The 288,358-nt window shown below is 47.0% G+C and overlaps 3 protein-coding genes and 1 pseudogene across 5 annotated transcripts; 1 reads left to right on the top strand and 3 right to left on the bottom strand.

The window, feature by feature from the left end:
• Window positions 1-70,664: 70,664 nt before the first annotated feature.
• LOC307066717 (calpain-8-like) lies at window positions 70,665-119,993 on the bottom strand (annotated as a pseudogene). Its single transcript has 13 exons — window positions 119,958-119,993; window positions 104,970-105,263; window positions 100,125-100,185; window positions 89,534-89,661; window positions 88,104-88,156; window positions 87,303-87,413; window positions 84,230-84,304; window positions 83,121-83,281; window positions 79,963-80,154; window positions 76,395-76,537; window positions 72,538-72,654; window positions 71,660-71,718; window positions 70,665-70,688 (listed from the first exon to the last, which is right to left on the bottom strand). The product of its transcript is annotated as a calpain-8-like (transcript).
• Window positions 119,994-131,413: 11,420 nt separating this feature from the next.
• CAPN2 (calpain 2) lies at window positions 131,414-185,736 on the top strand (the record flags this gene model as incomplete). The annotated part of the gene is made up of 21 exons (XM_079697192.1): window positions 131,414-131,650; window positions 136,213-136,282; window positions 160,047-160,165; window positions 160,708-160,841; window positions 161,951-162,119; window positions 163,311-163,394; window positions 165,391-165,476; window positions 166,375-166,449; window positions 167,152-167,312; window positions 169,581-169,750; window positions 171,419-171,430; window positions 172,943-173,154; window positions 174,399-174,435; window positions 175,369-175,434; window positions 176,777-176,834; window positions 178,872-178,936; window positions 180,212-180,280; window positions 180,838-180,916; window positions 182,348-182,464; window positions 182,720-182,778; window positions 184,769-185,736. 21 exons carry the CDS (start codon window positions 131,414-131,416, stop codon window positions 184,790-184,792), a joined length of 2,103 nt encoding a protein of 700 aa, XP_079553318.1. The 3' UTR covers window positions 184,793-185,736.
• LOC307070287 (poly(A) polymerase alpha-like) lies at window positions 139,971-140,828 on the bottom strand (the record flags this gene model as incomplete). Its single annotated transcript, XM_079728584.1, is given in 3 exon segments — window positions 139,971-140,450; window positions 140,454-140,519; window positions 140,523-140,828. Coding segments are annotated over 3 exon segments (852 nt in total).
• Window positions 185,737-190,052: 4,316 nt separating the features above from the next.
• Window positions 190,053-213,945, bottom strand: TP53BP2 (tumor protein p53 binding protein 2). Of its 2 annotated transcripts, none has more exons than XM_079696999.1 (14): window positions 213,844-213,945; window positions 211,602-211,776; window positions 210,216-210,397; window positions 209,694-209,858; window positions 209,083-209,311; window positions 207,333-207,464; window positions 206,885-207,033; window positions 205,651-206,116; window positions 203,522-204,297; window positions 200,542-200,679; window positions 199,704-199,837; window positions 196,759-196,925; window positions 193,457-193,656; window positions 190,053-190,857 (listed from the first exon to the last, which is right to left on the bottom strand). In XM_079696999.1, exons 1-14 carry the CDS (start codon window positions 213,928-213,930, stop codon window positions 190,816-190,818), a joined length of 3,042 nt encoding a protein of 1,013 aa, XP_079553125.1. In that variant the 5' UTR covers window positions 213,931-213,945; the 3' UTR covers window positions 190,053-190,815. The 2 variants fall into 2 exon arrangements, with proteins under 2 accessions (XP_079553125.1, XP_079553126.1); XM_079697000.1 differs by having other exon boundaries at window positions 207,351-207,464.
• Between the last annotated feature and the right edge of the window lie 74,413 nt (window positions 213,946-288,358).

The raw sequence follows: 288,358 nt of genomic DNA, 5'->3' as shown, positions 1-288,358 counted from the left end.
AAAGTCACCATAGTGGGTATTCACATTGCCTACTGCATATTTCAAATCCTATCTTATTCCTGGCATACCTCTGGGTTTGTTACCAAAAGAGAGAGTCTGCCAACCTTTAATCATCACAATTAGAGTGCGAGAAATCTAAAACATCATCTCTGACTTCCTTGTCTCTCTCAGAGAGTTCTAGGAGCTCTTGTTTTCCCCAAGCAAGACCTTTCTATGTCCTGAGGAATACTGGCTACACTTGATTCCTTTTTTTTTTTTAGATTAGTTTTTATTGCAGTAGAGTTGATTTACAACGTTGTGTTAGTCTCTGCTGTACAGCAAAGTGAATCCATTATACATATATCACTCTTTTTTAGATAAATGGTACAAATGAACTTCTTTACAGAACAGAAATAGAGTCACAGATGTGGAAAACAAACTTATGGTTACCAAGGGGGGAGGTGGGGGAGGGAGATTGGGATTGACATACACACACTACTATACGTAAAACAGATAACTAATAAGGACCTATTACTAAGTACCCTAGATAAGATACAAGTATCTTATGCCAACCCTTATCCACTGGGAGTGGCAGCCTCAAATGATGTGTTGAGGTTATTTCTGGGCTTAGCAGGAAAGAATGATGCAATCGATTAGTGATGTCTATCATGCGAGCAGGAGTAGGGAGGGATGATCTATATGCTCTTTGCTCTCCACTCGACAGAGCTTCTGCCTCCGTTTCCCTAAGCAGGTCTGATTCTCTGCTGATTCTAAAGTCTAGCCTGATCTCTAGCTCACCTCACTGGCGCCCCAGATCCCTTCCATCTCTACTGGAGAAGTGACTCAATTTCCTATCTCCTCTACCCGTGGCTTGGGTCCTGCCCTCAGCAGACTGGTCACTTGGGAATATGCCACAGTCACTGCCCGCCCACTTTCAAGTATTTTGGTTTGCTCAGTTCTTCCTGCCACCATCTCCCACCTGCAAAACTGGGCACTGGTTCAAAAACATAGTGAGATAGCACCTCATACCCACTAAGAGGGCTAGAATCAAAAATTCAGGTAATAACAAGTGTGGCTGAGGATATGAAGAAATTGGAGCTCTCATACACTGCTGCTGGGAAAGCAAGATGGTGCAGCCACTTTGAAAAACAGTCTGTAAATTTCTCAAACAAACATAGGTTACCATTTGACTAAGCAATTTCACTCCTAGGTATACACTCAAGTGAAATTAAACATATGTCCACATAAAAACCTGTATACGAATGTTTATAGCAGCATTATTCATAATAGGCAAAAAGTAGAATCAACCCAAATGTCCATCAAGTGATGAATGGATTAAAAAATGTGGTATATCCATATAATGGAATTTTTTTTTTTTGGTACGCGGGCCTCTCACTGTTGTGGCCTCTCCCCTTGCGGAGCACAGGCTCCAGATGCGCAGGCTCAGTGGCCATGGCTCACGGACCTAGCTGCTCCGCGGCATGTGGGATCTTCCCGGACTGGGGCACGAACCCGTGTCCCCTGCATCAGCAGGCGGAATCTCAACCACTGCGCCACCGGGGAAGCCCTATAATGGAATATTATTCAGCCATAAAAAGGAGTGAAGTACTGATACCTGTTATAACTTGGATAAACCTTGAAAACATTGTGCTGAGAGAAAGAAGCCAGATACAAAATACCACATATTATACGATTCCATTTGCCTGAAAGTCCAGAATAGAGAAATCTATAGAGATAGAAAGCAAATTACAGGACTTCCTTGGTGGTCCAGTGGCTAAGACTTTGCCTTCCAATGCAGGGGGTATGGGTTCGATCCCTGGTCAGGGAGCTAAGATTCCACACGCCTCATGGCCAAAAAAACCCAAAGACATAAAACAGAAGCAATATTGTAACAAATTCAATAAAGTCTTTAAAAATGGTCCACATCAAAAAAAATCTTAAAAAAAAAAAAAAAGAAAGCAGATTAGTGGTTGCCTGGGGCTGGGAAGGGGATGAGGGGATAAGAGGTGATAGCTAAATGGTACAGAGTTTCTTTTTTAGGTGATGAAAATGTTCTAAAATTTTCTTTAAATGTTCTAAAACCATGGTGATGATTGCACAACTCTGTGAATATACTAAAAACCATCAAACTGCATACTTTAAATAGGTGAAACGTGTGGTATGTTAATGATATCTCAATACAGCTGTTTAAAAAATACAGAACAGGTCCTGGTGCCAACACCTACCTGAATGAGGTCTGGGGTCCTCATGGGCCCATCTGGCCTAGGCTGGGCTGGGTTTCATCTCTACTTTGTGCCCCAGGGGCTTCCAAGCTAGCACTGTCTAGCTCCAGCCAGGACTCAAAGTGACCTTGCAACATGATCACGTGACACAAGCAGGCAAAGCTGAGTCGGGAGTGACCGTGAGAACAGGAGGGCATCAGAGGCCATGTCCCTCTTTTCCTGGAACTGCTCTGACAACTGCTGCTCATGAACAGCTCGGCCAAATTCATGGCTTCCCTCCTCCTATGCCAACGGTCTTGTGAGCATCCTGCCCTGGTCCCGGCCCTAGTCTGATGCTGGTCACCCTGAGGGGTCTCCATGCTCTCGGGATCCCTCAGCTAGCCTGTTCCCCCCAGCCCTCCAGAGGGACTGCACCAAGGATGGCTGGTTCAGTTAAGGCTACTGTGACTCAGAGTCCCAACAGCTGGGGCTTCCCTGGTGGCGCAGTGGTTGAGAGTCTGCCTGCCGATGCAGGGGACATGGGTTCGTGCCCCGGTCCGGGAAGATCCCACATGCTGCAGAGCGGCTGGGCCCGTGAGCCATGGCCGCTGAGCCTGCACGTCCGGAGCCTGTGCTCCACAACGGGAGAGGCCACAACAGTGAGAGGCCCGCGTACCGCAAGAAAAAAAAAAAAAAATCCCAACAGCCGGCTTGAGTTACAAAGAGGTGGCAGGGGGTACTCATTCCAAAGTTTTTTAGAACCCTGGTTCTCGACCTTTTTTTTTTTTTTTAAATCATCCCCTCTCAGGAACTGTTTCAGAGATCTCTTTGTGGAAATCAGTTCCCCTAACCCCATAAAATTTTAGTACTGCAGATATATTCTGTATCTGTTTATGTACTATGGCCTTTGGAGGGCCACAAACCATTGTAATATCAAAGGCTTTTTTGCCCACTAAGAACTAATTTTGCCCCCTTAAGGGCAATATCACCCCTGTTAAGAATGCAGGATACTCTAGTTTTCTCTAGATATATAATTCGAAAAGATACATGAACCCCTATGTTGACTGCAACACTATTTACAATAGCCAAGACATGGAAGCAACCTAAATATCCATCAGTAGATGAATGGATAAAGATGTGGTACATGTATATAGTAGTATTCCATTGTATATAATGGAATACTACTCAGCCATAAAAAAGAGTGAATTAATGCCATTTGCAGCAACATGGATGGACCTAGAGATTATCATACTAAGTGGAGTAAGCCAGACAGAGAAACACAAATATCATATGATATCATTTATGTGTGGACTCTAAAAATATATATACAAATGAACTTATGTACAAAACAGAAATAGACCCAAACATAGAAAACAAACTTATGGTTACCAAAAGGGAAAGGAGTCGGGGAGGGATAAATTAGGAGTTTGGGATTAACATATACAAACTACTGTATATAAAATAGATAACCAACAAGGATCTACTATATAGCACAGGAAACTGTACTCGATATTTTGCAATAACCTATAAGGGAAAAGAACCTGAAAAAGAATATATATATGTATACATATATGTGATTCACTTTGCTATACACCTGAAACTAACACGGCATTGTAAATTAACTATACTTCAATTTTAAAAAAGAAAAAAGAAGTTTAAGTCCAAAAAAAGATTTTTAAAATGAAAAAAAAATGTATTCTGTCTAGTTGAGCTACCATGAGCTGAGCCCCCATTATTTTAAATATTTCTGTTGATCTTTGTACCTTCTGTAATTTTTGGTTTATAAATGTTATTTGGTGCAAGAAAAAAATGAATGCAGGATATTCTAGAGGGATCTCAGGGGAACCAAGGCCACAGGTGTCCCGAGCCTCAGAAATAGTTCAGAACAAGAAAGGAAAGTGGTTCTGCTTCTCTCCTCCTGCTCTACCCTCATCTGTGTACTTGCTCCTTTTTCTCTTCCTCTCTCTGCAAAGTAACTTTCTTCGCTGTGCAGCCACCTGTAGAAAACACTGCCCATACTCCCTAGTGTTGACATAAACTGTTCAAGGAAGCAACCCAGATGAAGGCTGGAATCCCTTAGTTTCCAACCCTAATGATCATGGAAGGACTTCTTCCAGCCCAGGTTGGAGTTGCCCACTTCTGAGACAATCAGTGGGGCCAGTGAGCAGGGTCATTAGGTACAAAAATGGCTGCTGGGGGTCCATCACTGTTACCAAGTGGACAGAGAAGACAATTTCCAAAGGAGGGATGCCTGAACATCAGCATCCTGTCACTGGCTTAGAACCCCAGCTCTCCCATTCCTTCCTCTCTTCCGTACCTCCCTGAGCTTCATCTTCTGTAGATTACTCCTAAACCTCACCCAGACCCTGGCTCTACCCCCAACTCAGGCGTGGACCTCTCACCAATGTCCTGAAGTGAATTAATACTCAGTGAGGGGCCTGGAGAGCCCGCTGGCCCTGACACAGCAGGGAACCCGGTGACTGACCTTGGCCAACTGCCTATCTTTCTTTCTGCGAATGGTCAGTTGCATCATGTGAATTTCACCTTGTCTCTCCATCCCCAGCTCTGAATCCTTGCTCTAAGCTGTGTTTCCTCAAAATGACCCTCTTGGCAGCTTCCTGGAAACTAGCCCTCACCTGTCCCAGTGTACTCTGTGCAAGACTCCTAGGGCCCACTGCCGTCCATACCTGGATCTTCTCCATGTCTATTACCTGCATGTGAACTTCATCTCGTCCACCAAGCTGCAGTTGTCCCTGCCTTCAAATACAACCTTAGGCTTTTAAGCAAACACTCACACCTGGGAGTTTCCCTAGACTCACTGACTCTACCTTCCAAGCCAGCTACACATTCCCTGATGTGTACTTGTCATTCATCACGCCCTCTTCCCTCCTCTGTGTGACTGTCCCTCCCAAGGTGTGGCCCACGTCCAACCTTCATTCTGTGCCCCAGACACAGAGGACCCACTGCCCTGAGGTGCTCCCTGTTAGATTCCTCCTGGGCACCATTCTTTCTAAGGTGTCACAGTGGCAAGTGGCTGGCAAAGAATTTGAGTGACATGCCCTGTAAGCCAGAAACTGGCAAGATAATAAGAAATGCTGAGAAGTACATGGAACAGCTTTGTCCTTTCATCCCCGAGGCAGCAGCTGTGTACTTAGTATTTGGAGCTCTCAGGACCTTGCTCCCCGGAGGAACATCGGTCTGGCTCATAAGACTTGGAATGCAAAGTCGACAGCTCCCAGCAGAAGTGCCAAGCCTCACTCATCTCGATAGGGGCACAGAGAGTTCTTCCTGTTCAGTTTCCAGGAGGCTGATGAAGCTGAGGGGCAGTAGCAGGCAGGCACGGATACAGTCATCTTTAGAATCAAGTTTCAGCATAACAGCCCTTGCCTGCACAGTCAGGCAAATGGTTGTGATCAGATAAAAGCAAATCCTTTCTGCCCAGGACTCTCAAATGCCTCCAGACTCACAGGCAGCTAAGTCTTCTCAAGAGGGAAGTGATCAAACAGGTGCAGAATGGTTTTATCAAGAGTTGTTCTGTAATAACCTATATAGGAAATAAATCTGAAAAAGAATAGATATATGAATATGTTTAACTAAATCACTTTGCTGTACACCTGAAACTAACGCAATATTGTAAATCAACTATACTCCAATATAAAATAAAAAATTAAAAACAAAAAGAGTTGAGTCACTGAGATGGTGGCCACAGGGAGTGGAGCTTAAAGATGTGGGTTGGAGCAATGCCCCAGAACTTCATATGTGAGGGACACCTTCTTCCTCATCTTCGCCATCCCCACCTCCACCTCCTCTCCTGCATTTGCTTCTCTCCCTACACCGGGGTCATTCCTCTCTCTGTCGGCAGACAGTCTTCCTGCTCTCCATCTGCATCACGGCTGCCTCCATACATACCTCTCAAGGGATTATCTGGCCCACAAAGTGCCCCCTTCTCTAGGAAGACCCTTAAAACTCAGAGGTGAGCCTCCCATAACTTCTTCTGCCCCTGTGATCTTGCCTCTGCCCCACTGATTGTCCCCTTAGTAGACCCCTGACCCAAGCTGAGCTGGCCAGTTTCTCCTGCAAATTTGAACTTAAGAAAAGAGAGACACAGTGACCGGAGCCACTGGCGCAGAATCACATTGGTGGCCGCCCAGGTTTCCTGCTGCTCTAGGTCTGAATCGGTCCCAATTCCTCTCATTGCTGCGTCAACTGGAATGATTATTATTGCTAAATCTCTCTTAAGTGAGCCAGGGCTAGATTCTGTTGGCTTACACCAAAAGAACTCTGAAGCTAACTGAACCATTTTTTCCATGTTTCTATTTCAGATTCCCTGGAGAGAGAAGCTGACTCAACCTCGCCTCTGGAATGGCTTTTTCTGGGTCAGCGTCTACCCCAAGGCCAATCAGCTGTGGCTGGGAAAAGCAGGGCTGCTTAGAAACATGGCTATAGTGGCCCACCCTTGGATGTATTGTTCAGGGTTGAAGACACCGCTTCAGGTGGCTGGGAAGGCCCCCAGGAAGGGTCTCCTACAATGAGATCAGGCAGGGAAGGGGGAGCCAGGCATAGATGAGGGTAGTAAGCAATCTGGTCTGACTGAGGAAAAGGGCTTGTGATGGAGCGCAGTGTGGGGTTAGCTTGACTTGAGCCTTATTATGTCTTTCTGAAGCAGGAAGAAAGGTTTCTAGAATTATGTCTCCAGGGGACTCTGCAAATCTTCTGACTTTGGAGGCTTGGCGTCTGGTGGGCTGCAGAGACGTGCGACTTCAGGTAAAGGATCGCAGTGCTAACTAGTATGCTTCCATAAGAAATAACTTATCGGTTACTCAGAGCTCTGTCCAAAGCTGTGAGTCTAATTAGCTTTAATATCCTCTTTGCTGAAAAACCTAATGTGAAAACACAGACACATGCAAGGAAAACACATCTGGTTAATTAGCCTTGTGAAAACAACGTTCCTCACTTCTGCGCCAGCTCCCAGGTCTCTTCACTAAGCAGCCAGAGCCACAGCTTCCTGGAGGGATCCAAGGCCCTGATCATGTGAGCTGGCTGCTCCTCTTCATCATCTCCTAAGTCACCTGGACCGACACCTAGGTCAGAAGTGGAGCGAGTTGTGGAGTTAGAGCTGGAAGGGCCATTGGGAAGCACCTAGAAGAGCTCCCTTGTTTTATTTTATCATTTTATTATTTATTTATGGGTGAAATATACACAAACATGAAATCTCCCATTTTAACCATTTTAAATACACAATTTAGTGGAATTAGGTATTCACATTGTTGTACAACCATCACCTCCATCTATCTCCAAAACTTTTCCATCATCTAAACAGAAACCTTTATACCCATAAGACAATAACTCCTCATTCTCTTCTCCCCCAGCCTCTGGCAACCACCATTCTGCTTTCTGTGTCTACGTTTTGATGACGCTAGGTACCTCATATCAGTGGAATCATACAGTATTTGTCCTTTTGTGTCTGGCTTATTTCATTTAGCATAATGTTTTCAAGGATGATCCATGTTGCAGCATGTGTCAGAATTTCACTCCTTTTTCAGGCTGAATAGTATTCCATTGTATGGATATACCACTTTTTCTTTTCCATTCATCTGTGGTTAGACATTTGAGTTGTTTCCATCTTTTGCTATTGTGAATAATGCTGCTATGAACATTGGTTTACAAGTTTATCAATTTTTAATTTTAATGTCATATTACATAGTAACCATGCTCATTGTAGAAAAACTTAGAAAATGCAGATAAATGAAAAAAGCAAATCAAAACAATACTTAACCTCAACACTGAGAACTAACCTTATGAAGATTTACTATTTATCCTTCCAAACATACTCTCACTCCTTCAGTTTCTTTCTCCTTCTATATATCCATGTAGACATACTTATATTTGTAAACAAGATGGAAATATACTATACACATTTGTTTTGTTTTTTTAATTTTTAAATTTTATTTTATTTATTTTTTTATACAGCAAGTTCTTATTTGTTATCCATTTTACACATATTAATGTATATATGTCAATCCCAATCTCTCAATTCATCACACCACCTCCACCCCCCCAACTGCCGCTTTCCCCCCTTGGTGTCCATACGTTTGTTCTCTACATCTGTGTCTCAATTTCTGCCCTGCAAACTGGTTCATCTGTACCATTTTTCTAGGTTCTACATATATGCATTAATAAACGATATTTGTTTTTCTCTTTCTGACTTAACTTCACTCTGTATGACACCCTCTAGATTCATCCACGTCTCTACAAATGATGCAATTTCGTTCCTTTTTATGGCTGAGTAGTATTTCATTGTATATATGTACCACAGCTTCTTTAGCCATTCCTCTGTCGATAGGCATTTGGGTTGCTTCCATGACCTGGCTATTGTAAATAGTGCTGCAATGAACATTGGGGTTCATGTGTCTTTTTGAATTATGGTTTTCTCTGGGTATATGCCCAGTAGTGGGATTGCTGGGTCATAGGGTAATTCTATTTTTAGTTTTTTAAGGAACCTCCATACTGTTCTCCATAGTGGCTGTATCAATTTACATTACCACCAACAGTGCAAGAGGGTTCCCTTTTCTCCACACCCTCTCCAGCATTCATTGTTTGTAGATGTTCTGATGAGGCCCATTCTAACTGGTGTGAGGTGATACCTCATTGTAGTTTTGATTTGCATTTCTCCAATAATCAGTGATGGTGAGTAGCTTTTCATGTGCCTGTTGGCCATCTGTATGTCTTCTTTGGAGAAATGTCTATTTAGGTCTTCTGCCCATCTTTGGATTGGGTTATTTGTTTTTTTAATATTGAGCTGCATGAGCTGTTTATATATTTTGGAGATTAATCCTATGTTCATTGATTTGTTTGCAAATATTTTCTCCCATTCTGAGGGTTGTCTTTACATCTTGTTTGCAGTTTCCTTTGCTTTGCAAAAGCTTTTCAGTTTGATTAGGTTCCATTTGTTTATTTTTGTTTTTATTTCCATTACTCTAGGAGGTAGATCAAAAAAGATCTTGCTGTGATTTATGTCAAAGAGTGTTCTTCCTAAGTTTTCTTCTGAGAGTTTTACAGTGTCCCGTCTTACATTTAGGTCTCTAATCCATTTTGAGCTTATTTTTGTGTATGGTGTTAGGGAGTGTTCTAATTTCATTCTTTTACATGTAGCTGTCCAGTTTTCCCAGCACCACTTACTGAAGAGACAGTCTTTTCTCCATTGTATATCCTTGCCTCCTTTGTCATAGATTAGGTGACCATAGGTGCATGGGTTTATCTCTGGGCTTTCTATCCTGTTCCATTGATCTATATTTGTGTTTTTGTGCCCGTACCATAATGTCTTGATTACTTTAGATTTGTAGTATAGTCTGAAGTCAGGGAGTCTGATTCCTCCAGCTCTGTTTTTTTCCCTCAAGACTGCTTTTGCTATTCGGGGTCTTTTGTGTCTTCACACAAATTTTAAGATTTTTTTGTTCTAGTTCTGTAAAAAAATACCAATGGTAATTTGATAGGGATTGCATTGAATCTGTAGATTGCTTTTGGTAGTAGAGTCATTTTCACGATGTTGATTCTTCCAGTCCAAGAACATGGTATATCTCTCCATCTGTTGGTATCATCTTTAATTTCTTTCATCAATGTCTTATACTTTTCTGCATACAGGTCTTTTGTCTCCCTAAGTAGGTTTATTCCTAGGTATTTTATTCTTTTTGTTGCAATGGTAAATGGGAGTGTTTCCTTAATTTCACTTTCAGATTTTTCATCATTAGTGTATAGGAATGCAAGAGATTTCTGTGCATTAATTTTGTATCCTGCAACTTTACCAAATTCATTGATTAGCTCTAGTAGTTTTCTGATGGCATCTTTAGGATTTTCTATGTATAGTATCATTTCATCTGCAAACAGTGACAGTTTTACTTCTTCTTTTCCAATTTGTATTCCTTTGATTTCTTTTTCTTCTCTGATTGCCATGGCTAGGACTTCCAAAACTATGTTGAATAATAGTGGTGAGAGTGGACATCCTTGTCTTGTTACTGATCTTAGAGGAAATGCTTTCAGCTTTTCACCATTGAGAATGATGTTTGCTGTGGGTTTGTCGTATATGGCCTTTATTATATTGATGTAGGTTCCCTCTATGCCCACTTTCTGGAGAGTTTTTATCATAAATGGGTGTTGAATTTTGTCAAATGCTTTTTCTGCATTTATTGAGATGATCATACGGTGTTTACTCTTCAATTTGTTAATATGGTGTGTCACATTGATTGATTTGCATATATTGAAGAATCCTTGCAACCCTGGGATAAATCCCACTTGATCATGGTGTATGATCATTTTAATGTGTTTTTGGATTCTGTTTGCTAGTATTTTGTTGAGGATTTTTGCATCTATATTCATCAGTGATATTGGTCTATAATTTTCTTTCTTTGTAGTATCTTTGTCTGGTTTTGGTATCAGGGTGATGGTGGCCTCATAGAATGAGTTTGGGAGTGTTCCTTGCCTTGCAATTTTTTGGAAGAGTTTGAGAAGGGTGGTTGGTAGCAGTTCTCTAAATGTTTGAGAGAATTCACCTGTGAAGCCATCTGGTCCTGGACTTTTGTTTGCTGGAAGATTTTTAATCACAGTTTTCTATTTCATTACTTGTGCTTGGTCTCTTCATATTTTCTATTTCTTCCTGGTTCAGTCTTGGCAGGTTGTGCATTTCTAAGAATTTGTCCATTTCTTCCAGGTTGTCCATTTTATTGGCATACAGTTGCTTGTAGTAGTCTCTTAGAATGCTTTGTATTTCTGCAGTGTCTGTTGTTACTTCTCCTTTTTCATTTCTAATTTTATTGAGTCCTCTCCCTCTTTTTCTTGATGAGTCTGGCTAATGGTTTATCAATTTTGTTTATCTTCTCAAAGAACCAGCTTTTAGTTTTATTGATCTTTGCTATTGTTTTCTTTGTTTCTATTTCATTTATTTCTGTTCTGTTATTTATGATTTCTTTCCTTCTGCTAACTTTGGGTTTTGTTTGGTCTTCTTTCTCTAGTTCCTTTAGGTGTAAGGTTAGATTGTTTATTTGAGATTTTTCTTGTTTCTTGAGGTAGCCTTATATTGCTATAAACTTCCCTCTTAGAACTGCTTTTGCTGCATCCCATAGGTTTTGGATCGTCGTGTTTTCATTGTCATTTGTCTCTAGGTATTTTTTGCTTTCCTCTTTGATTTCTTCAGTGATCTCTTGGTTATTTAGTAATGTATTGTTTAGCCTCCACGTGTTTGTGTTTCTTACGTTTTTTTCCCCCTGTAATTGATTTCTAATCTCATAGCATTGTGGTCAGAAAAGGTGCTTGATATGATTTCAATTTTCTTAAATTTACTGAGGCTTGATTTGTGACCCAAGATGTGATTTATCCTGGAGAATATTCCATGCGCACTTGAGAAGAAAGTATAATCTGCTGTTTTGGGATGGAATGTCTTATAAATATCAATTAAATCTATCTGGTCTATTGTGTCATTTAAAGCTTGTGTTTCCTTATTGATTTTCTGTTTTGATGATCTGTGCATTGGTGTAAGTGAGGTGTTAAAATCCCCCACTGTTATTGTGTTACTGTCACTTTCCTATTTTAGAGCTATTAGCAGTTGCTTTATGTATTGAGGTGCTCCTATGTTCAGTGCATATATATTTATAATTGTTATATCTTTTTCTTGGATTGATCCCTTGATCATTATGTAGTGTCCTTCCTTGTCTCTTGTAACATTCTTTATTTTAAAGTCTATTTTATCTGATATGAGTATTGCTACTCCAGCTTTCTTTTGATTTCCATTTGCATGGGATATCGTTTTCCATCCCCTCACCTTCAGTCTGTATGTGTCCCTAAGTCTGAAGTGGGTCTCTTGTAGACAGCATATATATGGGTCTTGTTTTTGTATCCATTCAACGAGCCTGTGTCTTTTGGTTGGAGCATTTAATCCATTCATGTTTAAGGTAATTATCTATACATATGCTCCTCTTACCATTTTCTTAATTGTTTTGGGTTTGTTTTTGTAGGTCCTTTTCTTCTCTTGTGTTTCCCACTTAGAGAAGTTCCTTTAGCATTTGTTGTAGAGCTGGTTTGCTGGTGCTGAATTCTCTTAGCTTTTGCTTGTCTGTAAAGCTTTTGATTTCTCCATTGAATCTGAATGAGATCATTGCCAGGTAGAGTAATCTTGGTTGTAGGTTCTTCCCTTTCATCACTTTAAATATGTCATGCTACTCCCTTCTGGCTTGTAGAGTTTCTGCTGAGATATCAGCCATTAACTTTATGGGAGTTCCCTTGTATGTTATTTGTCATTTTTCCCTTGCTACTTTCAATAATTTTTCTTTGTCTGTAATTTTTGACAATTTGATTACTATGTGTCTCAGCATGTTTCTCCTTGTGTTTATCTTGTTTGGGACTCTCTGCACTTCCTGGACTTGGGTGGCTATTTCCTTTCCCATGTTAGGGAAGTTTTTGACTATAATCTCTTCAAATATTTTCTTGGCTCCTTTCTCTCTCTCTTCTCCTTCTGGGACCCCTATAATGTGAATATTGTTGCATTTAATGTTGTCTCATAGGTCTCTTAGGCTGTCTTCATTTCTTTTCGTTCTTTTTTCTTTATTCTCTTCCACAGCAGTGAATGCCACCAGTCTGTCTTCCAGGTCACTTATCTGTTCTGCCTAAGTTATTCTGCTATTGATTCCTTCTAGTGTATTTTTCATTTCAGTTATTGTATTGCTCATCTCTGTTTGTTTGTTCTTTAATTTTTTTTTTTTTTTTTTTTTTTTTTTTTGCTGTACGTGGGCCTCTCACTGTTGTGGCCTCTCCCGTTGCGGAGCGCAGGCTCAGTGGCCATGGCTCACGGTACCAGCCGCTCCACGGCATGTGGGATCCTCCCGGACCAGGGCACAAACCCGTGTCCCCTGCATCGGCAGGCGGACTCTCAACCACTGTGCCACCAGGGAAGCCCTGTTCTTTAATTTTTCTAGGTGTTTTTTCTTTAATTCTTCTAGGTCTGTGTTTAACATTTCTTGCATCTCCTCGATCTTTGCCTCCATTCATTTCCGAGGTCCTGGATCATCTTCACTATCGTTATTCTGAATTCTTTTTCTGGAAGGTTGCCTATCTCCACTTCAGTTAGTTGTTTTTCTGGGGTTTTATCTTGTTCCTTCATCTGGTCCATAGCTCTCTGCCTTTTCATCTTATCTATCTTTCTGTGCATGTGGTTTTTGTTCCACAGGCTGCAGGACTGTAGTTCTTCTTGCTTCTGCTGTCTGCCCTCTGGTGGACGAGGCTATCTAAGAGGCCTGTGGAAGCTTCCTGATGGGAGAGACTGGTGGTGGGTAGAGCTGGCTGTTGCTCTGGTGGGCAGAGCTCAGTAAAACTTTAATCTGCTTGTCTGCTGATGGGTGGGACTGGGTTCCCTCCCTGTTGGTTGTTTGGCCTGAGGCGACCCAACACTGGAGCCTAGCTCTTTGGTGTGGCTAATGGAGGGTGGGGGTGGGATGAATTGGGAGATTGGGATTGACATGTATACACTGATGTGTATAAAATGGATGACTAATAAGAACCTGCTGTATAAATAAATTAATTAAATTAAATTAAAAAAAAAACAATATTCAATGGGGAATTCCTTGGCAGTCCAGTAGTTAGGACTCTGTGCTTTCATTGCTGAGAGCCTGGGGTTCAATCCCTTGTCAGGGAACTAATATCCCACAAGCCTCGTGGCTTGGCAAAAAAAACCCACAAAAAAAGTATTCAGTGGAATATTATTTACCTTAAAATGGAATGAAATTCTGATACCTGACACAACCTGAATGAACACTGAAGACCTTGTGCTCAGTGAAATAAGCTAGCCACAAAGGTACAAATACTGTATGACTCCAGTCAGTTGAGGTACCTAGACAGTGAAATTCATAGACACAGACAGTGGAATGGTGGTCACTAGAGGCTAGAGGAGAGGAAAATTGGGAGTTATCATTTAGTATGTTCAGAGTTTCTTTTTGGGATGATGAGAAAGTTCTTGAGATGAATGGTGGTGAAGGTTGTACAACAATGTGAACATACTTAATGCCCCTGAACTGTGCACTTAAAAAATGGGTACAGTGGTAGGTGTTATGTTATGTATAGTTTATCATGGTAAGTAAATAAATGAAAGGGGATTCACATTCACTTGCAGGTTTTTCTCCACAGGCCTCACCAGGTGTCATCAAAAACCCAGTTCTCCAGACTGGTGGTTGCCAAGGGGGAGGGGGTTGGAGGAGGGATGGAGTGGGAGGCTGGGGTAAGTAGATGTGAGCTTTTATACACAGAATGGATAAACAACAAGGTCTTACTGTATAGCACAGAGAACTATATTCAATAAACCATAATGGAAAAGAATATTTTAAAAAGAATGTATATATATGTATAACTGAATCACTTTGCTGTACAGCAGAAATTAACACAACATTGTAAATCAACTATACTTCAATAAAAAAATATTGATTAAAAAAAAAAGAAAGTTCCCCAGATGATTCCCATGTGCAACCAAGGCTGGGAACCACTGGTCTTTGGGGTAATTATCTTAATCCCTTATGGGGGAAAAACATTGCTCTTATACTACCAAAGATGGTCCCTTTGTGGGTTCTAGAAGGACCTGATGAGTGTGAACTAGCTGACCTACAGGCCAGACAGCCTGGGCTAAGTCCTGAGCTCTCCCCTTGCTCAGATGACTGCAGGCTGTTTCTTCACTTCTCCAAGACGACAGTAGGACTAACCAGAGTACCTGCCTATGAGGCTATGTTGTTTTTTGGTTTGAGGAGTTTGGGGGCTTTTTTTTTTTTTGGTTTTTTTCAATTTACATGTTTTATTTTATCTTGGAGTAGAGTTGATTTACAATGTTGTGTTAGTTTCAGGTGTCCAGCAAATTGATTCAGTTATACATAGACATCCATGAGGCTGCATTGTGAGGGGACATGAGACAGCCATGCAAAATGCTTGCCACGTGGAAAGAGGTCAATAACCGTGGATTGATATTATCAGCTTTCAAATCAGCCAAGAGTGAATAATTCCTACTATGTCCCTTGGCTATGGCAGGGGAATACAAAGATGTGTCAGGTCAGTTCCTGCCTCTAGGTGTTTACAGTAATATGACTTTACAGCTACATGTGCCTTAAGAGAGAAAAACCAAATGCTGTGGCAGTTCAAAGACAGAGGTGTGATGACAGCAAGGCTGGAGAAGAAAAAGCCTGAAGGTCAACAGTATCTGAGCTGGTCCTGCCTGGACACGAAGCAGAAAGCTGACCCTGTCTGGCAACATCCTTCTCCTTTTCCAATGAGATATCCCAGCCTTAGAGGAGTTAGAGACCCACTCAGATGTCAGAGTTGTTCATAAAATGCCCCGATCCCCACCCCTACCCCCCATGGGGTAACCCCAAGACCCTGATCACTGAAAAGCCCCCAGGAGGCCGACTGACAGGCCTCACTGTCCAAATGTGATTCATCCCAGGGCGGCTCCAGGCTGCACGCAGGCTCAGTGTGCTCTGGCCACAGGCAGCTGTCCAAGCCCATGCAGCTGCCCTCCTCCCCACCCAGGTGGGGGGACCCTCCAGGCCACCTGGGGTAACGCTCCCTCTTGGGGACCCTAAGCATCCAACAGAACTGGAGGGGACTGTGCTGGGCAACCAGCTGGCCGGAGGGAGGGCATGGTTGGTGCTCTTTCATGGTCTTCCTTGGCCCTTTGTTCTCCCAGCTCAAAGCTTTCGTGATGGAGAAGCCGTCCCCATCTTTAGGGGGAGATCTGGTCATTAGAGCCTGGGAGGAGGAATCCCTTTGCTTCCTGCGGAACTTGCAGCTTTGATGTCACTTAGGTTTCTGTTGAACCTGGACTTGGAGAGAGTCTGGAGGAGGGCACACAGGTAACGAGTGGTGGAACGGGGCTGAGGGCATTTCAAGCAGAAGAAACAGCACTAGCAGAGAGGCTCAGAAAAGACAGCCCAGGGCATATTTGGAAATTCGAGAAGAATCTGTCAGTTCTGATGGGGAGGGCAGCCCATGAAGGCGAGATGGAGATTTAAGACTAGAAGGGTAAGGGTAGGTCTGAGTCAGATTGTGGAGGGTTTGCCCTTCCTTCAGTAGACAATGAGGAGCCATGGAAGGTTCTAGAACAAGGAGTGAGATGTAGTTTGTTGAGCAAATGAATGAATGAGTGTCTGAGGAAGATGTGATAGTGGTGGGCAGGATGCCATGTGTGACAGAGATTGGCAGGAGGAGAGACTTGGCTGTAACGTGTCCCCATGGCCTTCTGTACACTTGGGTAACTGCTCTGCAAATTCAGCATGCAAGTAGGCTCGTATCTATTCTATTTCTTACAAATAAATAAAACCAGCTCAAACCCACACACCAGGTTAAGGAGAAGTCCAGAATCTCCCTCCTGGTGTTCCCCCATGTTCCTTCCTTGGTTTTGCTCTCGGCTGCCCCAGGTTACAGCCCCCCTTGGTTTCTGAGGGAGGACCATCCCCCGCCTGGTGTCCTTGGGGCTCCCTGTGGTTCCCTGGGCCCTGGTGCCAGCTCCTCCAGCCTCACACCCAGCCATCCCCACCAGCAGTCCCAGGAGCCCAGCACAACTGGCTCAGGCCTCCACCCTGGGCAGCTCCCACTCCTGCCCAGCCTGGACACCCACCCACAGGAGGTAGGGCAACCCTCCCCTTTCCAAGCCTTGGGACACAGAGGACATCCCCTTTCCTGGCAATGTGGCCTCCCTAAATATTACCAGGAGCCCAGCAGCCTCCAAATGCAAAAGGTCTAAAACAGCTTCTTCTCCAAAGACAAAGTCACTCAGCCTCCTTGGCACAGATGCCCGGACCCCCTCCGGGGGACCCAACAGGCCCACCCTTTTCACGTGTCAGGGAGGCACAATTAGTGCCTCAAAGCTGACTCACCCAACTAAGAAACACCACTAACTCCAGGATCAGAGAAAGAAAAAAGAAAAGGAGAAAGGGAGGAACAGAAGTACAGGGCATGAGATCTACTACTACATTTGTATTGTAATATTTTTCATACTATATTATTATTACTTTTGTTGTTTTACTTGGGGTTTTCCTTAACATTGTATATCCTATATATATTACAGTCTGAGCACATGGCATTTGCTTATGAGATCTCTATGGAGGAGGGAGGAGAAAGTGAACGGGGAAGCTGGAAAATAGAACTGAGATTCACCAAGTACCTTCAGCTGGCAGGCTCTCCGCTGAACACTGCGCACACGTCATGTCACTGACCTCTCCCCACAGCCTTATAAGGAAAGTATTATTGTTATTCTGAGTTTACTGATTTAAAAAAATGAAGAAATAAAGCAGATGAATGCATGCATGAATGACAATGCCATTTTTCTCTGCCTTTCCATCATGCAAAGATGACTTGCGTTCCTGAATTATAAAACATTTTTCAAAAAGTCAGAGAACAAAAAAAATATATTAAAAAGAGATTAAAGCAGTATGATTTCCAAACCATTCAGTAAAGGATGAAAATAGCTTTGTTATCCAGTGCCTGTCTCCATAAATTCATCATTATCATGAGTTAGAACCTGCATTAACTCTGAAATTAAAATAATAGCCCCATGTGCAGCGAATTCTGAAGACACACTCTATGGTTTTCCGAGTGCCTGTTAATATTCTCCTGAACTTTAGTTGGATCTGAGAGGTCTACCAAAAAAGGATCCAGTTTAAGTGTTTTACTTCACAAAGAAAAAGCAATAGAATGGGGTGACTCTGAAAAGCTTCTTTTTTATATTAAGCAGGCCTGAAGTACAAGCTCTAAAATGATCAGTATAATGCCTGCATTTAGGAACAGGAGGAAGGGCCTCATGCACACACCTCAGGAGGTGTCTCAGTGGACAGTTCTGGAACCGCTGACCGGACTCAGAACAGTCTCCGTGGAGAATGTTGCTCACAGGCTTGGTTCCAATGATCCCAACAGCAGCAGCTGTGACAATACATTTTTAATCAAATCTAAAGGCAAACTTATAAAGAAATAAATGCTATTCAAATAAACACAATGCATTTTCCTGAAATATATTATTATGCTTTCTGGAAATTAGCCCAAAAATATAAAATAAAGAGAATTCTACGGGGATTCACTATTGAGTCACAGATCTTGAAGGCATTATCTCTGCACTAACTTCCAAGACAAATGACACTCATAGTTGGCACTTTCTGCATGTTTCTGACCCTCTGTTCTGGGGCAGCTCACTCTGGTGGGTCCTTCAGGGGTGGAGCTTGCCATGTGGTCACAGTCTTCGGCGTTGGGCTGAGAACTCTTAGACAGTAGAGCCCATGGGGTCTGATCAGCTCTGCCCAGCCTCATGAGGAGAAGGGCCTGGCCTGCGCCTCCTGATGTTCCAAAGATGGCTCTCCTGAGGACAAAGCAGTACGGGCTGGCTGGCAGAGGCCACCGGTAGAAAGAGCTGTGGCCAGAAGGGGTTTTGCATGGTAATGCAGTACTTGGTCCATTTTCATTCTCCTGCCATTCAGAGGCCTGGCCCCTGGGTCTGCTTTCACTGTGCTGTTAGTGTCACAGAAACAATACTCTGAGTAAGGAAGAGAGAGCTACAAAGGCACAAAGATGTTTCATATTTGCTTTACACGTGCCCTCCCCTGAGCTACCTGCAGACAGGTTTAATATGGGGATCTCTCACAGCAGGTGCAATAGCGGACAAGGATAGATGGGGAAAGAGAGGGAGGGAGGGAGGACGGGAGGGAGGGAAGGAGAGGAATGAAAAGTCCAACTTCTGAGAAAAGCGTTCTTTACAGCCAGATCAAACACAGAACTAGAGGAGCAGCAAACAGGACGATTTCTATTCTCATTCAACTCTCACCGGAGATAGGAACGCACACGCTAAAACAGCATTTGCCGGTGTAAGAGCTCACAGTTTTCCACAAAGTCTTTACCCAACAGGATTGTGCAGTTGAGTTGATCTACAAGTCGTTCATAAAAAGCTCCCCCCTCGGGCTTCCCTGGTGGCGCAGTGGTTGAGAGTCCGCCTGCCGATGCAGGGGACACGGGTTCGTGCCCCAGTTCGGGAAGATCCCACATGCCGCGGAGTGGCTGGGCCCTTGAGCCATGGCCGCTGAGCTTGAGCGTCCGGAGCCTGTGCTCCGCAACGGGAGAGGCCACAACAGTGAGAGGCCCGCGTACCGCAAAAAAAAAAAAAAAAAAAAAAAAAAAGCTCCCCCCTCGGGCTTCCCTGGTGGCACAGTGGTTGAGAGTCTGCCTGCCGATGCGGGGGATGCGGGTTCGTGCCCCTGTCCGGGAAGATCCCACATGCCGCGGAGCGGCTGGGCCCGTGAGCAATGGCCGCTGAGCCTGCGCGTCCGGAGCCTGTGCTCTGCAGCGGGAGAGGCCACAACAGTGAGAGACCCGCGTACCGCAAAAAAAAAAAAAAAAGACAAAAAAAAAAAAAGCTCCCCCTCACCCCGTCAGACACACCGAAAAGCCAATTTCATTAGGCCATGACCCTGATCACTGAAAAGTCCCCTGGAGGCTGACTGGCAGGCCTGCTGCCTGAAGGTGGTTCATCCCAGGGCGGCTCCAGGCTGCACGCAGGCTCAGTGTGCTCTGGCCACAGGCAGCTGTCCAAGCCCATGCAGTTGCCCTCCTCCCCGCCCAGGTGGGGGGACCCTCCCGGCCACCTGGGGTAGCGCTCCCTCTTGGGGACCCTAAGCATCCAACAGAACTGGAGGGGACTGTGCTGGGCAACCAGCTGGCCGGAGGGAGGGCATGGTTGGTGCTCTTTCATGGTCTTCCTTGGCCCTTTGTTCTCCCAGCTCGAAGCTTTCGTGATGGAGAAGCCGTCCCCATCTTTAGGGGGAGATCTGGTCATTAGAGCCTGGGAGGAGGAAGCCCTTCTCTTCCCGTGGACCTTGCAGCTTTGATGTCACTTAGGTTTCTGTTGAACACCTGGATTTGGAAGCAGTTGGAGGAGTGCACTTAGGGATTGGAAGTCGTCCAGGAATTTCAAACAATCAGATGTACCCGGAATGTTAGTAGTTTAAATCAAGGTTTGACAAATTACAGCTCATGGGCTAATCCAGCCCTCATCCTGTTTTTATACAGCCAGCAAGCTAAGAGTGGTTTTTATATTTTTAAAAAGTTGTAAAACAAACAAAAAAGAATATGCAACAGAGACATATGTGACCTGCAGCCCCTAAAATACTTACTAGGTGTCCTTATGTGATTTACAGAATCAGCTTGCCAGCCCCTGGTACATGAAGGTGCTAGAGATGATAAAATGTCTAAAGTTCACGAGGAAAGGTAAAGACAGTGAATCCCTGGTGGCAAACATTCCTCTTCAATTGAGAATGACACTAGCTGAGCAGGTGCATGGCTCCGCCTCACCTGATGGTGCCCTGCCTGCTTACTATAGGGTGATGAGGGAGAAGTTTCCTAGATGGAAGTTGTACAACATGGAGGGATGTGATGGATAGTTTTAGGTCGACTTGGCTGGGTCATGGTACCCAAATATTTGCTCATACAGAGTTGGATGTTGCTGTGATGGTATATTTCAGACAAGATTAACATTTAAACCAGGAGACTTTGAGAAAAGCAGATTGCCTGCCATAATCTGGGTGCATCTCATCCAATTAGTTGAAGGCCTTCAGAGAAAAAAGATTGACCAGCCCACCGCACCCCCCGGGGGAAAAGGGAATTCTGCAGCACACGGCGTTTGGATGGTCTTTCGGCGTCTCCAGCCCACCAAACCCACCCTGCTGATTGTAGGCTGCCTAGCCTCTGCCATCACATGAGTCAATTCCTTAAAATAACTCTCTCTCTCTCTCCATCTCACACACACACACACACACAAGCACACACCCACTCATGTGTGTGTGTGTGTATTCTATTTCTCTGGAGAACCCTGACTACGACCCAGGAGGCTGACCTACATACACATCTTGATAAAAAATGCTCTCTGGTTACAAGCGAGGCCTCGGTGAGACTTGTTCCCATGGTACAAGTCCGTCGTGGTCAATAAACAGCCCCAAATGTCTGCAAGTCAAACTAGACTCTGCTTTTTCTGTGTTTCCTAAGGCTCCGCACGGGGCTGAAGACACACAGAAGTCAGGCTCCTGGCGACCGCAACACTCTCTGTCCAGGGCTCCCCCCGCCCCGTTCTTTGGACACATCGCCAAGGCTCTGGAAGAGTACTCAGGGCAGGGCTCATATATGAGGGTCCCAAGGTTGGCGGCGGCCCTCTGGCGCTGATCGCCAACTTTCCTCCCACTTAGGAGGTAGTGCAGTGATGGAGACACAACAGGGCTGGGCTGTCCTAGGTCAGGAGCCCGAAAGGAGACTCTGAGGCCGAGCTTAGCAAGCAGGAGTTTTCCTGGGCAGTGCTCTTGGGGCCAACGCCTTTGCTGGGCGAGTGCGGGAAGCAGGGCTGGGCACAGGAAGCAGGTGAGCCTCGAGGCCACCCTGCAGGGGCATCCGGCAATCCTGCGGGGAGCTCTGCCGCTGGGAAGGCCTTCGGAGCTGTTCCCGTTAGAGAGAGGGGGTCAGGCCTTCCTACCCCCTCAGTGACCACTTATCTCTCTCCCCAGCGAGGCTGCCCAGGAAGGGGATGTGGTCTTGGCTGCAGGCAATTCCCAGAGAGGACTGAGCTGTGAGCCAGAAGGTGTTGGGAGAACGGGAGACTGTCCTGGAGGGGTGTCTGAAGGATGCAGCTGGCATTCACTGCAGTGAGCTCAACAAATAGCTTCCCAGTGGAGCCACCTTCCTTATCTGCAGCTCCACTTTCTCTGGGCTTCACCAGCCTGTGCAGACAGATGGGGTCCTAGCAGCAGAAATAGCCTGAATTTGCAGCACCTCCCTCAAATGAACATAACTCAAATGCCTCCAGGTCTTACCCACTGGCGTCTGTCAATGTCACATCTGTAGCACTGACCAAACCCACCATTCGTTTGATGAGCAGAGATTCCAGTGTTTGGGGTGGCAGATGAACTCTCCAGTCATTCCCTCTAGAAGCCCCTGGCAGAGTAGGCAGGGGAGAAGATTTCACATACGATGGAACCACCGCCTCTATCTCTGGTCCAACCCTCTTTCTGTGCAGTCTCTTACTGAGCTGCCCATGGGCTTCTAGCCATGCCTACTCATGCCCAATGCCTGGGCCACTTCTGACCATCTCACCCCCTTCCACCCCACCTCTGGCCAGCAGGAAATTTCCATCCTTGCCCTTCTCCTGACCAGCTCCTGCAGAAGGGTTGCTGGGTTTCAAGTGAGATCTCTCTCACTGATGCCCCAGCCGGTCACCTTCCCGGATCACAGGCTCTTGGTGGTGGTGGTGGGGGTGGTCAGGCCAGCCTCAGGCTATATCTGGAATGTGTACACACATCTCGGGCCCTGCTGCCAAGGCTGATTCACGCAGCTGGACCTTTGCTACGGTCACTGTGACCTCCTCACCGAAGGCTCACTCCATCTTCCAAGTCATCATAACTTTGGGGAACCCATTCCATCAGATTGCTCTCTAGGTCTGAACCCTGATTGTGAGCTGGCTTTAAGTTTTTCCCACTAGACTCTTAGGATGTGTCTGAACATTTATTTTTCTGTCCAGAACTTTCCAAGAGAGTCGAGAAGCTTCCTCTCATTTCTTGACCATTGAAAAGTACCCACTCATGGCAAGCAGGGGAACTCTGAGGGATTTTGCTATGTAATTCCAGAACCATACTAAGAGAATCATGATAACGCAGCCCCAAATGACAGCACACAAAGCAACTGGTGTCCTTTCAAGGTCTGTTTGACAAAGGGATAGAAGAAATGCTTTTGAGATGCACATTTCAAAGTGTCCCACCTAGGGACTTCCCTGGCGGTCCAATGGTTATGACTCCACGCTTCCACTGCAGGGGGCACAGTTTCTGTCCCTGGTCAGGGAACTGAGATCCCACATCACATATGCCACATGGTGTGGCCAAAAAAAAAAAGTGTCCCACCTACACTTGGATGATGGCCCAGCTCCACTGGTCACCCTCAGCATGATCTAGACTGGGATGACCACAGCTATGTGGGTCAGAAGAGCTGGATTCTTACTCTGGCTTATCCTTTCTTTGCTGTGTGCACCTGTCCTACCTGGGCCTCAACTTTCTCATTTGTAAAATGGAGATACGGCAGCCTTGACTATCAAAGTGTGACCTTGGATGTCAAGTGAGGTGATGTCTGTGAAGGAATTTGTCAGGTATGAATTACACAACGTGGAGACCAAGATGGCTGTGAAACTCACTGCCTTCATCAAGAATGCCTGGACCAAGGAGCTGGAACTGTCCCATCCTTCACCATTTGGGCCTCACTATAATTCTGCCCACACTCAGCCCCTCCACCATGTACAATGTCTTGGTCAACCAGGCCACACCCTACAGCCACCCAGTGTTCCTCCGAGATGGTGGGAACGTGCCCAGTTACCCCCAGGACACCAAGGCCCAGCTTGGAGTGGAAGGAGGAAGTGTGAGCACCCCATCCACAGTGGCCCCCAATAAAAATGTGAAAACGGAATAAATAAATAAATTACACATATAAAACAAACTAGTGAATGTAACAAAAAAGAAACAGACTCACAGATACAGAGAAGAAACTAGTGGTTACTGGTGGGGAGAGGGAAGGGGGAGGGACAAGATAGGGGTAGGGGATCATGAGGTACAAACTACTATGTATAAAGGAAGTAAGCTACGAGGATACACTGAGCAACACAGGGAATATAGCCAATATTTTATAATAACTATAAATGGACTATAACCTTTAAAAATTGTGAACCACTTTGTTATATACCTGAAACTTACATAATATTGTACATCATACCTCAATTTAAAAAAAAGAGAATGTAAGTTCAATGAAGATAAGGACATTTTATGCTTTACACATCTTTGTATTCTTTGAGCCTGGTGACAACCCTGTACATAGTAGAAACTCAAATACATTCATTGAGTGAAAGAAAGAAAGAAATTACACAAAGGTGGGGTCCACTTTCTAGCTCCGTGGTCTAACAGCCACACTGGGAGGTCACTACCGCATGCTGCTTATTCTCTATTCCTGAGTCCACACGTGTGGTCCTCAGCCAGAGGCAGGATGTGTATGAGCTTTATCAACACAGCCCCTGCCCGATAGATGCCCAGATGCCCTGGTGGGGGCTGGGAGAAGACGTAGGTTTTGAAAAATCGCCTCAATAAGTTCCACCATGACCCCCCACCTCCCAAGTTAAGCCCCCCAGGCTCAACTCCTTCAAAGTACCCACTGAGAATCAAAGGCCCTGGAATTCCCAACACCTTTAGCTCATTCAGAGCAAGAAGTTCACCAGACCTTCTTGAACTGTAAGCGGTGTCAGACACAGCATCCTCCTCTGTGTTTTCCTAATGTGGGTCCTCACTCCCCAGCTCATTCGCTGGCTGCCTGGCCCATCTGGAGAGGCCTGGGGTGCAGCAAATGGTTTCCAAAGGTCTGAATTTAATGAGATGCATCTTTTCTAAAGCCACTCTAGAAAGAGATAGTGGCTTCCAGTAGGAGGTAAAGAGACCCACTGGAAGCCATTAATCTTCCCACGTCTTAGGGTGTGCTAGGCAGGCAGTTTGGAAGGAGGCCAGACCCAACTGCGGACCCAGGGAGGATCACTTTGGGGTGAGCCTGGCAAGTCGACTCTCTAAGAATGGGTACCTCAGCTGTCACCAAGGCCACTGCCGGATCCCAGCTTGGGAGGGGAAAGGAGACAGGGATGAGAGTGGTGACACTCTCTCAGCATGTTCTGCACCCCAGGCCCAGCCCTGTCCAAGCTCCACCTCATCCAGTCCTCACAACAACCCGACGAGGTAGGTTCTTTTTTTTTTTTTAATTGATTTATTTATTATTTATTTTTGGCTGTGTTGGGTCTTTGTTGCTGCATGCGAGCTTTCTTTAGATGCGGCGAGCAGGGGCTACTCTTCGCTGCGGTGTGCGGGCTTCTCATTGCAGTGTCTTCTCTTGTTGCAGAGCATGGGCTCTAGGCAAGTGGGCTCACTAGTTGTGGCTCGCAGGCTCAGTAGGTGTGACGCACGGGATTAGCTGCTCTGCGGCATATGAGATCTTCCTGGACCAGGGCTCGAACCTGTGTCCCCTGCATTGGCAGGCGGATCCTTAACCTCTGCACCACCAGGGAAGTCCCCCAATGAGGTAGGTTCTTTTTTTTTTTTTGCGGTACGCGGGCCTCTCACTGTTGTGTCCTCTCCCGTTGCGGAGCACAGGCTCCGGACGCGCAGGCTCAGCGGCCGTGGCTCACGGGCCCAGCCACTCCACGGCATGTGGGATCTTCCTGGACCAGAGCATGAACCCACGTCCCCTGCATCGGCAGGCAGACTCTCAACCACTGCGCCACCAGGGAAGCCCTGAGGTAGGCTCTTTATTAGCCCATTTTACAGATTGGGAAGCCAAGGCTCAGGGAAGGTAACTGAAGCCAATAGCCAACAAGTGTCAGGACTAGGGTTTGACCCTTGCTGTCCAACCACTATGTCATGCTCCCAGAGAGAGGTTGAGGCATTGCTTCTCAGAGAAAAACTGAATGAGCCCCCAGATGGGAACTCAGAAAAGGGCCTTCCTTTAGGCTTAGCAGGAGTGGGGTGAGTGGCATGGGAGTGGGTTGGGGATGTGGGGAGGAATGGGAGCCCCCAGACCTGGGACAGCCCTTGGCACCTGCCTGGGCTTTGCATTTGGTGGTGAAGTCTCTGCTGCCATCCCCAGGGCTGCCCAGCCTCCCTTTCCTTGGCCTCTTCCTGTCCATCTTTTTCTCAGGGTTGGGGGTTGCCGCACAGTTCAGAGCACAGCCGAGCTGGTCCTCTGGCCTCTGCACCCCATCTGTTCTGCTCTCGTCTTTTCTCCAGGAGGAGGAAATGCCCGTTTTACCTGAACACACTTGGGCATTGAGCCTCTTCGGAGCCGTCTGCGGGAACTGCAGCCTGAAATGTGAAGCATGGGAAAGGCTGGTCCCCCACCCTGCCTCACACAGCTGCAAGTCACTAGGAGGCCTGCTTGAGGCAAGCAGCACTTTGTCATTTATTTTTCCTTTCCTCTTTTTTTTAAACACTTACATTCCATAATAGCTGGTATTCCTCAGTGTTTACTCTCATCATTATAAAGCCCTTATTCCTTAAGTGTTTGCTTAACATTTTTTGCAGAGCAAAGGAGAAAGCTCCATGGGCCTCTGCAAACAGCTGCTTCCCAAAGGCAAGGGAGGAAAATACCCAAGGCAATGCTGAGGTGAGAGGGTCCGTGAGCCCTGGGAGGTTCTCCTGGCAGTCCAAGGGCTGCAGCTCATTGCCAAGGCCATAATATGGCTGCCTTTAGAGCCCAGTCACTGACCAGTCTCTGGGGCCCATGCAGTTCATGGAGGTTATGAGACAAAAGTCATCTCGGGACTTCCCCGAAGGTCCGGTAGTTAAGACTCCATGCTTCTGGACTTCCCTATAGCCACTGCCTCCATTCAGGTCTTTATTTCTCACTTGGATGAATGCAATGCCCTCCTCCCCATTCTCCACCTGGCATGCAGAACACACACACCTGGTTATGATTCTCCTCCAAGTCACCTTTCAGTGATCCCCCATGGCCTTCAGGGTCAAGCCCAAGCCCCTGGCACCTTCAGGGCCCTCATGGGTCACCTGATTCCTTCTGAGCAGGCATGTTGCTCCCAGGGCTGGGCATGGCACCCAGCTCCAGCCCACCACCCCTCAAAACCCTGCTGGTTGACTCCTAGTCACCCCTCAAGATTAAACTCAGCCTCACCTCTTCTGGGAAGCCTTCCCAGAGTCCCCCAGTCTCAATCAGGGGCTCCCAAAGCCCCAGGTGCCTCCTCTCATCATGAAGCTGCTCCTCCTGGGATATTCCTGTGTGCCGATCCTCTGTCCCTCCCACTGGACTCTGAGTTCCATGGGACACAGGACTGAGGTCTAACCTCCATATTACCTGGCTCTGGCTTAGGATACAGTTTTTGAGGGAGTGAATAGGTCCAAGGACTTCCGTTGGATTCCTGAGATGCAGACTCTGTTTAGGATCGGATTTTAGAATTCCTTCTCCAAGTCTGTTATCTTCACTCTTTCTGGCTCTAAACACGGCTTCTTTTTTTTTTTTTTTTTTTTTGCGGTGTGTGGGCCTCTCACTGTTGTGGCCTCTCCCGTTGCGGAGCACAGGCTCCGGATGCGCAGGCTCAGCGGCCATGGCTCACGGGCCCAGCCGCTCCGCGGCATGTGGGATCTTCCCGGACCGGGGCACGAACCCGTGTCCCCTGCATCGGCAGGCGGACTCTCAACCACTGCGCCACCAGGGAAGTCCTAAACTCGGCTTCTTTGAAAAAGTGCCCATGCTGATTCCAGCCAGGCTCCCTAGCTCCCAGCTGCCTCAATCTCATGCCTGCCTCCACCCACACCCACCCACCTCCAGGGGTGAAACAGTACACAAAGGCAGGACCAGGTGCCACCTGAGAAGCAGTCCTGAAGATACGTCCCAGGCATCTGCTAGTTAAAGGACATCCAGCCTCCTGGAGGAGGGGACAAAGACAAGGGATAGAATACAACTGTTTTGCCTGTTTGGGGATTGCGGGCAGGGGTGGGTGGGTAGTGTATACTTACTTCTGCGGTGACTGTACGTGGGTAAATGGACAAGGTCTGTCGTCTGTTTAGGGACCTGTTTTGTATTCTTCCAAACCTACACCCATTTTTCTTTTCTTTTCTGAATGTACTTTTTTTTTTTTTTTAAACCAAGGTTGTAGAATTCCAAATTGTTTTTCAACCTTGGAACCTGAAGTCGAATGCCCTCAAGTGGACGGATTTTAGTCCTTGGAGAGTCAGTGTGTGTGTTGCTGCTTATTTAAATACAGTTCAGTTGGAGCCCCAAGAGTGCCAAGGTCCTCCTTATGCTTTCTAGATGCGCTTCTTCCTCCTAAAACCAGGAGAGGTGAGCATCTGAGCAGGGAATCTCAGGTGACTTAATTTAGTTCACCGGTGCCTACGCTGAAGAGCTGGGTGTCCGTCCTTGAAGAAGCAAACTCACTGGAAGGGCATGTTTTCTTATTATATACTAATAACTTCTTTTACTAATTTGTACCAGAAGTTCTTTGATTGTGACTTATGCCAAGTAATTATGAAGTTTTTTTTTTCTGAGTATTGCATGCAAATCCTGGATGTGAAAGCTTTAATGTATCTACCTCATTCATGTGTTATTTTTGTAGCTATAGTCTCTGTTTTCTTATTTGATGACCGCTGAAGTGTTCCTAGGCCCTGTCGTAAACCTAAGAGTTGATGTATTTGTGGAGCAGCTGGAAGTACAAGATGTTGTTGTGATTCTTTTTTCTTAATCCCCCTTTTGTATATGTGATATTAAGCAGACAATGAAGCTTTACTCTTGAGGATTTAACAAGGTAGGAGAAAGAAAGACCCATATTTCTGGGTGAAGTCTTTGCCCCTCAATGTGGAAAAGTGGATTGTGACTGTTCTCAAGTCTGTCTCTCAGTAATTGCACCTGACTTTAGGACCTCCCCCCCAATTTTTTTTTTTTTTTTTTTTTTTTTTTGCCAAGTTGTGCCTTTCCTTCTGGAATTGTAAGTGAACACAATAATAGTACCTGTTTACACTGTGAAGTGGATATTGTTACAGAAAATACACCAGAGGCTTTCTCACTTGTTAAGCTAATAACGCCTTGTGAATGTATGATCTACGGAGAAACCTTGTAGTTTTTACCTGCTGATGCTCTCTGTCTGTTGGAGAATAAATTTTGGATGGTTCTTTTTTTCACACAAGAGAAAAAAAAAAACAAGGCTCAGGCCCCTTGGTCCTAGGGGCCTGAGCTGACCCCTAGGACCAAGGAAGTGGCACAGGTGGCCATGTCAGAGGCTGTGACCCCTATTGGTGGGTCATAAATACTACTCCACTCTGAGGAGTCGAGACTGGGAAGCATCTGTGTAGGCGGGGTCTACCATTCCCAGTCTCCCGAACATCTTGGAGGGGCCTGTGGCTGGGTTCTGACCTACAGAATGTGGTCGAAGTGGGGTTCATGGCTTCCAGGCCTGGCCCCTACCAGCCTCCTGCAGGATCCTCCACTTCCCTGGGGCTTCCTGGGAGCTGTCCTTGCAGGATGGCAGTGTTACCCTCAGCCCAGGCCCTGAATGGGACTCTCCTCCCCCTGCCGCCACTGCCAGCTGCACTTCATGTGAGCAAAACAGAAACTTCTTTTGTGCTAAGTCCCTGAGATCTGGGGCTTACCTACCATTCATGCAGTGGGAAAGCCAGAGCCAGGCAGACAGAAGTGCTCGTGGGATCAGCCACAGCTCCTGGAAGGAATCGGAGTCTGAATAAGAGCCAGTGGGTGGGTGACTGTGGGGTGGGAATACCTGGTCCAGGTCCTGCCTCTACCGTTTACTGAAAGGATGTGCTTGGGCCAGTCGCTTGCCCTCTCTGGGCCTCAGTTTTCCTCTGTAGCATGGGGATGAGTCTTAGTACACACGTCAGAAGGTGGTTCTAGAGGATGCAGTTGGAGACTCACCCTGTCCCTCCTTCCGAAGCTGGGCTGCGAACAGCTCCCAGCTGTACCCTTCTCTGTCCCCGTTCAGCCATCTCCTCACCCAGAGATTCCTTCGAGGTGACACCCCTACTCCCAACCCAGGCTTGGGGAGAGTCCATCTGAACAACAGATTGAGGAGAACAAAGCCCTTGCCTCAAAGCGGCACCTCTGCGGTGATGTCAGAGCTTCTGCGGTATCAGGCTGCGGCTACACTCCATCAAGACCGCCCCCTGGCTTCCCCTCTTCTCCTGCCCCATCCTTGCTTCCCTCACGTCTACGAGAGCGCCCACGCATTAAATCACCTGCCGAAGAATCCTCATCTCAAATCTGCTTCTGGCCAGCCCTCTCTAAAACAGTTGCGAGGCTTAAATGAGATTATGCGGGTCAAACAGTGCCTGGCATATGGCAGGATCTTACGAGAAGGGAGCGAGCGTGATTACTATTCCTGCCAGACCCAGTGCTGGTAGGGCCGGCCCACAGCCACGGAGCCTCGGCCTCAGGCTATGACGGCACTAAAAGGCACCGCCTGCCCTGCGCTGAGCTCACTCCACCAGGCCCAGAGGAGGTAATTCAAGCAGAGAAGCTGACTTTGTACACAGTCCACAGCCCCCAGTGCGAGGGGTCGGTGAAATACTACCCATGACAGCTCTCTTGTGAATATAGAGCTCTGATTGTTCCAAGGAACCAGGAACATTCCTTTGTAATAAATAAGCTGTCAGCAAGAAGGAACAGAAAATTTGGAAACCTGGATGACCGGGGACAAAGCTGACCTTATGAACAGGCAACCAAGTATGATCTGAGAGACGCCAAACATCTCAACTTTCTAAACTCACAGCTTGTCCCAAAGCCCCTGCCCTCCCCAGCCAAGTTTCCTGAAATGCCCCCATTCAAAATGCATTCCTTAGAGTTTTGAGCACAGGTTTAGAGTCAAATGGACTTTGGGGTCTGTGACCCACAAGAGAAGAAGTGTCAAATTCAAGCCTACGTCTTAAGCAGAGCACGACTGGGTCTCAGAAGTCTCCAGGTGGTGCCAGGCGGTCGGTGCCTGTTCCAGGCGCGTACCACACTTAAGTGGTTTTGTTCCATGAAAACGATCAACTGCCAAGTTCACAGACACAGAAGATAGAATTGTAGCTGCGTGGCGCTGGGTGAGAGGAGGGTGAGGAGTCGTTTAACGGGTACAGGGTTTCAGTTTTGGACATGAACGAGTTCTGCGGATGGATGGTGGTGATAGTTGTACAACAATGTGAATGCATTTAATGCCAATGAACTGTACCCTTAAAAATGGTTAAGATGGGGCTTCCCTGGTGGCGCAGTGGTTGAGAGTCCACCTGCCGATGCAGGGGACACGGGTTTGTGCCCCGGTCTGGGAAGATCCCACATGCCGCGGAGCGGCTGGGCCCGTGAGCCATGGCCGCCGAGCCTGAGCGTCCAGAGCCTGTGCTCCGCAAAGGGAGAGGCCACAACAGTGAGAGGCCCGCATAACACACACACACACACACACAAAAAGTTAAAATAATAAATTTTAGGTTATGTACATTTTTCCACAATTAAAAAAAAAACAAAACCCACTACAATCAGCCAAAGACAAAGGTAGCTTTGATGCTCACTGTGCTGAAAAGGTTGAAGGGTCCTGGCCCCAAGCTCCCAAAGGCCTTGAGGGGCAGCACCTGAACCAGGTGCTGGGCCAGGCCTGCCTTCCCAGGGTGTGTGCAGTGCGGGGTGGGGGCCCAGGACAGAGCAACAAGTGGGGAGGGGAACACAGGCCCTGCGCTCCTGGAGAGCGTCGGGAAACCCTTCCACACCTCCCACGTTTCAGATGAAACAAGGCAGATGTGCTGCGGGGTGAAAAGGAGAGGCTCTGGGGGCTCGGCTTCCTGATTCTCTGCAAGGACCACTGAGCGTGGCGCCCGTGGGTAGGTCCGGGACAGTTGGGCTCTGATAGTCAATCAACGAACAAGCATTTCCGGGGCTGCACCAGGGCACTGGGGATGCAAGGATGAGTGAGAGCCTCCGTCCTGCCCTGGATCCCAGCGGGAAGCCTGACAGGTGAATGGGCAGGTACAGCCCTGTGTGGTGGGGATTCGGGTGAGGGACCCATTGAGGGTAGGGGTGTGCTGAAGGAGCTGGGGAGAGTATTTGAAGGGAATTGGGGGCCAGGGAGTAGGCTTACAGGTCAGGGGGAAAATCCACACAGACCTCTCACGTTCTCTCCACCCCGCTCCTCATTTGTCTGGGGTCCTGCTGACAGACTGCAAGCTAAGAGAAAGACAGACTGAGACCTTGGTGGTCCACACGGTTGCCCCCTTAAGAATTCGCCACATTATTACGAAGACCGACTTGGCAAGAAAACGAAAGCTCTCTTGGGGCCAGGTGGGCGTGGGAGACAAGTTCCCCATACAACGAAGAAGAACGTGTCCTCGGTGCCCTCCACCCTCACCCCCCCTCCGCCATGAGAGAGGGACAGAGGGTGGCAGTGAATGATGCCCAGCGGTGTGCCTTTGTTTCTGCGGCATGTGGTTTCCAGGGAGACCAGGGTCACTGCCTACAGGTAAACACCCACCCACACAGCTTGAGAACAGGATGCATCCTCCGAGCCCTCCTGCGATGGAGGCCTCAACGACTTATAGCCATAATTGTGTCCCCATGGGGATTTCAAGTGATGCTCTGACCTAGACATCCAAAGGATAGCAATGGACGCTTCTGGAGACGAGAAGCCTCCTGCCCTGCGTCACGTCCTAGGCCCTGCTCTTTCTCTCTGTCTGTCTGTCTTGTCTCTCTCGACCGTCTCTCGGCTGGTTCTGAAGTTAGACAGGGAAGAGAGAAGGGTTACACCCTGACGCACTGGAACCTTCCTCACGGCTCCTGTTGTGCATCTTCCTTTCCCGGGGGTCCTGGTGACTTTCAGGACCACGGGGGAAGGATGTGATCTCTCCTTCTGAAACTGCTGACTTTAGCCTGACTCCTCTGGCTACGAGTCCAACCCTAGGGACAGTGGGGGGAAGAGGAGCGGGAGTGGAGAAATGAGGGGCGAGGCGGTGGTCGTGCATTTATTGCACATCTGTGAGCGTGCGCACACTCCCTCGTCCTCACACCACCCTGGAGGCTGGGGCTGTGCACCCCTGTTGCTGACTGCGAGGAAACCCACACGCAGGGCATCCCTTGACCACAGCCTACAGCTAGGAAGTCAGTCGGGGGCAGGGCCCTGCTCAGGTCTGGCTGAATTCAAAGCTCTTAACTCACTAAAATATACTGTCCCCTGAGACAGAGATGGACCTTCTGTGAACACCTAGCAGAAACCAAATTCAAATGGTTTTGGGGGTGTTTTGTTTTTCAGTAAACATAACACCCCGCTGCCTTGTGGAGACCAGGAAGACGTCCCTCCCGGTCTCCCAGTCCAGTAGACAAGCTAGTCTGTGTGTCCTCTCTCTGTCTCTTTCTCTCCCTGTCTCTCTCTCTGTGCCTCCTTCTCCCTGTATCTCTCTGTCTCTGTCTTTCTCTCTCTCGATTTCTATCCCTCCCTCCCTTCCCTATTCACCCTCATCAAGTTTGATTTCCCCAGTAGAGAGCTTTCCAGCTGTGATAATATAGTCCATCTTCTGGAGCTTAAGGCACTCTTACGTATTATCTCCTTTGTCTTCGCAGCATCTCTGTAAGGTGAAGGCTTGACGGAAATAATGAAACAAGAAACAAGAGCTATAAAAGAACGTACACAGTGTTCTGTACCAAAGCAGGGAGGTGCTGGGGGCCCATGAGAATACCCACTGGGCCTGGCATATGAGGATTCGTAGCCACCTGCATCTAACTGCTCCACCAAGCCAGGAAGTGGGTCATTTTAAGAACAGAAGATGTGCTATGGAATCAACGTGAAGGAAGGTATTAGCCCTGCCTGGAGCATACTCTCTGAAATGACCTTGTGACATTTGTGCTCAGCCTTCAAGGATGGGTAGGATTTTTCTAGATCAACTACAGGAAGAACAAGAATGATCTGGAACAGAGAGGTGCCAGTGTCCCGGCTCCTTTGGGCTTGTGGGACTGGATAACCAGGGGCCTGATGTGGGCAGTGGAATAAAGATGAGATTCCAGAGACCACGGTGATGTTTCCTTGGGCCAATGCTGTGAGTGTACCAAGGGGTTTAGGGCACAGTCTTGCCCATGTGGAGCTTATAACCTAATTGGGGAAATAAGATCAGTGGGCATCGAACCATTGGAGCCATTGCCTTAGAGGATGTAGCTCTAAGTCCAACTGAAATAACATTCCAAAGAAAGGAAAGATCAAGTATGGGCAAGGTAAGTCTAAGAAGTCATCACAGGAGAGGGAGGAGGTGAACTGGGGGGAAAGGGAAGTATTTTTAGGGAGGCAAAGAGGAGAGGGACCTGTGGGGAAGCCAGAGGGAAGGTCGGGGTGGGAGCCCATTAGGCTTCTGTCTTCTCAGCATCACATTTGTCCCCAGACCGGCCCACCTTTCCCATCACCCTGCCCCGCATGATCCTGACTTGGTCCACGGGTTGATACTTCGGGGGGAATATAATGGGTCATTATAGCACTCTCTTTTTTATGCGAAAAGTCTACCAGGGGCGTGGGTTATCCCGTTCCCTGAGGGGGAGGATGGAAATGTTGTCGGCCCCTGAACTGGATTTTCTGCCTGCCTAGTCCTTTCCATTGGCAAATTCAGGTTCCAGCTTAGTTTCTCATGCCTGGAACCTCTGGAAAGACCCTGGCTGGCCCAAGGGACTCTAGAGAGATTGAAGCATATTGGTCCTCAACAATCAGTTTTTGAACGCATGAATGAATGAGAACCCGAACTCCCTTTCCCTTCCCTTCCATCACCCATTACAGGCAGCTCACCAGGGTCCTGTGCCTGACATTTGTCATTCCTTGGTATCTGCGGGGGACTGGTTCCAGGAACCCCACAGATACCAAAATCCACGGAGGCTCAAGTCCCTTATATAAAATGGTGTGGTATTTGCATAAAACCTACACATCCTCCCGCATACTTTAAATCATCTCTAGATTACTTATAATACTTAATACAACATAAATGCTACATAAATAGATGATCCAATCAGCAAATTCAAGTTTTGCTTCTTGGAACTTTCTGGAATCTTTTTCTCTCCAGTATTTTCGATCTGCCATTGGTTAAATCTGCCAGTGGAGAACCTGTAGATACAGAGGGTCGGCAGTACTCAATTTTGGCTGAATGCTGTTCTAAGTACCTTATTTGTATTCTCTCTCACTCCCTCGACATCCCTGAGTATGTTCATGCACATCTGACAGCTGAGAAAGTGGAGGGAAGTTGTTAATAATACCAATGATAATAATGATATCAATGATTGCTGACTCTCACTGAGCTCTGAGTATGTGTCAGGCATTGTCTAAATGGTATAAACACATTATCCCATGTAACCCCATACCAACACTATGAGGTAGCCATTTTGAAGATAAGGAAACCAAGAAAGAGCTAAGTGATGCCGCAAGTTCACACAGCCACTGAATGAATGAAGGAGAAGATGCATGGGCACTAAGAAAGCAGGTGGGATCTTAGTTTCCCAACCAGGACTCGAACCCACGGCCCTTGCATAGGAAGCTTGGCGTCTTAACCACTGGACCACCAGGGAAGTCCCATCACTTTTCTTTAAATAAAGAAAGAAAGAAAGAAAGAAAAGAAAAGAAAAGAAAAAGAAAAAAAAAGCCTTACCTAATATAATAGGATAACATATATAAATTGCCCAATTGTCCAAAACCATCTTACTCAAAAAATACTAGCTTCCTTCCCTATCTATAAAATAGCACTAGTCTTGCCTGCCTCTCCCTACCTTACAGGGGTTGGGTGCCAGTAAGACGAGGTATCAAATATGAAGACACTTTGTGACCTATATCTCTATAGGACACAGCTTCCCCCCATCATTCTCCCGGGGAAAGTGCGACGTTGATGTCCCAGCACTCGCTGGCCTCCCGTGGCATGTGTCAGTGACTTAGGACCCAGCGTGATGATTTTGCCAGTCGGCTCCAAAGCAGACAGGTCAGTGAGGCCTCTGACATCTTACACTCCCATCTGCCTGATGGAAAGTGAGCTACCTCTAGCTCCAAGTAAAGCTCAGGAGAGGGGACGGGCCACCTCCGTGACCTCCGGGGAAGGACTAGGCCCCAGGAAGGCAGCCCAGAAGACCAGAGGTCAGAGTGCAGAGGCCATGAACCAGACGGGAGCAGAAGGGAAAGCCTCTCTAAAGACCAGCGCCCCTACCAGAGATGGCTGGAGGCTGAGCTTCCCAGCAGCCCGCGGTGGAAGGGAGGCTCTGAGCAGAGCATGTGTCTCACTTGGTGCTGCGGCCCCTGGGGAAGCTGGGGTCCAGGGACAGGTCCTGGGAGGTGGATGAACACCTAAGATCGCCCAGGTGTGAAGACAGGGCCACGCTTGGGGGCTGTTGAACAGGATGGTGGACGGGGTGGGTGGCTGGATGGGAAGGAGATTGGGCCCAAAGCCCAGAGCAGGAACCAGAAAGCCAGAGGGCGTGAGGCCAGAGGCGGAGCAAGCTCAGAGAACTGCACCCACCTCCTGACCTTCCTGATTTTCTGACAGCCAGCACCACAACTAGACAAAGGCACTCACCCTCCCCTCTTAGCCCCATTTCCACATTAGAAAGCCCGAAAAAGCATCAATTATCTGCTTCCGTTTTAGAAAGTCTTTAAATAATTAACGATTACGGGATGGCTTTGAACTCCTAAGATAGGAGCTGCTGTGGAAATATCATTATTGTTTTGAAAAATAATATGTCTCCAATCACTAGCTCTGTTATCTTATCCTTGGGGGTAGCTGTTTGCAAGCTGATTAATTAGAGCTCCATTTTTCAGACTTTTTAATTTAGATGTTAATAAATTCAATACTTTTATCCATTTGCTGTCCCAAATAAGATCCTCTGGGAATAACTTCTCATTTACGATAGTGACCTGGGCAAGAAGGCTCATAAAACTGTATTAGGAATGCCTTCGATATGAAATGATGAAAATTGCATTATGAATATACAGTCCTCTTGCAGGCCTCCAAATTACTAGACCCACGACACAGCCCAAACTCCACCATTAAGCTGAATTAATATTCCTGTAAGAACCGTAATGCTTACACAGTCTGATTTTCTGTTTAATTTCTCAACCCAAGCATACTGACTTTTCCATTTAATTGACTTTGCCTCCATCTTTACCCAAAGGAAAAAAAAGATACAGAAGCAGAGGGAAAATGACTTCAATTGCGTCTCTCTGCCCTTCCACTCTGAGGCTGCCCCCTCCACGCTCCGGGCTGAGACGCAGCCCACCTGGAAGGAGAGACACAGCCCTCGTCCATCAGGGAACCTGGGGACCTGCACAGGTGGCAGGGAAGAGCCCCTGTGACATTGGGCACTCTTTCTCAAGATGAAGGTGCCTGGAGATGGCACCCAGGACAAGGGGTGGTCCGAGATTTGGGGGAAGAGAGGGCTTCTGCCCACCCAGGAGGGCCAGCTCCCAGCCCTGATGGAAACGACAACAAGCAGCCTCTCTGGGTCTAGGGGCTCTGTCTTGGGGCTGCCCAGCAACACAGAACTGCTCTAGACATTTACCGCAGGGTGTAATCTTTCTCCTAAAGCCCCGTTGAAGAGAACCCCACCAGTCCTCTGGGCACCACGGTCCAGCCCCCAAACTCTGCAGGGGGCCACAGCCTGGTCCTCGCGCTCCCCGTCTCTCCCACCCTCCCCTCTTCTCTGCCCGGCTCCTCCTTTCTGTCACCTGGCCTCTGCTTCCCTTTCCTCCCTCACCTGTTCTCACTCACCCTGCGGGCTCTCCTCAAAGTTTTGTTTCACACTCCCAGTAGACCGTAGTCACCGAAACAATAGTAAAGATTCACCCATCCCTCCTCCGTTACTTCAGGGTGACAGAGGCAGTGGAACTACCCCCAAACCACATCTGGAATGTGGGAGGATGGTTTCATAGGCTATAGTCCCAGTCACGCCTCTGTTAGCTGCTCTTCAACTGAACCTCGTTCCGTGAGCACGGCCCCTGGCGTGAGGTGGGTGCTCTGTGGGAATGAACAGGGTTGCAGTGACACACGCCAGTCCCCCCATGAAGTGCCACAGTTGCGGGCAGGTCTGGAGACGGCTCTGCCCGGCTAAGCCTTTCCTCACGTCTAGCTTTACTGGGGAGGCAAAAATGGCACCAACAGACCCAGGATGGGTGGATGGAAACATTTCCCTTCAAAAGGGAGCAGCCTAATCGGATCATAGGCTGAGAAGAGAGGTGAGAAAAGAAATCCCCCGGGATCCAAACACAGAACAAGCAGTCGGTGTGCGTGGAACAGACAGCTCTGAATCCCAGTCACGGGGTAGCTTCCCTCCCGCTGTGTGTGCAAGGCCTGCTTCCTTGTGTCTGGTGAAGCGGTAACACCTATGTCCCCCGGCCACCCCCTTACAGCCCCCGTCATGTCACACCGGGGTCCCAGCCTCTGTGCTCACCTACCTCCCATCTCCCTTCTGTTACCGACCCAGGTCCTTGGACTCTTCAATCACTAGAAATCGGTAAGGGTCCAGATGAGAAATCCAGGTAAGGCGGTACTGGGAGCAAAAACAAGTAACAGGTGCCCCTGCCCGCTCCCTGAGGAGGGTGCCAGCTGGCTCCTTAAACGGAGTTACGACAGATGCAGGTCCCTGGGTTGGGCAGGGGGCAGAGCTTAGGTGGTCTGCCCACCCCCTTGGTGGTGCTGTGTGCAGGGATCATGCACGGTCCCCTGCTTTTGCTCCTGGCACTCAGCAGTGACAGTTGGTTTGTGGCCTGTTTGTATCTTATTGCTTACAGTTGCCCCAGCTGCGCATACCTGCAGTTAGTTTTAGTTTCTTTGTATTTTGTTGCTGGAGGAGACGTCTGTCCAGGTGCAAGCACTCTGGTAAAGGGTCCCAGGTCTCAGGGCCCAGGGCCTGTCTCCCTTCCGCTCCCACAACGTTCTCAACTGTATCCACAGAATCTGACCCAGGGTAGGAAGAGTTCATTTATGTTTTTCCCCTCGTCACCAAAGCAGAGAGGAGCCTGGCTGCACCAAGGTGAGAGGAGGTATAGCAAGGGGATAAGCCTGAAACCTGGCCCTGCCACCTTCCAGCCATGTGACCATGGGTGAGGTACTCACCTCCCCTATACCTCAGTGTTCCCCTCTATAAAATGGGGCTAAAAACAATGGATTGCTTTCGTACAGATTAAATGACTTAATATGTATACATTGTTTAGAACATTGTCTGCACACAGCAAGTTCCATGTAGGTGTTTGCAATTATTGTTAATAAGATGTTTAACCCCTTGAGGGTAGGGACTTACTCTGCATCCCCAGATCTCCATCCAGTTTGTGGAACATAACAGCGAAATCATCTGGTGGAAAGGCATGGGAGAAAAACGAAGTTAGACTCAAGTCCCAGCTGTATGATCTTGGATGAGTTATACATTACAATGACATTCATTTTCATGAAAAGCTTGAAAGTCTGATATGAGGATTGGAATGATGTTCATAAAACCCTTATTAGCATAGTGCCTGGTGCTTCGGGACACTGGATAAACTGGTAGCCGTAATCTTTGTCATTATTGCTGAATAAATGAGCACAGAGTGAGCTGCAGTCCCTCCAAGGATGGAATTACATCAGTAAATCTTCAAGAAACCTGCATCCCCATGGGCAGGTCCAGCTATATAAATTGTGGGGTCCAGTGCAAAATGAAAAGGTAGGGCCCCTTGTCCAAAAATGATTCAGTATTTCAAGATGGCAACAGCAGAGCATTGCACCATATATGGACCCTCCTTAGGGCACAGGAGTCATGCCCATGGGACCTGACCGGGACCAGTTTCAGCCGAAGGGACCAAGGCCCTCTTATTTTGTAATCAAGAGTCTCGGCCCAGAGAATTCGGGGGCCTCATGTCACTTCTCTTTTGGATCACTCAGCAGGGCAAGGCCGAGAGCTCAGAGCTCCCAAGGCCAGACCAACTGTCCTCAATGACTATCAGTTCCCAGCAGGGGCCCAAGCACTCCCTCCTGCAGCTGAGACCTCAGATCGCAAAAAGTGAATGACTCAAGGCCATCCCTTATCTTTGATTAAGTGTGGACAAAAAAAATGTACATGGTACCTGCAGCCGATTGAATTACTGGCCCTAATCTCTCACCGCCCTTACCTGAGGCCCCCTGCCACCACCCGCCCCACCCCCCCGCCAGCGTATTGACCTCCGCAGTAAGCTGGGTGCACCTCACTGCCCCTTGACTTGCGGCACGTCCGTGTTACTTGCTTTGGTCAATGGGAACAGCTGGGCTTGCCCTCTGGCACACCCGCCTGTCACCATGGGAAGAACACAGCCTGCGTGGCCCCTGTCTCAAGGAAGAGGAGAGACACATAAAGCAGACCTGGACCCACCTCGCAGTCTGCAGTCAAGCCCAGCTAAACGCACCCGAGATCAGCTGAATGCATCCAACCTGTAGACCCATAAGCGAGAAATAAATACTCCTTGTTTTGGGCCAGTAAGCTTGGGGTATTTTGTTAAGCAGAGTCACTGTGGCAATAGCTGGTTGATATAGTACCTTGCAACCCAAAGAAACTGTGACTCATCCCCCAGACACTTATTGAATGGCTATAATGTACCAGGCACAACTTCTGGGGGTTTGAAAATGAAACACACACACACACACACACACACACACCCTCCACCCACAGTCAAGTAACCATTTAGAGGAGGGAGCAAATCTGTGTAACCATCACATGGAGTGAGCAACTCTATTTTTATCTCCCGGTTTTATGCAAACGTATTCCTGGAAGCCCATCTTCCCATGGCAGGCCCCATGGCTCTCCTGGTCACTCCTACATAGTACAAGAGTTCTCCAGTCCTCACAATCCCAAGTCTTGGTTTAATAATTAAAATTCCAGCCCAGAGGAATAGTCAAGACTCCGCTCTTGATCCAAGCTGGAGACCCCTCCCTCCACTCCCAGATCTCACGCCTTGGAGGCAGCGAGGCTGGCTGGGTAGATGTGGTCACGGTCTTCTCTAGCCCCCCAACCATGGGCTTCTACTCCTCCTGTCCAGCTTTAGACCCACTGGAACTGGACTGAGGTGGGGGAAGGAGAAACAAGGAGTGGAGAGCAGAAAGTTCTCCCTTGACTGGCACTGCTGGGTGATCTAGCACCAACGTCCTCTTAAGTGAGGGAAGATTCTTGTCTCATGTGCATTTATGGGGGCACATCTGGAGACACCCTCAAAACAGGGGCTCTCTTCCATCAGTTCCCTTGACCTGTGTCAAAGTATCTCTATTCATGTTGGTTCCTGACTCCTTCCTCAGTCCCTAAGCTATCAGGGATCGCTCCTTTCAGCTGTGTCTGTCTGGCACTCCAGGTGACCCTCTAGGACAGGTCCTAAGATGGCCCACACTAGCCCTCTCTCACACATGGTCCAAAGTGGTCCATGGGCATCACCCTGCACCCTTTGACCTGACAGATGTCAGGAGGGCAGGCCAATCCCGGTGTGGCAGAAACCTCTGCCTTGCTCCTCCCCTCACAAACCTGCTGGGGAGCCTGTCTCTCGCCTTCTAGATTTTTCAGGGGGACTCAGACCATGGACTGCTCTGTTCCCCAAACTAAAGGAGATCCATATTGACCTTTCTGGGTGATGTATTTAAAACTCTTCCATCTTGACTTGAGGTGAAGGAGGATATACTTTCCATGCCCTCTATTGGTCATGGTCTTCAGATAAGAAAATAGAAACCACTTGTTATTTTAGTGAAAAAAGGGTGAAAGAGTGAAACTTCCCTTGTCGGCAATACTCTGTGTGTGTTGTCACACGTGCCGGGAGAGTAAGGCATCCTGACTCCACGGGGAGAAGAAAATGAAGAGTCCACACTTGGAAATTTCCTGGGCTCTGCAGCATGTATCTCTTCCCTTGGATGATTTTCATCTATACCCTTTTCCTGGAATAAACCACATTTGTGAATAAAACAATGTAAGTGAGTTTCTGTGAGTACTTCTAGTGAATTATCAAAATTGAGGGTGGTTTTGGAACCTTCTGAACTTATAATTGGTGTCAGAAGTGGGAGCAGTCTGATGGACTGTCCTCTCTAACTTCCCAGTTGGCTAACTTTTGCAGAAATCAGGTGCTGGTCAAATTCTTGGAAGGGCCAGAGGAGAGAGAGATTCAGGAGCGCCTCTCTAGCCCACCATAGAATTTCAGATTTATCACCATGGCAGTAATCCCAAAGATCAGGAAGTTGTTGTGTCTGAAAGTTATGGAAACCACTGCTGTTGTTCACATCTTCCCAATAGCCCTGAGGCAGGAGATGGGCTGGCAAACAGAGAATCCACTGGGAAAACTCATGTTGGCCAGAGCACACGCACCTGCCGCCATGCTGGAGGAGAAAGAACGGCTCTGACTGCTACTCTGGCTTCCAAATCTAGCTACAGGGCATCTCATTGGCAGAATTAAACCACTCAGCAAACAGGCAAGTTTGGGAACCGGCCTCTGGACTCCTAAAGAGAAGAGAGCTAGAGCCGGGTGAACGACTCCCCGCCTTGGGCTCAGCAGGAGTTCTCACTTGGAATCCACTTCCTAATTTTTCATCACCAATCTTTGATGCCCTCACTAAGAATGAGGGGTTTGAGACTCATGTGACTGAATTTTGGAGAGCTCCATGGCAAACCCTGCAAACAGTCTCACCACTCCTTTGAATGATGCATGTATGGTCCACGAGCTTCAGCCCCAAGCACCCTTTTAACATCTCATTACACATGTAACAATTAGGATACAATAAACACTTGGAATAATGAAGGTATGAACATCATTCCATGTTTTCTGTTTGGGAATAATAGATGTGATCATACAGCCTGATATTCAGGTGAGACCCTTCTCTTTAAGACCCTTATTTCCAAAACCTGCAATTAAAGGAGATAAATTAAAGAATTAATACTCATTTGGTAAAGGATAACTTGTTTATAAAACACTTCACCTAAATAATAGGGATTTCCACGTATTTACCACTTGTCAAAACAGAGGAAAGAAACTCTACAGTATTAAGAACTATTGTGAGTTAAATACCAATTATTAATTAGGTGAAGTATCTCAGAAGCAGTTATGAAATCACTGGAGAATTACAATTTGTGTAACACATTGTTTTGATGAATGCATCTTTTTTATTAAAAAAAAAGACCCAACTATGCATTATGGGTATGGCATGGGCTGGTAAGTGCTTTCCAGAGGCCTCATGGGTGCATTTCCCATCTCCCTTGGATGCTAATCTCCTAAAAGGAAAGATTCTGTTGTCTGTGTTTATCGGTTAGAATGCTTTCGGCTGCAAGAAACAGAATATCCCAGTCAAAATAACTGAAACAATAAGGACATTGATTATTTCACACATCAAGAAGTCTGGGAATATTCCCAGGTCTAGGGTTGGTTAATTCAGTGTAATGAAGTCATCAAGGACTTATTGCCTTCCACCTTTCCACTCTGCCATCCTCAGTGTCTACCCGGTCCCCTCAAGGTGGCAAGATGGCTGCCAGCCATCCATCCTAATGCTATCACATCAGGAAGAAGGAGGACAACCTCTTTCCATTTCTCTTTTTGTCAGAGAGACAATCTTTCCCTAGAAGACTTTTCTTACTGGCTGCGTAATCAAGGTTGTGTCTCATGTGTGGTATGCTTGACCAGAAAGGAAGGAGGAGGTTGGGAAATGTTATTGGTTCAGCAACCAATAGCCAACTCTGCTCTTTCCCGAAGCCATAGCTCAATGCTCTGCACATAGTAGGTGCTCAGTAGACACAACCTAAGAAATAAAATATCCAAGAGCCAGCTGGGACCAGCGCTCACTCAATGTCCAGGCTCAGTAGCCTCCCTCACAGGCACGAAGAACCAGCCCCATTTTCCTTCCTCCTGTCCTGGAAGCAGCTGGTAAGGAAATAAGTAAAGGAATCTATTCTGTGTTTTGTCACTATCGTGCTCTCCCATCTCCTGCAAGAGACTATGCGCCCAAGCAGTGGAAGCCCAGAGACCCCGCAGGAGAAGAGCTGCTGACAGGAGCACAATTGTCCCCGTGAAGATGAGAGAGAGCCAGTCCCGGGCTTGACCTCAGGAGACCTGCCTTCACATCAGGAAATAGAAGGGCCTCGTTCACATTCCCAGGGAAATTGAGGACAGCGCTCCTGAGTTAAAATAAATGCGTCACGCAGGGCCCCTTAGAGGAGCTAAAACCAGATGGCTTTCAAGAGAAGAGAACCGTAGTTCAGAGGCAAAAGGTGTCAGACTGCAGAGGTCCCCATCCCTAGCGGGCACCTGTGGGCTGGACACTCTCTCTTTCCTCAAGATGCAGATGGGGACTAACTAAAATGTCACAGCCTCTTCCACTTGCCATGGTGACAAAATTGCATTGATCTCAGTAGCTCTGTGGCCTCTTACCGGCATTCTCTCTGTGTCCACTCAGCTTCCTCCGGGAAACCAGAGGAAAGTGAGACTTCACCAAAGATCATGGCAAGCGAGGAGCTTGGACATGGATTTAGCCCCAGCTGACCCTGTGGCGAAAGATGGAGCAGCCCAGAGGGCGCAGACCATCGAGGCAGAAGGAGGGAAAGGCATGCATCTTATACCTAAGGAAACAGAAGCCCCGGAGAGAGACACATAGGTACTTGGGCTCCTCGGAGAGGCTAATGAGCCCACTCTTCGCTCTTAATTAGTTGTACAATCTTGGACAAGCTGCATAACCACTTTGAATATTGGTTTCTTCATCTGTAAAATGGAGTTAATTAGGTCGACTGCACAGAGCTGCCGTGAGCATCAAATGAGATGAGCCGGGTGGGGGGCGGATCTTCTTGGACCAGGACATCTCCGTGACCGTCCCCTTTCCTACCCCTCTCCCTACTCCGCCTCGGGGCTCCTGGGGTCAGCAGGAGGCTATACATCATCACAGCACGGATGTTCTTCTCTCCCCAACACAGCTCTGAGCCTGCCAGTTGAGGGGGGATGAGGCAGGCAGGGGACCCCACCCATGAGTCGCCCCGCTCGGAGCATCAGACAAAGTCTGGACGGTTCCTTGGAGGAATCACAGACACAGCCCTGCTCACCCCACTGGCTGGGAGCCATCTCTTCTTTATCCCCACAGAGAGGCACAGCTGCTGCTGTGAGATCCCCCCTCCTTCCTCCTGCCCCATCCTTCCAAACCACCCTCCCCGGGCCTGCCCTCATGGGGGCTGCTGTCCCCACCCCCAGCTTCAACCACCTGGCGGGAGCAGCTTTGGCCTTCAGACACTAAGGACACCAGCCCCGCCTCCCTCCCACCTTGCCCTGGGAGTACCTGGACAGGACCTGCCCATGTCCCAGTTATGCTGCAGAGTCAGTGCTGATCTAAGTGAGAACGAGAGCCCACGTGGACCGATCTGGAAGAGTGTCCTCAGGGAATTCACTGTCTAAAGAGATGAGCTCTTCTGCGCCAAAGCTCCTGGGCTCCTGGATGAGTGTCCTGGGCTCTCTTGAGCACCATGCCCTGGCCAAACACCAGTTACCCTGCTTTCACAGTCCTTGTGATCTCCACAAGTCTCCCATTTGAATTGGAACTATCTCCTTCAGAGGAAACTTCCAGCACAAATAGAGACACCCAGAATCCCCGGGCAACCCTGGGGTGGCAGCCAGGGTTCCTGCTTGTGACTTCTTATAGGACTTGAGCAAGAAGCATTAAGCCTCCGGATCCTCTAAAGCTTGATGTATAGACATGATCTCCATCACAAGGGAGTTGTAAGGAATCACTGAATAGCATTTGTATTTTTTAAGCACTTTGCAAGGTGTCACGTAAATAATTCGTCCTGTAAGTGATTGTCATATATATAAAATGCTAGAGATGGTGGGGTAAAAATTATCAGCAGAGGCAGAGACACACACCTTCATGTCAGGAAAGCAGGTCTCTGGGAGTAAGGCACCTGCAGTATCCTGAGAATTAAATGTCAGCAGGGACCCTGTCCCTCGTCTTCATTTCCTGCTTGCCGCAAGCAGTCAGCAGGAGACGCGTGTATGTGTTTTAAAAATCAGCAGCACTAAAATCCACTTAAAATATTAAAACATCCCTGATGTGGGAAACTTACAGTGGCATTGATTCTACCTATGATTGCTTTTAATTCTCTGCAAAGAGTGAGATGATCAAACATAACCATTATTTTGACATCCTATCTGTGGTCGCTAATTCTTTATTCTCTGAGCGCCATGGAGCCTGTGAAGAGGAGTTTTCTTTCCCCCAGTAGCATGGTGTTTAGCATTAGTTAGATGTCACGTACAAGTACAGCTCAAGGCCAAACTTCCCCAGCCTCACATATTCCCTCCATGATTAATTGGACAGTGTTGAGTCAGCTTCATTCTCAGTGTGAAAAAATTCTCAGAAATAGAATACAATTGCTTAAAAGTCAGCACACAATCCTTTAGTGGGACAACTTTGGTGTCCTAGCTCTGAGCTCGAAACAAACAAAAAGAGTCCCATCCTGGGGCTTCCCTGGTGGCACAGTGGTTGAGAGTCCGCCTGCCGATGCAGGGGACATGGGTTCTTGCCCCGGTCCGGGAAGATCCCACATGCCGCAGAGCGGCTGGGCCCGTGAGCCATGGCCACTGAGACTGCGCGTCCAGAGCCTGTGTTCCGCAACGAGAGAGGCCACAGCAGTTAGAGGCCCGCGTACGGCAAAAAAAAAAAAAAAAAAAAAGAGTCCCATCTAGGTGATAAGCCAAGCCTGATCTAAAATGGGACAAAGGAGAGAGAGAATATAAATAACATACAACAGGAATGAAACAGGTTATAACTACAAATACCTTAAACATTGTAAGAAAATGCATGAACAGTTTTGTGCCAATAAAGTTTAAAACTTGGATGAAATGAACGATTTCCTCAACTTACTGACTTCAAAGGAAATAGAAGGCACGCTTCTGGGTAAAGATAGTGGATTGAACACATGCCTCTAACATTTTTCCCTCCCTTAAACCCCACTAAAACCACAGGAAAGGATTTTTTTAAATTTGCCACTGGTCGGGTTTAATCCCTTTTCTGCCCTGTTGTGTGGTCTGCCGTTCATTTCCACTGAGCTCTTCCGTTGTGTTGTTTTTTTTAAAGACAATTTCTGAGAGCAGTTTTCGGTTCACCACAGAATTGAGGGAAAGATACAAAGATTTCCCATACAGCCGCTGCTCCCCAAAGGATTTTTTTAGGAAAAAGACTTAAAATCCAGAAGCTGCAAATCAGAGGGACAAGTAGTAGGTAACTCAGCTGTCTTGAGAAGGTGGCGTGTCACACAGCACCACTGCCCCACGCCTCGTCCTTTTTGATGACCACTGCCTAAAAGACACCTGTGAGCAGCTCCTCCCTGGGCCCTGGGCTCAGTTGTGCCTGGTGCCTCTGTAGAGAAAGCTGGGGTGTCCACCTCGTGCTCTCCCGGGGTGCTCCCAAAGCCAAGAACACTCAGGGGCAGAAATAACACCATGGTTCTCTTCCATTCTCTCTGAGCCGTCCCCTGGTAGGGGAAGGCTCTCCACTTCTTGGCAACCCACTCGCTGTCCCCAAAAAGGCAGCACTTCTGCTCCGGACATGGGGTGGGGGAGGAGACCAGAGTGTGAGGCCTACACCATCTTTTCTTCCCAACACCAACATCACACCTGACACCCCTTTCCTCCGTGTGTGCTCTTCCCCCATGCGAAATAACTAATGCTGGAAAAAGGCTGTTGTGAAGCATCATCCCACTCCCCCACCAAACCACAGCACACGCCCAGACCCACTCCATCCCTCCACTGGGCACTACAGCCCAGACATGAGACCCTGCTATTCATACAGGGTGGATTTTCTAAACCTCCTATAGGTGTGAGGAAATAGAAAAACAGATTGTGTCTAACTTGTTTGCATTTAAAATAATTATAGGGCTTCCCTGGTGGTGCAGTGGTTGGGAATCCACCTGCCAGTGCAGGGGACATGGGTTTGATCCCTGGCTGGGGAAGATCCCACATGCCACGGAGCAACTAAGCCCATGCGCCACAACTACTGAACCTGCGCTCTAGAGCCCGCGAGCCACAACTACTGAGCCCACGTGCCATCACTACTGAAGCCCCTGCACCTAGAGCCCGTGCTCCGCAACAAGAGAAGCCACCACAATGAGAAGCCCATGCACCGCAACGAAGAGTAGCCCCTGCTCGCTGCAACTAGAGAAAGCCCGCGCGCAGCAACGAAGACCCAACGCAGTCAGAAACAATAAATAAATAAAATAAATTTATTTAAAAAAATAATAATTATATTTGGTAAATTAGATGTAAATGAGTCCCCAGTCACACAAGATTTTTAAATGTAATAGAATTTACTTCAAAATGTTTTAAATTTTCATTTCAAATGGAGCTCTCAGAAACTGAATTCTTCAGCAATCTGGCCTCTCTTAGCTTTCGGCAGGTTGTGAGAAATGAGCGAAAGGAGAGTGGAAGTCGTGAACATTACCATACAAAGGAAGGTACTGTATTTTCTACACTAAGTGCCTTCCGATGTCAAGAAGGTAGAGGAAGAAAATGTATTTTTAAACTATAAAAACATTTCCAAATTTTCTTAATGGGATTTTTGCTTTTAATAATGAAAAGTGGTAACATTGATGGAGTGTCTGATCGGGGCCCACTCCTGAACCCAGAGCTGAACATACATTAACCCGTCTAACCCTCACAGCAACCCAGGCCAGTCGGAGCCACTATGGCCCCATTTTACAGATGAAGAAACTGAGGCTTAGTGAGGTGAAGTAATGAGGACTAAAATAATGCCTGCCATATCAAGTAAACAAAGGATGTTGCAGCCATCAAGCCATTACATTACAGTTACCCAGACGGTGAGCCCTGAGGGAACTCAGGATGAGAAAACACAGGATCCTGGCCCCAGATAGCTGAGGTGCATATCAAAGGAATAAATTCAGTGAGCCCAGACTGTTGCATCTTCCCATACACAGAAAAGCACTAAATTCCTTAAATTGTGATATCTGGTTTTCTTTAATTAACAATACTCTTTTCACATTCCCACTACCTGCCCTTTATTGCAAAAACTCCTATACACCCCGGCTCCCCACCTCAACTCCTCGGAGCAGTCTCAGAGTTATTTGAGATGCTGTCTCCTGGGCTTGAAGTCCTAAAAATGTCCATCAAATAAAACATACTCTCAACTTTTAGGTTACGCAATTTTTTTTTTTTTTTTTTTTGCGGAGCACAGGCTCCGGACACGCAGGCTCAGCGGCCATGGCTCACGGGACCAGTCGCTCCGCAGCATGTGGGATCCTCCCGGACCGGGGCACGAACCCGTGTCCCCTGCATTGGCAGGTGGACTCTCAACCACTGCGCCACCAGGGAAGCCCCCAGGTTATATACTTTTTTTTTTTTCAGTCGACAGTAACTCATCCAGGGTCACACGGCTAGGAAATGGGGATTCTGAGTTTATCTGACTCGGAGCCTGAGTTTTGAATCAACATATATCCTGACTTTTTCTGCAATCTTGTCTAAACCTTCTCTATTTCTACTGCTTCTAATACTTAATTTTTGTCAGGCTTTAAGAAAACTAAACTTCTGCCCAGAGAAAGAATGTTCTATCCATTTAGATGCTCACTTATTTCTTGGTCCAGAGGGCAAATTCCAGAAGACAGTTTCTCTACCAAGGTGAGTCAGAGCCCAGCGAGCTGATGTTGCTGGACCGTTTGAGATTGAAGGCCTGGTGGCACCCAGCCCTCCAGGCATGCTCCCCTGAGATGCCTACTCCAACAGTTTTGTTTGGTCATTGGGGCTGTTGAGAAGAGCTCACTGCACCTCGACTAGGCTGGTCCCCTAGACTTTGCCCACTGGTCTACAGCACTTGCACTGTCCCTCTGGGGTCAATCAGTCCCCCCTCCCCCGCCCCCAGAATACCCCTCTCTCATCCCTCCTGGACACACAGAACCCTCCCAGATTACCTGTGCCCCATAGTTACCAAATGGGCTCCCAACTGGCTCTCCTACTCTGACTCCTTTAAAGTACCCTGCCCACCCCATAAACACCTGCCGCCATTGTAACTACCTCAGCTCAAGAACCCACACCACCCACTTGGACCCGCCTCATCAGCAGCAACCCCTAAACTCACTGGCACCTCACTTCATTCCCTGGCTCGGCCTTTTGTATCTGACTCTGTGGTGACCTAGTTCTGGACCATCCATTGAGCTCAGACCTTGGCCCCCTCAGACTCTGCTTCCAGTGTTGGCTTCTCGGCTGTCCCTGCCCACACCCCACCCCCACTCAGGGTCCATGTCCCCCCACCCCTACCCTGCCCCAGTGAGAAGCAGACAACAGAATCCCATTAGGGAGAGAGGGAGGGAAAGACGTAAAGTGCTAGACACTTTGCAATTGTCACTTAATCCTCATTCCTTTGCCCGCTACTTGTAATTTATCCCCCACTTTACTCCAGAAATGGGGTAAGAAGCCTTATGAGACTACGTAAAAGGCCAACTAGCATGAATTAACAGCAGAAGCAAAAGAAGAAAGAGTAGTAACAGGGCACATAAACCAAGATTAAAGAGCCAAGTGTGTCCATAAAGTCTGTGCTCGGTGTGGGCCATAGCTTCGCCTCGAATATCCCCTGCAGCCAATAAGAGGAGGACATGAGCAGTAGCTGAAGCAGGTATTGCCATTTCCCATTGACAGGTGAGGAAACTGACCAAAAGGTTAAGTGACTCAGCCAAGGTCACATGGCCAGCTGGTCGAAAGGTGGCAATGAGATTTAAATCTAGGCCTGCCCGAACAGAAGACGCTTCCTAAGTCTATAAGACCCCCGGACTTCCTCCTGAACAAGAAGCATCCATCAGCCTCTCTCAGCCACAGTGGTATCTCCTGGACGATTAGAGAAAAGGCCACCTGGCTGCAGTGGGCTTGTCCCCAGGGGCCATGGCACGGAGGGAAGTGGCCTCCTACCACTGCTCTGTAGGAGAAGCAGAAGCAATCAAGCTGCAGCCCTGCAGGACGGCCTCTACTTCTGTGTGACAGTCCTGCTTCCCTGCTTCACCCCGAAGCAGCATACAACTAATAGCCTCGTCATCTGGGGAGATAACATTAGCCTCGTCGTTACCATTTCACTAAATAAGTCATTTTAAAGTAATTACATTGTACCCTAGAAAGAATTAGCTCTGGTTGACTTTTCCATTCCTGCTGATTATGGCATTGGCAGAATTCATTAGTCCTGTAGATAAACCAGAGTGTTTGTGGGTGCACTGGGTAGAGACAAGCTCACATGGGCTGGTGCCAGGAGCCTGGGTGCATTAGGAAATCTCAAGTCTGTGGCTGGCAACATGGCTTTGGGTCTGCCCGTGACCACTCCCGGGCCACAGCCATTAGCCCTGAGAGCTGCATCAGGTTGGGAAAGACCTCCTCACTGGTTGCTTTGCCCTTTGCCTCTCCATTTGGTTCCAGGAGAAAATCTGTGAATTGACTTGTTAACTACTTTCCTCTCAATTTGAGAGTCTCAAAGAGCAGCTGGAGACAGTGCCCTGAGGGAAGGGGAGACTGGACCCTGTGCTGAGGAGCAAGCTAGGGAGGACCAGTCCAGGAGCACCGGATGCTGTGCAGTGGACGCATGTGGACAGTCACGGGCTGGAGTTCCTCCTAGGCCACTGCAATAGATGGATGTTCATGTCCCCCCGACATTCACGTGAAACCTCATCCTCAGTGTGATGGTGTTTGGTGGTGGGGCCTCTGGAGATAATTAGGTCATGAGGGTGCAGCCCTCATGAATGGGATTAGTGCCTTTACAGAAGGGACCGCCAGAGAGCTCCCTCACTCTTTTTCCATCACGTGAAGACACAACAAGAAGATGGCAGTCTGCAACCTGCAAGAGGGACCTCCCCAGCACCACCTGTGCTGACACTCTGATCTCAGACTCCCAGCCTCCAAAACTGTAAGATGTAAATGTTTGCTGTTTCACCCAGTCTATGGTACTTTGTTACAGCAGCTCAAATGGACCAAGGCTGCCACCTACCCTTAGCCTCTCTAAGCCTCAATTTCCTCAGCAGTCAGTGGGAATAACAGTACCCTCTGGTAGGAGTGTTGGGAAGGCTGTCATTTGTAGTGTTAATAGCTAGATTTTAATGCAGTATTTACCACATGCTGGATACTGTTCTGAACACATAGACAAATTCATTTAACCATGATCACAACCTTATGAGGTAGGTACCATAATTATTCCCACTGTCAGATGAGAAAATTAGGATCAGAAAGGTAAATAATAACCAGGTGGCCCAAGGCCACACAGCCAGCGACTGGCAGAGCTGGGCTCTGGAGCTAGATGGTCACCTCCACGCCCCTTGCTCTTAGCCACTAGGCCTTGTCAATTAAATGAGATAAAGCATAAAACACTTCATAGAAATTCTGGTGTATAGAAAAACTCAACTATTGTTAGCTGTTATTGCTGTTAATTTTGCACATTAGTGGGATGGAGAGGAAAGGCCAAATGGGAAATTCCAATGAAAGGGACACTACGACCCTGGGTTCCTAGCTTCCCACTGTAGCCCACCTCCCAGCAGACAGGAGTCCATTTCAGAAGCTCTTCCCTCCGTAGCCACTGTAGCAATTTTTCCGAACACAGAATGTTGGGTTTGGGGAGCTGGGAAGGAACTGAGTGACCCTTTAGCCCAGCTCCCCCACATTACAGATGAGGAAACTGAGGCTTGGAAAAGTCACAGAGTGGAGGCGGCAGGGGCCTGGCTCCCCTGACAGTTCCTCTACCGGCAGGCTTGATGTCCTATGCTCTTATTTGCATATTGTTTTCCATAAATTTGCATATTGGGTTCCAGAGATTCAGCATGTGAAACAAAATAAAAGAATTTATGGATACTGAATTCAAACGTAATAATCAACTCGACATACTTGAAATGCAGAACAGAGCCCAGGCTGCCAGGAAGGTGCTGAGGGCGTGGTGAGGGAGGACAAGCATGCAGGACGCGCAGCCTCACTCAGAGCACTGTCAAGAGCGCCACCTAGTGCCCAGGACAACCCAGGAGCTGCTCCAAGGAGCCGTGAGACATCTCCATGACAGCCCACCACAACTGGGACACTGATTCAGGACAAAAGTCTCTCCATACAGCCTTCACGAGGCCCCAAGAGGCAAAGCAACTTCCCTAAGATCACTGGACAGCTTATGACAGAGCCAAGACATGGACTCCAAGCCCCATAATGACGTCCACCTTCTGGGTGAAGCTGCCAGGAGGCCTTTCTGAAGTGCAATCTCTTCCTTCTCTGGCTGAGGAGAGGGAGCCTCTAATCCCCTGTTGGCTCAGAGCTGTCCCCCTAAGGAATTGTCCCCTTGGAAAAATCCAGAGGCCATGAGCAGATTAGCCCAAGGACAAGTAAGTGCTGGGCTGTATGGACACACCCTGCGTCATCCCCGGGGCCACATCCCTGGAGCAGGCAGGCCCCAGTGCTGGTCTGCTTGGTCTGAGGGTGTGGTCGGGAGGTAGGCCAAGGGAGGGAGAGAAATAAAAACACCCACCAGAGCCCACGTGGGAAAAAAGAGAAGCCAAGGAAGCAGTCACCACCCTGCTGGAAAAGAACAAGCAGGACTGACCCAGGGATGCCCAGCTCTCTCCTCTAGAGCCCAGGGGTGAGAGATTAGCATGAGGCTGGGTGGAGGGCAGCTCCAGAGGCTGGACGGGTCTCAGGAAGGAGGTCCTGAGAGATCCAGTTCAAGAGAGACTGGTCTGAGGACCCTGGGGCGCCAGGAACTCAGTGAGAGTAAAAGGCCAGAGACAGCCCGGAAGACATCTCTTCAGTCTGCAGTGGTTTTCCTTGCAGACACTTGGCTAAATACAGGGAATTTGCTGATTAATTCATGCAAGGGCCTGCCCATCACAGACTGCAGGGAAGCACCTTCTTCTCCAGAGACGGTGAGAGACAGCGTGGAAAACCCTCTTCTGGACTGAACTGAAATTGTGCCTGGGGTGGGCAGATGGGCCTTCGGGGGCTCAAGTTCAGGGTCCTGCAGACCCTTCCTCTCTGGTCCATGGCCCTGGACTTCTCTCTCTGCCTGGCTGGGAGGCTCGAACTGAATGGGCTATAATTTGAGTTTGGGCATGTTGGAAAAAAGTAAAGAAACTGTCCTCTTCTTCACCTTCATAGGGGGTGGAAGGAAGTGGGCAGGGTGGGTGGGGCATTTGTAGGCTGGGGAGGGACGAAAGGAAAGCACAGCTGGAAGGAAGAGCCCCAGCAAAGGTAGCATGCTCGGTGACTGTAGTTAATATCAAGCCATCCTGCATGATTAAAACACAGTGATGAAACTGGGGTGGAGTCTGGAAAGATGGCTTGGGACCCATCCAAGGAGGCTCTTGGACACCGTGCTAAGAGTTTGGCTATCATTCTGCTGGCAACAGGACACCACTGAGAGCTTTGAGAAGGAGACAGAGTGATGCACTGATGCTTTAGGAAGCAATTCCTGATGCAGGGGACAGAGAGGTAAGAGCTTGAAAGGAGAAGAATTAATTAGGAGGCCTCTGCACCGGGACAGGCCAGGCGAGACAAGGGAATAGCCTGAATTCAAGCAGTGGGAAGGAAAGGGGGAAACAAGGAGGGAGTGAAAAGAGAACTGACAGGAATCAGTGATGGATCAGCTATGAGGATGAGTGAGAGGAAGGCGTCAAAGATGACTGAGCTTGGAGCCAGAATGGATAGGCCATGACATTAAGTGACATCAAGGATTTGGGAGAAGCGAGTGCGAATTAGGTATAAAGGGAGAAGAATGAGTTCTTTTGGCAACATGGAGAACCTCAGGTGTCTTCAGGACAACCTTGTGGAGATCCCCAGAAGGCAGTTGGAAACTCAAGACCAAGTCAGAGGTAGTTGGGCTGGAGAAAGGATGGGGATCTGGAGGTTGACCTCATTAAAGGAGCCAGAGAAGGAGACTGAGACGGAAAACAGGAGAAATTGAGAAGGAAACCCTGAAGAATTCTGAGCAGGTAAAGGTGAGAACAGACACATTCTCAGTAGCTAGCAATGGGGAGGGGTGGGGGGGACCTATGGGTAGGTAGCAGGAGTCAAAAAGGCAAAAACAAAAAAAACTCTAGAAGATTTTTTGTGAGAAAGTAAAGCCCCAGAGTGTACAAGGCCACTTCCACTCCCAGGGCCTGTCTGGGAAAATAATAATTTCATAAGAGTAGTGAACAGGAAACATGCAAATATCCTGGATTATTCAAAATGGTTTATACGTCTCAGGTTATTAAGACTGGATTCTTCAGATTAATTTACTCAGTGAATTCAAATGGAATCTTTTCATAACTTTATAATCATCGACGGCGTAAATAAATATTTTTTTAAAACCTGCAGTTACCGTCAGCTCCATCCTTCAGAGGCTCCAGCCCAAAATATTGTAATCATTCTCGACTCTTCCCTCCCAGTCATACTCCTTACCTAACCCGACAGCAGATCCTATAAGCTCTCCTCACCACCTCCACGGCTGCAAGGCTGGTCCAAGCCACAAAATGCCTGATATTTTGCAGGTACTCAAAAATCTAGGGTGAATGAATGAATCTCCAGCTTACGGGACCACCCACCCCACCTTCTGAATCTCTGTCCGCTGGCTATATTCAGCTCTGCCAACAGGGGGCGCCCCCAGCAGGTGAACCCGCTCCGCAACTACTGCTACAATTGTAAAACCTGCCCCCTTGTGGTACAGCCTTCCCTTCCAGAGACACCAGCTTCTCAGAGGTCTGAGTTTCAGCTTGATGGGGTCTCTCTAAACTTCTGTGTTTTAATAATTCCAACCTCTTCCCTTTGTTCACTCAGCCCGACGTAGTTGCTTCCCACAGCTGCTACCTCCACGGTACCTTTAAGTACTCTTTCTATCCATTCAATTACTAGTTATAACTTTTTACCTAGATAACAATTTGTTGCATTTAATTCTTTCTGTTCAAATAACTGTTATGGTTTCTGTCCCCCGATGGACTGTGGCAGATACAACTCACCCCTCAGGAGAACCACCCATAGCCTACAGCCTTCATACCTGGCCTTCGACATGTAAATCAGGTGCTGAGAGCTGGGGAGGGCTCCAGCCCTCATGATCTAGGTCAGAGCGGAGGAAAGTCCTTGTTCACACACTCTTCTGTTCCACAGACTTGCCTGAACTCCAAGATGCAGCTAGTGCCCTCATGGCTCCCTGTGCCTGTCTCCACCACATGCTGAAGCCACTTGTTTTTACACATGTCTCTCTCCTCAGACTATAGAGACATACCCACAGGGGGGATCCTACCTTATTCATGTAGCCCACTGGCCAGCATACCTCCCTGCACACAGTAGGAGCTCAATAAGTTTGATGAGCCTAATAAACATTTGATAATCTGATATTCCAACATGATATGAAAGCCACTTACTTGTTTTAATGTGCTATCCAATCTACTATAAATACACAAACAAAAAAAAATTCTATGTGGCAGTAAAAACAAAATAGAAAAGAGAGAGAGAAAAAAATTAGTCTGCTTTAATCGCCACAATGCAAAATGAGACTTACAGACAGGAAAACATGGCCAGTCCCCAGTGAGTCTCTCTCCTCATAATGTTCGGCTATAATTATGTTTGCATCATGTCTGCGTGTTATTATTTACGTTTCCGTGTTGGGTGGTGTTTGTACAGTTGGCGGGGTTCCCGAGGAAGCTTTCCTTCTGAGGCCAGAGACGGCTGCATGTCTCCTGGAAGGGTTGCTGAGGTCCCCAAACAGCTGAGCTCCTCCAGACGACACCAGCCTCTGAGACCAGGAGGACCTGCCCGCCAGGCTTTCCTTCTGTCTCAATCAATCCAAAATCTCCCTCTCTCTCTCCTTCCTCCTCCCCCCGCCCCTCCGTCCCTCTCATTTCTGGGAGAGCATCTAGGAGAATCACTTGTGAAATACGTAAGGACCCCTTTATAGCTGCTAGTGCTTCTCCTGTGTAATTAGGAAGTGCATTGTTGTGTAATTCAGAAATTAATTAGTAGTAAATGTTTCAAGAATGCAGGTGGAAGGGGGAGGCCAGCTGCACTTCCTCCACCAATCATCTGGACTGCTTGCAGCTCCAGGGGAATGTTTCTGGCCTCTCCCAGGGGCTTTCTGAGAGTTGGTCTTTTCTTCTTCACCCTGGGTGGTGAGGACACAGCTGCAGAAGCTACAGCTGGCTGCACACCAAGGTGCTTTGACCCAGTGCTGGGCAACAGCCACAGAAGGTGGCTCTCAGCTGCCCAAAGAGCTCTGGGGGTGCTTCCAACCCAGGGAGTGGAGGAAGTGGACGTTACCCAGCAACCTGAACCTCAGGAGGCCAAGGATACTGCCCTCTCTGGGGAATAGCCTGAAATTCTTTCCCTGTGATATAGAAAGGCAAAGCACCCCAGGCAGGATCATGGCACCGCAGGCAGGAAGAAGCAAGGAAGGAAGGTGTCTGCTTCTTGGTCCAGCAGGTCCTGGGGGGATGCAGCGACGGCCTCAAAGTCACAGCCCAGGCTTTTCCAAACAGGCTGTGTCTTTTCCTATGCTCTTCCCTCCTCTCATGCTGTTCCCTCCAGCTGGAACACCTTTCCCTCTCATTTACTGGTGCCCGCACAATACCTAGAATATAGCTGATGCCTAACTAATATTTACCAAATGACTGAATGAAGTCCCAGCTGCCCAATTCCTACCCATCTTGCAGGAAACCGGCTCCCTTTCCTGAGACAGCACTAACCTCTCTCTCTTCTTGTGGCCTGTCTTTTCTGTACCTCTCTTCCAGCACTGATGTTACACTGTTTCAAATTGTGTTACTTGTGTAGGAGTCTGTCTCCCCCATTCGCCTGGAAGGTTCTGGGAGGCAGAGACCTCTGTTATTCATCCCTGCGTCACCCACCATCCCACCATCCCACCTCACCCCCCCCTACAACTCCCAGGGCGAGCACTGAGCCTGGCTTGTAGTTGGTGCTTAAGAGGTTTACTGATCGAATTACTGAGTAGAATTGAAGAGCGTGGCTCCACGCCCTGAGAACCCACCCCACTGCCCTCAGGAGGCTGAGGGGATTCCACTCCGGGTCTCCAGGAGTAGCCTAGGGGCCAGACAGAAGCCCCTCATGCCCACTGGGTAAGCCCACTGTGCAAATCCACACATGAGTGTCTGTGAAGTTCTGGGCTCCCTGCCAATCCCTCCCAGAGCATAAGTAGAATAACTGTGACTACAGGAACATGTGGGCTTGAATTTCATCACCAGATAATGTCTCTCATCTCCTAATCTTCTCTTCCTTGCTGAATTCAATCCAATGCAACAAGCCGAAATTGAAGGCTTACACGATGCACAGAACCACAATACCTTCTAAATCCCAGCGAATTCCCATGTGCTTTCCTGTGTTTTTACTAACTGAGCCGTTCCCCTCAGTGAATACTCAGAGGCAGATCGCTGGTCTGCAGGCCTCCCCGGGGGCCTGGCATCCTCAGGGTTAGGATGAGTACTGTCCCCGCCCCACTGGCTGAAAGGAGCCATGAACCTCAGGGTCAGAGAACAAGGTGACCTGAACAAAAACCAGGTGTGGCCCAGAAGGGGAGGCTCCAGCTCAGATGGTTCTGGAGCCAACGGACCACCAGCAGGCGATGCCACCAGCAAGGACGGGCGGGCTTGGATGGAAACCACAGTGGAGGGAAAACTAGACGCCCTTTTCCCAGATTCCAGTCCCTACAGACCATCCTGCCTGGTCCTGGGGAGAGGGAGGAAACCGGAGGGGATGGGCACTCTGCATGAGATTTAATTAGACTGAGAAGCAGATAGAGCAGATTCGTATCACCAGTATTCTTTCTTAAAGCTGCAATTATGCATCAATCATTCAATACCCCCCAAAAATGGAAGATTGCTGTAGATTAAAACCAGAAAAATGAGGACTCTGGTTGAATCCTCAGTCAAATAAATCAACTGTAAAATTATATTTTTAAGTCAATCAAGGAGATTTGAATATAGACTGGTTATTAGATGTGATTAAAGAATTATTGCTAATTTTGTTAAGTTGGATAATAGTTTTGTGGCTGTGTAATAAAATGTCCTTTGCTGGAGATGCACAATATAGGGTAAAATGTCATGATATCTGCAATTTACTTTCACAAAAACTTCTTCAGCAAAATTCTTCAGCAAAAATGATAAAACAGATATGGTAAAATATTAAAAATCATTCACTGTAATGGATAATAGTGGGACTTCAGTATACAGTCCTTTTATTTATATGTTGTTGATATTTATTGATATATATATTGATTTTATATATTATTATTATATATCTTGATATTTATATATCGATAATGTATAAATATGTAAATGTGTACATAAACATACAAATGTATAACAATAAATAAATAATACATAAAATCATTTCAATAGAAATAAATTTATAAAATATAAGAAGGTAAATATAACAAATATTACAAGAAAAAGCAGGTTTCAGCAGATGGCAGTAACCGCTGTGTCTCCACACACCTGCACCCCTGGCCGTGCTCCAGAGCACAGCAGGGAGCTGGGAGAAGCACCACCAGCCTTCACAAGACCTTCATAACTCAGTGGCTGGGACAATATCCCCTGCCTCATTTCCATCCCCCATAAAGCCCTATGTTTAATCAACGGATGAAGCAAACACAGGCCTCCCAAAATTGTAAGGAGTCAACGTGTGTATTTACAACTTGCAAACTCCAAATCATCACCCTTTCCCCCACTAGCTGCCACTAGTAAGTGACCACTGCTATCCTTCCCAAAGACTGCAGCTCAGGTATGACAGGTACGCATCAGATAGGACCGAAGGCAGGTGGGATTCAGGATGCTTCTCTCCATCCTTGTCTGTATCACGCAGATGGGCTCCACAGTCACCCTATCTATACCATGGAGCTGCGGAGCAAAGAAAGCAAAGGTGGCAGGTAGGCGTCCCCGCACTAGGTCCTTCCTGACACTGTTCTGAAGTGCGAGAAGCTGGGGGTGGGGAGGTGTCTTGGTTGTCCACTGTCCAATTACGTGAACTCTCAAGGTCAACCCAGCCCATCAATCAAAGGGAAGGGTTCCAAAAAAAAGGGAAGGGTTCATGTATGAAGGGAGATGTCGACCGGGGGGATGGGATCCCCCATGGAAGAAGAGCAGAGAAGCGTGGGCTGGGGAGATGGGGTTTGGCCGTGTCCTGGAGCCACAGCGGAAGCAATGACAGGATCAGGGCTTGCGGGAAACCGGAACATCTAAAGATGCTGGGCATCTGAGAGGCTGCGCAGCGTGAGGCTTGGAGTGAGAGGCAAGAAGTCAGCCTCGGTGGCAGAGCGAGAACAGCTGATGCAGGACTTTGCCGTGTGCCCCGCTGCCCCAGCCCGGAGGAGCGGCTGGCTTTAGGGAGGCGGTGAGGAACGGCGGGGAGCCCCGAGCAGGGCGGGGGCCTCCGCCAGCTGCGCGCCGGGCAGGACGGACGCACAGGATGCCGTCGGGATCTTGGCGGGAAGAGCCCCCTGCTGCGTGGGGCAGGGCCACCGGCTTCTCCCAGCCCTGCTCAGCGCGGCTTCTGAGACTGGGCATAATTACCGAAAGCCCTGCTTGGGCCGGCAACGTGAGCAGAAAGCTAGTACGGCGTGACTCGAAGCTCTCACGGGAAAGGGGACTGGCTAGAGGTGGCCTTGCTGGTGTGGGATTATCCGGCATAGTCGATACACCCTGACCGCCTCCCGCCGCAGTGTCAGGTTCCATGCTCCCGGACGCCTCAGTTGCGTCTGGGGGCGGCATGGTGGCGTGTGTGCCCTCACGTTTACTAATGAGGAAACAAGCCCGGCCTTTAAGAGAAGTGACGGGACTCTGCAGGTGAGGGAAGATGGAGAGGAAGAGAAGGAGGCTCACCCTGACCCCCATAGCTGCCTCAAGCCTCCTGTCAAGCTGCTTCACTCTCCTTCCAGAAAGTGGGGAAGCCGAGAGCCTCCGCGGATTCTCTGCACAAATCAAAGACCCGCCGACACGGGAGGCAATAGCTGCCTCGGCTCCTGGCATGGGGTGGGAAGGAGCCTGGGGAGGGGGCAGCTCAGCAGGGGACCCTGCAGGGGACACATCTTCTTCTTCTCGCCATCCCCCCCTCCAGCCCTTCACCCGCCCACGGAGGCTGGCTGTAACGCATCCAAACATCAGCAGTTCCCCTCTGGGGCTGTAGGAAATTGCTGTGAGGGACCAGTGCAAACCCATCCTCCCTACTGGGAAAACGAAGTGAGGCCCAAGTGCCGCAGAACTTCCTCACGTGCAAAGGAAAGGACACGAGTTTCATTCACTGAGGGCCTCCTCTGTGCCAGGTACTGTTCTAGGCTCTGGAGGAATTAGGAACACTCTGCATTCACAGACTGTCCACAGGAACAGAGAAGACGTGAAACACGTTAACGTAATAATGTGGGAAGGCTCGGCCGGGGAAGCGCAGGAGCCTCCCTGGGGAATCCAGGCTGAGGAGCCACCATCCAGCAGGGGCTGAGCTTTCCTGAGATGCAGCCACATAGAGGGACGACGAAGAGGCCACACCAAAAAGCAGCACCTCTGCTGCCTTAATTCAGGGGGCAGAAAGGAGCACACAGCAAACTCTCAGGTGTTTAAGAGGAAAGCTGTGCAGTGTTAAGATCCTTAGCTGGCCTCACAGGCTATACTGGTAAGAAGTCCCCAAGACAACACTTCCCTGGGACTGGGACCCCCAAAGCAAATCTATTTTGTAACTAAACTGTTTTTTGGGTTTTTTTGTTTGGTTTGGTTTTTTTGCTTACCAGACGATTCCCTGAAGTAGCCTGTAGGCCTGAAAAATAAAACTACCTGTTGCCAGCTGATTATAACACAGTCCTTTCAATTTAGGCAGCCATGCTATATTCGAAATGTAAAGGAGAACTGCTTTGTAGTACTTTATTTTTACACAATGGGGTGGGTCAGGGACTTGTACCTGGCTAGTGAGCATCAGACTAACACCACCTGGGCCGACAGGGGCAGGCTGGGTGGTATCCCCAGGCAGCCTGAGGGCAGCTGGACAAACACCTGCTGGGCCCTGCTGATGACCCAGGTGACGAAAGCTCCCTCATACTTCTGACTACACGTGGGAGGACCTCTTTTCTTCTGGGACCCACAGGCTGCCAAACAAATACAGCTCCTTCTCCACCCTCCGATGTGTGTGAGCTTTCCATGCAGGGGTGCCATCCCAGAGCCTCTCCCTGAGGGGTGAGATCCCAGAGCTCCCACAGCCCCCTTCAGTTAAGGCCCTACCCCTTCTCCCCGCTGGGCCTTGGGAGAGTTGAAGACAGCATTAAAGAGGACTGGTGTTCAGTCAGAATGGCCATCAACAAAAAGTCTACAAATAACAAACGCTAGAGAGAGTGTGGAGAAAAGGGAATCTTCTTACACTGGGAACGTAAATTGGTGCAGCCACTATGGAAAGATCCTTAAAAAACTAAAAATAGAGCTACCATATGATCCAGCAATTCCACTACTGGATATATATCCAGGAAAAAAAAGAAAACACTAATTCAAAAAGATACATGCACCCCAATGTTCATAGCAGCACTATTTACAATAGCCAAGACATGGAAACAAAGTGTCCATCAACAGATGAATGGGGACTTCCCGGTTAAGATGGCGGAAGAGTAAGACGCGGAGATCACCTTCCTCCCCACGGATACACCAGAAATACAGCTACACGTGGAACAACTCCTACAGAACACCTACTGAACGCTGGCAGAAGACCCCAGACCTCCCAAAAGGCAAGAAACTCCCCACATACCTGGGTAGGGCAAAGCAGAGAGATTCCCGCACAGAGGATCGGTGCCGAGCGGCACTCACCAGCCTGAGAGACTTGTCTACTCGCCCGCCGGGGCGGGCGGCGCTGGAAGCTGAGGCTCGGGCTTCGGTCAGAGCGCAGGGAGAGGACTGGGGCTGGCGGCGAGAACTCAGCCTGAAGGGGGCTAATGCGCCACAGCTAGCCGGGAGGGAGTCCGGGAAAACTCTGGAGCTGCCGAAGAGGCAAGAGACTTTTTCTTCCCTCTTGGTTTCCTGGTGCGCGAGGAGAGGGGATTAAGAGCGCTGCTTAAAGGGGCTCCACAGACGGGCGCGAGGCGCGGCTGAAAGCGCGGAGCCCAGTGACGGGCGTGGGACGCTGGGGCTGCTGCTGCCGCCGCCAAGAAGCCTGTGTGCGAGCGCAGGTCACTGTCCACACCGCCCCTCCGGGAGCCTGTGCAGCCCGCCACTGCCGGGGTCCCGGGATCCAGGGGCGGCTTCCCTGGGAGAACGCACGGCGCGCCTCGGGCTGGTGCAACGTCATGCCGACCTCTGCCGCTGCAGGCTCGCCCCGCACTCCGTGCCCCTCCCTCCCGCGCGGCCTGAGTGAGCCAGAGTCCCCGAAGAGGCTGCTCCTTTAACCCTGTCCTGTCTGAGCGAAGAACAGACGCCCTCCGGCGACCTACACGCAGAGGCGGGGCCAAATCCAAAGCTGAGACCCAGGAGCTGTGAGAACAAAGAAGAGGAAGGGAAACCTCTCCCAGCAGCCTCAGAAGCAGCGGATTAAAGCTCCATAATCAACTTGATGTACCCTGCATCTGTGGAATACATGAATAGACAACAAATCATCTCAAATTGAGGAGCCAGGAGTCAGTGCTGTGCCTCTGAGGTGGGAGAGCCAACCTCAGGACACTGGTCCACAAGAGACCTCCCAGCTCCACATAATATCAAACGGCGAAAATCTTCCAGAGATCTCCATCTCAACACCAGCACCCAGCTTCACTCAACGACCAGCAAGCTACAGTGCTGGACACCCTATGCCAAACAACTAGCAAGACAGGAACACAACGCCACCCATTAGCAGAGAGGTGGCCTAAAATCATAAAAAGTCCGCAGACACCCCAAAACACACCACCAGACGTGGACCTGCCCACCAGAAAGACAAGATCCAGCCTCATCCACCAGAACACAGGCACTAGTCCCCTCCACCAGGAAGCCTACACAACCCACTAAACCAACCTTAGCCACTGGGGACAGACACCAAAAACAACGGGAACTACGAACCTGCAGCCTGCAAAAGGAGACCCCAAACACAGTAACATAAGCAAAATGAGAAGACAGAAAAACACACAGCAGGAGAAGGAGCAAGATAAAAACCCACCAGACCTAACAAATGAAGAGGTAATAGGCAGTCTACCTGAAAAAGAATTCAGAATAATGATAGTAAAGATGATCCAAGATTCTATTTCCCAGATCCAAAATCTTGGAAATAGAATAGACAAAATGCAAGAAACAGTTAACAAGGACCTAGAAGAACTAAAGATGAATCAAGCATCGATTAAAAACACAATAAATGAAATAAAAAATACTCTAGTTGGGATCAATAGCAGAATAACTGAGGCAGAAGAATGGATAAGTGAGGTGGAAGATAAAATAGTGGAAATAACTGCTGCAGAGCAAAATAAAGAAAAAAGAATGAAAAGAACAGAGGACAGTCTCAGAGACCTCTGGGACAACATTAAACGCACCAATATTCGAATTATAGGGGTTCCAGAAGAAGAAGAGAAAAAGAAAGGGACTGAGAAAATATTTGAAGAAATTATAGTTGAAAACTGCCCTAATATGGGAAAGGAAATAGTTAATCAAGTCCAGGAGGCACAGAGAGTCCCATACAGAATAAATCCAAGGAGAAATACGCCAAGACACATATTAATCAAACTGTCAAAAATTAAACACAAAGAAATCATAATAAAAGCAGCAAGGCAAAAACAACAAGTAACACACAAGGGAATCCCCATCCGGATAACAGCTGATCTCTCAGCAGAAACTCTACAAGCCAGAAGGGAGTGGCAGGACATAATTAAAGTGATGAAGGAGAAAAACCTGCAACCAAGACTACTCTACCCAGCAAGGATCTCATTCAGATTTGATGGAGAAATTAAAACGTTTACAGACAAGCAAAAGCTGAGAGAGTTCAGCACCACCAAACCAGCTTTACAACAAATGCTAAAGGAACTTCTCTAGGCAAGAAACACAACAGAAGGAAAAGACCTACAATAACGAATCCAAAACAATTAAGAAAATGGGAATAGGAACATACATATCGATAATTACCTTAAATGTAAATGGACTAAATGCTCCCACCAAAAGACACAGATTGGCTGAATGGATACAAAAACAAGACCCATATATATGCTGTCTACAAGAGACCCACTTCAGACCTAGAGACACATACAGACTGAAAGTAAGGGGATGGAAAAAGATATTCTATGCAAATGGAAACCAAAAGAAAGCTGGAGTAGCAATTCTCATATCAGACAAAATAGACTTTAAAATAAAGACTACTAGAAGAGACAAAGAAGGACACTACATAATGATCAAGGGGTCGATCCAAGAAGAAAATATAACAATTGTAAACATTTATGCACCAAACATAGGAGCACCTCAATACATAAGGCAAATGCTAACAGCCATAAAAGGGGAAATCAACAGTAACACAATAACAGTAGAGGACTTTAACACACCCTTTAACCTATGGACAAATCATCCAAAATGAAAATAAATAAGGAAACACAAGCTTTAAATGATACATTAAACAAGATGGACTTAATTGATATTTATAGGACATTCCATCCAAAAACAACAGAATACACATTTTTCTCAAGTCCTCATGGAACATTCTCCAGGATAGATCATATCTTGGGTCACAAATCAAGCCTTGGTAAATTTAAGAAAATTGAAATTGTATCAAGTATCTTTTCTGACCACAATGCTATGAGACTAGATATCAATTACAGGAAAAGAGCTGTAAAAAATACAAACACATGGAGGCTAAACAATACACTACTTAATAACGAAGTGATCACTGAAGAAATCAAAGAGGAAATTAAAAAATACCTAGAAACAAATGACAATGGAGACACGACGACCCAAAACCTATGGGATGCAGCAAAAGCAGTTCTAAGAGGGAAGTTTATAGCAATACAATCCCACCTTAAGAAACAGGAAACATCTCGAATAAATAACCTAACCTTGCACCTAAAGCAATTAGAGAAAGAAGAACAAAAACATCCCAAAGTTAGCAGAAGGAAAGAAATCATAAAAATCAGATCAGAAATAAATGAAAAAGAAATGAAGGAAACGATAACAAAGATCAATAAAACTAAAAGCTGGTTCTTTGAGAAGATAAACAAAGTTGATAAACCTTTAACCAGACTCATCAAGAAAAAAAGGGAGAAGACTCAAATCAATAGAATTAGAAATGAAAAAGGAGAAGTAACAACTGACACTGCAGAAATACAAAAGATCATGAGAGATTACTACAAGCAACTCTATGCCAATAAAATGGACAACCTGGAAGAAATGGACAAATTCTTAGAAATGCACAACCTGCCGAGGCTGAATCAGGAAGAAATAGAAAATATGAACAGACCAATCACAAGCACTGAAATTGAAACTGTGATAAAGAATCTTCCAACAAACAAAAGCCCAGGACCAGATGGCTTCACAGGCGAATTCTATCAAGCATTTAGAGAAGAGCTAACACCTATCCTTCTCAAACTCTTCCAAAATATAGCAGAGGGAGGAACACTCCCAAACTCATTCTACGAGGCCACCATCACCTTGATACCAAAACCAGACAAGGATGTCACAAAGAAAGAAAACTACAGGCCAATATCACTGATGAACATAGATGCAAAAATCCTCAACAAAATACTAGCAAACAGAATCCAACAGCACATTAAAAGGATCATACACCATGATCAAGTGGGGTTTATTCCAGGAATGCAAGGATTCTTCAATATACGCAAATCAATCAACGTGATACACCATATTAACAAACTGAAGGAGAAAAACCATATGATCATCTCAATAGATGCAGAGAAAGCTTTCGACAAAATTCAACACCCATTTATGATAAAAACCCTTCAGAAAGTAGGCATAGAGGGAACTTTCCTCAACATAATAAAGGCCATATATGACAAACCCACAGCCAGCATCGTCCTCAATGGTGAAAAACTGAAACCATTTCCACTAAGATCAGGAACAAGACAAGGTTGCCCACTCTCACCACTCTTATTCAACATAGTTTTGGAAGTTTTAGCCACAGCAATCAGAGAAGAAAAGGAAATAAAAGGAATCCAAATTGGAAAAGAAGAAGTAAAGCTGTCACTGTTTGCAGATGACATGATGCTATACATAGAGAATCCTAAAGATGCTACCAGAAAACTACTAGAGCTAATCAATGAATTTGGTAAAGTTGCAGGATACAAAATTAATGCACAGAAATCTCTGGCATTCCTATATACTAATGATGAAAAATCTGAAAGTGAAATCAAAGAAACACTCCCATTTACCATTGCAACAAAAAGAATAAAATACCTAGGAATAAACCTACCTAAGGAGACAAAAGACCTGTATGCAGAAAATTATAAGACACTGATGAAAGAAATTAAAGATGATACAAATAGATGGAGAGATGTACCGTGTTCTTGGATTGGAAGAATCAACATTGTGAAAATGACTCTACTACCCAAAGCAATCTACAGATTCAATGCAATCCCTATCAAACTACCACTGGCATTTTTCACAGAACTAGAGCAAAAAATTTCACAATTTGTATGGAAACACAAAAGACCCCGAATAGCCAAAGCAATCTTGAGAAGGAAAAATGGAGCTGGAGGAATCAGGCTCCCTGACTTCAGACTATACTACAAAGCTACAGTAATCAAGACAGTATGGTACTGGCACAAAAACAGAAAGATAGATCAATGGAACAGGATAGAAAGCCCAGAGATAAACCCATGGACATATGGTCACCTTATCTTTGATAAAGGAGGCAGGAATGTACAGTGGAGAAAGGACAGTCTCTTCAATAAGTGGTGCTGGGAAAACTGGATAGGGACATGTAAAAGTATGAGATTAGATCACTCCCTAACACCATACACAAAAATAAGCTCAAAATGGATTAAAGACCTAAATGTAAGGCCAGACACTATCAAACTCTTAGAGGAAAACATAGGCAGAACACTCTATGACATAAATCACAGCAAGATCCTTTTTGACCCACCTCCTAGAGAAATGGAAATAAAGACAAAAATAAACACATGGGACCTAATGAAACTTAAAAGCTTTTGCACAGCAAAGGAAACCATAAACAAGACCAAAAGACAACCCTCAGAATGGGAGAAAATATTTGCAAATGAAGCAACTGACAAAGGATTAATCTCCAAAATTTATAAGCAGCTCATGCAGCTCAATAACAAAAAAACAAACAGCCCAATCCAAAAATGGGCAGAAGACCTAAATAGACATTTCTCCACAGAAGATATACAGACTGCCAACAAACACATGAAAGGATGCTCAACATCTTTACTCATTAGAGAAATGCAAATCAAAACTACAATGAGATATCATCTCACACCAGTCAGAATGGCCATCATCAAAAAATCTAGAAACAATAAATGCTGGAGAGGGTGTGGAAAAAAGGGAACACTCTTGCACTGCTGGTGGGAATGTGAACTGGTACAGCCACTATGGAGAACGGTATGGAGGTTCCTTAAAAAACTACAAATAGAACTACCATATGACCCAGCAATCCCACTACTGGGCATATACCCTGAGAAAACCATAATTCAAAAAGAGACATGTACCAAAATGTTCATAGCAGCCCTATTTACAATAGCCCAGAGATGGAAACAACCTAAGTGTCCATCATCGGATGAATGGGTAAAGAAGACGTGGCACATATATACAATGGAATATTACTCAGCCATAAAAAGAAATGAAATTGAGCTATTTGTAATGAGGTGGATGGACCTAGAGTCTGTCATACAGAGTGAAGTAAGTCAGAAAGAGAAAGACAAATACCGTATGCTGACACATATATATGGAATTTAAGAAAAAAAAATGTCATGAAGAACCTAGGGGTAAAACGGGAATAAAGACACAGACCTACTAGAGAATGGACTTGAGGATATGGGGAGGGGGAAGGGTAAGCTGTGACAAAGCGAAAGAGCGGCATGGACATATATACACTACCAAACGTAAGGTAGATAGCTAGTGGGAAGCAGCCGCAGAGCACAGGGAGATCAGCTCGGTGCTTTGTGACTGCCTGGAGGCGTGGGATGGGGAGGGTGGGAGGGAGGGAGATGCATGAGGGAAGGGATGTGGGAACAGATGTATATGTATGACTGATTCACTTTGTTATAAAGCAGAAACTAATAAAAAAAAACAGATGAATGGATAAAGAAGATGTGGTTTACACACACACACACACACAATGGAATACTACTCAGCCATAAAAAGAACAAAATAATGCCATTTGCAGCCACATGGATGCAATCAGAGATTATCATACTGAGTGAAGTAAGTCAGAAAGAGAAAGACAAATACCATATGATATCACTTACATTTGGAATCTAAAATATGACCCAAATGAACCTATTTACAAAACAGATACAGACTCCCAGACATAGAGAAGAGACTTGAGGTTGCCAAGGGGGAGGAGGGGGAGGGATGGATTGGGAGATTGAAGTTAGCAGATGCAAACTATTATATATAGAATGGATAAACAACAAGGTCCTACTGTTTAGCACAGGGAACTATATTCAATATCCTGTGATAAACTATAATGGAAATATAATAATCTGAAAAATATATATATATATAACTAAATCACTTTGCTCTACACGTGAAACTAACACAATATTGTAAATCAACTATACTTCAAAAAAAAAAAAAAAACAAGCTGACGGGTGTTATACCATACTTATAAATCATGTTCCTATAAGGAACGTTCATCCAGCTCTACTTCTGGAGGTCAAAAATTAACCCTTAATCAGACTAATACAGAGGCCAAGGCATAAATGTGTGTTTTCTCTCCAGTAGGTCACAGCTATGGGCTGAATGGTTGTATCCCCTTCAAATTCATACGTTGAAACCACAGCCCCCAATGTGGTGGTATCAGGAGGTGGGACCTGGGGGGCTAATTAGGGTTAGATAAGGTCATGAGGGTGGGGCCCTCATGAATGGGATTAGTGTTCTTCCAAGAATCATGAGAGAGCTTGCTTCCCCTCTGCTCTCCACCCTGTGAGGACACAATGAGAAGTCTATAGTCTGAGAGAGATCTCCAGAACCCAACTGTGCTGCTCTGATCTCAGACTTCTAGCCTCCAGAACTGTGAGAAAATGTGTCTGTTTTTTATAAGCCACCTGGTCTCTGGTATTTGCTCAGATGGCCCAAACTGACTAAGACACTCATCTTCCTGTACACTTCATTTCCAACATCTGTGTATGAGAGTGAGCTCTGTCCCCAGCTACCCAGCCTGGGACACTAGGCTATGGCACCTATTTTCTTACCAACAACAAAGATTGTTGTGTACCGCCATGAGCAAAACTAAATTGAACTGCATTTCCCCTCAAGCTATTTGTCAGGTAAGAATTCCCCTCAGCAAGAATTTTCCTATCCTTTTCCTTTAGCCCATGCTGACCTGCAGTATAGCAATTTCTCCCATCTGCAAGTGAGGAAGAAAGGCGTCTCCCCCCAGCAGCCCCTCCCTGCACCCTCCTTGGAAGGGCGGGAGCAGCTCCTTTCCTGAAGGCAGTCCCCAGAGGCAGTTTAATCTATAGCAGGCCTTTCCCCCAAGAAATTCACCCACATTTCCCATCTTTCAGCTGCTTTGGGCTGCGTCATTGCTCAAGAGCATCTTTTCTAAAGCAGGAACACCCCAGGGCACCCCCCAGATTACATATCATTAGAGGAAGGCAGAAACCATTTTGACCCACAACTTTAATTAATTTCTGTATCTCCATTGTGCTCTGGGATCAGCTTAAATGCTGCTGAAAGAGATCTCGGGCTCCCCGGACTGCTCCAGTGGGACAGGCCAGGATCTCAGGGAACAACAAACGGCAAGGAAGAGATGAATAACCAGTGAATGCCCCCTTGAGGATAAATGTTCACAAAACGGTAAAGAAAGGGAGAAAAGAGGCAGGCAGGCTGGCAGGGAGCATCGCCGATATCCAGAACCCTGGGTCAGACCAACACACAGCACAGCCACTGCAAAAGAAGATCGGGGTGAGCTCAGGGGTCCTCAGGAGCTGGTGTGACTGCGCCAGAGGCGCTCTCCTGCCTCACGTGGTATGACTTGTTCTAGCTGTGTCCTCCAGTAAGTGCCTTGCTCAACAGGAGGAAGCAAGGAAGCCCTTAACTGGGTCACTACCCCCTGAGCCAGAGCCCCATGGAAAAGTGACTCAGGAAAAGCTTAGCCCCAAAGGGACTTCCAAAAGTTTCAGGTTCAACACTATTGAGCGGGTGTTTGTAGACATCCACAGACATGCTTCCAGGAGGGCTTTCCCTAGATCACTGAAAGGGGTCAATGACATTCCTATTCTACAGAAGAAAAGAAGTGGTTGTACCCAGACAACTAGGCAGGGCCAGGAATGACCTGGTGCTCTAGTTCCTCTGCCTGAGAAGCAGATCGAGGGCAATGCCTCCTGGCCTGGCCCCTCAGCACATGCCCACACCTGCATTCCCTCAAGCCAATAAAGGCCCTGCTGCATAGGCTGCAGCCCTCCACAGAGGAAAGGCACGACGTTGTCAGCGTAAGATATTACGGGCTTTGTACACAGTAATTTACACCCATTTATTTTGCATCTGCACTCTACCTTGTTGCAATTTAATTCTTTGTTTCTGATATCCTTCTATACGTCAATCAAAGATGCCTGGTCCTAAAAGTTAGGCACTTACCACCCACCATTCCATCCAAATTAATAAGAGCTTGCATCCTTGAAATGATTTGATATGTAACTGTAGCTTTATCTTTAAAACAACAACAATAATAATAATAATAAATAAAAATATTTGAAAGATTGATGACAATCACACTCCTCCCGGCAATGCCTGCCATAGAACATGTGTTGTATCCGCATGGAAATAAGGCAAGTCAGTGTGAATTAACAGCGCTCGGCAGCAATACCATCCAAGAATGTTCAAGTACCATCAGCAAGCAGTTTATCAAAACCACTTACCTCTGCCAGAGAGAGCCGGACAATGTCATTCTGGTCCTTGTCCAGAAGGCTGAACAGTTCTAGAATGCCAGAGAAGGAATGAAATCAGATGGGGATGTTCCTGGACTTTGGAGCAGCCAGAGAGCTGTCTCTGTCCACCCCACCTGGTACCTTCCCCCGGCCCCTGCACCCTTCCCAGCTCCCACTCAGCTTCAGGCACCCCGAAAAGCTAGATCTGGATCCAGTGCCCAGGGTGAGGGTTTTAGACAGCAGATGTCCTCTTGCCCAATTAGACAAACTTGCAGATGTGAGCAGAGAAGGTCCTTTGGCCATCTCCACCCTCAGAAGCTCTAGAAACTTGCAATTCTTTCAACAGGGGTTGGGGATAGGGTCGTGGAACAGAGGTGGTTGCCCCATTTGTAGGTAATCCAGTCACTGACCTTTCCCCATTAGAATTTACCACTTCCCAGCCCTCACTGGAAGGAAAACTCCCTCCCTTAATATGATACCTTAGCATGAGCCCAAGGGGGCACTAGACCATCTAAAGGCTTCCAGAAGGAGACCCCTATTGCCCCTCTGGGAGGTGACACACGCTCTCAATATGATCCCTATGGAGGCATAGATGCTAAAAGCCATTTAAGGACCGTTGCTGGGACTCATTCATTTGGCCCAGTGACTGCATGTAGTAGGTGCACAACAGTCTTTTTAAATCTCCCAGAGAAGGCAGCACCTTGGGCGTGGCCAGCTTGGGCTTCCTCAGCCCCTTTAGTTTCTGCTTCCCCTCCTCCAAGGATGCCACAGTTTCTGAAGCCTGTCTGGTTCTGCTTGCTGGCCCTGCCCCCTGCCCCTCTCCACACCTCAGGAGGAATGAGATAGGGTTAAAGGAGAGAGTGATTCACTGAAGAGGGTCTCCAGGCGGATCATACAAGCAAGGAAGCTGTCGAAGTCGATGCCAAGTTTGCTGCATGCATACCGCATGGCGATGGTCTGCTGTACCTGCTTGCTGAGGGTGAAACCTACGGGCAGAGGGGGGCCAGGTTATAGGTAGAGTAGGGGGCTCGGCCCTGTCTACAGCAGAAGTCAGGGCTGACTCAGGCCTGACGCTGCCCCCTTCAGAAGATACCAGAAGGGTCTGGTCATCCAATCAGTCTCCTTTTAGATAATCCTCAACAGGATAAGCCTCCTCCCTGATCCAAGAATAAGGCCTGTAGCTCCAACACTCACTCAGCTGTGCATCACACTGGCCACAGCAAGAAAAAACAGGGAAGGTGAGGGGACAGTCTCTCCTGCCCATCCCCTTCACAGCCCCGTCCCCTGTGATTGCTGTCACCTTCCCAGTAACAGGCAAAGTCCTTGGAAAAAGTCTAAAGAATCCAGCAACATTCCCTCCTCCCCAGATAAGGAAGGTGCTCAACAAATATTTGTTGTCACATTGACATCCAACATAAGGTAACTACCACTGATGGTCATTAGCCACCATCATATTAAGAGTTTAAAATGAGCACATCTTGGGACTTCCCTGGCAGTCCAGTGATTAAGGCTTCACCTTCCAATGCAGGGGGTGGAGGTTTGATCCCTGGTCAGGAAGCTAAGATCCCACATGCCTCGTGGCCAAAAAACCGAAACGTAAAACAGAAGCCGTATTGTAACAAATTCAATAAAGACTTTAACATTGGTCCACATCAAAAAAAATCTCTAAAAAAGGAAGAAATAGACTAGAGCTATACATTTCAATAAGGATAAATCTCAGGGCTGTGGATTGATCTGGCTGCTCAGACCCACCTTCTCCAGCTCTAACCACTGGCCTTAATATTCCTGCCTTCCAGTTCTAGTGTCCTTCCTCAGGGACTGGGAAGGTCCTGGCTATAGAAGTCAAGTGCAGGAATAGGGAGGGTTCTATTAAAGCAACTTTATGGCCTTCTTACCTAGGAATCATGCAGATATTCAAATACTGTATTTATAAAAATTACACAAGTTATACATGAAAACATACAATATCAAAGCATATTAAAAGTTCAAGCCCCCCCTTGGAAGGGGAGGTGGCGGGATGAATTGGGAGATTGCTATTGACATTTGTACACTACTATGTATAAAATAGATAATGAATGAGAACCTACTGCATAGCACAGGGAACTTTACTCAGTGCTCTGTGGTGACCTAAATGGGAAGGAAATCCAAAAAAGAGGGGTTATATGTATAGGTATTGTTGATTCTCTTTGCTGTACAGCAGAAACTAACACAACATTGTAAAGCAACTATACTCCAATAAAAATTTATTTTTAAAAAGTGAAAGAAAAAATGGACACAGGCACCAACGGGTACATAGCAGGTACTTCACCACTAGGGGATGTCATTGCACACGGGAGTTTTTGGATACCAGGGAGAAAGATGCTTTTAGATGATGGCATACATGGTCTGGCAAACGGGACTTCAGTTGGTTCACTCCTTCAAAAAAATATTTACTGGACACCTGGCACATGTTGGGAATGGTTCTGTATCTGTGTCTGAGATGTAGTGGTGAACAAGACATGGTCCTTGCTCTCAAGGACCTTAACGTAGTGGAATTATCTGTTGCTCTGAGAAAATATACATGAAAACGCTTTGGAAATGGTAAGGCAACCTGGCAAAACAGGTATTATTTTACTGTTGTCATATTACATGTTGACAGCATCTTTGCAACCCTTCTCTAGTATGTTTGTTCAACTGCTTTCTTTTTTTCCCTCCCCCATTCCAAGCAGGCCCTTTAAATGTCCAGCTATCCAAGTTTTGGAGATTTCTGGAGGGAGAAAAACAGAAGTTCTTGAAGGCAAGGGCAATGGCTCTTCCTGTCTCCTGTAAAGTCTTAAGTCCCCTGAAGATATTATCCCTGTGGCGTGTGTGTGTGTGTGTGTGTGTGTGTGTGTCAGGGGGAGGGGTACCTTAAAGAGAAAAGGCCAAGTTTCCCTGAGACCAAGAAGATGTTGGCAGTTCCCAGGGCCCTGAAATATGGGAACCCTTGTATGGCTCCATACATGATGCTCTGGGGACCTCAGAAGGGAAGGTTGTCCCCTAGGCCTGGCGACGCCTAGTTTACCAAAGATTCTAAGCCACAGACCTAGTACAGAAGCCCAAGAGCTGCCAGACATGAAGGAACCTATGAGCTGAGACAGTGGGTCTCTCAAGGGAGAACAGTGAGGACCCGTGACTGGTACAGACTTCCTGTTACTTTGGTGTTTCAGAAAACCCCAAGACCATGGGAGGTGGAGATGGTGCACCCCGACAATGACTGAGATTGAACTCCTGAAGTGGGGGCTTAGTAAGCTTTTTTAATTAAAGTATAGTTGATTTACAATATTGTGTGAGTTTCTGGTGTACAGAAAAGTGATTCAAATATATATATTCAGAGTATGAGAAAGAATATATGTACACATTTTCTTTCTCATATTCTTTTCCATTATGGTTTATTACAAGATATTGAGTATAGTTATACTAGGTCTTTGTTGTTTACCTATTTTATATATTGTAGTGTATATCTGTTAATCCCAAACTCCTAATTTATCCTTCCCCCTCCTTTCTCCTTTGGTAACCATATATTTGTTTTCTATGTCTGTGAGTCTGTTTCTATTTTGTAAATAAAGCAATTGAAGCACCCCTGGGGGGCTTGTTGAAAGTGCAAGTCCTCGGGCCCCAAGCCAGACCTGCGGAATCAGAGACTCTGGGGCTGGGGCCCAGCAGCCTGTGCTTTTCACAAGCCCCCACGCCTTGGAACCACTGACCAAAGAGCCACCGGCACTTGCAGAGTACAGGCTGCACAGCGACGCGCAGAGAGCACCAGGAGATGCTCCTGGAGGCTCCGCTGTGTGTGCGGAGGACCTCGCTCTCATCAACGGGCCGCTTCTGACGGGAGCCACCATCCATCAGACTTAATGCACGTTTGAATTTAATTACTTTTGAGTAGTGAAGAGGGACATGCTCTAAATCATCCATTCCCTCTTGTCTGTTGCCTCCATAACCAATAATATGCATTTGGGAGCCATCAGGCAGGGTAGACCAGTGATCGGCAGCCTTGGAAGAAGGCATAGGCTGGAACCTGTGAACTTGGGCCTCATTGGCACATGCTACCAGGTGGCCAAGGTTGAGAACCCGGGGGGAGCAGGGATTAGCACAGCAAGGCAAACGTACCCCTACATAATTCGAGTAATAGACTCCGGCTGGGGTAGGCCCAGACAGAAAAAATGGTTCCTAACCTTGGCTGCACATTGGAATCACCCCAGAGATTCTGCCATAATTGGTCTGGGCATGGAGATGTCTAAGAGCTCCCAGGTGTCCCTAGCGTGCAGCCGAGGGGAGGCTCGCTGGGCTGGGACGAGCTGGGGCCTGACTGTGTGCCAGCTGCATGGATGAGGCAGTCTCACAGCACACCCCGCCAGCCCCTGCCCACGAGGCCGCCGGGATAGCAGGGTGAGGCCTGGGACCGCAGCAGGAAACCCCAGATGTAAGTACGACCCTGATGACATGCCTCTCTAACCCAGCTGTAAATCACTGAGGAGACGCAGGAAAAGCTGGGAGCCAAAAAGATAAAGTTGGTGCTTCCTTCTCTTATCAGATATCAGGGCCTTTATTTCTGTCGGCTAGATAAACAGGAGCCTAAGTGAGCTACAGTCATCTTGTTTGGATCAGACCACCAGGCACACAAGGGGCAAAGGTCACCACTGTCCCCTTCCTGGCAGGTGGGACCCAAGTGTCTTTACCAGCTCTCTCAGGGTTAGCAGCTTACCGGATCCTGTGGGAGTCAGTTTGTGGGAGAACCGGCTTCCATCAGAGGAAGCACATGCCACTGGATGCCCATCACGAAGGCAGCCCAGCTGTTCCTTACCAAGGAGGACATCTCCGTCAGTGTTCACATACCTCCCTGGGGACCTACAGGGCAGGAGACAAGAGCATGTCACCTGAGGGGTGCCGTGGGCCTCCCTTTGTGCCTTTGTGTCCCTCCCCACATCTGGCCCACAGACTGTGCAGTCCTGGGCCACTGGGAGGAATTCTGTGCTAAAGTGAGAGTCATCAGCATTTCTGAAACTGGAAAGTCATTGGTGAATTTTCAAGGCCATCTGTGGACTACTGAGCCCTAGAAATCCGAAAGGAAAAAAAAGGTTCTACTTTATTTTCATATTGTATAATCTACCAGGATCCCAAATGTTTGAGGAGTACTAACCTTGGGGCTTAAATGAGAACTAACATCTTACAGACCTACAGACCTGGCCTCCAGATCAAGGGCTTGGCCAGAAAGGGGTCTCACTCAACTCGAGACATAATTTAATCACCACTGGCTACAGGGATTGGTCCAGGAATAGGCACGTGACCCAAGCTGAGTCTATCACAGGCTTCTCTAGGATTTTCAAATTGGAACTAAGGGAAGGGGCCCCCTTGTTTTATGTGAGTGATATTAGAGAGACTGTGCAGAAAGCCAGACCAGGAAGATGGCACTGACACCAGAGGGGAGATGTGAAGAGAAAGGGCCCTGAGAGCAGGCACGTCCCCTGTCCTAAGCATCCCTGTCCTTCCCTGGGTTTGGTGACATGAGCTGGTAAATTCCTTTTTCACTGGTCTAGGTAGAGTTAGGTCCTATTATTTGCAAATGGAAATGGTGATGCCCACAGGTGATCTCAGATGCAGAGTGGGAGTCCTCCCATGCCAGAGAAGACTCCGAAGAGGGTTCAATCCCCCCCCGTCCTTTTCCCACCTTTGCCCCTCCCAAGCAGGTTCTTTTGACCAGAAGAGCAGGAAGTGCATTGTTTGTGGCTTAGGTCTGTGGGCAACTGCCAACTCTGAGGGAAAAAAATTAGGGAAAATTTGCATCAGCTGGCATCCTCCCTCTAGAGCCCCCATTTATAATTGGCAGCAGAGGTAGAAAAATCTGCAGTCACTGTCACTCCTCTAAGTTTGCATCCAAAGCTAAAATCCCACCTGCAGAGACCCTGGCTGTCTGGGAGAGCAGAGGTCCTCGGGGGATCTGCCTCCCAACCGCCTTCACCCCCTGGGCAGGGACTCTCAACCACCTCGGCTGTCTTTGTATTCACCCGGCCCACCGCCGCAGGCAATATGCTCTGAATCCACTGCCAAGAGGCCCCAGGCAGGAACTGAGCCAGCCAGCCAGGACTCAGGTGGCACAAGTCCCCAGCCGCAGCATCCAGGCAGGAGCACAGGCCAGCCTTGCCCACTGATGGATGGAAAGGGACAGTCACCTTTGAAATGCAAGATCCTGAATGCAAATGACAGGCCTGTGTGGCAGGAGCCTGTTGTCACAGCAGGAAGATTACAGGGGAGAGAGAGGGGGCCAGACAAGCAGGGGTTTTTAGCCTTTGGGGGTTTCTGGCTGTTCCTCAGTCAGTGTCAGTTTTCCCACCTCAAACCAGACTCCAGTTTGCAGACAGTTAAAGCCAGAAGAGGCAGTTCCAAGGGTCAGAGAATGGCACCCCCTGCAATCCCTACATGCCCTCTCTCCAACACCGGGTACTTTCTACAAGCCCAGGCACAGACACTCCCCACAGGGCTGTACACCTTCCTCACCCTAACGTTAAAGCGGCTGTGTTCACAGATGTCATGTTCTAATTTATATGCCTCTGGCTGTAAGAAGAAAGTCCACGGATCACATACATGGGGTTATTTTATAAGCAGCTGTAAACTAATGTCTGAAAAATTGACGTGCCATATAGATTATTTACAAGAGCAAACGCCATGCCCACAAAGCTATTTGCGTGTGTTAGCTCACGTCCCTTTGAAGGAACGCTTTGTTGATCCGGTTATAGAAGGTGGAGCTGGTGGATGAAGAGCTGGTGGCCACAGTCCCCATTCGGCCCACCCTTTGGCCATACCCGCCTCCCGCCTGCTCTCCCAAACTGTCACTTCCTCTCCAGCTGTCAAGAAGCACACGATGTCCCCTATGGCTGGAATGTTCTCCCTCATCCACCTTGGAAATCCAGCTCATTTTTTGACGCCCTGATCAAATTCTTCTCCTCCACGAAGCTATCCCTCTCGGAGGACACCTCAGCTCACCGTGCTGGTCCCCATCATAGCAGATCTGACCTGCCCTGTAGTCAGTGGAGTGTGTGTGTAGTTTTCCCCTCTACTTTGTGAGCACCCTGAGGTCGATAACCTTCTGCTCTTCCTCTGGATCTCAGCTTTCAGCACGGCACCTGGCACGTGGCAGATACGCACTAAAGAAGTGTTGAATTGATATGCATAGGGTAAGTGCTTTCTTGGTTTTTTATCCCTATAAGTAAAAAATCTGTTTTGGTCCTACTTACATTCTAGGTGGTGATGGAAGGGATAAGCTGGAGTAGAATTGGAGCTTATTTATTTGAAATACTTTTCTCCAGCCATCAAGCAGCAATTATTTTCCAACTCCCATTCCTCCAACACAAAATACACACACATACACACACACACTAAACTCTAAAGCTCTAAGTTCCAAAATAAGAGAAAGAAAGGGGCTGGAGTTCACATGAGCTTGACAATCGCATTTTTCCTTACTGGTTTCTTATTACAGTACTTCTTTTTCATGCACTTATGTATACTGAGATGTTGGGCTTCCAGCCAGCTCTTGGTGTTTCTGATTAGAATTGTATTTTTCCCAAGAAATTCATTTTTAACAAAATTCTATAAAAACAACCACCATGAATCCCTCCGGAATTCGTTATAAAAAGTCTTTGCCTTGTAAAATAAGTGGATTCCAATTTGATCCTGGCTAGGCTTGTCAAGATCCAGGGGTCTTGCTTTAACCTACTTGTTAGGCTGCAAAATCTATAGAGGGGTGGTTACAGGGCAAACTGGGGTATTGAGCCACGCACTGCAGCCTGAGCCCAGAGCCAGCTGTGACCTTCAATCCAGAGACACCAGAACTGAAAATGACCTGGGGCTCCTTTCACCCCAGCCCACGCCTTGTGTGTCCTAACAAGTGTTTCAAGGTTGCCCAGGGAGAAAGAGGATTTGTCTTTCGCTCCCTTCCCCCACTCTGTGATGTCCTCATACTCCTTGTGTCACCTTCTTGGCTCCTGTCCCCTGAGAAGCCTATAACTAGAGAGAGTCTAATAAGTGTAGTTACACTGAACCCTCAATGACAGACAAAGCTTAATGAATTACACGTCTCAGCGTTAACAGTAGAGATTTAAGCCAGAGGAATGAATCTCTAATTGTGGAATTCAGGCCTCAGTAAGGCCACTGCGGGAGGCATTTTGGGGAGCAAGGAAAATGCTTGATTAGGGACATCCAAACAATGAGAAAGATTCGCTTCAATTGCTGGGCAAAATATTCTGACCAAAGACACCAGGCGTGCCGTGACGGCTGACCCCAGCTCCAGAGTACCTTGTAGACAGCATAGCCGATGCTGAGCGTACCCTGTCCCATCCTCTTCTGTTGCCTGCGATTCTTCTGCATCAGTCCCAGCAGCACCGTGCAGCCGGGTTCACCAATGCTCTCCTCCTGGTGGTCACCCACCTCGTCCAAACAGATTTTGAACTGGAGATTGGTCCAGTAAGTGGTTAGAAGTCACCCAGGAGATCGTGGTTCACCCCAGAGTGGGTGGGTGAGGAGATCGGGAAGAATAGAATGAAAGGGAGGAATTTTGATCATCCCAAGGAAAGCATAACTCTGGCCAAACTGTGCCGGGTAAGCAGGCCTTGGCAAGTTTGCTTTACAAGGTGGTCAGCATTTCCTCCTGTCTCCCTACCTCACCCACATACCAGCACACACCCCCCACAGCATGTGGAAACTTTACACTTGTTCATTTGATCAACCAGGGCCCAGATATACTTGACGGGATATTCAAGGTCCCGTGGTCCCAGGGCTACACTGGGTCCCCCTGGGAAGGAAACTCCAAGTCTTCTGGGGAAATGATTAACATCTCCTTGTTCTCAGCCTGTGAAGAAGTGGCCTGTGAAGATGAACCCATCTCCTCAAGGAAGGAGGTCTCTGGGGGAAAAAGCAGGTCCCTGAAACATACAAGGACAAAGTCCAGCAAAGACTAGCTACCAAGGAGGCCTCTCCTGACAGACTATAAAGAGGTGACCACTCGGGCTTCCCTGGGAAGCCTGTCGGACGGGCCCCTGCTTCAGATCACAGCCCCAAACAGCCATGATTGCTGATCCTCTGTCCATTGATCCAGGGGCCCCACTAGATGGCTCAGCATTGCAGCCAGTGATGAGAGACACTCCCTCAAGAGTACGTCATTTAATAATGCCCAAGGAATAATAATTGGCAATTAAGAAGCATGCCTGCCATACCACCTATGGATATTTTAAAACACTGCTTCATTTCAAATGTGACCTTAAAAAAAAAAAAAAATCTCTCCAAACAGTGACTGTACAAACCAAGGCACAGAGATGGCAAATGGGTCATCCAGGGGCACACAGCAATTCTATGACTGACTCAAGTGGCAGAGTATGATTGAGGAAGATAGGCTTGGCAGCCATCTCCGTGCCAGGGCCTCAGTAATTTCAATAACGATGTGCCCTGGGGGAAGAAAGGGGTGGGGGATGGAGGGAGTGCTTAGATCCTCTAGATAAGGGTCCAACCTGGTACAATAACAAGGCATTCACAGGTGACCAAGAGCCACTGGTTATTATATTTTCTTAACAATAAAATTACTTATTCAGGGCTTCCCTGGTGGCGCAGTGGTTGAGAGTCCGCCTGCCGATGCAGGGGACACGGGTTCGTGCCTCAGTCTGGGAAGATCCCACATGCCGCGGAGCAACTAGGCCCGTGAGCCATGGCCGCTGAGCCTGCGCGTCCGGAACCTGTGCTCTGCAACAGGAGAGGCCACAACAGTGAGAGGCCCGAGTACCGCAAAAAACAACAACAACAGCAACAAAAATTACTTATTCAATTCCACCTTCCCAGAACTTCCACTTCCAGATGTTTTTTTTTATCTAAGGCACAAGTGTGTAGATTTTAAAACAAATATCTGTCCGTTCCAGAGGAGCCAAAGACAATTCTGTAATCTTCTATACTTACATCATTACCAAAGGGCAGGAACTGTCCATCTCTTCCCGACAGCTAGCTGGTGGCACAGATGGGGTATCGATTTCGTGCAGACAGATACCTTAGGCACCCCCTACAGTTCCGAGCTCCCAAAATGATCCATGCAAATTTCCTACACATTTTCTAAGAGCTTGCTAATGGTGAGCATATTTTAATTTCTCCCAAATGCAACATTACTGCAATCCCTACATTTTTTGTTTACTCCTTAACAGAGCTAGAAGAAGAAAATGGGTCATAAAAATAACACATCCCATTTGTATAACACTACACCATTTACAAAGCGCTTCCAAAGGTGGGTATTATCCCTCCACTTTGACGACTGGGAAATTGAAGCTCAGACCAGGGAAACGACCCTCCCAGGGTCCCAGAGCTGTTGCACCGGGCATCTGAGCGACAGTGGCAGGAAAGGACCACCCTCCTTCCATCTCTGCCGTCAGAAATGGGAGCTCAGGTTGGATGGGGATAATGAACAAGAGACCGGGTCAGGACCCAGGACTGCACCCACATGGGATTTTATTCTAACACTACTTCCACGCCCTGAGCACAGGCCTGCAATGAGCTCTGTCGTGAGAACAAGACCCAATGCTTACAAGTCGAGGTCGGTTAAAAATGTCAACATCAGACCAGGAGGGGCATGGGGCCTGGGGAGGTGGGAAGTGGAGAGGGTGGGTTTTGCTTTCTTTCATTTCTCCTTAGAGATGTGGGGTTGTTTTTCGGAGTTTCTTCCTCCGGTGCTGCCTCAGCTGATTCAACCTAGGAGGAGCCTATATGTGTAGATATGAGTGGTCTCCCGCAAACAGGGAAGGCTTCCCACCTTTAATAAGATGAGGGCCCGGGTTAGTGCAGAGGCAGCGGTTTGCGCCAGACTATCCCCACCAGGGAGGGAGTTCTAATGACGACCAGGGAAGTGGACAGTGGCCATTCGCACACCCTGTGTGTGACCACCCCTGACCCAGGCTGTCTGACTCAGGTGCAAACAAAGCAGAACGGCCACTCGGATGGATGCGGTCTACTGATACAGTGATGCTGGACCCATGTCCCTCTAGCGCACCATTAGCTACTGTCCCAGGGCACAGTGGGCCGGTTGCCAGCCAGCCGGGCCACATGGGGATGGAGGAAGCCCCAGAGAAAAACAAGAGGCCTTGGTGCAGGGTGACAAGTGCATGGTTAGTATGAAGAGGAAACAGCCTTGGTGGGCAGGGGGCAGGTGGGTGAAGCAGAGATAGTCTGAACACACAGACACTGAAGCATGATGATACCTGAGATCAGGTCCCGGGTGAGTGGCTGCAGAGCCACCATCCACCACTGCTGCCCTGGCCTCCAAGCCCCAGAAAGAAGCTGGGCCACCAAGGGGTGCCAGGAGCCAGAGAACAGAGTGCAAAGGCACTGTCCCAAGATTAACATATAAGGATGCCCAGCCCTGGGAGGACAAGCCAGAAGAAGGTGAGCACGGCAGCTCCCGCCTCACCTGGGTAGTTCCGTCAGCCGCCGGCAGTGGAGCCCCGTATCCAGCACCCACTGAACGGAATCAGGTTCCACCTGTGCCCCTCCTCACTGCTCAGGGAGTCCAGGGACAGGTTGCAGATCTCTAGCCGAGAGAACTGCCGCAAGAAATCCGAAAAAGACATCCTGGGGGCAGAGGGACAGGTGGGCTCTCAGTCGAGAGAGCTGGGCTGGGAAAGTGATGGAAGGCGTGCCCCCTGGGCACAGGACGGACCAAAGGCCGTGGCTAGCTCGGATCTTTTCCGCAGCCCACTGTACAAATATGCAGGGGTCATTGACCACTTTCCTCACTTTGTTATATTGTTAGCATCTCCATTTTTCTTAGAGAACCCCCTCTCATATCTCACCCAACAGGCAAAGAGATGAAACCATCAACTGGAGAGACCCTGGCAGGTAAATGGAACCAAACCACCATCTCCAAGTTCCCTCCTGTTTACATCTAACTGGTGTTAAAGTTGGAGCCTAGAGATGGCCCCTAAACCACATCATATTCTCAGTGGTGTCCCTATTATCTTCCTTAGCCCATGAGTAAAGGAAGTTATCTTTTTTTTTTTTTTTTTTGCGGTACACGGACCTCTCACTGTTGTGGCCTCTCCCGTTGTGGAGCACAGTCTCCGGATGTGCAGGCTCAGCAGCCATGGCTCACGGGCCCAGCCGCTCCGTGGCATGTGGGATCTTCCCAGACCGGGGCACGAACCTGTGTCCCCTGCATCAGCAGGCGGACTCTCAACCACTGCACCACCAGGGAAGCCCAAGTTATCTTATTTTGATGCTATGCTAAATCTTGGACTTAAAGAGATAGGAACAGTGCTCCTATTTCACTGGAAAGATATGGAAACTGAAGAAGACAAGCTGATAGCTAATCCATGTTGAGGCCCAGATATCTTGGTTTCAATGTTTTAGACATACTGGTACGGAGGTAGAACTACTCTGGGGTAAAAGGGGGAGGAGAAAGAAGCCCTCCTGACTGGGAACCATGTTGAATTCCTGGAACACCTAGAGAGAGCTGCCCACCTGTGAACCAGGAATGGACCCACAACTAAGGGGAAAGCACTCCCGCAGATGAGAACTCACCAGAACTCTCCATCCTCAGCTTTCTTGTCCAGCTTTTCTTTCTGCCTAGGATCTATGTAATTCCATTCTGGTGCACTGGAAAAGAAAGAATAACATTTAAAGTTTTTTTTAAAGGAAGCAGAGGTGATCATTCCTGAAGGGTTTGCTGCAGTGCAAGCTGTTTACTGCAGCTCAACATCCCCCTGAGAAATGGGGAATACCGAAATGACAGCTGGAGGTGGGAAGGGAGTGTAGCCTGGGGAAGGGACGGGGCTTCACGGGCACTAGCAGGGTGACCCCAGACATGCAGCAGGAACACTGCACCATGGCTTTGCTCTAAGTTCACTCTCCAGGCAAGTTTTACATTCATGTCTGATTCAGCCCCCCAGGCCCTGATCACAGGGCTGGGCAAGTCCAAGGCAGGAGCTGTGAGAACGGCAGGAGCTGTGAGAACGGCAGGAGCTGTGAGAATGGCAGGAGCTGTGAGAATGGCCGTCACAGGCCACTCCACCCCTTCTCAACTGGTGAGACGTCCTACTGGCTTATCTATCAGTCTGAAGTGAAGATACTGTGAGAGGGTCTGAGCATCTCTGGGCACATGAACATGGTCCCCTTCCTGAGCCTGCAAAATGACAATCAGGCCCAGTTTTGTGACAATTTCCATGAAGTAATGTCACCCTGTGCGGCCTCCTGCTGGCGGCCTTTCCATAGCAATACCCACATAATTTGTTGAAATGCCATTTCCAGCTACCTGACCTTTAAGAAGTTAGGTTTTCCTGAAATATGTATGCAACGCTAAATAACTGAGCAGTATCCAGATCCAGATCCATCTTTTAAAAATCCCTTCCCTGATTGCTTTCAGCAAAACGTGAAGACCTCCCCATCGCTGCATAAAAGCTGGGGCATACCCAAGCCCAGCCTGTTCCTCCAGGGGGCTCTCAGGACCCCTAGGGATCAAGGAGGGGAGCACCCAGGGCCTATTTAGTTCATGGAAACAGTCATTGGATCAGACCAAACCTCAGGGGCTTCCCTGGGCTTCCCTGGGCTTCCCTGGTAGCGCAGCGGTTGAGAATCTACCTGCCAATACAGGGGACATGGGTTCGATCCCTGGTCCGGGAAGATCCCACATGCTGCGGAGCAACTAAGCCCATGCGCCACAACTACTGAGCCTGCGCTCTAGAGCCCATGAGCCACAACTACTGAGCACACGTGCCACAACTACTGAAGCCCGCGCACCTAGAGCCCATGCTCCACAACGAGAGAAGCCACTGCAATGAGAAGTCCATGCACTGCAATGAAGAGTAGCCCCCGCTCGCCACAACTAGAGAAAGCCCGTGTGCAGCAACGAAGACCCAACACAGCCAAAAATAAATAAATAAAATAAATAAATTTATTTTTTTAAAAAAGAGCCAAACCTCAGAATGTGCTTGTTATAAACAAAGATTAGGGGACTAGCTGGAGAATATGAGATCTGACCTAAATCTGCCAGTTAGTTTTTTGAAACTTTAAAAAAAAATAGTTCTAATTTAAAGACATTGGGCTGAGACTAGGGATGTTACCTCAGAGATGCAGCACCCTCCTCCCCCAGCAGCCATGTATAAATACCCACGGCTGCGTCTCCAGATGGAGCCTGGGGGGCTTGCCTGTCATCACCTCACACCCTTGGACCTGTCCCAGCCTGTTAGGGACTGAGCAGCATTGGGGAAAGGAGATAAAGTCATATAAGCCCCGTAAGCAGCTTGGGGAGCAGCTGCTGCTTAAAATGGCCAAAACTAGGGTTTCAATTTCATTCAGCCATGACAACCTTTTGGGGCAGTTGGCAGAGCTAAGGTTTTGGGTTTTGCTCCATCATAGGCAGGAGAATGAAAAGTCTTTAATATAAGAGGTGATCCGTGGCCCTGGGGATGTGTTTCTTCATGACACAAACCTCAAGGGAAGTACCAGTTATGAGCACTAATGATGTGTGATTAGTTCATAAATGGAATAAAGTTCCTTCCAAAGCCCTGGTGGCATCATGCAGTGTGGACAGCACATATGAGGTACATATGAGGCTTAAGGATGTGCTGGGGGAGGGGCGAGTTGTTATTATGACCATTCCCACTTCTGGTGGCTCTTCATCTGTGACACTGGCCAATTCTCCATCCTTGCCCAGCGCCAAGCTGCCTCCCCCGTGCCAGCAGTGCTAACTAGGATGGAAACTGGGCCATGCTCTCTCCATCCTCCTGTACCACGGTGGCATCGATTCCAGGGCACAGCTGTCCCAGGACACCACAGGAGGCCTCTGTGTCCAGGCACCATCTCTGACTGGCTGTCACTCTCCACTGTGAGAGGTCTGGGCCCCTCCGTTCATGAATGACTTTGTCGGGAGAGATCAATACCCGCCCTAATGAGCTCTGGTGGAGCGGGCGCCACTCCCATTCATTCTCACTGCTTCTGGCGGCCAGTGGCTCCTAGGATCCAGTTCCTATTTCTAGGCACGTTTCTTCTTGATGCTGAGGGGTTTGTCCTTTGTCAGAGTGACCAGGCTTTGTGGAGTGGAAAGAATCCGATGGAGGTGACGGGTCTCACCTTTGGAGGACCGCGGTGGTAGGTAGAAAACAAGCCAACCCTCCGGCGCTCAGCAAAATTCCACTGAGCTGCCAAACTTGCAAATGCCAAAGCAGAGCAAGGAATCGAAGACTACAGCTGAGTGGGTTTTTTTTTCTTTTTTGCGGTACGCGGGCCTCTCACCGCTGTGGCCTCTCCCATTGCGGAGCACAGGCTCCGGACGCGCAGGCTCAGCGGCCATGGCTCACGGGCCCAGCTGCTCCGCGGCATGTGGGATCTTCCCGGACCGGGGCACGAACCCGCATCCCCTGCATCGGCAGGCGGACTCTCAACCACTGCGCCACCAGGGAAGCCCAGCTGAGTGGTTTTTGTTTGGCTTTTCCCCACCTGAAACCATTTAACACTCTTTTCTGAACAGGTTGTGTGGTTTGTGGACGGAAGGTGCTGCCGAGCGTACTCCACCGTGGGTCTCACGATCACTGCGTGTTTTGCATGATGCCTTCCCGCACAGGGAGGTGAGCACGGGCGGAGGGAAGAAAGAGCCTACCCATCGCTCCAGGCCCCCATCCATTCCACTTCGCCCCACGGGTTCCGGAGTCTCATCAGCTTCTCTGGATGGCCCCGGAAATCCACCCGCAAGGGCCACAGACAAAGGCAACTGAATCACCGCGCATACCCCTGCTGCCCTGCGTTCATGTCCTCGCCTGAGTGGACCTGCAATCAATTCCTCAAATGCCCCTAAACAACCACTTATATTTGCTTTTAACACATGTTTTCAAGCCTTAGCTAACTACTCTATTTTCCACAATCTGGTTGAATAAATAGTAAGTCCAGCATAAAAACAAGTGTCTATCTGCCTTAACTTGGATTAAAATTTGATAGTTGGCTGACTCAGTTCTTAATATACGAGACCTATTGACAATCAATGCCCTCCAACAACAAATACTAAGAACAGAGAAATCAGCATTTTTTGAGCAGGTAGTATGAGCCAGGCATGGAGCTGGGCAGTTCAGATGCATTATCACCTCATTATCGCCTCATCTACAATCCTATAAACTGGGTGCTGTTATTATCTTCATTTTCATCTCTCTCAAAACTCTGAGACCCAGAGAGAGTAGATATAGGTATATGTATAACTGATTCAGTTTGCTGGACACCTGAAACTAACACAACATTGTAAATCAGCTATACTCCAATAAAAATTTAAAAAAACAAACAAGCAAACAAAAGCACCTCTGAGACCCAGCCAGAGGGGTTGAGCTATCCAAGATTACCTAGTTAGTAAGTAGTAGATGGAGGACAGGCACCCAGGCAGCCTGTCTCAAAGCCCATAGTGGGAAATCCGTACCTCCACCTTCCCCTGTTGTCTACGGGACACTCAACAGGAGCCCCGATGTGTGCCTTTGCATACACGTGCAAACACGACGGACCGTGCTGTCTTCAGCGTCTGACCTTCCTTTGTATCCTCCGTCATGCCCTCACCCAGTGTTTACGTGCTCAGTTCATATTTGGGAATTGACTTCATTAAACAGCGTATTTGTGAAACACAAACACATGTAATGAACATTCATGCCTTTTTAATAAATAACCAAAACTGAGACAACCACTGCGTTTCCTTTTTTGCCTTGGCCATCAGGAAACCCAAAACAAAATTAATTTCTCAGCTGGAGCGCTGTCTTTAGCCTAGATTGTCTGGTGTATTTTACCTTTGTTGTATGGTTTTATTGTGTCTGTGCTTTTCATTGTAAACCACTGCACATCCTTTTTGGAGGTAGGCAGACTGTGGTAAACAGAAATAATGAAAAGTTCAGCCCGTGCTTTCTCCTTGGGTTGGAACGTAAGGAATACTTGCTTTCCTTCCCACTATCACACCCCACCTTGAAAGTTGGGGCAGGTTTTACTGCCTTTTTCTCTTTGGAGATCCTATGGGTTTCCACTGCTTTACCTGTACAAACATACTTTTTTTTTTTTTTTTTTTTGCCATATGACATACAGTAAGATATACTTTTTTAATGCTTTTCTTTTTTTTCAATTTATTTATTTTATTTATTTATTTTTTGCTGCATTGGGTCTTCAAAGCTGTGCGCAGGCTTTCTCTAGTTGCGGAGAGCAGGGGCTACTCTTTGTTGCAGTGCGTGGGCTTCTCATTGCGGTGGCTTCTCTTTTTGCGGAGCACGGGCTCTAGAGCTCAGGCTCAGTAGTTGTGGCACATGGGCTCAGTAGTTGTGGCTCATGGGCTCTAGAGCGCAGGCTCAGTAGTTGTAGTGCATGGGCTTAGTTGCTCCGCGGCATGTGGGATCTTCCTGGACGAGGGCTCGAACCTGTGTCCCCTGCACTGTCAGGCAGATTCCTAACCACTGTGCCACCAGGAACTCCTTAAGAGCAGGATCTGTGTCTTACTTATCCGTGCCCATAGGAGATGCCAGCAAAAGCAGGAAACATCGAGTCCAGTGGCTGAGTTTGTGGATAAGAAAACGTGCATCACGCAGTGGCAACAGTGATGCCAAATGATGCCACTCGGGCTCACATCTCCTGACCCTCACTCCAAGGTGCCTTCCTCAAGGCCACATGGCCTGGGGGAGACAGGAGGGGATGGATGTGTGGATGCTTGGATGGACATGTTAAAGCAAAGTTTCTCAAACTCAAGCACGCATCAGAATCCCCTGGAGGGATTATTAAAACCTAGGCTACTGGGCCCCAAACCCAGATTTCTGATTCTCGGCATGGGCCCCAAGACTATGGAAAGTAGTGTCAAGGGCTGTGAGCAAGGCAGGATACCTGAAAATGAAAGATTCCCCCGTAGTTCTCCTGGAAGTTCTGGTCCCTGGGGACCACATGGTAAAGCAGCTCTTCATTCAAGGTGAGGGAGGCAATGGCCGCCAGAAGCCAGCAGTCACCTGCACCATGTCATGGGGGACACACACTCATCAGGCCAGGCCTGCAGGGTCTCTGCTTTCTCTGAACCTCACTGGCCCATTCAATCCAGAGTCACACGACTCCCTTCTGGGTCCGATAGTCTGGGACTCTTTTCCTCCAGTGTCTGAAGGTCCTGCTGCCTCCTTGGAAGTTCTGAGCTTCTCCCTTCCCCCCACCTGCCACATGCTGACCATTCCACATGGCCTAAGCTCTCAAGCAGTGGAGTAGAAAGTGCAAGGAAAGAAAGGAAGAAGCAAAAATCATCCCCTTTGATTCCTTAATAACAACTTTAAGAAAACATTTGGTTGGAGGAAACACTGAAGCTATTTGGCCAGCTCAGGAGGCGTGTGTGTGTGTGTGTGTGTGTGTGTGTGTGTGTGTGTGTGTTCCTTGCTCCACTTGACCTTGGATAACGGAGATTTGTTTCTTCGTGTCTGTTGGAGGACTGCCCTTTTATGTTTCAGAGCTCACCATGACAGCTCATAACACTCCTGAGATATTGATGAGCATGAAAAGATCATACTTTTAGTCAGAAGAAATAAAAATCAAGAGAGGTTAAAAATGTTAGGGCTCAGTGTTGGTCACTTTGGAGATCCAAGTAAATGCAGAAGAAAACAGAAAACTGCTTTCTGTGCAAGTCGGGACCCCTCAGACCTGTGCCTCTGAGCAGTACCTCCACGGAAGGCACCATTATCCCCTGTGGTGTCGACTTCAAAAGATTAAGCACAGCCCCAGACACCCTTTACTGACCTTAGCATCCTGTGGTGGATCTATCATCCTGGAAGTGATGTACATTTGTCTCACATCTCATTTATAGGCTTCTTCTACAACAATCTCTGAGATCTCAGTGTCCTTACGTGTGCTGCTCATTGTGTGAAGGAATATTTCATCTTACTGGCCCAACAGCTGCCTCTTCCCAGTTTCACTCCAGAGCCCTACCTCTAGGAGTTTAGGGTTTGGAGACAAGTTTCTCCCATTCCTATCCCAATCAAATGGCTCCAAAATCTAGCCTGTGTGTCTCAGCCTTCACCTTGTCCACAAAAAAAAAAAAAAAAATCTGAATCTCTTCACTCTATCTTCAGATAAAAGCCCCTTCAACCATTCGGAGACCCTCTGAGGACCTCGTCTAACTCTCTGTGTTCTTCCCACGCTGTGGCCCAAGCTGCACACATAGTCCAGGATGAACACACCACGATCCTCTCAGACGTGGGCTGCCTGAGCAAGTAGTCAGTCAACTGTGACACAGGAACCCACCTCTGAGGATCCATCATCTGCTCAGTACGGCTCCATCACCAGGTTATCCTAGAAAGCCCTTTGCTCTACCTGCCCTCATCTCTCTCAACAGAGAGGTTCATGATTTGGTCCCAAATGAATTCCTTTCCCTCTTCCTTTCCCCGACCAGCCTCATATATTCTCTCTCTCTCCGTCTCTCACACGCAGTTACATTTTGAAGAGCTTTTCTGACCCAGAAGCCAGCCCTTCTCCTGTCTTCTTCCCTCACTGACAAACGGCCTCCCCCTGATGGCAGTGGGCCCCCAGGTGGGACCAGAGCTGGTAGCCGGAGGAGATAAGAATTGGTACAGCAGGCACGGGACTGTGGCTTCTCACTAAAGAAGACCCAAGGGGGGCAGTACCTCATTCAAAGACAACTTCCAAAGAGTGGATAAAATAACAGGTTTTCTCCTCTCACTCCAGCCTTCTTCCTGTCAACACCTGTGATCACCTCTTTCCTCTGCTCAGAAATCTTCAACTTCCTCCATTGCTTAAGAACAAGATAAAAACTAACAGGGGGCTTCCCTAGTGGCGCAGTGGTTGAGAGTCCGCCTGCTGATGCAGGGGACACGGGTTCGTGCCCCGGTCCGGGAAGATCCCACATGCCGCGGAGCGGCTGGGCCCATGAGCCATGGCCGCTGAGCCTGCATGTCCGGAGCCTGTGCTCCACAACAGGAGAGGCCACAGCAGTGAGAGGCCCGCGTACTGCAAAAAAAAAACCAAACAAACAAATAATAATCCTGAGTCAGGTTTTCTTAAAAAAAAAAAAAAAAAAACTCTAAATTCAAAAATTCCATTTACATGTTATCAAAGCTTGATGATCTAAACACCTAGTGTTATGACAAACCCTAGGTAGCAAGAACCTGGGCTATGACTTAAGAGAATTTTCCAAACATCAGGGGGCGAAGTGGAGATGCGTCTGGACTACAAGCAGGAGAGAGGACGGGAAAAAAGAGAAAATGTCAGACATTGGAACTGCTTCCATCACCCCTCTTCCACCTTGAGGTTGAACAATGGCCGGAGCAGGAACAATAGCAAAACCACAGAGGGATTAAAGAGGAAGCCAAAACAGAGAGGATTTATGCCCTGCTTCCCACGGGGCACATGGGAGCAGAATAAAAATGGCAACACGGAGTGCTCAGGTGGAGAGGAGGTGAGAGAAGGTGGTAAAGAGCGCCCCCAAGTCTCCCTCTGCCATCAGATAGTGACTGAGCTGAGGGCAGGAAGAAGGCAGGTCAATCCCACCACAGAGGCCATGGTGACCACGTGGCTCAGGGCCAGGCCCGAGGCATGACAGCGCACTGAGTCGGGCCTCGGTCAGCCAGGGAAGGTCCACTGGACCCCAACAGCACCAGCAGAACAGACCACACCACACGCTAGTCCCAGGAGACCAGTGGGACCCAGAGGACAGCAGCACTTCTCCCATAGGCTGGGGGACATTCAGCCTTTCCTTCCATGCAGGCACTGTCCTGGGGAGGCCGGAGAGGGGCCAGCCTTGAAGAAGCAAGAAAGCCCCCAAACAGAGTGGCTGAAGGAGGAATATTTATCCAAAAGAGACAAGAACCCGAAACAGGCAGAGGCAGAAAATACCTTTTGTTGGCTAGTTGACGTTTCCCCCCAACTCATGGTCAGTGCAAACTGGGGCTCCCCAGCAATCCGAGAGCAGTCGAGGAAGGTAAAGAATGCCATGATGATTGCACATCTGAATGTAGCACAAAGATTCTGACCTGCTAATGTGTGATTGTTTTCCAAAAATCCATCTTTAATGTTCTGCCACAGCTGAGGCCTCCTTTGTCCCCTCTTCGCGGTAAGGCAGCTGCAGTGTTTCATACTCAGGCTGCTATTTTCGCTCTGCACATTAGTGCCAAGCAATCACCAAAGCCTCCCTCCTCCCCTCCCTCCCATGGGTGAACCTGCCTTTTCCAGTCCTCGGCATTCAGTTCCTGCCTTTTTGACAACATTAAAACACATACACACACACTTGCGGCCGTGTTGGCTTTGTTGACAATTCCCATCTCTCAGGCTAGATCGAGAGCTGACTGGAGGCCCCAGCACAAAATGCTTCCTTGAACCAAGTCATGTAGGTAGCAAAGTGTCAGATGGGATCTGACAATTCATATCCTAATTACCAGCAAGAAAGTCTCATGGCTTAGCCCATTTTGCAGTTGATATCTCGAACAGGGAGAGATAAAACAGCATACATTAATACTGTATAAGATTAGAACCAGGGGCTTCCCTGGTGGCACAATGGTTAAGAATCCACCTGCCAATGCAGGGGACATGGGTTCGAGCCCTGGTCCACGAAGATCCCACATGCCGCGGAGCAACTAAGCCTGTGTGCCACAACTACTGAGCCTGCGTGCTACAGGTACTGAAGACTGTGCGCCTAGAGCCCATGCTCCACAGCAAGAGAAGCCACCACAATGAGAAGCCCGCGCACCACAGCGAAGAGTAGCCCCAGCTCGAGAAAGCCCTCGCACAGCAACGAAAACCCAAAGCAGCCAAAAATAAATAAATAAATAAATAAATAAATTTTTAAAAAAAGAAATGTGACATTAAAAATTTTAAAAAGACTAGAACCAGATTGAGAATTTAGAGCTACTCTCTTAGTTAATAAAGTTCCTGTAAGTTTGGGATTAGCAGATACACGCTACTATTTATAAAATAGTTAGACAACAAGGACCTACCATATAGCACAGGGAACTCTATTCAATACCTTGTAATAACCCATAACGGAAAAGAATCTGAAAAAGAGTATATATATATATATATATATATATATATATATATATATATATATCACTTTGCTGTACAGCCGAAAACACCACAAAAATTGTAAATCAACTATACTTCAATTAAAAAAGGAAAAACTATTAAAACTAAAAAAAAACTTAAATTAAAAAGCTCCTATAACATAGTGTATCCATCTGGAGCAGGTTTCTCTAACTGAGCACTGCTGACACTTTGGTCTGGATGATTCTGTGCTGTGGGCTCTCCTGTGCACTACAGATGTTCAAAAGCATCCCTGGCCTCTACCCACTAGTTGCCAGTAGCACCTGCCTCCCAGTGTGACAGCCTAAAATGATTCCAGACACTGCCAAACACCCCCTGGGATGGGAGGATGGAGGATCATCCCCCTGCATTGAGACCTCGTGAGCCAGAACATCCACAGTAAAATCAGGGGTTGAGGAAAGTCTGCACTGGAGGAAGGAAGGTTGGACAAAAGGGCTTTGCATAAGTCTCGGGTTTTCAACAACTGCGCAGTATGAAAATGTCAGTGACGAGGAAGATAATGATGTTTCTTTAGTCTGTTCCTCCTAGAATCTTCTGGGAACCACTTTCTGCTTCTCGCTTCCTTCTCTCTCTCCTGTCTGCTCTGGTTAAAGAAAAGTATAACAGCCAAAGGAAGGCTCTGACTCGCTCATCAAGGTCGGCACCCAAGCCAGAGCAGGGTGTCATCTTGCCCAGCTTCCAACATTTGCTCGTCTCAAGACCTCGGGTGTAGCATGATTAGACTCAGGCCCACCCACCTGGATTTGGAAGAGTGACCATTTGACCCCCTGTGCACCCCTCTGAGCTATATCATTCTGCCATTCCTCTTTCCCTGCAAATCATAGAAACGCCCGCCTTCACCTCCGCAAGCAGAGGCAAAGCTAGACATTTCTGAAACTGGACGACATCATTTCCACTGGATCCCCCCAGCCCCCTTCCTGCAGCCAGCCTCCATCCCAGACACCCCTCTGCCCTCTCCCCAGGCTTAGCCCTGGAGCACAGATAGACATCTGGCTCCAGCTCTGCAGTGGCCTTTTGGCATCCTCAGGGCTCTTGTTGACTCTGAGATTATTGTTACCTGCTCCCCCAAGCCACATCACTCCCTGGAGCAGTGCCTACCCAGGCTGGCCGGGCTGTGCACAGGGCAAAGGGAGTGAGTGAATCAGCCATGTTCACACCCCCTACATCCTAGCAGAACACTCCATTTACATTCCTGTACTCTTCGAATCCTTTGTAAATCTCCCCTATCTCGTACCAGCCTCCAACCCTCCTTGGAAAACATATGTTTGGGAGGTTCCCTTCCTTCAGTTTGGGGAGTAGTTCTTATATGTCATCATCACTCACCAGCATTTAGCAATCATTGCTCATGTAGGACACTGGGACAAGAGAGATGTGAACGACATGGTCCCTGCCCTCGGGGAGCCAACAAGCTTAGAAAAGTCAAAATAACATGGCCTTTGCCCTCAGAAGATGGCAGGACCAATGAGGCCAAAGAGCAGAGGTGACCTGGGGTGGGGAGAGCACAGTCTGGCCAGACCTGGTCCCCGCCACCCCACTAGCATATTGAGGTACACTTTCTCCATTCTGTCGGCCCACTGCACACTGCCCCCTTCTTTTGGAGAACCCCCCTGTGGTTTGGGGGGAGGCTGGCAGTCAGAAGAGCAAACCCATGACCCAAGCTGAGCCAATCAAATAGTACCTCACCTCTCTGGCTGAAATAACTGAACCGAAGGAGTGCGCAAAGATCTCAACCACCAGATCAGAGACTTTTTCTGAGATTTGTAAAATCAAAGGCAGTTTGCGATACTACCAAGTTGAAGTCAGGAACCCTAGTGGTCATCTCTCCTTCTGCGTGAAGCCTGCCTGGCATGGAAGAGGGTAGAGTGGAGACAGGACAGGCAGAGAGAGCTCCAGGAACACCCAGATCCCTAGATCCAGGCTGCTCGAGGCCAGCACTGCCCTTCCCTTTCCATGGTCTAGTGGGATGAGCCAATAACTTCTCCTTTTTCTTTAAGCTGGTTGGGTTGAACTTCTGAAGCCAATGACTAAAGGAGTTCTGGCCAGTGCACAGTCATGACTTACCACGTCGGGTGAAAGAAGCCAGAAACGTGTACTTTGTGGTGGGACAGAATCTATTTCTGTGGACACAGAGGTCTCAGAGAGACACACATGGGCCAACAAGCAAAGGAGAGACAGACGGTGCTGGGACAGGCAGCAGAGGGACAAGCGAGGTGCCTGCAGTTCCCTGTGTGATGCGCCAACCATGAGCCTTCGCTGGAAATGGGCACGGCAGACGTGCCCGACAGGGAATCATCCCACACTTAACAACGTACTCCCTCTCACTATGGTGTGGCCCTGAGATCTCCTCACACTGGAAGGATGCTGTGTGTGTGGCCCTTGCTAGATCTGGTAAGCGTGGGCTCTGCCAGGAAGAACAAGCGTGGTAAGGCTGTGGCTGCAGGGGACCCCTCCTCAGTGTGTCAGGGTGAAGAGCTCCAGGCCTGGGGATCCAGGGAGGGATTTTGTCTGGGGGCTGTTTCATCAACAGACACCCATTTGGTTACTTGTGTGGAGGCAAACCACACTGCCCTCAGGCAGAGACTGAGTCACCCAACAGAAAGTCATATTACACAGTAAGAATTATCTGGAGCAATTGAATCTTTAGCATTGCAGACTTCCCAGTCTTTCTTCCCATAATAATGTCTCCAAAGAAAGTTAGCTCCTGGACTCTACATGAGCACAGACTCTGGTGGGAGGCAAGGGGCTCACATGGCGAGGATGAAGGCTGGCTTGGCGAGAAATACATTGTATATATATAATATAATTACATTGAAATAGTTACCAAAATATGTTTTTAAAATTAGAATATGGTAAGGTTCGTGCTTCTTTATTAACATTCTATCTAAAAGTTTTGGAGTGGTGACTAATAAGCACCATAATTATGAGGTAATGATGAATATGTGGTATTCTGAATTATTTGCAACAATTGTAATGTAATATGAATACAATCCATGATTTCTATTACTGTGCTTCATTGTCTGCATTCATACCAAAAGGAAATAAGTTAGTGAGAGTTGGTGTAACTAAAGATGTAACGGTACAATTCTTTCATGCTCTGGAGATAATGTTCATGTACAAATCCTCTGGTAGCCCACTGACTCAAATTCACACTAAAGTGTAAATGATTGTCCTGGGCCCTTTCCTCAGAGTAGGTAAGACAGTGGTGATAGTGGGACCGAATATGAGGCCACTAAGCACTGGGAATCAAATAGAAGTGAAAGATATTCCATGGTGACTGAAGCAGCCACACTTCAAACCTGCTGACAAAAACCCTCACACACACACTACCGCGGAGAAGGACATTCACTGCCCCATTTTATATAATAGCTGAAGAGAGAAAATAACTCGTGTCCATCAGTAGGAGACAGGCTAAATCAACTGGCACTTCGCACAATGGACTGCAGTATTCTGAGTGGTTACAAAGGAATGAAGCCCTTCATACGCTGACATGGAAAGAGCTCCAAGACATTTTATTTAGTAAAATAATAACAAATAATGGAAAGGTGGTAAACAATGTTTACAGTGTGCTGCCTTCAAGGCAAGAAGGGCATACAAATTAGAATACGTATTTAGACTTGCTTGAATTTGCATAAAGAAACACTGAAAGGATAAGAAAAAAAAAAAAGGTTCCAGGACAGCAAGCAGTGGAATAGATGGAGACAGACAGGAAGCTGAATCTTCACGGTGCACCTTTCAGTTGTTTTCATTTTTGAACAGTGTGTATTCAAAATAATAATAAAATCACAGTAACACAAAACTGTGTAAATGACATCATTTTCATTATATAGACCAACTGTTAAAAAATAATAACAGGACTTCCCTGGTGGCGCAGTGGTTAAGAATCCGTCTACCAATGCAGGGGACACGGGTTCAAGCCCTGGTCCAGGAAGATCCCACATGCCGCGGAGCAACTAAGCCCGTGCGCCACAACTACTGAGCCTGAGCTCTGGAGCCCATGAGCCACAACTACTGAAGCCCACGCACCTAGAGCCGGTGTTCCACAACAAGAGAAGCCACCGCAATAAGAAGCCCGCGCACCGCAATGAAGAGTAGCCCCCACTCACCGCAACTAGAGAAAGCACACGCACAGCAATGAAGACCCAACACAGCCAAAAATAAATAATTAATTAATTAATTAATTAAAAAATAATAATAACAAAGATGTTTTAGACCTGGAATAGACCCCACTGCACTGTGCTGGACTGTGTCAAGCCTGAAAGGCACTGAACAAATATGAATCCCTGTCACACCCTGATTCAACAGGTGCAGCATGATACCCCCTGGTTCTCTGATCAGGAAGTTTTCTTCTTGATCTCGCCACGATCCACCCATCGTTAACGCCACCGAGCTCAAGTCTCACAGGCCACGTAGGTTGTTGTCACTCAGCTCCTGGCAACCACCCTGGTGCTGAGTTGCAGGCCTGGCGTGCAGGCACCCACTGCGATACATGTTGAGGCTCCTTCTAGTCCACAGGCCCTCCGGCCCTGTACCAAGCATCCTTCAGGAAATTGGACTCAACAACCCCTTTCCACTCTGCTCATTAAAAACCACCACTGCAGCAGGGCTAACCCGGAGCGGCCTCCGCGGCGTGGCCCCCTCACTTTGATGTGAGTTGGATTCGCAGAATCGGGTTCATTTACGGCTCCTCTAGCTGCAGGCTCCATCAGCAGCGCACACTCACCATGGTAACGCTCAGGCCTCTTTTGGGAACCCTTCTTTTCTCTGAGCTTAAAACCATTCAAAGGAAGATCTATCCAAGTTGATCAATTAAAAGACACTTATTAAATACCTTTTCCAAAGTCAAAACATCTACAACAAGAAGTTGTTAAAAGCATAGATTAGAAGTTGTGTTTCCCTGAGACATGTGCTAAATTAGGTTAAATATTTAGCTGGAAGTAAAAAGGCACAGCACACTCATCCAGAGCAAGAAAAGGTCAGAATGCTACCCCTGTGTGAGCCCTCACACAAAGGCTTAGGACACAGGGACTGTGGCTTTCAGGGAACAGGGCACACGTCTGTGTGGTACCCGAATCGTTCTCACTGCTTTGTGCTCACACACCATGAGCTCTAGCTAAGGGGATATCGACTATACTCATTAAAGGAGAGAACATTGGAAGCATTTAAAATAAATGCCAGTGATTCAAAATCATAAAAGTTTCCAACAGGCTCAAGAGAACAGGAGGAACAAGGAGAAAAAAGATGGAGGGGAAATCTCCTGAAGGATAAATGGTGATCGGGGCCGCATGGATGCTGAGATTTTGTTTGTTTGGCTAATTTTCAGCAAATAGGATTTGTCTCCTCCTGCCTTTGTTTCCAGGTCTATCTCCTGCAGCTGTCACTGGCTGGCCGTTTGAAAGCCCAGCGAATTCAGTTCAGAGCTGTGTTGTCCCTGAAACATCAGTGTTGTCCCACTCAGTGAAGAAACTGTGATGCCCTGAGATCAGGAGGGCTTATGAGATCGACAGTGCTAATCTGCTCTCAAGGAGAACCTCGGTTTCCAACACTTCAGGCTAGAACGTACAAAATAAATTATTTCCTCAACTTAACTGAGCTTGATTTTCAGGGAATATGAAAGGTTGGGAAGTGAAGGTCCTTAATCCCAGGATTCCGGGCTGGAAGGAAGCTTGGCTGGAAAGCTGGGATTCTTCTTTTCTTACTCATGCTAAGAGCATCTATTATGACAGCCCATAATTATATAGACATGGCCATTCCACAGGGCAAATTACGCCAACTTAAAGGTTACTGCTATCAAAACACAGCACAGCGGGCTTCCCTGGTGGCGCAGTGGTTGAGAGTCTGCCTGCCAATGCGGGGACATGGGTTCGAGCCCTGGTCCGGGAGGATCCCACATGCCACGGAGCAACTAGACCCGTGAGCCACAACTACTGAGCCTGCGCATCCAGAGCCTGTGCTCCGCAGCAAGGGAGGCCGCGATAGTGAGAGGCCTACGCACCATGATGAAGAGTGGTCCCTGCTTGCCACAACTGGAGAGAGCCCTCGCGCAGAAACGAAGACCCAACACAGCCATAAATTAATTAATTAATTTTTTTTTAATTAAAAAAAAAACACAGCACAGCGTGGTTATCTACTGCATGCCTATAATTCAGGCTTGTGACTCTAGCACTAAAAGGGGTTAAATGAGCCTATGGAAAATCTCTCGTTAGGAGGAACCAAATGTAGTTCCAGCACTCCAGACCCAGAATGGAGAGTACGGTCTCAAAACACAAACCCATACGGATAAGTCACAGACGTAATGTAGTCGGTCAACTCTAACAGCGTCATCTGATGTTACTCATTGTATGTACACACCTGCCCTCTCCCCAGTCAAATAGGACTCTCCCTAGCATACCCTGACAAACGTCTGTACGCGTGGCTCCACCAACGATAAACTGAGGGCTGGGACACAATTCCTGAAAGCACTTGGGGACAAAACACAAGTCACAAGACGCCCAGTGATGGTGGCAGCAAGCGTGAAAGAACTTGAGAGTCCCAAAATTCATGGAAGAGACCTAGGAGAACATCTCCTGCACATACCGCATTGTATTGCCGAGGATGCTGAAGCCCAGAGAAGGCAGGAGAGCTGCCCACAGTCACCGAGGGGTGGCGGAGCAGGAGCTGGAGCCCACGGCCAGCTCTTCACCGCTATACATACTGTGTGTGTGTGGGGGGGGCAGTGAAAGCGGGTATGGGGGAGGGTAGGAGAAAGGCAAAGGCTGAGATAATGACATGAGGAGCTATGATCTCACCCATTCAGACAACACCCCTATTTACAGGGAGAGCATGAGGCTAATGTTTAAAACTCTAACAAAATGCCCTGCACCCTGTAGACACTCATTAAATACTTGACTCAATGATGACCCCATGTGCTGCTGGAAACACTGAGGCGTCAGGAAGTGTCCTATACAGAGAGGAGAACTCAGCTCCATTCCCACATCTGACCTATGCTTCCCCTGCTCACCTACCTCAAAGTGGCAGCCCTACAGCCTTGTATAAAGCTGCTAGCTCCTACCTAAATGGGCCAAGACAGTGCCTTTGGACTGGCTTTTTTTTTTCTTCCAAATATTAAAAAAATTCATTAACTTGTTTTCTATTTAAAAAATATATGTGCATATGGGTAAAAAAAAATCTAACAGTAAATAATGCTGTAAAACAAAAAAATTCCTTCTACTTCACATTCTTTGCTGTTAGCATTTCTTATGTATCCTTCCAGAAACCGTCTTTTGATTTAAAAGCACACTTACATATATATCCATTTTTTATCTTGTACATCTTTCCTTAGCACATATAGAGCTTTATCATTTCATTATAAGTACCATGAGTTATTTAGTCAGCCCTCCAATGATGGGACTTAGTTCTGTTTGTTTGTATGTTTGTTGCAATCTCTTGCCATCTCTAGTGGCAATTTAAAGAGAGAAGTGGCATGAGTCAGACTAGGGGTTCTAAAAGTAGACAGCTGCAAATTCTAATCCCAGGTGCCCGAGAGCTCCCAGTCTCCAGACATCCTCTCTTGGCAGACAAAAGGTGGAGAGATTTAAAAATTGAATAAATAAAAATAGAGAGACAAAAACGTTGAATGTAGTTTGTTTTTAAAAAAAAGAAGGAAAAAATTGCTTCATGGAGAAGGAAAGGCAGGGAGCACGTTGAACAGAGGTGTAGCAGAATCTCTCTCGTTAAAACCTTCTTAAAAGAGTCTCCTGTTGGAATTCCCTAGCGGTCTAGTGACTGGAAAAAAAAAAAGTATCCTGTTCCTCATCTCCCACGCATCCATCAGTCTACTGAAATCTGACTCCGATCTCCAACGGCTTCATGAAACTCTTCTCACCTGAGTCACCAGCATCACGGAAGGAGCTTTGTTCCCCTGAATCTCCCTGCTCTTGACACTTGATACTGTGGCCTATTCCCTCCTTCTGAAACCCTCCTCTCTTGGCTTCTTGACTTTCTCACCTCTCTACTCCTTGTCAGTCTCCTTTCAGGGTTCCTCTGCTGTCCTCATCCCCAGGATCAGGGAAGCCCTGGGCTGGGTCCTCAGTCCTCGGCATGACCCCATTTCACAGAGCAATAACATACCCGAAAACTTCTCCCTGGGTGACATCATCCAGACCCGTGGTTTCAACTACTAACTATAGAATACGCTCATAGTGCTGTGGTCGGAAAAGATACTTGATACGATTTCAATTTTCTTAAACTTATTAAGGCTTGATTTGTGACCCAAGATACGATCCATCCTGGAGAATGTTCCATGAGCACATGAGAAAAATGTGTATTCTGTTGTTTTTGGATGGAATGTCCTATAAATATCAAGTCCATCTTGTTTAATGTATCATTTAAAGTTGGTGTTTCCTTATTTATTTTCATTTTGGATGATCTGTCCATTGGTGAAAGTGGAGTGCTAAAGTCCCCAACTATGATTGTGTTACTGTCGATTTCCCCTTTTATGGCTGTTAGTATTTGCCTTATGTATTGAGGTGCTCCTATGTTGGGTGCATAAATATTTACAATTGTTATATCTTCTTCTTGGATCGATCCCTTGATCGTTATGTAGTGTCCTTCTTTGTCTCTGGTAATAGGCTTTATTTTAAAGTCTATTTTGTCTGATATGAGAATTGCTACTCCAGCTTTCTTCTGATTTCCATTTGCATGGAATATCTTTTTCCATCACAGCAAAGGAAACCATAAACAAGACCAAAAGACAACCCTCAGAATGGGAGAAAATATTTGCAAATGAAGCAACTGACAAAGGATTAATCTCCAAAATTTACACGCAGCTCATGCAGCTCAATAACAAAAAAACAAACAACCCAATCCAAAAATGGGCAGAAGACCTAAATAGACATTTCTCCAAAGAAGATATACAGACTGCCAACAAACACATGAAAGAATGCTCAACTTCATTAATCATTAGAGAAATGCAAATCAAAACTACAATGAGATATCATCTCACACTGGTCAGAATGGCCATCATGAAAAAATCTAGAAACAATAAATGCTGGAGAGGGTGTGGAGAAAAGGGAACATTCTTGCACTGTTGGTGGGAATGTAAATTGATACAGCCACTATGGAGAACAGTATGGAGGTTCCTTAAAATCTACAAATAGAACGACCATACGACCCAGCAATCCCACTACTGGGCATATACCCTGAGAAAACCATAATTCAAAAAGAGTCATGTACCAAAATGTTCATTGCAGCTCTATTTACAATAGCCAGGACATGGAAGCAACCTAAGTGTCCATCAACAGATGAATGGGTAAAGAAGATGTGGCACATATATACAAAGGAGTATTACTCAGCCATAAAAAGAAACGAAATTGAGTTATTTGTAGTGAGGTGGATGGACCTAGAGTCTGTCATACAGAGTGAAGTAAGTCAGAAAGAGAAAAACAAATACCATATGCTAACACATATATATAGGAATCTAAGAAAAAAAAAAAGGTCATGAAGAACCTAGGGGTAAGACAGGAATAAAGACACAGACCTACTAGAGAATGGACTTGAGGATATGGGGAGGGGGAAGGGTAAGCTGTGACAAAGTGAGAGAGTGGCATGGACATATATACACTACCAAACGTAAAATAGATAGCTAGTGGGAAGTAGTCGCATAGCACAGGGAGATCAGCTCGGTGGTTTGTGACCGCCTGGATGGGTGGGATAGGGAGGGTGTGAGGGAGGGAGACGCAAGAGGGAGGAGATATGGGAACATATGTATATGTATAACTGATTCACTTTGTTATAAAGCAGAAACTGACACACCATTGTAAAGCAATTATACTCCAATAAAGATGTTAAAAAAAATTTTTTTAAATGTAACATAGCAGCCAAAGATGTTTAAAGAGGCAAGCCTCAGTAAAGAGGCAGGCTCCCACCTTCTCCACTCTTGGGACATTATTTTTTTCTTCCTTAAAAACAAACTTGGACTTTCCTGGTGGCACAGTGGTTAGGAATCCGCCTGAGGAATTTTTCCCCGACCACCTTTCCAAACAGGGCATAGCCAGTGCCTGGCCCAAAACAGAGGCCTAAAAAAACTGTCTGTTGAAATGAAATGTGGCTGCCAACTCTTGACATTAGAACATAAAACCATGGTTCCCAACCTTGATTTGGCCACCATCCCAGAGCACCCACATAGGTTCCAGAGGGGCATGGAAGGTGGCCATGGGGGGCTGGAGGGAAGTAGGGCAAAGGAGTTCTGCTCAGAGGTGGTAACGTTTGTGTAAAATTGATAGGATGAAAACAGAAGGGGTGGAGATAGCTGGAGTTAAAGGGTGATTTTGACCACATCCAAGGAATTATTCTCTCCTTATCCTCCCTCTTCAACCATTGCCAAGAAAATAAGGACCATGGCTTGATTTTCCCATCACGGTCTAGAAGACAAACGGCCCCCTGGCCAAGGGTCACAGAGCGTGTCCTCTTATGAGACTTGTGGGCCAGGCACTGAGCGGAGCACTTCAAAGGATTGTCTCAATTCTCACAACCACTCTGGGGGGGCGGGGGGCTCCTATCCTTGAGGTTAAATCACTGACAAGGGTCACAGAGCAGGAGGTCATGGGCCCAGGTTTTGGGGGCATGGTTCTACACCCCTTGCCCTTGAGATTTGGGGTGGGGGGGTTATCAGTGAGAGCATCCCAGAGCCCCTGACTCCCATCTGTATTCACAGACCCCCAGCCCCACCTCTCCACTCCCTAGCCCCAATAGAACAACGACAATTCACAACCCTGCACACTTCAGCAACGACGTCACAATGTACCCCAGGACTGATTACTTCTAGCATTGGTTTTTTCCATCTTGCACTGGCCCAGGGGTCCTATGCGATAGCTACCATGCCTTCTGTGCCTGTTATGTGCCAAGCACTGTGCTCTGACCTTTATCTCCACTCCTTGTACCAACACTGAAAAATAAGATGCCAGTAGCACCATTTTACAGATGGAAAAACTGAGGATCACAGCGATTATCTGTCCAAGACCACACAGGCAGAGGCAGGATTCAAATCTAACTTGTCTGGTTCCAAAGCCAGTGCATGATCTTCCCTCTATACTTTATCACCTCTGAAAATATGTTTTTTAAAGTGGAGGGGTGGGGGTAGGCTGAAATACGGGATACAGGAACACAGGGCCAAGAACCATAACTTCTCCCTCAGCTACTTCTGACCAGAAGCGAGGGCCCTCCACCCTGACACTCAACAGCAAACCCATCTCCTTACCGCGGGCCACTTCCAAACAATGCCTTGAGTTTGTGGGGAGCATGGTCCAAGATCCTTGGAGCTCAAGGCTGGTGGGCACGCTGGGAACTCTGGATCCTTCACTAGGACCCCTGAGGCCAAGCACTTCTGCCTCAGGGTCTCAAAGTGCTGGCCCAAGTACTTCACGGCTTTCTGGTTGGAGCCAAGACCTTCAGCTGCCGCCTGCTGCTTGGATACTCTAGCCGCCAGCGCTGCCGTGGTTGAGGGCTCCGTGGGGTAGACAGGAGGGCAGAGCTGCTCTGTGCTGTCAGAGATCTGCCCCACGGGGAGGGAGCTGTAAGGCAGTGTGAAGGGGAGGTGGAGCAGGTAAACATTTCACCTGAGGCCCTGGTCCAGAGGGAAGTGAGTCAGAGCCAGGAGCAGATATGTACCCAAGGTGCAAATGAATCTGCCCCACCCTCCCCTTCTGCTTTCAGCAGACAATTTGGAGGCTGGGAAACTTCCAGGGCCCCTCCCAGGCCATTAGCCTAAGAAATCCATTAGGATCACAGCCATCCATCCCCATCTCTTTTCAAGACCTGCTTACTTCCCATTGGTCCCATCAGCTGAGATGAGAAGGTCTATTGAGCAACTTGAGGCCAGTATTTTCCAAGGAATTGGTTCTCAGCAGGAGGGCAAGGGGTTAGAGGGGTCTCCTTTCCTTCCAGAAAAGTTTAGTTCCATATTCGCTAGAAGGACAAAAATATCAGAGAAGGGTGATTCATGGAGTGGATCAGAGTAACCCCAAGCAAAGATGTCCCTCCCTCAAGGGAAGGGTTTGGCCTTTGCCTGGGTATCTATCCCAACAGCACCAGTAATGAGCTCTATCACCTTGGGCAAGTTAGTTAACCTCTCATCCCCTTAATTTTCTCACCTGTAAAATGGAAGGTAATAGTAGGCCCTACCTTATAGGGTTGTTTGGAAGGGTGATGAGATAGTACATGGAATTTGCTTAGAATAGTACATAAGAAGCACTCAGGAGATGCCAGTCCTCGTTATTCCTAGGAACCAGGACCAGAAAGAGAAGGCCTGGGGAATAAGAGTTGTGGATTCTAATCTCAGAAGGGAAATGGGCTCTGGGACCTTGCATTAATTGCTTTTCTCAGGGTTCCAATTTCCAAGGCCTGGTTTACCCTACGGATGTGGAACATCAGTGATTTTTGAAACTGGGAGGGAGAGTGGCTGAAAAATGGTCCTCCAAAGATACTGAGTCCCAAACTCTGGAACCTGTGAACAGTACATACCTTATTTGGAAAAATGATCTTTGCAGTGGTGATTAAGGATCTTGAAATGGGGAGATTATTGTAGCCCTAAATGCAGTCACAAGTGTCCTTATGAGACAGAGGCAGAGGGAGATTTGACAACAGACAAAAAAGGAGAAGGCAATGTATCCACAGAGGCCGAGACTGGAGTGATGCTGTCACAGGCCAAGGAATGCCAGCAGCTACCAGAAGCTGGCAGAGGCAAGGAACGAATCCTCCCCTAGAGCCTCTGGAGCGGGTATGGCCTTGCCGACATCTTGGTTTCAGCCCAATGAAACTGATTTTAGACTTCTGCCCTCCAAAACTGTGAGAGAACATGTTTCTGTTGTTTTAAGCCACCAAGTTCATGGTAATTGGTTACAGCAGCCTCAGGAAAGGAATCCAGTATGTGTGAGAATCCCGCGAAGCACTTACTTAAAATGCTGCTTCCTACCACTGCTCCCTCTCCCCCAAAAGGTTCTGATTCAGTGCGTGTGGGGTAGGACCCAGAAGTCTGCAGTTTTTAGACTGCTATCCAAGAGATGATGCCAAATGCAGGGGTCCACGGTCCACGCTCTGAGAAGCGCTGAACAAGCTGACCTCTGAGGCCCCTGGTTCCAACCTTCTAAGTCAGCAACAGTCTGTGAGTAAAGGACTTCACCAGACGGGCAGGTCTTGGCAAGCAGAAAGAAGGGGCTGTTCGCCACATGTCCAGGATAAAACATGGTTTCTCAGGTTTCACCAGAAATTCAAGGCCAAAATGACCTTCAGAGGCTCAAGGTAGCAACAGAAAGACTTGACTATGGCCCTGGTCCCTCTGGGAGCCCCACCTGTGTTTCCTCAGCACCATTTTCCCCTTGATTCAATGTCTCCTTCCACTGGTAATCTCATCCAAAGTTCATGGTTACATTTTCACCAGTTCCCAAAGTTGACCCTGGTCTCATCTGGGTACCCCATCCTCCTTTTTTTTTTTTTTTTTTTGCGGTACGCAGGCCTCTCACTGCTGTGGCCTCTCCCGTTGCGGGGCACAGGCTCCGGACATGCAGGCTCAGCAGCCATGGCTCACGGGCCCAGCCGCTCCGTAGCATGTGGGATCTTCCCAGACCGGGGCACGAACCCGTGTCCCCTGCATCGGCAGGCGGACTCCCAACCACTGCGCCACCAGGGAAGCCCCCCATCCTCCTTTAAAACCAGAACCATAATTCCTCCGTTCAGTCAACACAGAACCCTCTCAGACACACTGGATTCCAGGAGAAATCTAGCAGCTCTGTGTGGGAAAGGAAAGGAAATATTTATTTTTACTCTTGAATCTACTGCCTAATTATCTGGAGCTTGTGATTGACATCCTTGACCAATCTTTCTCTACTCAGAGCAGTCATTTCAAGCACAAATCCAACCATGTCCTTTCCAAGCCTAAAGCCCCCCAGTGGCTGTCCATCACTCTTAGGAGAACAAGGGGGAGGGAGGGCCCGCACGCCTACAAGACCCTCAGCAGACTGGCCCTTTGCTGGCTCCCTGCCCCTCTCCCATGCCCCTCCTCCCTCTCTGATCTCCACCTCCTGGCCCCTTTCAGGTCCTGGAATGTCGTACTCTGTCCCACTTGAGGACTTTGCATCTGCTGAGCCCTCCCCCGGAAATGCCATCTCCCCACCTCCGCTCTGCCTTCAGACCCCGAATGCCCCAGGGAAGGCTTCCTGGACCACCATCCCCCCATGCAAAGCCATCCCCCTCCCATAGGCTCTCACAGCAGCCTGCGATGCCCTGCCCAGCATCATTTAGTGAATGCCCCTCCACCCCACCAGGCTCTGATCTCCACGAGGACAATTGTGTTTGTTTCCCTCATCACTATATCGCTGGAGCCTGGAAAGCTCCTGGAGCATAGTAGGGACTGAATGAATTTTTGCTGAATGAATAAACACCCACAGGTATAAGATGCCCAGGGGTTGGATAGATACATACTGGGTAGAGTGGACCCAGCATCTTCAGGCTGGGATCTCATGGGATTGTTTTTCCTGCTTCCGTTTCTCCCCGAGCCTCCCGGAAATACTCCCTTTAGACTGACTGAAAAGAACAAGACCTTCTCCATCTAATCACAGAGTAAGCACAGCTGGTAATTTTCCTTCTCCATAAGGCTCTCCTTTGGGGTTAGCAATCTCTTTCCCACCCCACCTGCCTAAATCACCTCCCGTGTCACGTCCAGATGCTGCATGAACAAATTCATCCTCATGTAGGCAGACAGGTCTGAGCTGCTGGGAACAGAACCCTCATTTCCCGAGCCAGGAGCCGTCTCTGCTCACCAGCCCCACCTGAGCTGACAGCCAACGTCTCCCCGTTACCCAGCCAGGCTCCCGCTGGCCCCGTCAACCTGGACAGACATCTCCCCAGCCTCACACCTCAGACACCCCACAAGAGCTACTGCCAGCTCCACCCAGGAAGCCCAGGATCCACAACAGAGGCCAATGAGGCCAGGCAGAAACACACCTGTCGGCACCGACTAGTAAGAACTCTTCTTGGGGGCTTCCCTGGTGGCGTAGTGGTTGAGAGTCCGCCTGCCGATGCAGGGGATGCGGGTTCGTGCCCCGGTCTGGGAGGATCCCACATGCCGCAGAGCGGCTGGGCCCGTGAGCCATGGCCACTGAGCCTGCGTGTCCGGAGCCTGTGCTCCGCAACGGGAGAGGCCGCAACAGTGAGAGGCCCGCGTACCGCAAAAAAAAAAAAAAAAAAGAACTCTTCTTGGCAAACAGCGTTGGTGAATGCAGCTCAGACAGAGCACAAAGCTTATCCACAGCGGCTCCTCTCGGCCAGAAGGACAAGGCTGCATTGTGCCCTCAGCAAGGAAGACAAATCACCCCAAAGCCCAAGTGTGCTTTTCAGACAGAGTCTGCAAAGCTCTTTGTCATGCAGAGCCTTAACTTCAGTCTCTCTCCTGGGCCTTCCCATTTCAGAATTCTAAGGCAAGCATGGGGTGAATCCAGTGTCAAGAGGATTACAGAGTTCTCGTACATTGCTGGTGGGAATGGAAAATATACAGGCACTTTGGAAAATAGTTTGGCAGTTCCTCAAAATAGTAAACACAGAGTGACAGAGTAACTTCTAGTAACATTCCACTCCAGGGAACTGAAACAGACTTGAAAACTTAAGTCCACCCCAAAAACTTCTACTCTGATGCTCATAAGACATTATTCACAGTAGCCAAAAAGTGGAAACAGCCCAATGTCCGTCAACGCATGAATAGACCAACAAAATGTAGTATAGCCATGCAACTGAATATTATTCAGCCATAAAAAGGAATGAAATACTGACATATGCTACAACATGGATGACCCTTGAAAATATCATGCTAAGTGAAAGAAGCCAGTCACAAAAGGCCACAAGTTGTATGCTTCTAGTTATATGAAATATCCAGAATAGGCAAATCCACAGAAACAGAGTAGATTTTTGGTTGCCAGAAACTGAGCAGAGAGGGGAACTGGCACTGACTACAAATAGGTATGAGGTTTCTTATCGGGGTGATGGAAATTTTCTGGAATTAGATAAGCAGTGATGGTTGTACAACATAGTGAATATAATGAAAAAAATCACAGAATTGTATACTTTAAAATGGTGAGTTTGACTATGTGAATTATATCTCAGTTAAAATTTTTAAATAAAAGAAAATAGTATTACAGAGAAGATGGTCTGCTGTGATCCACGCGTTCATTAGTCGTCTCTAAGTAAAAGATGGGTTCCCCGTCTGCCCAGGACAGGAAGTATCCCATCACTCCAAAGAGTGCCAGAGCTGTAAGACTGAACCCTAGCTAACCAGCCCTGAGAAAACAGAAGGCTGGGAAGACCAGATGTGTGGGCTCATCCCTCTCTAGGTCTGTGGGATCGCACACCACGCCAGTCTCTCATCTCTGGCAGGAAAGGGTGGATCCACTCAAGCCCAGCTAGGAGACTAGCTGAGACTGCCCCCCAGTGGCCAACCCAGATCCTGCGGACCCAGTGTGACTAATGTAAAAACTTACGTTTGAATAGAGGTAGCACTTTCAAGTCCATGACCCATTAGAGAGTCACAGCAAGTCTATGGGTAGATTGTACTGTCAGGCTAACCCAAAGTTACTCACATGGCAAACTTGACCCTAAGTCTTCTTATTCTATTTATTTATTTTGTTGTTGTTTTTCAGTATTTTTTTAAATTAATTCATTTATTTATTTTTATTTTTGGCTGCCTTGGGTCTTCGTTGCTGTGAATGGGCTTTCTCTGGTTGCAGCGAGCAGGGGCTACTCTTCGTTGCGGTGTGCGGGCTTCTCATTTCAGTGGCTTCTCTTGTGGAGCATAGGCTCTAGGCACGCAGGCTTCAGTAGTTGTGGCTCGCGGGCTCTAGAGCGCAGGCTCAGTAGTTGTGGCACACAGGCTTAGTTGCTCCGCGGCATGTGGGATCTTCCCAGACCAGGGATCAAACCCGTGTCCCCCGCATTGGCAGGCGGATTCTTTTTTTTTTTTTTGAGGTACGCGGGCCTCTCACTGTTGTGGCCTCTCCCGCTGCGGAGCACAGGCTCCGGACGCACAGGCCCAGTGGCCATGGCCCATGGGCCCAGCCGCTCCGCGGCATGTGGGATTCTCCCAGAACAGGGCACGAACCCGCGTCCCCTGCATCGGCAGGCAGACTCCCAACCACTGCACCACCAGGGAAGCCCCGGAGATGCTTTTTATTATCTGGGGTTCTCTGAAGGGATATCACCTAATCAGAGTTCTAAACAGAGAAAAATATCTGGAGTTAATTAAAATGTGCCCATACTGTCATTTTCCATGTGGGGCAGAAAGAACTAACGTGTAGTTAGGGTATCAGCAAAAGGCTAGTAAAAATATGTCACTGGTAAATTGAATGTACAACTGCTGGGAAGTGATCACAACTTTTTTTTTTTTTTTTTTTTACATTCTGTTCCATGTGCATTTGATATTTCTATTTACATGGCTACTTTGTACAAAAAGTAAGAATCTGTTTTCACGTGAAAGGAACTTGTACAGTTAACAACACTCTGGCTACAGGTGTGGAATAAACTGTTCCAGTCCTTTTATAAACAGATTTCAGACTCAGAAAGGATCTGTCAGACAGAAGGAAAACTAATCCAAGAGACTTTATCCACAGCATTTTGACCATAAATCCTGAGCAAAGACAACTGTAAACAAACATTGAATACTGGTTGGTAGTTTTGATTTTCACAGTAGAATGGATTAGCAATTTAAAACTACTTTCTGTGTATTCTTGGCTAAGTAAATGAAAAAATATATCAGGAATGATAGAAGCCATGTTTTTCATTGTCGGCGAAGGGAATTACAAGTATGGAGAGATGGATTTAAAACAAATTCACGTGGTGTTTGTTTGGAAATTGGAGGTCAGTGGGAACTTGTGTGCAAGGTATAATATTTAATAAGTTAACATGCTATTTCATTTATTCACTTTCATAAATATAAAGTGAAGATGAATTTATTTACCCAATGTTTAAAAATAATTTATTTACCTAATTAAAAGAAAAACAGCAGGGTAGCAAAGGTGGTTCAAAGAGAATTTGAGAGATTAAATATTTGAGGCACTTGGGAATGTAAGTTGGTACAGCCACTATGGAAAACAGTATGGAGGTTCCTCAGAAAACTAAAAATAGAATTACCATATGATCCAGCAATCCTACTCCTGGGAATATACGTGGACAAAACTATATTCAAAAAGGCAGGGACTTCCCTGGTGGTCCAGTGGTAAAGAATCCTCCTTGCAATGCAGGGGACGCAGGTTCAATCCCTGGTCAAGGAACTAAGATCCCACATGCCACAACTACTGAGCTTGCACGCTCCTCAGCTAAAGCCTGCATGCCACAAACTACAGAGCCCACGTCATCTGGAGCCCACACGCCACAACTAGAGAAGAGAAAACCCACAAGCCACAACTAGAAAGAAGCCTGCACACCACAATGAAAATCCCGTATGCCTCAACAAAGATCCCGCGTGCTGCAACTAAGACTTGAGGCAGCCAAAAATAAATTAAATAAATAAATAATAAATCTTTTTTTTAAATCCTAAAACTTATTTTAAAAAAACCAAAAAGACACATGCACCCCTATGTTCACAGCAGCACTGTTCACAATAGCCAAAACACGGAAACAACCTAAATGTCCATGGACAGATGGATGGATAAAGAAGATGTGGTACATATATACAACGGAATACCAGTCAACCATAAAAAAAGAATGAAATAATGTCATTTGCAGCAACATGGATGCAAATAGAGATTATCATTCTAAGTGCAGTGAGTCAGAAAGAGAAAGACAAATACCATATGATATCACTTATATGTGGAATCTAAAATATGGCACAGATGAACCCATCTACAAAACGGAAACAGACTCACAGACACAGAGAACAGACTTGTGGCTGCCAAGGAGGAGGGGGAGGAAGAGAGATGGACTGGGAGTTTGGGGTTGGTAGATGCAAACTCCCACATTTAGAATAGATAAACACAAGGTCCTATGTATAGCACAGGGAACTATATTCAATATCCTGTGATAAACCATAATGGAAAAGAATATAAAAAAAGAATGCAGGGCTTCTCTGGTGACACAGTGGTTGAGAATCTGCCTGCTAAGGCAGGGGACACGTGTTTGAGCCCTGGTTTGGGAAGATCCCACATGCCGTGGAGCAACTAGGCCCATGAGCCACAACTACTGAGCCTGTGCGTCTGGAGCCTGTGCTCCGCAACAAGAGAGGCTGTGATAGTGAGAGGCCCGCGCGCTGCGATGAAGAGTGGCCCCCGCTTGCCACAACTAGAGAAAGCCCTCGCACAGAAACGAAGGCCCAACACAGCCAAAAATTAATTAATTAATTTAAAAAACAAAACAAAACAAAAAGAATGCATATACATGTATGAGTCACTTTGCTGTACAGCAGAGACTGGCACAATATTGTAAATCAACTATACTTCAATAAAAAATTTTTTAATATTATAGGCACTGAATAAAGAATAGGATTTCTGGGTTAGATACAAAACTGGTTAATGTCATACAGGGCAAGGAAGTCGTAACCTTTGGGATCTGGGGATTTTGTTTCTTTTTTTTTTAATTAATTAATTTATTTTTGGCTGCATTGGGTCTTCACTGCTATGCAAGGGCTTTCTCTGGTTGCGTCGAGTGGGGACAACTCTTCGTTGTGGTGCACGGGCTTCTCATTGCAGTGGCTTCTCTTTTTGCGGAGCACGGGCTCTAGAGCTCAGGCTCATAGTTGTGACACATGGGCTCAGTAGTTGTGGCCCACAGGCTCTAGAGTGCAGGCTCAGTAGTTGTGGTGCACGGGCTTAGTTGCTCCACGCCATGTGGGATCTTTCTGGACCAGGGATCAAACCCGTGTCCCCTGCATTGACAGACAGACTCCCAACCACTGTGCCACAAGGGAAGTCCCGGGGATTTTGTTTCTGATTTCTTTGGGTTTTGTTGTTTTATTTTTTACCTGAAGGAAATGATTTATATCAGTACCAGACAAAAATCTGCCTGTTTACATGTAACCTTATACAGTCTGGGCTCTATTCAATGGTGAATAACAAATCAAACAAAAGTACATTTCCCTAAAAAATAAAAAAACCCTTGAGTGGGCCTTTAGCTGCAGAATGGACAGTGTCCTTTATAGAGAGGACAAGATATGTCTGCCATGAGGGCCAGGAAACATTGCTACTTCAGTAGCAATAAGCAAGCACCAGGATCTTGGTTTCTAAACACCCTTCTCCATTACTCCATGGAGTAATGGTTAATCACAGAGCTAGGACAGAAAACGTATAAGAGAGATCTGGAATGTAGTTATGTGCCAGAAAGTAAGGGAGTGCTCAAAGAATGGTGGGGGCATGTTAAAAGGACACAGGAGCCTGATTGAAGGGACTCCAACTGGCCAAATCTGGGACAATTTAAGCATAGAAATCAATAATGATAGTAAAGGATTAGAATCCATTGAGTAAAATAAGAATTTGTGTGTCTTTATATAAATAACCAGAGGAGAAGGGAAAGTTCTTCCTAACAGTGGAATGCCAGCCAATAAAGGTAGAAGAAATAATAAAATGAGAAAAAACACTATTTTGTAATACTCATAATAATGGTTGATTCAGGCAAGACGTATCAATGAATGCTACTAGTGGATGAAAGTTTGATAAGGAACAGGATATTTATACAGTTTCAAAATATTTCCTATCAAATGATTGATTAATTACAGAGGAAAAAATAGTAACTTTACAATGGAGACACTGACAGGCACCACCTTCACTAAGTAATCAAAATTAACATTACCAGCAATGGGACAAATCAATATCATGTGCCTCCTGATGTAATGTCCTAAGAAGGACACAACATCATTTCTGTAATATTATTGCCAAAATGCATAACCTGAATCTGATCATGAAGAAACATCAGACAAACCCAAATTGAAGGACATTCATTGTGTAATTAGATAATAGCATTTTATCAATGTTAAATATTCTGACTTTGTTACTCCTTAAAGTATTTAGGGGCAAATAGACACAGTGTCTGCAACTGATTCCCAAGTGGTTCAGAAAAAATACATTCATGTATTTTATATACATATATATGTATGCATACATAATGATATATGCATATATTCTTTTATATTCATTTTATATGCATATAAAAGAAATGAAGGAGTTTGGTGCTTGCAAGGTGATGAGGTTTGGAAATGGCTGCTAAAGACACAGGGAATGTGATTTGCTGAGAGAATAGGGAGGACCTGAACCTTCTGGCCTCCAATTCCACCACTTCACTGAAGCGGCAGTGACCAAGTCCAGCGACCACTCCCCAGTCATCTTCCTTGTTGATCTCTGATCTGCTGTTGACTTTGTCTCCTTGAAAACATCTCTTCCCTCCACTTCCACTGGCATGGCTCTCCTGGCTTTTCCTTCTGCCTTTCCAGCTCTTTCCCAGCTCTTCTTTCTCTGCCTATTTCCTTCGCGCATGTGACATTCAGGGTTCTGGTCTCGCCACCCTTCACAATCTCCCACATCAGGTTCATCTATGCTCACAGCTTCCATGACCACCTCATGCTGAAAAATCTCCCACCCTCATCTCCTGCTCAGGCCCTGCTCGTCTGAGTCGTATCTACATTTCCACCTCTCCTTTGGGTACCTGCACCCAGCGGCATCTCAAACTCAACACGTCCCAAACAGAGCTCACTGTCTTCCTGTTCACTCTGCCATACTCTTGCTCCAGTCTTCTCTACCTCAGAAAATATCCGGTTCTCAAGACGGAACCCTGAGCATCATTCTGCACAGAGCACCTTCAGTCAGTCACTGAGTCCTGTCTTTTCTGCCTCCTAATTCTCCCTCCAACCCGTCCGCTTCTATCACTACAGTCACCCCCCGCCAATCCGTGGACCCCACCTCTCCTTGGATCGTTGCAACAGCCTCCTAGCTGTGCTCTCCCCCTCTAGGCCACGTGTCACACGGAGGTTAAACGTCGTGGGTGAGCCCTTTAACCTGAGTCTGAACTCCTCCAGATAACTCGCGGAGCCCTGTGTGTTCTGGCCCCTGCCCTCCTTTCTGGCCTCATCTCTTACGGCCTCTCCCCTCTTGCACCCTACACGCCAGCCCCTCAAACTTCCCTCACTTCCCCCAACCCAATATGCCCCCATCAATGTGGAAACCTCTCCCCTTCCCCTCACTCCGCTTGCTTCTCCCACCCACCCACTCACCCTTACATAAATTGCATTCAGCTCTCACACGCCGCTTGTTTACTACTTCCTCTGTGAAAATGTCCAAGACTCACCACATCTGGCTGAGGATCTCCTATAATGCACTTCCCACCATAGTGTCTGCCATGGTGAACTGTAATTTCCTGTTTATTTGCCTTTATCCTCGTGAGGACAGTACTGTGTCTTGTTCATGGTTGAAGCTTCAGTGCTTGTGGCCACATATAATGGTAGAGATATGGATAGATGGATCAATAGATAAATGATTGATTGATAATAGGTGATAGGTGATAAAAAGATGATACATAGAAAGATAGATGATAGGTAGAGAGATAGACAGATGATAGAGAATAGGTAAACGAACAAACAACTCAGTATAAATTCCAGAGGGTTTTGGAATCTGGACTCATGACTTCCTGAGATCCATAGCGATACACTTTGTCAGTTTTACTCATTATGGCCGAAAAGTATCAAAGGCCTTTGAAGTAGAGATTTCCTTTTCCACAGCTAGGTTGGGAGTTTTATGGCTTTGAAGTAACAGTACTAGGTTTTGCCACGTGGTGGCGCCAGCACAACACCAAAGAGGCCTTCAGAGGCGCCATTTCGCCCCCATCATCAGACTCGGGGTGATACCACCCACCCTTGTTGACAGTGGACAGCATTATTGTGGTGTAAAGACTTTACTAAGGGCTTGTATTCATTGTTCGGGAAATCTTGGCAATATTTACAACTCTCTGAGACTCAGAGAAATCATCCCAGCTCCACAAAAGGGTGGAGAGGGTTTATTTCCTCTCCCACAAAAGCGTGTCAGCCTACTGTGCTAATAAGTGAGAAGGCTGCTCCACTGTGAACGAGGAGAAACCTTGGGGAATTGCTGTCTTCAGAAAAGCCGAGTACTCTTCCCTCAGGGCCTGCCTCTGAGGGCTGAGCAGGGCTGGGGACTGAGAGGTGGGGTTCTGCAATCCTGGCCAGAGTCCTGCTTCTGGAAGGAGCCTTCAGTGTTCCTGCCATTTCCTGTGATGGGGCTCAGGGGCCCCCGCAACCCAGATCCCTCCCCCTCCCCCGCCCAGCCTTACTCACCCTCACCTCCTTAACCCTTTGATGACTCCCTCAAGGCCCTTACAAGGCCCTGCAGAGGCGGGCTCCTAGTTTGCTGTACTTTGTAATCGGCCCTGAATGCCCCAGGGCATTTGCACACCACAGTGGGTGGAAATGGGGTGGAGAGTCTGGGCTGTGTAATGGCCAGTCTGGTCCCAGGCAGACTCCCTGAAGACTCTCAGGGCTCCCCAACCCCATAGGCCAGCATCAGCACCCACATGTGAAGGATGGACCAGTCCAGCCAAGGAGAGTGAGGGGAGGAGGGAGTCAGCAGGAAACGCTTGCAAGACCTTGACCAAGAACCTTCTCATGTGTCTCCTGGAGTAGACATCACAGCCGCCCCACCCTGGGGCAGAGATCTTCTGGCTCTCTTGTAGAGAGGGATGTTACACCTCCACCCCACGATAAACACAGACACAAGACACAGCCCTTATGGCTGTTAAGCCTGGGCTCCTAAAAACTCTCAATTCAGGGACCCCTTTAGCAGGACACAGGGCCCTAAGCAGCATTTCCCCCACCCTGTATAGGTGACACAGCCATGGGAGATACCAGCAAGCTTTGCCTAGGGTAAGCTTTGTATCTATGTTCCTTCAGTCAACAGACCTTCACCAGGGACCCACCAGGTGCCAGGCACTGTGCCAGGATCACAGGGTGAATAAGAAAGACACAGTTCTCCAGTTCAGGAACTTACAGGCTAGCAGGGAATCAGACCCGTTAGTGTTTGTCGCACCTGGTTATGAGCACTGTTAAAGAAGTGACACAAAAAGTGCTAAGGTAATAGCTCTGATTATTCATTATTGTGTTTTTTGATTTGCATTCAAAGCCACATCACAGAATATACATGAGAGAGCACTTATGTCTTCACGTGACTTGCATTTTTGATCAGTGCCTATGTTGCAGGAAGGGTCCGACAGAGGGCTCTTGTCTAACGCTTGGAAATGAATTGTCCGAGGAGACACTCATGCTGACAAAGTGAGAGACTTTATTGGGAAGGGGCGCCTGGGTGGAGAGCAGCAGGATGAGGGACCCCAGGAGAACTGCTCTGCCATGCGGCTCGCAGCCTTGGGTTTCATGGTGATGGGATTAGTTTCGGGTTGTCTCTGGCCAATCACTCTGACTCAGGGTCCTTTCTGGTGGTGCGCACAACCGTTCAGCCAAGATGGATTCCAGCGAGGAGGATTCTGGGAGCCTGGTAAGACATGTGGACTGGCGTCTCCTCTCTCCTTTTGACCTTTCCCGTATTCTTCTGGTTGGCGGTGGCTTGTTAGCTCCGTGTTCCTAACCAGGACCTCGTGTTGTAAAATAACTCGTGCAAATTGTTGCTGTCTTTGCCTGGCCCCGGCGGGCAGTTTCAGTCAGTGTTTCTCCTAACACCTAGACTGCTTGGGTGGAAAGAAATTCCTCCAAGACACTCCCTTCTGAGTATGAGTCAGGAAGTCGAGGCCTCCCAGGCATAACCCGGTCAGAGGCGGGGTGACTGGGCTCCACTACATGTTCCAACCAGAGGCTGGGCACAGTCTGGGGAGCAGGCAGCAAGATGGGAAACCCACCCCCCACCCCCGTGAGGCAGACGCCCCAGTGCTGGCTCCAGCCCTCCCCTATGACTGCTGGCCCTTCAGCTGTCACAGCCCTTCTCTGGCCTCGGCTTCACATCTGCAGGGATTAGATGAGAAGACATGGTCCTGGCCTCTTCTCCACCTCTAAGCCTGTTGCTTTTGTGATTCTCATCTTTGCCATTAGGAGCTGAAGAATCTCCATGCTCTGAGTCAGATGCTGTGTGGCCACATCACTAAGAGGTGACTCCGACCCAGACAGGGCTCTGAGGCTCCTTTTGTAATTCCCTTGTTTGGCCCCAGGCAGGGTCTCTCTTGAGAGGTGCTGGGCAGAGCCTCTCTCTGGGCCAAGGAAGAAACTAGGCACCCAATACCCAGGCAGTGACAGCCTGGCATGGGCTCTGTAGCTGACCATCTCATCCTCAGAAGAGACTGAGGCTAAGGAATGTCTTTCCGGGGACTTCCCTGGCAGTCCAGTGGTTAAGACTCCACCATGCTTCCACTGAAGGGGGAGCTGGTTCGATCCCTGGTCGAAAAAAAGAAAAAGAAAAAGAAAAAAAGGAATGTCTTTCCAAGCTTTAAATCATGTGGAAATTTAAGTTATAAACTGTATGGAGAACGCCTTGGGTACCATTATGCTTCATTGTGCCTGGAAGCCCAAATTAATGTTCTAAAAAGTAAGTATCTCTAAGTCTGTAGAAAAGTCGTGTGTGTATGTGTGTGTGTGTGAGTGTGTGTGTGTGTGTAAAAGAAAACAAACAAACAACCTCTCAGAGGAGGAAGAAGCCCTCAGGCAGTGGAAATATCCTGGTTATTCTACCCCCAGCGCTGGCTGCATTTACAAGTGGCCCCTGTGATTGGAAGTTGGAAGCAGAGGAGATGATGGACCAGGCAGGTTCCGGGGCAGGAAAAGCCAGAACAATGTACACAAAAGGCACAAGCAGAGAAAGAGGAGCTGGTGAAGGAGGTTGAGGAAGAACAGGCAGAGAGCTGGGAGAAAAGCCGGGCGAGGGAGTCATCCACGGAAACAGAGGGAGGAAAGGTCTCGAGAAGGAGGGGAAGGACTGCAGTGCCAGAGGCAGCACACAATACCTAAGGTGAAAACAGGGAAGCCTTGGTATCTGCAAAACAGCTCAAAGGGTATGGCTCAAAATATTATCTCTAGCCCTTGAGGAGGAACTAGATCTTTGACTGAGGATCTGGAAGCCATCAGTGACTGTGGCCATTGCAGTTTGCGGCGTGCTGATGAATAAGGGTCAGAATGTTCATTTTTCTCCCCATTCGCTCTGCAAACCACACTGCCCCGTGTCTAGGGCAGGGCTTCCCAAATGCAGCTTCGCATTCAAATTCCGACTCCACTACTCACTAGCTGGATGACCCCAGGAAAGTCACTGAAACTCATGGTGCCTCGGTTTCCTCATCTGTAAATGTGGGAAAAAATGACAAGACCCATCAATGAAATGAAAAAATATGTATAGAGCATTCAAGACGAAGACAAGCTCTCCCCAGGCTGCTCCAGCCACTGACAATACAGCAGAGGCACCGGGCTGGCCATTTCTGCCCACTGCTGACTTCTAGGAGGCCTGCTTTGCTCAGGAGTCCCCAGTGGGTTGGCTGGGGCTCTCTCAGGTGGCACTGCTGGCCCACGAACCCCACTGTTTTTCCTTCTCTCTCTCTTTCCACAGGTGTCAGGCTTGCACTGTGGTCCGAAGGCTCCCCTACCTCCTGTGCTCCCTCCCCCCTTTCTCTTTCACAGGTATCACCCCCAATCAATCTCTTGCACGTCTAACTTTGTGCTGGCATTTTGCTTTCTGGAGGACCCAAAATGACGAACTAGGTAAAACAGAATTCTTTGCTACAGGACTTGCCTGAGCCTTTAATGTAAGAATATACATTATGAGGGCTTCCCTGGTGGCGCAGTGGTTGAGAGTCCGCCTGCTGATGCAGGGGACACGGGTTCGTGCCCCGGTCCGGGAGGATCCCACATGCCGTGGAGCGGCTGGGCCCGTGAGCCATGGCCGCTGAGCCTGTGTGTCCGGAGCCTGTGCTCCTCAGTGAGAGAGGCCGCGGCAGTGAGAGGCCCGCGTAACGCAAAAAAAAAAAAAAAAAGAATATACATTATGGTTCTCAAGAGGGGAACAGAATTTGAAGTATTTCCCAAATTTATTTGACCACTAAAAGCTAACATCCACATACTCACAGCCACAATACCATAGAACATCCATTAACATCTCATGGAACTTACGATCTGCTAAGTAAAGTTTTGTTTGTTTTGTTTTGTTTTGTTTTGTTTGCTTTCCTTTTTTGTGTGCTAGAACCATTTTAATATAATTATAGTATCTGCCAAATCCAGGAAGAAATGTTTATGCATATATAACTTTTCCAGTTAACATCTGCAAGCATAAACAACGAGGATCTCAGTTTATAAATTCATCAGGGTCAGAGCAATTGACCAACGTCTCTTTACTGCTAGGCTTACCAACAGCAAATTACAGATGAATTTGTGTCCTTTTGTTTCTCTTCTCTCACTCTCCTTGTCCAGAGACATTTTGTTGTAAAGTTTCAGTGCAGCTCACCTCCAGCCAAAGGTAATCTTCTTAGATAAGTGCTCAGTTGCTCTGAATTTACTTATAATTACAACCTCTTTAATCATAGAAGAACCCCTGCAGAGGTGGAGTTCAAGTTTGCATACAGTAACAGGAGATCACAGTTTTGAACTCTAGCACAGATTAAAAACCACAGATGTACCATTTATATAAGACACACACTGATTGTCTCTTAAACCACATATTGAATCCTTATGAACATTTTTTTTTTTTTTTTTTTTTTTTGCGGGACGCAGGCCTCTCACTGCTGTGGCCTCTCCCGTTGCGGAGCACAGGCTCCGGACGCGCAGGCTCAGCAGCCATGGCCCACGGGCCCAGCCGCTCCGCGGCATGTGGGATCCTCCCGGACCGGGGCACGAACCCATGTCCCCTGCACCATCAGGCGGACTCTCAACCACTGCGCCACCTGGGAAGTCCCCATCATCCCTATTTTACAGATGGAAAAATTGAGACGCAGGAAGGTTAAGATGCTTGCCTCAGATCTACACTCGAGTTCCCGGTGTTGGCACTGAGTCGTGGTCAGTCTGAGACGCTGCGTTGATGGAAGGCCTAAAGGGGAAGGGAAAGGAAGGGTTCCTGGAATCTAGGTTCCAGGAATAAGTTGGATGACAGCAGGAACCAGCCGTCACTAGGCCGAGCCCTGCGCCCGAAGGAGGGAGGAGATAAAAAGTAACAGCAAGAGAGCTGTGTCTGAGCCCAGGTTAGAATACAACATTGCACAGAGGAGAAAAAATGCTGAAACGTGTCAAAACGGCCAAACAACAAATGTAACAGAGTGCGGGAAATGTGGAGATCCAAAGGGATTAGGAGATAGGGGTGGGTGGCTGTCCTTTACGACAACAGGATTGGTTCCTTCCCTGCCCCCACTGTTCTAGCCACCCTTACCCCCCAGCCCTTTCTCTGCAATCCCCAGATCTACCCCCATCACTGCCCCAATCCATGCACCTAACTCAGCAGAGGTTTCCTACACCAGTGCTGGCATCACTTTCCCTTCCAATGGGTGGGTAAATCGGGCCACAGTGGTTATTAACCATTTTCAATTTCATTTCCTGGTAACAAGCCTGTTAACTGATTGGCTGAAGAAAAGAACAGAATTGGGAGAAGTAATGAATCCAAGAGACCAGATAGAGTCACACTTCTCAAAATGTGGTTACCTGGATCACAATGTAAACAAACAAGCACCGGTGATGTTTACCATTTTTTTGAACAGCCGTAAACTTTACTGGAAAATTGGTTTCTGCCACAGCTGGCACAGTAGGGACAATTGCACTGCGACCACCAAGCCTGCAGACACAGGAGGGTGGAGGGGGCCACTTCCAGCTTCTCATCGTGTGAGCTGGAGCATATACGGGGCAGTTCTACAATTTCTACATGGGAAGGACTTGGGGATGAAAATGTGGATGGTAGATGAAGCTGGGTGCATTGGGGCTTGTCCTGAGGATTTTTGCCTAGTAAGCCCCCTGTTCTGGCTCAGAAACGTATTTATGCGGGGCACTTGGGGGTTCTGCTGATGGAAATTATGGGTGAGGCCAGCGCCTCTCCCAACACCCCTGGTGCAGACACTGGAGCTTATCGCTTCCTACAGAGAGAACACGCTACCCTGTGCTCCTTCCCTGCAGCGGGCAGCGTGAAAATAGAGGAATTGCTCCCCACGTGTCCGGGACTCAAGGGTCTTTAGGAGAAAGGTATGTGGCTGCTGATGAGAACAGTGACAGCACCCGAGGTGGTCCAGTTCCAGCAATTTCGCACACATCGTGATTTCAATGTTTACAAACAACTCTGTGAACTCTGCAGAGTAGATATTTTTTCCCCATTTGAAGATATGAGAGAATTGATGGTTAGTCTTTTGAAAATTGCAAAGGACCCCACAAATACGAGATATAACTTATTATTAGCAAAGCTATCACTAGGGGACCCCTTCTATGGAAACTCCTCCCAGAGATGGTTTTTGGTGGGTGAGCGGCAGCTGCCCTGCCCCTCTGGCCTCTTGGCAAGGGTCAGATATACTATCCTGAGCTCCAGCCGATAAGTAAAATCATCACGGGGCCCAGGAAACTGTCTGGGCTTTTTGAAGCTTTCTTTCTGGAGTTTTCCTCTGTCCTCCTACTCTTAGCACCTCCCAGCTTTTGCAGCACCAAGGACAGCCCATCCCATCCGTCCTTGGAAGCACACAGGACACCCCATCCCATTGATGGAATCCAACAGGCCTATCCAACCCTCACTCTATAGTCATAAGGAAAGACTAAGACCTGTAACGGCTGCAGCCAGGGAGAAATCTTTAAAACAAAACCGTGTGTTATAACACTGTGGAATTCGTATTCGCCTTGCTCTCTTTGGGATCCTGATCACAGACCTGAAAGACGGAGGAGAAGTCAGGACTGGCTTTTCCTCAGCCTCAGCCCTAGGAAAGAGGTGGCCCCCCGCCAGCCTCTCTGCTCTCCTAAGCCAGGGAAAGAGACTGGACAAGACTGTGGCTCTATCACATATTAGCTGCCCTTTTTCTGGGCTTCCATTTCTTCATCTATAATATGAGGAAATAAGATTCTCCTTCACCAATGGTGAAGATTAAATGTGTAAATGTGTATAATGCACATGGAGGGGCTCAATTAAGAAGGTGGCTTGGGGGCTTCCCTGGTGGCGCAGTGGTTGAGGGTCCGCCTGTCGATGCAGGGGACATGGGTTCGTGCCCCGGTCCGGGAGGATCCCACATGCCGCAGAGCGCCTGGGCCCGTGAGCCATGGCCGCTGAGCCTTCGCGCCTGGAGCCTGTGCTCCGCAACGGGAGAGGCCACAGCAGTGAGAGGCCCGCGTACCGCAAAATAAAAAAAAAAAAAAAAAAAGAAGGTGGCTTGGAATAGTATCCCCGGGACCTGCAGACTGTGCCCCTAACATCTCTTAAGCATCCGGGCTATGGATTTGGTATGACCTAGATGCTTTATTTTCTCTTCTTTTCACTTGGAGAAAATAATCTAAAGAAGAATTCTACAAAAAGAAGTTTCTACTATATAGCACAGAGAACTATATTCAGTATCCTATGATAAACCATAATGGAAAAGAATATTTTAAAAAAGAATATAGGGCTTCCCTGGTGGCGCAGTGGTTGAGAGTCCGCCTGCCGATGCAGGGGACGCGGGTTTGTGCCCCGGTCCAGGAGGATCCCACATGCCGTGGAGCGGCTGGGCCCGTGAGCCATGGCTGCTGAGCCTGCGCGTCCGGAGCCTGTGCTCCGCAACGGGAGAGGCCACAACAGTGAGAGGCCCGCGTACCGCAAAAAAAAAAAAAAAAGTATATATAGGTATAACTGAATCACTTTGCTGTACAGCAGAAATTAACACAACATTGTAAATCAACTATACTCCAATAAAAACACAATATTGACCAAGAAAAAAGAAAAAGAAACAAAAAGAAAAATTCTACAAAAAGAGATTCCTTTGCTCTGGCCCTCTCTCTCTCTCTCCCTGTCTTCTTCTCTCTCACACACACACACACACAAACACACACAAACACACATACACACACACCCCTAGTGGCACACAGGCCTGTGGCCCGCCCTCAGGCAGCTGTGGGTAATCCCAGCTGCTCTGACTCACCCCTGCTCTCAGGGCTGGGTGACTCACTGCATCAGTGAGGCTGATGGGATGTCTGTCTGTCTGTCTGCACTGGTGAGTTCCTGTGGAAGGGATTGTGCCATCAGAAAGTGAGATTTTGCTGGATCCAGAGAGATAGAATCATGTGAGAGGCTTTGAAAAGTACAGAGGAGTGTTTATTCAGGTTTAAAAAACTGGACCTTGTCCAGTGGCGGGTGTGGCCATCATCATGGGTAACTACAAGTAACTATGAGTCGCTCAGGACCACCAAGTTCCTTCGTGAGCAGAGTCCTGTGTGCAGAGGCCCTGAAGGCTGATGAATCACCTGCCAGGACTGCAGAGAAGAGGGTGTGGCCCGGGCCAGAGGATGGTACTCCCGGGTGACGAGGGGGTTCCTCTGTGAAGGGCTGCAGGAAGCTTCTGTTAGGGCTGGTTTGCCTTTGTCGCTAAAAGGCCTGGGAAGGGGAACCTCAGCCACCCGCCTGGGAGGAGGTACTTTCCCAGGATGGGCTGTCCTCCAGCAGACCGGCTGGAGGAGAAATCTGCCCACTCTGCTGCTGGACAGGTGGACAAGCTTTCTCCCGAGAGCCCGGGGCTCAGTGGCCCAACGGAAAGCGGGCAGTGAAGGAAATTAACAGCTTCCAGGAAGGGTTGTCTCTTTCCTCTGCTCTCAACTGGGATGGTTTCGTAAAACACTTGCACCAGAAACCTGTGAGTTAGGAATGAATGCCTGTGTCCCCCATTTCATCCAAGGGTACAGAAAGCAGAGCCTGGTGGTGGCAGTGGTACCCATCCATAGGGCAGTGCAAACTGGAGATGTAGGATGTCAGGTAAAAACACATCCAGACTTAGATGGGGAAGACTTTAATCAGAAAGAAAGACTGTTGCAACAGGGGGAACTCTCAGGTCTCAGAAAGCTGCAAGGATCTCAAAATCAAAAAAAAAAAAAAAACACACAACAATTTGTTTTTTAATAGGGTAAAGGAGGGGCAACAGAAATAAGCAGAATCTTTGGAGGGGAAGCTGGACAAACAAGGGGAAATGAATAGGGTCTGATAGGAAAAGGTCATTCTGGGGGTCAGGAGATTTCCCAGGAGAAGCTGATAAGTGGGACCTGGTCCACTTTTTCTGTGTTTGCTCAGACTTGGAGGCAAGAGAGAAACCTGACTAAAGTTTGGTCAAGCAGAGTGTAAGAAATGGACACGTGAACACCTGGTCAAGGACAAGATAGATTGAGGGAGGAGGAATAAAATTGGTGAATACAAAACCAAACACAAATGGAGGCTGATTCCATGGAAATGGGGTGCCTGGGAATTCCACTCCTGAAGCTCTTGGTGCAAAGGGCTCAGTTCTTTTTTCTTTTTTGCGGCACGCGGGCCTCTCACTGTTGTGGCCTCTCCCGTTGTGGAGCACAGGCTCCGGACACGCAGGCTCAGCGGCCGTGGCTCACGGGCCCAGCCGCTCCGCGGCATGTGGGATCCTCCCGGACCAGAGCACGAACCCGCGTCCCCTGCATCGGCAGGCGGACTCTCAACCACTACGCCACCAGGGAAGCCCAAGGGCTCAGTTCTTAAATGTGAATAAATATTCATGGCAGCCAATGCAATTCGAAAATCCTATGACTCCTCCTCCTATCCTGGAAATTTAGAAAGTGGGGAGTAATAGGCAATCCCCAAAAGATCCTGAGGGACAGAGTAGTTCCTTCATATGCAAACCACTCCCCCCCCCCACTTATAGAAGGGGTGTGTGGCCCTCAAGAACAAGGCCAGTGCTGACTTTAAAGCTAAGAGGAAGCTGGCACCCTGATGATGATGGAAAAGTACCTACAGGGCTGGCTCATACCACCTGCCAGCAAACCTTCAGGCCATGGAATCTTTGGCTATGAAAGGACACCATAGGTCACCAGCCCCTATCTCTGCAGGCCCCTCCAGCAGAAGGACCCCCATCTGGCTGGACCTCAATCATTAAAGACCAAACACTTTGTGACCCCAAGTGATTCTGTTACTCAGCCAAGTTGGGGAACCCCTGACCCCTTGAACACAGACAGTGCTGCTGGAATCTCTGCGTCACAAGCCACTATTTAATTAGTTATTATGTTGAATTAAAATCTGTGCCCCTTTAAGTCAATCACTAGTTCCACTTCTCCGTCTGGAGCAACACAGAATGAATACACTTCCTCTTCTCCAGGACAATCCTGTAAACACTTGAAGTTAGAGCATTGAGTGTCCAATATCCATCTCTTATCCAAGAAAAATGCCTCTATTTTACTTGAATATTTCTCACCCATTTTATTTATTTCTCCATCATTTATTAAGAGGCTATAATGTGCACATGACATAGTCCACAAAGCCTGTCCACAAAGTGTGTGTTAAAAGAGTAAATAGGACTTCCCTGGTGGCGCAGTGGTTGAGAGTCCACCTGCCGATGCAGGGGACACGGGTTCGTGCCCCGGTCCGGGAGGATCCCACATGCCGCAGAGCGGCTGCGCCCGTGAGCCATGGCCGCTGAGCCTGCGCGTCCGGAGCCTGTGCCCTGCAATGGGAGAGGCCACAGCAGTGAGAGGCCCGCGTACCGCAAAAAAAAGAGTAAATAATGACTCTCATAGAAATATAAAATAACTACATGTCAAAGATTTGATTTAACTCATGAATAAATGAGGGAACCAGTAGATATTAAAAAAAATAATAATAGTTTAAAGGAGAATCCAAAAGAACAATTAGGAATGCTGAATGGAATTTGTTAATAGATGCAAAACTGAGGGAGGGAATCCGTTTGATTGCACTTCTACCCAAAGAAGTTCATTTGCATATACATGGACAATAATTATTTGCATTACTATCAATTTCTACAATGCACAGAGTAGTAAAATATCCTGAAGACTATGAAAGGCACAGACCGCTGCAGATTTGACCCCTGGCAGGGTGATTAGGCTTCATCGAATTCCATAGAACACCAGGAATACTTTTTAATTCCAAAGACTTTTCAGTTTTTCCTGACAGATCATTGTTCCATTAAAAAATCCTGAATATTCAAATCTCAAACTGTCCTTCAAGATTGACTAAAATGCCACTTTATCTGGTCTTCCTCAGACTAAAAGATAATTAAAAAAAAAAAGTAAAATCATGACTCACAGATATAAAATGAACAAGTTTTAAAGATTTTATTTAACTTATTAATTAAATGAGGCAACTAAGCATACGTTATGACTGATTCAAAGGAAAAGTCAAAGGGGCACAGATTTATATGAAGTAAAGGATAAAGAATATTGAAATGAATGTGCAAATGGACTCAACTGGCTTCTCCATGGTGGGAGGGAGATCCCCCGCCCCGCACTGAACAGAATTAATTTGCATATAGAGAAAAATTATTTTGCACTGCTACTGTTATCTACAACTTTGGGTTGTAAAATGACTCAAAAACAGTGAAAGGCTGGAATCAGATAACCTGGGAGGAGGTGCTCTGAACCAGACTTTCTCAGCCTCGGCATTACTGACATTTTGGATGCCAACTAACAACTGTCACTTCCCATCTGGTTCTCACTAAGCCACTGCAGTTGCTAACCTCCAACACCTCCTGAAAGGAGTTCAGGGCGGAGATCAGGAATTCGGCACTCTGTGCTCTGCGGAAAACTGGCAGAACAGGCCTTTAGATAGTTAGATATTTTCAGGAGAAGATTTTATGAGCCCAATTTCTTGCATCTTCTCACATCTAGGCAAGCACTAAAATCACTAATGGAGACATCTGCTCCTTGTGACTGGCTGCAATCTTCTGCCAAGATGTGAGCTTGACTGTATGTATCCCCGTCACCAAAATCACGTGTGTACTGTCCATGTATCCTCCTCCCTACTTCTTCGGAGAGTTCCTCAGAGCTGAGAGGCTGTCTCCCAGGCTATAATTCTCATTTTGCCCCCCAAAAAACTTAACTCACAGCTCTCACGTTGTGTTTTTTTCTTTCTTTTTTTCAGTCGACTTGGACCACGTAATTCTTTGTTTTGTGGGGAGCTGTCCTAGACATCCAAGATGTTTAGCAGCATCCCTGGCTTCTACCCAGTAGAGGCCAGTAGCACCCCATCATAACAAAAATTATCTCCAGACATTGCCAAGTGTCCCCCAAGGCCAGGAGGAGGGGGCAAATTCACCCTCAGTTAAGAAATACTGCTCTAGGGCTTCCCTGGTGGCACAGTGTTTAAGAATCTGCCCACCAATGCAGGGGACGTGGGTTTGAGCCCTGGTCCGGGAAGATCCCACATGCCACGGAGCAACAAAGCCCACGTGCCACAACTACTGAGCCTGCGCTCTAGAGCCTGCAAGCCACAACTACTAAGCCCATGCGCCACAACTACTGAAGCCTGCACGCCTAGAGCCCTTGCTCCGCAACAAGAGAAGCCTGCACACCACAATGAAGAGTAGCCCCCGCTTGCCACAACTAGAGAAATGCCACGCACAGCAACGAGGACACAACGCAGCCAAAAATAAATAAATAAATTTTAAAAAAACGAAAAAAAAGAAATACTGCTCTAAACAATGCATAGCTTTCCACTGAAACACGAATTCTTCCATATCAGCGCAGAGATGGAGAGGAAGGGATGACCGCACTCCTTGGCACACACCCATTCCTGTGTATGAGCCAAGAATCTCACGCTACCCCTTCAACGAGCAGAATGGTCACAGTGGCCCCTAACACAGGCAGTGTTCTAAAGGCTTTACCAATATGGACTCCGTCCTCCCAGTTAAAAGTGAGTTTCAGATAAATAGCAATTAGAGAAGAAGAAATTTTCCTCCACTCTTCTATGATCTTCCGGCTGGTCTAAAAATTAAATTGACATGAGGCAGGTTAACAAAAGAAAATCAAATAAAAGTTTAATACCATGTATACATGGGAGAGATCTAGAAAAACTGAGTAACTCGCCAAACTGGCTGAAGCCCTCTCCTTAAACACCATCTTCAGCTAAAGACAAATGAGGATGTTGGTGGTAGGGGTTTGGGACTTCAAAGGGGAAGAAGACAATTGACTTGGAGGTGGAAAAGCAAATATTTGGTAAATAGATGTTTGCTGGGCCAGGTGGAGACAATGGGACACAGAGAGGACTCTGGTCTCTAGGTCCTGCAGTTTTCCCCACCACACTGAGCCCATATTCTTTGCACGTATCTCTGGTGATAGCTCTCTTCTGGAAACAGGCCCTTTATCTAAATTCTTTAGGCAGTTACCGGGAAGGTCAAAGCTTCTTCCTGAGTCTTTTGGGCCTTCACTGTTTTCAGCTCAAAATAATCTGCATGGCAGAGAGAGATTTTGGGGTGGCAAACTTTGCTCCCCTATGTAGGAAATAATTTTTTAGTTTAAGTATGCCCCCGTGCAATATTTGGGATATACGTATACTAAAAATCATTAGTGTTTACCTGAAAATCAAATTTAACTGGGTGTGTTACCAAACGCAAGTTCATGTGCCTGACACACAGTGAGCCCAAACAAACTGAAACATCAGAGTTTGGAGCAGAGAAAGGTTTATTGCAGGGCTATGCAAGAAGGCTGTCTCATGCTTAAAATGCCCCAAACTTCTCCAAGAAGTTCAGCAAAGCACTTTTAAAGGCAAGATGAGGGAGGGGCGTCGTTAGTTGTTGCAAACTTCTTGGTGTTGGAATCCTTCCTTCTTGTAGCTGTTCATGTTGGTCAGGTAAAGATGTTCCTGTAAACCTCCAATGAAACAAAAGTTATTCTCTGTTCTGCAACTTTTTATCTCTATATGAATGTACTCTTAAAGGTCAGAGCCCTGAGAATAGGCTATCCTGTATATTTCAGGCTGTAGATAACATTCTTTTACAAAAGGTTCAGAGCCAGCCTGACTAAACACAGGCAACAAAACAGATCTAATATGGAGTCAGATTTGTTCTTCCCTATTACAGGTGGATGTATTTTTATTTGCCAAATCTGGCCACCCTATCTGTGATCAGATAGCTAACCAGTAGCAGTGTGTAGCATCATGATTGTAACACGCCTCTGGTGACTTAGAATCCCTGTTCTGCCTCTAACTAGTTGTGCGACATTGGATGATGTCATTGAACCTCTCTGATGCTCAGTTTTCCCATCTGTCAAATGGGGACTATAGCGGAGGGACAATCTTCTCACAGAGCTAATTTAGTCTCCTGGAGCTCTCTCCCCGATCTTCTGACTCACAGGGTGTGTCCTGGAGAGTCAGGACAGCCCCAACCTCGGGTTTCGCCCAGCCTTCCTCCCCAACAAGTGGGAAGTCGTCTGTCGGGGTTGGGTTTGAGTCCCCACTTTTCCACCAGGACGCCCAGGTGCGCGGCGCGGGCCGGCTCGGCCATCCCAGGTGCCGGCCGCAGGTGGCAGCACCGGCCCCGTGGGCCGCCGCCGCCGTCCTACCGCCGGCGCTGTGCAGGCCGCAGGCAGGCAGGGTCTAGGGCCGGGCGCCGAGCAGGCGGGGAGCGGCCAGGCCACGCCCCGACGCTCGGAGGGCGTTGCCCTGCCGCGTGAATCATCGCCCGCGGCGGCCGCTCCCAGTCCCGCTGCCGCGCGCCGATCCCTGGACGCGCTTTTGCGGAGCGACGCGCCGAGCAGCCACTGAGACCCTCGCTCACTCGCTGGGCGGCAGCGCGGGCACCGGGCCGACCATGGCGGGCATCGCGGTCAAGCTGGCGAAGGACCGGGAGGCGGCCGAGGGGCTGGGCTCGCACGAGAGGGCCGTCAAGTACCTCAACCAGGACTACGCGGCGCTGCGGGACGAGTGCCTGGAGGCCGGGGCGCTCTTCCACGACCCGTCCTTCCCGGCCCACCCGGCTTCCCTGGGCTTCAAGGAGTTGGGGCCCTACTCCAGCAAGACCCGGGGCATCGAGTGGAAGCGGCCCACGGTAGGCAGCGGGCCCGCGGCGGGATGCGGGGCGGGCGGGGCGCGGAGACCGGAGGCGCGGCGACCGGGCCTCGCGGCAGCCGAGAACCAGGCCCGGCGCGCGGGGAGCCAGGGGAGCGCGCAGAGCCGAGCCCCGCAGCCGGGAGCCCCGTCCCCGCGCTGCCCAGCCGGGGACTCTGCAGGCGCGGGGTCGGGGGAAGCTCCGCGGTCGCCCGTGTCCCGTCTGCCACCCACGGCGCCCTCAGGACGGGCCGAAGTGCACGTTGCCCGTAAATCCCACTAGCAGGCCCTCTAGCAAAAACTCACAAAAACTCGGTTGATATAGGGGGACCTGGAGAAAACTTGGTGGACTCTGGTGGGGAGACAGTCTGCGGAGAAGGGAGGCGGGGTGCCGGGGGGGATGTGTGGTGTGAGTGGGACACTAACCGGGAAAAGTCGCTCTCTAACTCGGTTAGGCTGCTTCAGGAAGGGAGAAAGTCCACACCTGGCCTGGTCCTTTGTGACTAAGGATTGTCTCATGCAGCGACGGTTAGATTTATCCAGTCGGAGTTTCCTGTTTATTTTTCCAAATGGGGGCCGACCTCCCGGTAACATTTACCCTGGTGATTCTCAAAAGGATAGGGGAGATGCAGCCAGGAGCCAGTTCCTCTGCACCTTACTCACCCTCCCAGAATCCTCACCCCGGCATCTCAGGGGCCCCTCGGTGTTCCCTTATCCCGCCCCGCTGGGTCTCTGTCCTGCTTGCCCTGGCAGGCCTCGGAACAGTTTCCTTCCTGATCAATTTGTCCATCCTGTTTCCCCTGGACCCCCTCCTGGCCCCATGTCCTTTGGGACACCTCACCGATCTTGCCCCACCAAACCTCAAGGAGGCTTCCTGGGAAATACAGCCTCCAGACTCCTGTTAGGGAATAAACATTCCTGCCCTGATCCCACTTCTCTGAGCCCCTTACCCCCACCCGCTAGTCACCTTCTGTTACTCCAAACCCAGCCCGTAGGCAGCAAGTTCAGTAGGAAGTGTCCTTGGCCTGGAGCACTTGAGTTCATTTCTTGCTAACCTGCGTGAGCCGTTGAACCACCCTGCCTCCGTTTTTTCGTCTAAAGGAAGAGGTGATGCCTACATAGTTTCCTCTCCCCACTGGCTCACCAGGCCCAGCACCTTTTAGTTTCCCAAGGGCACCCATCTCTTTCCTGCCTCACCTGCCAGGGATGCTCTTTGCTGGTTTTCTGGAGTCTGGCTCACTTACTCTTTGGGACTTAGTTAGATGTCACCTCCCCAAAGAGATCTTTCCTGACCATTCTTAGCAGCCCCCTTCTCACCTTGTTATTCTTTATCACTGAACCCTGCTAATTTCCTTCATAGCATTTTCACAACTTATAAATATACTTACATATATTTGTTTGTCCTTCCTAGTGAACTGCAGGGGCCATGTGTGTATTATGCACCAATCTATCCCCAGTGCATTCAGAGTATGCATTCATTCGTTCATTCATTCATTTAACAAAACTTACCGAGTGCCTGTTATATGTCAGGCAGTGTCTTAAATGCTTGGGATACATCTGTGAGCAAAGACTGACTATTTGTGGAATGAGTGAATGAGTGAATGCAGGACTGTAATTAGCCTCGAACAGAATTACAGCTGTGAAAGTGATAAACGAGAATGTATTCGCCTTACATTTGTATGGCACTTTACAGTTTACAAAGTGAATTTACATACTTCTTTGCTTATTCTTTCATTCACTCAATAAGCGTATCTTGAACACCTACTGTGTGTCAGGCACAGTGCATATGGTTTCTGCCTCTGAAGGCTTTAGGGGCTAGTGAGGGGACACGGACAGGGCACCCAACAGTTGGAAATGCCTGTAGGACTTCCACATGGGGAAATAGAGATCCGAGGCCATTTTAGGGCCCCAGATTAGGGCGGGACAGGGTGTGCACTGCACAACCAAAGGGGAGGGTAACTGTTATTGTCCCATTCAGCAGTTGAAGAAATTGAGGCTGGGGAAGGTTAGCTATTCGCTCATACAGGTGTCTGGGGTGGAGCCAGGACTGTGTCCAGCCTATGGGTGTCGAGAGCCGCCCTCTCTGCCTTCTCCAACACCGCTGTGGTTCGGGTCAGGCAAGGCAAACAGACATGTGTCCACTGGATCTAGACGGAAGCAAGTCACTGGTAACTGTAACAGAGCAATTGCAATGGCATAGAATTGCAATGGGGTAGAAGCCGGATGGCTGTAGACCCCAAAGTAAGGAACCGGAAACGAAGAGCGTGCCCAGCTAATTCCAGAAGGGTGCCTGTGAAAGGAGAGGAGGAAAAGTGTCAGGGAGAGTGGGACCTGGGGCTCGACAGGCTGGTTTTCAGGTGAGAGCAATTGGAATGTGTTATATGTCAGGTCCCAGAGAGAAAAGCAGTGGGGAGACGGTGAAACGAGCCACAAGGAAGTGAGAGCAGGGTTGCAGGTGGGAGGCAGGGGAGCGGGGGCTGCTCCTCCTCAGAGGGCGCTTCCCGGCACTGGCCACAGAGGGCAGGGGGCTGGGCAGGAGGCTGAAGAGCACATGGCTGCAGTCCCTGTGGCTGACGCAGAGGCACAGCGAGGAAAAAGCCGGCACCACCCGAGGGTGCCACCAGTCAGGTGGGAGCGAGGGCAGGTGTGTGAGTCCCCACCTTACCCTGAAACATCTGAGGCCTCTGAATGGTTTATGATTTGTTTACTCTCAGCTGGCTGAACTCAGCCTCAAACCTGCATCTCCTGCCTCATGTTCAGTGATTATGATCAACTCCTCCAGTAATAATTAACAGTAGGTGACTTTTATAGAGCGCTTCCCAAGGCACGTGTACACAATCATCTCATTTAACCCTCAGAACAACCTGATGTGGTAGGTACACTTGTCAGCGCCATCCCCATTATACAGATGAGGAAACTGAGGCTTAAAGAGGTGAAGTAACTTGCCAGGGTCATAGAACCCATATAAGAAGTGACAGCGCCAGAATTCAAACCCAGGTTGTCTGACTCCAAGGCCCAAGCCCTCAACCCCTTTCCTGGGACTGTTAAGTTCCGTATTTAATTCCGTGCCCTTCATGTTGTGTACAAGTTTCAATTTCCTGAAGCATCTCTAAGGACCACTCTAAACTTTGCCTTCTTTGGAGAGGGTGCCAAAGGTGTGAGGAAGTTTCTCAAACATAATGGAAAAATCCTTCTGGTGTAAGTGCCTGGCACACTCAGGATTATCAGTATGATTTTTGGGCTCCCAGCACCAAACTCTCCCATCAGCAGGATAAGTGTTTGGCTGGCAGGCCTTGGGCAAAGCTGGCTTCATTGGCCTCAGCAGAAAAGCATTCTCACTGTCCCTGTCATTCCCCCAAACAGCCCAACCTGAACAGGGAAGGGACAATGCAGAGGCATGAAAGGAGTGTGTTCTGCTGGGGATTCCAAAAGAGCCTCTGCAGCCTAGGCCGGGATGGCCAGGGGCTAGATCCAGGCCTCACCCAAGAAAAGCTTCTGCTTGACAGGGAGGGGTTGGGGGGATGGGTACAGGGGGCTGGGCGCTATGGGGTGGAGCTCTTACGAACCAAGGGGTCCAGGCCAAGGGAAGCCCAGATTTATGCCCTGACTTCCTCTGTGGTTTGGGGGTGGGGCTGTTCAGAATCAGGAAGCATACTCAGAGAGGGCTGCAGAAGGGCCAGCACTGTTCAAGGTTAGGTTCCAGCAGGCAACTTGTGGGACAGCCCTTGGAGACTTGTTAGTAATCCATTAGGGGCAGGGCAGGAGGGAAAGAATATATGGTTTACACTGGTGAGTTCAAATCCCAGTGCCATCTACTGCTTACGAGCAGTGTGTCTTGGGACATTTGGCTTTATCTCTTAGCCTGTTTCCCTACCTGTGAAATGGTGTTGGTGTCCATCTGTGTTCCCGAAAGGGCTGCCTGAGATAAAGTACCACACACAGTATTGGCACACAGCAGGCTCACGGTACGTGGACCCCCAAGTATCATGGCCTATGGACGAATCCAGAAGGCTAGATACCTTCCCCTGCCCTCAAGAAGCGTGTGAGTGTTAGGAAGACAGACTGGTACCCAGCACCACCACACAGCACACAGCTAGCTGCTAAATTGCAGAGTACACATACTCTGGGATTCAGGATCAAAAGGATGGGTGAGGGCTGGACTGTGAAGGAGGGCTTCGTGGAGTTGGTGGCAGTGGGTCTTGAGATACGGTAAGATGTGGAAGAGGAGAGGAGAGGGTGGGAGAGGGAGGAATTCCATGCAGGAACAGAGGAGAAGGACTGGCATAGCGGGCAGGGCAGGTCCAGAGTGTGGACCATCTCAAGGCCCCCAGAGGAGGCTGGACTTGGCGCTGCCCTGGCCTTAGGAAGTAGCGTGATGAAGTGGGCTGTAGGCAGTGTGGAGCGTTGGGGTCCCGTGGCAGTCTAACTGTAACTGCATAGCTTTCCCTAGAGGGGAGGGGAAGGGACGGAGGGGGTCCGATGCACCTTCTGGGAACCGAGGTGTCCTGACTACAGAAGCACATGCCAGGTGGGTTGACAGCACTTCGTGGGTCTCGTTTCCAGGAGATCTGCGATGATCCCCAATTTATTACTGGAGGAGCCACTCGCACAGACATCTGCCAAGGAGCCCTGGGTAAGTGATGGCATCTCAAACAGGCTACGGGGGCTTGTCTGAAAGGCTGTGGATAGAAGGAGTGAGGGATGATCTGTGGCTCCGCTCCCTTGCCAAAGAGTTTGGCAATTTCCAGTTCTAGAAGCTTCCTGGAATGTCTTGTCCCCTGAGGACCCCGTGCTGTGGCAGACAAATACACAGATGTGTGGTGAGGCCTCCTGGGTCCCCTGCACTGGGCTAGTTGTTGAAGTTACAAAGACACTCCCACTAGAAGACAGAGGAGCTTCTGGATCTCAGCCACCCTTGGTGTCTGTATGTCCCGGGGCCAGTGTTGCTAGTGGCCCACGGAACAGTCAGGCTCTGGGCTGAGGGCCAGGTGGGAGGACTAGCCCAGGCCCGGTTGCAGCACTGAGACATCAGTTCTCTGGAGTTCAGGGATGAGATGGTGACTCAGCGTGTGGAGGAAGAGGAAACCCTAACACTCGCTGCTGGGAGGAAGTTAACGTACCAGGGCATTCTCAGTGTTTGCAGGACGAGCTCACCATGGTATCACAACAGTGAACGCGGTGCTTATTGTCACAGAGGCAATTGAAATGTTCATTTAAGTAAGTTTAACTGGAGTAGCTGAATCGTGAGGGTCTGAAACTTTGCTCTCTGTAGCTGAGCTCTGATTTTCTGGACATAGTGCCTGCTGAGATTGGAACCTGCTCCAGCTTTGGCATGAAAGCCCCCAAGTTTTTTTTTTCTTTAATTTATTTTATTGAAGTAAAGTTGATTTACAGTGTTGTGTTAATTTCTACTGTACAGCAAAGTGATTCAGTTATACATGTATTCTTTTTCATATTCTTTTCCATTATGGTTTATCATAAGATATTGAATATAGTCCCCTGTGCTATACAGTAGGACCTTGTTGTTTATTGCTATACAGGACCCGAGGGTTCTGCAAAGAAGTCTTAACGATGGGGCCTGGGACCACTATTTAAGATTCTCATAGAATCCACGCTCATTTTTTTTACTCATAATATGGGCCTATGATCCCTGGAGCAGATTATTTGCTGCGAATAACCAAAAACTTGTTTCGAGCCATCAGGTCCAACTTGCTTTCCAGACTAGTCTATCGGTAACAAAATTAATCATCTTGAATTGTACCTTCTTTCCTGGCCCACCCAGCAGAGGTTCTGTCCTGGGAGTGACTAGTTTGAGGTCATCCAACAGCTGAAGTGAGGGCCTGGAATGCAAATGCAGACAGTCTGTGTGTTTAACCCCTGAGCTAGGCTCCCCAGAAGGGGCATGGAAAGTTTTCAGTCTCTGAGGGATGTCAGGGCATTTGTGTGAATCGTTAGGACAGGCACACTGGGAGCCCCTTGGTGACCCCTTGAAATGGGTCTCCGAGAGCATGACCCAGGGCTGGGCGTGCAAACACCGCTCTCTGAGCTCAGCCTCTGTGTGCAAATTCCTGAGGTGCCAGAGCACATTCTTACCCACAGAAAACATACCTCCCATTTCCCACCTTCTCTCCCCCACAAAAGAGAGATGCCCAGGGGGGCTCGGGCACCTAGGTGGGTGCTCCAGGAAAATCCACTGGTTAGAGAAAATGGAAGTTAACAGGGCTAGAAGCTGATGGAGACTTTGACCAACCATGGGGGCTTTAGGAAATCTGGAAACAAAAATGACAACTGTCATACCTGGGCTAAATTCCACACCTAGACTAAACATCTACTTTAAAGTTTAATGACATCTTAAGGGCCAAATTGCAAGATTTAAGTCCTGGTTAAATACTATCAGGCCATTTGGAGAGGAGAGTCGCAAAGCTTACACTCCTGGGGCAAAAATCCCCATGACATGCACCAAATCAAATAGAAACAAGGTTAAGTGTAAGTCCTTTAAAACATTTCTCAGTCATCAGGTCTGTAATTTCTAAGGTTTGTTTTTACACCACATTGGCCATTTTGTTCTCTTGGCCTTTTATTTTGGAGGATCTGGGTTTGATTACGATCTGTGAAATGTGGTGGACTGAACTCTCACTCTGATTCTGGCATCCGGACACAGGGTGACTGTGCATGGGGTGGTGACTGTCACCAGGTCTCAGCAGGTTCAGAAGCACCAGAAACGGGGGCTGCGGCAGTTGACACCTGGCCACACAACCAGAGATGCGAGTCAAGGCTCAGCTCTTAGTTGGCAGACCGTGGGCGCGTCATCACTTGGAACCTCAGTCTCTTCTGAAAATGGGAGGGAGGGGGAGAGCTATTCTAGAGTCTTTCCTCATGCCTGACACTGAGTGTACATCTTGTGCTAGAGAATCAAAGCACCGAAGGCAGATCCCTTATCTCAGAGCAGGAATGATAACAGCCCCTATCACTGTATAACAGTTTGCAACTCATGGAGCATTTTCATTGCATTGTCTCATGTAATCATCCAAGTAAATATTTTCATCCCAGCTCTGCAGATAAGAAAACTGAGGCAGGGGGTGGGGAGCCCATGCAAGGCCACAAAGCTAAACATTGCCAAAGGAAAGAACCCTGATCTGATTTTAAAGCTTTCCACACTCTTCTCACTCCCATCACAAGTGGCCATGAGGCTATGTTGAGGGGTTTTGGAGGTACAATTCTCAAAGCAAAATTTATTTTCCTACATGTACTTTCTACCCTGAGACTCCCTCAGTTCACCAGTGAACCTGGGCGGGGCCCATCCTGGGACTTGTACATTTCTCAGCCTCCTGCCTCACTTCACAGGGCTGCCCAGCAATGGTTAATCCACCAGCTCCCACCCACTTTCCCAGAGGGTCAGCTGGAAGCCTCACCAAAGTCATTCCAATCATGTTTGCAGAACTGCTCTGACGTGAGCCATCTGCTTTGCAGACCTTGGTTGTGCTCAGCATTGAGTCAGTGAAGAAAAATCTGCCCATCTGGAGGAAGGGCTGGAGACCCAGGCTGAGCCTCGGCCAGGCTGGCCCTACAGCTAAATATGGCTCTGGAGTTGGTGCTCTCAGCCTCTTCTTACAAGTGATGGCCATGGAGTGGCCCCAGGAGCCCAGGAGATCCCAGACCTGAGCTCCTCCTATCTTTGGTTTTCACTGGGCCACTGCTAGGCTTTAACCACTGCCCCTCATAGCCCCCCATGGGCCCCACAGCCTTCAAAACTCTCAGAGGAAGGTAGCTGCCCTGGCCAGTTGCCCCCATAGGCCCTTGGCTTCCTGGGGGAAGGCTCGAGGCTGCCAACGCTGTCAGAGCTGTTGAAACCGCACAGCCCCGTGTCTTTGTAACCTGGCCCCTCAGAGGTGGATCACCCTGCCCCTACCCCTAAAAGTCACGTGGGCCCCCAGGCGCTGGGAGATGTTTGGCTACAGGGTGCCCCTCCCCACAGCCGGGCTCAGCAGAGAGTGGGGAAGGGCAGGGCCAGTGGGAAAAGCGTGCAGGAAGGAGGTTTCCACTTCCTGCTTCCTTCCCTGCTTACTAGCCTGGGTGACTTTGGGCAGGTTACCCAAGCTCTCTGAGCCTCAGTTTCCTCTTCTATAAAATGGGAATAATGATAATACTCCTTTCCCAGGGCTGTGATGAAAAATGCGATTAATATAGGCAAACACACTGGCAAATTATAGAATCCTGAACAAATTCAACCTCTCCCTATTTTCCCATTTTTAAATACTGTAAATAACTTTTTCAATGATTCTTAAATTATAATTTTTTTCAGTGCTACAATCCATTTTATTTTAATATAATGTAAACACATACCATTTAGAAAATACCAAGAAAAATTTATGTACAAGAGTTGATGCTACTGCATTCGGATAAAGCTGGCAAGTTCTTGCTACTAGCATAGCCCAGGAAGCACCACCGAGGAAACCTAATATATTGGAATAGATGTTGTGGTGTTTGGCCCACAGTTTGATAGCTCTCAGGGTTAACCTGAAGTTGTCAATGTTTGGTACTAGATGTACAATTTCATCGGTTACCCTGCAACCATTAAGACTTCTTACACATCTTATATTTAAATTTTTAAGCAGACTGTCATCTCTTAAGCCCAAGTCTCCTGGAATAGTCTGCAGTGCTAATCCTGCAAACAAAATATCAGTCTCTATCCCATCAAAACACAGTTTGATGACTGGTACAAATGCTTCTTCAACAGCTCTTAAATCTTTTACTTCTTCCTGTAATTTCAACTTATCATAGAATGAGGTGAAAAAATCACTTCAATCAACATGTCTTGGTGCAACACACAGTACATCAATATCGGCACCTTTTGTATGTACTCCTAATCTCTAAGATCCAAATGTAAAACTTTTTCCACCACCATTTTCAGTTACAGATTGTGGAAGATTCTCGCTTTCACTGATTTCTCGTACCCACTCTTTTACCAGGTTATTTAATTTTCCCCAAATTAAAAGCCTGCGCTGCAATTCCTCTTCCTCTTCAAAAACGCCAAAGGGCTTCAGAGTCTCAATTAGTTTCTGTGTAAGTAGGCAGTCAGTCTCCTTGGGGGCTGCTAAGCTGATGGGGGAGGTAATGCCATAGTGCTTCTGTGGCCGCTGTGTTTGCTGTGATCCCTGCGTTGTAACTGGAAACCACATGGTCTCCTGCGCGGGCACTGCGCAGGCACTGCCCAGTCACCCGCCTCCCCCGCTGCCGCCCTGGGCATGACCCACTGAGACGGGGGTGAGGGGTGCCTGCCTCAACCCTGGGTCCAACCCCCTTAAATTATAATTTTTAAAAGCCATTTTAATAGGTGCCTTTTAAACATTTTAATAGACATTGTTAGAACAGTTTTAGGTTTACAGAAAAATTGAGATGATAGTACAGAGAATTCCATACACGCCAGCCCAGTTTCCCCTACTGGTAACTTCTTACATTATTAAGTGTGGGACATTTGCTACAGCTAATGAACCAGTATTGATACATTATCATTAACTAAAGTCCATACTTGAGCTTTCTTTAGTTTTTACTTAAGGTCCTTTTTCTGTCCCAGGATCCCATCCAGGACACCACATTACATTTAGTTGTCATATTTCCTAAGGCTCTTCTTGGCTGTGACAGTTTCTCAGCCTGTTTTGGATGTCCTTGTCACTTTTCAGGAGTACTGGTCCGGGATTTTGTAGGATGCCCCTCTATTGGAATTTGTAGGTGCCTTTTTAAAAAAGAGTGCTTATAGTTGAAAAAAAAAAAAAAAAGAACTAGAAAATAAGTGTTGGCTGGTTTGGTGGGGAAAATAAATATATTTTTTCCTCTTTCTTAAAACAATGGCTTCACCGCCAGCCCCAGCACTGCCCTCACCGTCCCCAACCCCAGTGGCTTCTCCCAGCTCCTGGGGCAGATGTGTGCGTCCGTGAGTCCTCCTGTCCTCTCCCCGGCAGCTATTCTGGTTATAAATGCTTTTTCACAGCTTTTCTCCCCTGTGGCTGCTGGCTGTGCTCCCAGCTTCCTTTCCTGCTGCACCTGAGACAGGCCCATAAACGGGCCAGGGATGAATCTCCCGGTGGCCCCGTCCTGCCCTGGCTGCCACAGCCTTGGCAGTCACACAGCGGGGTTCCTGCCTCATCCGAGGCCTAAAGTTGGGCACATTTCTCCTTGGCTGTCCCTGACCTCCTCTCCCCAGGGAGGAGAGTCAGTGGGAATCCTCCCCAAAGAATCCCCCCCGCATTGTCATGTACGCGTTCCTCTGAAGTCAGAGGAAACTTCCAAAGAGTTTACACGGTTCCTTTGCTCCCCGTGGGCCTGTGGATCAGAGTGTGACTTTTTGCTTGTTCGGGTGCTCCCTGAGCCAGGAGCCAGGCCACATCCCTGTGTGGACTCTGCTCTGTTTCTGAGTTGAGGGGATTGGACCCTAGTTCCGTAAGGTCTCACTACTTCTGACGTTCTGTGACTTCCACTGGCAGTCCCTGCTCTCCACTGCACCCTGCCGGCACCAGGCTGCAGATCACGTTTGTTGAGCAATAACATCTCCACCCCAGGATCTGAGACCCTTGCTCAGATCATCCCCCACAGGATCAGCCACAGAGAGGACCCCATCCAGGGGATTTCAGAAATGAAGGGCCATGTGTTCTGTGAGGTCTAGTGGGGTCCTGGGCAGCAACAGTGGGGCGAGGAAGCCCCAGGAGGAGGGTAGTGTGCTCTGGCTGGGCCGGCGTTGGGTGACCTGTGTGCAGTGGGGCAGACTCTAGACCAGCACTGTCCACCAGCACTTTTAGCAGTGAGGCGAATGTCCTACACTGTCAATATGGTGGCTGCATGCCACACATGGAGCATTTGAAGTGTGACTAATGCAACCAAGGAACTGAATTTTTAATTTTCTTCAGTTTGAACATGAAAAGCCACACGTGCGTTATGGCCACTGCAGCGCTGGGATCCGGCCTCCCATCCTTGACTTTCCGGGGTGGGATGGTCTCCACACAGAGCCAAGCAAGGCACGTACATCAGTAAACATCTGTAAATGGCAGGGTCCAGAGTGAGGACTTGGGTGTCCATCGGTTAGAGGTTGGCCTCTTGGTTCTGCCACTTCCTGGCTCTATCACATGGGGTAAATCACCGTCCTTGTTAAGCCTCAGTTTTCTCATCCATAAAATGGGGATGATAGTAGTATCTACCTCAGAGGCCTATGAGGATGAAATTAAATAAGGCATGGAAAGCTCAGAGTGCCAGAGGCTGACACTTAGTAAGGGTTTAATAACTGCAAATTGCAAGTTCCCTTTGGGGAGAGTGTGGCTTGAGGGGAGTATGGAAGTGAAGCTGGGGAGGGGAGGTGGAACATGGCCTGCTGTGTCTTGAACAACCAATGGTGTCCGTCTCTAGCACTTGGCATTCGGAGGTGACCAAGGCGTTGGTGTTTGGAGAAAAGTTCAAGAAACTCGGTGAAGTCTCCTGCTCCAACTTTCAGGGCTCGTGCAGTGGCCGTTGCTCCCTGACGTTTCCCAAAAGGCCAGGAGGCTCCTCACTGCCACCGCGCTTGGGCCCTCTCCTCTCCCAGCACTCGCTTTGCCTGTAGCGCGCCTGCTATTTTCAGTCTCAAGCCTCTACTTTACCCGCCTGTGAAATGGGGACAAGGTGACATGTCTGTCCTTTCCTTTTCCCATGAGGCGGAGAACCTTAAGGCTGTATGACTGATGGTTTCTCTCTCTCTGGGGATGAGGACCAGAGTGAGAAAACCTCTAACGTTCATTCTCATTGCAACCCCCGATGTGATCTCTCCCCTGTGTTTTGCCGCCCCAGCTGCAGTGAGACTTTACCTTTAGTTCAACACTGTGCAGGCCCCCAGGAAACCAGGAAAGTAGATCCTCCGGGAGGTGAGGAAGGAATTCTGAGGAGTAGGAATCTAAGATGGGGTTGGCTCCACCTCCTCGCCTGCCAGGGGCCTCTGGGCACGGAGGGGTTGGGGAGGAAGGCGAGGATGTGGATGGCAGGAAGACACGGGGCTACGGAGAGCTGGCTGGTAGCTCTGCTATCTGGTAGTGACCGCGGCGTCCACGGCCGCAGGGAGCTGGGGGGCAGAGTCGACACCCACAACCGGGAGGCTGCGTCCTCCCGGTCCAGGGCAGCCGAGGGCGGCACGGGGCAGGGCCTCCCTTCCGAGAGTCTGGTTCGTCCGTGCAGGTTCGGTGTGCGACAGTGTGACCCTGAGGCCTCGGCATCCTCGTCCCCCTCCATCCTCCCTTCTCCCTTTCAGGGCCGCCTCCTCAGGAGCAGCAGGGGGAAGGGAGGGAGAGGGCATGCCTGTGGTTTGGATCATTTGTTCTTGCTGCAGCTCTGCTTGCAGCTCATGGAAGGAGGCTGAAGCCCCGTGTTTACCAGGGTTGGGACGTGAGCAGAACGGAGCACCTCCACCTTCCCCCCAACAGTGCCGGTATAATGAGACGTGATTGTGTGTAGGAGGTCATTCCGCTTTGGGGGTACCCTTCTCTGGGCTGCTCCAGACAATGAAGCAGTCACGGAAGGGATGGCCCCATGGGACTCTGGCCACCATCGCGCAGGGCCGGGCACTGGCAGGGTGTGCACTTCCTCTGGGGAACACCAGCAGCCCCGGGGCTGGGGGAGCGCCTGTTGGCTCCCAAGGACTTCCTTCCAAAGCTGAGACGCCCCAGGCTGCCTAGGCCAGGAGAGAGTTATTCTGTCAGCAGGGTCTCAGGTCTGCTGAAGACTGTTAAATACCAGTGTCTTGGGAAGGGTCAAATTTAGCCAGAAGCAGCCTCGATATCTTGGTCCCTTTCTCATTTATCTAGCTGTCACCATGGAAAGCAAAGGCACAAAGCCCTGCAGGGATGAAACACAAGACAAGCAGGACTTGAGAGGGAGAAGGGTTTCCCCGACCTCGGCCCTGCTGGCGGTTGCGGCCGGCTCATTCTCCATCATGGGGGTGTCCTGAGCGCTGTAGCACGCATGGCAGCGTTCCCAGCCTCTGCCCGTTAGATGCACTGGCAGCCCTCCCCAGGCGTGACAACCAAAGATGTCTCCACACAGAGCCCAAAATCCCTTGGGGGTAAGGGGAGAAAAAACGTTCCTGGGGGAGAAACAGTGGTAGATCTCCGGGGAGAGAAGGAGGCTATGGATGCAGTAAGTACCACGGGGCAGGCGGAGGGTAGTCACTGGGCATCCAGGGTGCGATGCCTGTGCTGGCAGCTGGTGAAGACCAACCCCACACACGTCCAGAATCACCTCCCCTAAGCCAGCCACAGTTAGGAGTAAGCGTCGTCCTGGGGAAGGAGGAAACAGCGAGCTGCAGTCAGGGCGGCATGGCTGGGGTGTTTGACCCCATGGAGAGGCGCTCCAGCTCTCCCCGGGGAGCTGCTGCAGCAAAGGAGGAGATGGGCCCTCTCTGCGTCTTGGGACGCTCCCCTTGGCGGGCCGTCTGTCTCATCAGCTTCCCGGAGCAGGCACGTGCGGTGCATCTCAGGTCCTGGGGTGCCCCGGGGACCGCAGAGTGACTGGGTGTCTGGGCACGGCGTCCTGGCACTGGCATCTCTCCGTGTTGACGCCTCTCTTGCTGGCACGTCCCCCCCCAGGGGCAGACTCTGTCAGCTTGCAGGTGCCTCTTACTGTCCCTGGCCGGGCACTGATTTCAGGAAGGTCCCGGTCTCCTTGCACCTGTATCTACTGTGTGGCAATCTTCCCCACCATCAAAGGCTTGAAACAACAGCAATCATTTTCTCGTTCTCTCCTGTGGTTCTGAAGGATAGATAACTGGGCTTAGCGGGGGGACTCTCTCAGGGTCCCTCGTGGGGTTGCAGTCAGATGGGGACGGGCTCAGGTCACCCGAAGGCCCCCCACTCATGTGTTTGGTGCCTGGGCTGGAGGCTCGTCAGCTGAATCTCCGGGGTCTTCCTGCATCCTGTGTGGTCTCTTCCATGGAGGCTTTAAGGGAGCTCCACTTCTTACACAGAAGTCACAGAGCATCACTTCTGCCATATCTATTCACTGAGACAGACAGAGGGCCACCAGGTTCAAGGGGAGGGATGCAGATTCCACCCCCTGGTGGGGAAGGTTCTAGAAGAACATGTGAAACCGGAAATACCGTGGCTGCCATTTTGGGAAGATGCCACGGTTCCTCCCCTTTGAATAATGGCCTTGTCCTTCACCGGTGGTGACCCAAGGCTGCTCGGACGCTAGCCCATCGTGGTTGGGGCAGGTGTGTCCTCTGTTCTCTGGGACTTCCCAGTACGCAGGGCGGAGGGGCACTCAGCGGGCTGGGCTGGTGCTGCCAGCTTCAGGACTCCCTTCACCTGCCGAGCTTTCCTAAGACACCCAGCCGGGCCCCGAGGCCCTTTCTGCTTCCATTCAGCCAGCTTTATTGGGTGCCTGTGACCGGAAGAGCAGTGGGCTGGGACTTTGGGCAGAAGAAGACAAACAACAACCACCAGAAACACCACGGTCCTTTCTCTGCACCAGACTCTTCTTGTCTCCAGCTCCTTCTCCCACATCCATCTGGTCCTCTCTGTTCTGGGTCCTTAATCCCTCGTCACGCCTCTCCAAGCCTCTCCACCTACCAAGCCCCCATTACTCCAGGTGGGCCTTAGTTCTCACCTGGATTCCTGCTCTGGGTGCCTGCCTGTCACCGGTCCATTCTGACGTTACTGCCAGAGGCCCTGTCATCAGGGAAGTGACGGCCAGTGGAGGAAACGGTTAAATGGACAAATTAAATATCAGTTCTGATCATGCTGTAGTCGGGGTCAGCTGGGATGCAGTGTGAGGACACAGGAGGGGAACGGCAAGGGATGGGACAGTCCCCAAGGACGACTAAGGAGAGAGAGAGGTGGAGGGAGGGTGTGGGACCGAGGAAGCAGAGCCACGTGTGTGCTTCCCCAGCAGGAAGAAGCCCATTCTGGAAAGTGCAAGTGCTATTTTCTCGTGCCTGGAGGGTCTGTGCACAAGAAGAAAGGGTGAAAGGGAGCCTTCCTTTAAGTTCCCTCGGGGTCAGTCCAGACTCTGCCCCCCCAGACCCCCGGCGTCCTCGCGCCCCCTCTGCCCTGCTCTCCGCCCTCCTGGACGGTGCCACACCGCCCCCCATACCGTCCAGTGCCTGCACTTGACCACCTCTCTCGCTGCAGGCGCTTCCCCCCCACCTCCACCTCGCCCTCAGGACCAGTCCAAGCTCCCCTCTTGGAACCCCAGGCCCCTGCAGCCCGTGTGCCCTGTTTGGACTGGAGTCCTGGTGCTCAGCCCTGTCTTCTCCGATGGTGTTTCCACATTGTTCCCCGCGCCGGCTGGTGAGCCCGAGCGTGAGAAGCATCCTTCTCTAGACCCGGCTCAGGAGGGACGTCTGAGACCGGGTGGGAGGCAGAAGAAGCACGTACGCCAGTCAGGTGCTCAGAGGCTCTCGGGGCGGCTGGTGTGCCCAAGGAGCCACGGGAAGCAGCAGCGAGGGGTGCTGAGGGCGGGCTGGGGGTGTAGAGCTCTGCAGGGCTGGCCCTGGGCTTCATGTCCTGTCCGCTCTTTCTCCTCCGAGATGAAGAGCTTCCTCAGCCTGTGTTGCTTCCTGGAGCACGCGCTCCACGCTAACAGGGTCCCTGCCCTCACGGAGCTTCCATCCTCCCGGGACGGTCAGCAGGCACCACGCCCTAGAGTGATGGAGCTGCAGCGGGAAGGAGCCAGCATCTCCTGGGTCCTCTGCACTGCCCCCCGGTGAGGGTGGGAGGGAAGGGAGCAGAACGCACACGACAAACATCACGCTCCCCTCTTGGGAAAGGTTCCAGCAGCCACCAGTGTAATCCTCCTCACCATTCCAGCCCCATTCCACCCCTCCCCACTACAGTGGGCCCCAGGCGTCCTCGGCCTGTGCTCAGCCTGTGCTCCCGAGGGACTGGACGCAGAGGCCCGGGGAGCACAGCTCTGGAAATTTACCGACGTGGCTCTGCATGAATTTATCTTTTTAGAAGAGGGCTCCGGAGCTTAAAGGAGCTATTCATGAGGTCTGCCCGTGGGTGCTGTGTGCTCAGAGGGTGGGGATCTGGGCATGCCGAGCGTGTGCAGTGGAGGGAAGCCCGTGTGTACATGGTCACGGTCACAGCGAGGCTGCAGGGGAGCCGGACAAGGGCAGCCCGGCTGGGGACAGTTAAACCTTTATCCAGGTAGCCTGGGTGCCCGAGTCCAGGAGGGTGAGGCAGCTGTGCTTAAGGAACGAGCCAAGATCCTACTCAAGCCTCCTTTTCCCAAGCAATTTAGAAGGGGAGGGGGAGGTCTGAACTACGAGGGGATTCCCTGAGGTCCCTTGAGAAAAGTGGCTTAAGTGATCTCAGCAGGTGCCCAAGGGTGGGCCAGAGAGAACGACACTAAATAGTCATTGAACAAGTGAATAAATTCAGAATTGATGCATGAATACTCTTCTGCCGTAGGCACAAAAACAGTAAAATTTTGTGCGAAAACCCACAGGAAAGGCATGCGGGGAGAGAAAGTGAGTATCAAACTGCAGAGATGGGGGAGGCAGTTTGGTTGTTAAAGGAACCTCTTGCCTTGTCTTCTGTGAGGGGTCAGAGCAGAGTCTGCGAAGCCATCCTCAGCCCAGGGGGCGGGTATCGGGCCCCTGGTCCTGCGCTGGGGTGGGGGTGGGTGTAGGGGGCAATGGCCACAGTCCCAGGTGAGGCGCGGGCAGGGGTGAAGGTGGGGGGCTCCACCACTGCAGGGGCCATTCTTGGGTTTTGAGTAAATGCGTTCGTGTCTACATGCTCATCAGTGCGCCTCCTTTACCTTTATTTACCGTCCCCCCTACCCCCTGCTTGCTTCTGAAGATTCGGCGGGGCTCCGGATGCTGAGACAGGCCCCAGATGCACTCAGCAGGTCACGGTCCTCCCCCGTGTCACTCCCTCCTCCTACCCACACCCGCATCCCGAGCTGTCACCCTTTCCGAAACAGGGCGTAACTCATCCTCAGTCGAGACTTCACCTCTTCTGGGCCTCAGTTTTCTCCCTTATAAACTTAGAAGATAAACAGAGCAAACCCTCAGAGACAGTGTTCTAAGTGCTTGACTTTTTTTCTCCCATTTAACTCTCAACTCTGTGAGGCCATTTCCTATCATGAAACGCATGGTATATATGAGGAAATGAGCACAAAGGGAGTAGTTTGCCCTGAGTCAGAGCCGGAATTTGAACTCCATGTTCTGGCTCTGCTGTTTCTTAATTTTGGGGGTGTGAGTGGGAGGGAAACCTGCCTCCTCCCTAGAAAATGCATATATCTGCATACATGCAAACTGTGCACACAGTGTTTTCGGGTTCCAGGTCTCTGAAGCCCATCCAGGACCCCCGGTTTCCCTTTTTCATCTGATCCTAACAACCCTCTGAGGATATGTGTGTAGTATCCCCCTTCCACAGCTGAGAGAACACGGGCTCAGAGCAATTAAGAAATGTGTTCAAGATCACACAGTCTTAAGTGGCGGTATCAGGATTCAAATCCAGGTCAGTCCTCCTAGCTCCGTCCAGGGGATCTTTCCTTTCTGGTTTGGGGATCCCCTGGAGGCCCCGCAGGGCTCTGGGTGCCTGTGGAGCCCCTGCCCTGTGCCTGGGATCCGGGAAGGCCAGCCAAGGCGCTCCTCCCCCTCTAACCTCCGCAGTGGGTCAGCACATCAGCCCAGCCGCAGCCTTCCTTGGGACCCGCCAGCACCCAGGCTGACGGCACCCAGGTTCTCATCCAGCGGGCCAGTGCTCCCGGTGGGCAGGCACCCTGCAGCGGGCTTGTGCACCTCCCTCTAGCTCAGGGCTGGCAGCGAGAACCCCAGGACAGCGTGGAGTGGACTTGTAGAGCGGGTTGTGCAGGGAGGGTGATCCCTAGGGCCTGGGCTGGAGGGACAAACCCGGCCAAAGGGCACGGGCAGGGCAGCCGAGAGCCAGCGTCTGAGGAACCCCAAGAGAGTGGAGTTGGTGCAGGGGCCTCCTGGTGCCAGGAGGAAGGTGAGAGAACGGGGTGCGAAGCAAGATGAGGAGCCAGTGAGGGCAGTTCTTTAAGGGAATGGGCAGGAACACAGCCTCCAGCGAGACACGCCTTTGATAGGGATCCAGAGGTCCCCACTGGGGAGGGCAGGGAACCTCGCACCCACCTCAGTCCAAGTTCAAGGGGCAGGTCTGGCGTGAGGTCCTGGACCGCCCCCGCCCCGGCCTCGGCTGGTTTCCTTTCTCGCGTGCTTTTTGTTTGCTCCACCCCTACGCCGGCTCCAGACTCCCAGAACCTTCCCCCACTAACCTGCTCTCGGTCATTTTCACGTTAGGGCATGTAGTGCACGTGTCCCTTTCCCTCGGTACTTGCGTTCGAGGTCCCACCTCAGTGCAGGGTGAGGACTGTAGTGTCCCGGGAGTCTCGTCTGCACGTGGTGCGGATGTGCAGAGGAAGGGGGCAGCGGGCTCCTGTAGGGAGGGGCACCCAGGTGGGCTTCTAGGATAGGCAGCAGGGCAGAAGATCCCCCAGCCTCCCTCCCCAGCCTCACAGGCCTGTACTGGCCGAGTGTCTCCCAGGACAGAAAGGAGGGTCAGGGTATCGGGGGAGCCCGGATGTGGGAGCGGTCAGCCTGTCGAGCCTGCTGGCAGGCCTTCAGGGTGGTTCAGGAACCTCTGGGCAGGGCCCTGTGTGCTTCCTCAGTGATGGACGGGGCCAGCAGCCACCTGCTGAAAGGAAATATCGCAGAGAGCCAGAGTGGTCAAGGACCTCTAGTGACCCAGCTCTGATACTTGTTCCTGCTTGTGTGCAGGGCTCTGGACAGACCGAGGCAGGTATCAGGCTCCCAGAATGAGAAAGTCAGATGACAGGTGGTGAGTCAGAGGTGTTAAGTGTTTAGATGTGCCGCGCCTCATTCCTCAGAAATTTTTTTGGCCTCAACTCACCCCCCCCCCCAAGAAAAGGCATACAATGAAACCATATATTATAAAGAAAAATAATCAATTCTATAGACAGGACTTCCCTGGTAGCGCAGTGGTTAAGAATCCGCCTGCCAATGCAGGGGACACGGGTTTGAGCCCTGGTCCGGGAAGATCCCACATGCCGCGGAGCACCTAAGCCCGTGAGCCACAACTACTGAGCCTGCGCTCTAGAGCCCGCAAGCCACAACTACTAAAGCCTGTGTGCCGCAACTACTGAGCCTGTGCTCTAGAGCCCGGGCGCCACAACTACTGAGCCTGCACTCTAGAGCCTGCGAGCCACAACTACTGAGCCTGCGCTCTAGAGCCCGCAAGCCACAACTACTGAGCCTGCGTGCCACAACTACTGAGCCTGCGCTCTAGAGCCCGTGAGCCACAACTACTGAAGCCCGCGCGCCTAGAGCCCGTGCTCCGCAACAAGAGAAGCCACCACAAGGAGAAGCCTGCGCACCGCAATGAAGAGTAGCCCCCGTCCGCCGCAACTAGAGGAAGCCCGTGCACAGCAACGAAGACTCAAAGCAGCCAAAAATAAATTAAATTAATAAATAAAGTATAGACAATCCAGAAAGAAGAGGATGTCAAAACCTGGAGAGAGGGAAAAGCACATGAGTGCTGTCAGAAGGACCTCAGCCATTAGAGGTGGGCCCTGCAGCTAGTGTTGATGCTGATAGCCGCTCACTGGGCCCCCAGGGAAGATCTGGTTCTGAGCAGCCCAGCTCCTGGGGAACCTCCCAGGGTGAGCCAGCAGCTCCTGTGCCCTCACGAGGTAAGCCAGCATCTCCAGTGAGCTCCATGGTCCCTGCCTGTGTGAGATGTCAACAGCAAGGGTTCCAGGGTCAAATAAATTTGGGTAACATTCATATTATACCCCACTCCCCTTATCCTTGGGAAGGTCACAGTGCGTAATTATTGAAGGCTCTGAGATGTCTCCACACTTGACCTGGTTAGCTTTGCATTTCCCAAACTTACTTGACCACAGAACCCATTTCTCAAGGAGCATCTGTTAACCCCAAGGAACTAGTTTCTACACAACACACTTTAGGGGACACAGGAATAAGTGACTTGATTGGTTGTTCTTACTGACTAGAGACCAATTATTATGGATAATTTTCATTTAGAAGACCTGATATTAAGCTACTTTTTTTTTTTACTGCAAATACTGACATAACCAATTATCTATTGAAGGCAATAAACTAGAGTTTCTGGTAATAAAACTACAATTTAAGCACATAGAAGGACACATGTTCTATGTAATAAATCATCCAAAAATAACTTCAGATTGTGAAGATATGAATTACAAAAAGGGAGCCAATACTATGTTCGCCCATTTTTTCTTTTTTCTGTTTCCCCCTTTTTGTTGTTGCTGTTCTGTACCTTGCTTTGTTTCACTTAACACATCTTGGAGATTATTCCGTATCAACAGAAACCATCTTCGTTTCTTTTTAGGGCTGCACAGAATATTGTCATAGAGGGAACATAGTTTGTTTCACCTGCTCTCTATGAATGAACATTTACCTTTAGTCTTTTCTGTTGCAACCAGTGCTGCAATAAATAACCTTATACATACATTATTTTCACACGGGAGTATGTCTGTAGGAAGATTACTACATGTGGAATTGCTGGAGTATATTGATGATATCCTCAAATTGCCTTTGTCGGGATTGAGTGTGTACATTCCCCCACAGGCTCTCCAAATGATCATGCTTTGACCTTTGCAATCCGAAAGGTGAAAAATGGTATCTTAGTATAGTTTTACTTTATGTTTCTTTTATGATGAGTGAGGATAAATATGCTTTTTACTATGTGTAAGAGACATTAATTTTTCCTTTTTCCATTAACTCTGTTTATATCTTTGCCCATTTTTCTATTGAGCTTTCATTTTTTTCCTTTTAAATACTAGAAAGATTTATATATCACTTGTGGTCTGGGATCTGAATAACAGATATTTTTCCCTATTAATTTTTAGTTTGACCTTGCTTATTGTGATTTTTTTTTACCATGCAAACTTTTTTTACTTTAACGTAAAGTTTATCATTTAAAATTTTTATGGCTCCTAGGTTACAATTTGATAGCCTATCACCACTTTAAGATTATAATAGAATCCTCCCATTGTCTCTTCTAGGATATATAGATTTATAAATATATTTATAATGTGAACATATTAAAATATAACATATCATATAAACACATAAACAATAAATATGTAAATAATACAAATGGCTAGATTTATATTTATATATAACATATAAATAATATTAAGTACATTGTTAAGATATATAATATTATGTTTATGTAAATATTATTCCATTTAGAATTTATCCCCATGACAAGATGAGCTATAACTTGTATTTTTTCTACATGGCTACTCAGTTGTTCCAGTTCCAGTTGTGAATAATTTATCTTTACTAAATTCCTATGTCCTAAGTCCTATTTCTGGACTTTCTATTTTGTGCCATTTATGTATCTCTCTATACTCTTGCACAAGTTCTATACTATTTTAAATATTTTAGCTCTATATGTGTTTTAATAGCTAATAGAGCTAGACTCCACTCCCTTTAGATTTTTTTCTGGCTAGGCTTTATGTTTACTTTTTCCTTGTAAATTTTAGGATCAGCTAAGTTCCAATTTTTAAAAAATCCTCTTGCTATTTTTATTGGGATTGCATTAAATTTACAGACTGACTTAAGAGGAAGTGCCAATTTTATGATGAATCTTTCTAGCCGAGAATGCGGGCCGCCTTTTTTTTTTTTTTTTTTTTTGTGGTACGCGGGCCTCTCACTGCTGTGGCCTCTCCAGTTGCGGAGCACAGGCTCCGGATGCGCAGGCTCAGCAGCCATGGCTCACGGGCCCAGACGCTCCGCGGCATGTGGGATCTTCCCAGACCGGGGCACGAACCCGTGTCCTCTGCATCGGCAGGCGGACTCTCAACCACTGCGCCACCAGGGAAGCCCGGGCCGCCTTTTAAATGGAGTAAGTGATTGTCTACGCCTCTCCAGGCAGGATGGTGTCCTGGATGGATGACTAACTAACTCCAGGATGGAGTCAGCTCTAAGGGTGAACAGCCGGTGGAGGACAGACCACACTAGTCAGAGAAGTCTTGAACACTGTTGGACATAAACGGCGTGGCTGGAAGCCTCTGTAATCAAATGAGGAAGCATAACCATCCCTCCCAGGAGAGAGCCCTGATGTGAGTCGGAGGCAGCTGTCAGGATTCTAGAACTGGGTCGTGTACAGATGCCACCTTGAAGGAACAGTGCCTGTGGCCAAGGGACATAGCTCGAGCCAAGCTCACAAAGAAGGAGCCAGGGAAGAAATACACTAATCTCACTTTCCTCCCTCCCTCTGGTCTTTAGGGCTCCCCGCTGGCCAAACCCTCCCAGCACCCAGAGGCCCCGGGAGCCCACAGTTTCATCCACCGAGGTCAGCTCTGGGGCAGAGGGCAGGATGGAAAAGGGTGTAGGCTGGATGTGGGGAGGCAACCAGAAGGTACCCATCCTCACCTCCAGCTCACACAGTCCGGCACTGAGGCCCCCAAGACAGTTGTTTCTGCTCTGAGATAAATGGAGTAAATAAAGACCAGAAGGTTATCACCTCCTTCTGCTCTTCTAAAAGGACTTTGTACCTGGGCAGGAAGGCTAAAATCATGTAACAACTGGAAAACCCACCAGGAAGGGCCGGCCGGAGTTTCGTGGTGCACCGTTCAGTGACACATCCCCTGAGCGGTCTGGGCGGCCACCCCCACCCCTGCCAAAATATCTTCCTGTGGGGCTGGAGAGCAGAGCCAGACAGACAGACAAGTGAGCACGAGGAAGAAATATCTGCTGAAGTCCAGAGTCTCTTATAGATACACAAGTTAAACACCCGTAGAAAACTACACACCCGATCTTTCTTTTCCAAGCCCCATCCAGGTGGCAACATTCCAGGAGAGGCCTCGGTCGCTGGCAGGTGCCCTCTCAAACCAGTTTGCACCACAAGTGGTCTGGAGCCTCAGAGGTCAACGGGTTGTCTTGCCTGGCCCGTAGCAGCTGGTCTGGTTTTTATCCAGACCAGGATGTGACTGACCCAAACAGGCTGTGCCAGGAGGAGACTCCGGTGACTTCTCCAACCAGGTCACCTCTACAGAAGCAGATCACCGTGGGATTACCCGGAGGAGACGGGTTTTCGTAAATCCTTTTAGGGAGGGTAGATGCTGACCTTGGTGGGGAGAACCCTCAGCCCGGAGGAGTGGCACTGTGTGAGGCCACAGCTAACGAGGGTGTAGAACAGGTTTCCACGTGGGGAGAAAACCCTCAGGCGGACGTGGCCATCCAGGCGGAGCCGAGCAGGAAGCTAGAGAGAAAAACACTGTGCAGCCCAAACACTGAAACATAATGGAGTCACCTCTCAAGGACAAAAGCCCCCTTTTGTGAACTGGGTGAATTAGAAATTGACACCTACTTGTAAAGGAGACTGTTCAGATTATACATTCAAAGCATGTGCTTTGCTCAGGCAGATCTGACAGCCACTCATGAGCTGGGACCTTGGGGTGAGCCACCCAGTCTCCTTACAGAGGGTGGTAATAGTACCCACCTACCCCAAATTGTTTTGTGGCGAGGAAATGAGATAACTTCGTGATACTTTCGACTGAAAAAAACCGCACAACCTAAAAGTTGCGAGTTACGTTTTATTCGGGGACCTAACTGGGGACTATAGCCTGGGAGACAGCCTCCCTGGTAGCTCTGAGGGACTGTTCCAAAGAGGTAAGGGAGAAGCAAGATATAGAGGAGTTTTTACTGAAAAAAATCAGTGGACATCAAAAGATTACTGCTGATCACAAAAAAACAGACATCTCAAGTTAATGATTTTAGTGTTTTTCTATGTATGGGAGGATCCAAGAGTCTGGGCTCACTGAAATAATTCCCTAGATATGCATCTTAACTATCTAGGACCAGTTTTTCTCCATCCTGAATCCCCTCAGGGTGCACTGTTTGGGTGGCTACCGTGGCTGATGGCTTGATGGCAGCAACATTGTTGTTTCCTGGAATGACAGGCAACATTTTGTTGTTGTTGTTTGCAATGCATGTAAAGCATTTTAGCACAGGGCCTGGCACACAGTAAGTCTCTGTGAGTGTAAATTGCGATAACCGTTGTCTTCAGATCTTGTTACTGAGAAAGCTTATATGAGCAGATATTAAATAAACTTTAAAAATGGGCTCTACATAAGGGAGCTTTCAAACTTAGTTAAAAATATTTTGCTGCATGGGGTGAGGGAGAAAGTTAAGAAATCAGAATAATAAAATAGGATTTTAAATGCTTCCACCTTATTAGAAATCAAGATGTTCTTCTAAGTGGCTCTCAGTCTCCCTCAACTCCAGAATTTGGAGACCTGATAAAAAAAAAACTTTGAACCTTTGACTGTAAAATGCATCTAACTCTTGTTTCTTCTTGCTTGTGCTGTGATCTTAGTGCCAGGGTCTTGGCTGTGCAGTGACAGGCCATCCTCCTGTTGCTGTAAGGAATTGCATTGCACTGAATGGGTGATGTTTTAATATTTCTGAGCCAAGGATATTGAGGTATTAAGATACAATATAGGATTTCAGGAAGCTGCCAGCTTGTTACCCCTTAGTTTTAAATTTGAATTGCAGTTGGATTTTCCTAGTTAGAAGTGGGGTCTTTCCCTAGTTAGAAGAATCAGATACTCTTAACCAAAGGAAATCTTCAGCAAACAAAACCCAGGATTTGGATTCAGAGGATTTACATGTTAAGACCTGCTAACTGTGTAGAACACAGACTTCCTGAGCTTCATCCAAAAAAGGTGATAATAATTAGGATAATCATCTCATAAGATTTCTGTAAGGATCAAATAAAATGTGGACCATGTTCTTTGTAAATTGCAGAGTATTATATACAATGTTAACTGCTTGTTATTTCTTTCATTCCTTCTGGTGGAAGGAGCACAGACCAGAAGTCAAGAGTCTAGATTCCTGTCCCTGCTTTGCCCTTTCCAGGACCTGTGACCTCAAGAAAGTAACTTGATTCTCTGACCAGGGATTGAACCTGGGCCCCAGCAGTGAACGTGCAGAGTCCTAACCACTGGACCACCAGGGAATTCCCTTTTTTTTTTGTAACTTAATCTCTAAAAGGTACAGTTTTGTCCTCTAGGAGACATTCTAGGATTATGAATCCTTTCAGAGGAAACACGTTAGATTGGAATAGGAAGGGATGAAGAAAGCAGTCCTCTCTGAAGGGCAGGGGGAGATGAGGCCTTGCTCCTCCCAGGGTGACCAGGAAAAATACTGCTGGGACGTGAAGGAAAAAAAAACAGGGAGCCATGAAACGTGGCCACTGATTTCTGGGATGTCGCAAGAACGTCCAGGTCTGGTGGTGAGCGGTAATCTGAGACATATGTACGGTCAGCACTGACCTAGACGTATGACCCACAAAAAGAAAAAAAAAAAAAAGGAAAAGCATCACTACCTGAATTCAGTCACTGTCCCACAAATAGCAGCACAGTCAGCTGTGACCTCCAACACTAAAAAGCAATCAACAGGTCCTGCAGACACACACTCGTGTGATGCCTACACACATGCACAAGGTAAAGGCACCGACTCTTGGTACCAAGGGAAACAGAACCAGGAGGGCGTTAGAATGGCCCCCCCAGAGTCAGACAGACTGGGCAGCTCTTCTGAGGATTTGACAGAAGAGCTATAGGAACCATGGGAATAACTGGTTTCAGGACAAATGTCACTGAAGTTCCTACACTTCGGCCCACTTTATCCACAAGCCCGTCTGCCTCCATGTATTGACAGACCCAAGTCATTTTCCAAGATTCCTAGAAAATCTCAAATAACCTCAAGGAAAATAAGAATCACAGTCATCTCCAGGTTCTCAAAGAAGGACTAAAGTCAGGAGAAGGTCTGAAGTCGGAGGAAGGGGAATAGATTGAAAAGGAGCATCTCGTGACTCGAGGAGCAGCTGTCACTTGGTGTAGTCATCCTCCAGGGCAGACAGTATGATAAGGTCTAAGTGAGGGAGGGGTGGGTGCTCAGAAAAGGCCTGAATGTCGTCTGTTTCAATGACAGTCTGGTTCCTACAAGGCGGCATATGGAATCAAGCCGGGAAAAGCTCCTCTACGTAGATTTCCATCCTCACCAACCAGGGGCTCCTTCCCCAGGGCCAGTGCTTAAAACCCTCACTGCCAAGTTTCTCTGCAAGCTCCTATTCTCACTGTGTCAAAGAGTCTCTAGTGTGGTTTATATAAAGATCTAGTTGACCCAAAAGGTTGTCTCTGAGATCTGACCAACACCACACCTTTTAAACTCTTCCGTGCAGTGTTTTGCTGTTGGCAGTGCACTTAACCTCCTAAGACTTGTCATCCTCAGCTTTAACATGGAGATGGTCATAGCACCATCCTCATAGAGCTGTTGTGAGCAATAAATGAAATGATGAACCTGCAGCTCCTAGAACAGTGGCTGGCACATAGGAAGGCCTCATCAGTAATGGCTATCGCCCAAGCTCCCCTAGCAGTCAAGAGGCAGGAACTGGTAGCCCCGGCTAATGGGTCAGGAAATAGGGACATGATCAGTTCTTGGAACTGAGAAGTCCAAGGCAGGTGTGGCTTCAGGTACAGCTTGATACAGGGACTCAAGTGATGACATCAGGACATGGTTTCTCTCTCTCCAGCTCTCAGCCCCTCTTCCTCTGAGTTGGCTGCAAGACGGCTTCGGCAGTAGGCCGCCCCTCATTGTAGAGCCAATGCAGTAGAAGAGGGCACCTGTCCACTCTCTCTGAAGCCCCAGGAGTGGTCTCCTCATCCCTCCCTGGCTCTGGCTGGGTTGCAGAACCTTCCCCAAGCGAACCATTGAAGCCAGAGAACATACAGCCTAGCTTGCTGCAGATCCACCTCTGGAATTGGGGGCAGGGCCAGCGCTACCCAAACCTCTCAGGCAGGGAGGAGGCAGGGAGACTTGCTCCCCGGAGGGTCACTGGTGGCGCCAGGAGGGAAGAGATGGCTGCTGAGTGGAAAACTGCGGTGAACCCACAGCGGCCTCCCAACCTAAGGAGCAAAGGGATTTAACTTCCTTTGGCTACTGACTGGCTGGTTAGGGAGAGGTGTGCTTCCACTTCCCACAGGGCCAGCTTGAGCACCTAGAGGCCTCAGAGCTGTTCCCCCGTCATTGCTAAGTGTTAGCAGGTCAGTCGGTTCAGCAACTCTCAGGACACCAACTAGTCCACAGAATTCAAAGATTGCGGTGAACTTCAGTAACACTCTTTAAAAAGAGTTGACATTAAAAAAAAAATTTTTTTTACTTATTTATTTTCATTTATTTATTTTTGGCTGTGTTGGGTCTTCTTTGCCGCGCACGGGCTTTCTCTAGCTGCGGCAAGCGGGGGCTGCTCTTCATTGCGGTGCGTGGGCTTCTCATTGCAGTGGCTTCTCTTGTTGCGGAGCACGGGCTCCAGTAGTTGTGACACACAGGCTCAGTAGTTGTGGCGCATGGGCTTAGTTGCTCCGCGGCATGTGGGATCTTCCTGGACCGGGGCTCAAGCCCCTGCATTGGCAGACGGATTCTTAACCACTGCGCCACCAGGGAAGTCCTTCAGTAACACTTTTAATAGACCTGCCAATTAATAAAAATAAACCCAGCCATGGAAATCAAACTCATCTGAGGCTATTTCCTACTCTTGTCATGGGAAATTGTAGGAAAGTGCACATTCCTTAAGAATGGAGTAGACCTCCTCATCCTCGTCCCAGAACGCCCCCATCAGTCAGGCCTTTCATCTCATGGCAAACATGACCCCTCCCCGCTACCAGCTTGCTCTGACCACCTGAAATGGGTGTGTGCTTTACACACATGCTCTCGTCACGCCTCCCAGTTACTCACGTGTCACAGAAGAGGGCACCGAGGCTAAGGGGAGGCCAGGCTGCCAGACAGCTGACCATCTGACTGTCCCCATCCTTGACTCCCACGTGTGGTACCCACACACCTGCCCAGAGGTGTTCCTCGCCCGTCCTCAGGGAGATAGCCCAGGGTGCCTTCTCAGACTCGGGCTCTTGCATTTGTGTCCGTGGGGCTGCCTGCCGGTGTCTTCTTCCTCTCCCTCAAACTCGCCCACTTTTACACCCTGTGTTGTCAGAAGCCTCTGCTGCTGAGTTGGAGTCCTCACTCCACACATGCTCGCTGCCATGCACCTTCGGTGGACCAGGCACGGAGCCGGCTGTGAGGACACGGTCCAGCCATCACAGGGTTCTGGGTCCTTCAGGGAATGCATTCTCCCATCTCAACTATCACAGCAAAAACATTTCTCCCTCAGCATTGCCTCAAAGCATCACCCCAGCCCTCCTCCATAGCCCTCATGTGAGGACCGGGGGGAACATCTGTGCCGGGCTCGCCTTAGGCCTCAAGTGCCAGAGGTGGGCACAAGAGGTTTAACATCCTCCCAGCACTGAGACCTCTCTGATGAGAGCTCCTCACACTGTGTTCACAGGTGACTGCTGGCTGCTGGCAGCCATTGCCTCCCTCACCTTGAATGAAGAAATCCTGGCTCGAGTCGTCCCCTTGGACCAGAGCTTCCAGGAGAACTACGCGGGGATCTTCCACTTCCAGGTAACTTAAGAGTTGGCTCGAGCTTCTCCCGAGCAGGTCCTGAGGGCTAGGAGCAGGTGCTGGGGACCAGGCACAGTACTGTTCTACGAAGGACACTGAGAGACAGCAGGAAGCTGCCTGGCCTGTCATCGCCCTGGGACCCTGTAAGGACGGCGATGCGGAGGAGGGCGGTAGGGCAGGGCACTCCGGAAGTAATTCCCCCATTTCTTTAAGAAAGTTGACTATTTGGGGTCTGAGACAAAATGTTAAGGCACCGCTCGCTGTCCTCGTTTTACGCCGGTAAAGGAGAAATAGTATTTTGAAAAGCATAAGGCACAGGGCAGAGTGCTGGAGGGGCAGGCGTGGCCTGGGAGGGACGGGCAGGTGCCTCTGCGCTCAGTTTCTCAGCGAGGTTGTACCTGCAGGAGGAGGACTAGAGGGGAGCGTCTCCTCGGGGATGCGATGGGCTTGGGGAACCCGTGGCGAGGGGCCGGGCAGGGAGGAGCCAGCTGTGGCTGAGGCTCACGACCCCTGCACGCTGCCGCCCCCTCCCGCTCCCGCAGTTCTGGCAGTACGGCGAATGGGTGGAGGTGGTGGTGGACGACAGGCTGCCCACCAAGGACGGGGAGCTGCTGTTCGTGCACTCGGCAGAGGGCAGCGAGTTCTGGAGCGCGCTGCTGGAGAAGGCCTACGCCAAGTAAGTGCCTGCCGTGCCCGGCCCCCGGCAGCCCACCCCCAGCGGCCCTGCGTTCTGGGAAGCAACACGGGACTTAGTCGAGGGCTGTCCTGAAGAGAAGTCCTCTCGTACAGAAGGACTACTTTGGACAAAATAGGGCTCTCAATTCTAGGAGATAACGCGCCCAGCTATTGCCATTTTTAACCAAATGCACAGGAACGAGTCATGGTACTGATCGTGCTGGCCTTGAGAGGGACCTCTGCTTCCTTGGCAGGTCATGTTACATTTTTGTCAGCTAAATACAGCAAAGAGTTGCTGCCCGTGGGCAAAACTATCCATTGCAGAGGTATGAAAAGGATGCAGACTTGCCCACAATACAGAATACGCTGAGTAAAACTGGTTTCCCCTAGCCCTCCCAGCCGGGCCCCCGACCCCCCAGGCTGCCCGGAGTCGAGCTTGTCCAGCGCTCAGCACTGCCCATTCTCAGCGGGACGCCCACGTCGGCCCCCCTCCAGAGCGGCCTGGTCCTGGCCCTGCTGCCTGGGCTCCCTCTGGGAAAATGACCGGCTCTCAGGGATCGGGAGGATTTCTGTTCCTTCCGGCCGCTGCCGGGGAGGAGGGCCAGGAGTCACACACCCAGCTGTGAGAACCTGGGGCCTGAGGTGCTACCAAGTCTTATGCTCTAATAGTAGAGTTGGGGAAGCCAAAGGGCGCCAACATCGCCGTGGGGGGAGCCCAGCCCCTCCTACACAGCACAGGGAAGCTGCTTTCATTACTGAACTGTTTTCTTTTAAGCTATAAATGCCAAACAGCCAACTTAGCAGACCTCCCCTTTCCTGCCAGGATGTAGAAAGAATCAATACAAGGAGGTTGGGCCAGATAAACACCGAGGTCCTTCCAACTCTAAGGTTCTGTGAGATTTTCCCAAAAACTTCACAAAGTACCAGGCAGTGGTAGCTGTGGCGACAGTCACTTGCCCTCGTGGGCACCCCGGGGTGGAGACAAACCAAGGAAAGACCCTGAGCACAGGGTCCCTGGAGCATCCAACAAAAGAGGCATGGGGGGAGGGGCACTTTGAGAAGCAGAAGTGTCAGCACCAGGTGGCAGCGGCGTCTGTCCCCTTCCTGCAGGCTCAATGGGTGTTACGAAGCACTCTCTGGGGGTGCCACCACTGAGGGCTTCGAGGACTTCACCGGAGGCATCGCCGAGTGGTATGAGTTAAGGAAGGCCCCTCCCAACCTGTTCAAGATCATCCAGAAGGCTCTGCAGAAAGGCTCTCTCCTTGGCTGCTCCATCGATGTAAGTCCAGGCCTCCCTCCCTGGCCGCACCCCGATCTGCTCTAGCTGAAGCGAGCCTCCTCCAACAGTGACCAAAGAGACCCACTGCCCTCATTCCCCACATGGTTGGCGCATCTTTTGTCCACCATACTGCACATCACCTGGAGCCCAGGGGTGGCTAGGCAACCACCAGGCTGGCTGGGGTACAGCTGCTGGGGCGATGGTGACTCCACCCTTTCCTTCTCCAGCCTGCTTACAACCCTCAGCCTCCTTTGACTCACCACCCCGGACCACAGCTTCCCTGAGAGTCCCCTGCCCTCTGCTGGGCCCAAGGCAGGACCACTCCAGACACCTTCCGCCCCACCTGCAGGGCCTATGACCGGAGGGAGCCCAGCAGCCTTCCCTCCAGTGCTGCAGGGTTAGGGGGCCCGTGGCAAGACTTCAGAAGGCACAGGAAGGAACCATTCCCACGTGCCACCCTTGCTGGCAAACGTCAGCAGAGGAAGGGAGGTGGGCACAACCCCTGTCCCCAAGGAGCCTCCAGGCTTTGCCTGTGCCCGGCACCGGAGCCCTGTCCTAGCTCTGGTCCCTGTGGGGACAGGGGTAAGACGTCTGGCTCTGGGGGCCCAAGTCTCTGTCTGACTCTAGGCAGGGATTCTCAGACCTTCTCTGCAAACCATGTTTGCATGGCAGAGACCTTTGCTACTCCCACGCAGCCCTTCTCACTGACCCAGACAGAAATAACAACCTCCGTCAGAACAGATGGGGGAAGGAATGACTGGGGAAGTTCTAGTAGAACTGAAGCCAATGCTGAAGTCAGGCAGACACGAAGGACTGTCCTAGTGTAAACCCCGCAGCGGGCGGGGCAGCCCTCGCAGTTTCAGGGGACTCAGCGCACCTGGGCCGCCGATGCCGTCCAGGTGTGTGTCCTGAGTCCCCTCCACGGTGCGCCCTTTCCTGCGTGAATTTGCGACCGCGCCGGGCACACACATGAGTGCAAGTGCCGCTCTCCCAGAGGGCTGCCCTCAGCCTCTTCTCTGCTTGTGAATAGCCGGTCAGCGCCTCAGAGAAGTAGTAGGAGGGCCTCCAGGGGGGAGCGGGAGCCCTCCACCCGGGCCGAGGCCCTGCTGAGCCCTGAGCGACGGAGGGAGGGAGGGAGGGAGGAGGCGGGATGCGGCGGCCGGGCTGGGACTGATTCTCCCGCATTTCCAGATCACCAGTGCTGCAGACTCGGAGGCCATCACCTTCCAGAAGCTGGTGAAGGGGCACGCGTACTCGGTCACTGGCGCCGAGGAGGTAACGCCTGGCAGGCATTCTCAGGGGTCTTTCTCTTGCTCACACGATGGCGAAAGCATTTTCGCTGCTTGCTGAGGGTGGAGCCCGCGTTCCCCAGTCCTCGCTGAAATTCAGGGCCAAGGGGATGGGCCGGCCCTCCCCAGCCCCTGCCGGCCGCGCGCTGCCCTCTGCTGGCCGCGGGTCGGTCCAGGCCCTCTGTGCCACTGAGTTGCAGAATTGTCTCGCTTTTCTGGACCAGCTCAGATAATACAGCAACACTGCGCCTGTGTCGTGTTCCGTCCTCTTCAAAGTGCTTTCACATTTGATCTCAGAGAAGCCTTGGTGCCCCAGTTACTGTAGTGGTCAAACCTGACGCTGCCTCTTGCCAGCTGTGTGGCCTTGGGCAGTTATTTAAACTCTCTTCTGCCCCCTAGTTTCCTCAAATTTAAATTAGAAACAGTAATAATAATATCCATTGTAGGGACTTCCCTGGTGGCGCAGTGGTTAAGAATCCGCCTGCCAGTGCAGGGAACACGGGTTTGAGCCCTGGTCCGGGAAGATCCCACATGCTGCGGAGCAACTAAGCCCATGTGCCACACAACTACTGAGCCTGCACTCTAGAGCCCGTGAGCCACAACTACTGAGCCCACGTGCCACAACTACTGAAGCCTGCACGCCTAGAGCCCGTGCTCCACAACAAGAGAAGCCACTGCAATGAGAAGCCTGCACACAGCAACGAAGACCGAACGCAGCCAAAAATTAATTAATTAATTAATTTTTTAAAAATCCATTGCAGGTTGTTGAGGTGATTCAAACAAGTTAATATATGTAAAGCACTCAGACTGTACCTGACACATTGTGTCTAAGTGGGTCGCTGTCCTGGATTTTGCTGGGGGGGTTTTTTGTTTTTTTTTTTATACTATAAATACTATTAGGTAGCCACCATCCACTGTTAATTACAAAACCCAGACTAGATCCCAGGTCTTCTGACATGTGCAGTGCTCTCTCTCTCTCTCGTTTTTTTTTTAACACCCCCGCATATATGTTTTTATTTTGAAAAATTTCAAGTCTACAGAAAATTTGACAGAACAGTATAATAAACATCCAAATGCTATTTTTCCAGATTCAACAGCGGTTGAAATTTTCCACATCTGTTCTGTCTCTATGTATGTGTACTTTCTTTCTGAGCCATTTGCAAGTAAATTGCAGATGTCACGACAGACACTTCGCTCCTGAATACTTCAGCATTTATCTCCTACCCATAAGGACACTCTCTTACATAATCCCAGTACTATTTTCATGCTGAAGAAATAAACATTAATTCAATAACATGAAACATTTTCCCAGTTGCTCCAAAATGTCCTTTATAGTACCCTCAATGTCCCCAGTCCAGGGTTTAATCAAGATTCATGCACTGCATTTGCTTGTCATCACCAGTGTTCATCTGATGGAGCTCCTGTGACAAAAGTACATCCTATTATAGTTAGTTAAACTAAAGTTCAGAGGTGACGTGTCAACGCAGAGTCTAGAACAAGCACATCTGTGCCTCAGACTCAGGGTAGAGGTTAAAGAGCCCTGGTTCTTGGGGCTTCCCTGGTGGCGCAGTGGTTGAGAGTCCGCCTGCCGATGCAGGGGACGCGGGTTCGTGCCCCGGTCCGGGAAGATCCCACATGCCGCGGAGCGGCTGGGCCCGTGAGCCATGGCCGCTGAGCCTGCACGTCCAGAGCCTGTGCTCCGCAGCGGGAGAGGCCACAGCAATGAGAGGCCCATGTACTGAAAAAAAAAAAAAAAATAGAGCCCTGGTTCTCCAAGGGCCAGACCCTGGGAGCTGCCAAAGCTGAGCAGCCACTTGGGTCTGGGAGTCAAGGCCCTCTCCTTTTTGCGATCCCCCTTATTACGTGGACTTGACGACTCCCGCCCTTGGCTCATGGAGAGAAAGGGGCTTTGGGCCGGAGAACCTCCAGGCCTGGCTTGAACTCAACATCTCTCTCTTCTCCTTCACCCATCCCTGCTGCAGGTGGAAAGCAGAGGAAGCCTGCAGAAGCTGATCCGCATCCGGAATCCCTGGGGAGAGGTGGAGTGGACCGGGCAGTGGAACGACAAGTGAGGAGCGCAGGGTCGGGAGCCGGCGTCGGGGCACTCTTTCCAGGGGTCTCTGGGGAGCTGAGGGAGGGGGGCCTGGTAGCCGTGCTAAGAATAAATCCCCGAGAGCACAGGCCACCCCAAGCGGGACCCCTGGGGCTGGTGGCCCTCTAGGCTCTTAACCAGTGCACTCCAGCCATCTGTGGGCCTTTACAAGGCCCAGGGCTCCTGGGACGCTCATCCTTTCATCACCTCGTGGTTCCTCCCTTCCCTAGCTCGGCGTCACCTTGCTGTTGGATCTTCAGGGAAAAAATACACCCTTCCTCCCCTAAGCACTCGTTCTATCCCAAGGATGTAAACTTTGTGCCTGTGACCAGAGAGAAGTCCTTCTGTTGGTGTCCAGGGTTCCTGGTAGGCCTGTTAGACCTTCGACTCTCTCGGGTGAACTCCGTGAGCCCCTCTCCTGGTCTTCCTCTGCTCCCTCCTCCACAGCCCAGCACCCACAGGTCTTCACCTTTTCCCTGGCAGCCTCTGCCATGGCACAGAGACGCCCGCCAGGGCCTGCAGGTCAGCCGCAGAGGCCAAGATGAGCGCCCCTCCCCTACATCGAATTTCCAGTCGCCCCTTAAAAGAGCTGACAGGCCCGTCTCAGTTTGGGCCACTGATGCTACTTCATGTCTCTCTGATGGGCTGTGTTCATCTTCTGGACTCTTCCTTGCCACCATCTCCCAGGACACTGTATCCTCTCACCTTGCTGCCCGGCACCTCTCAGCCACCTGTGTGTTACTCCCCTCCCTTACTGGGGTCTGGGCCCGCAGGTGGGAGAGCACGTCCCCAGTCCTCAACTTTGGGGCATCTTGGGGAGAAGTCATCATCCCACACTAGTTTCTAATGCCTCTCCCATTGCTTGGTTTTCCAGCTGCCCAAACTGGAACACTATTGACCCAGAGGAGAGGGAAAGGCTGACCAGACGGCATGAAGATGGGGAATTCTGGTAAGATTCTTAGGCTTTAGGGAAAGAGGTGTCTGATCTTTACTAGAAAATGAGTGAGGTGATCGTGTTGAGGGAGCAGGGGCGTGGGATCCCGGTTTTGTTGTTGTTTTAAATTCACTGTAAGACCTTGGACAAAAAAAGTCTGGAACCTCTTCAATTTGTCCATCTCAGCAGTAGGGTTTCAAAGCTGAGCAGCTCAGCAGAGAAGGCTAAGAATTCCTGCAGGCATGTTCAGGTCCCAGGAGAAAAGAGGGGAGAGATGGGCCTTTCTCCCAACCAGTTCCTAGAGATTCATCCCGAGGCCTCAAGAAATGGGACCCTTGGAGAGTAGCAGTGGGCCCACGCGGCTGTGTCTGTGCTACTCTGGGACCACCTACGTCTGTACAGTACTGGCATTTTACCAAATGAGCAGCCGTATTTTGTCTCATGTGATACACATGGCCCCCATTTTTACAGATGAGAGTTGTGAGTTTCATAGAGGCTTAAGTAACTTGCTCAAGGTCACCTGGCTAGAAGATGGTAGCACCAGGGCTAGAATTGGCACCTTCCAGTGGCAGACCTGGTGGCCATGTGGCCCCGAGGTGCTGTCTCCTAGCAGCTCTGCCTGGCCCTGACTGGGTCCTAGTCTGGCCTTGGGCGGAAGGTCCAGGCTTATCAGTGTGTCCCTCCGGTAACCTGGGTGCTGCGTCCCTGCTTCTGCAGGATGTCTTTCAATGACTTCCTGAGGCACTATTCCCGCCTGGAGATCTGCAACCTGACCCCTGACACGCTGACCAGTGACACCTACAAGAAGTGGAAACTCACCAAGATGGATGGGAACTGGAGGCGGGGCTCCACCGCGGGCGGCTGCAGGAACTACCCGAGTGAGCACCCTGCCACCGCCCCGCCCCGGCGTGCTGCACCCCATCCTGGCCGCTCCTACCCCCCAGGACTCTCTGCCTCTTCTCCCTGAGTCTCCGCCTCAACACTCTTCTTGTCCCCTCAGCCCCTTGCCTTCTGCACTCACCTGCCTCCCTGCCCACGCAGAACCCAAGACGTGCTGTTTCTGTGATTCCTCTCCAGGCCCTAGATTCCCTGATGCTGCGGCCTCACCCACTGAGGCAGCGTTAATCCCACTTCATACCCACGGGCTACTTTATCCACACGAAGCCCACGCAGCCTAGCCCAGCAGGGGGACCTCACCCACTGGGCCTCTGCACATCCAGGCCCTGGTTGTTGCCTGGCAATCCTCTTGTGCCCAATTCACTCAGCAGATGTTGATGGGGTCCTGCTCAGATGGGGGCAAGGATTCCTCCTCTGGTTGATCCTTTGTTTATTCCCCTGAGTCTTCTGCCTTGATGGCCCAGTCCTCCCCTGCCCTCCCCCACTCAGAATTGTCCCGTCATGATGACATTTGCCAGTTATGGAACATACATTGGGTGCTAGGAACTGTGCCAAGTGATTTATTAATATATTACTCCACTTAATCCTCACAACAGCCTTCTGAGGCAGGCACTTTATTATCATCTCCATCTTTAAGATGAGGGGACTGAGGCTTGGAGAGGTTAAGTGACTTGCCCAAGGCCTCACAGCCTTGACTGTGCCTGGGATTTGAACCCAGGCAGTCTGACTGTGGAGTCAGTCTTTAAGTACTGCAGTGGCAAGTCATGGTCATATATTGATTCTCTTGTTACAGATGAGGAAACCGAGGCTCTCAGTGGCATACCTGGGCCACAGAGCAAGTAGTCAGACTGGGACTAGCAGATTGGTGCCTCTAGCTCTGGTGCTTTTTTTTTTTTTTTTTTTTTGGCTGCATTGGGTCTTTGTTGCTGTGTGCAGGCTTTCTCTAGTTGTGGCGAGTGGGGGCTACTCTTCATTGCGGTGCGCAGGCTTCTCATTGCAGTGGCTTCTCGTTGCGGAGCATGGGCTCTAGGCATGCGGGCTTCAGTAGTTGTGGCACACGGGCTTCAGTAGTTGTGGCTCTAGAGCACAGGCTCAGTAGTTGTGGCGCTCGGGCTTAGTTGCTCTGAGGCATGTGAGATCTTCCCGGACCAGGGATCGAACCTGTGTCCCCTGCATTGGCAGGCAGATTCTTATCCATTGCGCCACCAGGGAAGCCCAGCTCCGGTGCTTTTAATCCTTCACCTCATGTATGCAGCCACCAAGCAAGTTCCAGAGGTGCTGGGATGGTCCTCTGCCTCAGATAAGACTATGTCTCCTACCCACTAGATCAGGGGTTGGCAGACTCTCTCTTAAGGGCCAGATAGTTGACACTTTTGGCTCTGTGGGCCATCTAGTCTCTATGGCAACTATTCAACTGTTGCTGTAGCCCGAAGGCAGCCATACTTAAATGAATAGATATGGCTGTGTTCTAATGAAACTTTATTTGTAAAAACAGGCATCCAGCAGCCCCTAGAGCCGTAGTTTGCCAAACCCTACACTAGATACCTTTATTTCCACAAGTAGAATGTTATTAGGTAAAGGAAGGAGATCACATTAATTATCCTTAAAGTGAATGAATCTCAGCTCCTTCCTGCAAATAGGTTTTGAAAGTTGGGAGGGCAGAGACACCATGGGAGTGGACAAGGGGACAGGCCCAGGAGGACGGGGACACAGAACAAGAGGCTGAGACTGGGCACAGGATGTTCCTGGCCCCTGGGTTCACTGAGGGGGGTGCAGACCTAGTCCCCAAGTCCCCCCAGCCAGGCCAGCTGGGCCATCTCTGACCCCCGAGTTAGAGCCTGGTGAGGGGAAGATACCACGGGGAACTATCACAGCTGAGCCAAAGGAGATCTGGGCCTCAGCTCTGACCACCCTGTTCCAGGATGAGGAATGCCTCCCAAGCCCGGCCAGCCTGAGGGCGAGTGAGAGAGAACTGCAAAGGGGAGTTTCTAATTTAGGTTCCCGTGAGGTTCAGACAGACCCCCAGCCCTCCGCTGCTCATGGCCTGTTCCCACCCGGACGGGCTGCCAGCCAGCCCTGGTCTCTGGTTCCTCTGCCCTGCCATCCCCCGCTGCCCATCCTCACCCCCCTCCCAGCAGCCTCCAACCCCTGCGACCAGCGCGGCCTCGTCCCCTCGTCCCCCCGTGCACACCTGTTCACGCTGGGCTGCCGCGTTCTGAGTCACTGACCCCCGCCCCTTGTGGCTGCAGATACCTTCTGGATGAACCCCCAGTACCTGATCAAGCTGGAGGAGGAGGACGAGGACCAGGAGGACGGGGAGAACGGCTGCACCTTCCTGGTGGGTCTCATCCAGAAGCACCGGCGGCGGCAGAGGAAGATGGGGGAGGACATGCACACCATTGGCTTCGGCATCTACGAGGTACGGGAGGGGCGTCCGCAGGGCTGGGGCTCCTCCTCCCCTTCCTCCTGGGCTCGTGTCAGCCCCTGCGACGAAGGCCAACCCCAGAGGCAGACCTGGAGATGGGACCCCAGGCTGGGAGCTTGGCCAAGGAAAAGCAAAGCCACGGGCCGGGCCAGTCTTACGAGACTCATGCAGGGAGGTCCCTGCAATTGGTCTGGGTCACCAGGAGCCTCCCCCACCCCGCTTCCCCTGCAGCCAGCTTCCAGCAAGTCCCGCTCTTTCCAATGGCCTCCGTGTCCCTTGTCACTTCCCCCAGGCCTGGCACTCGGGCTGGCCACCAGTCTCCGAAGAACAGAACAGATGTAAGACAAGGACAGAGTATGCCGGCCCGTGTCGGGAGCCGCTGTGAGGGCAGGCCTGAGCCAGCAGGTCCCGTCCCGCTAGGCAGAGCCCGTGCTCGGGGCAGGGGAGCGGCCGGCCCTCTGCTCCCACCAGGGCTCGGCCGGCTAGAGCCCCGCCCAGCACAGGCGCTCGCACTGCCCCCACGTCCTTTCATGCCGAACCAACTGCCCCAACACGCTGGGCCCGGTCCCCTACCCTCTCCCTTCTCCCGCACAGAGGAGAGCTGCTCCTGGCCTGGGGTGAGCAGTGGGAGAAGCGGGGTGCAAGGAAGGCTTCAGAGCCGCTCAAGTGGGGTGCACTTTGCTGTGATGGGTGGGCCACAGTGATGTGCTGGGACCGGCCCACTCTTCCCAGCCCGACATTCAGTGAGGTCATGTGGGCAGCCTGAAAATAGCCACAACAGGGAGGGGGCAGTATGTGCCGCATGGACATTAGCAAGTACTACACATCAGGTCTCCCACCGAACCCTGAGAGCCGGACTTCCAGCACGGCACGTAGGAGTCAGACACGGTGTCGGGGAGAAGGCTGTCTGCTCACTTCACTCAGCAGGGAAACGCGGCTGCCGCCCATGGGGCGGCGACCTGCCTGCTCACCCACCAACAGGTGGAGCTGGGCAAGCACCCTCATTTCTAAAAATGCACATAATTCCAAGCTTCTCAGTCTCTGAAGTAGGAGCTGAGGACTTCAGATCTGGGACAGAATAGCTGCAAGAAGAATGCAGACTGAATTGTGACACACAGCCCAGACTTGGAAATCCAGCCATGGGCTTTCAGAGCCGAGAAGCACCTATCCCGTTTTAGAGATAAGGAAACCGAGGCCAGAGAAGGGAAATGACTTGCTTGAGGAAATACAGATGGATGTGGCCAGCAGAAGCTTAGAACCAGCACCTGCTGGCTCCCAGCCCCGAGCGCAGCTGTGTCCCTGTGCTGCTTCCTCCAGCCCTGCTTTCCCTGGCGGCGAGGGTCGGGTGTGGGCTTTGCTCCAGGCAGCTGAGTGACCTCAGACAGGTCAGCCAGGTCACTTCACAGCTCCAGGCCTCGGTTTCTTGCTCTATAAGTTAAGAACGGTGCTAAGGGCTCATGCACATTATCACCGGCTCATAAGATTTTTTTTTTTAATGTGGGAATACATTGAGTTCCTTGGGAAATAATTACCGGGTTGACTTAGCTCCTATTGCTAAAGCTACAGAGAAAGGCGGGTAGCAAAGGAGACCATCCCAGTGGTGACATTTCTTTCTGGAGCTTTTCCAGAGTCTGAATTCAGCGTGTTCTCCTTTATTTGCAGATTCCGGAGGAGGTACGTCTGGCTCACATCAGCCGCTGTCCCTGGGGCCTCAGGCTCACCAACAAGGAAAAGGCTTCGACTGCTGGCTCAGGGGTCTTGTGAAGCCTGGGCAGGGGCTGGGGGCGGTGAAGGATGGGTCCCCAGCCCCTCTGGGCCCCGGTGAGGTTGCTCAGGTCCTCGATCCCAGGGTCTAAGCACAGGGTGAGGCAGCTGGGGCAGTCGCCACGGGGCGTGCTGTCTCCCCAGACCTGGCAAAGCCGCTGCACACATTTAGTCCCGGGTGGAGGGTCCGTGGTCCTGGGGCTGCAGGAGACTCTTCCCGGAGTCCTGTAGTGCTCTTAAAACAGGCCTGAAGGGAAATGATGAGCCCTGCGGTGGTATTATGAGAAGACGGGGGAGCACAGAAAGAGGCCTGGACCCCATTCCCAGCCCTGCCGTTTGCAGGCTGTGTGACCTTTGGGCAATTAACCTGTCCTCTCTGGACTTCAGTTTCTTCATCAGTAAAACTGGTCAACCATCCACCTTGCCGGACTATTGGGACGCACTGTGATATGTGAGAGCACTTAGTAGGCCCACAGTTAGGCTCAGCTGAGCTGGTGAGACACACAGTCGCAGTGTGTGTTTTTTTTTTTTTTTTTTTTTTTGCGGTACGCAGGCCTCTCACTGTTGTGGCCTCTCCCGTTGCGGAACACAGGCTCCGGACGTGCAGGCTCAGTGTCCATGGCTCACGGGCCCAGCCGCTCCGCGGCATGTGGGAACTTCCCAGACCGGGGCATGAACCTGTGTCCCCTGCATCGGCAGGCAGACTCTCATTCACTGCGCCACCAGGGAAGCCCGCAGTGTGTGTTTTTTGTTTTTGTTTTTGTTTTTGTTTTTTGCGGTACTCGGGCCTCTCACTGTTGTGGCCTCTCCCATTGCGGAGCACAGGCTCCGGACGCGCAGGCTCAGCAGCCATGGCTCACGGGCCCAGCCGCTCCGCGGCATGTGGGATCCTCCCGGACCAGGGCACGAACCCGTGTCCCCTGCATCGGCAGGCGGACTCTCAACCACTGCGCCACCAGGGAAGCCCGCAGTGTGTGTTTTTAAAGGCCACAGTTATTCAAGTCGACACACAGGACAGAACAGCTGGTGGCGTGCTGGGCCTTTGTGGATGCCGTGGTCAGACTGACAACCCACGTTTGAGAGCTGGGCCCCCTCCTCGCCGCGGTCCTGGCTGCTTGTGTCAGTGTGTCTATACCACACAGAACTGAGTGGATCCCGGCCGAGGGCACTTTAATGTCCCTGAGTCGTAAGGGGAAGGCTGAGGACCTCTGTCCGAGTAGAGAGATGGGGCATCTGAAGACGGGGTGAATGTGGATCCCCTGCTGTGTGTGCCTCTGAGTTCCTGTTTGGGGTAGAAAGTTAGCTTTTCACCTAAGGTGATGCAGAGTTGTCGCCGTGAGCCTCTTGTCTCGATGAGTGGAGAGGACAGTGCTTGGAGCCCTTCCCACCCTCCTCTCCCACTTGCTCCTGTTTCTTCACCAGTTCACAGGACAGACCAACATCCACCTCAGCAAGAACTTCTTCCTGACGCACCGAGCGAGGGAGCGGTCGGACACCTTCATCAACCTGCGGGAGGTGCTCAACCGCTTCAAGCTGCCCCCGGGGGAGTACATCCTCGTGCCGTCCACCTTCGAGCCCAACAAGGACGGGGACTTCTGCATCCGGGTCTTTTCCGAGAAGAAAGCTGACTACCAGTAGGTCGTTCAGCCCTCCTCATCCCCACCCCTTGTTCCTGACCCGCCTGGACCCGCTCGTCCGCTTCTTTTTCTGTAGTACCCGCCCGCTTCGAAGGCTTAGCGTGAGGACTTGAGGTATCGAAGGACCTTAGTGCCGTCCTCGGGTCAGCAAAGAAAATAGACACTCGGGATCTTTCTGATGAGAAAGGGATGGTTGTAGAGCAAAGTGCAAATGCCTGTCATTTGGGGCAGTGCTGGTAGAATCCCTGCGTCCCCAGCCCACCAGCCTGGCAGAGCCGAGGGTCTAAGTGCCAATCCCGGCGGCCCCTCAGATGTCTCCAGGGCCTCTCCCCGCTACAGTCACGAGGTCTCCAGGTGCTCCCCCGTCCTCACTGGAGCCCCGCTGTTCAGGGACCATTTTTGGCTGACACCGCTGTCGGCGTGGCCTCAATTCACGATGGCTGCTGCCTCAACCGTGTCTGTTCAGCTGGGCCCTTGACCGCGTGAGATGTAATCAGCCTCGCGTCGGGCAACTTAAGCATAAGATTTACTGGGAGGCCCTGGAGACCCTCTAGAACTGATAGGAGGCTGGGCGCCAGAGGGCCGGGGTGTGGGAAGAGGGGGCGTGGCAGCTGCCGTGTCCCCCTCTGACCTTGGGCCACATGCTCAGATCCATGTGGGATGGAGGGGGGCGCAGTGGGAGGGAGGGGCAGGGATCGGGGGCTCCAAGACAATGCACAGCAGAGAAGGAATTTCCCTCGCTGTGGAGCAGAAGGACCCAGCCCTGCACACAGGGCTGTGTGTGGGATAAACTAGCCAGGGCCTGAGCTTCAGCTGAAATCTCACCCAGGCCTCCCTGCCTTCTCCCACCCTCGGCAGAGCAAGTAGGCAGCAGGGTACACTGCATGATTCTCCGTGTGAAGATCTATGACGGCAAAGGGCGTTTCAGAGGGAACCTAAAAGCTGTTTCTCCAGGCCAGAGCGCCAGCACCGTAGTACCTGGGAAGCCTGTGCTCTTCGATGAAGATTGAAAACTAGCAAACAAAACAGTTCTGACTCTCCAAGTTGTTTTAGCCAGGACACTTTCTTGGATCATTTCTAACTGTAATTTCTGCTGTAGGGGATGTGCTGTCACAGAAACTTGGGGTGCAAAAAACCCCCCTGTGCCCACCCCATGCTGGGTTTAACGGCGCAGTTCCATTTTAGCCGGGATTTCTGCAACACTCCCTTTTCAGTAACACACAGTTTCCTTCTGTTTCCAGAGTCGTCGACGATGAAATCGAGGCCAACCTTGAAGAGGTACCGTACTGCTTGAGCTTCACCCGCTCTGTCCTGAACAAGCCCAGGGGCAGCGGAGCAGAAAATAACCCCAAGGGTTTAGGAGGCCCCTAAGATTTCACGAGCACAGCTTGAAACTAGGGTGCAGCCCTGGCCTGGGAGTCCGAGAGCGCCTCCTGCACTGGCTGTGGCCTCTGCGTGGGGCTGGACGGACCCGGATGTAGCCCGCATGCACGGGGTGCCTGGAGGATGGGACACCAGGCTGCTCTGAGCAGTGGGCGGTCTTGTCGCTCCCCCTTCTGGCCCTCAGTTTTCTCATCAACAAAATGGAAACGTTGCATGACAAGATTTTTCAGGTTCCCTAGAGTTCTGGGAGTTGTGATTCAGTGGTAAATCCTGAGGGCTTTGAGGACTACGACTCAGGAATTCCAGACCCAACCTAAGAGTCCAGAGTTGAGGAAAGAAAGCATACAAAGGGGAAGGAGCGCTCTTCCCTCTGTCCCGGTGCCCGCAGTGGCTTGATGATTGTTACTCCTCAGCTGCTGAAGCTCCATGTACTCAGTGAGACATGGAACAATTTCCAAGGGCCTCGCAGCTGTGCTCTCGCCACGTTCAGAGTCGTTCCCGACCACGCCAGCTAGTCTTCACACTTCTGCGTCCCCATCAGTTAGATCATAAAAGGCCATTTTGGTGGAATGTCGGAGAAGATGCCTATGTGAGAAATTAGAGTGTAACTCCTTCCCACATAGTTTATAGTCCCTCTTACGTGTTTTAACTGGAAAAAAAAAAAACTCCTTAATTTCTCACACTGTCCTTCGTCTCAATCCCGGTAACCTTAGAATTGAGGCCTGAGAGAGGGAGAGAAGGTAACTGAGGCGGGAGGGGAGGCCGCCCCGGAAGGGAGAGCAGGCGCCCGCTGGCCACCACGTCTCACTTCTGTGCCTCGCCTTCCAGATTGACGTCAGCGAGGACGACATCGATGATGGATTCAGGAGGCTGTTTGCCCAGCTGGCAGGGGAGGTAAGTGTTCCCCAAACCTCTGTGCTGTGCACCCTGCTTGACGCAAAGGAAGAGACCATCTTTGTCCTCAAGGAGACTGCAGTCTAAGGGGGGAGAGGAAACAAACTGAACAAAAAGCAAAGAGGAATTACAAACGTAACTGGGATTTCCGCTCAGATTCCTTGCCCAAGGCCTCCCCAGGGCCTCTGCACGTCAGTCGCCAGGGGCTTCTGCTGTCGGGGGTCAGCTCTGGCTGTGATCCTCCTGCCTGAGGACTCTGGGCCTCTCCTTGTGGCTGTTTTGTTTGCTCTGTGCCCCTGCAGCTGAGACATGGATCTCAGCCCCTTCTCTTTGATTGCCACAAAAATATTTGGGGACACGGAGGGTTTTCAATCTCAAGGATGCAAGGAACAGAGTGTCAGCCTTCCCTGTTCTTAAAAAAGAAATCCCTCAGGCATCTAGGCTTCCGTCCGCTACAGAGTTAGCAGGCCTCTTCTTCCAACGACTCCAAACAAAGTCGTTCTCCTCCATATATGGAGGACACTAGCTCTCTCAAGTGTCCACCATCGGCTTAGCTGGGCCTCCTCATCAGAGTTAAAGCAGGCGCCACCTGCCCCATGCCTCCGCCTGCCTGTCTGCCTCCCTCCCTCCTGGTTTCTAAGGGAAGGGGCATCATAGAGACATACTTCCCCACTGATTGAAACACACACACCACACCACACCACACCACACCACACCACACCACACCCCACCCCACCACACCCCACCCCACACCACCACACCCCCCAAGAACGCACAATGTCAGCCTTGGTCTTAAATGATGGGGCTTGTCCCCCAGTTACACAATATGTGTAAGTGAACAGAGGTACCCGCACCACCTCTGAGGAGCCCTGGCATCAAGGGCCACAGAAAAAGTGCTGGGGCAGTTCTTGGAGACAGCCGGTCCCAACCAGCTTTGCAGGAAGCCAGATCTGGGTTTTAAAGGGAGAGGAAGGCATGCTGGGTGCGAGGAAGGGTATAGAGAACTGAGTCAAAAGACCACAAACATGGGTAGAATGGAGAATTTATTCTTTATATTCTCTACAGCAGAGCGATGGCGAACGAACTCTGCCTGGAGCACACTGTGCATTAAAACACTATCAAACACTTGGGCTGTGGCTGTGTTCCTTGTGTAGCCTGGCGGGGGCAGCAGCAGCCTATCCTGGGGGCTTGTTAGAAATGCACACCCACAGACCCCTCCCCGCCCCAGCTCTAATGCACCTCTCGGGCTCAGCCAGAGCAGACACCCGTTACACGTCTGCTGCTCCGTGCTTCACGCAGCCCCAAGGGAGCCAATAACGACACTCTGGTTGCATGTCCACAGGATGCAGAGATCTCTGCCTTTGAGTTGCAGACAATCCTGAGAAGAGTTCTGGCAAAGCGTAAGTACCCACCCCTCGCACATCCCTCATCCTGCTTCTCCTGCAACGTGAGGGGACATAGCAACCCTTCCCCTTCCCCGGCTCAGCGGCTGTGGCTGAACCGTCACCCCCACTCCTGCTTAAACGCCACCGTCACCACCAAGGAACTGGATGAAGGAGGTTCTCCCCGATGTGATAAAAAAGGGTGGGCGAAGGTTTCTGGAGTCTAGAGGTCAAAGATCACATCCAGGTTTCCACGACTTATTAGCTCTGTGATCTAAACCGAGTTAGATAATCTCCCTGACTCTTGTTTCCTTATCTGCAAAATAGGCATATTATTACTTAACCTCTTCAGAGTGGTTGAATGTCTTAAATGAGATGACGGGTAGGAATTGCCTAGCACAAAGCCTGGGCTCCGTATATATGGTGACTCTTATGATGATTAATTGCTAAGAAAAAGCGTGATGGGAGCCAGAAAGCATCCCCATCCCTGGATTCCCGGCTGTGTTTAGTGGGGAACCACTGACAGTGACAGCTCACTGATGAGCCAGAATGGAGAAACAAGTGGTCCATCTTCCACTCCAGCTAAGGGGATGGCATTAAACAGGCTCATCTCCCAAATGTGTGTTCAAGGGAGCCTGGTCGAGCCAGTTCTTGATGGGAGAAATGTCACTTCAGTTGAGCCAGTGGGCCAGGCGAGTGGTTTCAAGGCTCCAGAAATGACTGCTCTCACGGACAGAACTGGGTGAAGACTTGAGAAGGAGCTGGAGAGCCATGGTCCTCAGGCACCTTTTCAGGTTAAACTGTTTCTTAAGCAAAAAATATCAAAGGATGGATTGTCCACCTCCCCAGTGTTGATCACCGCTGCAGGGGGTGGGGAGAAAGCACCCCCACACACTGCTATTCTCCCCCTCAAGTTATCACCAGAACTGTGCTGCTTTGATAAGACAGCAGTCCACTGAGCAGGGGTCTGTACGGTATCAGGAGTTCTCAGCCCGGATCCGAAATGAGGCATATGTCGTCGGGTCTGAGCGCCAGCCTGGGGATCGTCTCCAGAAGCCAGGGGGTCCAGCGGCCAGGGTAGGGCTTCCCCAAGGCGGACCCTGGTCCTCGGCACCCCTCCTCCGATCTGGGGGTGACGAGAAGATGGTGTTTACCCTTGAGGCCACCAGGCACGAGTGAGGTCACAGGCTGTTAAGCTGTGTAGTTGTCATGAACCCAGGGACACTGAGCCCCATTGTTTCTGCACAGATGTGGGGAGGGGGAGGGGAGGGATCGGGCCACGCTCGGATTCAGCTGCTGCTTGTTGGGGGCGCGGCAGTAGCCTCACCCGGGCCCCGGAACTCGTACCCTTCCCCGCTCCACACCCGGTGACGACTCCTGCCCAAGGGCCCCAGGCACAGCCCACACCCACACCCGAGAAGGGGTCAGAGCCCAGAACAGCAGCTTTGAGGCAGGTTACGTCCTGACCTTTCACAAGGACATGAAAAGGGTGGGCTCCCCTGAAGGCTGTGGGAACAGACTCACATCTGTGACAAGGCTCTCACGCCACCTGTTGACCACCAACTAGACGGGACTCAACCAGTGAGTGACTCACCTAGGAGAGCACAGGCTGCGGACAGGCTCTGGCCCTCTGGCTAACCCAGCTGGGGACACAGAGGCCCCCTAAATGCCTGCAGACGGGCAGTTAAGTAAACCACTTCCTCTCTCAGGGCCCTGCCTAGAATGAACGCGTGGGGCCCCCGCTATCTTCACAGGTGACTTTGCATCTTATGAACACTTCAAGGCCCAGACTCTTACCATTCTCTTACTTATTTAAAAAGCACTTATTATAACCCTGTATGCCCATGGCCAATATGCAGAGAAGTCAGGCAAATGTAACACAGCCTCTGCACTGTCCCAGTATGGTGGCCACCTGCCTCATGTGGCTATTTAAAACAATTTAAGTGGCTCCCATATCGGAGGGTGCAGATACGGAATATTCTGCGATCGTAGAAGGTTGTATTGGACAGTACTGCTCTAGAAGGTGTTCCTGTCACACTTATTTTTGTCTCCTAGGCCAAGATATCAAGTCAGACGGCTTCAGCATAGAGACCTGCAAAATCATGGTTGACATGCTCGACGTATCCTTTAATGGGCCCCGCAGGACAGAGGCTGAGAGAGTTTGAAACTTCACTCCAGGAAGATACAAACGCAGGCCTCCTCCCCTTCACAGCGGCCAGCTGTCCCTGCTGGCTGAGGCGTAGGACTGTTGTCAGCACTGACCTCCCTTGGTAGGGAAATTCGAGGGACTTCAGCCGAGGGAATGTGAGATGCCACAGGCTGAGGGGTTCCTGCAGGAAATTCCCGACAGCATGCCCACTGTTCTCTGCCCAGGGCAGCTTGGATGTGTTACCTCTAGGGCAACAGTCCCTAAACCATGATACTCCTTTCTTTTTTTTTTTTTTTAATTAATTTATTTATTTTTGGCTGCATTGGGTCTTCATTGCTGCGCGCGGGCTTTCTCTAGTTGCGGCGAGCGGGGGCTACTCTTCGTTGTGGTGCGCGGGCTTCTTGTTGCGGTGGTTCCTCTGGGCTGTAGGTGCACGGGCTTCAGTAGTTGCAGCCCGTGGGCTCAGTAGTTGTGGCTCGCGGGCTCTAGGCGCATGGGCTCAGTAGTTGTGGCACACGGGCTTAGTTGCTCCGCGGCACGTGGGATCTTCCCGGACCGGGGTTCAAACCCGTGTCCCCTGCATTGGCAGACAGATTCTTAACCACTATGCCACCAGAGAAGTCCCTACCATGATACTTCTGATGTGAATGCTTTCCCCAGTCATGATTTTCTTCCTGATTCATAAGATAGGGGCCCACCCTCCAACAGCACTCTCCTTTCTCGTTGCTCTGGCTCCTTCCCAGGCCACCACCCGGCCCTGAGGCCGACTCATCATTCATCTGCTGTCCCTGCTGCTTACTGAGAGGTGCTGGGCAAGGATGGCCTGGATGGCTTAAGCTTCTATGAAGTTTCATCTGCTGGGCTCATGGCACCTGCCGTGTAGCTCCCCTCACAAAAGGCCTCTTAGAAATAACGACACTCCCTACATGGGCAAGGGTGCAGCCATTAGGAGCCACCTGAAGCCTCTGCATATCCTCCAACAGCTCCTTCTTAGCAGGAATTGGGGCCAGCTGCATAGCACCCCCAGACCCGTCAGCACAGAGTCGGGGGACCAGCAGGTCTCTATTGGGCCCTTCCACCAACCCTCAGAGGGAGGTCTAGCCAGTGTGAAGAGCAAGAAGAGGGTCCTTCTGCAAGGGCTCCTCGTGATCGAGCTGTGGTTACCAGGCTCTCCAGGGGAGAGGACAGACCAGGTGCACGGCCCACGTGAACCCAGACTCGGGGAGCTTTCCTTAACTGCAGGCAGTCGGATGGGAGTGGCAAGCTGGGTCTGAAGGAGTTCTACATTCTCTGGACCAAGATTCAGAAATACCAAGTAAGAGCCCAGGAGGGCCGGGCGGCAGGGGGGTGCATCTGTGTGGGCAACACGCCATGCACATACTTTTGGATGCAGCAGCTCTTTAGGACGGTGGAGGAGCATCTCCAAGCAGAGGGGATTGTACTCATAACAGAGCTCAGAATGGGTGAAGACAGGGCTGGGCAAATGCAAACAGGAAAAACAAAGACTTTGCAAGTTAAGTGGTTTACTTCCTGCCTTATTGACCGGAAACAGGGTCATCTAAAAGCCGCCGTCAAGTGTCCTGAAAAGGCCACGTAGCCCCTTGTAGTTTGGGTTTTTGACAGCTAAAGTACAAAAATTACAGAAGATAATAACAGGGGCTCATGTAGTTGGCTAGGTGATTTGATGGGCATATTTATAAACTAGCTCATGGAGAAAGGCAATACTCTTTAAGGCAGGAACATGGGTGATGCTTCCAAGGCCAAACTAGAGGCATGGAGTTGGAAGAACTTCAGGCCCACTGGGCACACAGCACAGAGAGGGAACTTGCCACCTTTTGGGTCATGGTTTTCTAACTATTTTGCATGTTCCAGAAAATTTACCGGGAAATCGACGTGGACAGGTCCGGAACCATGAACTCCTATGAGATGCGGAAAGCATTAGAAGAAGCAGGTAACACCTCCTAACTGTATTTTCTTTCTTTTATCTGTAGAATATGTGAAAACTTATTCTATACGATACAAAGTTTGGTCAGCTATGAAATAGAGTAGGTGCTGGTTCAGTACAAACACAGCCTTTTCATTCGCCTTTTGAAGATTAATTGGTAAAATGAAATGGAGTCCAGGACGCTCTGCCCTCTAAGCCTTCTGGAATCTCAGTTTTCCTCCAAGGGCCCCAGCGGGTCGCAAGCAAAGCCAGTTTTCAGCAGACCCACACACAACCTGCCCTCGTCCATTCAGGTGCAGGGCTGGTCAGGCAGAAGTGGGATGTCCAGCTCCACCCTTGGGTGAGTCTTTAGCAGCACGTGATGTCAGTAAAAGGGACACCAGCTGTGGGAGACCAGCAGAGTGGGAGACTGGTATGCTTAGGGGACAGATATGACAATATGAGGTTGTCCATTCGTTGGGATGTAATGCTGCAGCAGAGACCCCAAATAAGTGGTTTAAACAGGATACACCTTCCTCTCACATAACGATTCAAGCTCAAGCCGACCAAGGCCAGATGGTGTCTCCTGCTGTCAGGGACCCAGGCTCCTTCTCATACTGTGTCACCAGCCCTTAGATCGTCACCCGTATCTGCAGGACGGGGACGGCTTGTCACCACAACCACGTTCTAGCAATGGGCTGACAGAAGGAGGGAAAGAGGGGGCCCTTGCCTTTAAGGGCACCTGTCACTCTGGACACCAATCCCAGTGCCAGGGCTTAGTCACAAGGCTTCAGAGGGCTGCCAGGGAAATGCGGCCTTGATTCTAGGCAGCCATGGCCTGTTAAAAATTCTACAACTAAAAAAAAAAAAAAAAAAAAAAAAAAAAATTCTACAACTATGGAAAAAGGGAGAATTAATATTAGTTTAGCATGAGCAGTTTCTGCCACATACGTCCAGGAAGAATCTAGTCTCCAAGGCGATTCAGAGTGAGACAAACAGAAAAGGAGATAGGATACGATAGCATGAGATAGCCTGACCATGAAAGTAGGAACAGGCAAGGAAAGTCTTACATGTTAGTAAGGAGACGGGACTTCCTGGTGGTCCAGTAGGTAAGACTCGGCGCTCCCAATGCAGGGGGTCTGGGTTCGATCCCTGGTCGGGGAACCAGATCTCACATGCATGCCGCAACTAAGACCTGGTGCAGCCTAAATAAATAATAAATAAATATTAAAATGCAAAAAAAAAAAGAAAAGGAGAGAGGCAGGGTGGAGGTGAACAGTGTGGAAACAGAAACAGTGGCAGAAGGCACTGGCTTTGCAAAATAAAAAGTCTCCCAGCAGAGCAGCCAGGGGACCAAAGCAATTTTAACTGTCATCTGCCGGGTCCAGAGCCCATGAACAGAGCCCCAGGGTGCAATCGAACACTTGGCAATCAGTCTGCATGTTCATTTAACTGCAGGTTTCAAGATGCCCTGTCAGCTCCACCAAGTCATCGTTGCTCGGTTTGCAGATGACCAGCTCATCATCGATTTTGACAATTTTGTTAGGTGTTTGATTCGACTGGAAACACTATTCAGTAAGTGCCCATTTGGGTAAAGGCCCATTTCAGCTCTCTCGGTACGAAAGCAGCCTGCCTTTCCCCACGGGTGAAACCACCTGAGCCAGAGACGTGTCTGTCCAGTTGAGAATGAAAATCCTTCTTTAATTTGGGGACAGAGGGAAGAAATCATAACTTGTGACATTCAGTGAAATCAGCTGCCAGACTGGGGAAAAGGATAATGTGACCTCTGTTGCAGCTCACTTATATGACATCCTGTTTCTGCCTCCACAGGGATATTTAAGCAGCTGGACCCCGAGGACACTGGCATGATCCAGCTTGACCTTATCTCTGTAAGTCAGCAGCTTCCCAGCCCCTACTCCTAGGGGACGGAGGGGAGAAGGGCTGTTACTTGGGCGACAGAGATCTGTGGCTTTTGGTCTGTCAGGCTGTAAATTTGTTGTAAGATCCCACCGTGCACCTCTATTGGCAGTCATTTCCCAACTACCCATTGATTCTCGAGTCCAAGAAAACACCTGGTCCCTCCTCCCAGAAGCTTTGCCTTGAGAATAGCACAAGGTTAAAATAAGAGGGTGGCTGCAGAATCCCTCTTAGAAAAATGAGCTGCTAATTAGCATGCATGGGAGAAGATGCTTATTATGCAAAGAAACCCTTTGGATGAAATTCAAGTGGGTCTTGGGAAGATCTGTCATTCTTAGATCTACTTAAAATACTTTCTGCACAAATTACTTTTCTCTACTTCCTCCCCCTTTAAAATAAAATAACAATAGTAGATAAGCTTACCATATATAATGATTGTGCTCATGTGTCTGGAACCCCAGCAATGGGCACCTCTGAAACGATCATCGCTCGAATTTCAGCTGGTAGGCCAATTCCACAGAAAGCAAAGCGCAAAATGTTCTCTTGTCATCCGAAGACAGAAAGTTCTCTCACTTCAAAGAAGGAAGGCAGCTGGGGTTACTTTTCATCCTCGCCCGGCTCCAGCTTGCATTTTCCTCTGTCCAAGGGGGAACTGAGCTTGGAGCAACACAGGCTACAGAGACTGGGTTGGGTGGCCAGTGCTGGGTAGGAATGACCAAGTCCCAGGGACCAGAGAGGAACAGAGTCGTAAGAAGGACGAGGGTGAGGGACCGGCACCTCCTTCCACTGAATTTCAAACTCTGGAGGAAGCCAGCAACTAAAGAGCTCTTTCACTCCGGTATTATGCATTTAAAAGTAACGTGAGCCAACTGCAAAATACATTTTAGCTGGTTCCAAAGAACACTAACTTGCTTAAAACTCTGTGTAGCTGGGGCTTCCCTGGTGGCACAGTGGTTGAGAGTCCGCCTGCCGATGCAGGGGACACGGGTTCATGCCCTGGTCCGGGAAGATCCCACATGCCGCGGAGCGGCTGGGCCCGTGAGCCGTGGCCGCTGAGCCTGAGCGTCCCGAGCCTGTGCTCTGCAACGGGAGAGGCCACAACAGTGAGGCCTGCATACCGCAAAACAAAAAAAAACAAAACAAAAACTCTATGTAGCTCAGGAAATAACCCTCCCCTGAGACTGCACTCTAAGGTAGAGGCAATACAATTGGGACCTCAACGTGCCACGTGTGCAGTTTGGGAAACTGTAGCCCCCTTTATCCTTCTGGCTGGAAATCTTATTCCTCCCCGGCTCTCACTATTTTCTGCGGCCAGCCTACTCAGACCATCCTCCCATTTCCTCTGAGAAACGTCTGACCCACTGGCTTTCCCTCCTTTTTCTAAGCCTCGCCTTTCACAGGTCCCTGGAGTTCCCCACACTCACCTCTCTTTTTGCTGAGGCTGCAGCAGAAGAAGACCTCTCCTTCAGTCTGCAGTGATTGTTAGCCTTGCCTGCAAGTTGTAGTCCTGGGGAGCTTCGCAAAAGTCCTGATGTCCAGGCCCATCCCAGACTAATTTCATTAGAGTCTGATTTAAAGTTCCCAGATTATTCCAGTAGAGAACCAAGGTTGAAAACCACTAGTTTAAGGGCTATCCAAACTAACCTCTGATGTGACACTGAGGCAGGGATACAGAAATGCTAATTCGTGTTTTCCAAGTTTCACGTTTCATGTGTTTCAGTCAACCCTGTAATGTGATTCATGACCACCTGATTCAGATAACAGCTTTTTACGACCCTGTAAAAAGCTAGACTCTAGAATGATCAGGTAGAAAACATGTGAGTTAATACTCTGATATCGTAACCCTTGATCAGCTTTTCTCGTACAACAGTCAATCTTTCAGAATAATCTATAGGTACTTAGATAGCCTTTTAATTTTAAGAATGCTCACTGAACTGATTTGTTTTTTTTCCTTCCCCACAGTGGCTGTGTTTTTCAGTACTTTGAAGTTATAACTAATCTGCCTGAAGACTTCTCATGAAAGAAAATCAGCCAAGGACTAAGCCTCCACAGAGAAACTTTTTATCTGGATCTTGAAATTATGGAAACATTTACTTAAACTGATGATTAGAGCTGAAAATGAGGATATTATCTACTTGAGAAAGCAGAACTTTCAGATATCGAAGTAAAAGATTTGCATATAATCGTACTAAATGCAAGTGAGTCACTTAACCCTTAAAAAACTTAGAGAAAACCTTCAATCTGTACATAGTATACACTTTACTTTTTACACACTTTCCTGTTTATAACAATATTAAATCAGGAAAAAATGCAGGGAGGTATTTAACAGCTGAGCTTAATTTAACATTCAGTCAACCTTAAAGGACACAAGGTCCTTGCCGGCAATATTTAAAGCAACTTTGAGTTTAAAAATACAGTTGTGACATGTACCAAAGAGCTGTCCAGGGATTACCATTTCCCTTGAGTAAAATGGAAAAATCTGATGCATCACGAAGGCATCTGAAGAGGCCAGGTGAGAAGCACATCTCTATCATTTGGGTTAAATAAGAGAGATTTTATATAAAATTGATTGGTTAACAGCATGTCTGTCTCAAGTCCTTGCGTATGTCTGGTCTTATAAACTGAGCGTTACGATACTGAAGGGACGCTCCTGTTGCTCAGCTGAAGTGATGACCCAAACCGGGGGTCCTGTCTGCAAGCCCACGGTGACGGAAGACAGCACAGCTGTCTCGGAAGACAGCCGCCTGCCTCGAACCTTCCCAGACTTCACCGCTAGCGTTCGTGCATGGACTAGGCGGGACGCCCGTGGAAACCACATGCACGGGTTTCCTGGCTTCACCTTGGGTAAATGCTAGCGACACTGTGCAAATACTGCCTTGTTGCCTTATCTTCTTCCAAATGTACTGTTCAATAAAGAGTCGCCCAGGCAATCCCACGTGGGTGCTGCTCTTCCTGGAGGGCCCAGTGGTGAGCACACCCAATCACACCCCGTCCCACTCTAGCCAGGTGCGCGCGCTCCCTCCGTAAATGCCGGTATTGAGAGGAAAGGGCAGCTGACCTCCATGTCAGTGTGGAACTACACAGCTTTCTAAAAATCCAATTCAGAAGCTTTGATAATTGGCCATAAAGGCAGCTCCAATTTCTACTGCTTCTTGGTCTCTTAAGGAGGTACCGGCAAGTTTGTGCTCTGCCCGCCACCTGCCTGTCCCTTTGGTGGAGGGAACAAGGGGGAGCCAGGAAGACATGCAGCTAAACCATAGTCGGCTGCTGGGGATCCTTGAGGAACCGTAGAAGGGAAAGATGTCAGGTGACTAGAGAGAGGCAAATGGCAGCCTACTATCTCATGACAAGATAGGAAGATGGGTTTCCCAGATTCAACTCGCAGGAGTTTAAGTTTTCCTGTTTGCGGAGCATCTCAGGGCCCAGAGGACGCGGGAACCAAGAACAGGCAGCACTTCCCCTGGCGGGGCGGGGGCAGGGGCGTGTGTGTGCGATTTCCTCCATTCAGTAGAACCGGGTTTGGGAGGGCAGGATGCTCCCAGTGACGGGATTGCTATGGGAGGAGCCGGGGCGGGGGTGTTGGCTGACCACTGGAAGGGGCAAGGAGGGTGCTGAGGCGGTTGAAATACAGGCGTGGTAGAAACTGGGAGGGGGAGGGCAGGCAGGCTCCCCCAGCCCGCCCAGGCTGCTCCAGACCTTTCCCACCGCTCCCGGTGCACTTGGACCTGCCGCGCCGCCTGAAGTTGGGGTTCACTTCACTTTCAGTCACAGGATAAGAAATAATGCTTTAAAAAAAAGAAAAGATACGGTATATGCTTAGCGTAGCAAATTTAGAAAAGATTTAAAAGAGAAGGGGAGAGAGTTCACGGGGGAAAAGAACCAGATGATAAACACCCCCCCCAAGACTTCTGCCCTGAGGAAGTCACCCTAATTTAATTCCCCACGGCTCCCTTCCCTCCAGTCCAAAAGAAAAGCCCTCCCCATCTCCGCTCTGAACTGCAGTCTCAGCCCATCCGCTGGCCCCTCTCTATCTTCACACTCTCTTTCAGGTGCCTTAGGCCTGCCACCTGCTAACACGCAGACCACCCGCCTCCTCCCTGCCTCCCCTCCTTCCTCCAGAGCCAGGCCTCCCCAGCAGCTACACCCCTGCATCTTTCTGTGACTCCTTTACCTTCTACGATCCGACTAATGGCCTGACCACTCTCCTAAAACTGCTTTTGATGATCACCACTTACCTCCCGAAGCCAAAAGCTATGAACATGTATCTGCCATCACCCTCCCCGACTCTGCTGCCGTCCCTGCCGTTCCCTCTCCCTCTCGGGCACCCACTCTGGCTGGCGTCCTACTCGCCTGCCTCCCTGGCTGACTCCCGTACTACCCTGGTTAAAACCCCTCGGTGGCTCCACTGCCTTTAGACTCCAAGCACAGCTAGAGTGTACACCCTACCCTCCTTAGCAGGGCGCATTCTCCAGTTGCTTTATCCCCACTTATTTTTTCAACAATCTAAAAATTCTGCTCCCATAAGGATGTGAGCACAGCATTGATGATAACACAAGCAAAAGGCAGCCACATGTTCAACACAAACGACTGGATGAATGACGTGGTGGAATACTACGCAGCCATTAAAAATCATGCATGTGATGCAATGTGAAGCATAAAACAGGACAATACAGAATTGCTTAAACAGTATGCTCTCAACTATGTGAAGAGAAAATCATAAGACTAGAAAGAAATAGGCCCGAATGTTAGTTATGGTTGCCTCCATAGTGGTCTTCCCCCCTTGCTTCATAACCTTTTTCTATACTTTTAAGGAGCTTTTTTTTTCCCGGCTGTGCCACGTGGAGTCCTAATCACTGGACTGCCAGGGAATTCCCTATAGGGAGCTTTAATATACGGATATTCTGATAATAAAACAAGTTAAAAAACCCCAAAGGGGGCTTCCCTGGTGGCACAGTGGTTGAGAGTCCGCCTGCTGATGCAGGGGACACTGGTTCGTGCCCCAGTCCAGGAAGATCCCACATGCCACAGAGCGGCTGGGCCCGTGAGCCATAGCCGCTGAGCCTGTGCGTCCGGAGCCTGTGCTCCACAACGGGAGAGGCCACAACAGTGAGAGGCCCGCGTATAGCAAAAAAATAAAAATAAAAAAAACCCAAAGGGAGAATAAAAACAGATGATGCTCTAAGTTTCAGACTAAGGAAATAAAAGTGAGATGATCACGTTTTCCCAATTTTCCCATCGTCCCTTTTCATACACTGGCGCAATTTGTTGCGGGTCTCCAGGTACCTTCACGTATAGTCCTTAGTATGGTTTCCCTCGACCCCATCTCAGACTATACACACAAGGCTGAGTGTCCCGGGCGAGGTCACAGGATGGATGAGTAAGTGCACCAGCCCAGGACAAGAATCCATTGTTTTTTTGGCTCCTATGCTGCTGTAACATGTTAGCACAAACTTGGTGGCTTGAAGAACGCCCACCATCTCCCAGTTCTGTAGGTTAAAGTCCAACACCTCTCTTATTGGGTGACGCATTCTTGCTGGAGACTGAAGGAGGATCTGTTTCCAGGCCCACTCAGGTTGGCAGAATCCAGGTCCATGTCGTCGTAAAACCACGGTCCCTGTTTCCTTGCTGGCTGTCAGCCAGGGGTTTCCTCAGTTTCCACATTCCCTGGCTCACGACCCCTTCACCTTCAAAGCCAGCCATGGCAGGTTGAATCCCTTCACTTCAAATCTCACTGACCTCCCCTTTGGCCTCATCTCTCCTGCTCTGAAGGCCTCAAGCTGGGCCCCCGTGGGATGGGCCCAGGATAATTCCCCTATTGTCAGGTGAGTTGATTAGTAAATTTAATTTAAATCTGAAAAATCCTTCACGGCAGTACCTGGATTAGTGCTTGATTAAATAACCAGGTGTCTCAGTCTGCTCAAGCTGCTGTAATAAGACACCACAGGCTGTGTGGCTTAAATAACATTCTCATGATTCTGGAGGCTGGGAAGTCCAGGATCAAGGTGCCAGCAGATTCAGTGTCTGGTGAGAATGGCAGCCTTCTTGGGGTATCCTCACATGGTGCACTAGACTCTTCCTCTTATGAGGACACTAACGTCATCATGCAGACCCACCCTCAGGACCTCATCTAAACCTAACCACCTCCCAAAGGCCCCACCTCCTAACACCATCACATTGGGGGTCAGGGCTTCAACATGAATTTTAGGGGGACATAAACATTCAGTCCAGGGACTTCCCTGGTGGCGAAGTGGTTAAGAATCTACCTGCTAATGCAGGGAACGCGGGTTCAATCCCTGATCCGGGAAGATCTCACATGCCGCGGAGCAACTAAGCCCGTGTGTCACAGCTACTGAGCCTGCGCTCTAGAGCCCGCAAGCTACAACTACTGAGTCCACGCGCCGCAACTACTGAAGCCCGCGTGCCTAGAGCCCGTGTTCCGCAACAAGGGAAGCCACCTCAATAAGAAGTCCGTGCTCCGCAACGAAGAGTAGCCCCCACTCGCCGCAACTAGAGAAAGCCCGTGCACAGCAACGTAGATCCAACGCAGCCAAAAATAAATACATAAAATAAATAAATTTATTTAAAAAAAACCATTCAGTCCATAGCACCACAGGACAGGAATATGAGGGGCTGGAGGGGCATCTTTAGAATTCTGTCTACCACACAGGTCTTCGGATGTTTCATCCACGTTATCACTACTTCTGCATTGCTCTGAAAGGCATCGTATGTTCTGTCATTCATCTATCTTCCTTTTTTGCTAGAAGTTAGCTACTCATAAAAATGTATAAGGAAAAGTGACCACTGGTTTTTTTCACCTGTATCTTCTATTAAATGAAACAGTTTCACTAAGCAAAATGAGTTCCCCCAAAATTCACAAACTTGGTAACATATTAATAAAACGACGTGCAGACTGTGTCTACGTAAGTTTTCATCCCATAAATGTATATAACTCTATGAAGAATCTGAAATAAAATGAGGACACTGAAACAGCCTATCAGAAGCTCCAGGTAAAGGTACAAGTTTCTAGCACCATGGCCTCTAGGATCTTTAAAAAACGTCTTACTTCTACAACAAAGGCCGCCACAAAACTCACAAATTGCAAAACTGAGCAAAGAAATACTTACGTTTAATCACATGGCTGGTAAAAAAAAATTCTTATTATTTTTCAGCAGGGTACGATATTCCAATGGCTTAGGGTTAAACAAGGCTGTGAACATGACATAAAAAACTAAAGCCAGTAAAAAGCTTAGAGTCAAAAAGTTTACCTTTATTACAATTGTTTTTAAAGTCAGCTATGATCTTGACAAATACCATGGGTAAGTCTATATAGCAAGTCTCTAATTTCCGAGATACAAAAGACAATAAATATAGATTCAAACTTCAGCCTAAAAACAAGAGTCTAAATCTAATTACCTGTAGTGTAGTGTGGTTTCAACATTTTGAATACATGACGCTACGAGAACTCATACCATAAAGTTATTGCTCACTGACAGCCAACAAACAGTTCTTCACGGACGACACACAAGTGTGCGGCACCTTCGAGCCTCCAAGTGAGTCCCCCACAGGCCTGCTGGTGCTGGGGGACAATCCAAGATGGCACCATGATGGCACTGCTCCTTCTGGGGGGAGGACAGGGACGAGGGCAGGCAGTGAAAAACGCCCATTTAAGCAGGCCATGAAGCTGATCTCCCAGTAGCCCAATAAGTGGTCCCATTTCTTGCAGAGAACAGGATGGTCACCGTGTATCTTTCGGAGTGTGACACAGAGTACCTGTATCCAGCCCAGAGTGGTCAGCTTCCTGACAAGCTCCGTTCATTCCATCGTGCTGGGCATCCTCCACCAGCAGTGACTGCTCCAAGCCTTCATTTGCTTCCAGAGCCCGTTCTTCATTGCTTTCAAGTTAGTTTGTCATTAAAATAAGTCTTACAAAAATTTTGCCACAAACAATCATATTATTTCTTCTTATTGGTAACAGATTAATTCTTCATTAACTAAAAGTGTGCAAAGTTTCAAGCCAAGCTCCTTTGTCTTGGTTTAATTCTTGGGTATAACTGTAAAGAAGAATTTTTAAAACATTTACATACTGCACAGACGTGGGAGTATAACACATTTTCAAGAAATAGGGGGGGTAGGGACAGGTGCTGATGTCACAGGAAAGAAATTAAACCAAAGAAAGAACTCTCTGCCATGTGAAACACCCAGAGCTGCCCAAAGATTCATATTTACCAACTCCTGCACAAAGGACATTCAAAGGTCACAGGGGTTCCCTCAACAGGGACAACGCCATGGTGCAGTGATATAAAATACAGGATGCGGGCTTCCCTGGTGGCGCAGAGGTTGAGAGTCCGCCTGCCGATGCAGGGGACACGGGTTTGTGCCCCGGTCCGGGAAGATCCCACATGCCGCGGAGCGGCTGGGCCCGTGAGCCATGGCCGCTGAGCCTGCACATCTGGAGCCTGTGCTCCGCAACGGGAGAGGCCACAACAGAGAGAGGCCCGCGTACCAAAAAAAAAAAAAAAAAAAAATCCAGGATGCTCTGAGCATTAACTCCATCTACACAGCCTACTGAACTGTAAATCAAGTCCAACAAGGACGACAAAGGACTAGAGGTGACTTGCAATACGCTATAAGCTCCAATGCTGGGAGCTTCCATTCCAAGGGAAAAGATAAGATCTATTTTAACTTTATTCACATTGGACGTCACACTGTGTCATGGGACTTGAGGCTATCAGGAACCAAATGCCACAGACTAAAAGTCTACAGATTTGAGGAAGGATAAGTGGAGTTTTTTGCTTTAGGATTTGGTGGTTTTGTGTTTTCCATAACAAGAGCGGGCAAGGAGAGTGTTCATGAAGCCACGAGCAAGTCAAACTAGTCACTCAACTGGCAAACAGAACAAAGCCCCTCCTCCTGCCCTTCCCCTAGACGAAGGGAAAAAAAGGTTTCCTGAAGGAAAGTCAAGTCAGACTTCCAGCCAAAACTGAAAAGTTAACCGAGGGATCAATGTTATATCAAGGGTTGTTTTTCTCTGTGAGGAAAGATATTTTAGCCAATATAATTTTCTACACTTGTATGTGAGCCTCTGACTAAAACATTTACGCAATTTCCTTTTTTAAAAAAAACCTCAAAAGGAACCCAAAGAAGTTGTGTAGAGGCCACTTCTACCCAGGAAAGATCTCCAAAGAACCGAGAATATTTAAATGTCCGATTAAAATGAAAATCTTCAATCCAGTCCACTGATTCCAGAACCTCTGAAAGCCACAGAGCAGGCAGAGCCTGGTCTCTGACCAGCTGCTTCCACACTCGGGAACAAATCATTCTCCCCATGTTTCATTCACCACTGGACTTCTCTGTCAGAAAATTAAGTTAAGACTCAAATAAGCAACTACTTCTAAGAGGTAGAGCTTTTCCCAGATAAGAAACTACAAAAAGGAAAAGTAAGTGCCTGTTTGCTCTTGATGTTCATTAAAGAAGGAAAGCGGCTGCACGCAAGAGATTATGTTTCTCTGGCGCTAAAGGCTTTGTAGAAGCAAACAGGAGGGCTCGAAAGAGAACTACCTTTACATTTCTACTTTCGTCTGGTAATTGGAAAGATTTTTTTAACAGGCTCCATGGCTTAATTGTTTTTTTCAGTTCCACTACTCTTTATCATTTATAGTATGATCACACGAATGAATATTGTCCAAACCCCAAATGCTTATCTAACAGTAAATTTTGCTACCAGGAAGACAGCAGTCAGGATATATGATGTCATTTATACTGCACATCAAACCACAAAGGAGAAGAGTCAGGAGGAGGAGATACAGGCCAGAATCCAAGCTCCAGGTCCCAACACCGGGGTCATTTTAACGAGCTCCACAGAGAGTAATGTCCGGACAGCGGGATGACCCCAGACAGAGCCCCAGTTCAGGGCCTCAAGTGGGACAGAAGCTCTCTGCGGGCACAGACCATGTCTGTCTGACGGCTGATGAAAATACAGTGCAAATATCTCCCATTTGTTGTATATTAGACTCTGTCCAACTATACTAGCCGTTCCCTGAAAATACTCCCCCCACCAAGAATGTCTGCCCACTGACAGCAGTCCCTTCGGGCTAATATAGACATGTTATTGGATTACATGTGCTGATATGATTTGGTTATTTTCTTGGTTTTTATTAAACTTAAAATCCAATGGTAGAGAAAGAACAAAGAATCTTGTCTCTGGTGCCCCGTTCAAGCTCCCTAGCAGATTCGGAAATCCTGACTTAAACAAATCCAGGGACTTCCCTGGTGGCGCAGTGGTTAAGAATCCACCTGCCAATGCAGGGCCCTGGTTCGAGCCCTGGTCCGGGAAGATCCCACATGCCGCAGAGCAACTAGGCCCGTGCGCCACAACTACTGAGCCTGCGCTCTAGAGCCCGCGAGCCACAGCTACGGAGCCCACGCGCCACAACTACTGAAGCTCACGCACCTAGTGCTCCACAACAAGAGAAGCCACTGCAATGAGAAGCCCGTGTTCCGCAACAAAGAGTAGCCCCCGCTTGCCCGAACTAGAGAAAAGCCCGCACACAGCAACAAAGACCCAATGCAGCCAAAAATAAATAAATAACATAAAATAGATACAACATTAAAGAAATAAAAATTGTTTAAAAAAAAACATCCTTCACTTACTCCCAGCAAGTTGCGTGGAACGTATCCCTCCTTGTCATTCAGGCGGGCCCACCACCATTCAATCTCATCTTCGTCTTCCCTGCGGATGATTGTCATGCAGTCTCCTTCTTTCATGGGCAGCTCGTCATCATTCTGAGGTTCATAGTCCCAAAGGGCATAAATGACCCCTTTATTCATTATGCCCATCTTCTCCTGAACTCCTGAAGTCATGTAAGATACAGAACAGAATACATGTAACTCAGAGGATACCACGCTCAGAACTTGTCACTCGATAAAACCAAATGAGAAGAAATGGGGACCTGCTGGAATGGCAGAACTACTACATTAAACATTCAATAAATAAACTTCCCGGGGCCAGGGGGCGCAGAGGAAGGCCAGCCGTGGAGAGGGAACACATAAAAGACAAGTTAACATATGCTGTCATCTCTAAACCAGCTCCAAAAACTAACCAACACTTTATAAGCAGCTCTCAAAACTTCTCTTACTCAGAATACAAAACCATTACAAACCCAGGAATAAAAAAAGAACTGTTCCAGTCTAGGATATTAAAAAAGTTAATGAAACATCTGTCCAGTTTTAGCCTATTCACTAAGTGTAATCACCAAGGAACTCTGGAATCATTTTTGTTCTTTACCTAAAACTTAAAGCAGACAGAGAAAAATGACCAGAGTGTTGTGCCTATTAAAGTGGCCTCTATCAATTTCCAAATAGGGAAAGATAAAAGAAAACAAATTTTAAAATGTTAGAATACAGAAATATGGCCAAGTATATTAGACAGGATATAAAAGTCCACATATAGTCAACTCTAAAATGATGAGAATCAGAATTCTAAAAGATATTTAAATCCACAAACTGGGGAAGGAAAAACAATCCCCAAATGTCCACTTCTTACCAGAGTTAATAACAGATTTGCAAATGAACTACAGCTTTAGGTTTTACCTTTCTCCATTTATACCTTCCTATCCTATAAGGCGACGTTAATAAGCAGTCACAATCATCAACGGGCAGGCAACATGGGGTAAGGGGAGGAAGAATTAGACAACAATGTCCTGAGCAAGTCAGAGGTCATTATCATTGTCACCTTTTTAGAAAAGCCAGGAAAATACCTGCTTGCCTGTGAACAGTTGGCTTTCTCAACTTTTGCGAACCTAAATTATTATGAACTTATTTTTCCTGTGTCAATTAACATGACGTAGCACACACTACCTCTCACTCTGGGCAAAACAAGAAATTAAATTGTTCTTTTCCAAAACAAGCCTCTACCTATCTAAATGGTCAGGTTTCTACTCATGGGGACAAGTAAATTTCCAACTTTCAAGTTATACTTGATATAACTGTAATTCCACCAAGTTTTAAAGCACACCAGACTCGTTATCTGTTTGGGATCAGAATGGTGCACTCCACATAACAACTTGAGTCTCATTTCCAGGAAACCAACAGGCATGGAAGACAATTTCTCATTACTTTGCTATTTACCAAACTAAGAGTTATGAATCAACAATTTTCAAAAGTTTCTGAGGGTCCTAAAAACATGCTCCATCTCACTGGCTGTTTGGGAAATGCAAACTAAAGGCACAATGAGACAGGATTCCAAATCCACCAAAGGTCAAAGAGAACACAGAGCAAAAGGTACTCTCTGCTTGACGTGCATTCCTGTGACCTGGCTATTCTACTTCTAGAGAGACACCAGAAATTAAGGACAAAAATGGTGGCCGAAGCCATGTTTATAATTGAATGCATGAATGAATAAATAAATAAAGGAAATAACCCAACATCTTCCAAAAGTAGAATGGAAAGATAAATTGTAGTAGAGTCCCAAAATGGAACAGTAGCACAGTGAAAAGAAACAACAACTACAGGCAACAACACAGATGCATCTCAAAAACTATGGTGAATGAAAAACGCAAGCCACAGAATCACCAGTGTGGTTTATTTTATATGAAGGTCAAAAACAGGCAGAACTAAACAATATCAGTTGTAGGATTCATACAGAGGTGACATACCTATTTTTATAAATTCAAGGGGGCAGTCACCACAGATGTGACAGGAGCTACATCAGGGCAGGGCCCCTGCTGACGGCAGACAGAGCTCATGTTCTGTTTCCCAAGCTGGATACCTGGATGTTTCACTGTGTTAATCTAGTATCATCATTACTTAAATGGCACATCTATGTCAGAAATGCTCACGGTATCCACGATGTATTTCATAAATTAAAAAAATCTCTGATCAAATGTCCCTAAATGTTTTTAAAAAAATCATATCCCATACTTACATATAGCTCGATCGCCAATACGTTTAATGTAACAAAATACATATTAATATAAGATACTGATTTCAAAATGTGTTCATATGTCAAAATTATTCTTTGATGTAGAGTTCAGAACATAAACAGAGTGTTCATAAATATCAACGATAAAACCTAAGAGCTGAGAGATGAAGAAGAAAACCTGCGGTCTGTGGTTCTCCCTCTGACCCGTCTCCCTTCTCTCCGAGAGCCTGAAAACAGGCCTAGTGAGACTCGGAAAACAGTCAAACAGAGAAGACGTTTCACCTCAGGCATCTTTCCATGCCTGATGCTTGAGTGGTCTGAGGTCCTGGGACGTACCTCCTCATTTGTCTCTGTCGTTTCCCCTTCTCCATTCCTCTAAAGCCAGACTAAAAAGAAACATTAACCTCAACTTCTAAGACTTGTAAATAAAAAAAATTTTCCTTGTAAATAACAGTGCCAATCAACATATACCCGTCTAAAACTTCAAGTCCTTTTTTCTCTAGGGACAGAGCTGATGGGATGCATCAGAATCATAAACGCAAAAACAAGAGAACAAAAGAGTCAAAAAAATCAGTCCTAAAATATGGTGTTGCCTTTCTTTTCCTCTGCGACAAGTCTGATTCAGCAGGAAAACCTGGATCTGTGGATTCTTATTCCAACCCTGCATTTCTCTTGCTCATCTTGGTGGGGGGGGCGGGGTTCTGTTTACTTATTTGCACAGATACAGCATCACTCGCTAAGTACTGAAGTCTTACTAGAGGAGCTTTCGATGGTCAAAAGCTATTAACCCCGCTAGGTCCAAGGCTGCATCACTGTCTTTTGTCTCTGAAGATGTCCCTGATAACAGCTGCTTCTAGGCACACACAAAAGCTGCATTCATGTTTGTGATCGAGGCTGCCCTATCTTCAATGCCCAGGGCTATGTACAACACAAAATGCTTTCCCAAATAATAAAAACCCTTTGGAACGATCCCCTAGAGATAAAGGATAAATGAATGCAGTAATCAGTGCATGTAAATCGAATTGTTCCATACCGTAAAGAAACTGCGAGCACTGGGTGTAGCCTTCCTCCGTTTCTTCACATTTATCAGCAGCCGTCTGCATGTCACTGTAGGTCATGGCAAACACAGCGGCTCCGGACTCCACCAAAAACTTACACACCTGGACGCTGTTACAGGATGCAGCGCAATGCAGCGGGGTCCTGTGGACAAGGACACAGCAAGGGCTGGGGGTGCCTTCCTACACGGGACGACACCTCCCACAACACGGCATCCGCAGGGAGAGCTCTCCAGCCTGTCAACCACCAGGCCCTTTCTCCTGAAAACCGCTCTCACAGATTTTAAAAAATGAGTTAAACATAGATGCTTGAGCCCATCCGAGAATTCCAGCCACAAAGAAAACTGTCGGGACGGCACTGGGGCCAGGGCAGCACCGCGGGTGACAGGGATCAAGGACATGAGTGAAAGGACGTGCAATCTGTCCACTGGTCTAAAGCAGGATAGAATATATTCAGTTCCATGTTCTGGAGCATCCAGTCTGATGATTTCCGCCAGGATGGAGGACATAACGTCTTTAAATAATAGGCCTCCCCTCAAAGCACGTGCCTGTAAATGTCCCTTTATCACCACCAATTTTGAAGGAATTAAGTTGCACATAAAGAACTAGCTTTACCCAACATTTTTTTGATCCTAATTCAATTTTAATTGGAAAAAAAATTGCCAATTCAGGGTTTCCCTGGTGGCACAGTGGTTGAGAGTCCGACTGCCGACGCAGGGGACACGGGTTTGTGCCCCGGTCCGGGAAGATCTCACATGCCACGGAGCGGCTGGGCCCGTGAGCCATGGCTGCTGAGCCTGTGCGTCCGGAGCCTGTGCTCCACAATGGGAGAGGCCACAACAGTGAGAGGCCCGCGTACCGCAAAAAAAAAAAAAAATTCGCCAATTCAATTCAGACCAGAAAAATGACTGGAAAATACACATTTCAATCTATATTAGCAACTGGTTAGCAGGAACTTAGGAATACCATGATGAAGAATCTTCTCTACCATCTCAGATGTTTTATAATGTATTATAAATGACTCCAGATTCATGGTAAAGGTGGAAGAGCCGGGACCACTGCCCAAACTCAGAAGATGGGCTGGAGGACGTTAATCAAGCCCTGAAGTACATGAGATTTCTTTACCCTTTTCTTCCCTCCCCTTTTCGTGTTATTCCACTTGGGTCTTTCACAAAAGAAATTTACTTCCCAACCCCCACATCCCAACCACTATCACTAATAATTTGGTGAATATTACTATAGACGTTTTAATTTTTTTAATAGTAAAAAATTATACATAATCTAAACTCCCAATATTAGGAAACAAAGACACTGTGACACATTAACAATTTGTTCTGCTTATGCTGTAAAGGTAAACTAAAAGAGTAGGCATAAAAAAGGCAAATACTGTTTGTTATCACTTATATGTAGAATCTGAAAAATAAAACAAATGAATGAAGAGAACAAAACATGCAGACTCACAGATGCAGAGAACAAATCAGCGGTTACCAGTGGGGACAGCCAAGCGAGGAAGGGATCAAGACAGGGATCGGGGACTAAGAGGTACAAACTATTATGTATAAAATAAATAAGCTACAGGGTATTTTGTACAGCACAGGGAATGTAGCCGATATTTTAATAACTTTAAATGGAGTATAATCTATAAGAATTTTGACCCTGTGTAATACACCTGAAACTAGTATAATATTGTAACTCACCTATACCTCAACTAAAAAAAAAACCTATTGAGAGCTAAACTAAAAAAAAAATATAGGCATAAAAAATTATATATATACACATACATAAATGAACTTGAAGGAAATATATTAAAATATTGATGGTGTTTACTTCTGGATTGTAGGATACAAATGGCTTGTTTTTCTCTTATTTCTCTATTTTGTATGTTTTCCACAATGGGCTCACATTACTTTTATAAATACAATTTTTTTAAAGTGCAACCAAAAATGCTTCTCCAAGAATTATTTATAACAAACAAAAGAACTGGAAAGCAATCTAAACGTCTAGCAAGAAGGAGACAGCCACAATGAATGAGTCACAGCCATGTGGTGAGAGATGAGGCTTTTTCAAACCTATGCATATGGGTGTCTGCAACTTATATGTGTATACACGTAAATTTGATATTACAATTATTTCCATAATTAAAATACTTGCGTAAATATAGTGTGATTATAACTTTAAAACTTTTTTTCATATAGAAAGAAGTAAATCTTTCCTAGGAATCATTATTAATCATTAAATCATAATTTAATTAATCATCATAATCATTAAATCATTATCCTAGGAATAATAACATTCGTCATTTACAATAATATCTCCTGGGTTTTAGCCACACACCAGTTCCACAAGATGCTCCATGAAAAATGGATTCCACGGTCAAAAATATTGGGAGAAGTTTACAAATTATGATCCCCTCTTAGACACACAGTAGTTTCAGGGAGGTGGGGGGACCCTGCTTAAATCAGCATTTCTCATATTCACTGAAGCATGCCAATGAACTGTGTACCACTTTGGGACATTTCTTATTTTTATTATTTAACTACGAAACTTCTGAAACTCCATCTGGGAAACTCCCTGGCGGTCCAGTGGTTAGGACTCTAAACTCTCACTGCCAAGGGCCCAAGTTCAATCTCTGGTTGGGAAACTATGATCCCATAAGCCATGCAGTGTGGCCGAAAAAAAATTTTTTATATAAAAAAATAAAATAAAACTATCTGCTTCCAGAGTGGGAGTGAGATGGCTATTACATGAAGACATATTAATTCCTTAAAAATGTCTCCCACGTCTCTCCTTCTAGATTACAAGCAGTGTGAGGACATGCACTGACATACTTCTTCCCTTCTAACAGCGTCTACAACACTGCTCATTCGTTGCCTATGCAGCAGATACAATTGAAGTCTGAGTGGAGTTTAAAAGAAAACCTTACCATCCATCACTGTCAGCAGCATTGACATTTACACCAAACTGTACCAGGAATTTAACAATTTCTGTGTGTCCTGCACACACGGCGTTGTGAAGAGCTGTGATACCTTCATCATTAGGCAGGCTTGGGTCATCAACCTGTAACATCAATAAGAACAAGGGTGATCATCACTCAAATTTTTTGTCACCTTAGCCGTCAACTATTAACTGGCTCTAGGATCAAGAGAATTGAAAGAGACTCTTGTAGTCTTTTTGTTTTTTTTTTTAAACATAATTAAAACCTTCAGGAGCCAAGAAAACTATACCAAGTACAGTTCTAGAAATACGACATTAAGTAGGCACTCCCTATAAAAAGGTTTTTAAAAACTGAAGAAGTCCCAGAAACTATATATCCTTACAGTCATTTTTTGTTTATTTATCCTCCAACTTTCCACCACAGATTAGCATCTAAGGAGAAGTCACATTTGCCATGGAAGGGAAGAAAGGTCAACTAAAAATATTTTAAAGAGCAGGTTTCTGAAAAGTAGGGACCACATCTGTAATTTAACACTGCAGAGTACAAATCCATACTTGAGCAACTTTTAAAGGAGGGTCATGATGTCCCTAAGGAAAGTACCCCCAGTGAATAACTGAACTTCCGCACTATTTATTGAAAGTGTTACAGCCACACCTTTAAAACAGAGAAGCTGGTTTTGGAGCATGCTCAAGAGTTCCTCTCAACAACCCCACCTCCCAAAAGAGAAAACAATGCAAAAGTACAGTTTCCCTACAGTAGCCTTCTGATTAGAGCTTTAAAACAAAATACAAGGTGGTATATAAGAAATGTACTAATTCAATCGTACCTCATATATAATTCTCTGTACAAGGTCAAATTCTCCCTCCAAAGAGGAATCTAGGAGTAAAGCAAGGGGGTTGAATTTCACCCTCATTCCATGAGCAATCCGCTCTGAACCAGTTTTACGCAAGTTTGTCCTTTTGCCCTGCAAAAGAAATGCACGGAAGGTTAAGGATCTCGGTCTAAGCAAGAGACCAAAAAGCAACAAAAAGGGAGGAATAATATCTCAGCTGAGATAGTAAAAGGAACTTTGAAAATACATATATATATATATATTTAGCACTTAATGAATAAACCCACGTAACTAAGTGGGAAGAACCTAACTCTTTAAAGCCTAGTGAAAACTACATTTGGGTAACACGCGCTAAAAGTATAATCTGCAGTAGGAAGTAGGCTGGTTCTCCGTCAAGGATCAAAATTAGCCAAGATTGGTCTTTAATTACCTAATACAGTAGCACTAACCCCACATTATTAAACTGGGCAAGAGCACAAACTGAGAATTGTGAGAGCTGACATTTATTGAACGATTATTCATTTATTCCTCTTGAAAACCCTATTATCCCATTTTACAGATAAGGAAGTTGAGGCACACAGCCAGTAAACATCAGAGCTGGAATCCAAATCCAAGGAATCTGGCTTCTTCAAAGCCCCTCCTTTTAACCATATCCAACATAATGACTCCTGGGGGAAGGGGAGTGGAGCATATTATGAAGGTAAAAAATAAAGATTATTAGTCTGTCTTAGACATACCAGGGGGGAGTCCTACAAGTCTTAAAATGCTATCACTATTTTATATTTAAAAATTTAACTGTACTCCAAGACACATGGGTAAATTAACCATCTTTTCTACATTTTAATACATCAGGCTTAAAAAAATAAGGCAAATGTTAAAACTAGATCTAACATCCTATAAGACAGGTTTCTTAAACACAGCCAACAGAGTGGAAACATTTCCTAGGGTGTGATATGCTGCACATACTTCTCTTTATTTTATTTCGGATGTGGAAAACTATTGAGTTTTGAAAAACGTTAAGTAGCAATGAATGTATTTCATAAATGTACAATGGCTAAAATGTTTCTGTCTCTTGAAAAAAAGAAAACAAGAGTAAATATTACATGGCTGAGATAATACAACTCATAAACAGTACAATCATACCCACTTTCAAACAACAGTACGAGACAGTGGCTTCTATTTCACTTGAACCAAGAAGGAAAATGTTTATAGATCACCTTCCCAGAAAGAGAATAACAGAATCTCACATGTTTAACTCAAAGAGTATCACGCCTCAGGACGGAGAAGCACAGAATTGTTAAAAAAGTGTTAACCTCTATTTTAAAACTTTTTTCACTAGAATTCAATGTTTACCATATAGAATTTTTAAACAAATGTCGCCTGTAAACTAGTAGTTGAGGCAACTTTGGATAATCATTATCTTTGACTTCTACCACATCTAAAAGATGTAATAAGGGATCAAACATATAAAGCACTTAAAAAAAAATCCTTACAATATGCTATTGTGCTTTTGCCCAGGTTTTAAAAATTCATAGCTTGGCATCCTACTGAAACAAAAAGACTTCAAACTAAACTCTGAAAAAACCAACTTTAAAGACATTTTGGGATTCTGATCTTCTCTCACCTATTTCAAAGTGACATAAAAAACTTCCAAAGAAAAGCTTAATATTTGGAAGGAGTGCAGAAGACACGCCCAAGTCAAAACATACAAAGCTTTAGAATAACTTAGCCTCATCCAAAACCTATGGGACGCGGCAAAAGCAGTTCTAAGAGGAAAGTTTACAGTGATACAAACTTACCTCAGGAAACAAGAAAAACCTCAAACAACCTAGCCTTATATCTAAAGCAACTAGAGAAGGAAAAATAAACAAAACCCAAAGTTAGCAGAAGAAAAGAAATCATAAAGATCAGAGCAGAAATAAATGAACTAGAGACGAAGAAAAAACAACAGAAAAGATCAATGAAACTAAAAGCTGGCTCTTTGAAGAGATAAACAAAATTGATACACCTTTAGCCAGACTCGTCAAGAAAAAAAGGGAGAGGACTCAAATCAATAAAATTAGAAATGAAAAAGGAGAAGTTACAACCGACACCGCAGAAATACAAAGGACCATAAGAGACTACTACAGGCAACTACATGCCAGTAAAATGACTGTCCACACTAGAAGAAATGGACCAATTCTTAGAAAGGTACAATCTTCCAAGACTGAACCAGGAAGAAATAGAAAATATGAACGGACCAATTACAAGTACTGAAATAGAATAACTTAATGTCAGAGCACAAGGAAACCTGAGGGATCGCCATGATACCCAGAGACTTCAAACCAGGCTGAAGGAGAGGAAGAGGCTAAAGAGGGTCCACCCCACTCTCTGCTCAGTTACCTCCCCCAGCCCCCATTTCATCCAGAACCCTTCCAATTTTATCAGCATTGGAAGTTTGAGGTTCCACCTAAATATGACATTGAAAATAAATTTCACTGCTAGAAAAAGAAAAGTGTGAAAGAGTGATATCACCAATGAGAGAAGTGAAACCATCTGCCCGGTTTCACAGAGCTAAACTAGTGACCGAAAGTTCCAAGTCCATGTCTTTTCATTCCCAGTGTTGCCTTCCATAATATGTGACACCAGCTAGAGAAGAAACAGCAAACATGGTGTTTATCGGTATGAGAGCAAAACTTTGTTTCCTTCATAAAGAAAGGGGTTCTTCCCCCAAAATTAAAATGTTTGTGATGCTGAATATATTGCGTATTGATAACATTTATAAGATCCACTCTGTGCCAAGGGAACTGTAAAATAAAGGGCAAGCTGTGGAACACATTTGCTACAACAGGCAGTTTAAACACAGACCATCTTTTGTGAAAGGCCGGCTGTAAGTACTCACTGGTGTTTCACTGAGTAGTGACAACTAGCCACCTAGAAAGCTGTGACAAGACAAAGGGTTTCTGCAGTGACCACAAGACACCACAGTACTTACAGGAGGCAGAGAAACCTGCCCAGTGATCTCAGGCGGACGCAGGCTCACAGGGTCTTCTCCTGGGCCTTCTGGTTCCCCAGACGGGTACGGCGGGGGTGGGTAGGGGGGGTACTCCTCGAGGTACACGTCAAGCAGAGGGGGAGCTTCTGGGTTTGGCTCTTCCACGTTGTTCTGGAAACTTGGACTGCTGTCTGGGACTCCTTCAGGCTCATACTCAAGGCCTGGAGAAGGAGCGGGCAGGTCACTGCTCTCTGTACTGGCGCTCCCTGCTTCCCCCGGGGATACCGGCTCAGGGGCCAGAGGGAGCGCCTCCTTCTCTGGCTCCACGTGCAAATACGGATTCTGGGTCTCCATCGGGCTTTCCGGGCTGGCAGTCCCAGAAGTGGACTTGGATGCGTGTGCCGGGACGGAGATGGTCTCCATGGCAGCGATGGTGGTCCTCTGATACAGAAGTTTCTGAATATTCGGCCCATTAGGACCCTCTGGCTCTGTAATAGAGCTGCGTTTCTTTAGTGGCCGTGGTGCGTTCGACAGTTTCTTTCGCAGGGCTTCTAGGTCAGCGTCGCTCTGGTTTCGGTAAGGATTAGATAAGAAAGGCAGTAATTTGGTTGGGCTCAGTGGCCTAGGAATTCTTTCGTTTTCATGGGTCTCCTGAACTGAAGAAATGGGCTCTGTTTCAGGTTCCGGGCTGCCAGGTTTGCCCTGGGTATTGGAATAAATGTTCTCTGGGAGCTGCTGTGGGTTCTGGGCAGTAGCAATCACAGGCTTGCCATAAACTAATTGGAAATGGAAAAAAAGCCCTGATTAGTATTAATTAAACAAAACTAGCAAATAACAGACATAGCTAACAATAATTAAAGCCTCTTTTAATTTCATATTTATTATGTAACACCCTTCAATACAACTAATTTTTAAAAATAACAAACGACAAAGCAAGGTTTCCATCATTGCATGATAAACTTATTACAGAATCAAAACCCTCATTGATTGTAAAGAGGTACCATTATTTTATGTACCAGTATGAAAGAAAATCCTGTCAATTATAATTGTAAGAAATCACAGACCGTAGTATCCAAATTTAAAATGTCAAATGTAAAAAAATAAATAAATAAAAATAAATAAATAAAACGTCAAAATGTGAAAACAATTTAGAATCAGTGAAAACTGGTGATCCTTTCACGTGTCCAGATTAAAACTAAACATGCACTATCCCATCTTTCACAATTTTCAAAAGGAAATCAATATGAGAAATCATTTGGCTTACAAAATTATTAATAACCACTTCTATTTACCAAAACTATTCTCCTTAAACATTCTGATTACATCATCATTATCTAATCCCCGAATTATTATATTAGCAGTTTTCACCAGACTCATGAAAAACAGTAAGATGTAGCATATATACTAATTCTCTGCTGTGTAATTACTTTCATGACATTCTGGGCCACAATTACGTGCTTATTTCATAACTAGAAAGCCATTTTCATTCCATTAAAACATAGTGAATTTTATTCCAGTCCCATAAGCTAATGACTCTTAGAAAGAACCCAACAAGTTACCCAATTATGTATGTTGAACACAAAGTAATCTTTTTGTGTTTTATATTTAACTAGCAACTGTGTCCTCATTAGAACAACTTAAAATATAGTAGAGAACATTAAAAAAAAAAAAAACATATACAGAGGCAGCTGTCTAATCCTCTATGCACCAAGAACATCTGGTCAGACCTACAGTGAAGACACATCCCTCTGCGCAGCGATCCCCTGCAGGCACTTTTCCCCACTCACCGAGGAGCTCGTCCGTGAGCAGGAAACAAACGCACACAGGAAATTCAACACAGAAGGCTATGTCATCGCTATAGGTTTTATTCATCAATTTTCATATTTATTTCATTCTACTCACATTTCATTTTATTCACCCACCATCTTCAGCTACTACAGTAGCTGACATTTAGCACAAACTCTTTTAAACTCCCCATGAAGAACAGAAGCCATAATGAAACAAATCTCTTAGGACAAAGGCATCCGTCAAAAGAGGTACAAGTCACTGTGCTGTTTACTGATGGATGGCAGCTCTGGTGTAGGATGGAAACGCATCCACGCAGGTGAAGATGAGACCAAGAATCTTACCGCTCGGAAAGTGGGGCCCTCGGGAATGGGACTTGGTCAACGCGCTCTGCACAGCCTGCTGGAAATTTTTGCCGGGAGCCTGGTGCTGGGTATACATGGAGTATATGGAGCTGGCAGCCACGGTCTGGGGTTTTCTGAAGGGCGGAAGGAGGGTGTCCTTGGAAGGCTGAGGCGTGAAGGGCCGGATGGCAGCAGCAGGGGGACTTTCTTGCTTAGAACCTGGAGGAAGGGTCTGGTCTGCTTGGCCAACTGAAGGCATGCTGGCAGCCAGCAGGACCCTCTGCTGCTGCCCTGCTGGTTTGGGTTTGTTTCCCATGGATGCAACAGCCGCTGACAACTGCTGAGGGTTTCCATCTGGCTTAATGTCTGAGGGCGACTGATTAGTTTGTCCAAAATAAGGCAAATTAATCTGTTTCGGTTTTGATGGAACAGGAGGAGGTACCTTAGCGACATTCTTATTTGCAGCCTGTAAACACACACAACAGCCGATTAAAATACTGTGTAACTGGGTACACAGGATGTTCCAGACAACCTAAACTTCACAAATGTTAAGTACAGACTGAAAAGACTACCTCTACATTTAAAAATCATTAAAAACTTTTAAATCTCTGAACTAAATCACACGTAAAAGGGACTTCAGTAATGCAATACAATTCCTGCCCCGTACGATTTCCTCCACATTGCCCCTTCCTATTTGGGCAACTATAAGTGGCCACTTGAAAACTTTTAACTGCCATTTTACATATTCACGGACGGCACCAATAACTGAAAACCGTTCTCGTTCATCGGAACTTCACGCCATCTGGGCCACGTGGTTAAAAAAACCTCCTAACTTGGAGCATGCAGCCACAGACTGGTTATCAAAGGTTGGGATCCTAACAGTTATGGAAGATTCATCATCAGATTGCTTGACATGACCTAAGCTCCAAATGTTGAAGAAACAAGGTAACTGAGCAGCACAAATACAATGTGCTTCAATGGACTAGTATTTTTTTAGAGAATCACACAAAATATGACCCAGAAGCAAGCATGTTAGTCATGTTGCAGTACGATGTGAGACCACAAATATACTCAAGCAACAGAATTTAAAATAACAGGATGCTGTTGTATTTTCTAATCTTCCAGATAGATTTTGTTTTTTTCTCTCCCTTGCATAATACTTTCTCTCTTCTAAAAAAAAAAAAATGTATATAGAATTACCGTTAAATCTTAAAACTGGGATATTCTCGAGTACCTGAGCATCCCGCAAGATATCTTCACTGCTCTGGTTCTTCCGGAGGGTACCAAAGGCGGGTGGGGCAGCAGACTGGTCCACGGTGTCAAACATTGAAAAGGGACGCACTTTCTTCTCCTTCTCCCTCAGCGGAACCTCCCCATCATCAGCTGAAGAAGACAGGAAAAAAAAAAAAGAATCACACTGATAATCAAACTGCTTGGAATAAAATTTCTTATTCACACATGTTTCTCTCTCCTCAAATGTATACCCACTAAATGCTCTTCTATTCTTAAATTAAGTTGATTAAAGGATAACCCAACACTACAATGCTCGTACCTTAATTCCCTGGCTAAATGAAGCTGTTCTGGAAATAAACACAGTCCCTGGTCTTAACACACCAGAAAATAAGCTATCTAAAAAAGAATACACAGAACCTTTAGATGCCCAAAACAGAATATTCAGGAACAGCACAAGTAAACCTCACCTTGGTCTGGAGCACTCCCAGAGCTTTTGGACACAGAAGCAGAGGCTTGTTGGCTCGAGAAAAGGTCTGAATTCGGAGGAGTCCAATCAGGGCCAAGCAGATGGATTTTAGAGCCTAGAACACAGAAAAGCAACTGCAATAACCCAGCATTCTAAGGAGCTGTTTAATGGTTCACTTTGCTGCTGAGAAGTTAAATCTCTAAAAATGGGTTTAAATCTCAGACTCACAAAAACCCCAGTAAACTTACTTAGAAAACATCAGGTTTTATACTTGTACATTTAAGAGTGTTCCTGCTGACTCAAACAAATTAATCACCATCAACAGAAAGTCCTTTTGAAGCAGCAAGGATGCATTACTCACCAGGTAAGAAAACGTCACCATCCCGCCCAGAAAACGCCTTCCAATCTAGCAGACCAAGGGCTCGCTGGTGTGTCTTACATAACCACCACAAGTGATGCACACACAACAAAGGCAAAAACACGGACTTTCAGCCCATGACTCTGACCACAGTCTTGGGTAAATCAGAGTATTCCGGTTTTTTCTACACTGGTATTTAAGTTTCAAAGCCATAGCTTTTATTTTTCCTTAAAAAAAAAACAGGGCTTCCCTGGTGGCGCAGTGGTTGAGAGTCCGCCTGCCGATGCAGGGGATGCGGGTTCGTGCCCCGGTCTGGGAAGATCCCACATGCCGCGGAGCGGCTGGGTCCGTGCGCCATGGCCGCTGAGCCTGCGCATCCAGGAGCCTGTGCTCCGCAATGGGAGAGGCCACAGCAGTGAGAAGCCCGCGTAACGCAAAAAAAAAAAAAAAAAAAAAAAAAAAAAAACTAACTCTTTCTACAATAAAACCCAGACTATGCAGCATTACTGCTTCACAGTGGTAATTACTGCAAAATAATAAATAATTTTAAAGTTAGCTATTATTTACACATGATAGTGGGTAGGGAAAAGAGACGATTCTATTTTTTTTTTCTCCAGGGGTCAGTTTAATAAGCCCATTAAAGGATGTTTTTTGCCCTGCTTTTCCTACAACTCTTCCTTCATTTTTTCCTCCTATTATAAAAGTCTGGCTTGCACCTGCCACCCGCCCCCGGCCAAGTATCTGAGGACGACACACAGAATGCAAAGACCACTAACACAAGAAGCCTCTGTTACCTTCACTTTTATCTCCCAATATGTTTATTACCTTTATGCTAAAAATTATCATCAGGCAAATTCTCACACAGAAACATATACGAATAGCAAACACCAATCATCAACAGAATGGACCCACTGTCTCGCATTCTGTGGAGACAACATCACTAACATATCTGGAGTTTTTACACCACAAGGAAAGTTCTCAAGTTATTAACATCAGATCAAAACTTCCTTATTAACGAGAAGGAATTCAAAACAGTTTCCAGGTTTTTAAAAACCTGATCTTTTATTTCATTTCCTGAACAGAACCCTATATTACTTAGGGTTAAGAAAATTATCATTTCTTAACCCCAAAGAACACAAGGAGATTCTTAGAATTGCCACATGAACAAGGGATAGGAAGACATCTTTTTAAACTCAAACTTGGATTAAAAAAAAAAAACTAAATTAAAAAAAAAAGGACTTGCTGTGAAGCACAAATAAAAGGAAGGTATACAAAAACAACAAACAAATAAATAAATAACTCAAACTTGGGGGAAAATCATAGTGAGCACAGGAGCAACTAAGCCCTGGAAGGACTTGGAAATGCCTGGTTTTACCTTTCATTTGTGAAGCGGCCCCAGATCTCATGTTGGGCAGTGTCTGGACTTTCATGGACCCCTCGGAAGCCTGCATGGCCCCAGGCCCATCGGGCAGGGCTGGCTTCACCAGAAGCTCAGGCCTCGAGGGAATCCGGGGCATAGTTGACGACTGGATATAGGGACCGACCGCAGCCACTCGACTCGGCCCCGACGCCCCCGGCTGGGGCAGGTGTCCATCAGACGAAACCTTAGGAGAAAGCACAGAGCCTTTAGTATTACAAGTCAGGCTGGATCTGACTCAGAAAAGCCTGTGACGTGTTCATAATTTTGTTAAAAATCGGCACTTTCAGGATCTAGCCATCAAATCTACAAGAGATGTCCCCGAACAAAAACACCCCATGGTGAACTCTCACCCACACTTTATTACAAGAATTAGAAAAAACAGCAGAGCTACGTAGGTGATAATATTAAAAGTATAAGAACAGCAGATTCTCTTTCAAGAAGTCACAGGTCCCGTCCCTTTCCGGAGGACGCACTGAGCAATGATTCTGAAGATGCTGCTGCAAGTACTGACCTCACTGGGATGGTCATCGTCCCCTCCTCCCGCCCCCTGCCAACAGCACACTTACTGGAAGGTTCTCTTTCTGCTGCAGAGCCGCCTTCTTCTTCCACAGCCGGTCCCTGAGCTCATTAACACGCTTGTCCATGACCGCCACTTCTGAATTGCGCTTATTCAAGCACTCCCTCTGTTGTTGCAGCTTGGCATTCTGCTCCTGATTCAGTTTGTTTCTTAACTGAACAAAATTAAGTGAATAAAAGGTAGCCAAGGAGGAGGAAGAAAAATTTCTCAAACAGATAATCACATGGCTCGCTATTATACAATTTCTAAAAATGTAAGGTCCCCCCACACTTCTCATCTCATGGTTTAAAATTAAGTGTTGGACCACCAGCTGTGGTCATAAGGAACACCTCAGATTTCCTGTTTGAGGTACTACAAAGTTTATTCTGGATTCTGCAGGGTTTAGGTCTTCCTCCTCCTCCCCGCTTTAAGGAAAAGAGGCCGAAATCCAGGACTTCCTGCCCCTTATGTGGACAATGCTGTCGTCCTAGAGAGGATGCGCCACTGAATGTCACAGGCGGCCACAGTTTACCTGCAGCTCCTTGTACAGCCGGTCAAGCTCAGCCACCGCGGACTGGTTGTCATGGTGACCATCAATCCTGCCGTTCTTGAGCATCTCTAGCTGTCTTGTAAGTTCCTCTACTTTTGACACAGCCAGAACGAGCTCCCTCTGCTTTTGCTGGAACAAACTATTCATCTGTTCAATTTCCTCCACTAAAGTAAGAACAAGAAAAGCAACAGTAGTTGAAAAGAAAAATGAGAATGGACTGCTTTCCGGGCAACCAGGATGTACCATAAACTTCCTCATAAAAAGTAGAGAAAATTTTCAGAAATGTCCTAGAATCAACCTATTCCTTTATAAGCACCTCTAAATCAAACAGACATCTCTAAATCAAATCACTAAAATTTTAATTAAAATGGTATTGTAGGGCTTCCCTGGTGGCGCAGTGGTTGAGAGTCCGCCTGCCAATGCAGGGGACATGGGTTCGTGCCCCGGTCCAGGAAGATCCCACATGCCGCAGAGCGGCTGGGCCCGTGAGTCACGGCCGCTGAGCCTGCGCGTCTGGAGCCTGTGCTCCGCAACGGGAGAGACCACAACAGTGAGAGGCCCGTGTACCGCAAAAAAAAAAAAAAAAAAAAGGTATTGTAATAGATGGAGCCATTACATGCATAAAAATCCTTACCTTCATCAAATTTTCAGTCAAAAAATAGAAGAAAGAGGACTTCAATGCAGGGGGCCTGGGTTCCATCCTTGGTCAGGGAACTAGATCCCTCATGCATGCCGCAACTAAGAGTTCGCATGCCACAACTAAGGAGCCCTGGTCGCAACTAAGGAGCCCACCTGCTATAACTAAGACCTGGTGCAACCAAATAAATAAATAAATAAATAAATGGGGGGGTGGAAACTACTACTACTACTATGTTTTCCAAAGGGAACTTGGAAACCTTGTCTAAAACATTCAACAGCTGAATTCAATTCAGGGGGAACCAGCAGCATCAAAACTGCAGTGAAGGGCTTCCCTGGTGGCGCAGTGGTTGAGAGTCCGCCTGCCGATGCAGGGGACACGGGTTCGTGCCCCGGTCCGGGAAGATCCCACATGCCACGGAGCGGCTGGGCCCGTGAGCCATGGCCACTGAGCCTGCACGTCTGGAGCCTGTGCTCCGCAACGGGAGAGGCCACAACAGTAAGAGGCCCACGTACCGCAAAAAAAAAAAACTGCAGTGAATTATACTTTTCCCAAAAAATCCTTTTAAGTTGATCTACATACAGAGTCTCATCTTACTCTTCTTACTTACTGCAAATTTATATAAACTTCCTACACCAACGTGTTTTCTTATACCAATGCGTTTTCTTACACCCAAACAGTTTAACACTGTAGCATTTAGCACTGAGGTAAACCAAATGGGAGCAACTCACCAAGTTTCCCGTTGCTTAGCCTCTTCTGTTCCACGTGGCCTTTAAGTGCTCTCACTTTTTTCAGCTTAGCTTCCTGATTCTCAGCTATTTCTTTGAGCCTCTTAAGCTTCTCCTGTTCAGCAGCTTGTTGCTGTTGACGTTGATCTTGCTGTTTCAAAAACTTTAAGCGCTGTTCCTGCAGATATAAGCCATCATCAGACATGTCATTTTAAACAGCAGACCACTAACCCACAATTAATCTAACCACACCCTGAGGTGCCCAGGCTGAGGTACACCGGTGGCATTGCTCTGGTCTCACCATCTGTCCTACACGCTATCAGAACCACCTGGGGAGTTTGTGAAAAACAGACTCTCCCAGGCCCGAGCGTAGAAACTACCTCTTAGGGGGTAAGATCCAGGAATCAGTATTTTTATCCAAGTGGTCCTTATGCAGCAAGCAAGCAGTGATCCTTGAACTAGTTTTCATGAGCTGCGGCTATCATTTTAAGAAGGAGCTCATGTAGAGGGGGAGGCAGTAAAAGAAAGCTGTTAAATGATACACTTCAAAGTCCAATTTGGATTCAAACCCAAGCTCTGCCACTTATTAGCTATGAGACTTTGGGCAAATTACATAATCTCACCAAATCCACAAGTCTGTGTCTTCACCTATAAAATGAGATGATCACTAGTCCTCCTAGGGCTACACTGAGGATTAAATGCAATGTGAAATGTAAATCTCTGTCAACAGTATTGTACATAGTTAGTACACACTCAATACACCTAGAAAAGAGCTAAAGAACTACTTAATGCCTTTAGAAAACTGCAATAATGCAACTTACAATTTTATTTCTATTATATTAAAATTTTTAACTGAGTAATAATAGCCACACAATTTATAATCAAGGGTAAATTTCACAGATTAATATGGCTAAAACATACAAATAACACAGAAATAGTTTCAAAATAAGACCCTGAGGGTAGAGAGTTATTCTGTTAACAATCAACCTTTTTCTTTGAATTCATGTCCTTGCAACTCAAGGAATGCTGTGTCAGCATCACATGGGACCTTGTTAGAAATGCAAAATGTCAGACTCCAACCCACACGTACTGAATCAAAATATGCATTTTTAACAAGATCCCTAGGTGATTTGTATTCGTATTAAAGTTTGAGAAGCAATGATACACATGATTTTGAAAAAGCTGGTGTCTGGCATCAAAAGTAGAAAGGATGCATTGGAACCCTAGGAAGTATTCCAGGGAAGGCCACCGTGCATGTTGAGAACCACCTTAAAGAATCCCTGGCCATCACTTCAAAGCCCTGCTGGGGACCTTGCTACTCAAACCCTCAAGTTGTTCACCCCAAGTGAACTTACAGTCCCTCAAAGACTGGTCGGCGGCAGAGACTGGGTATTTAGACCAGGGGCTGGCAGACCTGCAGGCGAAATCCAGCTTGCTATCCGTGTTGTAAGTAAAGTCTTCTCGGCACACTGCCACACCCATTCGTCTATGGCTGCTTTCCTGCTACAACTGCAGAGCTGAGACAGCACAGCCTGCAAAGCCTAAAATATCTCAGCCCTTTACAGACAAAGTCTGACAACATCTAGCTTAGACGAGAAGCCCATGGCTGGCAGAAGCAGCAGCAGGGAGACTAGTTTTGATAGAAATGGAGAGGCTTCCCATATTTTCTTTGTCCAAGGACAGGATGAGAATTAGGTGGTGGGTGAAGAATGTCCCCAGATAGAACAGATGTATATGTATAACTGATTCACTTTGTTATAAAGCAAAAACTAACACACCATTGTAAAGCAATTATACTCTAATAAAGTTGTAAAAAAAAAAAAAAAAAAAGAATGTCCCCAGATAAAGGTAAGCAGCCTGTTACCAGGACCAAGCAGCAGGTGGGGACAGGTTTGCATGAGCAGCAAGCTCCTCTTGCTGTAGTAATGATTCAGGAGAAGGTTAGCCCAGAGTTGTGCCTACAAGCAAAGCTGAAAGGTTCTTTCCGCTGTTCCTGTTTTACTGATACTCAACATAGCGTGGTTAACTCTGATCAGAATGGTGGTCAGGAAGATCTGGAACAACTGGATGATTTAAGGTTTCTACAAAATGCTGTAGTGAAGAGAAGAAAGCAGGTACCCTTCAGGTTGATGGTATCAACACGTATCTATGAGGTAACGGGTTTACTAGTGAGGATGGGATGTAAACGGCTTTACACACAGATTAACAGGAGTGGCCTGTTAGGTCTTTTAAAACACGATATTACCTTAGTGGCCAGCATTTGTTGCTGGGCCTCAATCTGTTGTTGCTGGCGAGATGCCATTTCCTGAAGTTCTGCAAGTGTCAGGTCCATCCTAGGACTATTAACCTACCAAAAAAAAAAAAAAAATGCAAACAATCCAACTTAGTACAAAATGATCACAGAGATTCCTCCCTCAAAGGCCTATTTATAAGTGTCACCTGAACCAATCACGACAAAATTATTTAGCCATTTTTCTTCCATAATATTAAAGAAATCATTAACTTTTATATTAATACCCCACATTGACTTATTAACGTATATAACATACAGACCAACACTCTTCTAAGTTGTAAATTTAAATTAACTAGTTTCAATAGTCAGTGACACAGATGGAACAATTTGGAATTACCTCGTTCTATAATTAATTTAAATTAGGAAGGCAGTGTTTGACCATATTAAACATGATACTGGGACACTGGCAGCAAACCTAGAATACAGTCATCAAAACACCCTTTAAAACTATGACACTAGAATTTTTAAAATTCAAGATACATTGGGTCATCAGGGACAAAGCAAGATGTCCACTCTCTAAACATCCATTGGACGTGGTCCTAAGAGGTTTAACCAGTGCCACAGAACAAAAAAGTAGAGATAAACTGTATCCAGATTGAAAATGAAAAAGTTCCTTTTCTGTCTTTACACAAAGACAACACAATCATCTATGAAGAAAATCCTATGGAATCTACAAAAAAGCTACCAGAATAATTTATTTAGCAAGAATGCAGGATAAAACATCAATATGCCAAAATCAATTATATTTCTATATATTAGCAACAACCAGAAACTGAAAAAAAAATTATTTTAGTACCATTAACAATAGCATAAAAAACATGAAGCACTTAGGAATAAATTTAACAGAAGATGAGCCAGATCTGCACACTGAAAACTTGAAAACATGGCTGAGAGAGAGAAGACTTAAATAAATGGCGAAGTGGTGCTCATGAACCGAAAAGCTCAATATTGTCAAGACGGCAATTCTTCCCAAACTGATCTACAGAGTCAACAGAATCCCAACCAAAATCCCAGCAGGCTTTTTTTGTATAAATTGACAACCAAATTCTAAAATTCCATATGGAAGTGCAAAGGACATACAATAGCCAAAACTCTGAAAAGAATGAAGTTGAAAACATACACTACCTGACTTCAAGACTTACCCTGTTTCAGTAACCAATGCAGTGTGTTACTGACATCATGATAGATAAACAGATCAATTGTACAGGATAGAGAGTACAAAAATAGACCCACACATACATGGGGTAATTGATTTTAGAAAAAAAAGCAACTGAGTGGAGAAAATTTAGTGTTTTCAACAAATACTGCCTGTACAACTGCTATCCATATACGAAAAACAAAATGAACTTTAACTTTAACTCTCACACTGTATGCAAATGTTACCGCAAAATGGATCATAAACTTAGATGTGAAATCTAAAACTACAAAACTTCTAAACTGATCAATTATACTGTATTAAAATTAAGAACAAGTCGTAGACTGGGAAAAATATTTGCGAATCATCTATCTAATAAAAAACTTGGATCCAGAATATATAAAGAAGCCTTAAACTCAGTAAGAAGAAAGTAAACAACCCAATAAAGAAATAATTAAGCAAAAGAGGTGAACAAATACTTCACCAAAGACAATACACAAATGGCAAATAAGCACATGATAGATACCCAACATCATTAGCCATTAGAGAAATGCAAATTAAAACCACAATGTAATACCACTGCACACCTATTAGACAGCCAAAATGAAAAGAACTGACCACACCAAATGTTGGCAAGGATGTGGAAAAACTAGAACTCTCTGGTGGGGAATGTAAAATAAAACAATCACTTTGGAAAACACTCTGGCAGCCTTTTAAAAGTTAACATACAACACACCATTGTAAAGCAATTATAATCCAATAAAGATGTTAAAAAAAAAAAGTTAACATACATCTACCAAATGACCCAACCATTCCACTCCTAAGTATTCACTCAAGAGAAATAAAAGTATATGTCCATACAAAGATGTGTACCCAAATATTCATTGTAGCTTGATATGGAGTAACTGGCAACAACCCAAATGTCCATCAACAGATAAATGGATAAGGAGTGGTGTAACCAGACAATGAAGTATCTCTCAGCAATAAAAAGGAATCAACTATTGATACACACAGCAAAATGGATTAATCTCAAAATAATTATCCTGAGTAAATTCAGACAAAAAGAGTACATACTGGATGGCTCCATTTACCCTAGATTCTAGAAAATATAACTAATTTGTAGTGACAGAAAGGAGACTTGCTAGCAGTTCCCTGAGGATGGGGAGGGAGGCAAGAAGGAAAGGATTACAGAAGGACATAAGGAAACTTTTGGGGCGGGAGGGGGTGATGGATATGTTCATTATCTTGATTATGGTAATGGCTTCACAGGTGTACACATATGTCAAAACTTATCAAACTGTATACCTGAAATATGTGCAGTTTATTATATGACAATTATACTTCTATTGAGATGTTTTTTAAAAACCCAGTGATGGGACTTCCCTGGTAGTCCAGTGGTTAAGACTCTGTGTTTCCAGTGCAGGGGGCATGGGTTCAATCCTTGGTCAGGGAACTACGATCTCGCATGCTGCGTGGCCGAAAAAATAAATAAAAAATAAAAAACCCAGCGATAGGGAAAGATACATTGTGTCAAGATGCACTGAAATCCTGTTAATGGTTGAGGCCATTTTTGTTATCGTCATATCAACCTTTCTTCACTGTAAGATAAATATGAGATCAGAGAAGAGAAACAGGAAGAATTTGGGGGGGAAAAACAAAGAATTTGGGGAAAGGCAGAGTAGAAGCAAATGTAGGTTGGAGAGAGGTAATTTAGCTAATCCTTAACAGTATTAAAAATTCTAAGCTCTGAAAAGAAAATGCCTACAAAGAATCCCAAGGATACCCGCTAAAATTCACATGCAGTAGCAAGAGTATTAATAATCATTAATCGCTAAAAACGATGACGGCAACAAATAAAATCACCAAAAAAACAGACACTTCCTCCAACCTGCTCAACATTTGTTTTGTTCTGAATTTATGGTATATTCAGCATTTGAATTCTTTCGACAGCCACGTGGAGATCATTAAAATTAACCGTTTTGAAGAAATAAATTTAAAATAAGCCTTTTAAAAAGGGTCATCCTTAATAATCCACTGAAAAAAAAAGTAACAGTGAATGAGATTTAAAGGTTAAAAAAGCAGTATCACTGTGGTCCATACACGGCATGGGTAACAATGATCACTTACGCCATTCTCCTTTCTTCGATGTTCACCTGGAACTTTTACACCATTTCTTTTTAAACTTGGATCCTGAGACCTTGGTCCGCTCACTAGGCACAAAATTCAGAAAGCAGGCATTAACACTAGAGTTGACAGATAGTTTAAGTCCCAGTTCATTTCTCAGTTCTGTTGTTAATGCTCTCTGATATTTTAAGTTGAAAATATACTCAAAATGATTTCTAGTAGCAATGAAGTTAAGGTCTCGTAATTCAGCCTGTTCTGGAAAACCTTACTTGGAACGGTGAATCAATAGTCAGCACTAGAAAATGTCACATGCTAACCATTCCCATGAATCAGATAGCACAGGAGGCAAAGTTAAGAAAATATATGTACTTCTGATTATGGGTCATTCACACCGTTTGCTTAAGTGGCTCCTCCCAGTTCTCTATTGAGCTACTCAGCAGTGAAATTGGGAATAGTTTCATTGAAAGAAATAAAAGTGAGGGCTTCCCTGGTGGCGCAGTGGTTGAGAGTCCGCCTGCCAATGCAGGGGATACGGGTTTGTGCCCCGGTCCGGGAAGATCCCACATGCCGCGGAGCGGCTGGGCCTGTGAGCCATGGCCACTGAGCCTGTGCGTCCAGAGCCTGTGCTCCGCAACGGGAGAGGCCACAACAGTGAGAGGCCCGCATACCGCAAAAAAAAAAAAGAAATAAAAGTGAAAATGAAATCAACCCATCCTTGTACTCGTTAAAGAGTCTGTACCTTACACGGGAAGGAAGCAACTGAAAACAGAACAAGTGGCATTTCGAACATTTGGTCATTTTGCGGTAATTCTGAAGTATTATCAAGTACTTCCCCATTTATTTAAGTAAAAAAATTTCCATTTTCTTAGCTTGGGAAAGTACTAATTGGAAAACACTGTGCATTCTGCTTTTTTGGCTAAAAAGAAGTTTTCAAGCCCAAATATATGGGTCTCTCAGTACCACTTAAAGCATCATGAAGGGAAAATAGTCTTAAACTGATAAATTATAAGAAGCAATATCAAAGAGAATTTCTTAAATATGTGAAATTAAGCTTAGACCAGTACTTCCCAGAAGTTAGAAAATTTATTAAATTATCTCCCAAGAGGTTTTAGATTAAAATTTCTTCTCAATCAAATCTCTATTGTACCTGCCTGGAGGCTTAGCACAAATTTCCAGTAAATAAATATGCCTATCCTCAGGGCCACGTACCACGCTTACATCTAACTCCAATGAGTTAGCTTTACTTTTAAATACTGTTCAATTCTCTGACAAAACAGCTCAGGTAACCTGTGACAATATTTCCGTAGAAGAAAAAAAAATCTATCACTTAGGAATAACTGCTTTCTTTGCTGCCTCCAAGAAGGAGCACTCCGCCAGTTTCTCCTCGGCATGTTCAGTTACATAATCAGAGTAAAAAGCAAGAGCTTTAAAATTAATGTCATATACATTCTGGGTCACAGGTCCTAGTTAAACTGGAAAAAGAATATAGTAACAGTCTCCTAATCTGTAATCTAGACGTCTACACCACAAAGGCTGACACTGAACAGCAATCCTGTTTTATCCCAGTTTAGACACTATGTGGCACTGGTGTTTTGCAACAATGTGAAAACAGCATCTTTATCTTCAGATTATATTTCTCACATTACAGACACACTGAAACTGCGTACTGCACTACTGAGAGGCTGTTTAATAATTTACCCGGTACGATAGAGAAAGATATTTGAACTAGTAGATGAACGGGGAAAATTCATCTAATTTACTAAAAGAAGATGTATGCAGTAACGTAAATAAAGAACAAAATAAAAATAAGATGCAGATGTCAACTTAAAACCACAAAAAAGAAGGCCGCTTTAGGGAAAAAAAAAAGCATGCTTATTTAAAATAAAATTACAGACACCAGAGACACTGAAAGGCCTGTGAGCCAGCCTGGCTGAGGTGACTCAGGTTCCACTCCTGCCTATGCCTCTAGGGACGTGGCCTCTGACAAGTCATTTAACCCCTGAGTATCAATCAGCCTTTCTCATCTGTAGAGTAAGAGGCCAGACTAAGTCAATTCTGGGGTCCCCCACGGTCTGAATGTCTAATTGCTGGGTACCATGTGGACATTTGTACTAAAGGAATAAAACTGAGATTCTGTGACATCTAATAATTAACCTCTGTTACCGACATTCTTACTCCCAAGAACTATATATATACTGAAGTCACAAACCTTCCATGTTAAAAGTTCCAACATTTTTAGAAACACCTAGCAATCCTGCTCCGACCAGTGGTTTGCCACTGAGAACAAAGCTTCCCCACAGATCTCAGACCTGAAACTGCCTTTTTTCCCATGTCCTATGAGACCTCCAGGGTCACAGGGATGGCTGTGTCCAATGTCTAGGGCTGCTTTCAGCCCACTATTTCTCCACCTTCACGTATTACCTTCTACCCTCTCCTCGCTGTCATCTATAAACTCTGGTCACAACCCTCAGTCACCGCAGATGTGACCACCTGACCCCCCTGTTCTCCCCACTCCAAGTCCTGCCTTCATGCTGGATGACCTCACCATCCAAAAGCTCACCTGTCGGATGCGTGGCCTCCTGCCTCCTCTCTAATGCAGGATCATTTCACGGCCTGGTGCAGGACCACGTCACCTAGACGTGCTCTACCCCTGAAACGTTAAAGTCAGACTTTCTGCTTTTCGACCGTAATTTCCTCTCACTGCACCTGTGCATGCATCTGAGACGTGCAGTTCCTTAGCACTGGTCTGCTCTTGCCCTGCAGCCCCTCTGACTTCACTTCGTCCCCACCCAGCTTAGACGTCATCTCACCAACATCCTCTTCTTCCCTGTCCCACTGACTCCACTGAACTGGTCTGGCCAAACCCCAACCTTGGGTCAATCCAACCATCTCCTCTTACAACCTTCTGGGCTGCAGAGCATCACTGGGGAAAAAATCACCCATGGTCTCCTGGTCTCCAGTCTCAACTGGCCTCCAGGGGACCCTGGTCCCCTAGCAGCACTCTCTCCTGTTCTCCACCATGGCTCCGACCATCACTTTCACAAGGCTGTGCCTCCTATCTCAGAGAAGACAAATGTTCTCAGATGAGAAGCCCCTCCCACTGCTCCCATAGGGAACTCACATTTACCTGCCTCTGCAAAGTTTCCCTTCCACCCAGTTAAAATGGAAGAGAGAATAAAGACGCAGACTTAGAGAACGCACTTGAGGACACGGGGAGGGGGAAGGGTAAGCTGGGACGAAGTGAGAGAGTGGCATGGACATAGATACACTACCAAATGTAAGATAGATAGCTAGTGGGAAGCAGCCGCATAGCACAGGGAGATCAGCTCGGTGCTTTGTGACCACCTAGAGGGGTGGGATAGGGAGGGTGGGAGGGAGATGCAAGAGGGAGGAGATATGGGGACATATGTATATGTATAGCTGATTCACTTTGTTATAAAGCAGAAACTAACACACCATTGTAGAGCAATTATACTCCAATAAAGATGTTAAAAATAAATTTTAAAAATAAATAAATAATGGAAGAGAGACCCTCCCCCTCCACCTCCCACTGGCTGACTTGCCCATCGAGCCTCCTTCTTGTATTTCAACCCGCTACTCTACTGACTCTTTCCTTCCCACCCACAATAAAAACTGTCACCAAACTTTTCCCATCTTCCAAGAAAACAGAACAAACAGAACCACACCCCTTTCTCCCCACCCCACAGTCAGGGCTTAGAAGAGCTGTCTATTCTCGCTGTTCCCACTTCCTTACCTCTCACTTACCCCCCAAATTACCTGGCTCCTGATCACATGCTACACCCGAGCATGAAATAAAACTTCAGATCTTTGTTATGATTGATAGGATGCTACCTACCAACGTCCCTGCCTGGGGGGCGTTCATGGCGAAGGAAGAACCGAACTTCACTCCTCTGACTTCCAAACCGTTGCAGGACATCAAACATTCGCTCATTATCGGCAACTGGACGTTCTAAAAGAAACGAATAAATGAGGTACAAATCATGCTATCTGCAGGTAAAAAGAAAGATAAACATATCATTTACTGTCTGTCCTTCATGCAAATTATGCATTCTGAATGCAGAAGTTACTTAGCATCTTACATCTTTTTTTTTTTTTTTTAAAGAACCCTTAGAAAATGAAACATCACCAACTTTCCACCCATATAATCAGGGTCAAACGTGGGTGGAGTACTGGGGGGAGGACTGGATCCGGGCCGCTAGCTGGAGCTCAGGAGTCTAATTCAGTGGCCCCTCACTAGCCATAGGCAGGCTGGGAAGCTCTGCGGGTTCCAAAGCTCCTGTCATCTATTCCACAGGACAGTCTCTGAGGTCCCTTCTAACTCTAATGGCTCTATGATTCTCTAAGTATACAAATGAAACATTAAAAAACAGCCTTCTAAATAGTGTAGTCTTACTGTCTATTGGTTTTTTTTTAATTACAATTTTATAAACTACGTTAAAAAAAAAATCAGACACGTGCATTTCCAAACAAAAGCCTCTTTACTGCCCTGAAAATATGCTTCTTTGGCCCTTCTTCCAGTGAGACGGCCAGTTGTCAGAACTTTTCTAGAGACAAAAAGAAGGGCATAGCTGAATACCCTAATAAATGGGAACTTTAGGAGAAACCAGATATCTTAAGCTCCCCTCAAAAAATCTTCCAATCTTAAGGGATCTGGATATAAAAACCAAATATACTGCCTGAGGATGCAACTGTTTAAAACCAAAGAACTTCGGTAACATCGATATAATTTTTAATATAAGAAAGTTGAAACAGCCTAAGAAAACTCAATGCACTTGTCAGTAATCAAAGACACTATCTGAGTACCTTAAATAAACAACACGGGCAGAGAATGGAGCAGCCAAGGGTTTAGGAGCCAATTCTGTGAACTAACCCCTGAACTTAATCTGCTCGGTTGCAACGAAATACAGCTCTGGTTCTTGACATACTGAGTTGACACAGATACCCCTCTCCTCTAAACCGGGGAAATTCTAACTAAGACCCCCCCCAAAAGGAAACACCCACAGCTGAGTAGACACCCTCCCAAAAGAAACTCTCAGCAGACCCTCCACCTCCTCACAAAAAAACCAAAACCACACACACACACACACACACACACTTTATTTCAAAAGAAGTGAAATCCCCAGGTTCCATAAGCAAAGAGGGAATTCAAAGGAAGTGAAGTAACTTCCAACTTCCAGTCCACGCTGGGTTGGACCATCTTACAAGGTCTAGGAGCTAAGGTCCTGATGGCCTATGATGACAAAAAATCAGGCTTAGGCCAGCAAACGCTGAAATACACTTCAAAGAGTCTCAAAGCCGCCTATTCACCCCATGCTCTGACCACACCAATCCCCTTGTCCTGGCATCCGTGCCTATGTGACTTTGAACAAGCCATTCCTAGCATTGAGAACTGTCCCCAGCACCCTTTTCTCCTTCTGCAGATGGAGCACATCCATCTATTCCTGCAGTCATCGCACTGTATGATGTCTGCTGATTCCTGCTTTTACTTGAAGGCAGGACACTTTCATCTATTCCTCACAATCAAGCACAGTTCCTAGTACACTATAGGAATCCAAGAAATGTTCTCTTAGCAAACAAATGAGTGGGGAGTAAGGAAATGGAGATGGCAAATAATAGCTACATATTTTGAAAGACTGTCAGTTAAAGGAAATAGGAAACTTGAGAAGCTAACAAAGTGGAACAACAAATTTACTATTTTTTTTTTAATTTTATTTATTCATTGATTTATTTTTGGCCACTTTGGGTCTTTGTTGCTGCACGCGGGCTTTCTCTAGTTGCGGCGAGCGGGGGCTACTCTTCATTGCAGTGCACGGGCTTCTCATTGCGGTGGCTTCTCTTGTTGCGGAGCACAGGCTCTAGGCCCGCGGGCTTCAGTAGTTGTGGCACACGGGCTCAGTAATTGTGGCTCATGGGCTCTAGAGCGCCGGCTCAGTAGTTGTGGCGCACTGGCTTAGCTGCTCCATGGCACGTGGGATCTTCCTGGACCAGGGCTCAAACCCATGTTTCCTGCACTGGCAGGCGGATTCTTAACCACTGTGCCACCAGGGAAGTCCAAATGTACTATTTTTAAAATGGGGCACCTTGAACAATTTATAGCAAAAAAGGAGGAGTTGAAAACATAACAGCTATTACTTGCTGAGAGCTAACATTAAATGTTATGCTAACAGGGGCTATGCTAAACCCCCTTCAAATGTCAGCTCCTGGGATTCTCACACAATCCTGTGCAATAGATTCAGTTATTATCCCAATTCTGCAGGGAAAACACTTGAGGACTACAAAGATTAAGTACCTTGTCTGAAGTTATAAAGCTAGTAAATGAAAGAGACAAGATTTTGATACCTAAGACCTTGATCTTAATCACACCATACAAACAACCCTCAAATGAATTATGAATTCACTGTAAGCAATCAAAAGCCCCAAAGAATTTTTCATAGAGCATTTCAAGGTAATTCTAAAACATATCTGAAAAAGAAAATACACAAGAATACTACAGGATAACAATGAAATAAGCACCTGCCTTACAATACCAAACCTTTTATAAAACTATAGTAATTAAAACTATTTGGTCTGGGCTTCCCTGGTGGCGCAGTGGTTGAGAGTCCGCCTGGCGATGCAGAGGACACGGGTTCATGCCCCGGTCTGGGAAGATCCCACATGCCGCGGAGCGGCTAGGCCCATGAGCCATGGCCACTGAGCCTGCGCATCTGGAGCCTGTGCTCCGCAATGGGAGAGGCCACAGGAGTGAGAGGCCCGCGTATCGCAAAAAAAAAAAAAAAAAAAAAAAAAAAAAACTATTTGGTCTTATCATAAAACTAGAAGAAAACAATAAAAGTAACTAACTAAAGCTTATAGAAACATAACTTCATATAAGATATAACAAGAACTCAAAGTGACATTTCACATCAGTAAGGGAGAAAACAGCTGTTCAATAAGACACTTAAAAAAAATTCGCGGGGGACTTCCCTGGTGGTGCAGCGGATAAGACTCTGCACTCCCAACACAGGGGGCCCGAGTTCAATCCCTGGTCAGGGAACTAGATCCCACACGCATGCCACAACTAAGAATTCATGTGGCACAACTAAGGAGCTGGCGAGCCACAACTAAAGAGCCCACGTGCCGCAACTAAGACCAGCGCAATCAAATAAATAATTAATTAATCTTAAAAAAAATTCACGGGATTTCCCTGGTGGCGCAGTGGTTAGGAATCCGCCTGCCAATGAAGGAGACATGGGTTCGAGCCCTGGTCCAGGAAGATCTCACATGCCACGGAGCAACTGTGCACCATAGTTGTGTCACAGTTGTGACACTGTGCACCACAACTAAGCCTGTGCTCTAGAACCTGCGAGCCACAACTACTGAGTCTGTGTGCCACAACTACTGAAGCCCACGTGCCTAGAGCCCATGCTCCACAAGAGAAGCCACCGCAGTGAGAAGTCTGTGCACCACAGTGAAGAGTAGCCCCCGCTCACCGCAATTAGAGAAAGCCTGAGAGCAGCAACGAAGACCCAACGCAGCCATAAATAAATAAATTTATTAAAATAAATAAAAGAATTCCATCACTAATCAAAAACAAGGAGACCATGCCAGGCTCCCAGAAAAAAAAAAAAAAGTTTCAACTCAGAGAGTGAGCCTTGGCAAAGAGAAAGAACACTTCTTACTCTAAGAAAATCAGCCAGAAGGGTAGGCACACATGCAGAGAAACCTGAGGTAAGTACAGAGGAAGGAAACTGAGGAAGCTCACAATGCGTGGTTTCAATCATCTTGGGAAGGTAATTTGCAGAATGCAAGGAGGCCACCAAAGCAACTAGAAGCTCATTTATTCATTCAGTAAATATTTATCGAGCACTCCCTCTGAGCTGGGGTGCAGCAAGGAACAAGACAAGCAGGTCTCTGCTCTTAGGGAGTTTACATTCTTGTGCGTGTGTGTGAGGCTATGGGGATTAAAGAGGCAATAAACTAACAAACACACACAAAAAAACAGACACATCTCATGCAGAGGATCAAATCAGGATGGAACTGTATAACAGAGAACCTCATGCCCGCTTTAGTAGGAAGCTCAGGAGAAGCATCTCTGAGGAGGCATGTTTTAGCTGCAATCCAAATGACCAGAGGGAACCAGCAATGACAAAATCTGGAGGGAGAACAATAGAGGCAGAGGGAACAGCTGGTGCCACTGGCTCTAAGGCGGGGAAGAGCGTTGTTTATCCAGGAATAAAAAAAGCTGCAGGAGGCAGGCAAGGAGGAAAATGGTACCAGATGACATCAAAAGACCTCACAATCTCCGATCAAGACCTTGGATTTTATTCTAAGTAGAAGAGAAAGCCATCAAAGAGTTTAAACAGGAAAGTCGAACTATCAGATTTTTATTTAAAAAGGATCACTTGGGTTTCTTTATGGGAATGGTCTAATAATCTAGCTCCTGTATGAAGTAAGCAATTCGGGGAGAGTGCAGAAGACCTTCCTGAACACGCAGCTGTGGGAAAGTCAACGGAAGATGAGTAAGAGGACTGGCCTGGGAAGCAGCGGACGCTCAGCTGGAGTCACATACCGTCAACGGTGTGAATGCAATGAACACAGTGGGAAACTTGTGCTGGGACACTGCACCCCCAGGGGAGAAAAAGGAAACAGTGGGAGCTCACCCAGGCTGTACAGAAACAAAGCAGAAATCATGAAAACTTATTCCCGCATCTACAAACTCCTAAGGGGCCAAAAAGAAACCAGGCTGTCCCATTTCGGGGCTCCAAAGAACTAAGTAAGGGGGCTGATGTCAAGGCTTAAAATAATGCCTATGTCTCCTGCCACCACAGTAACTCAACACCGAAGAGCTTTCCCGAAAAACCTACAAAACCTCAGAGAGGGCAAAACAATCAGGACGCCTCAAATTCCTAATCAAGTACAGCTTAAACATACAAGAAACACTTGTGAGCACTATACATTTTGCCATAACACCCCCGAAGCTTCCACCCTGTGTATCAGCTGCCTATCTTTTGACCTTTTATACTGGAGTGTCTACGGTGTCTTGCAGAAAAAGAAAACAGCAGAAAGACTTTGTAGGTCGCAATAGAACTGGACTGAGAACACTATCTCTGATGAACACCCAGTCTGCAGTTTCTCCACAGATAAATGCGTGTGGCACACAGCGCCTCGTCTAAAACCGACGATAATGAAAGACGGCACAACCGAAGCACACATACCGGAGCCGCACCACACTTCAGCCAGGTGGCAATCGCTCTCGCCAGGCTCTTTGCAAAGATCCACCACATCTCTGCAGATGGTTTCCGGAGTAACTGGGACTTCCGTGAAGTGCTGCTCATTGTTGCTGAGGTACACGGTAAGAAACATCTGGAAACAAAAGGAGAAACACAACAGTGATCAGTACTGTCTACGCTGGTGCTGGTCACTTTTTACTCACCTCGGATTCCTTTCCCCAGATGGTCTCAGTCGGAGTGCAAATGCACAACAGGACCGTCTGGCTGTTCCCTGGCCTGAGGAAGGGAGGGACCTGGAGCTTGGCCGATGGACACCGGCCCCCGTCTCCTGGCAGCGCCTGCAGAGCCCTTGGGGATCCCCGGAGCACAGTCAAATCAGTGCACACAAAAGGTCGTATTAAATTTTCCTCTGGGAATTCCCTGGCAGTCAAGTGGTTAAGACTACGTGTTTCCAATGCAGGGGACGTGGGTTCAATGCCTGGTCAGGGATCCCACATGCCCTGTGGTACGGACAAAAAAAGTCTTCCTCTGACATTTTATTCATGTTATTTGTTTACCAAATACTTATGTAGTTCTTAGTATGATGTGCCAGACCCATACTACAAATAGATCTTCTTATCAATCCTGTGAAGATGATCAGGGGATGATGATCTCACACACACACACACACATTTATGCAAAGCCTCTTTTGGGAAGGATACACAAGAACAAAACGTGTTGCTTTTGAGGGTGGGGATGTCTTTTTTTATAAGAAAGAAAAGATGCAGGGCTTCCCTGGTGGCGCAGTGGTTGAGAGTCCGCCTGCCAATGCAGGGGACACGGGTTCGTGCCCCGGTCCGGGAGGATCCCACATGCCGCGGAGCGGCTAGGCCCGTGAGTCATGGCTGCTGAGCCTGCGCGTCCGGAGCCTGTGCTCCGCAACGGGAGAGGCCACAACGGTGAGAGGCCCGCGTACCGCAAAAAAAAAAAAAAAAAAAAAAAAAAAAGGAATACAAGTTTTCGTACCTATTAAATAACCAAAAATAACCCAAACAAAAAAACCGTTGTTAACTCCCAGTACTGAAGAAACTGAGTGAATCAACAAACAAATTGATGGCGGCAATGCAAGTCAGCACACTCCCATGCTCACTCACTCAGTGAGGACCTATGCCGGGAAGGTTAGTGTGTATCAGGATAAAACAAAACAATAAACAAACAAAAAACCCAGACAACTTGAAAGTGTAATCCCACTGTGAGAATTTATCCTGTGAAAATAATTCTAATCAAAGAGAATACAAAGCCTGTGAAACAGGAACTTGATGGGCCATTATACATTCTGTAAAAATAATTAATGAGACTATGCCAAACACTGGGGGAAATTGGGGTTTTAAGGCTCTAACAAAGCAGAATGAGTAGGATCTGCACTGTGATCACACTGACACAAGGACACCATACGACAGCCGTAGCACCTGCCAACAGTCAGCCACACAGCTTCCCATCCAGCTCAAACCTCGCTGCCCATTACCCCAGAGGGGAGACAGATGCATTAGGCTCTTCTTTTTTTTTGGGGGGGGAAGGGGGGAAGGAGGGGGAAGGTAGTGCCTCATGGAAACTATGATGGAAACTGGCTAGAAAGCAGACTGGGTGCCTCAAGGATCCGGTCCAAGTAAGGGGAGAAGACGACATGCGCAAGAGAAGACGGCCCACTGGGTCAGCAGGCTCGGCCCCCGGGGGTTCCCACCTCCTCCCTGCACTAAAACCATGATTTCTTAAGGTAAGCCAAGTCTCCACTTCCTGCAACCAAAACTCTTTAACTCACATAAACATGTGTAGCATAGAAAGTAACCCCCAAAACTAGAAAACATGAGAAGGGTACCCATTACAGCTAGAGGGTAACCCAGGAAAAAAAGTTTAAGTGGATAATGTTGAAACAGTAAAATATATAAAATCAAAACTAGAATTTGCCAGGATGAGCTCAGAAGCTTTCATGCTAACTGTTATCAGGTTCTTCACATTCTGATAAACTGTGCTACATAAAGATAGATACATAGTTCTAGGCCTCAACTTAGTGGACACTTCCAAACTGTTACACAAAATGAACACAGGCTTCCACCCTGCTGCTGCTCTGGATACATATACAGTGCATTTAACGAGAGAGATAAATAATTTACACTTTAGTATTAAACAGTACTCCTCCTCAATATTCCCTACCCACACCAATACTTCCTTTGAAGTTCAACACTTCAAACACAGTAACTGTTTTCTTTGTAAATATGAGACCTAGAGGCATTTATTAAATTACAGACATATTTAATATACAGTATATATACAAAACATACTGTATCAACAAATAAAAGGCTATTACATAAGACAACAGCACCTTATTCAAACGATCCTCCCACTAAGGACAAAAAAAAAAAATCTGGATGAAGGTGTTTAAATTTAAGAGCATTAAAAGCTAATGAGGGGGCTTCCCTGGTGGCGCAGTGGTTAAGAATCCGCCTGCCAATGCAGGGGACACGGGTGCGAGCCCTGGTCCGGGAAGATCCCACATGCCGCAGAGCAACTAAGCCCGTGTGCCACAACTACTGAAGCCCATGTGCCTAGAGCCCGTGCTCTGCAACAAGAGAAGCCACCACAATGAGAAGCCCGCGCACCGCAATGAAGAGTAGCCCCCACTCGCAGCAACCAGAGAAAAGCCCGTGCGCAGCAACAAAAACCCAATGCAGCCAAAAATAAATAAATAAAATAAAATAAATTTAAAAAATTAAAAAAGCTTATGGAGAGGCTTTAACTGGGTTCAGTCTCCAGGCTGCGTCCTTGGGCAGCTTTGAGCTCGGGGGAAGGGAGGCGGAGCGCACATTCTAAGGACAGGAAAGCGGGTGCACAGTCTCCAAGCCGGGGTCCAGCTTGCAGGTCAAACCTGCGGTCACGCCTTCCTGATGACCTTCCCTGACAAATGTTCTTCCCTGTGCGCCAGCACGGCATGCCCCGCCATCTCCCCGGGTCTTTATACTCCAACACTGCCTTCCCAGAGAGGCCTTCCCTGGCCATCCTGCCTAAAATCCCACCACCGTGCTCAAGTGTGCACACACGTGTTTCTCCGCTGTCTCTCCTTGGCACAGTGACCATCATACCATGTATTATATTTATTCCACTTGCTTTTAATATCTGTCTTCCCTGCGAGAACATAAGCTCCACAAAGTCCAGGGTTTTTTCTGTTCCATGCAATATCCTCGGCCCCTTGATCTGTGCCTGGTCTGTGACAAGCACACACTAAGTATGTGTTAATGAATGAATACGTCCAGTAGCTGTTACTGCACCTGACAGATTCACCTCTGATTTATTTTCAGAGTAAGTGTTCCCTCGGGTACTGACAGATGGTAGAGCAGATAGTATACAGCACAGCTACACACACTGACAGAAATTAGTTTCCTCGCCTCATGTCTTCAAGCTGACATCATGCTACGTCCTCCTACTTCTGTTTCAACATTCTTTTCATTCATGAAAGATATATAGGCCATCTATTTTTGTTTTTTTCTTTTTGCCACACCGCCCGGCTTGTGGGATTTTAGTTCCCCAACCAGGGATCAAACACGGGGCCTCGGCAGGGAGAGCACTGAGCCCTAACTACTGGACCACCAGGGAATTCCCTATAGGCTGTCTATTTTATGGTTTAAGTTCTAATGTAGAAATCATCTTTACTACATAGTTATTATAGCACACAGCACAAAATTCAAGAGCGAGCGAGCGAGCACGCTGTGTGGAGAGGACTCAGCCAGCCCAGAGGAATAAATACCCCAACCTGGCTCCCCCCTTCTTCTATCATCCATCCTACCACTCCCCACCGGAAAAACCCAACTAGGAGTCGGACGGCAAGGGAGGCCATTCACGTGGTTTATAGAAGTCAACCTCCTGGGGCATAAAGCAGGGTAGAGACAGGCCAGCAAAAGCTGGTCCTCCTCTCCATGCTCAAACTCAATTACTTCAACCTCTATGTGGTTAGAGAGGGTCCTTGAGCCACAATCTAAACAGAATGAGAACACAAGATATAGGAAAAGAATATCCCAAGCAGAGGGAAGAGCAAATGTAAAGGCCCTGAGGAGGAATCAAGTTTGCCACATTTGTGGAAGAGGAAGGTCACTGTAGAGAGAGCAAGAGGAAAGGATTATAGGAGATCAATTCAAAGAGGCCAGATGATGCAAGACCTTAGAGGCCACTGGTCCTCAAGATGTGGTGCGGAGAGAGGGTCTTTAACTATGGATGGCTAGGTCCCACCTTCAGAGTTTCTGATTCAGTAGATCTAGGATGGGGACTGAGATGCTGCATTTCTAACCAGCTGCCATGTGATGCTGATACTGCTGCTCTGGAAACCACAAGCTGAGAACCATTGTTCAAAGGCCAGAGCAGGGAATTTGGATTTTAATCTAAGAGACCATTGGAGGCAAATCATTAGAGACAAAAAGTAGATTAGTGGTCGCCAGGGCTGGGGGAGTGACTGCTCAGAGGTACAGGGCTTCTTTCTGGGTTGATGAGAATGTTCTGGAATTAGTGGTGATGGTTGTACCATCTTGTAAACACACTAAAAACCACTGAATTGGATACTTCAAAATGGTGGTACATAAATCATATCTCAATTAAAAAAAAAAAAAAGAAGTCACTGGAGGATTCTGAACAGGGTATTGAAGTCATTTTTATGTCATTTTTTAAAAAATCACTCTGGCTACCATATGAATAGACTACAGGGGGACAGGCATGGAAGACCAATTAAGAGGAAATGTAGCACATAAAATGAGATATAATGGTAGCACAGACTGCAGGTAACAGCAAAGGTAGTGAAAAATGGCTAGATTGGGGTTATATTTTGAAGCAGAGCCAGCAAGACTTGCTTAATGGACAGAATATGGGATGTGAGCGTAGAGAGAAATTAAGAGTGAACGTGGATTTGATGTCTAAGCAACGGAGTTAAGAGTAGTGTGACTTACTGAGATGAGGAAGGAGGAACAGGCTGGGGAAGGGCCCACAAGTCAGGGGTCTCGTCCAGAAGTCCCACAGAGAACAAGGATCCAGCAAAGGACTGGGAAAGATCCACCCACAAAAAAATAGAAAGAGGGCTTCCCTGGTGCCGCAGTGGTTGAGAGTCTGCCTGCCGATGCAGGGGACATGGGTTCGTGCCCCGGTCTGGGAGGATCCCACATGCCGCGGAGCGGCTGGGCCCATGAGCCATGGCCGCTGAGCCTGCGCATCTGGAGCCTGTGCTCCGCAACGGGAAAGGCCACAACAGTAAGAGGCCCGCGTACCGCCAAAAAAAAAAAAAAAAAGAAACCCAGAGGAGTGTGGAGTACCAGAGACCAAGTAAAGACAGTGTTTCAGATGAAGCTTAGAGATCTCAGAAGTGAGGGCTGAGGACTGGTCTGCAGGCTCGGCAAGATGGAGGCCGCTAGGCGCCTTGACCAGCACTGTCTGAGGAATGAGGCTGAAGGCCTGGTTGAGACAGGTTGAGAACCTAAGGGAAGGATGCAGAGACTCAGAACAGAAAGACGGAAAAAATGGAGCCACAGATGGAAGAAGACAGAGTAAAAGGGGTGCTTTGTTTCTTCTTGATTTCAACATGGAGTTTTTACAGGACGCTTTAATGGATGGAATGATCCAGTCAAGAGTGGAAATGATGTTGATGATGCTGAATCTTATCTCTAGCCACTGCCTGCTCCCTAGACTGCCCAGTGGTGATCTGCGTCCGAGAACCCACAAACACTTCATGCTAGGCTTGGCCAAAGCAGCACAGTCCGTTCTCACTTATTTTCTTTGTTGTAGTGATTATTTTACTTTTTAAGTTACAAAGGTAGTTTACCTTTATTTTGAAGATTTCTTAATTGGACACCACAGCACAGTGACAGCGATATAGCTGGAAGAGGTGTCTTTGAGCCACGACAATATGACAGTTCATGTGCAGCTGAGAGCAAGTGTCTTCCCATCCACACCAGAGAAGGGGTGGGGGAGAGGGACCCCCCCACCGGGTCCAGCTGCCCCTGACGGCCATAATACCTATAACTTCTACACTTCCCCCTAGAAAATTCTGATTAGAACACAAAGCATCACACCATTTGAAATCAACCTTTAAAACTCACTTCACCCATCTTTAAATTTACAGACTTTAAGTATGTCCCCAAGTTATAAAGGTTAAATATCACTTGCATTTATATATCACTTATAATTTTAAATCTTTTCATTATAATCTGCCCACAATTATGGGCTTTACTGATAATTTATAACTATTTCAAATTTTATAGAGGATGTGAAACAGGCATTTTCTCAGTAAGTATCAATTCTCTTCTTCTTAACTTTACTTGGAAAAGGAACAATAAAGAAAAAAGATGTGGTTGTCAAGTGGCGGGGTGGGGGGAGGGATGGACTGGAAGTTTGGGGTTAGTAGACGCAAACTATTACACTTAGAATGGATAAACAACAAGGTCCTACTGTATAGCACAGGGAACTATATCCAATCTCCTGGGATAAACCATAATAGAAAAGAATATTAAAAAAAAATAAAAGAAGAATGTAAGAAAAAAGAGAAGAGGGTCAAAAGAGAGGGCTGGTTAAACTAAACTATCATGTTAACCTGAGAAAAAGTAGGCACACATGCTCTTTATATTGCTACTTTCCTTTCATCTTTGTTTCATAAGTGTACTGTGCTACAAAAGATAAAAGAATTCTTCAAAATGTAATTTAATTACCTAAAAAATAAAACAAAATCAAGATGACGCTGTTTTTATTTCATTTTGATGAAGCAGTTTTATCAGCATGTTGAAAACTTACTAAAGAAAGAAATTTTAGCCTATTCTATCAACTAAGTCCTTCTGAAAACAACTGTGGCCAAGAATTCATGATCTTTAATGATAAAAAATAAAACTGCTAAATCTTAGAAGTTTTCAGCATCTGATACCAAAACATTTTAGAAGGAAAAAGCACAAAGAGCAAAACTTTCAAAAATGTGTCAGTTATGTATTGTTTTATTACAAAACAGTATTCACCATATCTTATTATACAAATAGAAAATATATGTGCATACATACACGTAATACATGCAAAAAAAAAAAAAAAAAAAAAAGAAGGCCTGGAATTAAATTCACCAAATTAACCGTAGTTATGCCTTGGTGATAAGATTATGAAATAAATTTGGGGGAGCTTATCTATGCTTAAGTTTTCTAGAATGATTAAACATCACTTGGATAATAAAATTGATTTTTTAAGGAATCAAGAATGAAATTAGTAAGATAAACATAAAGTACCATTTTTATTCCCTGGGCCCTTGCTGTGAGATATGTAAGGCAAATATCTGTCTGACAATGCTTTTCTAGGGTTACCATACTGCCTTAACTTTAGCCGGGGACTAAAAATAAACCATCAAGAAATATATCTTAAATGTCCATTAGAATGGAATATTATTCAGCCATAAAAGGAATGAAGTACTGATGCATACTACACATAGATGAACCTTGAGAACATTATGCTAAGTGACAGAAGCCAGACACAAAAAGAAACATCCAGAATATTCAAATCCATAGGGACAAAAACTAGATTAATGTTTAGCAGCGGCTGGGGGAGGCAGAATAGGGAGTGACTCTGGAGGATGGAGTTTCTCTCTGGGGTGATAAAAATGTTCTGGAATTAGTGGTGATAACCTTGTGAATATACTAAAAAAAAAAAAAACCCTACTGAATTATATACTCTGTAGGGTGAATTTTATGGTATGTGAATTATATCACAGTTAAAAATGCCTACTACATACTTACGATGTGAGAAATATAAAAATCTCTTAAAAGAAATAAAATTTACTCATGAAAAGATTAGAGAACAATTTAGTACCGAATTACATGAGTGAGGCTGTAGGTAAAATGGAAATTCAGAAAGGAGAAAGATGAATGTGATCTGAGGTAGACTGAGGTTTCAACAAAGAGGCATAAATTAATGGAAAGCATAAAGAAATAATAGAAAAATAATAATCTATAGTAACCTTACTTCCAAAATTCCATCTTTTCCTGACACTTCAGATTTTTTAAAACACCATATTCTCAAGAAAACAGAAGTGACTTCCTTAGCTTCTTTCCCATATAGAAGCAAGGAAAATGGAGTTCCCTAGAGTTAAATCCCCTGGGAGGCTGCCATGAGAAACCTTGTTATTCTCAGTGACTCACAAATGTGTTCCTGGGAACTTGTGACGTAAATTAATTTCATCATAAAGAATGCGGCAATGATCAGATCAAAACAGCACATGATGGGGAGGGGGAAGGGTAAGTTGTGACAAAGCGAGAGAGTGGCATGGACGTATATACACTATCAAACGTAAAATAGATAGCTAGTGGGAAGCAGCCGCATAGCACAGGGAGATCAGCTCGGTACTTTGTGACCACCTAGAGGGGTGGGATAGGGAGGGTGGGAGGGAGACGCAAGAGGGAGGGGATATGGGGATATATGTATGTGTATAGCTGATTCACTTCGTTATACAGCAGAAACTAACACACCATTGTAAAGCAATTATACTCCAATAAAGATGTTAAAAAAAAAAAAGAGTGGGTGGCCACACTTCAAATCTTCCAATAGTATCCAACTCTCTACAGCTAAGTATTGCCTCAGTATATGAGCCCTAATGATTGTATTCAGTAAACTTACGTCAATGCGCCCAAAAAAAAAAAAAAAAAAACACATGAACCTTTACAGCTGCACCTGCAGCTATGAGGACAATAAATTGCTGGGGCATCTGAAAATGCTCACGACGTCTAGCTTGGATGGAACAGAGGAGATGGCTTTTCTTCCCTTAAAAGCTGGTCAGCCCTTCTCAGTGACATACAGACATAAACTGTTAACTTCTTTCCAACTTGTAAATCAAGAACTTCATTTTTTTATAGTATGAGCCACAAAGAGAATAGATTACCCAATAAACAACAAGAGTCAAATCTAGAGTATACTTAAGAGCAGAGGCTATAACAGACAGATCACGTAGGGCAATATACATATGGTAAAACTTGGGGGTGGGAGGATAAATTAAATTAAAACAAGGCATCACTTACAACTATTAAATTAGTCTTTTATTAAAAGATAAGATCTAACAGAGATGAGGGTGTGGGAAAGTGATTCATTCAAAGACATAATGATGGTACTAAAAATTGTTAAAAATCCCATTTGGAAAGTAAAATGAATCATGTATCAAAAACCATAAATTTATGTATACCTCATGAATTATCCCTAGAGAAATAAATAAAATGAAGAAAAACTCTAAATGCCTGAAGATTTTCACTACGGTGCTAGATCAATAAACAGCAAGATAGAAAACTAAATATCCAGTAAGTTAAGCAAGGAAAAGTAAGTTAAAATACAACTGCTGGAAAGACTATGACCCAGCTACCAACTACTGTAAGTATAGTGTTAGAAAAATGGTAAGATAAAGTTATAAAACAGTAATATTAAGTTGTGGATTGTAACCATTTAAAACATCTGGGGACTTCCCTGGTGGTGCAGTGGTTAAGAATCCACCTGCCAATGCAGGGGACACGGGTTTGAGCCCTGGTCTGGGAAGATCCCACATGCCGCAGAGCAACTATGCCCGTGCGCCACAACTACTGAGCCTGCGCTCTAGAACCGGTGAGCCACAACTACTGAAGCCCGCACGCCTAGAGCCCATGCTCCGCAACAAGAGAAGCCACCGCAATGAGAAGCCCGCGCACCGCAACGAAGAGTAGCCCCCGCTCGCCGCAACTAGAGAAAGCCCATGCCCAGCAACGAAGACTCAACGCAGCCAAAAATAAATTTAAAAAAAAAAGTCTAAAACATATGGACACAGGAACTGACTTGTATGGAATACGTTAAGTGAAATCCGTGGTATTAGGAGATCGGGTATAGACGTCACTAAATTTGTTTAAATCTCAATGTTAATATATTTTTACAGTAATTTACAATTTAGAAGTACACATAACACAATACAAACTGTGATAAAAGAATGTGAAAATCTTTCACTAAAAATAGTAAATGTGGTTCGATTCTTAAAGTGATCAATCTGAAGAGAAAGAAGATTCAGGGAAAGATCAAACAGTATGTTAAGTTGGACCAGGCCACACCTCCCCACACGGCTGTGCACAGTAATTCACACCCGTCATGTCTGAAGGAAGGTTTGCCTTTCCAGACATCCAAAGTCACAGACAATTTTCATTTAAAAAGAATAGATCAAAGATTTATTTTTAAGAGTTCCATTTTTACAGGACATGTATTCACTGTAACTATAACGCTATGCTATTAACACAAGAATGACTCATTTTAAAGAGGAATTATTTCAGATTAAAATTTGGAAGACTTTTCCAAGAGGAAATTAAAAAAAAAAAAACTGGTCAGTGCATTTACAAGAAATTTACTTGTGTCAGAGACCAAAGTTTATTCCTTTGATTGAAAAAACCATGTGAAGTTCCACAGAAAGAAAAAAAGAATTAAGAGTTTATGACGTTCCCTGTCAGAAAAAGGAAATTAAGCTTTGCAATAACACCTTCAGAGCTTTGATTCACAAAAACTCAAATTGCTTAGGTTTACCTAAGAGGGCAAAAAAAAAGAATGTAAGAGGAGGAAAAAACTGTCCTTTAGAGAAAAAGGAACAATCTGTAAAAAAGAGTGACATAAATCCACCCCAATCTTACAACTCACAGGAAACTCACCACAGGGACAGCCAGGTAATAATGCTAGTAGTGAGATTAAAGTCAAGATGGGTTGTGTATTTAATAATTCCTCTGTGGAGAAAGAATGTAATGAAGGAAGGAAGCCCCCAGACTTCCTTCTAGAAGAGGATGCTGCTACTAGGCTTCCTATAACTGGTCAAGAAAAACACCTCTCTTAACACTCATACATACAGAAAGGGGACTTGATTAAGACATAGCAACAACCACCAAAGCTTCTTTCAATCTCTCAAACGCACAGAGCCGTTCAGCCCAACTATGGCCTTACAACGCTGGAAGGGGGTTAGAAATGAGATGCAGAGAGTTCCGATCTTCCGGGGTTTTCAGCGTCCCGTCCCTCGGAGTCCCGGCTGTCTGCTCCCGTGGTTGCTCTGCTGGCAGGGAGCGTGCACCGAAACACTCGGTGGCTCACTTGGCTCCCTATCTTGGACACACTCCGTCCTAGAGGTGGGCTGGGCTGCCGGCCTTCTGTAGGAAGTGTGCTGTCCCGTTACCCCAGTTATCCCAGCCTGGTGGGCCCTTCCACCTCTCCCCCCATCTCAGTGGGCAACCCAACAGAGGTCTCTGTGGAGCCTCCCTCAGGAGCAGCGGGGACACTACACCTTTGAGCCCTTTCCCTCAGAGATACTCTCCAGCCTCGCTGATGATCAGTCCAACCTTATCACAGTTATTATATGATCACTGCTTACAGAGGCCTATTATGACTTCTGAGCCGTCTCTCCTGCCTAGAGTTTACTCTCGAGGCCATTAAACTGCTTTATTAAATCTTCATCAGTTACCATGAGTTACATCTACTAATGTTGTATTAAAGATCAATGATATTTAAACCTACTTCTACACTAAGTGTACCACTCATACACCACATGTACTGCCTTTTTAGCATGGAATATTTTAAACATCAGTCCATCAGTTTCTATGAGACATCTGACTTACTTAAAAAAAAATTATAAAATCATATTCAATGGATTTTTTTTTTTTACATCATAAGCTATTTCTTTGGTCACAATAGCAAGTGACTAGAATCTAGAAACCAATGACACATTCGTCTCAATACCAATTTGAACAGTACTGTTAAAAAAGTTCATCACAGGGCTTCCCTGGTGGCACAGTGGTTGAAAGTCCGCCTGCCAATGCAGGGGACATGGGTTCATGCCCCGGTCCGGGAAGATCCCACATGCCGCGGAGCGGCTGGGCCCGTGAGCCATGGCTGCTGAGCCTGCGCGTCCGGAGCCTGTGCTCCGCAGCGGGAGAGGCCACAGCAGTGAGAGGCCCGCGTATCGCAAAAAAAAAAAAAAAAAAAAAAAAAAAAGTTCATCACATATGGGATATCCTAGCCATTCATTCAGTGTCACCTAGAGTACACAATCATTTTCTGAGATAACTACCATTCTTGGGAAAATGATACAGCAAATATGAAGTGGTTACTTTAATTGCGGGAAAAATTCATTACATACTAAAAACTAGCTGGTCTTAGGTATCTAGTTACATAAGCACTTCATCTACATCAACACAACAGTCACCTCCCCTGAGACTGAGTCTTAATCCCATCAAGGTCAGTCACTCTAAAGAAGTTCCTGGTTCAGTTTCCTCTCAATCCCACCTCCTTGTTGACTGCAACATCTTTCATCCACTCATCCATTAGGATTCACTGAGAACCAGTGTCACACTGGGAACACAGTGATGGGAAAGCCTGCACCCTTTGGGGCGGGAAGAAGAGACTGACGATAGACAAATGAGCATGGTGTATAAGGCGATGTGACAGAAAATGACGCAGATGATGAGAGGAGGCGGCCAGTCATGGCTGGGGGAGGCATCTGGGGAGGGGCAGCTGAAGTGAGGCTGAAAGAGCCGGCCACTCGAAACATCCGGGGACGACATTCCATGCAAAGGCCCTGAGACGGGGATGGGCTTGGCCTGTTGCACGACCACAAAGAAGGCCAGTATGTCAGGAATACAGGCATGTGTGAACGAGGGCAGAGAGGTTAAACAGCTGATGCAGGGCCTTTTGTAGGTCAAGAATAAGGGATGCAGGCTGAAGAATGAGGGAAACGTCACTAGAGCAGTTCTCAAGGTGTGGTCCCCAGACCAACAGTACCAGCGTCACCTGGGAACCTGTCAGAAATAGAAAGTCTCGGCCCCTGCCTAGACCTCCTGACTCAGAAAACCTTGGGGTGGGGCTCAGAAATCCCACTGAAGTTTGAGAACCACTGCATTAGGGGGTTATAAGCAGGGACCTAACAGGAAGCTAAGTTTCTGGGTAACGTGCTGTAAATAAAGTAAAGCATTAGTTGTTTCACCAACAGATAACAGCAGTGCACCTTAATCTGTATAGTGTATATTAACTATTATAATGCCAATGGTTAACCCAGTGACAATGTCAAAACATCACAGACCTTTATACCTGTAACTTACATGATACGGAACATCAATGATACTTCAATTTAAAAAATCAGATTCATATACAATGCTATTTGTCTTTGCATATTTTGAATTTCAAGGAATTTCTGGTCAATTTCAAGAAATACTAAGACCCAGGGGCTTCCCTGGTGGCGCAGTGGTTAAGAATCCGCCTACCAATGCAGGGGACACGGGTTCGAGCCCTGGTCCAGGAAGATCCCACGTGCTGCAGAGCAACTAAGCCCGTGTGCCACAACTACTGAAGCCTGTGCGCCTAGAGCCCGTGCTCCGCAACAAGAGAAGTCACAGCAGTGAGAAGCCCGCACACCATAACGAAGACTAGCCCCCGCTCGCCACAACTAAAAGAAAGCCCGCACACAGCAACAAGGACCCAACGCAGTCAAAAATAAATAAATAAATTTATTTTTTAAAAAAAAAGGAGGGCTTCCCTGGTGGCGCAGTGGTTGAGAGTCCGCCTGCCGATGCAGGGGACATGGGTTCGTGCCCCGGTCCGGGAAGATCCCGCATGCCGCGGAGCGGCTGGGCCCATGAGCCATGGCCGCTGAGCCTGCTCATCCGGAGCCTGTGCTCTGCAAGGGGGGAGGCCACAACAGTGAGAGGCCCACGTACAGCAAAAAAAAAAAAAAAAAGGAAAGAAATACTAAGACCCAAAACGCATTTTAAATTATCTGCCCCACAGTTAGGGCCTCAAATCACCAAATGAGAAATCTAGAAAACCCACTCTTTGCCTCACTTCCCTCCCGAGCATAGCTCACGTTTCCTACACCCTGTTCCTTAGTGTCAAAATCATCCCTATCCTTCTCGAATAATTCAAAGCCATAAAACTGCCTCCAACCCCGTCCCTCCCACACATATACACCTCCAGCCGGAAGTAAACTTTCTCTTTGCTTCTCACACAACCACTCACACCATAGTTGTTTGGATATCTGTCTTATCTGTCTTACTGATCTATAAATTCCTTTGGGACAGGGGTTTTGGTCCTTAAGTGCTTCCTCCTCCCAGTTTTTCTCCTCCCCCCGCAAAATACTACACATAGCAAATCAGTAATATATGTTTGTTCAACTGAACCGATGATACTGTGGTTCGAAGACTCAAAGTTCCCCAGAAGATGGGAACGTGAACAAGAGACAGACATGAAGAGAGTATGTTCACGTCATCAGGCATAAGAAGTGTTTATATGTGAACACGTGGTATAACTTCAAAGTGAGCTTTCTCAGAGCCAGACAGTGTCTCAAGTGAAGCAAACAAAGCATTCTGCTAACTTTGGGATAACCTAAGAAATCTTGTCTCTCCTTTTCAACTATGCCTGAAGCCTGATTTAGACAGATTTCAAATTCCACCAAAGCTTTAGGCTACTCTGCTTTAAATGTCTGTCACAGACAAAAAACAAAGTAAAAGAACTAAAAAAATATCAACTAGTTCATTCTCCATCTCACCATCTCAACCATTCTGTAAGCTTAACGTTGGTTAGTATGCCTTCTTCTAAACTGAGTACCGCTGTCGTGTAGGCATGTGTCTTGTTTTACATAAAGATACTGTTACAGACCTCATTCTCTCTTTTGCTTTTATTCACTAAGCACCGTATTTTTTTAGTAGTTTCTATTGGAGTATAGTTGATTTGCAACGTTGTGTTAGTTTCTGCTGTACCGTAAAGAGAATCAATTATATATATACATATATCCACTTTTTAAAAAATTAATTTATTTTATTTATTTATTTTTGGCTGTTGTTGGGTCTTCGCTGCTGTGCGCGGGCTTTCTCTAGTTGCGGTGAGCGGGGGCTACTCTTTGTTGCGGTGCGTGGGCTTCTCATTGCGGTGGCTTCTCATTACGGAGCACGCGCTCTAGGCGCACGGGCTTCAGTAGTTGTGGCACATGGCTCAGTAGTTGTGGCTCACGGGCTCTAGAGCACAGGCTCAGTAGTTGTGGTGTACGGGCTTAGCTGTTCCACAGCATGTGGGATCTTCCCGGACCAGGGATCGAACCCGTGTCCCCTGCATTGGCAGGGGGATTCTCAACCACTGCGCCACCAGGGAAGCCCTATATCCAACTCTTTTTTTAGATTCTTTTCCCATATAGGTCATTACAGAGTACTGAGTAGAGTTCCCTGTAAGCAGTGTATTTTTAAGATCCATCCATGATGCCATGAGTACAACCAAACCACTGCTTCTATTTCTTTCCTTTCTACCTCGCACTTTGCTATGGAAGTGGTCCTCCATTTTCAAAGATCTCACCTCTGTGAAATTCTCTGGGAAAGCTTAAAACCCAACTATGGACACAAATTTAAATAGGCAAGAACTACCCTCACCAAAGAAAATCAAAAATAATAACATTCATCACCCAAACAACACTTATTAAATGCCCACAGTGTGTCAAACACTGTGCTCAGTGTTAGAAACACAGAGACGAGAGGACCGGCCACACACTCAAGCAGCACACAGAGCAACACAGGGGCACAGCAAACATGTGACAACAGGAGAACTTCCTGGTGGAAGTTCAGATGACGTGCAGTGAGTACAGGGGAAAAAAGCACTCCTTTCAGGGAGGACTACTGAGCCGGAAACTGCAGGATGAGTAAGACAAGCAGGAAGAGGGCCATCCAGGCAGGAAAACATCACATGTAAAGGCGTGAGGAAACCTAGCATGCTATCGTCACTGCAATCCTGGAACTGCTGAAACAGGAAGGTGGGAGGACAAACAGAAGAGACAGGTCACTTTTCAACCGGGTCGCAGCTGCGCCGTAGAAACCTACAACGTACAAAACTTGTTTTACACACACAGAGAATTCTGGGAAAGTCAGATGCTGCAGAGCAGGTGATGGACGGCAATATACAAGAAGGCGCAACTTACTGTGAGAGAAAGGAAAACGGATCAGGCCCCACAAACAGTCCTAACACAGGGTCCCTGGGAGCACGTGCGAGGTGGTGAGCAGATCTTCCGGAACTGCCCCTCGATCCCGAAGGCAGGCTGGCTGGGCAGTGAGGAGGTGGCTGCTCTTCCATTCAGCACAAAGCAAACACACTATTTACTCCCCCTCCACGGTGGGTGCTGGGTTTGAAGTGCTGACCTGTTCCGTGTTTTGAGACTTTCAATCCCTTCCACTGCCCACTGAGAGGCAAAATATTCTGGAAGTCTATCTTGACACAAAAAGGCCGAAATCGAAATCCACCGGGCTAGACAATAAAGAAACTTTGGTATCTAGCTAAGGAGGTTATATCATAGTCTGTAAGTAATACAAGTCAGTCTGGAAGAATTCTGGAGGGGGAAGAGACAGACTGCTGTTTCAGAAAGACCACCACGGGGTCTTCCCTGGTGGTGCAGTGGTTAGGAATCCGCCTGCCAAGGCAGGGGACACAGGTTTGAGCCCTGGTCCGGGAAGATCCCACATGCTGCGGAGCAACTAAGCCCGTGCACCACAACTACTGAGCCTGCACTCTAGAGCTCACGAGCCACAACTACTGAAGCCCGCGAGCCACAATTACTGAGCCCGCATGCCACAACTACTGCAGCCCATGCGCCTAGAGCCCGTGCTACGCAAAAAGAGAAGCCACCACAATGAGAAGCCCGCGCACCGCAAGGAAGAGTAGCCCCCGCTTGCCACAACTAGAGAAAGCCCACGCACAGCAACAAAGACCCAACGCAACCAAAAATAAATCAATTAATTAATTTAAAAAAAGAAAGAAAGACCACCACGAAGTAGTGTATAGATGGATTGAAGGCATGAAGAACAGTAAGGGTAAGAAGACAAATAAGGAGAGGATCACCCCAGTCCAGGCAGGCGAGGGGTGATGCAGGGGCTAGAGAGGAGGGGTCCGTGACAGTGATGAAACCACTATGGGAGAAAACAGAAGAACGGAAGGAAAGCAGGATAACGCCCAGGTCTCCTGACCACTGAAAGCAGCAAGCAAAACCTACCAGAGAAAGGATCCTACCTACCTTTAAAATAAAAGTGTTATCCAAAATAGTCGCCCCACGCAGTGGTTGAGAGTCCACCTGCCAATGCAGGGGACACGGGTTCGTGCCCCAGTCCGGGAAGATCCCACATGCCGTGGAGTGGCTGGGCCCGTGAGCCATGGCTGCTGAGCCTGCGCGTCCGGAGCCTGTGCTCCACAACGGGAGAGGCCACAGCAGTGAGAGGCCCACGTACTGCAAAAAAAAATAAAATAAAATAAAATAGCCCCCCCTTTCCAGGAGCTCAATAAATTACCAAAAAACGACCTACACATCACAAACCAGCTATCAGTTAGCAACTAGATATTGTCGGGGTGCAGAAAAACACTGGCACGAGGAGACCCTTTCTAGAATTCAAGTCACCTCTGCCTTGAATTTCCTAGATCGCTGACTGCTTTGTATTTGTCAATAAAATGAAGATTATCACAGCGCTAAAAAAAAAAAAAAAAAAAAAAAGGCAGTCAAGGAACTTGTAGGTGAAAGTATCAGAAGCTTCCTAGGTGGCGTGGTCACACGGTCAAAGACACAGTTGTTGTAAAACACTTGCAGGGTTATGGCTTCTGTAAGAAACCTGATGTGCCCCGCTCCGTTTAAAGAACCACGAGGACAGAAGGCGGCTTTCTCTCAAGCTCTGCAGAGCGCTCTAACGATATAAAAAGTCTGGTTCCTCTTTAGTCCCACAGGAGGAGCTTGTGGACATGTTACCCTCCGCATCCCTGTCCTGGTCTTAATCCCAACCCCGGGCAGGTGTTACTGTTTCTTCTCTCACCCTTGAAGCTTCTGAACGCCCAGAGCAAGTCACACACTGTGTGGACTGAGTTCACAGCCAGTTCACACTAACAGCTGGGCCCTCGGGGTGATAACGCTTTTATCCATCTCAGGTGGTTTTCTGTAGTCTTCCTATGACGTGGGTTATCAGTCTCTCGCACCTTTCCCAGTTCTTTCGCTCTGGCACCGCCACCATCCATTCTCACACAGCAACCGAGGGATCTTTTCTAATGTCTCAGATTATGTCACTTTTACTGCTTAAAACTCTTCCAGTGGCTGCCACATCCCCTCCCCTGCCACCTAAAATCTTCGCCCCAGAGGAAAGCCTACACGCTGCACCTCTCCACCTCCGCTCCTGCCACCCGCCCCCAGCCTGCTAATCTCCAGCCTCACCATCCCCATTGCTTCCTCCGGGCCTTTGCACCAGCCCCTGGGAATTCTGCCTACTTGATATGCCCCTCCCACAAATCTTCACAAGACCAGCCCCTTCCTGTCATTCAGGTCTCAGCCGAAATGTCACTTCCCTGACCATCCAATCTAAAGCAGCCATCCCAGTCACATGATGCTATTTAAATCCTACATACCTCTCATGTTTTGTTTTATTACTTACCATATCCGGCCCCCTCCAAGCCCCACACTCAACTCCTTGAAAGGTAAGCTCCCTTCTTTCCTGTGTCCATGGCACTTAGAACAGTGGCTGGAATATAGTGGATGTTCACTAAATACCTGTTGAACAGATGTTGCCTCCAAAAGGCCATCCAGAAACAATCAGCAGGTTAATGAGGACGAATGAAGAGCGATGACTTAATGTGATTTCGTCTGACATCAGTCCCTAGTTTCCTTCCGATAAATTCATCTGATTAAACTGAATCACTATTCCTCACGATACACACAACCCTGGGGCAGCAAGGGGACATGCTGTCCCTCTGCCCCCGTCCGGAGATCCCCCCAGCAGCGGGCGTTCCCTCAAGTCACTGCTGTACCTCTCAAGCCACTGGAGATGACTGCACAAGGACGACGGCAATCTCTCAGCAGACGCCGCACTTTCCTTGCCCTCCACGGCTCCCAACACGCCTGCCCTACTCTGCCCTTTCTTTCCTACCTCATCACCTTCACACCCTGTTTAAAGATACCATCCTGGAAAGAAAGATTATCCAACACCCCTCATACAAAAGGTAAACATTAAAAAAAAAGAAGAGAAAAAAAAAAAGGTAATCGTTACACCCCTTCTCCTTCCCTGCTGATGTGGAAGAACTAAGATCTCTAGGGAAGTATTAGACGTAGAAAAAAATAATACTCTGCACAGGGTGAGGTCAGCTTCACATCAGTCGAAACTTGCTAAGAAACATTTACCAATCTTCTCATCCAGTTTGGATTTAAATATGGGAAGACACCTCTGTTTTCCTTTTTCTATGTCAAAAATAATTATAGTTATGCTCTGAAAAGCAATATTTGAAGTTATCATTAGCCAAAAGAACATCATGACTACTGTCCTGCCCAGTATATAAAAACATTCTAGAGGGACTTCCCTGGTGGTCCAGTGGTTAGGACTCCGCGCTTCCACTGCAGGGGGGCATGGGTTCAATCCCTGGTTGGGGAAACTAAGATCCCACATGCCGTGCGGCTCAGCCAAAACAAAACAAAACAAAACATTCTAGAACATTTCTTCACAGGTAGACCTCGTTTTCATTTCATTTCTGCCAAGTGACCTGCAGTAAATTACCGAAACCCTTTGAGCCTGAAATTCCTTATCTGTTGTATGAGAGGGAGGTAGCCTCGCTTCACAGGGTCATAAAGAGATTACCTGGGATGAGCAGCCTAACCTCCGGGCAGGTGTTGGGCACACCAGGGGTTCCAGGAGAAGCTCCCTCTCCATCCTGGGTGGGATATGAGGGCACAGGGCTTTCACCCATGCTGGTTTACAGGGAAATTGTTCATTCCACTGTGGAAGACCAATACACTGCCTTGACCATTTTGTATTTTTACCATTAGCGGTGTCAACTGGTATTCTCCAATAGTTTACTTCCCTAAACTTGCGCCTTAGGGATTTCTGGTAGAAATGTTTCAAATTTAAATAAATAGTACTAAGTTATAAATCTGTTTCTAGAAAAACCACTGAAATATGCATTTCAAAAGGGAAAGTTCAGTATTTACTGGCCCCATGAACATTTTCAATGAAAATCTGGTTCCATTAACCAAATAAATCATTTGTTTTTTGGATAAGTTTTATGTAGAAAATAGCTTAAAATGGCCACAGTGGCTGAGTCTGCAAAGCTACTTTTCTTGCACATGATCTAACTATGTTGAGAATGTGCATTTCTTCGATAAGATAGTTTTCGTTTGATAAGACAGTATGCAGAACGTTTTAAGAATCCTCCTGAATGCTCAGTGCTCCTAAAGGATCTCCTAATGACTAAGACTTCTTGGCTCTCCCCAAGAAGACGAAAAAGTTTACTGTCTCACCTACCACTCCAGTGTAAGTATGCCTCTCACATGGTCTGTCATCTATGTTTGCTTTTCTCAATGACATCTGACTAAGGAAAATGTTCTGTTCAGTACCTAGCACACCGTCAAAAAAAAAAGTATTTAAATAATGTTTGACTTGACTACGTGGCATGAGCTGAAAAGAACACCCTGGATTCCTGAATTCTTATATCCCATTCTTCATATTCTTTGTGATACTTGTTGGTAGAGAAGGGTGGTGAGAGGTTTACAGTACGTGATGGCAAATCATACCAACATGTATTGGTACGCAGTGACCCTATTTGAGCTGGAGAGAGGCTGGACCTCACATGAGCTGCAAGAATGGCTCAGTGTTAAGTTAGCTTTAGAAAGACTTTTTAAGGAGTCTCACACACTATGGTAGATTACCAAGAGATAAAGGTCTACAGTATTCCTTAAAAGCTCCAGAAAAGAGAGGTTTTGTTTTCTTGTTTTTACTGTCTGCTGCTGGGGGGCAGGGGACGTGAAGAGGGAGAGAAAACAGTTCCTAGAAGCAGTGTATGAATAAATGACCCTCCGTGTCCCTCCCAGATAAAGAAGTTCTAAGTTAATTTTTTAAATAGAAGCGGGTACACGTTTGTGCTATGTTTCTTTATAAAGTCTAAATCTGGTTTCTCTGAAACAGGTAAAAATACAGAAATTATTAAATGCTTTTCAGCGTTTAATTAGTGTAGCAGAAGTCACAAGGCAACAAATTTCACTACAGCACATGAAATGTGAGATACTTTGCACATTTTTTAAAATAGATCATTTGTTTAACAGCCTTTGAGAATTACAATTCTATAGAGAACCTACCTTAAACTTTCTTCTGGAATAAAACCTAAACTAACTCACTACATTACTACTCAACAACAGAAAGAAATTCTTTCAGGACATGGTATAATCATAATAATACAATGTTCCAATGCCATATAACTTGAAAGGTTTGTAATTTCAAAATACAATTTCAGTTTGGGAAAATATATGCAAATAAAACCAGCACTTCGCTTCCCTGGTGGCACAGTGGTTGAGAGTCCGCCTGCTGATGCAGGGGACACGGGTTCGTGCCCCGGTCCGGGAAGATCCCACGTGCCGCAGAGCGGCTGGGCCCGTGAGCCATGGCCGCTGAGCCTGTGCGTCCGGAGCCTGTGCTCCGCAGCGGGAGAGGCCACAACAGTGAGAGGCCCGCGTACCGCAAAAAAAAAAAAAAAAAAAAAAGTAGGGACAAAACCAGCACTTCTACGTGAAACTAATACAAGTATTTCAGCAGAAGTTAAGCTCTTGGGCTGTACATCTAACGAAGCCGCACCCAGTTGCCTTTAGAAATATATAAATCCGACTGACCGGGTATCAAACTTCTAAAGGAGCTACTACAATATCCCATTTTTTTGGTCCCAGACTCCCCAGACTCGAAGCTCAAATAATCAGATATTATTTCACAGCATCATGGGATAACTATAAATAATTACGATACCTCTGAAGCACCAAAAGATAAGAAACCATAAACCTAAAAATAAATCATGATTAGTTCAATTGAGCTCTTTAAAATAAGCTATTATTTTCTCGAAAATATTATCCGTATTAGGGCTACATGATAAAATTTGTTTAGGCAGAACACTAAATTAAATAATCGGAAAAACCATTCTCCAAGTCATTAGGGATAAACAGGCCATCACTATTTCATTTAAACTATTAATGTAAATGTGAAGCTGCAATATGGGATTCAAATGTAAAATTACCCTCTGTGCCACTTCGTCAAACTGACTGCACTGTAAATACAGTCAGTGGCCACCAGGCACATGTGACTATTTTGATGTAATTAAAATTAAATATATATTTTTTTAAATTCAATTCCTTGGTCCCACTAGTCCCATTTCAAGTGCAGTGGCTGCAGGTGGCAGGTGGCGACCACACTGGACAGCACAGATACAGTTCATTTCCATCACAGCTGGACATAAATGCCAAATATATGACATCAACCACTGAGACAGGCAAATTCAACTCCTCTGGCCTTCCATGTGGCACTGCAGGATACTGTGTGTGGTTTTGTGTGTACATTTTGTTAATTTACGTTTCAGCAGCAAGTACAAACAAAAATTTTTATAAAACTATATCTAAAAAGAACAGTGAATGCTTTTAGAGTTAGCTAAGCTCCTTCATAAAAATATTCTTCTTTGAATACAACACTTCACAAAATGAAAGTAATGAAAAGAAAGATATCCGATATAATTTTAAATGGCTGAGAAATTTTGCTTTTAATGATGATTTCGCTTTATTTGATAAGTAAATACAATGAGAGTGGCTCACTAAAAAGCCATACTGTCAAACTGCAAATGACCCTTTCTTTAATGAAGAAAAAATAAGCTGTCAAGTGTGAAAGAATCATCAGTTTCTCCTCACCAAGTTGTGGAAATATCACAGAACCAGACATACTAACTATGGCAGGTATCTGAAAATGAGTGTAATTATCACCCCCTTTTCTGCAATAACCTATCATTACCTCTATTGTGATTCTCAGCACTTGTCTACTTATTTTTAGTTAGCCTACTAAAATGCATCATCCCCTTCTGGTTTGGGGTCCAAGTATCACTTCATGTACCACATGGAAGAAAATCACTTGATTCTCTAACATTTGGTGAGAAAACACATGAACACAATTTATTTGCACATTTTTAATATAATGCAGCCTAAATATCAACAGCAAATTATTTTTAGCATGCCTTTAAAAGCAGATCCAAAAATGTACTCTCAATGCCACAGAACTATACCCTTAAAAACGGTTAAAATGGTCATTTTTATGTTACGTACATTTTACCCCAACAAGAAAGCATATCAAGGCAACTATCTACTTTCTGAGACTATCCATTTTTCCATATTAAGCATAATGCTCTTCCTGATAAATTAGAATTTTTCAAAGTAATAAATTCAAAACCTCACTTGGTGGAATAAAAATCCATATTAAAAGCTAAAGAGGAGAATTATTTAAGAAAACAGTCTTATTTTCAAGTATCCCAAACATTACAGGATAAAGACACATATAACATGAGGTTACTAAATGAAAATTTGTTTCATATTTTTGTGTGTCGCAAGTATAAAAATCTCCAGTTTAACCAATACTGCAAATTCAGGAGAAGTTCTTATCTAGCAACTATTCTAAGCGAGGCAATGAGGCACTAACTGCTTCATAAACAGTGACTCTAATCCTCACAACCACCCTAAGAGCTACTATCATCCCCATTTTGCAGATGGTGAAATTGAGGAACAAATCAGTAAAAAAGAAAAAAGGCTACAGTCACAAAGGTAGGAGCTGAGCAAATACTGCGCACGCCATCACACCACACAGTCTCATTAAGAGTCTACTGACATTAGGAAAGGCAATCAGAAGAACCATGCTGCTAAATTAAATATAGTCTAAAGAGCTACATAAATTTTTATAGATTGTGATGATCTGGTATGTAGTTGGGAGAAAAAAAACTTTCATAAGCATTAGGAAAGCCCAAAGAATACCTTACTTCTTCAAGGAAGAAATCATATTGCAACAACTCACACTTGTTGTCTTGCTCCTGTTTTTAAGAAGAATTCACAGACAACTTGCAAAAGTTATTTTAAGGCAAAGAAATGTAAAATCCAAGGAATAAAAAATTTTAACAGCAAAATCCCTCACCCTTATCCAATGTCCATATTTTAATAATGGGCATTCACATCACAAACCTAACTTCATAATCAGGTATTAAACTAAAATAGGATGCATAATGCTATTAACACTTTCAAATTCCCTGAACCCTGGCAGGACAAACTATCCCAAACCCTGTAAACTCAATTATCAAATCCAATAAATTAAGTGTGTCCAGTACGTCAAAGTTTAGGACGCCCTCCTTAAACACAAACTAGGGGGCCTGGGGAAAGAATATTATATTCTGCATCCGTGACTGCATAGAAACAAAATTTGTCGCCACTCATTCCACAGATTGTATAAAAGTAAAAGAAAAGTTGTTTCTTTGTTTTAACAAACGAAGCCATAAGAAAACATCGGATGACTGCAAGATGATCCCGCTTCAGTGGGAGAGGTTTAAGTACAACTTCCTCGAGGAAACACACTACTGAAGTCTGCATAAGCCACTGCAACCCTCCAGGTTCTGCGACCGTTGAAGGAAAGGGGCCTTTCAAATATCTCAAACCTGCAGTTCACCTGTGTCCTGGTGGCCACGTCAAAAGCCTACAGAGCCTATAAAGAACTCACTAATCTTCTCAGAGGTCTCGCTAAACAAGCTGTGGGAAACAGGAGGAACCAGGCAAATGCGTTTACTGCGATCAAAAACTTTGAGGTTGCATTTATTAAAACCAGTTTCCAGAAAGAGACAGAGTGGCTTGGCTGCCATCACAGCTATCAAGATCGAAATTCAACTAAAAATAAACCAAGAGTTCTCTTTTCAGTAGGTATATTTCACTCCAACTTAAAGTTGTTTGTTTAAAGACAAAGCAAATAACAAGATTCCCGGTTCCCTTGTTCTTGACCTTCAAGAACTGCAAAAAGTCAGGACCCAACCAGAGAGAAAAAGAAAAGTTCGAGTGGCTGCCTCACCGACTCTGGAGCAGTTGCTGGAACCCCTCCCCTCGGTGAGGGTCTCCCCGCTCCCGCACGCAGGAGCCTGGTGGGGAGAGCCCGGAGGATGGAGCCGCAGCAGCTCTCCCGAGGTTTGCAACGCAAAGACCACCCGCGACGCGGACTCAGGCCCCCGGGCTCCTCTCGGGACCTGCACGAAGGCGCGCACCAGACCCCCGCCCGCGACCCCGCACACTTCCGGCCCCGGCCCCGGCCCCTACCCGCCAGGCCGCTTACCGGCATCATTTTGGACCCGAACCGCATCGAAGCGGGTGGCCAGACCGCGGCTCGGAGCCGAGTGGAGGCGCCCCGGGGGTCGGGCGGTGCGGGGGTGGGGAGCGCAGAGGGAGGCCGCCCGGGAGGCGGCGGACCTGTTGCAAAGCGACGGCGGGTGGCGGGGCGCCGTGCGGGTCCGCAGAGTTCTCCCCGCGGTCTGGGGCGCCACCGAGCCCCGGGCCCACCTCCGACCGGGCCCGCGGACGCGGCTTTGTCTGCTCAGCGTTCAGACGGCCCGGACTCCCCACTTTGCTCCGAAACCAACTAATCCCCGGACCTGGCCCGCGCCGAGCCCGCGCCGGCTCCGCCCCCCGCGCGGAGCCCCGCCCGCGGCGCGCGAGGCTGGCTGGGGGAGGGGAGGCCGCGGGGACGGAGCCGCGCGCGCCTGCGCGGCCCCGCGGCGAGAGGGCGGCGAGGCGGCTGGCTCGCGCCCGGGGTGGCGGGCGCCGTGTCACCTTTTCTTTATTTGCCTTCGGACGACGCGTCGCCGGGGGCGCGCGGCGGAGCGACCGGAGCGCGCGCCTGCAGGCGGGGCCGGGGACTGCAAGGCCGCCTCTGAAAGACGGGATAATGAAAGACGCCGGAGGAGCCCGGGGGCTGCGGCCCTCACCTCCCCGCAGTTTCGAACTGGGCCGGGAGGCTGAACCTTGGACCGAGACTCGGCACCTGGACGGGTCCTCCCCGCGGTGCTGCCGCGGGGCTCGGCCGGAGCCAGGCGACCGGACCTCATGGGAGGCCGCACGACCGGACCTCATGGGAGGCCGCACGGCTGGAACGGCCGATGTCCCTGGAGGCCCGGCGACTGCCCCGTCCCAGCAAGATGGAGATCGGCGGGGCCGTCTCAGCCCGCAGCGCATTCCGAGAGTTCCTGGTGAAGGAGTCCTCGGGCTGTCGCCTTTCGTCTCATTTGCCATCGTCCAAATTCTGATTTAGAACTCACGTGTGACTTTCTATAACTAAAAACAAACAAACAAAAAACCCAAACATTTAAAAATGACTAAAATGGTCAATTTTGTCTGTTTTACCACAATTAAAATAGGTAAATAACACCAAAAAAGTTTGAAATGCGCAAAGCAGCTTTCTGAGGCGCTGCTTTTCTGTTGCTCAAGAATGTCCTGGATTTCCTTTCTGACGGGTGCTTGTTACACCCTCAGGACAGTCTCGGATGTGACCACACACTGCTCCCTTTGCAGGGAGCTAAGCCAAGGCCTAGGAGAATTGCAGAGGCTCATTTCGAAAGAGTAGCAGAGCTGGTTCAGGTACCCTCTTCCACCTTCCAGGGAGACAGATTCCGGGAACCCTAAATCCAGGAAGCCTTAGTTCTGGCAAAATTGTCCCTATGAGCGAGCTTAAGTGGAGCGAAGCACCTGGATTTATCTAGCCTCAAGGATGGACAATTCGTTCGTTGTCCAATATATCCCTTACCAAAATCTCCATCAAAGTCCTATCCTACTCTCCCAGGTACATATCTGGAACTATTAAATATTAAAGTATGGCTAATTTGATTAGTATTAAAATGTCTCCAAAAATCTAGTTTAAAGTCTAGCTTTTTAAAGAGGATTGTCCTAAGTCAAGTAAAGGGAATTCATCCCTTTATTCAGGAAATATTTATCCAACACCTACTACATGCTGGGTATTCTTCTAAGTGCTGGGATACATTAATGAAGAAAACAAAAATTGGGTGGACAACAAAATCAGTAGCTGAGTATATTAATAATTAATACTTACATTACCAAATATAGTTATAAGGAAAAAATTAAAGGGGCTAAGGGGATGAGGCATGCAGGTACAATTTTAAATCAAGTGGTCAAGGGACTTCCCTGGTGGTCCAGTGGTTGAGACTTCCCCTTCCAGTGCAGGGGGTGTGGGTTCAATCCCTGGTCTGGGAGCTAAGGATCCCACATGCCTCATGGCCAAAAAACCAAAACATAAAACAGAAGCAATATTGTAACAAATTCAATAAAGATTTAAGAAATGGTCCACATCCAAAAAAACTTTTAAAATAAATGAATAAATAAATCAAGTGGTCAAGGTAGACCTCACTCAAAAGACGATCTGTGAGCACAGACTTGAAGGAGTGAACTACAGCAGCGGCCCCCAACCTTTCTGGCACCAGGGACCAGTTTTCCGGAGACAATGTTTCGGAGGGGGAGGGGTGGGGGGATAGTTCAGGCGAGTGATGAATGAGCGTTATGGGGAGCGGCAGACAAAGCTTTGCTAGCATGCCCACAGCTCACCTCCTGCTGTGCGGCCCGGGTTCCTAACAGGCCGTGGACTGGTACCAGTCCGTGGCCAGGCAGTTGGGGATCTCTGAACTACAGCCTCCATGATGGCTTCCAGGCAGAGGGAACAGCCAGTGCTAAGGCCTTAAGGTGGGAGCCTACTTGGCATATTCCAGGACCGTCAAGGAGGCCAGGATGGCTGGAGAAGACTAGATAAGGTGGAGAGAAGCAGCAGATGAGGCAGAGTGATATAAGGAGCCGGATAATGTACAGCCTTGAGGGCCATTGTAAGGACTTTGGCTTTTACTCTGAGTGAAATGGGGAGTCGTGGAAAGATTTTGAACAGATGAGTACCACAATCTGACATATTTTAATGGAATCATTCTAGCTGCCGTGGAAAACAGAAAGTTAGCAGAGAACCTATAGGAAGACCTTGCAATAATCCAAGCAAAAGATGAAAGTGGCTTGGGCAGTAACAGTGGATATGGCGAAAAGTGGTCAGATGTGGGATGTATTCTGAAGGCCGAACCCACAGAATTTCCTGATAGGATAGATATGGAATAGGAGAGTAAAAAGTCAAGGGTGAGTTCAAGGTTTTTGTCCTGAAGGATGGAAGCTGCTACCAACTAAGACGGAGAAGACCCTGAGTGGCAAGTTGCAGGGAAGAGGCGATCATGGTAAATTTGAGAATCTTAATAAAAGATAAGAGAAACCGGGCTTCCCTGGTGGCGCAGTGGTTGAGAGTCCGCCTGCCGATGCAGGGGACACGGGTTCGTGCCCCGGTCCGGGAAGATCCCACATGCCGCAGAGCGGCTGGGCCCGTGAGCCATGGCCGCTGAGCCTGCGCGTCTGGAGCCTGTGCTCCACAACGGGAGAGGCCACAACAGTGAGAGGCCCGCGTACCGCAAAAAAAAAAAAAAAAAAAAAAAAAGAAAGAAAGAAAGAAACCCTAATCCTGGAATTTAGCACATTTGTGGAAAGCAAGACTCCCTTTTGGCATCCAGCAGGGACTACACAGAAAAACCTACTTCATATTCCGCTGGCTTTCATTATTTTCTGGCATACAAAGAAATCTCAGAAACAACTATAAGATACCATGATCCAGGTCATCCAGGAAAGGAATTCTGGATATCGGTCACTAAACGTCCCATCCTCAACTATGAGAAAACATCTCTCTTTGCCATCCAAAAACTGGTCACACACAATAGTAAATTATATTTAGAGGGAGCATGCATTGGCAGCCCTTGCTTATTAATAAAATAATAACAGCAGTAGAAGAAAGGAGCAAATTATTGGAATAAGATGGCCCAGGTCTATTTCTTTCCTGCCTGTTCTCACAGTTTGTTTTACCACCTGTTTCTCCTGAGGAGAGGAAGGAAAGGGGACAGCAGCTGGCGATTTGTCCCAAAACTCCCAGCCAATTGAGAATTCCCTGCTGCCAAATAGCAGGCATGTTTCTGTTGAGTGTTTTCTTTTCTTTTCTTTCTTTCCTTTTTTTTTTTTTTTTCTTTTTTGGCATTGAGCATGAAGCCAATGAAACCCTGTCTATGCTCTGGTTTCATTCCTTCAGATTCTGTGCCATCACACATAGCTCTCAGGTGGGTTGTTTTCTCCCTTCCAAAGTTCCACCTATTTCTTCATTCCCACTCTCACCTGCTTATTCTGCTGAGAGCCTGTCCTCGTTTCTCCCGACCCTATAATTCTATATTCAACTCTGAGAAAGATAAATCAAATCACCACCAGCTGGGTGTGGAGGAGCTGTCTTCTCTTTGGATCTCACCTCACCCCCAGGCACAGTACAATTAATCACTTGTTTGGCTTGAGTTCAAATGTTTGAGTTCCCAACTTCCTCCCCATGTTACTTTCTTTTCCATTTCCCTCAGGTGTTCCAAACCTTGCATCCCTCCTCCGCTCAGAAGATGAACTCACAGTTTCCTTACCCAATAAAATAGAGGCCATTGGAGCTTACATTACATACCTGCAATATCCTTTCCTCCACTTCCAACCCATCATGCAGCCTTCTCCACTTCCTTTCTCTTCTTCATTTCACTCTGTGTGCCTGAATTTTGCCAGGCACCATTCTAGACTCTAGAGATACAACAGCCTACAAAACAAAGACTCTGCCTTCATGAAGCTTGGATTCTAGTCAGGGAGTTAGACAATAAATGAATGAGATTATAATGAATGCTTGTGAGGCAGGGGAAGCAACTAGGTAAACCAAAGAGAGTAGTGTCTGTTTTGGATAGGGTGGTCAGAGAAGTCCTCTGAGGGATGAAGTGAGGGAGGGAATGGGACTCTAGGCAGTGGGAACAGCAAGGGCAGAGAGCCTGAGGCAGGAGTGTGCCTGGCTTTTTTTTTTTTTTTTTTCCCGGTACGTGGGCCTCTCACTGTTGTGGCCTCTCCCGTTGTGGAGCACAGGCTCTGGACGCGCAGGCTCAGCGGCCATGGCTCACGGGCCCAGCCGCTCCGCGGCATGTGGGATCTTCCCGGACCGGGGCACGAACCCACGTCCCCTGCATCGGCAGGCGGACTCTCAACCACTGCACCACCAGGAAGCCCGTGCCTGGCATCTTAAAGAAACAGCAGGGAATTCCCTGGCGGTCCACTGGTTAGGACTCTGCGCTTTCACTGTGAGGGCCTGGGTTCAATCCCTGGTCGGGGAACTTAGATCCTGCGAGCCACAGGGTGCAGCGAAAAAAGAAAAACCAGCAAAAAGGACCAGTGTGCCTGGCGCTGAGTGAACAAGAAGAGTGGTCAGGGAGGTGGAAGAAGATCGATCGCGTGGGACCATGTGTTCCACCAGTTATGCTCCCTCTTGAAATCTCAGATACTCCATTTTTCAGGTTTCTTTGCCTACAAGTTTATTTGGTTCTCTCCTACACTTCCTTCAGATTAGCAGTAACCAAAAGACAGAGGTGGGCAGAATTTTGTGTGTCAAGCCCCCCTACCTCCATCCACACTTTTCTCTTTGCCTTGAATATCTTCCCCCTCACCCTACTTCTGCTCACCTTTTAAGTGCCTACCTAAATGTCATTCTTGGAAGTCATGTTTCATGTGTCTCAAACGGAATTAATCAATATCTCATCTATATTCCATAGCCATTTATATATATATATAATTTATTTATTATGGTACTTACCATATGATACAGAAAAAAAACACATTTGTCTCCCCAACTAGACTCAGTGGCCAAAGCTATTTGTTTGTTCACTTGTTTGTGTATCTTCAGCCCTAACGTTGTGCCGGGGCGTGGTAGGTACTCAATAAATGTAGAATTGATGGTACGTAATCGGTGTTTACCATGCTCTCTTTTCTCTTTGCTGGGTATAGTGAGGTTTTGTTCCTGATTCCTGCAATAGCCTCAGGCAGGTCCTCCTGCCCTGTTTCCTCCAATCCATTCTCCACCCTAGGAGTTGGCAAACAACAGGCCAAATCTGCCCTCCACCAGTTTTTGTGTTGCCTATGAGCAAATACGGTTTTTACATTTTTTAATGCTCCAGGGAGAGGGGAGGAATCAAAAAAAGAATATGTTGTGACACAAGAAAATTATATGAAATTCAAATTTCTGTGTCCTTAAGGAAAGTTTTATTGGAATACCGCCACACATATTTGTTTACATGTTGTCTGTGGCTGCTTTTACACTACAACAGGGGAGTTGAGTAGTTGTGGTAGAGACTGTATGTCCGGCAAAGCCTGAAATATTTACTACCTGGCCCTTTAAAGAGGAAGTTTGCCACTCCTGCTCTAAGAGGAACAAGAATGATCTTTTTAGCAAAAGCGTAATCATGTCACACTCCCATGCTTGAAGGTCTTTATTTTTTTTTTTTTTTAATACCCAATACTCATTTGTTGAATGAATGATAAATGGATGAATCCAGTCTTGGTTTCCTCACCTTTTTTTTTTTTTTTTTTTTTTTTGCTTGAAGGTCTTTAATCAAAGTGGATGGGCATATGGATGGGGTGGAACTGAGGTCTGAAGGACACTGGGCCCAGGTGATAAATGTACAAAGAAGTTAATCATACTTTTCTATCTTCTTGTGTTTACTCTAAATTCTGGATAATAAAAAAATTTTTTTCAAGAAAAAAGAAAACCCTTCCATTGCCTTCTATTGCTGTTAGGGTAAAGAATACTCCATACATGGCCTCCAAGCCTTTGCTTGGTCTAGCTCATACCTACTCTCCGAGACAGTTAGGGCAGGAAGGAGGAACAGTAATTACCTCCCCAAATTCATGAAAAAATGATTCGAAATTGGTAACTTTGCAGAATAAACTCAGTGCTTTGAAGACATCTGTCTGGCTACTGACTGTAGGTTGATTTGGTTTAAATAAGTCCCTGTTTATTGCAAGTCATGGAACCAGGGGCTCCTGGTTCCTCAGCTTCTGTTGTCAATTCTCCCTCCATACTTCACCTTCCCCTCCCTCATCCAGTCTGCCTTCCAGCCCCATCCCCCTTCTGAAATAGCTCTTGATGAAGTCACTGGTGACCCCTATTTCATTGATGCAATAAACATGTTCAGTCTTCATCTTTCTTGACCTTTCACCAGCACTTAGCTGTGACTCATTCTCTCCCTCTCAAAACACCCATTTCCCTTGACTTTTAGGACAATGCTCTCATGGTTTTCCTCCTACCTCTCTCACTGCTTCTTCTCTGTGTCTTTTGAAGCTCATTCCTGCTCACCAGCCTTTACATGTTGAAGGTCCTCAAGGCTCAGTCCTAACTATTTCCTTTTTTCACTGACTACCTTCTTCCTCAACAGTCTCATCCCCAGTCTTAAACCTCATCTACACATGGCATGAATTTTTATATTTCCAAACCAGACTGCTTCTCTGGGCTCTAGAAGTGAGCTGTCCAATGAGAAAGTCACGTACCATATAGAGCTATTGAGCATTTGAAATGTGGCTAGTGCAACTGAGAAACTAAAATTTTAATTTTAATTCATTTAAATGTAAGTGGACGGTAGTGGTAGACAGTGTAGATACGGACTACTTACATCATCACAGAAAGTTCTACTGAACAGTGCTGCATATCCATATCCAGTCATATCCAGCTGCCAGTTAGTCATTTCCTCTTGGCTGTCTCAAGGTATTGCAAACTCAACTTGTCTAAAACCAAACATGTATCTTTCTCCCCAGTATGTCCTGTCTCTGTGAATGGCACAAGTGTTCATCCATTTTCTCAAGCCAAGAACCCAGGAATCACGCTTGACTTTATTTCTTCCTCATCTCCAACATCTATTCAATCATCAAGCTGTGTTCATTCTGTTTCTTAAACATTTCTTCAAAATCCCCATTTTCCATCACCGCCTCCACTCTGCTGAAGCCACTATCATCTCTCGCTCGTCTGATTATAGACAACCCTACTTGAAGGCTCTCCTTAACCTTGCCTCCAAGCCCTGAATGTCTGTCCCTGCGCATTCTCTATCTTTACCAGGTATAGTCCCCTCCCTCCCTGAGCCTCAGCCGCACCATCCTTTTTCAGTCCCTTTCACCCTCCGTGCTTCTTCCAGGACATACTGCAGCATGGCTCCGAGGACCTCACCTTTATGCCACGTGCCACCACTGAATATTTAGATGATTTGTGTTGCTAGTGTTATTCAATTCATGCCTGTCACTCCCACAAGACTTTAAACTGTAGGGTATCGACTTCAGCTCATCCTTGTTCACCACTGATTCTTCAGTACCTAAAATGGGGCCCGGTACATAGTAGTAGAATGAATAACTGAATGAACAAAAGAGTGAATAATGAGTTGTTCATTTGCCTGTAACACATGTGATTAAAGCCAGTGCACTAGTCAGCTCAGGCTGCCATAACAAAATATCATAGACTAGGTGGCTTAAACTACAGGAATTTATGTTTTTCACGGTTCTGGAGGCTGGGAAATCCAAGACCAAGGTACCAGCCAGTTTGGTTCCGCAGTGAGGGCTCTCTTCCTGGCTTACAGGCTACTGTCTGAGCATTTATCCCCACACAGCAGAGAGAGGAAGAGGAAGAAAGCTCTCTGGTGTCTCTTCCTATAAGGGCGAGAATCCCATCATGAGGGCCTTCAAGACCTCAACTAAACTTTATTATCTTTCAAAAGCCCCACCCTCAAATAGCATCACACTGTGGCGGGGGGCGGGTAGTGCTTCAACATAAATTTGGGGGTGGACACAATTCAGTCCACAACAGCCAGCATTTTGCACATTTTCCCAATCCTATGGCCATACATTAGACTCATCACCCCAAAAAGCCATCTCATAAATGCCTATAAGAGGTTCTGATTGAATGAGGGTGAAAGGATGTATGGAACAAAAACCCGTGGCTGGAAAACAGACCTAATGTGCTTGCCCTTCTGCTGATTGGTCTATGATGTCATCACCCATAAAGGACTATATTGATAATTACTACACAGCATTTGAAAAGAAAGACAGTCTACCTGATGTTACTTCAGAAAGTTAAACTGAGGCTTCACTGTTAGCAAGCAAGAGAAGTCTAGCCTGAAATACTGAAAATGGACACTTTCAAGGGCCGAGGTGTCACAAAGGCCATTGGCCATCAGCAGAGCCTGCTGTGGCTTTGTTCTCCCCAATGCGAAGGGGTTTTTATTTCACTGTGAGGAATATATATGTATTTCCTCCTGGTCTCTGTTAAAATACACCATGTTAGATCAGAATGAACTGAGTTCTAGTCAGTTCAAAACCATTTAAAACCATTTTTGAACCAGGGCTTTATTCAAATATTTCTTAAGAGTGCCTGTGAAGGGACTTCCCTGGTGGCGCAGTGGTTAGGAATCCTCCTGCCAGTGTAGGGGACACGGGTTCGATCCCTGGTCCGGGAAGATCCCACATGCCGCAGAGCAACTAGGCCCATGTGCCACGGCTACTGAGCCTGCGCTCCAGAGCCCGCGAGCCACAACTACTGAGTCCATGTGCCGCAACTACTGAAGCCCGCGTGCCTAGGGCCCATGCTCCGCAACAAGAGAAGCCACCACAATGAGAAGCCCCCGCACTGCAACGAAGAGTAGCCCCTGCTTGCCACAACTAGAGGAAGCCCGCGTGCAGCCACGAAGACCCAACGCAGCCAAAAAAAGAAAAAAAAAAGAGTGCCTGTGAAAAGCACTGTGGTTTTACTGATACATGGCCAGAGTTCCTTTGGGGAAGGGACCAATTCTTAAAGTTCTTGATATTCCTTTTAGCTGAGCACACAACGTTTCATCATCAATTAAGTATTACATAAATGCAATCATGTTGCTACTATATATTCCCCCCATAGCTAAAGATAAGCAATTTGAAAAGGAGAAACAAATCAGATTTTCGATACTGTCATTTAAAACCCATTTATGTGGAGTCCCTAACTCACTTCCAGTAACAACTATGTGTGACACTCAAGTTAGTTATTAACTGACAGCTGAGAACACTCATTTCTAACATTTCTAAGAGTCTTAGCTGAACTCAGTTTTTACTGCTCTAGTTAAGGTCCAGAGGAAGTTTAAGAAAGGTCCACAGAGAAGGTAAACTTAGAAGACTAAAAAACTGAAAAACGAGAGTATAATCTGGTTGGAGAGAATTTTCACTTCAAATTAATGAGTCCCCAAGCTGTAACCACTGAAGTTTGTTTGTTTTAAAGTAATTTGCTCTCTGAAAGTGTTTGTAAATTGATTTGGGAGAAAAATATAAATCTCGTCTCAAATATACTTCACATTTACTGCATCTAATAGAATAAATATGCAATTGAAAAAACGCCAATTGATTAAAGCATGCTTATAGGACTGACTATAGCAAGTTCTTCTAGTCCATTTAAATATGCTTTCATTTACCCTTAAATTTCAACATACACACAGCTTTTCTGTTTAATTCAATAAATACTACTGAATGTCTACTATGAACCGAGAACTGTCTGGGGCATATCTATGTGAAATGAGGTACACATATAGAATTGAAGGCACTCTTTTTATTTATCTTTATTTATTTATTTATTTATTTTTGGCTGTGTTGGGTCTTCGTTGCTGTGCGCGGGCTTTCTCTAGTTGTGGCAAGCGGGGACTACTCTTCATTGCGGTGCGTGGGCTTCTCATTGTGGTGGCTTCTCTTGTTGCGAAGCATGGGCTCTAGGCACGCAGGCTTCAGTAGTTGCGGCGGGTGGGCTCAGTAGTTGTGGCTCACAGGCTCTAGAGCGCAGGCTCAGTAGTTGTGGCGCGTGGGCTTAGTTGCTCCACGGCATGCAGGATCTTCCCGGACCAGGGATCGAACCCATGTCCCCTGCATTGGCAGTTGGATTCTTCACCACTGCGCCACCAGGGAAGTCCGAAGTCACTCTTTTTAGATTTCCCCTATGTGTAGGGAATCTGTTGATTGCTACAATAATTGTGAGCTTGGTACTTTTGTTATTCTGTCTTACAAATGAGGGGCCTGAGGCACAGGGAGGTTAAGTAACTTGTCTGAAGCCTCGCAGTGGGTGAGTGGCAGAAGCTAAGATTTGAGCCCAGGTAGTTTTTTTTTTTGGCCAGGCCCCACAGCTTGCAGGATTTCAGTTCCCCAGCCAGGGATTGAACCCAGGGCCACAGCAGTGAATGCCGAGAGTCCTAACCACTAGGCCACTAGGGAACTCCTCATATGCCACTTTCTTTATGCTCCCCTTTCCTTCAACACTTCTACACCAAATGCCTGGAGGCACGGGACCAGCCAGTGAGGATATAAAGATAAGTAAGGTTAGAGCACATGCAGCCTAGTAGAGGAAAATGTCCTTATGAGTGCAAGCGTGAAATGACAAGTACAGGTGCTCTGGTTGAAGTCCGCATGGGAAACTGTTACCTAATCCCCTGACCCTCCCCAGTTTGGGACAATCTGGAAAGCCCTCATAGGGAGGAGGGCTCAGGAGCAGAGTCTAAAAGATGAGTTTATCAAAAAAAAGGTGAGCTTATCTGAAGTGGGTATATTTTCTTTTTTAAAAAAACATTTATTTAATTAATTAATTAATTTTTTTTTTTGGCTGCATCAGGTCTTACTTGCGACATGCGGGATCTTTGGTTGCCGCACGTGGGCTGCTCTCTAGTTATGGCACGCAGGCTCAGTAGTTGTGGCATGAGGGCCTAGTTGACCCATGGCATGTGGGATCTTAGTTCCCAAAGCAGGGATCCAACCCACGTCCCCTGCATTGGAAGGTGGATTCTTAACCACTGGACCACCAGGGAAGTCCCAAGTGAGTGTATTTTCTATTTCATTTATTTGAAGCCCTGGTTAACTGGAAGGAAATTTAATTTCATTTAAACTAAGTTTTGGGACTTCCCTGGTGGTCCAGTGGTTAAGACTCTGCACTCCTGCACTTCCCTGGTGGCACAGTGGTTAAGAGTCCTCCTGCCAATGCAGGGGACATGGGCTCGATCCCTGGTCCGAGAAGATCCCACATGCCACGGAGCAACTAGGCCCATGCGCCACAACTACTGAGCCTGCACTCTAGAGCCTGTGTGCCACAACTACTGAGCCCGCGTGCCACAACTACTGAAACCCGTGCACCTAGAGCCCGTGCTCCACAACAAGACAAGCCACTGCAATGAGAAGCCCACACACTGCAATGAAGAGTAGCCCCTGCTTGACGCAGCTAAAGAAAGCCTGCGTGCAGCAACAAATACCCAAGGCAGCCATAAATAAATAAATAAATAAATAAATAAATAAATAAATAAACAAACAAACAAACAAAAGACTGCACTCCTAATGCAGGGGACACGGGTTTGATCCCTGGTCAGGGAACTGAGATCCCGCATGTTGCACGCCGTGGCCAATAAATAAATAAAGCTTTATTGAGTGTCTACTATGTGCATAGCAATATGAAATATACAGCTAAGACTTGATCTGGGCCCTTGACAAGCTTAGAAACCGGGGAAGGAGGACATGCAGGCAGAAATAATAATAACTAGGCCCACCATTTATAGCACCATGTCCACACCATGCTAAGCCCTTTACAAACGTTTTCTTGTGTGATCTGCACTAACTGTATAAGGAGGTACTGAAATCTCCATTTTACAGATGGAGAAACTAAGGCTTAGAGATGCTAACTCATTAATTCATTCAATAAGTATTTACTAAGAGTGTATTATGTATGTGCAGTTACAATTCTAAGCTCTAGGGATATAGTGGTGAAGAAGATGGATGAGGTCCTGCTCTGCTGTCTAGAAGTTTTTGTTCTAATAGAGGATGCAGATGATAAACAAGTAAATAGGACAAGTGCTGTGAAGAAGTTAAAATAAGACGATGTAACAGTGACGGGAGTGGGGTAGGTACTTTAGAAATGGTGGTCAGGAAAGTTCTGTCTGAAGAGATGATATTTGAACTGAGATCTGGATGACAAGAAGAAACTATCCTCAGAAGATGTGGATGAAGAGGGTCCCAGGCAGAGGAAAGAGCACATGCAAAAACCCTGAGGGAGACATGAGCCTGGCATGTTCAATAAGCAAAAGGAAAGCCAGAGTGACTAGAGCAGGGGGTCTTACCCCAAGTCAGACAGCCAATAAATAACACAGATGACAGTCAAATCTAGCTCTGCCTACAGCCAAGGCCCGCACTCTACAACTAAACTAATCACCTAAAGGGACAAATCGAATGTTCCACATAGTGTCATCACTGACTGTGTTTTTCAGTTAACTTGAAAAAACTCCAAAGAAAATCCCAAATCCAAAGAAAAAGGAACCTATGGAATCAAAAGTCAAAATAGAAGTCTTGCAAACAGAAAGGCTTCCCTAAGAGAGGAGCTAAGAAGACAAACAAAGCATTGTATTGCACAAGCTGTATCAAACCCAGTTTCATCTAACCCTGAGCTTAACTTCAGCCCATTATTCATCTGCAGTTCTTATCTTGGACTGAAATCCCTTGGGGGTGATGGGAGGTAGCTCTAATACTTCAGATTAGGAGCTCAGATAAGCTTAATGTCCAAAATTCTTCCAGCTTCTCACGGGTGCCAGCAGAGAACTACTCAGTCTGGAGGGCCTCTACTTCCGGAGGCTCCAACAGAAGAACCCTTGGCAGGCAGGAGCCATCATGGCGAGAGGTTCTGCAGAAGAACATGCTGGCTTGGCTGGTCAGGTGTGATTAAACCAGTGCGCGTATGGGAGGGGGTGGTAGGTTCAGACAGGCGTTGTTATTGAGATAGTCATCATAAGGTAAGTGGCAGAGGGCCAAACTGTGGGCAGGGCAGGCTCCAGTTGCCAGGCAAACTGTCATAGACAAAGAGGGCAGAAAACCTCATTGAAATGAAACACCACACGTGAATCCAAGGACAACGAGCTTTTCTAATACCTTGCTGGGTCAAATGAGCCCATTTTCAGGCAAGTTAGCCTGGATTTAACTGCACAGCCCGGTCCCAAAGAAATCTCAGTCTTAAAGGGCTGGGCCTCTCCTCTGTATCCAGGTACACAGAATGTTCTACTCCAGCAATCCCTTCACCTGTTGATGAATATTTGGGCTGTTTCCTGATCTGGCTATTATGAATAAACCTGCTGTGAACATTCGTAAGTCTTTTTCTGATCATGTATTTTCATTTACCTTTGGCAAATAAATATCTAGCGATAGAATTGCTGGGTCATTTGGTTACTGTATGTTTACCTTTATAAAAAAATTGCCAAACTCTTTTCCAAAGTGGTTAGACCATTTTACACTCCTGCCAGCACCATATGAGAGTTCCAGTTGATCCACATATTTGAGAACACTTGGGATTGTCCGATGACTTATGGTAAGCATCTTCTCATGCTATTGGCCATTTGTGTATTTTCTTTTGTGAAGTATCTGTCCAAGTCTTTAGCCCATCTTTAACTGGGTTGTTCGTCTTATGATTATTGGGTTGTATATTGTATATTCTTGTATATTCTGGGGAAATGTCCTTTGACAGACATGTGCATTGAGACTATTTTCTCCCATTATGTGGCTTGTCATTTCATTTTCTTAATGGTGTCTTTCAAAGAGGAGAAATTCTAATTTTGATGAAGTTCAGTTTATCATGTTTTTCTTTTATGTTTTGTGCTTTCTGTGTCCTAAGAAATCTTGCTTAACACAAGGTTTCAAATATTTTTCTCCCATGTTTTCTTCTAGAAAATTTATAATTTTATCTTTTACACTTAGGTCCATGACCTATTTTGAGTTACTTTTTGTGTATGTTATGAAATAAGGTCAAAGTTCTTTTTTCAATATGGATATATAGTCTATTCCAATGAAATAGACTATGCTTTCCTCATTCAATTATTTTGGCCTTTTTGTCAAAAATCAACTAATCATATATGTGTGGGTATATTTCTGGGCTCTCCACTCCATCCCATTGATTTACACGTCCCATAGTATCAAGATCCCCACACTGCTCCCTCTTCTCCAGTATCTTGTCCCCCAGCCCATGGATTCAAGCTATGTCAGCAGTCCCTAACTCTGATCTCTGCTTCCGTAGCTCAGAGGGACTTCCCTGTTCTGTCTGGGTTCTATATCATGATGCCAAAGAAACTGTCCCCAGGTACAATTTGCCCAAAGTCAAAGGGCAAATGGCACTTACCCCTTGAGTTTCCTTGTCCTCAAGGATCACGATCTCATACTGTCTGTTGTTAAATGCCTGAAGACAGTTGCCACATATATTTTGTCTCGTTTTTTTTTTTTTTTTTTTTTTTTTTTGCGGTACGTGGGCCTCTCACCCTTGCGGCCCCTCCCGCTGCAGAGCACAGGCTCCGGACGCGCAGGCTCAGCGGCCATGGCTCACGGGCCCAGCCGCTCCGCGGCATGTGGGATCTTCCCGGACTGGGGCATGAACCTGTGTCCCCTGCATCAGCAGGCAGACTCTCAACCACTGCGCCACCAGGGAAGCCCTTTTGTCTAGTTTTATTCTTGTTTATGGCAGGAAGGTTAGTCTAGTACCAATTACTACATCTTGGCCAGAAGTAGAAGTGAAAGCATATACCTCTAACTTTATGGTTAGAAGAGACCTTGGAGGTACATCTGAGCAGCAACTATGGCAGCAGTAACAGCAGCAGCTACAACTCTGCGGGCTCCCCAGTAGGGTCTGAAGTTTGTCACTTTTGTTAGTAGCTCAAGGCTGCAAAAATTGAAGTGTTCCATTAGGATGAGGTTGATGCATTCAACCCTCAAGAAGGGTTTCATCATCTTTTAGAACTATATGAGGAAGGAAAAAGGTTTCCTTTGGTCACCTTATCGAGTTCTTTATATGGACATAAACGTATAGGTGTCCACTAACTAGCAGATTCCCTCCCAAAATTCAAGGTCACCAAAATTTCTAGCTGACCATGAAGAGGTTTATAAACCACAATGTCCTGAGGCAGGGCCCAAATACATCTTGTGAAGAGTCCTGATGAGGACACACATGCGTCCAACAAGGAGTATCTTCCTGGACTTGGGGTTAACTGATAGAACTTGCTGAGCCAGATGACAGCCAGGCGGCTCCCAGGAGGCAAAGTTGGGATAAAGCTGGGGCCTCACAGTTACATTGAGAAGCAGCAGGTGAGTTGACACCATCGTCCCTGGGGATGTCCCTGTGTGTGTGTGTGTGTGTGTGTGTGTGTGTATGTGTGTGTGTGTGTGTGTGGAGCACGGGGGGGCAGGGGGATGGTTGGAGAAGACAGCCTGAAAAGAGGATGCTGCGGAGATGTGTCAAATCTAAACACTAAGCTGAGTGGTAAGCTGGGCCTATGAACCCAAGGTAGTTGAACCTAGGGATGGCGAGAGATGTTTGCAGACCTTGGTGGACAGTGATCAGGTAAATGGCTCCTTCTGGATAATGCCAGCAGCCTAAGTCATGAATCTTAAGTCAGTCTACGAGTAAGTTTTATTTTTTAAAAAAAGAAAGGGGGGTATGGGGCAATAATAAATAGAGGTGCTTTCCACAAGCTAAACAAAAACCTCGACCAAGCATGTTGGTTCTTGGGTACCAAGAACTGCAGGGCAGCAACAGATTGATTTGTCAAGAAATCAAAGAGCCGCTGACTCTCTGTTAATAAATGTTTCTCAGCCACAAGCAGGAGAAAATTAGTCTCTAACTAGAGACAACCTGGGTTCAACTGTCTAACTCTGCCCCTGAAATAAAGCCTACTTGGTGTTTAAGAACTTCAGCCCTTGTAGAAAATATAGCAGAGTGGCTAGAATCATGGACTCAGTGTCACACAGGACTATACTGGAAGCCACCTGGGCCACTAAATAGCTGTGTGGCATTGGACAAGTTATTTAAATCTCTGGAAACTTCTGTTTCCTCAGCTGTAAAATGAGGAAAATATTATTTCTCTCTCTCAAGCTATTGTGAGAATCAAAGGAGGTAGTGTATGTAAGAGATTTAGCCCAGAACCTGGTCCTGGTAAGCATTCAATAAGGGGGCTACATGGACTTTTACATAGTATCAAAGTCAGACCTTCTGCACCCTAGACCACTGGCTGTTGGTGTTCATTATACAGAGCAAACCCTCTGGGAAAACCTGAATGTCTCTGTCTGGGGGCCACGTCGCTCCCGGCTCCCAGGCCCGGTTGGTTCTGTGAGTGTCTTCCTCAGGTCCTTCATGCCCCAAGCCAAGTGGCTCTCTAGTCTTACCTCGGTCTCTGATCCCAGTCATTCCTTCACAGGTTTATGCTCCCTCAGAGCCCTACTCGACTCTTTCTCGGTTGTGTCTTTAAATGAGGAAAATCGTGCCTGCTTTTCCTACCTCATGGGATTGCTGTGGGGATGAGATATTACTCTATAGGTGAAGTGAAACCTCACCGAGAAACATAAGACTTAGGTCAAAATGTCTGACTCAACTCCAGAACCAGCAGCTGGCGAGAAGTGAGAAAAAAAAGGAAAAGGTGCTTTTCAGGAAAGAGAAAGCGCCTGAGCAAAATTCATTGAGGAGACTGGCCACCTGGAAGAGGGAAAGAGAACAGAATCTGGTCCCTAATGACCAGAATGGCTCAGGACTAAGATAAGATGTGTAAGATGTGGTCAGCTCTGTACTAAGACCCAAGCAAGTAACACGAAGCTTGAAATGAGGTCATCCAGCTGCTCGCTCGCTGTGACTCAGAGCACAGGTGCTTTCCACACAGAGGGGCTGTGGAGAGGGCAGCAGAACCTCTGGGTGTAGGTGTTGTAGCTGCAAAGGCAGATGCTTTCAGCAGCAGGAGCCGCACTACATACCAAGATAGTCTGGGACGATGAGGGCACCCCACTGTGGTGGTTTGCAAGATGGCCCCAAGGAATAACAGATTTATTATCATATCACAGTCTGAGCGTCTCCAGAGGCTGAAGAGCCCGGGGAAATACCTGCTATGGACGTGGAAACACTTTGTGAATGGTATAAAATCATACAAATAGTTTCCATCAGATTATAAAAATGGAGTTAACAGTTAAGTGATAACAATAAAACATTTGCAAAAATAAACATTCACTGGATTAAAAATGACATTTTTATCTAACTGAACTCTGTAAAGGAGTTAGATTTAAATTTGAATATCATTACGTCAATAGAATTTTTAAAAATAAAAAAATAGGGGCTTCCCTGGTGGTGCAGTGGTTGAGAATCCGCCTGCCAATGCAGGGGACACGGGTTCAAGCCCTGGCCCGGAAAGATCCCACATGCTGCGGAGCAACTAAGCCCGTGCGCCACAACTTCTGAGCCTGAGCTCTAGAGCCCACCAGCCACAACTACTGAAGCCCACACGCTCTGGGGCCCACGTGCCGCATCTACTGAGCCCAGGTGCTGCAACTACTGAAGCCCGTGCACCTAGAGCCCATGTTCCACAACAAGAGAAGCCACTGCAATGAGAAGCCCACGCACTGCAACAAAGAGTAGCCCCTGCTACCCGCAACTAGAGAAAGCCTGTGCACAGCAACGAAGACCCAACGCAGCCAAAAATACATAAATTAAAATAATAATAATAATAATTTTTAAAAAAATAAATTTTAACACTCTTTTGCAAGTCTGGATAAAGTTTTTACCGTACACCAAAGTGAACAAGGTTCCTCAGCTTTCCAAGTGAGCCATCTTTTTATTTATTTATTTATTTATTTTTGGCTGCGTTGGGACTTCATTGCTGCGTGCGGGCTTTCTCTAGCTGCGGCGAGCGGGGGCTACTCTTCGTTGCGATGTATGGGCTTCTCCTTGTGGTGTCTTCTCTTGTTGTGGAGCACGGGCTCTAGGCGTGCGGGCTTCAGTAGTTGTGGCACACAGGCTTAGTTGCTCCACGGCACGTGGAATCTTCCCAGACCAGGGCTCGAACCCGTGTCCCCTGCATTGGCAGGGGGATTCTTAACCACTGCACCACCAGGAAAGTCCCAAGCCATTTTCCTAATTATCATATGCACAAAATTTGTCACACATGCAACTTAGAGGTGAAACTATATACTCCTCTTCCAAGTGTGTGATGTTTTAAAAATAAAAAACCAGAAAGGTCTTTTTATGTGAATTGTTTTCAGAAAAAAAAAAGGTTATATGCTCAACCAAACTATCATTTAAGAATGTTATTGGATAGGGCTTCCCTGGTGGCGCAGTGGTTGAGAGTCCCCCTGCCGATGCAGGGGACACGGGTTCATGCCCCGGTCCGGGAAGATCCCACATGCCGCAGAGCGGCTGGGCGCATGAGCCATGGCCGCTGAGCCTGCGCGTCCGGAGCCTGTGCTCCGCAACGGGAGAGGCCACAACAGTGAGAGGCCCGCGTACCGCCAAAAAAAAAAAGAATATGTTATTGGATAATTGATGATATCATGAGATTATTACAGATTTAAGAGTGATAATGATACTATTGTGGCTATATTAAAAAAAATTTTTTAAGTCCTTATCTTCTAGTTATACATGTTGAAATAGCTATGGATAGAATGATATCATATCTGGCTTTTGCTTAAAATAATAAAGGATGGCAGGAGTAGATGAGGGTATAATTGAAATGAGATTTGTCTGAAGTAGATAACTGTTAAAGGTAAGTGATGGGTACATGGGAATTCACTATATTGTTTTCTGTATATATTAGTTGCTTGTGTTTTTTTAATTTTATTTATTTATTTATTTATTTTTGGCTTCATTGGGTCTTTGTTGCTGCACGTGGGTTTTCTCTAGTTGCAGCAAGCAGGGCTACTCTTCATTGCAGTGCGCGGGCTTCTCATTGCAGTGGCTTCTCTTGTTGCGGAGCATGGGCTCTAGGTACGCAGGCTTCAGTAGTTGTGACACACAGGCTCAATAGCTGTGGCTTGTGGGCTCTAAAGCACAGACTCAGTAGTTGTGGCGCATGGGTTTAGTTGCTCTGCAGCATGTGGGATCTTCCTGGACCAGGGTTTGACGTTATTTGTATTTTATTAAAAATTATTTGTAGGGCTTCCCTGGTGGCGCAGTGGTTGAGAGTCCGCCTGCCGATGCAGGGGATGCGGGTTCGTGCCCCGGTCTGGGAAGATCCCACATGCCGCGGAGCGGCTGGGTCCGTGCGCCATGGCCGCTGAGCCTGCGCATCCAGGAGCCTGTGCTCCGCAATGGGAGAGGCCACAGCAGTGAGAAGCCCGCGTAACGCAAAAAAAAAAAAAAAAAAAAAAAAATTATTTGTATAACTTGTTAATAAGTTGTTATTTGTATAAGTTTAAATTTTTCCATAATAAAATGCTAAGAAAAGTCTTCAAATATTTAAAGGGTTGTCACTTTTAAGGACCCTTGTGATTTCATTGGGCCCACCCATATAATCCAGGATAATTTCCCTATTCTAAGGTCAGCTGATTAGCAACTTTAATTCCATCTGCAGCCTTAATTCCTTTTTGCCATGTAATATATTCACTGGTTCTGGGGGGCCATTATTCTGCCAACTATATTGAGATATGATTGACATGCTAAAAACTGCAATATATACAGTGTACCGTTGATAAATTTTAACATATATGCAAATCTCTGAAACTGTCACCACAATCAAGATAATAAACATATCCATCACCCTCAAAAGCTTCTTTGTGCCCCTTTATAATCTCTACCTCCTTCCTCTCCCTTTCCCCCTTCTTCCCATGTGGCTACCGACCTGATTTCTGTCAGTATAGAATTAGCTTGCATTTTCTAGAATTTTATACAGATGGAATCATACAGTATATACCTTTGGGGGGTGGTCTGGCTTCTTCCACTCTGAATAATTATGAGATTCCTCTATGTTTTTATGTGTATCAATATTTTATCCCAATTTTTTTTGTGGTTCTGGTTAAGTAGTATTCCATTGTCTGGTTACACCACAATTTGTTTATCCATTAATCTGTTAATGGAAATCTGGGTTGTTCCCAGTTTGGGGCTATTACAAATAAAGCTGTTATAAACATTAGTATACAAGTCTTTGTATAGACACATGTTTTCATTTCTCTTGGGTAAATAACTGGGAGTGGAATGGCTTGGTCATATAATAGGTGTATGTTTAACTTTTTTAAAAAAGGGCCAAACTGTTTTCCAAAGTGCATGAGAGTCCCACCAGCAGTGTATGAGAGTTCTAATTCCTCCACATCCTCACCAACACTTGGTATGGTTACTCTTTTTCATTTTAGCCATCCTAATTGGACCACTAATTAGATAGGGGTATCTTGTTGTGGTATTTGTTTGTATTTAAAATGCAAATAACTAGTGACTATTGATGTTGAGGATCTTTTCATGCCAACTATATATCTTCTTTCGTGAAGTGTCTATTTAAATCTTTTAACCATTTTTAAAATTCAGTTGTTTGTATTACTGAGTTTTGAGAATTATTTATATATTCTGCATATAAGTCATTGCTAAAATCAATTGAATGTAGAAGGTCAAGCCTCTGAGCTAACTACTGGCTTACAGGAAATACAGGGGATGGAAGAACAGGTTAGGTGACATCCAGGAAAAACAATCAGTGAAATCCACACTGTGGGAAACTCTATAGGTCAAAGGGTCCCATGTCCTTAAAACTACATTGCAAAGAAAAATGTGTGGGAGAGAAAGAGAAAGAGAGAACCTATGATAAATGAGACAAGAGACATATTACTATCACAATATATGAATACAGATTTGAATATCAAACTACAGAGAGAGAGTTTAAAAAGGGAGAATTGGGAAATTTAAACACTGACTGGATATTTGATGGCTCTAAGGAATTATTGTTTGTTTTCAGTTTGATAATAATGTGGAATTTGCTTCAAAATAATCAGTAGACTGTGGAAGTGAGTGGAAGTAGGTGAAGATATACAGAGGAAATGATGTTGGCGATGCATTGAGAGTTGTTAAAGTTGTGATGAACACATGAAAGATCATAACACAAAAAAACTCTCTGCCTTTGTTTGAAATTTTGTGTTATAAAAATTTAAAAAATAAAACAAAAAAGTAAATTCTTTTAATTGTACAATAACTTAGAAAGTTTACTGCCGAACTATTTTCACTGAAAAATTTCCAAAGGATGCAAAAGAATAAAGGAAGAGGGGCTTCCCTGGTGGTGCAGTGGTTAAGAATCCACCTGCCAATGCAGGGCACACGGGTTCGATCCCTGGTCTGGGAAGAACCCACATGCCGCGGAGCAACTAAGCCCATGCGCCACAACTACTGAGCCTGCGCTCTAGAGCCCGTAAGCCACAACTACTGAGCCCATATGCCACAAATACTGAAGCCTGCGTGCCTAGAGCCTGTGCTCCACAACAAGAGAAGCCACCACAATGAGAAGCCCACGCACCGCAACAAAGAGTAGCCCCCGCTCACCACAACTAGAGAAAGCCTGCGTGCAGCAACGAAGACCCAATGCAGCCATAAATAAATAAAATTTATAAATAAATAAATAAATAAAGGAAGATGTAGAATGTGAAAAATAAGAGTGAACAGAGAAACTGGTAATATATGGTAATACATCTAAATCATTAATAGTAATAGTAAAATAGCTTTTGCATGTTTAAAAACAAACTAAAACAAATACCAATATCAGGCTACGTATGGGAATAGAGTTTGCAAGAAAGGCACTAAATTCTTGCCTCATGCAGGAAGAGGATATAAATACTGATTAACTTCAAACTTTATTATAAAAATACTAGGGATGCACGTTAAAAATTAAGGTAGTCACAAAAATATTACACCCAGAATTTTAATAAGTAGCATGAAGAAAATTTTATCAACTCAATAGAAGGCAGGAGAGAAGAAAGAAAGTAGTAAATACAAGCATGGAAAAAAGAAAACAGAATTGGATGGCAGTTTCAAGTCTACTTATATTGGTAATCATGATAAATGTAAATGGTAAAACACACCAAATAAAAGACAGACTCTTAGACTGGATTTTAAAATTCCAACTAAATGTTCTTTATAGGACATACAGCTTACTACCTAGAAAAAGAAAAGTAATACCTTAATAAAAACATTATAGAATTTAAGGAAATAGCAGTAAAAGGAACAAAGAGGGATATTTCAAACTTAACCCACCAAGAAGACATAACTAAAAATGTCATGGAAAGCTCTTGTAAAAATTATATTCAAGAACTTCCTTTTCTATAGAACTTCATTTATTTCATGGCTCTGTACATTTTTTTTTAACATTTTAAGGTTTTGTCCTTCATGGGTCTTTCTGTATTTAAATATAGTACAATACCAAAATATATTCTGGCACAAAAGTAATTCAGGGACTTTGAGGAACCAAGACTATGAAAGACAAATGGGAGGTAAGCAAGACCAATGGGCTCTTATTCTCTGCGGAGAGAGGAGAACAGATCACGGTAACTCCAGTGCAGACACAATGAATTCATTTCCACAACGCGCTGTGGGGTGCAGAGGAAGGAGGTAGCTCTCATTAGAAGGGACCAGAAGAGGCTTTCTGGAAGAGGTGGTACGGTGGGCAGAATTCTAAGAATGACTCCCAGTGACCCTCACCCTTATATAATATCATCCCCCTTGAGTATGGGCAGAACCTGTGAATATGTTGAGATATTATTCCCGTGGTTAGGTTACCTTATTTGGCAAAAGGGAGCTTATCCAGGTGGGCCCGGTCTAATCACATGAATCTTCTAGAAGAAGAAAGCTTAAAAAGGTGAGGGGAATTTGACTCAAGGGAGGTTCTCTGTCGCTGAGATGGAGGGGGCTACGTGGAAGGAGCCGAGAGCAACCTCTAGGAGCTCAGAGCAACCCCAGCCAACAGCCAGCAAGAAAAAAGACTTTTCTTTCTACAGCCTAAGGAACAGAATTCAGCCAACAGTCTGGATGAGCTGGGAAGCAGGTTCTACCCCAGAGCCTCCAGATAAAAGCCCACCCCAGCTGACACCTTGGTTTCCAGCTTGTGAGACCCTGAGCAGAGAACCCCGTTGAGCCTGCTCAGATGTCAGACCTACAGAGCTGGGAGGTAATAAATGGCTGTTGGTTTAAACCACTGAGTTAATTTGTTACACAGCAATAGAAAACGAATACAGTGACATTTGAACTTTCCCTTGAGGGTGGACAGGATTTCAGAATCTAGGGAAGAGGAGGAAAAAGCTCTCCAGGCAGAGGGGAGAGCATGGCCAAAGGTAAGAGCTGGAAATGTCGGGAAGCATTCAAGGAGCAGCAGATAACATTGTTGGCGCCAGGTTTCCTGTGAGGTTAAAGAGTTTGCAGTCAGCTTACAGGGACCTGGAATGCCATCCCAAGGAGTTTATCTTTTCTCCAGGATGTCATCGAGAGATATTGAAGAGTTTCAAGCAGAGGAGTACATGATAAGAGCTGTTCTTGAGGACGATTAAGCTGACATTGTAGGTAGGGTGGATCAGTGACAAAGATACAGAGGTAGGAAGACTAATTAGGAAGTTATCACAATTGCCCAGAGAACCAGACACCATGGTGCCCACATCCCAACCCCTCAGCCCACCTGTGATTTCAGGTGACAGTCCCAGGCTTTCTCTAAGGCTCTGAGAGCCCTCCAGGCCCTGGGCTAGTGCAGCTCAGAAGTGCAGTGTTCGCCTCGACTAATGGGAGACAGAAGCGTTGAATGTCTGTCTGTCTTCTGTCCTTTAGGTAGACTGTTCTGGGAGGTATTCTCTACCCTTCTTAAAAGGTCCCAGTGGAATCACATCCCCATTGCTCAAAGCAATCCAGACCCTCAGCAACGTGCCCTGATATTGGCTTTTCCTCCTCTCTCTCTCCCCTCCCCCTCACTCTCACTCCCTGCACCCGGGTCCTTCTATCAGGCTCTTATTTGGGGAAAATCCACACCAATAAATTCAGGTAAAGAGGGCTTAACCCAGGCTGGTAGTGTGGATGAGAAAGGGATAGAAACACTGCATGGCTAACTGGGCAGTAGACCTCACCTTTTGGACGTGAAGGGAACAAAGAGAGAAGAGCCCAAGAAGATTCCAATGTTCCAAACCTGAGGGTCACTGGCAGGAAAAGTCAAGTGTGGAGTGGAGATGTATAATTTGTGCAGTTCTTGGACCAACATTTGCATTAACATATATATACATATATATACACAAATTATAGAGCCATATACCACAATTAATGTCATTTTTTTTTTCGGTATGCGGGCCTCTCACTGTTGTGGCCTCTCCCATTGTGGAGCACAGGCTCCGGACGCGCAGGCTCAGTGGCCATGGCTCATGGGCCCAGCATGTGGGATCTTCCCGGACCGGGGCACGAACCCATGTCCCCTGCATTGGCAGGTGGACTCTCAACCACTGCGCCACCAGGGAAGCCCTTAATGTCATGTTTTATGTCCTATATCCTGTTGCCCTTTGTCATAAAATATGTCATAGATGCCAATTGTTATTTGTGTAAAGGGGTGGCAGTACACCACCACCACCACCATCTGGAGAAAAAAGCTCCAGATGGTACCAACAGCTCTTAAATTATTACACACCTCCATGGGCCCCATTGGTGTCTTTGCCTGTGGCAGTCACATCCTTTCCCTGGGCTTTGCCCACCATCACATGCCCGGTGGAATTCTGCATGCCTAATGTACCAAGCACTGGACTTTCACAATCTACTAGAACCAATGTAGAACTTACTTTCCTGGGTAGGAAGATGCAAGATTTTTGTCTTATCCTTATGTGCAAACAAATAACAAGAACAAAAAGTATGTATTTTCCGAGCCTCCAGCAAAACTATAGTATTATAACTTAACCTCAATTATGTGGAAATAAAATCTAGTCCCCAAGATTCTAATAAAACCAAAGATGAGACCTTAAGGTTTGCCAAATGTCTTTTCCTCCAGCTGACTAAAAGAACAAAATGAGATTGTTAGGGACTTCCCTGGTGGTCCAGTCATTAAGACTCTGCGCTCCTAATGCAGGGGACCCAGGTTCGATCCCTGGTCGGAGAACTAGATCCCACATGCACGCCGCAACTAAAAGATCACGCATGCTGCAACTAAGACCCGGCAGAGCCAAAATAAATAAATAATGAATAAATAAATAAATATTTTTAAAAAATAACATTGTTAGCTCTTCCAAATAATGAGGGCTCTCATTTTTTGAGTGCTTACAATTTATTGAGAACTTTTACGATATTATTTTATTAAATTCTCACAACAACTTGGTGAAGTAGTTATTAGATCTCCATTTTACAGAGGAAAAAAACTCAACCACTCAAAAAGGTATGGTAATGTGAGCCAGGTAAGTGGAGCTGTAATTAAAACCCAGACCTGCTTGATTCCAAATCCCACTCTTTCTGCTATGTAATCCTGACCTACCTGTGGGCTTGGTAGCTGAAGAGTGATAGGCCACAAAGGAGAAGACAGGTCAGCACTATTTCCTTTGGGTTGATGACCCTTAATCTCCTCCTTGTGATTGCATGGGGTTTTCCATGTTTATTTTCCAGAAAAACAGAGGTAAATGATTTGCTTAAATCCCTGGGGATCAATACTAATAAGTTAACTCTAAAACAAGTGTGCCCAGTGTGACATTACCTCCCATCTCCACCCGTGTATTACGTTTCCTGAGATGACTCATCCTCTCTGGTCCTCATCCATGTAGCAACCTGCCAGCAACCCTAAAGGCATTCATTCAGTGACCTGCATCTTTCCACCCCCTGGGATTTCCACTTGAAAGACCTTCTGCCTCAGTGTTCACTGCAGGCTCACCCCTTGGTGCCTGTGAGGGGTTGGCAGTGGGATTGAAAAAGAGGAGTCCCACCAAACGATTTTCTAAAGTTTTCATGGGGAAAACATTCACACATACACACAATCCTGCAATGTGGTGGCGTGCTGGAAGAGGTTTCAAAGGTTAGGACTTCATCAGGAGCCCCTGAGCAGCGCCAGAGCAATGTGAGCTAACAATTCACAATGGAAACAGTGGTCCAGAAAAATGTCCGGGACTATGCTTAGTAGCAAAGCCACCTACTCCTCCTGTGGATGAAGAAATGGGAAATCAGGGGAGGGGAATCCAAGGCGTGTTGTAGGAGCTGGAGTAGAAGCCAGAATGGTCCATCCAGTCTGGCTTATCCCCTCTTACTGGAGCTGCAGAGAGAAGAGTAGTCAAGGCTGCTGGGAAAGGGGATCATGTTGATTTCCCAGCACAAATAACAGATTAGTCAACTTGGAAAAAATTCAGGGTAGCTGAAATCCTCCCCAAACTCCTGATTTAATAAACATTATTGGCTGAGACAGTCATCCACCCCTGAAATTCTGGAAAGCTTGACCTGCAGCATCTGCCAGGCTGACAGAAACAGCCCCTGATGGTAGCTTCAATCAGTGATACTAAAACCATCTAAAGAAGAAAGTGTCAGAGAGGAGGTGAGTTAGGGAGAAAGAATGGGTTCAGGGGGACAAAAGAAACCAATAGCGTCTGTTTCTATCCAAGACCCTGCACCTGGGGTCACTGGACAAACAGCCCTGTCACCGGAGAAGTATCCTCTGATGAAGAGAAGGGAGTTCTCATCAGGCTTTACAGGAACATAGGCGAAGAGTTCCCCACAGCCGTAGTGCTTTCTTGTTGATACTCTATTCACAGGAAACAGCCTTCTGACAAATAATGCAGTCACCCAAGAGCCCTTCTACTACAAATGATGGTTCTGCTCCCACAGGCATGGCTTGGAGACTCATGCATCCTGGTCACTGCAAAGGGAAACCCCTGCTGCAAATCATTCTGCTGGAATTCTAATGAACAAGTCAGTCTGCTGTCCGCTTAACAGGCATGAGTCTATCACTGGGTAGACAAAGAAAATCCAGAGGCTGGACCTAAAAATCCAAGGACTGAACTGAGCCCTGAACTCAGGGACCTCTCAGAGGTGCCATTTGTGTGACCTGCTGGATTCCCATCAGTGACAACCCCCCGACCCCCAAAAAAGCCTTTTACAACATCAGAATGCTTAGAAGTCACACCTATGTTATCATAGTGTCACGTTTCCCAGGCCTGATTCATTCCTGAGACAGAGCTCTTTCCCTATCCTCCTGCTCCGGGCAGGGGAATCCGGTTCCCCAGCCTAGATCCCTGCTCTGCTCATGTCGCCACTATCTTGGTTCTGCAAGACTGGAAGTCTGTCTTGTCTATACTTTGTAGCTATTTGTAACTGTTTTGTTTTGTTTGTGTGTGTGTGTGTGTTGATGCACACAGGCTTTCTCTAGTTGTGGCAAGCGGGGGCTACTCTTCATTGCGGTGAGTGGGCTTCTCACTGCAGTGGCTTCTCTTGTTGCGGAGCACGGGCTCTAGGCGCGCGGGCTTCAGTACTTGTGGCCCGCGGGCTCTAGAGCACAGGCTCGGTAGTTGCGGCGCATGGGCTTAGTTGCTCCGCAGCATGTGGGATCTTCCTGGACCAGGGCTCGAACCCGAGTCCGCTGCATTGGCAGGTGGATTCTTAACCACGGCACCACCAGGGAAGTCCCAGTAATTGTTTTTTAAATTCTCTTTTCTCCTCTGTTACTAGTCTATTAAATTTTGTATTCCTTATAGCAGTTGGATGTAAAATAAAAAATTAAAAGTACTTAAAGAAATACGGGGAAAGTTCTACATAATCTTAGTGGAAGAAGCTATCCTAAGTGTGACACAAAACCCAGATGCCATTTTTTAAAAAGATCAATGAATTAAATTATACTTTCAAAAAGAGATTCTAAGCAGAAACTAACATGCCATTGTAAAGCAATTATACTCCAATAAGATGTTAAAAAAAAAAGAGAGAGAGAGATTCTATTGGACACAGAGAAAGGAGTTTATTAAAAGAAATTACTAACACAATATACCATTAGTGGGACATATTGTAAGGACAAAAAGAACTAGAAAGAAATATTAAACTTTATAGGTTTATTTTTAGTAGTTGCATTGGTGATATAGCTCCAAAACTATCTTATGTATATTGTAGGGTAATGGGTAAATTCATTAATGTTTCAGGAAACAAGGTTTTCTGTAGGAAAAGGGAGATACAATAGGGAATAAGATAAGGTGGGGAAAAAAACTTGTGATGTCAGATTTGGATGGTAATATAAACTCATGATATACATAATATATATACATATAAATGTACATATGTATTTTAATTGCACATATTTAATTTCATAAATATTAAAATTCTGCAGGAAAATATGATGAACAAAGACAAAAGACAAGCGAAAAACCAAAGGAAATATTTATAACACATATGACAAAGAGCTCACTTCTTTACTATTTAAAGAACTCCTATACATCAATTTTTAAAACCCGATAAAACACAAAGGACAAGAATAGATATTTCTTATGTAGAATAGATAAATCCATAGACAGAACACAGACTAGTGGTTGCCAGGGGTGGCTTGAGGGGAAGGGGAGTGAGCACTACTTAATGGGTATGGGATTTCTGTCTGGGGTGATGAAAATGTTTTGGAACGCGACAGAGGTGGGGTTGCACAATACTGTAAATACACCAAATGCCACTGGATTTCTCACCTTAAAATGGTTAATTTTGTGTTATGTGAATTTCACATCAATAAATTATTTTTAAAACAAAAGAATAGATATTCCTCAGAAGAGAAAAAACAGGTGGCTTCTTAATTTATCAAAAAATACTTGACCTTACTTACAATGTTAAAATTGCAAATTAAAAATTCTCTGGGGGAAAAGTGGCAATAGCTATCAAAGTTCAAATTCAGATACTCTGACCCAGCAATTCCTCTTCTAACATTTATCTTGCAGACACACTTGCAAGTGGATGCAAAACATAAATACCAGGATATTCACGGTACTACTATTTGTACTAACAGAAGTTTGGAAATCACATGAATGTCCATCCAAAGGAGATTGTTTAATAAATTATGATACAGCCATGCAACGAAATACTCTGCAGCTGTTAAAACAATGAGACAGGTCATACATCTTGATATGGAAAGATTTCCAAGATATATCATAAAATTTAAAAATAAGCAAGGTACTAAAATCGTATATATGTAGTTATTCTCAGTGTTTAAAAAACAAAAGCACATATATAAATATATAAATACAAATACATACACATTGCTTATACATTGACTATATGTGGGAAATATTAAAACCAAGAACAGTGGTTGATTCTGGCAGAGGAAATTGGGAGACTTGGTGAAGGGTGGACACCTCCTTTTCACTTATAATCTATTGATCATTTTGGATTTTATTAACCTACTTGAAAGCAATTAATTATTTAATTTCCAAACAGCTTCCTCGGGACCTCCCTGGTGTTCCAGTGGTAAAAATCCGCCTTCCAATGCAGGGGATGCGGCTTCCATCCCTGGTTGGGGAACTAAGATCCCACATGCCCCTGGGCAACTAAGCCCATGTGCCATAGCTATTGAGCTTGCACACCTCAATGAGAGAGTCGGCAAACTACAGAGCCCACGTGCCCTGGAGTCTGCGCACCACAACTAGAGAGAGAAAACCCGCACACCACAACTAGAGAGAAGCCCGAGCCGCAATGAAAGATCCCACACGCCTCAACGGAGACCCTGCGTGCTACAACTACGACCCAACGCAGCCAAAAAAAATAAAGACAATACATAAATAAATAAAAATTTTAAAAATTGATGATCATCTGATTTAAAAAAACCAGCTTCTTCACAAGAAAAATGCAACAAAAATTTTGATGAAAATTGAAAATCAGGAAAATAAGGTGAAAAACATAACTTACCAACAAAATATTAAAAAAACAAAGTTGGTGCTCAGATTTCCCGTGATGAGTGGTCAGAGGTGGTGAGTCGTTTTCAGACAAGTAAATAGAAAACAGGTAATCACTGCAGGGGAGGGCCAACATGTGTTACTAATGAAAGAAATAAAGATTCGGGCAAAGCAGAAAACATTATACTATCAAAGATGAAAACCAATAAACCTGGAACTTTTGAAATGGTTCTATCATTCGAATGGAGTCTGAACGCTTTTCCCCAAACATTGTTGATATGTATCAGCTGAAATACATTTAAGTTCTCATCCTACCTAATCTTTCAGAAGGAACAAGTTCACAGTCAATTGAATAGAGAAGGTGGCAAGTCATACATAAAGTGGGGAAGGTGAGGGAGCATATTTCAACTTCTCAAAATACCAGCAACTTATTTTTTATTAGGAGTTAGAGGCTTTAGGAAAAGTGACAATTGAAAAAAAATCTTTTTTTCATGTAAAGTCATGTGGGAATATATAACAAGAATTTGTTTTTTTTTGAGGTCATGCCACGCAGCATGCAGGATGTTAGTTCCCCCACCAGGGTTTGAACCTGCACCCCCTGCCGTGGAAGCACGGAGTCCTAACCACTGGACTGTCAGGGAAGTCTCTATAGCGAGAATTGTAGGGCTTCCCTGGTGGCACAGTGGTTGAGAATCCGCCTGCCAATGCAGGGGACACGGGTTCGATCCCTGGCCCAGGAAGATCCCACACGCCACGGAGCAACCAAGCCCGTGCGCCACAACTACTGAGCCTGTGCTCTAGAGCCCATGAGCCACAACTACTGAGACCACGTGCCACAACTACTGAAGCTTGCGCACCTAGAGCCTGTGATCCGCAACAAGAGAAGCCACTGCAATGAGAAGCCCGCGCACTGCTACGAAGAGTAGCCCCCGCTTGACACAACTAGAGAAAGCCCGGTGCAGCAACGAAGACCCAATGCAGCCAAAAATTAAAAAATAAAATAAATAAATTTTTTAAAAAAGAATTGTAAAATCATTCTTTATCTTTTACTTCTATTTTGGATCAAAAAGCCTCATGTTCCTACCCATGCTATTTATAATAATGAAAACATGTGAATTGCACTGAAACAATATTTAACTTTCTAAAATATATGTATGTAGACTATACTAATTCTAATATGTGAAATAACATTGAATTAAAAGCAGAACACCAAATAGTAGATAAAAACGTGTCATATAAAGCCTGTGTAGAGGCATTATCAAAGATTTAAAAAAGTGAATTTGGAGGAATGGAAACAGTTTATAATGAAGTCTTCATTAGGCTTGGGTTGAATGGTTGCTTCAGTTCTCAGAAAAGAGCACATCCATCTGGCAAGCATTAACGCAGAACAAGGAGGGGCAGATGGACACAGTAATAGGTCAGTACCAGCAGAGGAAAGAATACCTCGATCGGGCTACTGATATCCCACCTTTGGCACCCAAGCCGTCCAACTGGCCAGCTAGACTTGGCCCGTGCACACCCAAGGGAATTCAAGGCCACCTGGCGGCTGTATCAGAAAATTACACCTCAATTGATTCCTGGAGTTCAGATGTAGTAGCGAGACAAACTAAGTAGGACTTGGAATGACCACCATTTATTGGCCAGCTTTACATGCACACAAAAGCACCTTACTGGCTCCTGGTTTATCATCACTATTTCCTACAAATCTTACTACTTCCTCTCATCTTTGTCAGGGTTCTTAGTCACGCCTTCTGTCACCCTCAATCAATATAATATCTCTCTTTATCATCTTTCCTCTGGAAATACCACATACTAATGCACGTGAGCGATCAAGATTCAGTCCTTAATGACAGGAAAACCACCCCTTCACCGCAGCACATTCTCCAATTCTCCTCCAGAAACACAGCAGTATATTTTATTATTAAACAATAAACATAATAAAGTAGCACTTGATTCACAAAGATAAATACATATTATGTTTCACTGTTCTTTTTTTAAATGGCTCAATCATTATAGAACAGTATTCTCATCATTGTCAACTCTTGATTATCCTTTGGGATAGTCTGGGTAATAAAAAGAGCAGCATTTAATCTCAGGTCTACTTCTGTTACTGTTATTAGTACTCTCCCCAGAGAGATCTATCTGCCTGAAAGGACAGTCCCCTCCCACTAGGTGACAAGTTCTGCTATGACATTTGAAAGAGTTTAAAAAGGTAAGGAAAGTCTCTCTGGAAAGGAACTTCTGGATGTTGACACTTGACTACCTTAGCTTTTGTTTGATTACTCTTTCTGATGACTCTAGCTTTTGTTGGATTACTCTTTCTGATGACCTCTACTTCCTGATTACTCAGCTTTCCACTCTGCATCATGAAAGTACATGGGTCATAGCAGGAGCTCAATAAATGTCAGTCCCTTCACTTCTCGTCCAACTGATCCAGCACACTTGCGTAAAGACTGGAAGTATGAAGCAGGATGGCGAGTACCAGTCATATGGGATGTGAAGTCGGGGGAGGTGAGTGTGTGTGTGGTGGGGATGTCAGGCCCCTCCTTCCAATCTTCAGGTCCATCTATGGCTTTGATGAGTCCCAGGACCAGAGCTCACCCTCTCTACTCAAAAGTGGGGCGCCCATCAGCCCTGTAGTGCATCATCTCCCAGCCTCAAATTGTTTCAAATCCTCTTTCCCTAAATCCATCTTGTTACAGCACTACAATTGTTTGCTTTTTCCAAACTAATTGAAAATTAGAAGATGTGGACAAAAAGAAACTTGAAAACAGAGACACAAAAAACTTCAGAAAATTTATGGCCATTAGTCTGAGAAGTCCTCCACTTAACTGGGTTCCAACACATTGGTTATTCATTGTTCCCTCAGTGTTTACTGTGCTTGTCAGTGATCAAAACACCAGAAATAGTTAACATCACCACTGATGGGACAAAGTGACAGTCTGAGTTTCCCAGTGTAATGCACCTGGAAGGGTGCACCACCACTTCTGTGCTGTTCTTCTAAAAATGAAACTAACCATGGGAAAACATAAAACAAACGCAAATCGAAAGACATTCTACAAAACTACGGACCGATACTTTTTAAAAATGGCAGAGTCATGAAAGATAGCAAAGGCTGAGGGGTTTGTTGCAGATCAAAGGAGGCTAAAGAGTCATTTCAAGGACATTATTGAGACAAGTGGCAAAATTTGAATATGGACTGTATAGTATTAGGTAATAGTATTATATCAAGGTTAAACTTCCTGAATTTTATAAATAAACTATTGATATACAAGAGAATGTCCTTGTTCTTAGTAGATACCTGCTAAAGTATTTTGAAGCAAAAGGGCACAAATAATTTAGTGAACAAAATAATGTGAACATACAGAGAGAGAACAGTAATAAAGCCAATGTGGCAAAATGTTAACAATTGGGATAAAGAAAATGTGGGAGCTCTCTGTATTATTCTTGAACTCTTCTGTAAATTTGAATTTTTTTCTTTAAAAAGAAAGAGAAAAGAGGAAACACAAAAATAGAAGAACATTCAAGAATCAGGTCTTCCACTTCTATCTTTTGATAGGTTTTTCATGCAAGTAAGAGAAGAGAAGAGTTTACATGTAGCTCTTATAGCAAATGCGTTTTTTTGTTTGTTCGTTTGTTTGTTTTTTGCGGTACGTGGGCCTCTCACTGTTGTGGCCTCTCCCGTTGCGGAGCACAGGCTCTGGACGCGCAGGCTCAGCAGCCATGGCTCACGGGCCCAGCCGCTCCGCAGCATGTGGGATCTTCCCGGACTGGGGCACGAACCCGTGTCCCCTGCATCAGCAGGCGGACTCTCAACCACTGCGCCACCAGGGAAGCCCACAAATGCATTTTTAAGTTGAGAATAATACTGATCGACCATTGGGGGGTTAGATTATTTTTCTAGGTGGCCCTAGCTAGGTTACTCTCTAACCAGAAAGAAGGCATTGATTTGCTTCATAGATTCTCCTAATTAATCCTGAATTATTCTACACATTCAGTCCAAGGGAGGGTGTGCTGTTCAATGATCACAAATAATAATAGTTGATGAGTAGTAAGTGTTTATGTGTGAAGTGTATGAAACACTGAGTTAATTTTTTAACGGTACTGGGACATTTGGTTCTCAACGATCCTATGAGATGTGTACTATTATTATAGCCATTTTTTACAAATGAAGAAACTGAGGCACAGAGATGGTAAATACATTTCACAAGGTCACAAAACTACTCCATGGAGGAGCTGGGAATTAATCAGGTCTATCTGACTCCAGCACTGACGCTTTTAACTGTTGCGCTACTACCAGACATCCAGACACAAGGAGCCCTGGCTAAGCCAGCATCTTGTCAGGAGTAGCATTTATCTGCTGTGCCTACTCTTGGCGCTAGGATTGGATACCATGGGAAGCCTGGGTATCTCCCTAATCATCACATGCCAGAGAAGGCTATGAAGACTTTAAGGGCAGAGGAAGGGCCTCATCCCCTGCCCTGACTCCAGTCGTTTTTTCCACCTTCCACTCTGTACACCAGCACTGGATGGGGGCTTTAACTCAGGCTTTGTAAAGACAGCCAAGACGATGAACGAACTCACACTGTGGAATGAAATCTACATGAAGTTGGCAGAGATGAATTCTGACGTTAACGTGCCCCGTCTTGGATTTCCCCCTTGCTTTTCGGGGTCTCTAGACCTCCTTCCATGCGTGCCTCCCCCATCCCTTTCCCTTGAGCCTCTTCTACAGGAGAGGAGGCACTGGCTATCCCCTCACTTTGCTCCACACCGACTCAGAGTTCAGCTGAAGTCCCAGATGGGATGGCTCTTCCCTCACACGCGCCGTCCCAAACACCCACAGCTCGTCACAGCCTCTGTCTCCCTCCAACCTGCATGTCTCTATGATTCCCTGGCAGCAACCACTGAGTTCCACCATTCTGTCCCCTGCCCTGTCCTCCTTGGGGCAACAGGAGGGGTATTTTTTATTCCACTACTTTGGGCAGGAAAAGCAAATTATAGAAGGGAGTTCAAGCTGAAAACAGATTGCTCTGTCAAGCAGAAGCATGGATGCCTGCGACACCTTCTGACTAATACCACTCAAAACCCACTCTGGACGCAGAAACCCATAAGCAAAGTGTAGGGAATGTGTAATGGAGAGGGAGGGGAGACCCAGTCCCTTCAACCTCCCAGAGGGAGAGAAACTTACAATGACCTGGAAATAATAAAACTGTTGGAAGCTCATGAAATCAGCCTTATATCAATAGAAAGTTCACCATTCCTGATGACACGGCTCCATTTGTTCTCCAATTAGGTGTAACCCACAAATGAGTCACCAAAATAGAACATCTAAACTTAACACCGTCCCATGTGGTCATCTTTGTTTCCATACACTTGAGTCATGCTCTGTGCATGCTCAGGGCTGCACCTGTTTTGCATGTAGTCACACTTCTATCACTCTGAGCTCTAGGCTTTGGCACAGGAGCACGATGGGCAGATGGGGGGCCCCAGATCTAAACTGGATCTGTCAGCTGGAGTATAGCAGCATTTGGACAGCATCTGGTCTAAGAGAAGACAGTCTCCAGGAAGGGCAGAGCATTGACTTAGGTGGTATATAGGTCAAAGCTAGTATCTGTGACTAACATGATATGTCATGTGCCGTGATAGGCAGGTGGAACCCTACCTGTAATAGTCAGAAATCCAGGGAGTTAACATCAGGTAATTGTCAGATGGTTGCACCAACCACTAGACTGTGCCTCTTGGGCAGATTCTAGTACTTGGTGGTAGGACAGTACTGGTGGGAAGAAGGCAAAGTACCCCGATTTTGATGGAGAGGGTACCAGGCAGACATAAACACATCAGAGACCACACTGAACCAGTCATCAGGCTCCTGCAGCCTGGAAGCAAGAGTGCATTGGGAGCAGTCCTTGAATGATGAGCTACAAGGTCAAATGCCCCTCTACAAGGTCATGATAGGTCCTAGAGACTGATGCTCCAGGTCACACATGGCAAGGACTGTAAACCCAGGGACATGGCTTCAATCTGGGCTCTCCACTGTCAGGAAGAGATCCTTCATTCATGTGGTCATTATCTTCTGAGCACTCAGTATGTACCAAGCACTGGTTTACAATGGAGACTAGTCTCTGCCCTCAAGGAGTCTTGAGAAACAGGACTCATTTGACCAACAATGAGAAAGCACTGAAACAGAAATCTTTACAGTACCTCTGGTGCAACCCTTACAGACTGGAGGCCAGCCTCTACACAGGTCCTTCAGACTCCTTTTTTCTTTTATGCTCTGCACAGCAAAATACATAATGCAGTAAAGTGCACAAGGAACCAGCCTGATGACTTTAAAAACCCACCAGCACAGTGTTTTAAAAGGTTACACATCAAAATGTCAACCCTGAATACAGAGAAGAGGAAAGGTAAGTTTGGTGGGCAGAATAATAGCCCCCAAACATGTGCATCTCCTAATCACCAGAGCATGTGAATAAACATAGGTCACTTACACAGCAAAAAGGACTTTGCATATGTGATTCAGTTAAGGACCTTGAGAAGATGATTCTGGACTATCTGGGTGGGCACAATCTAACCACATGGTCCTTAAGATCAGAGAAATTTTCTCAACCAAGTTCAAAGTCAGAG

This window comes from Hyperoodon ampullatus (assembly GCF_949752795.1).
Source record: "Hyperoodon ampullatus genome assembly, chromosome: 2".
NCBI lineage: Eukaryota > Metazoa > Chordata > Mammalia > Artiodactyla > Ziphiidae > Hyperoodon > Hyperoodon ampullatus.
This window is presented reverse-complemented; position numbering and strand designations above follow the sequence as displayed.

Excerpts from the sequence above, each read along its gene's own strand:
- TP53BP2 (XM_079696999.1), bottom strand. The coding sequence starts at position 213,930 with ATGGACCTGACACTTGCAGAACTTCAGGAAATGGCATCTCGCCAGCAA. Across the intron at positions 209,312-209,693 it reads AGCAGAAAGAGAACCTTCCA|GTTTCGTCTGATGGACACCT; the intron begins GTAAGTGTGCTG and ends CTTTCTCCTAAG. Across the intron at positions 206,117-206,884 it reads ATATCTTGCGGGATGCTCAG|GCTGCAAATAAGAATGTCGC; the intron begins GTACTCGAGAAT and ends GTGTGTTTACAG.